Source organism: Hyla sarda, chromosome 2 (genome assembly GCF_029499605.1).
Source record: "Hyla sarda isolate aHylSar1 chromosome 2, aHylSar1.hap1, whole genome shotgun sequence".
In the NCBI taxonomy this organism is placed as follows: domain Eukaryota; kingdom Metazoa; phylum Chordata; class Amphibia; order Anura; family Hylidae; genus Hyla; species Hyla sarda.
Genome location: NC_079190.1, coordinates 260,002,574 through 260,290,931, shown reverse-complemented (window position 1 = coordinate 260,290,931; position 288,358 = coordinate 260,002,574). Strand labels below are relative to the sequence as shown.

General features: G+C 41.2%; 3 protein-coding genes across 10 annotated transcripts; 1 reads left to right on the top strand and 2 right to left on the bottom strand.

The window, feature by feature from the left end:
- Positions 1-63,252: 63,252 nt before the first annotated feature.
- Positions 63,253-91,878, bottom strand: RCAN3 (RCAN family member 3). The gene is made up of 5 exons (XM_056557055.1): positions 91,722-91,878; positions 83,655-83,901; positions 76,569-76,742; positions 69,965-70,136; positions 63,253-66,562 (listed from the first exon to the last, which is right to left on the bottom strand). Exons 2-5 carry the CDS (start codon positions 83,853-83,855, stop codon positions 66,402-66,404), a joined length of 708 nt encoding a protein of 235 aa, XP_056413030.1. The 5' UTR covers positions 83,856-83,901; positions 91,722-91,878; the 3' UTR covers positions 63,253-66,401.
- Positions 91,879-112,329: 20,451 nt separating this feature from the next.
- NIPAL3 (NIPA like domain containing 3) lies at positions 112,330-165,488 on the bottom strand. 5 transcript variants are annotated; one of them, XM_056557050.1, is made up of 12 exons: positions 163,815-163,947; positions 156,269-156,506; positions 149,699-149,767; positions 140,216-140,387; positions 139,131-139,190; positions 132,451-132,572; positions 129,543-129,639; positions 127,659-127,794; positions 127,090-127,178; positions 123,428-123,491; positions 116,448-116,542; positions 112,330-112,824 (listed from the first exon to the last, which is right to left on the bottom strand). In XM_056557050.1, the coding sequence occupies exons 2-12, from the start codon at positions 156,356-156,358 to the stop codon at positions 112,637-112,639; spliced, it is 1,182 nt and encodes a 393-aa protein (XP_056413025.1). In that variant the 5' UTR covers positions 156,359-156,506; positions 163,815-163,947; the 3' UTR covers positions 112,330-112,636. The 5 variants fall into 5 exon arrangements, with proteins under 5 accessions (XP_056413025.1, XP_056413022.1, XP_056413024.1 ...); XM_056557047.1 differs by lacking the exon at positions 163,815-163,947 and adding an exon at positions 165,465-165,488 and having other exon boundaries at positions 112,331-112,824; positions 132,451-132,596; XM_056557049.1 differs by lacking the exon at positions 163,815-163,947 and adding an exon at positions 165,416-165,439 and having other exon boundaries at positions 112,331-112,824; positions 132,451-132,596.
- On the top strand, positions 163,992-266,406 carry STPG1 (sperm tail PG-rich repeat containing 1). Of its 4 annotated transcripts, XM_056557051.1 has the most exons (9): positions 164,157-164,301; positions 193,673-193,791; positions 209,711-209,809; positions 216,509-216,688; positions 224,680-224,791; positions 225,947-226,115; positions 229,563-229,753; positions 247,352-247,439; positions 265,973-266,400. In XM_056557051.1, the coding sequence occupies exons 2-9, from the start codon at positions 193,681-193,683 to the stop codon at positions 265,986-265,988; spliced, it is 966 nt and encodes a 321-aa protein (XP_056413026.1). In that variant the 5' UTR covers positions 164,157-164,301; positions 193,673-193,680; the 3' UTR covers positions 265,989-266,400. The 4 variants fall into 4 exon arrangements, with proteins under 4 accessions (XP_056413029.1, XP_056413027.1, XP_056413028.1 ...); XM_056557054.1 differs by lacking the exons at positions 164,157-164,301; positions 193,673-193,791 and adding an exon at positions 163,992-164,080 and having other exon boundaries at positions 265,973-266,405; XM_056557052.1 differs by lacking the exons at positions 164,157-164,301; positions 247,352-247,439 and adding an exon at positions 163,994-164,080 and having other exon boundaries at positions 265,973-266,382.
- The last annotated feature ends 21,952 nt before the right edge of the window (positions 266,407-288,358 follow it).

Below are 288,358 nucleotides of genomic sequence, written 5' to 3'. Positions count from 1 at the left end.
TAAAAAATTATAGCCAAAGACTATAGCCATAATAATACTTAGCCTTTTAGCATAATTTTGAAGGGCAAAATATACTGCACTTTAATAATAGTGGGGTGTATTATTTAAGCGATCTGAAGATCACTGTTAAAAGTCCCCTTTATAAAAAAAAAAAACCAAAAGGTTAAGTTCAAACTGAGGAATTTCCAGCCATAATAACTATTGCCGGGGATTCCACAGGTGCATTGCCTTCCCCATAGATGGCAATATATTCTGCATGGTTCCTATCTAAAAAAGAAAGTTAAAAATAAACAATTTGTAAAATAATTAACCCCCACCATGCCCAATAAAAATATATATAAGAAAAGTTATTAAAAAAAATAACTCCAAAAATATAAAGAAATAACCCAATCCTCCCCTCACATTCGCCATAATGAAACAATGGCTGTCAACATAATGCTGACAGCAATAATACTCTACACTGTAATAAGAGTGCACTGTATTATATGGGCAATCAGTAGATCGCTGGTGAAAGCCCTCTCATGAGATAAAAAAAAGAACAAAAAAAGTTAATAAACTAATTAATCAGAACACCCCTAAAACACATATTAAAAAAAGAGAAAATTTTTGTTTTTAAAAACCGCACAATAAAACCCCTGACAATACTGTAACCATACATTGTTTTTTAGAACAATGCCAAGAGGCATAAGACACTGTCACACTACTAGAGTCTATTAATTTATGAGCTATCGAAAGATGGCTGCTTTAAGTCCATTAATGGGAATAGTTAAAACTAAAAAAAAGAAAACAATGTTAATAAAATGATTTAGAAAAACTAAAACTCCGCCTCCACAAAAACATCCCTTTAAAAACATTTTTGTATCAAACATAAAATTAAGAAAACAGAAAAAAATATATAAAAATGCGCAAAAAACTTTCTAGCCCCATAAAAAACTCCTAACGATAGCCATAACCACTTTCCATCAGCATAATGCTGAGAGACACAATACACTGCACTATAATAGTAGTGCAGTGTTTCATAGAAACAATCAGATCAGTGGTGAAAGGTCGCTCTCTTATGGCAAAGACAAAAATAGAAAGGCAGAAATGCTATGAAATAAAAACATTAATAATAAAAAAAAAATATATATATATATAGCTGCAAGCAGCGATGCAGGTGACCAAGCTGCACAGTCGGGTTATAATACACGATTGCTATGACCCCTGATGGTGGAGAAGGTGATTGTGGACATGTGTGCTGATTTTCACATTAGGCTGACCAGGTTTTTATGAGAAAAAGTATGCTTGCAAAATTTGGGCAATCCCATATGGTGGCCAAAATATGTAAATGTGGTAGAGAAAGTGATCACGAGCATGTGTGCTAATTTTCACATTGTTCTGACCAGTAATTTCAGAGAAAACTATGCATGTAGAATATTGCGTCGCCAAATTTGGTGATCAAGTGTCGTACAGAAAGTGATGACAAACATGTGTGCTAATTTTTGCACGGTTCTGACCAGTTCTTATTGAGAATACTATGTTTGCACAATATTGCACAATCCAATATAGTCGCCAAATCTGGTGATCAATAGTGTTACAGGAAGTGATCACCAACATGTGTGCTAATTTTCACATTGTTCTGAAAAAATTACCCAAAAAATCTAAAAGTTAATATTCCAAAACCTCCCTCACATTAGTCATAGCTAAACATTGTCTGTCAGCATAAGGCTGACAGGCATTATATACTGCACTATAAAACCAGTGCATTTTATTATATGAGTGATCTGAAGATCACTGGTAAACACCCACTTACAGGATTAGTTTAAAAAGTGCAAATAAAAGAAACGGTCGATAAAATAATAATAAAATATTGTCAGCATAATGTAGGGAGGAATAAAACATTTAATAAAATTATTCAACCCCCCCTCCGCACTCCCTTTCTAAATTAAAAGGCAGACATTCCCCCCCACTTGATTAACTGTTGTATATAATATAAAAAAAATTGATAAAATATTTAATAACAAAAATTTAAATATACACTATACTATAAGTAAAAAAAAACTCAGCTTGATCCCAATGTGTTTCAGCAGTTTTTTTGTTGCTTTTTCTTATGCTGTTTCATAATTCCTGAGATAAGTAGTTCAGGTCCTAGAGTGTTATTTATATTAGCGTCTGTAACATGTATCAGGAACATGTTATCATACCTGTGTCTTTTTACAGGTGACTGATACCCGGTGAGAAGGTGAACGTGACATATACCCCCGTCAGCTGCAAGAAAGTAACCACGAGACAGGTAATTAATATTTATATTAATTACTGATAACAATCAGGCTAGATGTAATATCTAGACCTGCAGAGATGTTATGGTCTCTCCCTTATACATGAAGATACATGTGTAGTAGATCTGGCCCTAGAGTGTTATTTATATTAGCGTCTGTAACATGTATCAGGAACATGTTATCATACCTGTGTCTTTTTACAGGTGACTGATGCCTGGTGAGAAGGTGAACGTGACATATACCCCCGTCAGCTGCAAGAAAGTAACCACGAGACAGGTAATTAATATTTATATTAATTACTGATAACAATCAGGCTAGATATAATATCTAGACCTGCAGAGATGTTATAGTCTCTCCCTTATACATGAAGATGTATGTGTAGTAGTTCTGGCCCTAAAGTGTTATTTACATTAGCGTCTGTAACATGTATCAGGAACATGTTATCATAACTGTGTCTTTTTACAGGTGACTGATGCCCGGGGAGAAGGTGTACGTGACATATACCCTCGTCAGCTGGAAGAGAGCAACCACGAGACAGGTAATTAATATTTATATTAATTACTGATAACAATCAGGCTAGATGTAATATCTAGACTTGCAGAGATGTTAGTCTCTCCCTTTTACATGAAGATATATGTGTTGTTAATAAGTATATCGTTTATGGACAGCTTCTTACATAACACAAGCATATCTCAGGTACAGAGATTAGGAACATTTATGATCCTTATTCTCTGTTTTTTATCTGCAGGAATCCCCTTTTCCAATATTTAATAGAATAGACTCAACTGACTGCAGAGTTTACTTTAGACTGTGGGCTGACTGGCCACAGAATTACGACTTAACTGTACTAAGTAAAATCAATGTTTTGTTTTTTGTTGCTTCAAATAAAAAATTATAGCCAAAGACTATAGCCATAATAATACTTAGCCTTTTAGCATAATTCTGAAGGGCAAAATATACTGCACTTTAATAATAGTGGGGTGTATTATTTAAGCGATCTGAAGATCACTGTTAAAAGTCCCCTTTATAAAAAAAAAAACCAAAAGGTTAAGTTCAAACTGAGGAATTTCCAGCCGTAATAACTATTGCCGGGGATTCCACAGGTGCATTGCCTTCCCCATAGATGGCAATATATTCTGCATGGTTCCTATCTAAAAAAGAAAGTTAAAAATAAACAATTTGTAAAATAATTAACCCCCACCATGCCCAATAAAAATATATATAAGAAAAGTTATTAAAAAAATAACTCCAAAAATATAAAGAAATAACCCAACCCTCCCCTCACATTCGCCATAATGAAACAATGGCTGTCAACATAATGCTGACAGCAATAATACTCTACACTGTAATAAGAGTGCACTGTATTATATGGGCAATCAGTAGATCGCTGGTGAAAGCCCTCTCATGAGATAAAAAAAAGAACAAAAAAAAGTTAATAAACTAATTAATCAGAACACCCCTAAAACACATATTAAAAAAAGAGAAAATTTTTGTTTTTAAAAACCGCACAATAAAACCCCTGACAATACTGTAACCATACATTGTTTTTTAGAACAATGCCAAGAGGCATAAGACACTGTCACACTACTAGAGTCTATTAATTTATGAGCTATCGAAAGATGGCTGCTTTAAGTCCATTAATGGGAATAGTTAAAACTAAAAAAAAGAAAACAATGTTAATAAAATGATTTAGAAAAACTAAAACTCCGCCTCCACAAAAACATCCCTTTAAAAACATTTTTGTATCAAACATAAAATTAAGAAAACAGAAAAAAATATATAAAAATGCCCAAAAAACTTTCTAGCCCCATAAAAAACTCCTAACGATAGCCATAACCACTGCCCATCAGCATAATGCTGAGAGACACAATACACTGCACTATAATAGTAGTGCAGTGTTTCATAGAAACAATCAGATCAGTGGTGAAAGGTCGCTCTCTTATGGCAAAGACAAAAATAGAAAGGCAGAAATGCTATGAAATAAAAACATTAATAATAAAATATATATATATATATATATATATATATATATATATATATATAGCTGCAAGCAGTGATGCAGGTGACCAAGCTGCACAGTCGGGTTATAATACACGATTGCTATGACCCATGATGGTGGAGAAGGTGATTGTGGACATGTGTGCTGATTTTCACATTGGGCTGACCAGGTTTTTATGAGAAAAAGTATGCTTGCAAAATTTGCGCAATCCCATATGGTGGCCAAAATATGTAAATGTGGTAGAGAAAGTGATTACGAGCATGTGTGCTAATTTTTACATTGTTCTGACCAGTAATTTCAGAGAAAACTATGCATGTAGAATATTGCGTCGCCAAATTTGGTGATCAAGTGTCGTACAGAAAGTGATGACAAACGTGTGCTAATTTTTGCACGGTTCTGACCAGTTCTTATTGAGAATACTATGTTTGCACAATATTGCACAATCCAATATAGTCACCAAATCTGGTGATCAATAGTGGTACAGGAAGTGATCACCAACATGTGTGCTAATTTTCACATTGTTCTGAAAAAATTACCCAAAAAATCTAAAAGTTAATAATCCAAAACCTCCCTCACATTAGTCATAGCTAAACATTGATTGTCAGCATAAGGCTGACAGGCATTATATACTGCACTATAAAACCAGTGCATTTTATTATATGAATGATCTGAAGATCACTGGTAAACACCCACTTACAGGATTAGTTTAAAAAGTGCAAATAAAAGAAACGGTCGATAAAATAATAATAAAATATTGTCAGCATAATGTCTGGAGGAATAAAACATTTAATAAAATTATTCATTCCCCTCTGCACTCCCTTTCTAAATTAAAAGGCAGACATTCCCCCCACTTGATTAACTGTTGTATATAATATAAAAAAATTGATAAAATATTTAATAAAAAAAATTAAATATACACTATACTATAAGTAAAAAAAAACCTCAGCTTGATCCCAATGTGTTTCAGCAGGTTTTTTTGTTGCTTTTTCTTATGCTGTTTCATAATTCCTGAGATAAGTAGTTCAGGTCCTAGAGTGTTATTTATATTAGCGTCTGTAACATGTATCAGGAACATGTTATCATACCTGTGTCTTTTTACAGGTGACTGATACCCGGTGAGAAGGTGAACGTGACATATACCCCCGTCAGCTGCAAGAAAGTAACCACGAGACAGGTAATTAATATTTATATTAATTACTGATAACAATCAGGCTAGATGTAATATCTAGACCTACAGAGATGTTATGGTCTCTCCCTTATACATGAAGATACATGTGTAGTAGATCTGGCCCTAGAGTGTAATTTATATTAGCGTCTGTAACATGTATCAGGAACATGTTATCATACCTGTGTCTTTTTACAGGTGACTGATGCCCGGTGAGAAGGTGAACGTGACATATACCCCCGTCAGCTGCAAGAAAGTAACCACGAGACAGGTAATTAATATTTATATTAATTACTGATAACAATCAGGCTAGATATAATATCTAGACCTGCAGAGATGTTATAGTCTCTCCCTTATACATGAAGATGTATGTGTAGTAGATCTGGCCCTAAAGTGTTATTTACATTATCGTCTGTAACATGTATCAGGAACATGTTATCATAACTGTGTCTTTTTACAGGTGACTGATGCCCGGGGAGAAGGTGTACGTGACATATACCCTCGTCAGCTGGAAGAGAGCAACCACGAGACAGGTAATTAATATTTATATTAATTACTGATAACAATCAGGCTAGATGTAATATCTAGACTTGCAGAGATGTTAGTCTCTCCCTTTTACATGAAGATATATGTGTTGTTAATAAGTATATCGTTTATGGACAGCTTCTTACATAACACAAGCATATCTCAGGTACAGAGATTAGGAACATTTATGATCCTTATTCTCTGTTTTTTATCTGCAGGAATCCCCTTTTCCAATATTTAATAGAATAGACTCAACTGACTGCAGAGTTTACTTTAGACTGTGGGCTGACTGACCACAGAATTACGACTTAACTGTACTAAGTAAAATCAATGTTTTGTTTTTTGTTGCTTCAAATAAAAAATTATAGCCAAAGACTATAGCCATAATAATACTTAGCCATTTAGCATAATTCTGAAGGGCAAAATATACTGCACTTTAATAATAGTGGGGTGTATTATTTAAGCGATCTGAAGATCACTGTTAAAAGTCCCCTTTATAAAAAAAAACCCAAAAGGTTAAGTTCAAACTGAGGAATTTCCAGCCGTAATAACTATTGCCGGGGATTCCACAGGTGCATTGCCTTCCCCATAGATGGCAATATATTCTGCATGGTTCCTATCTAAAAAAGAAAGTTAAAAATAAACAATTTGTAAAATAATTAACCCCCACCATGCCCAATAAAAATATATATAAGAAAAGTTATTAAAAAAAATAACTCCAAAAATATAAAGAAATAAACCAATCCTCCCCTCACATTCGCCATAATGAAACATTGGCTGTCAACATAATGCTGACAGCAATAATACTCTACACTGTAATAAGAGTGCACTGTATTATATGGGCAATCAGTAGATCGCTGGTGAAAGCCCTCTCATGAGATAAAAAAAAGAACAAAAAAAAGTTAATAAACTAATTAATCAGAACACCCCTAAAACACATATTAAAAAAAGAGAAAATTTTTGTTTTTAAAAACCGCACAATAAAACCCCTGACAATACTGTAACCATACATTGTTTTTTAGAACAATGCCAAGAGGCATAAGACACTGTCACACTACTAGAGTCTATTAATTTATGAGCTATCGAAAGATGGCTGCTTTAAGTCCATTAATGGGAATAGTTAAAACTAAAAAAAAGAAAACAATGTTAATAAAATGATTTAGAAAAACTAAAACTCCGCCTCCACAAAAACATCCCTTTAAAAACATTTTTGTATCAAACATAAAATTAAGAAAACAGAAAAAAATATATAAAAATGCGCAAAAAACTTTCTAGCCCCATAAAAAACTCCTAACGATAGCCATAACCACTTTCCATCAGCATAATGCTGAGAGACACAATACACTGCACTATAATAGTAGTGCAGTGTTTCATAGAAACAATCAGATCAGTGGTGAAAGGTCGCTCTCTTATGGCAAAGACAAAAATAGAAAGGCAGAAATGCTATGAAATAAAAACATTAATAATAAAATATATATATATATATATATATATATATATATATATATAGCTGCAAGCAGTGATGCAGGTGACCAAGCTGCACAGTCGGGTTATAATACACGATTGCTATGACCCCTGATGGTGGAGAAGGTGATTGTGGACATGTGTGCTGATTTTCACATTAGGCTGACCAGGTTTTTATGAGAAAAAGTATGCTTGCAAAATTTGCGCAATCCCATATGGTGGCCAAAATATGTAAATGTGGTAGAGAAAGTGATCACGAGCATGTGTGCTAATTTTCACATTGTTCTGACCAGTAATTTCAGAGAAAACTATGCATGTAGAATATTGCGTCGCCAAATTTGGTGATCAAGTGTCGTACAGAAAGTGATGACAAACGTGTGCTAATTTTTGCACGGTTCTGACCAGTTCTTATTGAGAATACTATGTTTGCACAATATTGCACAATCCAATATAGTCGCCAAATCTGATGATCAATAGTGGTACAGGAAGTGATCACCAACATGTGTGCTAATTTTCACATTGTTCTGAAAAAATTACCCAAAAAATCTAAAAGTTAATATTCCAAAACCTCCCTCACATTAGTCATAGCTAAACATTGTCTGTCAGCATAAGGCTGACAGGCATTATATACTGCACTATAAAACCAGTGCATTTTATTATATGAGTGATCTGAAGATCACTGGTAAACACCCACTTACAGGATTAGTTTAAAAAGTGCAAATAAAAGAAACAGTCGATAAAATAATAATAAAATATTGTCAGCATAATGTAGGGAGGAATAAAACATTTAATAAAATTATTCAACCCCCCCCCCCCCTCCGCACTCCCTTTCTAAATTAAAAGACAGACATTCCCCCCACTTGATTAACTGTTGTATATAATATAAAAAAATTTGATAAAATATTTAATTTAAAAAAATTAAATATACACTATACTATAAGTAAAAAAAACTCAGCTTGATCCCAATGTGTTTCAGCAGTTTTTTTTGTTGCTTTTTCTTATGCTGTTTCATAATTCCTGAGATAAGTAGTTCAGGTCCTAGAGTGTTATTTATATTAGCGTCTGTAACATGTATCAGGAACATGTTATCATACCTGTGTCTTTTTACAGGTGACTGATACCCGGTGAGAAGGTGAACGTGACATATACCCCCGTCAGCTGCAAGAAAGTAACCACGAGACAGGTAATTAATATTTATATTAATTACTGATAACAATCAGGCTAGATGTAATATCTAGACCTGCAGAGATGTTATGGTCTCTCCCTTATACATGAAGATACATGTGTAGTAGATCTGGCCCTAGAGTGTTATTTATATTAGCGTCTGTAACATGTATCAGGAACATGTTATCATACCTGTGTCTTTTTACAGGTGACTGATGCCCGGTGAGAAGGTGAACGTGACATATACCCCCGTCAGCTGCAAGAAAGTAACCACGAGACAGGTAATTAATATTTATATTAATTACTGATAACAATCAGGCTAGATATAATATCTAGACCTGCAGAGATGTTATAGTCTCTCCCTTATACATGAAGATGTATGTGTAGTAGTTCTGGCCCTAAAGTGTTATTTACATTAGCGTCTGTAACATGTATCAGGAACATGTTATCATAACTGTGTCTTTTTACAGGTGACTGATGCCCGGGGAGAAGGTGTACGTGACATATACCCTCGTCAGCTGGAAGAGAGCAACCACGAGACAGGTAATTAATATTTATATTAATTACTGATAACAATCAGGCTAGATGTAATATCTAGACTTGCAGAGATGTTAGTCTCTCCCTTTTACATGAAGATATATGTGTTGTTAATAAGTATATCGTTTATGGACAGCTTCTTACATAACACAAGCATATGTCAGGTACAGAGATTAGGAACATTTATGATCCTTATTCTCTGTTTTTTATCTGCAGGAATCCCCTTTTCCAATATTTAATAGAATAGACTCAACTGACTGCAGAGTTTACTTTAGACTGTGGGCTGACTGACCACAGAATTACGACTTAACTGTACTAAGTAAAATCAATGTTTTGTTTTTTGTTGCTTCAAATAAAAAATTATAGCCAAAGACTATAGCCATAATAATACTTAGCCTTTTAGCATAATTTTGAAGGGCAAAATATACTGCACTTTAATAATAGTGGGGTGTATTATTTAAGCGATCTGAAGATCACTGTTAAAAGTCCCCTTTATAAAAAAAAAAAACCAAAAGGTTAAGTTCAAACTGAGGAATTTCCAGCCATAATAACTATTGCCGGGGATTCCACAGGTGCATTGCCTTCCCCATAGATGGCAATATATTCTGCATGGTTCCTATCTAAAAAAGAAAGTTAAAAATAAACAATTTGTAAAATAATTAACCCCCACCATGCCCAATAAAAATATATATAAGAAAAGTTATTAAAAAAAATAACTCCAAAAATATAAAGAAATAACCCAATCCTCCCCTCACATTCGCCATAATGAAACAATGGCTGTCAACATAATGCTGACAGCAATAATACTCTACACTGTAATAAGAGTGCACTGTATTATATGGGCAATCAGTAGATCGCTGGTGAAAGCCCTCTCATGAGATAAAAAAAAGAACAAAAAAAGTTAATAAACTAATTAATCAGAACACCCCTAAAACACATATTAAAAAAAGAGAAAATTTTTGTTTTTAAAAACCGCACAATAAAACCCCTGACAATACTGTAACCATACATTGTTTTTTAGAACAATGCCAAGAGGCATAAGACACTGTCACACTACTAGAGTCTATTAATTTATGAGCTATCGAAAGATGGCTGCTTTAAGTCCATTAATGGGAATAGTTAAAACTAAAAAAAAGAAAACAATGTTAATAAAATGATTTAGAAAAACTAAAACTCCGCCTCCACAAAAACATCCCTTTAAAAACATTTTTGTATCAAACATAAAATTAAGAAAACAGAAAAAAATATATAAAAATGCGCAAAAAACTTTCTAGCCCCATAAAAAACTCCTAACGATAGCCATAACCGCTTTCCATCAGCATAATGCTGAGAGACACAATACACTGCACTATAATAGTAGTGCAGTGTTTCATAGAAACAATCAGATCAGTGGTGAAAGGTCGCTCTCTTATGGCAAAGACAAAAATAGAAAGGCAGAAATGCTATGAAATAAAAACATTAATAATAAAAAAAAAATATATATATATATATATATAGCTGCAAGCAGCGATGCAGGTGACCAAGCTGCACAGTCGGGTTATAATACACGATTGCTATGACCCCTGATGGTGGAGAAGGTGATTGTGGACATGTGTGCTGATTTTCACATTAGGCTGACCAGGTTTTTATGAGAAAAAGTATGCTTGCAAAATTTGGGCAATCCCATATGGTGGCCAAAATATGTAAATGTGGTAGAGAAAGTGATCACGAGCATGTGTGCTAATTTTCACATTGTTCTGACCAGTAATTTCAGAGAAAACTATGCATGTAGAATATTGCGTCGCCAAATTTGGTGATCAAGTGTCGTACAGAAAGTGATGACAAACATGTGTGCTAATTTTTGCACGGTTCTGACCAGTTCTTATTGAGAATACTATGTTTGCACAATATTGCACAATCCAATATAGTCGCCAAATCTGGTGATCAATAGTGTTACAGGAAGTGATCACCAACATGTGTGCTAATTTTCACATTGTTCTGAAAAAATTACCCAAAAAATCTAAAAGTTAATATTCCAAAACCTCCCTCACATTAGTCATAGCTAAACATTGTCTGTCAGCATAAGGCTGACAGGCATTATATACTGCACTATAAAACCAGTGCATTTTATTATATGAGTGATCTGAAGATCACTGGTAAACACCCACTTACAGGATTAGTTTAAAAAGTGCAAATAAAAGAAACGGTCGATAAAATAATAATAAAATATTGTCAGCATAATGTAGGGAGGAATAAAACATTTAATAAAATTATTCAACCCCCCCTCCGCACTCCCTTTCTAAATTAAAAGGCAGACATTCCCCCCCACTTGATTAACTGTTGTATATAATATAAAAAAAATTGATAAAATATTTAATAACAAAAATTTAAATATACACTATACTATAAGTAAAAAAAAACTCAGCTTGATCCCAATGTGTTTCAGCAGTTTTTTTGTTGCTTTTTCTTATGCTGTTTCATAATTCCTGAGATAAGTAGTTCAGGTCCTAGAGTGTTATTTATATTAGCGTCTGTAACATGTATCAGGAACATGTTATCATACCTGTGTCTTTTTACAGGTGACTGATACCCGGTGAGAAGGTGAACGTGACATATACCCCCGTCAGCTGCAAGAAAGTAACCACGAGACAGGTAATTAATATTTATATTAATTACTGATAACAATCAGGCTAGATGTAATATCTAGACCTGCAGAGATGTTATGGTCTCTCCCTTATACATGAAGATACATGTGTAGTAGATCTGGCCCTAGAGTGTTATTTATATTAGCGTCTGTAACATGTATCAGGAACATGTTATCATACCTGTGTCTTTTTACAGGTGACTGATGCCTGGTGAGAAGGTGAACGTGACATATACCCCCGTCAGCTGCAAGAAAGTAACCACGAGACAGGTAATTAATATTTATATTAATTACTGATAACAATCAGGCTAGATATAATATCTAGACCTGCAGAGATGTTATAGTCTCTCCCTTATACATGAAGATGTATGTGTAGTAGTTCTGGCCCTAAAGTGTTATTTACATTAGCGTCTGTAACATGTATCAGGAACATGTTATCATAACTGTGTCTTTTTACAGGTGACTGATGCCCGGGGAGAAGGTGTACGTGACATATACCCTCGTCAGCTGGAAGAGAGCAACCACGAGACAGGTAATTAATATTTATATTAATTACTGATAACAATCAGGCTAGATGTAATATCTAGACTTGCAGAGATGTTAGTCTCTCCCTTTTACATGAAGATATATGTGTTGTTAATAAGTATATCGTTTATGGACAGCTTCTTACATAACACAAGCATATCTCAGGTACAGAGATTAGGAACATTTATGATCCTTATTCTCTGTTTTTTATCTGCAGGAATCCCCTTTTCCAATATTTAATAGAATAGACTCAACTGACTGCAGAGTTTACTTTAGACTGTGGGCTGACTGGCCACAGAATTACGACTTAACTGTACTAAGTAAAATCAATGTTTTGTTTTTTGTTGCTTCAAATAAAAAATTATAGCCAAAGACTATAGCCATAATAATACTTAGCCTTTTAGCATAATTCTGAAGGGCAAAATATACTGCACTTTAATAATAGTGGGGTGTATTATTTAAGCGATCTGAAGATCACTGTTAAAAGTCCCCTTTATAAAAAAAAAAACCAAAAGGTTAAGTTCAAACTGAGGAATTTCCAGCCGTAATAACTATTGCCGGGGATTCCACAGGTGCATTGCCTTCCCCATAGATGGCAATATATTCTGCATGGTTCCTATCTAAAAAAGAAAGTTAAAAATAAACAATTTGTAAAATAATTAACCCCCACCATGCCCAATAAAAATATATATAAGAAAAGTTATTAAAAAAAATAACTCCAAAAATATAAAGAAATAACCCAACCCTCCCCTCACATTCGCCATAATGAAACAATGGCTGTCAACATAATGCTGACAGCAATAATACTCTACACTGTAATAAGAGTGCACTGTATTATATGGGCAATCAGTAGATCGCTGGTGAAAGCCCTCTCATGAGATAAAAAAAAGAACAAAAAAAAGTTAATAAACTAATTAATCAGAACACCCCTAAAACACATATTAAAAAAAGAGAAAATTTTTGTTTTTAAAAACCGCACAATAAAACCCCTGACAATACTGTAACCATACATTGTTTTTTAGAACAATGCCAAGAGGCATAAGACACTGTCACACTACTAGAGTCTATTAATTTATGAGCTATCGAAAGATGGCTGCTTTAAGTCCATTAATGGGAATAGTTAAAACTAAAAAAAAGAAAACAATGTTAATAAAATGATTTAGAAAAACTAAAACTCCGCCTCCACAAAAACATCCCTTTAAAAACATTTTTGTATCAAACATAAAATTAAGAAAACAGAAAAAAATATATAAAAATGCGCAAAAAACTTTCTAGCCCCATAAAAAACTCCTAACGATAGCCATAACCACTGCCCATCAGCATAATGCTGAGAGACACAATACACTGCACTATAATAGTAGTGCAGTGTTTCATAGAAACAATCAGATCAGTGGTGAAAGGTCGCTCTCTTATGGCAAAGACAAAAATAGAAAGGCAGAAATGCTATGAAATAAAAACATTAATAATAAACTATATATATATATATATATATATATATATATATAGCTGCAAGCAGTGATGCAGGTGACCAAGCTGCACAGTCGGGTTATAATACACGATTGCTATGACCCATGATGGTGGAGAAGGTGATTGTGGACATGTGTGCTGATTTTCACATTGGGCTGACCAGGTTTTTATGAGAAAAAGTATGCTTGCAAAATTTGCGCAATCCCATATGGTGGCCAAAATATGTAAATGTGGTAGAGAAAGTGATTACGAGCATGTGTGCTAATTTTCACATTGTTCTGACCAGTAATTTCAGAGAAAACTATGCATGTAGAATATTGCGTCGCCAAATTTGGTGATCAAGTGTCGTACAGAAAGTGATGACAAACGTGTGCTAATTTTTGCACGGTTCTGACCAGTTCTTATTGAGAATACTATGTTTGCACAATATTGCACAATCCAATATAGTCACCAAATCTGGTGATCAATAGTGGTACAGGAAGTGATCACCAACATGTGTGCTAATTTTCACATTGTTCTGAAAAAATTACCCAAAAAATCTAAAAGTTAATAATCCAAAACCTCCCTCACATTAGTCATAGCTAAACATTGATTGTCAGCATAAGGCTGACAGGCATTATATACTGCACTATAAAACCAGTGCATTTTATTATATGAATGATCTGAAGATCACTGGTAAACACCCACTTACAGGATTAGTTTAAAAAGTGCAAATAAAAGAAACGGTCGATAAAATAATAATAAAATATTGTCAGCATAATGTCTGGAGGAATAAAACATTTAATAAAATTATTCATTCCCCTCCGCACTCCCTTTCTAAATTAAAAGGCAGACATTCCCCCCACTTGATTAACTGTTGTATATAATATAAAAAAATTGATAAAATATTTAATAAAAAAAATTAAATATACACTATACTATAAGTAAAAAAAAACCTCAGCTTGATCCCAATGTGTTTCAGCAGGTTTTTTTGTTGCTTTTTCTTATGCTGTTTCATAATTCCTGAGATAAGTAGTTCAGGTCCTAGAGTGTTATTTATATTAGCGTCTGTAACATGTATCAGGAACATGTTATCATACCTGTGTCTTTTTACAGGTGACTGATACCCGGTGAGAAGGTGAACGTGACATATACCCCCGTCAGCTGCAAGAAAGTAACCACGAGACAGGTAATTAATATTTATATTAATTACTGATAACAATCAGGCTAGATGTAATATCTAGACCTGCAGAGATGTTATGGTCTCTCCCTTATACATGAAGATACATGTGTAGTAGATCTGGCCCTAGAGTGTAATTTATATTAGCGTCTGTAACATGTATCAGGAACATGTTATCATACCTGTGTCTTTTTACAGGTGACTGATGCCCGGTGAGAAGGTGAACGTGACATATACCCCCGTCAGCTGCAAGAAAGTAACCACGAGACAGGTAATTAATATTTATATTAATTACTGATAACAATCAGGCTAGATATAATATCTAGACCTGCAGAGATGTTATAGTCTCTCCCTTATACATGAAGATGTATGTGTAGTAGATCTGGCCCTAAAGTGTTATTTACATTATCGTCTGTAACATGTATCAGGAACATGTTATCATAACTGTGTCTTTTTACAGGTGACTGATGCCCGGGGAGAAGGTGTGCGTGACATATACCCTCGTCAGCTGGAAGAGAGCAACCACGAGACAGGTAATTAATATTTATATTAATTACTGATAACAATCAGGCTAGATGTAATATCTAGACTTGCAGAGATGTTAGTCTCTCCCTTTTACATGAAGATATATGTGTTGTTAATAAGTATATCGTTTATGGACAGCTTCTTACATAACACAAGCATATCTCAGGTACAGAGATTAGGAACATTTATGATCCTTATTCTCTGTTTTTTATCTGCAGGAATCCCCTTTTCCAATATTTAATAGAATAGACTCAACTGACTGCAGAGTTTACTTTAGACTGTGGGCTGACTGACCACAGAATTACGACTTAACTGTACTAAGTAAAATCAATGTTTTGTTTTTTGTTGCTTCAAATAAAAAATTATAGCCAAAGACTATAGCCATAATAATACTTAGCCATTTAGCATAATTCTGAAGGGCAAAATATACTGCACTTTAATAATAGTGGGGTGTATTATTTAAGCGATCTGAAGATCACTGTTAAAAGTCCCCTTTATAAAAAAAAACCCAAAAGGTTAAGTTCAAACTGAGGAATTTCCAGCCGTAATAACTATTGCCGGGGATTCCACAGGTGCATTGCCTTCCCCATAGATGGCAATATATTCTGCATGGTTCCTATCTAAAAAAGAAAGATAAAAATAAACAATTTGTAAAATAATTAACCCCCACCATGCCCAATAAAAATATATATAAGAAAAGTTATTAAAAAAAATAACTCCAAAAATATAAAGAAATAAACCAACCCTCCCCTCACATTCGCCATAATGAAACATTGGCTGTCAACATAATGCTGACAGCAATAATACTCTACACTGTAATAAGAGTGCACTGTATTATATGGGCAATCAGTAGATCGCTGGTGAAAGCCCTCTCATGAGATAAAAAAAAGAACAAAAAAAAGTTAATAAACTAATTAATCAGAACACCCCTAAAACACATATTAAAAAAAGAGAAAATTTTTGTTTTTAAAAACCGCACAATAAAACCCCTGACAATACTGTAACCATACATTGTTTTTTAGAACAATGCCAAGAGGCATAAGACACTGTCACACTACTAGAGTCTATTAATTTATGAGCTATCGAAAGATGGCTGCTTTAAGTCCATTAATGGGAATAGTTAAAACTAAAAAAAAGAAAACAATGTTAATAAAATGATTTAGAAAAACTAAAACTCCGCCTCCACAAAAACATCCCTTTAAAAACATTTTTGTATCAAACATAAAATTAAGAAAACAGAAAAAAATATATAAAAATGCGCAAAAAACTTTCTAGCCCCATAAAAAACTCCTAACGATAGCCATAACCACTGCCCATCAGCATAATGCTGAGAGACACAATACACTGCACTATAATAGTAGTGCAGTGTTTCATAGAAACAATCAGATCAGTGGTGAAAGGTCGCTCTCTTATGGCAAAGACAAAAATAGAAAGGCAGAAATGCTATGAAATAAAAACATTAATAATAAAATATATATATATATATATATATATATATATATATAGCTGCAAGCAGTGATGCAGGTGACCAAGCTGCACAGTCGGGTTATAATACACGATTGCTATGACCCATGATGGTGGAGAAGGTGATTGTGGACATGTGTGCTGATTTTCACATTGGGCTGACCAGGTTTTTATGAGAAAAAGTATGCTTGCAAAATTTGCGCAATCCCATATGGTGGCCAAAATATGTAAATGTGGTAGAGAAAGTGATTACGAGCATGTGTGCTAATTTTCACATTGTTCTGACCAGTAATTTCAGAGAAAACTATGCATGTAGAATATTGCGTCGCCAAATTTGGTGATCAAGTGTCGTACAGAAAGTGATGACAAACGTGTGCTAATTTTTGCACGGTTCTGACCAGTTCTTATTGAGAATACTATGTTTGCACAATATTGCACAATCCAATATAGTCACCAAATCTGGTGATCAATAGTGGTACAGGAAGTGATCACCAACATGTGTGCTAATTTTCACATTGTTCTGAAAAAATTACCCAAAAAATCTAAAAGTTAGTAATCCAAAACCTCTCTCACATTAGTCATAGCTAAACATTGATTGTCAGCATAAGGCTGACAGGCATTATATACTGCACTATAAAACCAGTGCATTTTATTATATGAATGATCTGAAGATCACTGGTAAACACCCACTTACAGGATTAGTTTAAAAAGTGCAAATAAAAGAAACGGTCGATAAAATAATAATAAAATATTGTCAGCATAATGTATGGAGGAATAAAACATTTAATAAAATTATTCATTCCCCTACGCACTCCCTTTCTAAATTAAAAGGCAGACATTCCCCCCACTTGATTAACTGTTGTATATAATATAAAAAAATTGATAAAATATTTAATAAAAAAAATTAAATATACACTATACTATAAGTAAAAAAAAACCTCAGCTTGATCCCAATGTGTTTCAGCAGGTTTTTTTGTTGCTTTTTCTTATGCTGTTTCATAATTCCTGAGATAAGTAGTTCAGGTCCTAGAGTGTTATTTATATTAGCGTCTGTAACATGTATCAGGAACATGTTATCATACCTGTGTCTTTTTACAGGTGACTGATACCCGGTGAGAAGGTGAACGTGACATATACCCCCGTCAGCTGCAAGAAAGTAACCACGAGACAGGTAATTAATATTTATATTAATTACTGATAACAATCAGGCTAGATGTAATATCTAGACCTGCAGAGATGTTATGGTCTCTCCCTTATACATGAAGATATATGTGTAGTAGATCTGGCCCTAGAGTGTAATTTATATTAGCGTCTGTAACATGTATCAGGAACATGTTATCATACCTGTGTCTTTTTACAGGTGACTGATGCCTGGTGAGAAGGTGAACGTGACATATACCCCCGTCAGCTGCAAGAAAGTAACCACGAGACAGGTAATTAATATTTATATTAATTACTGATAACAATCAGGCTAGATATAATATCTAGACCTGCAGAGATGTTATAGTCTCTCCCTTATACATGAAGATGTATGTGTAGTAGATCTGGCCCTAAAGTGTTATTTACATTATCGTCTGTAACATGTATCAGGAACATGTTATCATAACTGTGTCTTTTTACAGGTGACTGATGCCCGGGGAGAAGGTGTACGTGACATATACCCTCGTCAGCTGGAAGAGAGCAACCACGAGACAGGTAATTAATATTTATATTAATTACTGATAACAATCAGGCTAGATGTAATATCTAGACTTGCAGAGATGTTAGTCTCTCCCTTTTACATGAAGATATATGTGTTGTTAATAAGTATATCGTTTATGGACAGCTTCTTACATAACACAAGCATATCTCAGGTACAGAGATTAGGAACATTTATGATCCTTATTCTCTGTTTTTTATCTGCAGGAATCCCCTTTTCCAATATTTAATAGAATAGACTCAACTGACTGCAGAGTTTACTTTAGACTGTGGGCTGACTGACCACAGAATTACGACTTAACTGTACTAAGTAAAATCAATGTTTTGTTTTTTGTTGCTTCAAATAAAAAATTATAGCCAAAGACTATAGCCATAATAATACTTAGCCATTTAGCATAATTCTGAAGGGCAAAATATACTGCACTTTAATAATAGTGGGGTGTATTATTTAAGCGATCTGAAGATCACTGTTAAAAGTCCCCTTTATAAAAAAAAAACCAAAAGGTTAAGTTCAAACTGAGGAATTTCCAGCCGTAATAACTATTGCCGGGGATTCCACAGGTGCATTGCCTTCCCCATAGATGGCAATATATTCTGCATGGTTCCTATCTAAAAAAGAAAGTTAAAAATAAACAATTTGTAAAATAATTAACCCCCACCATGCCCAATAAAAATATATATAAGAAAAGTTATTAAAAAAAATAACTCCAAAAATATAAAGAAATAAACCAACCCTCCCCTCACATTCGCCATAATGAAACATTGGCTGTCAACATAATGCTGACAGCAATAATACTCTACACTGTAATAAGAGTGCACTGTATTATATGGGCAATCAGTAGATCGCTGGTGAAAGCCCTCTCATGAGATAAAAAAAAGAACAAAAAAAGTTAATAAACTAATTAATCAGAACACCCCTAAAACACATATTAAAAAAAGAGAAAATTTTTGTTTTTAAAAACCGCACAATAAAACCCCTGACAATACTGTAACCATACATTGTTTTTTAGAACAATGCCAAGAGGCATAAGACACTGTCACACTACTAGAGTCTATTAATTTATGAGCTATCGAAAGATGGCTGCTTTAAGTCCATTAATGGGAATAGTTAAAACTAAAAAAAAGAAAACAATGTTAATAAAATGATTTAGAAAAACTAAAACTCCGCCTCCACAAAAACATCCCTTTAAAAACATTTTTGTATCAAACATAAAATTAAGAAAACAGAAAAAAATATATAAAAATGCGCAAAAAACTTTCTAGCCCCATAAAAAACTCCTAACGATAGCCATAACCACTTTCCATCAGCATAATGCTGAGAGACACAATACACTGCACTATAATAGTAGTGCAGTGTTTCATAGAAACAATCAGATCAGTGGTGAAAGGTCGCTCTCTTATGGCAAAGACAAAAATAGAAAGGCAGAAATGCTATGAAATAAAAACATTAATAATAAAATATATATATATATATATATATATATATATATATATATATATATAGCTGCAAGCAGTGATGCAGGTGACCAAGCTGCACAGTCGGGTTATAATACACGATTGCTATGACCCCTGATGGTGGAGAAGGTGATTGTGGACATGTGTGCTGATTTTCACATTAGGCTGACCAGGTTTTTATGAGAAAAAGTATGCTTGCAAAATTTGCGCAATCCCATATGGTGGCCAAAATATGTAAATGTGGTAGAGAAAGTGATCACGAGCATGTGTGCTAATTTTCACATTGTTCTGACCAGTAATTTCAGAGAAAACTATGCATGTAGAATATTGCGTCGCCAAATTTGGTGATCAAGTGTCGTACAGAAAGTGATGACAAACGTGTGCTAATTTTTGCACGGTTCTGACCAGTTCTTATTGAGAATACTATGTTTGCACAATATTGCACAATCCAATATAGTCGCCAAATCTGGTGATCAATAGTGGTACAGGAAGTGATCACCAACATGTGTGCTAATTTTCACATTGTTCTGAAAAAATTACCCAAAAAATCTAAAAGTTAATATTCCAAAACCTCCCTCACATTAATCATAGCTAAACATTGTCTGTCAGCATAAGGCTGACAGGCATTATATACTGCACTATAAAACCAGTGCATTTTATTATATGAGTGATCTGAAGATCACTGGTAAACACCCACTTACAGGATTAGTTTAAAAAGTGCAAATAAAAGAAACAGTCGATAAAATAATAATAAAATATTGTCAGCATAATGTAGGGAGGAATAAAACATTTAATAAAATTATTCAACCCCCCCCCCCCTCCGCACTCCCTTTCTAAATTAAAAGACAGACATTCCCCCCACTTGATTAACTGTTGTATATAATATAAAAAAATTTGATAAAATATTTAATTAAAAAAAATTAAATATACACTATACTATAAGTAAAAAAAACTCAGCTTGATCCCAATGTGTTTCAGCAGTTTTTTTTGTTGCTTTTTCTTATGCTGTTTCATAATTCCTGAGATAAGTAGTTCAGGTCCTAGAGTGTTATTTATATTAGCGTCTGTAACATGTATCAGGAACATGTTATCATACCTGTGTCTTTTTACAGGTGACTGATACCCGGTGAGAAGGTGAACGTGACATATACCCCCGTCAGCTGCAAGAAAGTAACCACGAGACAGGTAATTAATATTTATATTAATTACTGATAACAATCAGGCTAGATATAATATCTAGACCTGCAGAGATGTTATAGTCTCTCCCTTATACATGAAGATGTATGTGTAGTAGTTCTGGCCCTAAAGTGTTATTTACATTAGCGTCTGTAACATGTATCAGGAACATGTTATCATAACTGTGTCTTTTTACAGGTGACTGATGCCCGGGGAGAAGGTGTACGTGACATATACCCTCGTCAGCTGGAAGAGAGCAACCACGAGACAGGTAATTAATATTTATATTAATTACTGATAACAATCAGGCTAGATGTAATATCTAGACTTGCAGAGATGTTAGTTTCTCCCTTTTACATGAAGATATATGTGTTGTTAATAAGTATATCGTTTATGGACAGCTTCTTACATAACACAAGCATATGTCAGGTACAGAGATTAGGAACATTTATGATCCTTATTCTCTGTTTTTTATCTGCAGGAATCCCCTTTTCCAATATTTAATAGAATAGACTCAACTGACTGCAGAGTTTACTTTAGACTGTGGGCTGACTGACCACAGAATTACGACTTAACTGTACTAAGTAAAATCAATGTTTTGTTTTTTGTTGCTTCAAATAAAAAATTATAGCCAAAGACTATAGCCATAATAATACTTAGCCTTTTAGCATAATTTTGAAGGGCAAAATATACTGCACTTTAATAATAGTGGGGTGTATTATTTAAGCGATCTGAAGATCACTGTTAAAAGTCCCCTTTATAAAAAAAAAAAACCAAAAGGTTAAGTTCAAACTGAGGAATTTCCAGCCATAATAACTATTGCCGGGGATTCCACAGGTGCATTGCCTTCCCCATAGATGGCAATATATTCTGCATGGTTCCTATCTAAAAAAGAAAGTTAAAAATAAACAATTTGTAAAATAATTAACCCCCACCATGCCCAATAAAAATATATATAAGAAAAGTTATTAAAAAAAATAACTCCAAAAATATAAAGAAATAACCCAATCCTCCCCTCACATTCGCCATAATGAAACAATGGCTGTCAACATAATGCTGACAGCAATAATACTCTACACTGTAATAAGAGTGCACTGTATTATATGGGCAATCAGTAGATCGCTGGTGAAAGCCCTCTCATGAGATAAAAAAAAGAACAAAAAAAGTTAATAAACTAATTAATCAGAACACCCCTAAAACACATATTAAAAAAAGAGAAAATTTTTGTTTTTAAAAACCGCACAATAAAACCCCTGACAATACTGTAACCATACATTGTTTTTTAGAACAATGCCAAGAGGCATAAGACACTGTCACACTACTAGAGTCTATTAATTTATGAGCTATCGAAAGATGGCTGCTTTAAGTCCATTAATGGGAATAGTTAAAACTAAAAAAAAGAAAACAATGTTAATAAAATGATTTAGAAAAACTAAAACTCCGCCTCCACAAAAACATCCCTTTAAAAACATTTTTGTATCAAACATAAAATTAAGAAAACAGAAAAAAATATATAAAAATGCGCAAAAAACTTTCTAGCCCCATAAAAAACTCCTAACGATAGCCATAACCACTTTCCATCAGCATAATGCTGAGAGACACAATACACTGCACTATAATAGTAGTGCAGTGTTTCATAGAAACAATCAGATCAGTGGTGAAAGGTCGCTCTCTTATGGCAAAGACAAAAATAGAAAGGCAGAAATGCTATGAAATAAAAACATTAATAATAAAAAAAATATATATATATATATATATAGCTGCAAGCAGCGATGCAGGTGACCAAGCTGCACAGTCGGGTTATAATACACGATTGCTATGACCCCTGATGGTGGAGAAGGTGATTGTGGACATGTGTGCTGATTTTCACATTAGGCTGACCAGGTTTTTATGAGAAAAAGTATGCTTGCAAAATTTGGGCAATCCCATATGGTGGCCAAAATATGTAAATGTGGTAGAGAAAGTGATCACGAGCATGTGTGCTAATTTTCACATTGTTCTGACCAGTAATTTCAGAGAAAACTATGCATGTAGAATATTGCGTCGCCAAATTTGGTGATCAAGTGTCGTACAGAAAGTGATGACAAACATGTGTGCTAATTTTTGCACGGTTCTGACCAGTTCTTATTGAGAATACTATGTTTGCACAATATTGCACAATCCAATATAGTCGCCAAATCTGGTGATCAATAGTGTTACAGGAAGTGATCACCAACATGTGTGCTAATTTTCACATTGTTCTGAAAAAATTACCCAAAAAATCTAAAAGTTAATATTCCAAAACCTCCCTCACATTAGTCATAGCTAAACATTGTCTGTCAGCATAAGGCTGACAGGCATTATATACTGCACTATAAAACCAGTGCATTTTATTATATGAGTGATCTGAAGATCACTGGTAAACACCCACTTACAGGATTAGTTTAAAAAGTGCAAATAAAAGAAACGGTCGATAAAATAATAATAAAATATTGTCAGCATAATGTAGGGAGGAATAAAACATTTAATAAAATTATTCAACCCCCCCTCCGCACTCCCTTTCTAAATTAAAAGGCAGACATTCCCCCCCACTTGATTAACTGTTGTATATAATATAAAAAAAATTGATAAAATATTTAATAACAAAAATTTAAATATACACTATACTATAAGTAAAAAAAAACTCAGCTTGATCCCAATGTGTTTCAGCAGTTTTTTTGTTGCTTTTTCTTATGCTGTTTCATAATTCCTGAGATAAGTAGTTCAGGTCCTAGAGTGTTATTTATATTAGCGTCTGTAACATGTATCAGGAACATGTTATCATACCTGTGTCTTTTTACAGGTGACTGATACCCGGTGAGAAGGTGAACGTGACATATACCCCCGTCAGCTGCAAGAAAGTAACCACGAGACAGGTAATTAATATTTATATTAATTACTGATAACAATCAGGCTAGATGTAATATCTAGACCTGCAGAGATGTTATGGTCTCTCCCTTATACATGAAGATACATGTGTAGTAGATCTGGCCCTAGAGTGTTATTTATATTAGCGTCTGTAACATGTATCAGGAACATGTTATCATACCTGTGTCTTTTTACAGGTGACTGATGCCTGGTGAGAAGGTGAACGTGACATATACCCCCGTCAGCTGCAAGAAAGTAACCACGAGACAGGTAATTAATATTTATATTAATTACTGATAACAATCAGGCTAGATATAATATCTAGACCTGCAGAGATGTTATAGTCTCTCCCTTATACATGAAGATGTATGTGTAGTAGTTCTGGCCCTAAAGTGTTATTTACATTAGCGTCTGTAACATGTATCAGGAACATGTTATCATAACTGTGTCTTTTTACAGGTGACTGATGCCCGGGGAGAAGGTGTACGTGACATATACCCTCGTCAGCTGGAAGAGAGCAACCACGAGACAGGTAATTAATATTTATATTAATTACTGATAACAATCAGGCTAGATGTAATATCTAGACTTGCAGAGATGTTAGTCTCTCCCTTTTACATGAAGATATATGTGTTGTTAATAAGTATATCGTTTATGGACAGCTTCTTACATAACACAAGCATATCTCAGGTACAGAGATTAGGAACATTTATGATCCTTATTCTCTGTTTTTTATCTGCAGGAATCCCCTTTTCCAATATTTAATAGAATAGACTCAACTGACTGCAGAGTTTACTTTAGACTGTGGGCTGACTGGCCACAGAATTACGACTTAACTGTACTAAGTAAAATCAATGTTTTGTTTTTTGTTGCTTCAAATAAAAAATTATAGCCAAAGACTATAGCCATAATAATACTTAGCCTTTTAGCATAATTCTGAAGGGCAAAATATACTGCACTTTAATAATAGTGGGGTGTATTATTTAAGCGATCTGAAGATCACTGTTAAAAGTCCCCTTTATAAAAAAAAAAACCAAAAGGTTAAGTTCAAACTGAGGAATTTCCAGCCGTAATAACTATTGCCGGGGATTCCACAGGTGCATTGCCTTCCCCATAGATGGCAATATATTCTGCATGGTTCCTATCTAAAAAAGAAAGTTAAAAATAAACAATTTGTAAAATAATTAACCCCCACCATGCCCAATAAAAATATATATAAGAAAAGTTATTAAAAAAAATAACTCCAAAAATATAAAGAAATAACCCAACCCTCCCCTCACATTCGCCATAATGAAACAATGGCTGTCAACATAATGCTGACAGCAATAATACTCTACACTGTAATAAGAGTGCACTGTATTATATGGGCAATCAGTAGATCGCTGGTGAAAGCCCTCTCATGAGATAAAAAAAAGAACAAAAAAAAGTTAATAAACTAATTAATCAGAACACCCCTAAAACACATATTAAAAAAAGAGAAAATTTTTGTTTTTAAAAACCGCACAATAAAACCCCTGACAATACTGTAACCATACATTGTTTTTTAGAACAATGCCAAGAGGCATAAGACACTGTCACACTACTAGAGTCTATTAATTTATGAGCTATCGAAAGATGGCTGCTTTAAGTCCATTAATGGGAATAGTTAAAACTAAAAAAAAGAAAACAATGTTAATAAAATGATTTAGAAAAACTAAAACTCCGCCTCCACAAAAACATCCCTTTAAAAACATTTTTGTATCAAACATAAAATTAAGAAAACAGAAAAAAATATATAAAAATGCGCAAAAAACTTTCTAGCCCCATAAAAAACTCCTAACGATAGCCATAACCACTGCCCATCAGCATAATGCTGAGAGACACAATACACTGCACTATAATAGTAGTGCAGTGTTTCATAGAAACAATCAGATCAGTGGTGAAAGGTCGCTCTCTTATGGCAAAGACAAAAATAGAAAGGCAGAAATGCTATGAAATAAAAACATTAATAATAAAAAAAAATATATATATATATAGCTGCAAGCAGCGATGCAGGTGACCAAACTGCACAGTCGGGTTATAATACACGATTGCTATGACCCCTGATGGTGGAGAAGGTGATTGTGGACATGTGTGCTGATTTTCACATTAGGCTGACCAGGTTTTTATGAGAAAAAGTATGCTTGCAAAATTTGGGCAATCCCATATGGTGGCCAAAATATGTAAATGTGGTAGAGAAAGTGATCACGAGCATGTGTGCTAATTTTCACATTGTTCTGACCAGTAATTTCAGAGAAAACTATGCATGTAGAATATTGCGTCGCCAAATTTGGTGATCAAGTGTCGTACAGAAAGTGATGACAAACATGTGTGCTAATTTTTGCACGGTTCTGACCAGTTCTTATTGAGAATACTATGTTTGCACAATATTGCACAATCCAATATAGTCGCCAAATCTGGTGATCAATAGTGTTACAGGAAGTGATCACCAACATGTGTGCTAATTTTCACATTGTTCTGAAAAAATTACCCAAAAAATCTAAAAGTTAATATTCCAAAACCTCCCTCACATTAGTCATAGCTAAACATTGTCTGTCAGCATAAGGCTGACAGGCATTATATACTGCACTATAAAACCAGTGCATTTTATTGTATGAGTGATCTGAAGATCACTGGTAAACACCCACTTACAGGATTAGTTTAAAAAGTGCAAATAAAAGAAACGGTCAATAAAATAATAATAAAATATTGTCAGCATAATGTAGGGAGGAATAAAACATTTAATAAAATTATTCAACCCCCCCCCTCCGCACTCCCTTTCTAAATTAAAAGGCAGACATTCCCCCCACTTGATTAACTGTTGTATATAATATAAAAAAAATTGATAAAATATTTAATAAAAAAAATTTAAATATACACTATACTATAAGTAAAAAAAACTCAGCTTGATCCCAATGTGTTTCAGCAGTTTTTTTTGTTGCTTTTTCTTATGCTGTTTCATAATTCCTGAGATAAGTAGTTCAGGTCCTAGAGTGTTATTTATATTAGCGTCTGTAACATGTATCAGGAACATGTTATCATACCTGTGTCTTTTTACAGGTGACTGATACCCGGTGAGAAGGTGAACGTGACATATACCCCCGTCAGCTGCAAGAAAGTAACCACGAGACAGGTAATTAATATTTATATTAATTACTGATAACAATCAGGCTAGATGTAATATCTAGACCTGCAGAGATGTTATGGTCTCTCCCTTATACATGAAGATACATGTGTAGTAGATCTGGCCCTAGAGTGTTATTTATATTAGCGTCTGTAACATGTATCAGGAACATGTTATCATACCTGTGTCTTTTTTCAGGTGACTGATGCCCGGTGAGAAGGTGAACGTGACATATACCCCCGTCAGCTGCAAGAAAGTAACCACGAGACAGGTAATTAATATTTATTTTAATTACTGATAACAATCAGGCTAGATATAATATCTAGACCTGCAGAGATGTTATAGTCTCTCCCTTATACATGAAGATGTATGTGTAGTAGTTCTGGCCCTAAAGTGTTATTTACATTAGCGTCTGTAACATGTATCAGGAACATGTTATCATAACTGTGTCTTTTTACAGGTGACTGATGCCCGGGGAGAAGGTGTACGTGACATATACCCTCGTCAGCTGGAAGAGAGCAACCACGAGACAGGTAATTAATATTTATATTAATTACTGATAACAATCAGGCTAGATGTAATATCTAGACTTGCAGAGATGTTAGTCTCTCCCTTTTACATGAAGATATATGTGTTGTTAATAAGTATATCGTTTATGGACAGCTTCTTACATAACACAAGCATATCTCAGGTACAGAGATTAGGAACATTTATGATCCTTATTCTCTGTTTTTTATCTGCAGGAATCCCCTTTTCCAATATTTAATAGAATAGACTCAACTGACTGCAGAGTTTACTTTAGACTGTGGGCTGACTGGCCACAGAATTACGACTTAACTGTACTAAGTAAAATCAATGTTTTGTTTTTTGTTGCTTCAAATAAAAAATTATAGCCAAAGACTATAGCCATAATAATACTTATCCTTTTAGCATAATTCTGAAGGGCAAAATATACTGCACTTTAATAATAGTGAGGTGTATTATTTAAGCGATCTGAAGATCACTGTTAAAAGTCCCCTTTATAAAAAAAAAACCCAAAAGGTTAAGTTCAAACTGAGGAATTTCCAGCCGGAATAACTATTGCCGGGGATTCCACAGGTGCATTGCCTTCCCCATAGATGGCAATATATTCTGCATGGTTCCTATCTAAAAAAGAAAGTTAAAAATAAACAATTTGTAAAATAATTAACCCCCACCATGCCCAATAAAATAATATATAAGAAAAGTTATTAAAAAAAATAACTCCAAAAATATAAAGAAATAACCCAACCCTCCCCTCACATTCTCCATAATGAAACATTGGCTGTCAACATAATGCTGACAGCAATAATACTCTACACTGTAATAAGAGTGCACTGTATTATATGGGCAATCAGTAGATCGCTGGTGAAAGCCCTCTCATGAGATAAAAAAAAAGAACAAAAAAAGTTAATAAACTAATTAATCAGAACACCCCTAAAACACATATTAAAAAAAGAGAAAATTTTTGTTTTTAAAAACCGCACAATAAAACCCCTGACAATACTGTAACCATACATTGTTTTTTAGAACAATGCCAAGAGGCATAAGACACTGTCACACTACTAGAGTCTATTAATTTATGAGCTATTGAAAGATGGCTGCTTTAAGTCCATTAATGGGAATAGTTAAAACTAAAAAAAAGAAAACAATATTAATAAAATGATTTAGAAAAACTAAAACTCCGCCTCCACAAAAACATCCCTTTAAAAACATTTTTGTATCAAACATAAAATTAAGAAAACAGAAAAAATATATAAAAATGCGCAAAAAACTTTCTAGCCCCATAAAAAACTCCTAACGATAGCCATAACCACTTTCCATCAGCATAATGCTGAGAGACACAATACACTGCACTATAATAGTAGTGCAGTGTTTCATAGAAACAATCAGATCAGTGGTGAAAGGTCGCTCTCTTATGGCAAAGACAAAAATAGAAAGGCAGAAATGCTATGAAATAAAAACATTAATAATAAAAAAAAAAATATATATATATAGCTGCAAGCAGCGATGCAGGTGACCAAGCTGCACAGTCGGGTTATAATACACGATTGCTATGACCCCTGATGGTGGAGAAGGTGATTGTGGACATGTGTGCTGATTTTCACATTAGGCTGACCAGGTTTTTATGAGAAAAAGTATGCTTGCAAAATTTGCGCAATCCCATATGGTGGCCAAAATATGTAAATGTGGTAGAGAAAGTGATCACGAGCATGTGTGCTAATTTTCACATTGTTCTGACCAGTAATTTCAGAGAAAACTATGCATGTAGAATATTGCGTCGCCAAATTTGGTGATCAAGTGTCGTACAGAAAGTGATGACAAACGTGTGCTAATTTTTGCACGGTTCTGACCAGTTCTTATTGAGAATACTATGTTTGCACAATATTGCACAATCCAATATAGTCGCCAAATCTGGTGATCAATAGTGGTACAGGAAGTGATCACCAACATGTGTGCTAATTTTCACATTGTTCTGAAAAAATTACCCAAAAAATCTAAAAGTTAATATTCCAAAACCTTCCTCACATTAGTCATAGCTAAACATTGTCTGTCAGCATAAGGCTGACAGGCATTATATACTGCACTATAAAACCAGTGCATTTTATTATATGAGTGATCTGAAGATCACTGGTAAACACCCACTTACAGGATTAGTTTAAAAAGTGCAAATAAAAGAAACGGTCGATAAAATAATAATAAAATATTGTCAGCATAATGTAGGGAGGAATAAAACATTTAATAAAATTATTCAACCCCCCCCCCCTCCGCACTCCCTTTCTAAATTAAAAGACAGACATTCCCTCCACTTGATTAACTGTTGTATATAATATAAAAAAATTTGATAAAATATTTAATTAAAAAAATTTAAATATACACTATACTATAAGTAAAAAAAAACTCAGCTTGATCCCAATGTGTTTCAGCAGTTTTTTTTGTTGCTTTTTCTTATGCTGTTTCATAATTCCTGAGATAAGTAGTTCAGGTCCTAGAGTGTTATTTATATTAGCGTCTGTAACATGTATCAGGAACATGTTATCATACCTGTGTCTTTTTACAGGTGACTGATACCCGGTGAGAAGGTGAACGTGACATATACCCCCGTCAGCTGCAAGAAAGTAACCACGAGACAGGTAATTAATATTTATATTAATTACTGATAACAATCAGGCTAGATGTAATATCTAGACCTGCAGAGATGTTATGGTCTCTCCCTTATACATGAAGATACATGTGTAGTAGATCTGGCCCTAGAGTGTTATTTATATTAGCGTCTGTAACATGTATCAGGAACATGTTATCATACCTGTGTCTTTTTACAGGTGACTGATGCCCGGTGAGAAGGTGAACGTGACATATACCCCCGTCAGCTGCAAGAAAGTAACCACGAGACAGGTAATTAATATTTATTTTAATTACTGATAACAATCAGGCTAGATATAATATCTAGACCTGCAGAGATGTTATAGTCTCTCCCTTATACATGAAGATGTATGTGTAGTAGTTCTGGCCCTAAAGTGTTATTTACATTAGCGTCTGTAACATGTATCAGGAACATGTTATCATAACTGTGTCTTTTTACAGGTGACTGATGCCCGGGGAGAAGGTGTACGTGACATATACCCTCGTCAGCTGGAAGAGAGCAACCACGAGACAGGTAATTAATATTTATATTAATTACTGATAACAATCAGGCTAGATGTAATATCTAGACTTGCAGAGATGTTAGTCTCTCCCTTTTACATGAAGATATATGTGTTGTTAATAAGTATATCGTTTATGGACAGCTTCTTACATAACACAAGCATATCTCAGGTACAGAGATTAGGAACATTTATGATCCTTATTCTCTGTTTTTTATCTGCAGGAATCCCCTTTTCCAATATTTAATAGAATAGACTCAACTGACTGCAGAGTTTACTTTAGACTGTGGGCTGACTGGCCACAGAATTACGACTTAACTGTACTAAGTAAAATCAATGTTTTGTTTTTTGTTGCTTCAAATAAAAAATTATAGCCAAAGACTATAGCCATAATAATACTTATCCTTTTAGCATAATTCTGAAGGGCAAAATATACTGCACTTTAATAATAGTGAGGTGTATTATTTAAGCGATCTGAAGATCACTGTTAAAAGTCCCCTTTATAAAAAAAAAACCCAAAAGGTTAAGTTCAAACTGAGGAATTTCCAGCCGGAATAACTATTGCCGGGGATTCCACAGGTGCATTGCCTTCCCCATAGATGGCAATATATTCTGCATGGTTCCTATCTAAAAAAGAAAGTTAAAAATAAACAATTTGTAAAATAATTAACCCCCACCATGCCCAATAAAATAATATATAAGAAAAGTTATTAAAAAAAAATAACTCCAAAAATATAAAGAAATAACCCAACCCTCCCCTCACATTCTCCATAATGAAACATTGGCTGTCAACATAATGCTGACAGCAATAATACTCTACACTGTAATAAGAGTGCACTGTATTATATGGGCAATCAGTAGATCGCTGGTGAAAGCCCTCTCATGAGATAAAAAAAAAGAACAAAAAAAGTTAATAAACTAATTAATCAGAACACCCCTAAAACACATATTAAAAAAAGAGAAAATTTTTGTTTTTAAAAACCGCACAATAAAACCCCTGACAATACTGTAACCATACATTGTTTTTTAGAACAATGCCAAGAGGCATAAGACACTGTCACACTACTAGAGTCTATTAATTTATGAGCTATTGAAAGATGGCTGCTTTAAGTCCATTAATGGGAATAGTTAAAACTAAAAAAAAGAAAACAATATTAATAAAATGATTTAGAAAAACTAAAACTCCGCCTCCACAAAAACATCCCTTTAAAAACATTTTTGTATCAAACATAAAATTAAGAAAACAGAAAAAATATATAAAAATGCGCAAAAAACTTTCTAGCCCCATAAAAAACTCCTAACGATAGCCATAACCACTTTCCATCAGCATAATGCTGAGAGACACAATACACTGCACTATAATAGTAGTGCAGTGTTTCATAGAAACAATCAGATCAGTGGTGAAAGGTCGCTCTCTTATGGCAAAGACAAAAATAGAAAGGCAGAAATGCTATGAAATAAAAACATTAATAATAAAAAAAAAAATATATATATATAGCTGCAAGCAGCGATGCAGGTGACCAAGCTGCACAGTCGGGTTATAATACACGATTGCTATGACCCCTGATGGTGGAGAAGGTGATTGTGGACATGTGTGCTGATTTTCACATTAGGCTGACCAGGTTTTTATGAGAAAAAGTATGCTTGCAAAATTTGCGCAATCCCATATGGTGGCCAAAATATGTAAATGTGGTAGAGAAAGTGATCACGAGCATGTGTGCTAATTTTCACATTGTTCTGACCAGTAATTTCAGAGAAAACTATGCATGTAGAATATTGCGTCGCCAAATTTGGTGATCAAGTGTCGTACAGAAAGTGATGACAAACGTGTGCTAATTTTTGCACGGTTCTGACCAGTTCTTATTGAGAATACTATGTTTGCACAATATTGCACAATCCAATATAGTCGCCAAATCTGGTGATCAATAGTGGTACAGGAAGTGATCACCAACATGTGTGCTAATTTTCACATTGTTCTGAAAAAATTACCCAAAAAATCTAAAAGTTAATATTCCAAAACCTTCCTCACATTAGTCATAGCTAAACATTGTCTGTCAGCATAAGGCTGACAGGCATTATATACTGCACTATAAAACCAGTGCATTTTATTATATGAGTGATCTGAAGATCACTGGTAAACACCCACTTACAGGATTAGTTTAAAAAGTGCAAATAAAAGAAACGGTCGATAAAATAATAATAAAATATTGTCAGCATAATGTAGGGAGGAATAAAACATTTAATAAAATTATTCAACCCCCCCCCCTCCGCACTCCCTTTCTAAATTAAAAGACAGACATTCCCTCCACTTGATTAACTGTTGTATATAATATAAAAAAATTTGATAAAATATTTAATTAAAAAAATTTAAATATACACTATACTATAAGTAAAAAAAAACTCAGCTTGATCCCAATGTGTTTCAGCAGTTTTTTTTGTTGCTTTTTCTTATGCTGTTTCATAATTCCTGAGATAAGTAGTTCAGGTCCTAGAGTGTTATTTATATTAGCGTCTGTAACATGTATCAGGAACATGTTATCATACCTGTGTCTTTTTACAGGTGACTGATACCCGGTGAGAAGGTGAACGTGACATATACCCCCGTCAGCTGCAAGAAAGTAACCACGAGACAGGTAATTAATATTTATATTAATTACTGATAACAATCAGGCTAGATGTAATATCTAGACCTGCAGAGATGTTATGGTCTCTCCCTTATACATGAAGATACATGTGTAGTAGATCTGGCCCTAGAGTGTTATTTATATTAGCGTCTGTAACATGTATCAGGAACATGTTATCATACCTGTGTCTTTTTACAGGTGACTGATGCCCGGTGAGAAGGTGAACGTGACATATACCCCCGTCAGCTGCAAGAAAGTAACCACGAGACAGGTAATTAATATTTATTTTAATTACTGATAACAATCAGGCTAGATATAATATCTAGACCTGCAGAGATGTTATAGTCTCTCCCTTATACATGAAGATGTATGTGTAGTAGTTCTGGCCCTAAAGTGTTATTTACATTAGCGTCTGTAACATGTATCAGGAACATGTTATCATAACTGTGTCTTTTTACAGGTGACTGATGCCCGGGGAGAAGGTGTACGTGACATATACCCTCGTCAGCTGGAAGAGAGCAACCACGAGACAGGTAATTAATATTTATATTAATTACTGATAACAATCAGGCTAGATGTAATATCTAGACTTGCAGAGATGTTAGTCTCTCCCTTTTACATGAAGATATATGTGTTGTTAATAAGTATATCGTTTATGGACAGCTTCTTACATAACACAAGCATATCTCAGGTACAGAGATTAGGAACATTTATGATCCTTATTCTCTGTTTTTTATCTGCAGGAATCCCCTTTTCCAATATTTAATAGAATAGACTCAACTGACTGCAGAGTTTACTTTAGACTGTGGGCTGACTGGCCACAGAATTACGACTTAACTGTACTAAGTAAAATCAATGTTTTGTTTTTTGTTGCTTCAAATAAAAAATTATAGCCAAAGACTATAGCCATAATAATACTTATCCTTTTAGCATAATTCTGAAGGGCAAAATATACTGCACTTTAATAATAGTGAGGTGTATTATTTAAGCGATCTGAAGATCACTGTTAAAAGTCCCCTTTATAAAAAAAAAACCCAAAAGGTTAAGTTCAAACTGAGGAATTTCCAGCCGGAATAACTATTGCCGGGGATTCCACAGGTGCATTGCCTTCCCCATAGATGGCAATATATTCTGCATGGTTCCTATCTAAAAAAGAAAGTTAAAAATAAACAATTTGTAAAATAATTAACCCCCACCATGCCCAATAAAATAATATATAAGAAAAGTTATTAAAAAAAATAACTCCAAAAATATAAAGAAATAACCCAACCCTCCCCTCACATTCTCCATAATGAAACATTGGCTGTCAACATAATGCTGACAGCAATAATACTCTACACTGTAATAAGAGTGCACTGTATTATATGGGCAATCAGTAGATCGCTGGTGAAAGCCCTCTCATGAGATAAAAAAAAAGAACAAAAAAAGTTAATAAACTAATTAATCAGAACACCCCTAAAACACATATTAAAAAAAGAGAAAATTTTTGTTTTTAAAAACCGCACAATAAAACCCCTGACAATACTGTAACCATACATTGTTTTTTAGAACAATGCCAAGAGGCATAAGACACTGTCACACTACTAGAGTCTATTAATTTATGAGCTATTGAAAGATGGCTGCTTTAAGTCCATTAATGGGAATAGTTAAAACTAAAAAAAAGAAAACAATATTAATAAAATGATTTAGAAAAACTAAAACTCCGCCTCCACAAAAACATCCCTTTAAAAACATTTTTGTATCAAACATAAAATTAAGAAAACAGAAAAAATATATAAAAATGCGCAAAAAACTTTCTAGCCCCATAAAAAACTCCTAACGATAGCCATAACCACTTTCCATCAGCATAATGCTGAGAGACACAATACACTGCACTATAATAGTAGTGCAGTGTTTCATAGAAACAATCAGATCAGTGGTGAAAGGTCGCTCTATTATGGCAAAGACAAAAATAGAAAGGCAGAAATGCTATGAAATAAAAACATTAATAATAAAAAAAAAAATATATATATATAGCTGCAAGCAGCGATGCAGGTGACCAAGCTGCACAGTCGGGTTATAATACACGATTGCTATGACCCCTGATGGTGGAGAAGGTGATTGTGGACATGTGTGCTGATTTTCACATTAGGCTGACCAGGTTTTTATGAGAAAAAGTATGCTTGCAAAATTTGCGCAATCCCATATGGTGGCCAAAATATGTAAATGTGGTAGAGAAAGTGATCACGAGCATGTGTGCTAATTTTCACATTGTTCTGACCAGTAATTTCAGAGAAAACTATGCATGTAGAATATTGCGTCGCCAAATTTGGTGATCAAGTGTCGTACAGAAAGTGATGACAAACGTGTGCTAATTTTTGCACGGTTCTGACCAGTTCTTATTGAGAATACTATGTTTGCACAATATTGCACAATCCAATATAGTCGCCAAATCTGGTGATCAATAGTGGTACAGGAAGTGATCACCAACATGTGTGCTAATTTTCACATTGTTCTGAAAAAATTACCCAAAAAATCTAAAAGTTAATATTCCAAAACCTTCCTCACATTAGTCATAGCTAAACATTGTCTGTCAGCATAAGGCTGACAGGCATTATATACTGCACTATAAAACCAGTGCATTTTATTGTATGAGTGATCTGAAGATCACTGGTAAACACCCACTTACAGGATTAGTTTAAAAAGTGCAAATAAAAGAAACGGTCAATAAAATAATAATAAAATATTGTCAGCATAATGTAGGGAGGAATAAAACATTTAATAAAATTATTCAACCCCCCCCCCTCCGCACTCCCTTTCTAAATTAAAAGGCAGACATTCCCCCCACTTGATTAACTGTTGTATATAATATAAAAAAAATTGATAAAATATTTAATAAAAAAAATTTAAATATACACTATACTATAAGTAAAAAAAACTCAGCTTGATCCCAATGTGTTTCAGCAGTTTTTTTTGTTGCTTTTTCTTATGCTGTTTCATAATTCCTGAGATAAGTAGTTCAGGTCCTAGAGTGTTATTTATATTAGCGTCTGTAACATGTATCAGGAACATGTTATCATACCTGTGTCTTTTTACAGGTGACTGATACCCGGTGAGAAGGTGAACGTGACATATACCCCCGTCAGCTGCAAGAAAGTAACCACGAGACAGGTAATTAATATTTATATTAATTACTGATAACAATCAGGCTAGATGTAATATCTAGACCTGCAGAGATGTTATGGTCTCTCCCTTATACATGAAGATACATGTGTAGTAGATCTGGCCCTAGAGTGTTATTTATATTAGCGCCTGTAACATGTATCAGGAACATGTTATCATACCTGTGTCTTTTTTCAGGTGACTGATGCCCGGTGAGAAGGTGAACGTGACATATACCCCCGTCAGCTGCAAGAAAGTAACCACGAGACAGGTAATTAATATTTATTTTAATTACTGATAACAATCAGGCTAGATATAATATCTAGACCTGCAGAGATGTTATAGTCTCTCCCTTATACATGAAGATGTATGTGTAGTAGTTCTGGCCCTAAAGTGTTATTTACATTAGCGTCTGTAACATGTATCAGGAACATGTTATCATAACTGTGTCTTTTTACAGGTGACTGATGCCCGGGGAGAAGGTGTACGTGACATATACCCTCGTCAGCTGGAAGAGAGCAACCACGAGACAGGTAATTAATATTTATATTAATTACTGATAACAATCAGGCTAGATGTAATATCTAGACTTGCAGAGATGTTAGTCTCTCCCTTTTACATGAAGATATATGTGTTGTTAATAAGTATATCGTTTATGGACAGCTTCTTACATAACACAAGCATATCTCAGGTACAGAGATTAGGAACATTTATGATCCTTATTCTCTGTTTTTTATCTGCAGGAATCCCCTTTTCCAATATTTAATAGAATAGACTCAACTGACTGCAGAGTTTACTTTAGACTGTGGGCTGACTGGCCACAGAATTACGACTTAACTGTACTAAGTAAAATCAATGTTTTGTTTTTTGTTGCTTCAAATAAAAAATTATAGCCAAAGACTATAGCCATAATAATACTTATCCTTTTAGCATAATTCTGAAGGGCAAAATATACTGCACTTTAATAATAGTGAGGTGTATTATTTAAGCGATCTGAAGATCACTGTTAAAAGTCCCCTTTATAAAAAAAAAACCCAAAAGGTTAAGTTCAAACTGAGGAATTTCCAGCCGGAATAACTATTGCCGGGGATTCCACAGGTGCATTGCCTTCCCCATAGATGGCAATATATTCTGCATGGTTCCTATCTAAAAAAGAAAGTTAAAAATAAACAATTTGTAAAATAATTAACCCCCACCATGCCCAATAAAATAATATATAAGAAAAGTTATTAAAAAAAATAACTCCAAAAATATAAAGAAATAACCCAACCCTCCCCTCACATTCTCCATAATGAAACATTGGCTGTCAACATAATGCTGACAGCAATAATACTCTACACTGTAATAAGAGTGCACTGTATTATATGGGCAATCAGTAGATCGCTGGTGAAAGCCCTCTCATGAGATAAAAAAAAAGAACAAAAAAAGTTAATAAACTAATTAATCAGAACACCCCTAAAACACATATTAAAAAAAGAGAAAATTTTTGTTTTTAAAAACCGCACAATAAAACCCCTGACAATACTGTAACCATACATTGTTTTTTAGAACAATGCCAAGAGGCATAAGACACTGTCACACTACTAGAGTCTATTAATTTATGAGCTATTGAAAGATGGCTGCTTTAAGTCCATTAATGGGAATAGTTAAAACTAAAAAAAAGAAAACAATATTAATAAAATGATTTAGAAAAACTAAAACTCCGCCTCCACAAAAACATCCCTTTAAAAACATTTTTGTATCAAACATAAAATTAAGAAAACAGAAAAAATATTTAAAAATGCGCAAAAAACTTTCTAGCACCCTTAAAAAACTCCTAACGATAGCCATAACCACTTTCCATCAGCATAATGCTGAGAGACACAATACACTGCACTATAATAGTAGTGCAGTGTTTCATAGAAACAATCAGATCAGTGGTGAAAGGTCGCTCTCTTATGGCAAAGACAAAAATAGAAAGGCAGAAATGCTATGAAATAAAAACATTAATAATAAAAAAAAAAATATATATATATAGCTGCAAGCAGCGATGCAGGTGACCAAGCTGCACAGTCGGGTTATAATACACGATTGCTATGACCCCTGATGGTGGAGAAGGTGATTGTGGACATGTGTGCTGATTTTCACATTAGGCTGACCAGGTTTTTATGAGAAAAAGTATGCTTGCAAAATTTGCGCAATCCCATATGGTGGCCAAAATATGTAAATGTGGTAGAGAAAGTGATCACGAGCATGTGTGCTAATTTTCACATTGTTCTGACCAGTAATTTCAGAGAAAACTATGCATGTAGAATATTGCGTCGCCAAATTTGGTGATCAAGTGTCGTACAGAAAGTGATGACAAACGTGTGCTAATTTTTGCACGGTTCTGACCAGTTCTTATTGAGAATACTATGTTTGCACAATATTGCACAATCCAATATAGTCGCCAAATCTGGTGATCAATAGTGGTACAGGAAGTGATCACCAACATGTGTGCTAATTTTCACATTGTTCTGAAAAAATTACCCAAAAAATCTAAAAGTTAATATTCCAAAACCTTCCTCACATTAGTCATAGCTAAACATTGTCTGTCAGCATAAGGCTGACAGGCATTATATACTGCACTATAAAACCAGTGCATTTTATTATATGAGTGATCTGAAGATCACTGGTAAACACCCACTTACAGGATTAGTTTAAAAAGTGCAAATAAAAGAAACGGTCGATAAAATAATAATAAAATATTGTCAGCATAATGTAGGGAGGAATAAAACATTTAATAAAATTATTCAACCCCCCCCCCTCCGCACTCCCTTTCTAAATTAAAAGACAGACATTCCCTCCACTTGATTAACTGTTGTATATAATATAAAAAAATTTGATAAAATATTTAATTAAAAAAATTTAAATATACACTATACTATAAGTAAATAAAAACTCAGCTTGATCCCAATGTGTTTCAGCAGTTTTTTTTGTTGCTTTTTCTTATGCTGTTTCATAATTCCTGAGATAAGTAGTTCAGGTCCTAGAGTGTTATTTATATTAGCGTCTGTAACATGTATCAGGAACATGTTATCATACCTGTGTCTTTTTACAGGTGACTGATACCCGGTGAGAAGGTGAACGTGACATATACCCCCGTCAGCTGCAAGAAAGTAACCACGAGACAGGTAATTAATATTTATATTAATTACTGATAACAATCAGGCTAGATGTAATATCTAGACCTGCAGAGATGTTATGGTCTCTCCCTTATACATGAAGATACATGTGTAGTAGATCTGGCCCTAGAGTGTTATTTATATTAGCGTCTGTAACATGTATCAGGAACATGTTATCATACCTGTGTCTTTTTACAGGTGACTGATGCCCGGTGAGAAGGTGAACGTGACATATACCCCCGTCAGCTGCAAGAAAGTAACCACGAGACAGGTAATTAATATTTATTTTAATTACTGATAACAATCAGGCTAGATATAATATCTAGACCTGCAGAGATGTTATAGTCTCTCCCTTATACATGAAGATGTATGTGTAGTAGTTCTGGCCCTAAAGTGTTATTTACATTAGCGTCTGTAACATGTATCAGGAACATGTTATCATAACTGTGTCTTTTTACAGGTGACTGATGCCCGGGGAGAAGGTGTACGTGACATATACCCTCGTCAGCTGGAAGAGAGCAACCACGAGACAGGTAATTAATATTTATATTAATTACTGATAACAATCAGGCTAGATGTAATATCTAGACTTGCAGAGATGTTAGTCTCTCCCTTTTACATGAAGATATATGTGTTGTTAATAAGTATATCGTTTATGGACAGCTTCTTACATAACACAAGCATATCTCAGGTACAGAGATTAGGAACATTTATGATCCTTATTCTCTGTTTTTTATCTGCAGGAATCCCCTTTTCCAATATTTAATAGAATAGACTCAACTGACTGCAGAGTTTACTTTAGACTGTGGGCTGACTGGCCACAGAATTACGACTTAACTGTACTAAGTAAAATCAATGTTTTGTTTTTTGTTGCTTCAAATAAAAAATTATAGCCAAAGACTATAGCCATAATAATACTTATCCTTTTAGCATAATTCTGAAGGGCAAAATATACTGCACTTTAATAATAGTGAGGTGTATTATTTAAGCGATCTGAAGATCACTGTTAAAAGTCCCCTTTATAAAAAAAAAACCCAAAAGGTTAAGTTCAAACTGAGGAATTTCCAGCCGGAATAACTATTGCCGGGGATTCCACAGGTGCATTGCCTTCCCCATAGATGGCAATATATTCTGCATGGTTCCTATCTAAAAAAGAAAGTTAAAAATAAACAATTTGTAAAATAATTAACCCCCACCATGCCCAATAAAATAATATATAAGAAAAGTTATTAAAAAAAATAACTCCAAAAATATAAAGAAATAACCCAACCCTCCCCTCACATTCTCCATAATGAAACATTGGCTGTCAACATAATGCTGACAGCAATAATACTCTACACTGTAATAAGAGTGCACTGTATTATATGGGCAATCAGTAGATCGCTGGTGAAAGCCCTCTCATGAGATAAAAAAAAAGAACAAAAAAAGTTAATAAACTAATTAATCAGAACACCCCTAAAACACATATTAAAAAAAGAGAAAATTTTTGTTTTTAAAAACCGCACAATAAAACCCCTGACAATACTGTAACCATACATTGTTTTTTAGAACAATGCCAAGAGGCATAAGACACTGTCACACTACTAGAGTCTATTAATTTATGAGCTATTGAAAGATGGCTGCTTTAAGTCCATTAATGGGAATAGTTAAAACTAAAAAAAAGAAAACAATATTAATAAAATGATTTAGAAAAACTAAAACTCCGCCTCCACAAAAACATCCCTTTAAAAACATTTTTGTATCAAACATAAAATTAAGAAAACAGAAAAAATATTTAAAAATGCGCAAAAAACTTTCTAGCACCCTTAAAAAACTCCTAACGATAGCCATAACCACTTTCCATCAGCATAATGCTGAGAGACACAATACACTGCACTATAATAGTAGTGCAGTGTTTCATAGAAACAATCAGATCAGTGGTGAAAGGTCGCTCTCTTATGGCAAAGACAAAAATAGAAAGGCAGAAATGCTATGAAATAAAAACATTAATAATAAAAAAAAAAATATATATATATAGCTGCAAGCAGCGATGCAGGTGACCAAGCTGCACAGTCGGGTTATAATACACGATTGCTATGACCCCTGATGGTGGAGAAGGTGATTGTGGACATGTGTGCTGATTTTCACATTAGGCTGACCAGGTTTTTATGAGAAAAAGTATGCTTGCAAAATTTGCGCAATCCCATATGGTGGCCAAAATATGTAAATGTGGTAGAGAAAGTGATCACGAGCATGTGTGCTAATTTTCACATTGTTCTGACCAGTAATTTCAGAGAAAACTATGCATGTAGAATATTGCGTCGCCAAATTTGGTGATCAAGTGTCGTACAGAAAGTGATGACAAACGTGTGCTAATTTTTGCACGGTTCTGACCAGTTCTTATTGAGAATACTATGTTTGCACAATATTGCACAATCCAATATAGTCGCCAAATCTGGTGATCAATAGTGGTACAGGAAGTGATCACCAACATGTGTGCTAATTTTCACATTGTTCTGAAAAAATTACCCAAAAAATCTAAAAGTTAATATTCCAAAACCTTCCTCACATTAGTCATAGCTAAACATTGTCTGTCAGCATAAGGCTGACAGGCATTATATACTGCACTATAAAACCAGTGCATTTTATTATATGAGTGATCTGAAGATCACTGGTAAACACCCACTTACAGGATTAGTTTAAAAAGTGCAAATAAAAGAAACGGTCGATAAAATAATAATAAAATATTGTCAGCATAATGTAGGGAGGAATAAAACATTTAATAAAATTATTCAACCCCCCCCCCTCCGCACTCCCTTTCTAAATTAAAAGACAGACATTCCCTCCACTTGATTAACTGTTGTATATAATATAAAAAAATTTGATAAAATATTTAATTAAAAAAATTTAAATATACACTATACTATAAGTAAATAAAAACTCAGCTTGATCCCAATGTGTTTCAGCAGTTTTTTTTGTTGCTTTTTCTTATGCTGTTTCATAATTCCTGAGATAAGTAGTTCAGGTCCTAGAGTGTTATTTATATTAGCGTCTGTAACATGTATCAGGAACATGTTATCATACCTGTGTCTTTTTACAGGTGACTGATACCCGGTGAGAAGGTGAACGTGACATATACCCCCGTCAGCTGCAAGAAAGTAACCACGAGACAGGTAATTAATATTTATATTAATTACTGATAACAATCAGGCTAGATGTAATATCTAGACCTGCAGAGATGTTATGGTCTCTCCCTTATACATGAAGATACATGTGTAGTAGATCTGGCCCTAGAGTGTTATTTATATTAGCGTCTGTAACATGTATCAGGAACATGTTATCATACCTGTGTCTTTTTACAGGTGACTGATGCCCGGTGAGAAGGTGAACGTGACATATACCCCCGTCAGCTGCAAGAAAGTAACCACGAGACAGGTAATTAATATTTATTTTAATTACTGATAACAATCAGGCTAGATATAATATCTAGACCTGCAGAGATGTTATAGTCTCTCCCTTATACATGAAGATGTATGTGTAGTAGTTCTGGCCCTAAAGTGTTATTTACATTAGCGTCTGTAACATGTATCAGGAACATGTTATCATAACTGTGTCTTTTTACAGGTGACTGATGCCCGGGGAGAAGGTGTACGTGACATATACCCTCGTCAGCTGGAAGAGAGCAACCACGAGACAGGTAATTAATATTTATATTAATTACTGATAACAATCAGGCTAGATGTAATATCTAGACTTGCAGAGATGTTAGTCTCTCCCTTTTACATGAAGATATATGTGTTGTTAATAAGTATATCGTTTATGGACAGCTTCTTACATAACACAAGCATATCTCAGGTACAGAGATTAGGAACATTTATGATCCTTATTCTCTGTTTTTTATCTGCAGGAATCCCCTTTTCCAATATTTAATAGAATAGACTCAACTGACTGCAGAGTTTACTTTAGACTGTGGGCTGACTGGCCACAGAATTACGACTTAACTGTACTAAGTAAAATCAATGTTTTGTTTTTTGTTGCTTCAAATAAAAAATTATAGCCAAAGACTATAGCCATAATAATACTTATCCTTTTAGCATAATTCTGAAGGGCAAAATATACTGCACTTTAATAATAGTGAGGTGTATTATTTAAGCGATCTGAAGATCACTGTTAAAAGTCCCCTTTATAAAAAAAAAACCCAAAAGGTTAAGTTCAAACTGAGGAATTTCCAGCCGGAATAACTATTGCCGGGGATTCCACAGGTGCATTGCCTTCCCCATAGATGGCAATATATTCTGCATGGTTCCTATCTAAAAAAGAAAGTTAAAAATAAACAATTTGTAAAATAATTAACCCCCACCATGCCCAATAAAATAATATATAAGAAAAGTTATTAAAAAAAATAACTCCAAAAATATAAAGAAATAACCCAACCCTCCCCTCACATTCTCCATAATGAAACATTGGCTGTCAACATAATGCTGACAGCAATAATACTCTACACTGTAATAAGAGTGCACTGTATTATATGGGCAATCAGTAGATCGCTGGTGAAAGCCCTCTCATGAGATAAAAAAAAAGAACAAAAAAAGTTAATAAACTAATTAATCAGAACACCCCTAAAACACATATTAAAAAAAGAGAAAATTTTTGTTTTTAAAAACCGCACAATAAAACCCCTGACAATACTGTAACCATACATTGTTTTTTAGAACAATGCCAAGAGGCATAAGACACTGTCACACTACTAGAGTCTATTAATTTATGAGCTATTGAAAGATGGCTGCTTTAAGTCCATTAATGGGAATAGTTAAAACTAAAAAAAAGAAAACAATATTAATAAAATGATTTAGAAAAACTAAAACTCCGCCTCCACAAAAACATCCCTTTAAAAACATTTTTGTATCAAACATAAAATTAAGAAAACAGAAAAAATATATAAAAATGCGCAAAAAACTTTCTAGCCCCATAAAAAACTCCTAACGATAGCCATAACCACTTTCCATCAGCATAATGCTGAGAGACACAATACACTGCACTATAATAGTAGTGCAGTGTTTCATAGAAACAATCAGATCAGTGGTGAAAGGTCGCTCTCTTATGGCAAAGACAAAAATAGAAAGGCAGAAATGCTATGAAATAAAAACATTAATAATAAAAAAAAATATATATATATATAGCTGCAAGCAGCGATGCAGGTGACCAAGCTGCACAGTCGGGTTATAATACACGATTGCTATGACCCCTGATGGTGGAGAAGGTGATTGTGGACATGTGTGCTGATTTTCACATTAGGCTGACCAGGTTTTTATGAGAAAAAGTATGCTTGCAAAATTTGCGCAATCCCATATGGTGGCCAAAATATGTAAATGTGGTAGAGAAAGTGATCACGAGCATGTGTGCTAATTTTCACATTGTTCTGACCAGTAATTTCAGAGAAAACTATGCATGTAGAATATTGCGTCGCCAAATTTGGTGATCAAGTGTCGTACAGAAAGTGATGACAAACGTGTGCTAATTTTTGCACGGTTCTGACCAGTTCTTATTGAGAATACTATGTTTGCACAATATTGCACAATCCAATATAGTCGCCAAATCTGGTGATCAATAGTGGTACAGGAAGTGATCACCAACATGTGTGCTAATTTTCACATTGTTCTGAAAAAATTACCCAAAAAATCTAAAAGTTAATATTCCAAAACCTTCCTCACATTAGTCATAGCTAAACATTGTCTGTCAGCATAAGGCTGACAGGCATTATATACTGCACTATAAAACCAGTGCATTTTATTATATGAGTGATCTGAAGATCACTGGTAAACACCCACTTACAGGATTAGTTTAAAAAGTGCAAATAAAAGAAACGGTCGATAAAATAATAATAAAATATTGTCAGCATAATGTAGGGAGGAATAAAACATTTAATAAAATTATTCAACCCCCCCCCCCTCCGCACTCCCTTTCTAAATTAAAAGACAGACATTCCCTCCACTTGATTAACTGTTGTATATAATATAAAAAAATTTGATAAAATATTTAATTAAAAAAATTTAAATATACACTATACTATAAGTAAAAAAAAACTCAGCTTGATCACAATGTGTTTCAGCAGTTTTTTTTGTTGCTTTTTCTTATGCTGTTTCATAATTCCTGAGATAAGTAGTTCAGGTCCTAGAGTGTTATTTATATTAGCGTCTGTAACATGTATCAGGAACATGTTATCATACCTGTGTCTTTTTACAGGTGACTGATACCCGGTGAGAAGGTGAACGTGACATATACCCCCGTCAGCTGCAAGAAAGTAACCACGAGACAGGTAATTAATATTTATATTAATTACTGATAACAATCAGGCTAGATGTAATATCTAGACCTGCAGAGATGTTATGGTCTCTCCCTTATACATGAAGATACATGTGTAGTAGATCTGGCCCTAGAGTGTTATTTATATTAGCGTCTGTAACATGTATCAGGAACATGTTATCATACCTGTGTCTTTTTACAGGTGACTGATGCCCGGTGAGAAGGTGAACGTGACATATACCCCCGTCAGCTGCAAGAAAGTAACCACGAGACAGGTAATTAATATTTATATTAATTACTGATAACAATCAGGCTAGATATAATATCTAGACCTGCAGAGATGTTATAGTCTCTCCCTTATACATGAAGATGTATGTGTAGTAGTTCTGGCCCTAAAGTGTTATTTACATTAGCGTCTGTAACATGTATCAGGAACATGTTATCATAACTGTGTCTTTTTACAGGTGACTGATGCCCGGGGAGAAGGTGTACGTGACATATACCCTCGTCAGCTGGAAGAGAGCAACCACGAGACAGGTAATTAATATTTATATTAATTACTGATAACAATCAGGCTAGATGTAATATCTAGACTTGCAGAGATGTTAGTCTCTCCCTTTTACATGAAGATATATGTGTTGTTAATAAGTATATCGTTTATGGACAGCTTCTTACATAACACAAGCATATCTCAGGTACAGAGATTAGGAACATTTATGATCCTTATTCTCTGTTTTTTATCTGCAGGAATCCCCTTTTCCAATATTTAATAGAATAGACTCAACTGACTGCAGAGTTTACTTTAGACTGTGGGCTGACTGGCCACAGAATTACGACTTAACTGTACTAAGTAAAATCAATGTTTTGTTTTTTGTTGCTTCAAATAAAAAATTATAGCCAAAGACTATAGCCATAATAATACTTAGCCTTTTAGCATAATTCTGAAGGGCAAAATATACTGCACTTTAATAATAGTGGGGTGTATTATTTAAGCGATCTGAAGATCACTGTTAAAAGTCCCCTTCATAAAAAAAAAAAAAAAGGTTAAGTTCAAACTGAGGAATTTCCAGCCGTAATAACTATTGCCGGGGATTCCACAGGTGCATTGCCTTCCCCATAGATGGCAATATATTCTGCATGGTTCCTATCTAAAAAAGAAAGTTAAAAATAAACAATTTGTAAAATAATTAACCCCCACCATGCCCAATAAAAATATATATAAGAAAAGTTATTAAAAAAAATAACTCCAAAAATATAAAGAAATAACCCAACCCTCCCCTCACATTCGCCATAATGAAACAATGGCTGTCAACATAATGCTGACAGCAATAATACTCTACACTGTAATAAGAGTGCACTGTATTATATGGGCAATCAGTAGATCGCTGGTGAAAGCCCTCTCATGAGATAAAAAAAAGAACAAAAAAAGTTAATAAACTAATTAATCAGAACACCCCTAAAACACATATTAAAAAAAGAGAAAATTTTTGTTTTTAAAAACCGCACAATAAAACCCCTGACAATACTGTAACCATACATTGTTTTTTAGAACAATGCCAAGAGGCATAAGACACTGTCACACTACTAGAGTCTATTAATTTATGAGCTATCGAAAGATGGCTGCTTTAAGTCCATTAATGGGAATAGTTAAAACTAAAAAAAAGAAAACAATGTTAATAAAATGATTTAGAAAAACTAAAACTCCGCCTCCACAAAAACATCCCTTTAAAAACATTTTTGTATCAAACATAAAATTAAGAAAACAGAAAAAAATATATAAAAATGTGCAAAAAACTTTCTAGCCCCATAAAAAACTCCTAACGATAGCCATAACCACTTTCCATCAGCATAATGCTGAGAGACACAATACACTGCACTATAATAGTAGTGCAGTGTTTCATAGAAACAATCAGATCAGTGGTGAAAGGTCGCTCTCTTATGGCAAAGACAAAAATAGAAAGGCAGAAATGCTATGAAATAAAAACATTAATAATAAAAAAAAATATATATATATATAGCTGCAAGCAGCGATGCAGGTGACCAAGTTGCACAGTCGGGTTATAATACACGATTGCTATGACCCCTGATGGTGGAGAAGGTGATTGTGGACATGTGTGCTGATTTTCACATTAGGCTGACCAGGTTTTTATGAGAAAAAGTATGCTTGCAAAATTTGCGCAATCCCATATGGTGGCCAAAATATGTAAATGTGGTAGAGAAAGTGATCACGAGCATGTGTGCTAATTTTCACATTGTTCTGACCAGTAATTTCAGAGAAAACTATGCATGTAGAATATTGCGTCGCCAAATTTGGTGATCAAGTGTCGTACAGAAAGTGATGACAAACGTGTGCTAATTTTTGCACGGTTCTGACCAGTTCTTATTGAGAATACTATGTTTGCACAATATTGCACAATCCAATATAGTCGCCAAATCTGGTGATCAATAGTGGTACAGGAAGTGATCACCAACATGTGTGCTAATTTTCACATTGTTCTGAAAAAATTACCCAAAAAATCTAAAAGTTAATATTCCAAAACCTCCCTCACATTAGTCATAGCTAAACATTGTCTGTCAGCATAAGGCTGACAGGCATTATATACTGCACTATAAAACCAGTGCATTTTATTATATGAGTGATCTGAAGATCACTGGTAAACACCCACTTACAGGATTAGTTTAAAAAGTGCAAATAAAAGAAACGGTCGATAAAATAATAATAAAATATTGTCAGCATAATGTAGGGAGGAATAAAACATTTAATAAAATTATTCAACCCCCCCCCCCCCTCCGCACTCCCTTTCTAAATTAAAAGGCAGACATTTCCCCCACTTGATTAACTGTTGTATATAATATAAAAAAAATTGATAAAATATTTAATAAAAAATATTTAAATATACACTATACTATAAGTAAAAAAAACTCAGCTTGATCCCAATGTGTTTCAGCAGTTTTTTTGTTGCTTTTTCTTATGCTGTTTCATAATTCCTGAGATAAGTAGTTCAGGTCCTAGAGTGTTATTTATATTAGCGTCTGTAACATGTATCAGGAACATGTTATCATACCTGTGTCTTTTTACAGGTGACTGATACCCGGTGAGAAGGTGAACGTGACATATACCCCGTCAGCTGCAAGAAAGTAACCACGAGACAGGTAATTAATATTTATATTAATTACTGATAACAATCAGGCTAGATGTAATATCTAGACCTGCAGAGATGTTATGGTCTCTCCCTTATACATGAAGATACATGTGTAGTAGATCTGGCCCTAGAGTGTTATTTATATTAGCGTCTGTAACATGTATCAGGAACATGTTATCATACCTGTGTCTTTTTACAGGTGACTGATGCCCGGTGAGAAGGTGAACGTGACATATACCCCCGTCAGCTGCAAGAAAGTAACCACGAGACAGGTAATTAATATTTATATTAATTACTGATAACAATCAGGCTAGATATAATATCTAGACCTGCAGAGATGTTATAGTCTCTCCCTTATACATGAAGATGTATGTGTAGTAGTTCTGGCCCTAAAGTGTTATTTACATTAGCGTCTGTAACATGTATCAGGAACATGTTATCATAACTGTGTCTTTTTACAGGTGACTGATGCCCGGGGAGAAGGTGTACGTGACATATACCCTCGTCAGCTGGAAGAGAGCAACCACGAGACAGGTAATTAATATTTATATTAATTACTGATAACAATCAGGCTAGATGTAATATCTAGACTTGCAGAGATGTTAGTCTCTCCCTTTTACATGAAGATATATGTGTTGTTAATAAGTATATCGTTTATGGACAGCTTCTTACATAACACAAGCATATCTCAGGTACAGAGATTAGGAACATTTATGATCCTTATTCTCTGTTTTTTATCTGCAGGAATCCCCTTTTCCAATATTTAATAGAATAGACTCAACTGACTGCAGAGTTTACTTTAGACTGTGGGCTGACTGACCACAGAATTACGACTTAACTGTACTAAGTAAAATCAATGTTTTGTTTTTTGTTGCTTCAAATAAAAAATTATAGCCAAAGACTATAGCCATAATAATACTTAGCCTTTTAGCATAATTCTGAAGGGCAAAATATACTGCACTTTAATAATAGTGAGGTGTATTATTTAAGTGATCTGAAGATCACTGTTAAAATTCCCCTTTATAAAAAAAAAAAAAAACGAAAGGTTAAGTTCAAACTGAGGAATTTCCAGCCGGAATAACTATTGCCAGGGATTCCACAGGTGCATTGCCTTCCCCATAGATGGCAATATATTCTGCATGGTTCCTATCTAAAAAAGAAAGTTAAAAATAAACAATTTGTAAAATAATTAACCCCCACCATGCCCAATAAAATAATATATAAGAAAAGTTATTAAAAAAAATAACTCCAAAAATATAAAGAAATAACCCAACCCTCCCCTCACATTCTCCATAATGAAACATTGGCTGTCAACATAATGCTGACAGCAATAATACTCTACACTGTAATAAGAGTGCACTGTATTATATGGGCAATCAGTAGATCGCTGGTGAAAGCCCTCTCATGAGATAAAAAAAAAGAACAAAAAAAAGTTAATAAACTAATTAATCAGAACACCTCTAAAAAACATATTAAAAAAAGAGAATTTTTTTTTTTAAATCCGCACAATAAAACCCCTGACAATACTGTAACCATACATTGTTTTTTAGAACAATGCCAAGAGACATAAGACACTGTCACACTACTAGAGTCTATTAATTTATGAGCTATCGAAAGATGGCTGCTTTAATTCCCTTAATGGGAATAGATAAAACTAAAAAAAAACAAAAACAATGTTAAAATAATTTACAAAAAAAAACTCCGCCTCCACAAAAACATCCCTTTAAAAACATTTTTGTATCAAACATAAAATTAAGAAAACAGAAAAAATATATAAAAATGCCCCCAAAAAATTTCTAGCCCCATAAAAAACTCCTAACGATAGCCATAACCACTGCCCATCAGCATAATGCTGAGAGACACAATACACTGCACTATAATAGTAGCGCAGTGTTTCATAGAAACAATCAGATCAGTGGTGAAAGGTAGCTCACTTATGGCAAAGACAAAAATAGAAAGGCAGAAATGCTATGAAATAAAAACAATAATAATAAAAAATATATATATAGCTGCAAGCAGTGATGCAGGTGACCAAGCTGCACAGTCGGGTTATAATACACGATTGCTATGACCCCTGATGGTGGAGAAGGTGATTGTGGACATGTGTGCTGATTTTCACATTGGGCTGACCAGGTTTTTATGAGAAAACGTATGCTTGCAAAATTTGCGCAATCCCATATGGTGGCCAAAATATGTAAATGTGGTAGAGAAAGTGATCACGAGCATGTGTGCTAATTTTCACATTGTTCTGACCAGTAATTTCAGAGAAAGCTATGCATGTAGAATATTGATTGCGTCGCCAAATCTGGTGATCAATTGTCGTACAGAAAGTGATGACAAACATGTGTGCTAGCTAATTTTTGCACGGTTCTGACCAGTTCTTTTGAGAATACTATGTTTGCACAATATTCCACAATCCAATATAGTTGCCAAATCTGGTGATCAATAGTGGTACAGGAAGTGATCACCAACATGTGTGCTAATTTTCACATTGTTCTGAAAAAATTACCCAAAAAATCTAATTAAAAAAATGTAATAATCCAAAACCTCCCTCACATTAGTCATAGCTAAACATTGTCTGTCAGCATAAGGCTGACAGGCATTATATACTGCACTATAAAACCAGTGCATTTTATTATATGAGTGATCTGAAGATCACTGGTAAACACCCACTTACAGGATTAGTTTAAAAAGTGCAAATAAAAGAAACGGTTTATAAAATAATAATAAAATAATGTCAGCATAATGTAGGGAGGAATAAAACATTTAATAAAATTATTCAACCCCCCCTCCGCACTCCCTTTCTAAATTAAAAGGCAGACATTCCCCCTACTTGATTAACTGTTGTATATAATATAAAAATTTTAGATAAAATATTTAATTAAAAAAAATTATTAAATATACGCTATACTATAAATAAAAAAAACTCAGCTTGATCCCAATGTGTTTCATCAGTTTTTTTGTTGCTTTTTCTTATGCTGTTTCATAATTCCTGAGATAAGTAGTTCTGGCCGTAGAATGTTATTTATATTAGCGTCTGTAACATGTATCAGGAACATGTTATCATACCTGTGTCCTTTTACAGGTGACTGATACCCGGTGAGAAGGTGAACGTGACATATACCCTCATCAGCTGCAAGAAAGTAACCACGAGACAGGTAATTAATATTTATATTAATTACTGATAACAATCAGGCTAGATGTAATATCTAGACCTGCAGAAATTTCAAAGGTGCCAACATTTACGGCCATGACTGTATTTGCTTCATTTTTTCCCTATCTTTTCCAATACTCTGTTATGCAATATTATCACATTCATTTATTCCATTCAGTCCTATCACCGCTTATTCCTTTTTCTTATTTCTCTTTTTCCCATTCATTACCTTTTTTCCAACAGAAACTTTCCCTCTATCTCGGTCCTTATACCATTCGCTGTACTCTCTGTACTTGTTACTCTCTGATCTCCGGACATTACTCCAGTGGGGCGCAGCTCCTTTCCCCTTTTCTTGCAATATTGTGGCTCAGTTGGTGATCAACTGAGCCGATCTCGCCCTCTCCAAATTCCTGTCAGACATGGGTAGTCCTGCCAGCGCTGTCAGGTCCGTCACCCAGCTCCTCTATTATCCTCTTAAGGCTAAGTCTCCACTTGGTTTTTTGTCCTGCGTTTTTAGGGATTAAAAAAAACGCCTGAAAAATGGCCTGTGCAATGTACGTCATCATGCGTTTTTTCTGGCGTTTTTTCTGTCATTTTTTTATTTTTTCATTTGTGTGGAAATTGCACCTTGGCGTTTAGTTTTTTTTGGTACCCAAAATTTGTACCAAAAAAAAAGGATGCAGCAGTGATGGAAATTTTTTTATTAAACGCAATGTATATATTTTATAACCCAATTTTTATTATTTTTTTATAAAGTGTGTGTGTTTCACTTATTTTTCTCAATTTTTAACATTTTTTATGTAGTACTACTACTCCCCGCATGGAACAGACTGTTCCATGATGGGAGTGGTAGTACCTGTACTATAGACATATCGCCCAGGGTGTCAGTCCTGACACCCAATGCGATCGTCCATAATATAGCAGAGAAGCGAGCGGGTCTATACAGCGCTCGCCTCTCCGCACTATACTCCGGCCAGTGATAAACACCTACATAGGAGACTATACCTCTAAGGGGTAAGTAATGTGCAAAATAGAAGCACCACCAAAAAAATTGCAAAAAAATTGCAAAAAAATTATGCACAGATAAATAACTAAGCAATAGATAAGAGAAAATTAACAAAATCTTTATTGGAGTATATCATTAGTTAAAAGACAATAGCATAAATACAGAATAAAAACAAGGCACCAGAGAATACTGCAGATGGGTAGGTAAGGACTGGAACTAGGTATGGAGAAGTACTGATAATGGATATAAATGCTAGGTCATAGGGCAAAAAGAGTATGAGTCAAACAGGGAACGCACCAAATGGCTGCTAAACGCAAGCACAGGGGCAGGGAAAGAGTAGACACAAAGGATCAAACCCAGGGACCAGAGAGAACAAGTATGCCAGACCTTACCTACCAACCCCAACGATCGTTTCACCACTGAATGGCTTCCTCAGGGGGTGTGAGGCTAAGTCTCCACTTGGTTTTTTGTCCTGCGTTTTTAGGGATTAAAAAAAACGCCTGAAAAATGGCCTGTGCAATGTACGTCATCATGCGTTTTTTCTGGCGTTTTTTCTGTCATTTTTTTATTTTTTCATTTGTGTGGAAATTGCACCTTGGCGTTTAGTTTTTTTTGGTACCCAAAATTTGTACCAAAAAAAAAGGATGCAGCAGTGATGGAAATTTTTTTATTAAACGCAATGTATATATTTTATAACCCAATTTTTATTATTTTTTTATAAAGTGTGTGTGTTTCACTTATTTTTCTCAATTTTTAACATTTTTTATGTAGTACTACTACTCCCCGCATGGAACAGACTGTTCCATGATGGGAGTGGTAGTACCTGTACTATAGACATATCGCCCAGGGTGTCAGTCCTGACACCCAATGCGATCGTCCATAATATAGCAGAGAAGCGAGCGGGTCTATACAGCGCTCGCCTCTCCGCACTATACTCCGGCCAGTGATGTCAATAGAATTTCATATCACTCATTCATATTTTCCGCCCAGAGCTGTGATTGGCCGGATGGTTGCAGCCAATCACAATTCTGAGGAAAATATGAATGAATGAGTGGCCAGCCCGGAGTATAGTGCAGAGCAGGGAGGCGAGCGATGTATACAGCTGCTCCATCTCTGCCATAGACAGGACGATCACAGCGGATGTCAGTAGTGATACCCGCTGCGATCTGTTCTTATCTGCAAGTACTACTACTCCCAACATGGAGCCACTCTGCTCCATGCTGGGAGCTGTAGTACCTGCATTAATAGACAGATCACAGCGAGTGTAATTTCTGACACCCGCTGCGATTTGTCTATTAATGCAGTTACTACAGCTCCCAGCATGAGGCAGAGTGTGCTCTATGTTGGTAGTAATATTACCTGCAGTTATGGAAAGATCACAGCGAGTATCACTCCTGACACCCGCTGTGATCCTCCTCTATAATGTATAGATGCGGGCAACCGCTCTCCTATGGTCCCCTGCACGGCCGTATATATACACATATTCCTATTTCTCACAGAGAGCTGTGATTGGCTGGAACCATCTGGCCAATCACAGCTCTGCGGGAAATATGAATAGGTGTATATATATAAGTCAGGGCAGGGGACCATAGAAGAGCGGCCGGCCGCATCTATATATTATACAGGAGAATCGCTATGGGCGATCTGTCTATTAGTATAGGTAGTACTACTCCCATCAGTAGTGGAGTAGTAGTACAAACTTAAAAAAATGTAAAAAATAAAGCAAAAAAGTGAAAAACACACACACAATACATTTTTATAATTGTCGGCTACATTTTTATTTCCCCGGGCACATAAATTGATCCCTGTTTAAAAAGTAATAAAAATTTTTTTTTAAATAATATAAATTTCGTTAGATACAATTTTTTCCGTCACTGCTGTATATTTAAAAAAAATAAAAAATTTAATGGTACCCAACGAAATTTTATTAAAATCAGGTATCTCCATCACTTTTTTGGATCACTAAAGTCCAAAAAAGATTAAAAACCGCTTGAAAAAATGCCAAAGTTAAACACCACATATCGTTTTTCTTGGCGTTTTCTCACTCCCATAGACTTCTATTGGAGCAAAACGTCGGTTTTAGCGTCATACAGCGTTTTTATCAAAACGCCAAGAAGCTGAAAAAAATGCAAAAATAGTGAAAAAACGCCAAAAGGATTAAATAAACGCCAAAGTGAAAAAACGCCAAGTGGAATTTGAAATTTGCGATTTCTCATTGATTTACAGCTAACATCTGGCCGTTGCGTTTTTTGGCCAAAAAAAACACCATGCGGCAGACTGGAGTGGAGACTTAGCCTAATACTTATATTCTCTGGTTCTGCCTTTATATTGTGTCCTTTTCAGGACAATTTAGCAACTAAACACTTTAATATTAATTACTTTTACCTTAGTTTAGTAATTTTCTCCACTATTATTAATTACTCCCACTATTAATATTACTTTATTTATTACTATTAACTATTTACATATATATTAATTCTTAATACCTATTATATATATTAATTTATGACTAGTAATATATTAATTTCGATTATTTCATATATCTACAATATTTATAAATGTATTTAGTTATAACAAATTCATTTCTATATACAAACTAATTACAAATTATTTACATATTACTGTATATTATATATATACATTCACGTCTGCAGATCAAGTGCAAACAAAAGATTGCGAATTTGTTTCAAGTGACAAAATTCAGGACATTGTAGTCCAGTCTGCTGCTCTATCTGTTGCTAGAGCCATATCTCAGTCGTTCACACAGAAGGCACACCAGCTGCATAACCGATCTCAGAGTCACACATTAAAGAGGTAATCCGCTACTGACGACCCTATTCCTCCAAAACATAAGAAAACCTTTCCCATGAAGGTGGGTCAGGAAATGATTGAAGGTGAGCACCCCTCTGCAGCCGGCTGCTGTCATTATGTGCTGCTAATAGAAATACTTTTCATTCATAGTCCTGCAGGGATATATGTATATAGAAGTGCTGGGGGGCAGACATATAGCGTTATCTGCCCCCCCCCCCCCCCCAGTGCATCTATATACATATGCTGCCGCAGCGCTATGTAGCGCTATGTATGAAAGGTATTTCTATTAGCAGCATCGGGCCGGGTATATATGTATAAATGCGCCGGCGGGGGGGGGGGGGGTATATATATATATATATTATGCGCTGACGGGGGTCATATCTTTATTAATGCGCTGCAGGGGGCATATTGTAAATGCACTGGGGGGCTAGATATATAGGCTATATGTCTGCTCCCCCTGCAGCGCTATATATCTTGCCCCCACAGCACTTTTAATATAGATATGGCCCCCCTCCTACTCACAATGTTCATTTTTAAATCTCCCACTGAGAGCCCTGAATGGCTCCTCAGTACTGGCCATTCAGGGTTCCCCGCGGGGGATTCAAAAATTAAAGTTAAAACACACAATACATCACAGGGTTGCGGAGCATGCCGCCCGCTCCCCTGCTTAATAACTTCGGATCGCATCGGGACTCAGAAGTGAAACCCGGTGCGATCAATCCCTCAGCCCCTGTACTACAACCCCCCTCATAAACAGACTCTGTTCCATGAAGAGGGTAGTAGTACAAACACTAATGTAGTCTCCCCAGCTGTCTGAAGACTCCCACAGCCAGGGAATTACTATTCCCATCATGGAAAGAAGTCTGTTCCATGATGGGGGTAGTAGTAGTCCCGACTGTGGGAGTCTGTAGGCAGAGGTGTTTTACGGCCATACATGAGGGATAACGGGTCTTAACGGATGAATATTTATTCAGCCGTTAGCACCCGTTATTTCATCCGTTATTATACATCAGTTTTTACACAGAAAACGGACGTTTAATAACTGGTGAATGCTCATAGTGCCATTTCAAGATGGAAGGCATTCACCATCTAAGGGATCTTCTATTGAAAGAAGAATGGTTGATAAAAATCAACCTCAAAGATGCTTATCTATCTGTTTCTATTCATCACACCTCACAACCTTATCTCCAATTCATTTGGAACTATCAAAAATGGCAATTTACCTGCCTACCATTCGGTCTTTCATCAGCTCCATGGTGCTTCACAAAGCTGATGAAACTGGTTATAGCCGCTCTTCGCTGTCGAGGAATGCGCCTTATCATATACCTAGACGACATTCTCATCATGACATCTTCAAAACGTCTAGCGTATCTTTACATGAATTGAACTTTATCTCTCCTTACAGATCTCTGTTTTATAATAAACCAGAAGAAATCAATTCTCTCTCCCTCGCAAGAGATAGAATTTTTAGGATTCTTAATAAACACTCAGATTGCCTTACTGAGTCTGCCATCAAAGAAGTTAAAGGCTATCAAGAAGGAGGTTTGATCTCTCCTCAACAAACATCTGATATCATTATGTGCGATAGCTTGCATTGTAGGTCTCTTATCAGCTTCCATTCAAGTGATCTTCCCAGCTCCACTAAATACAGAGCTCTTCAGAGATTAAAAATCCAACATTTATGGATGGTTTAGGGTATGTAGACGAAATACCTCTTTCATCAGAAGCCAGAGAGGAACTCATATGGTGGCTTCATCACATTCAGGAATGGAACGGAAGAGCAATTTTCAATTGAGTCTCATCGTTTGGGGAGCTCGATGTGGTTCCCTTTCAACAGGTGACAAATGGTCCCCCTCAGAATCTCATCTACACATCAACGGCCTGGAACTACTAGCAGGCTTCTTTGCTTTAAAAAGCTTTGCAAAGGAAGCAACTCAGATATGTGTTCTGATTCATACGGACAATGTTTCAGCGGTCCAATATATAAATCACTTAGAAGGGACACAGTCGGAACTTCTTTCCAATATTGCCAAAGATCTTTGGCATTTCTGCCCGGACAGAGAGATTACCCTGAAAGCAGAGTACCTTCTGGGCCTATCCAATACTATAGCAGATTGGAATTCCTGCTATCTTTCAGATTACAGCGATTGGAAACTGGATCATCTAGTCTTCCAACAGATCAATCTCCTCTGGGGTCCTCTTCACCTGGACCTCTTTGCATCCATACTCAATCGCCAATTACCTCTTTCCTACAGTTGGTGGCACAATCCAGAAGTGGAAGGAGTAGATTTTCTCAATCAATCTTGGCCTTCAGGGATACTTTATGCATTCCCTCCATTTGCACTCATACCCAGAGTTCTCCTTCAAGTAACACTAATCGACCATAGTCCTGATCACTCCTTGGTGGCCGACTCAGGCATGGTTCCCTCAAGTCCTCAGTATGCTGATAGACTTCCTGAGAATCCTTCCGAAACTTCTCGAATCTCCTTCTAGATCCTCTAGACAATCCTCATCCTCTAATCCTCTCACACCAACTTCCACTAGTCGCTTGGCTAATTTTGAGTCAATTAACATTGACTTAGAATTTTCATTATCAACTAGAAACATTCTTGCAGAAGCCTGGGCTCCGGGTACCAGAACTGCTTACCGATCAGCCTGGAAACTTTGGGCTGATTGGTGCACTCAGCGAAACCTGGATCCCCTACAAGCATATATTCCCCACATATTAAATTTCCTATCAGCATCTTTTGACGCTGGTAAAGCCCAAACTTTTAAAAGGAAATTGCTATAAATGTCCACCTTTACCCAAATATCAATCCACTTGGGTGGACTAAATTTTCTTCTTGATCTATTTATCTCTTCGGAAGACAATGATTCCTTGTCTTTAAAACTTCTCTCTTTTGCATTACTAGACATATAAACTGAGCTAGGAAAGTAGCATAACCTTACCTGAACGAATTGTACGCTCTGTATTTCTTGTCCAAAGCCTGATGTGATTTAATGTTCTAATTTTTGTTATGACACTTCTCTCTTTCAAATGAACCATTCTTCTTTCTCTTATATCTATCAAACGTATCTCTGATGTCAAAGCCTTCGACATCTCTCGTAGACATTATACTCCTCAGGGAGTTAATTTCACTGTTCACAGATGCACAAAAACAAATCTACAAAATGTTTTCTATCCTTTTCCCCATTAAGAAAAATTGTGTGTTGTTCGTTGCCTCAATGTTTACGAATCAAAAACAATATCTCTTCATCATTCTTCTCCCTCTTAACTCCTTATTTCTTACTATAAACCCCATCTTCCTATTTCTTTGACTACTCTCGCCAAATGGGTTAGAAAAGTCATGTCTCTTGCTAACATTGATGCCTCAGTATTCGGTGCCCATCATAGGCGTGCGCACGGGTGTGCCTTGGCACACCCTGATCGCCCCCGTCACATTCGGGACATCCCTGTGCCCCCAAAAGATCTTTTCAGGGCACAAGGATGTCCCTGTTACATTTCTGCAGCAGCCCCCGCGTTAACTTTAAAAACGCAGGGGCTGCTGGGAGGTAGCGCACGCAGGGACGTCACTGACATCCCGTGTGTGTGCCCTTACGAACAGAGGAGCGGCGGAGCGGTGCATCGAGGAGGACATCGCATGCATGGTAAGTTGAATGTCATCTTCAGTGCTCCGACCACCGCTACTCCAGTCCCAGGACCTACTGCTATGGTCTATAGGCCATAGCAGTAGATCGTGACACTGGTCCCCGGACGGGAGGAGCGGTGGGCGGAACACTGAAGTGAGGCAGTACACAGACATTCAGTGTCCAGCCATACACAGTATATGGCTGAAGGCTGTATGTCTGGGGGGGAACTATACTGCACCTAATGTGGGGGAACTATACTGCACCTAATGTGGGGGAACTGTACGGCACCTAATGTGGAGGAACTATACTGCACCTAATGTGGGGGAACTACAACCTAATGATGGGGAACTATACTGCACCTAATGTGGGGGGAACTATACTGCACCTAATGTGGGGAACTACAACCTAATGTGGGGGAACTGTACTGCAGTGCACCAAACTGACTCATTTACATTTTAAGGATATCTCTGGAATGGTGTGACGTAGATGAAAAAGACCCTAGTGATCAGCTTCAATGGCACTATTCGGCAGTACCGGCTGTTAATTTTCTTTTAAATCTGATGTTCAGTAATTTTTTACTTATATCTGATTGTTGATGATGAGGATTGTCTCCATATTTTCTTTGAGCTTGCTTGCCGTATCGGATCCTTGTTTTCTCATGCTAAACAATGATAATGACAATATGAGTGATGACAATGATGATGCTTGACCTATTAACACACAGGCAGATAGCATAGGATTACATTGATAGTCGGGCATGGACAGAACTCCCCTCCTCCCCTTCCTTGCACAGTGAGCTCTGCACAGGGCATGCCGGCAGTGCTGATCACAGTTAAGGGCAGCAGGTTATGTAGGAATACCGCCCCATAGTCTTGTAGAGAAAATACAATACAAAATACACTCAAAAACAGATTAGCAGAACAAATATGTTTCATATTTTTTTAATTAGAATAAAAATATAAGTGATACATTCTCATAATCAGAATCACATAATCATGTGAATAATGTTGGTGTAAAACTATGACCAGCAATAGGCGTTTCTGTGGTAATCCTAAACCCTCATAAACAAATCACAAAGGAGTCATAAAGGCGCACTGGTCCAAAGTGTGGAATGATCTATTCTTATTGACGGGATTATGTTACCTACTGTTTGCATAAAACAGCAGGATCAGCATGTGCTTTTGCCGGAGAATACCTAACTTCCGGGGCAGGGTGAGAATGCACTGTGATAGAATAATGGATGTCACTCAGCCAATAATCCATTTCACTCGACTTCACGCAGGCTGGGACCCACGACCGAAATGTAGAGAGGGAGCCTCTGTCCTTAAATACTCTGTCATTTCTTTTTACATATGAAGTGCATTTGGAAAGTTTTCAGACCCAAGTCAGGGCTCTGGCTGGGCTACTCAAGGACATTCACAAAGTTGTCCCTAAGTCGCTCCTCTGTTGTCTTGGCTGTGTGCTTAGGGTGCCAATCTTGTTGGAATGTGAACCTTCAACCCTATCTGCACTATGGATCAGGTTTTTATTATTCACCCGCTAAACATAATGCAGCCACCACCATGCTTTTCTGCAGAGATGATATTAAGCAGGTAATGAGCAGTTACCAAGGCTCTTGTCCCTCGAATACTTAGTTTGGGGAATGGGCCAGCTCTAGGAAGAGTTCTGGTTATTCCCGACTTCTTCCATTTAAGAATTATGGCCACTGTACTCCAGGGAGCTTTCAGGGCGGCAGAATTTTTTGTTTACCCTTCTCCGGATGAGTTCTCCAGGCATTTCTTTCCGCCTCATGGCTATGTTTGGCTTGAGAGACCGTATTTACACAGGGCTGCGTCTTTCCAAATCCTGTCCAATCACCTCAGAGATTATCAAGGTGATCATGTAAAGTTTTAGTTTTTAATTTAATAAATTTGCAAAAATTCTAATTATGGGTTATTGATTGCAGAGTTATGAGGGAAACTTATTTTTTTTTTTTAAATCTTAGCACAAGGTTGCAAAATAATAAAATGTGAAAAAGTGAAAGGGGTCTGAAAACTTTCTAAATGCATATATGTATGTATGTGTGTGTGTGTGTATATATATATATACTTTCTTCTGTTGTGTTCTAGTTTTCATTAAAGGGGTACTCCTGTAGAAAACTTTTTTTTTTTTTTTTATAAATCAACTGGTGCCAGAAAGTAAACAGATTTGTAAATTAGACACAAAAGACAAAATGTGTGCAGCTCACAACCAAAGCAACCGAGGTTAAATGCGGCCCAAAGATCGATCCCCACCGATCTAAATTTACAAAAATATACTCAAAAATTTACCACACCTCAAGGGTACTGCCCTAGTGGCCACACAATGAAGAAAAAATTGGAAACACCTCGTTTGAACAAAATGTAGGTAAATTTATTAAAAAACAATTAAAATAAAAGCACATAAGCATAAAACAAGTGTTAGAGCAATACTGGTAATAAATCTCTCTTAAACCAATAGTCTCACTCACCAATAGTCTCATTCAGCCTGCTGCATGTACCACGAGTATCCTGCCTCAAAGATCCAAGCGAGGGTCCTGTCACATCAATACGGGCACACTAACAGCACGGACCCTGCGCAGACGAGTCTCGTGCCAGAGCTCCGCAACTAACAGGCTCGTGATGATCAGCATATGAAACATCTACCGATGACCCTGCAACAACCGCAGGACCTGATACCATCGGCCCGTTGCAGTACTGCACCAGCGGCTTGAGACACGGTGAGAACCAACTTACATCCATGTAAAGACTTTGGACAGTCTAACTTAAACAGTGCAGCGACTACCATTCTACATAACAAGTAATTGCCGGAGTAACAGTTTCTTTCCGGATTATCTGCATTTCTTAACAACTAACACTGAAAATGATCTTAAATTTGGCAGTGCCACATATATCTTTACTATATTGCCATTAGGGCCCTATGGCAGATTAATTACAATGTATTACCAATATTGCTCTAACACTTGTTTTATGCTTATGTGCTCTCATTTTAATCGTTTTTTAATAAATTTACCTACATTTTGTTCAAACGAACTGTTTCCAATTTTTTCTTCATTGTGTGCCCACTAGGGCAGTACCCTTGAGGTGTGGTCAATTTTTGAGTATAGATTTGTAAATTACTTCTATTATAAAAATCTTAATCCTTCCAGTACTTATTAGCTGCTGAATACTACAGAGGAAATGGTTTTCTTTTTGGAACACAGAGCTCTCTGCTGACATCATGACCACAGTGCTCTTTGCTGACATCTCTGTCCATTTTAAGAACTGTCCAGAGCAGCATATGTTTGCTATGGGGATTTTCTTCTACTCTGGACAGTTCTTAAAATGGACAGAGATGTCAGCAGAGAGCACTGTGGTCATGATGTCAGCAGAGAGGTCTGTGTTCCAAAAAGAAAACCATTTCCTCTGTAGTATTCAGCAGCTATTAAGTACTGGAAGGATTAAGATTTTTTATTAGAAGTAATTTACAAATCTGTTTAACTTTCTGGCACCAGTTGATTTAAAAAAATAAAAAGTTTTCCACGGGAGTACCCCTTTAATGTCTATGAAGCAAGACCATGTATTCTAAAAAATACTTATGAAAGTATACAGTATTAATAATAAACTCTACATTATGTAACCTATACATTCCCCATTTGTTGAACTATCTATTTAAAATACTCCCACAGAAAATCTAGGTTCCTAGTGGATGCTTAGACTGCAGAATATTATGAAACCCAATAAAAAGCAAAAAAAAAAAAAGGTTGCACATTTATAAAAATTCTATAGAAACTATACCATAAAATATATTGTTGCTATATACACTTAGGCTGGGTTCACACCATGTTTTTGAGATACAGTTCCCGTATACGTTTTCAATTTGAAAACCGTACGGAACCATATTGAAAACCGTATGCATTGACTCTCCATTGAAAACCGTATGCCAAATGATGCATCTGGTTGTGTCCGTTTTGCATCCTCTACGGTTTTGTCAGTTTTTTCCCGTACCCAAAACTGTAGCCTACCATGGTTTTTGGTCCGGGAGAAAAACTGTAGACGTTTTTTTTTTTAAACATGGGAGTCAATGGGATCCATACAGAACCGCATGTGCATCCGGTTCCATCCGGTTTTCCCTATACGGTTTTTTACTTTGAAATTTCAATAAAAAAAGAACTGTGCAATCAAACAAGTGAAACTTTATTCATAATGAAGTGAAAAGTTAAAAACATACTTTTTTTCTTAAAAAACTGATGAACTGGACATCATTTTTCAAACCGTATACGGTTTTCAACTGTATACGGATTAAAATTTGTACACACGTTTTGATACAGTTTAGTACGGTTTTGAGGAATCCGTTTTTTATCAAAAACCTGATACGGGAACTGTATTGCAAAAACGTGGCGTGGACCCAGCCTAACTCAAATAAATGAAATACGGTAGATAAAAATAAAATATACAGAAAATTCTATTAAAACGTTATATTCAAAACTGATGCATCTAAACAGTGAACACTACAAAATGATTTTTTATAGCACCCAATACTAACAAATACATACTGACATATCCTAGAGATTAACAGGACAGAAAAGTACAAATTTTGAACTTTCCCATCCATTAAAAAGAATGAAACTTAACAGCTCTTTGTGTTTCTGCTGACAACATATGCTGTAATACTGAAGAAAATCTACAGACATCGCTGGACACTGCTTTAGTGTTATTAGTTGTTAGGCAGTAGCACAGAGTTGGGATGAGGTTGCCCTAAGATGTTGGAAAGTCTACTGATACTTATGATCAGTGACCCTCCCCTGCTCAAGCATGGGTACAGTATGGGCGTAACCCTTTGCTATTCTATGGAAAAAGGGAAGGACAGTGTGATTTACTATCTTCAAGTTGCCAGAACTGGTGGATGGTTGACCAAACAGAGTTCAATACTCAGCTCAAATGTCACATATGGCTAAAAATGTGCCATTAAAAGGCGTTTACATAAACAGAGAGTGGGAAAACAGGTGTGAGGAGATACCCGACAGAACACAAACATGGTCTAAGGCACAGGTTCACATCCTTTTGTAGGACACAAATGACTTTCCTATGCAACAGATGGTGTTGAGCCACACTGAAAAAGATTACTAAAGATATGACAGATTTATATGGCTCTTAACCTAGTGTTGGCTGCTGCTGATATAGTTTTGACTCCAGTAAGCTCTATGACCTCCCTGGTGTAACTGGCATCTAATCTGCAGTGGCCAACAGCTGGAAAGCCACATGCAGATCATTGTGAGATACACGTGGCTCAAAGGCAACTGAGAACTCCGGCCTGAGCTAACTATGGGTATTTTGCAAAGTAAAGTTTTTAGCTGTTGGGTTTGGTTGTTATTTTAAATTAAATAAGGAAAACAGAATTCTTTCATTGGTAACAAAAAATTATTTATGAGGTTCATTTCATTTCTATCTTTGTTTCCCAATTCCTTTACTACAATGAAATGTAGCCAATCGTGATGATCATTTTACTACAGTAGGTGCACATGTGTACTTACAGTCCACACAACACGAGACACAGTTTAACAATCACCATATAAGGCTTATATAAACACACTAGACAGTACAGCATTGACGTCAGGTTATAATAATGTTAGAACATGTAACTTAAGGTGCCTCTTGAAGGTAGCATCCTACATATCAGGCTATAAAATACATTCACCATCATAGCAAAAGTCGGCCAAAATGAATTTCCCCATTGACTTTCATAGGAACTAATGGATATCCTAAACAAGTAATGTTATTGGAAAATGTATAGATACTGGCAACGCAGACAGGTCAGACAACAAGGTTAGGATACTAACCATTTGAAGGTTACTTGTCCAACCTAAGATTTACAAATGTATTCTTGGTTGGATAACTTTGTTTAATAAACATAACAAATAAAAGCTCACAGTCATATAGTGTCCATTTATACTAACATATCGATATAAGTTATACAACAAGAACATCCAAAATATAAACTATGTGAAGTGTGGCACTGCCACCATCTGGGCAATCTGTTGCCCATAATGTTTCTGCCAAGGACAACGACTACTTGCAGTTCATCATGTGACATAAAACTGTGGAAAAAAAATTCTGACAAAAGCGGCACAGACAACTATATTGGACGATCAGAGGTGGTGAGAAACTTGCTTGACTAAGGACAATGTCCCAAACTAAGTAGCTAATACCCTGTAGATTAGTCAAACAGTCTGTTTCACCCAAGTGTTTGGGTAGAAAATCTTCTTTAAGTGGTTAACTTCCTTGCTAAGAGGGACTGCCTCTTTGAAACTGGCAAAGGACACAAAAATACATTTTCTGCAGTCAACCTTTTTTGGTTGCAGTATAATGGCTAAAACACTGATAGTATGTAACAAATACATAATAGTAAATAAAAGGTACATTAAATAAATATAGCAGTTATACCACTTTTGGTAATGTGATCTAGATTGTCTTTAGCTATATACATACAGTGAATAATAAGAAGATCTACATTTCCCTTTTAAGATATGTTTTCCAAATCTATGTGTTTTTTTTTTAAATAGATAAAGGCGTCAAACTAATTTAAAGAAGCAGAAGGAGGTGCAGGACGTTTAGTCTGAACTATTTTTTGTTTTGGGCCTCTCATCTCATCCTCCTCTTCCTCATTTTCACTCTCACATACGTGAACCACCACGCTAGGAGTTGACTCTGTGCCTGCATGCAGTTCATACTTCTCCCCTGAAAAAAAGCACAAAAGTAGGTAAAGCAGTGACAGAGATGCACTAAATTGTCACTGCCATTTCAAACAACTTTCCTCTATTTAATAGCTTATGTGATCAGAATGATATTCGTAATTCACTTTATTTACCAAAAATGAACATCTGTAAAGTCTTGGCCAGTAGATGTCTCACTTCTCTGTAGTCTACTGTATGTTCAGGAAAGGGAGCCTGGACTGTGTGCATGCAAGCTGAGCTCTTTGCATTCACCCTTAAGAGGTCAATCAAGGTTTCCCTCTCATCTCAGCAGACTCTGTAGTTTAAAGGAAAACTATAGAGGCTCAATTTACATATGCATGTTCTGTGTCTACGTCCTAATGAATCCCGTCGCTGGTCATGCGAGCTCTGGTTACGTGAGCGCTCTGCTTTTTGCATAGAGCGCATGTGCAGACTGAGCGCTCATGTGACCATCAACGGGAGTCATTATGACGTGGAGACAAAGAACATGCATATGTAAATTAAGCCAGTGGGGCCCCGCCTCCTGGGTTTGATTCCGGTGAATAAAGAAGAGGATCTTATAGGAGACACATCTCCGGACCTACAAAACGGAATTTAGTAAGTGACCAGTCTTCTGACCCCTGTTTACTCACACTATAACCCAGTGTATTGGCTTTAGTGTGGGTGAACAGGCTGACCGATTTCCTTTAATGCTTCACATAACCCCTTTCCTGCTGTGCTGCTGGAACCTTGAAGCTAGAGCATTATTAACCCCTTCTCCCTTCATGTTAACTCTAATAGAACTGTAAATCATCTCCCAGCACAGTGCCAGCCTGTTTAGTCCAGTGCACTTTCACCAGCACTATGTCATAGCCTAGCCAATAGATAAAGAAACGGCCCTCCGTATTAACATGAAAGCAGTGTGTCTTCAATCACCCATCCAAGTTACAGTGCTACGTAAGGGAAAAAACTTTTATTTTGTATGAAATGTGATTTTTCAGTTTTTGGTTGTCACAAGAGAGATTGTGAAGTAATGATCATTTTCTTGCAAGTATAATACCTACAGAGCGGCCTGAAATGCCGACATCAATGGCAGACGTGGGGGCCTTTGTTCCACCATTGGCTGCCATGGTAAGCACTGGCATCGTGCAACTAAGCTGCAGAGAGCTGATGGCAAGACATAGGTTTTAAACGTACTATATATGCTACTGATTTCATGCATTAAATGTTATCATTGCTTTACAACCATAAAATCTGCAGCATTAAATCGGCATCATATACAGTACATGTAAACATACCCTTATGTTCACTTGTACTGTATAAGCTGTGGATTTTATGCTGCATAAAATCTGCAATATAAAATATGCAGCATGAAATTATGGGATGTTTCCAGACCGAACCAGCAGCAGCCGCTATTACAGTATATGCCACTGACTGGCAGTAGAGAGCCGTGCCTATTTCACAGAACAACTCTTTAACCCCTTAAGGACGCAGCGCATTTGGGCCTTAAGGACGCAGACAATTTTATTTTTATTTTTAGTTTTTGATATTGTGCTGAGAAGCAATCAGATCATTATACAAGATTGTAGATGTGCGCTATGTCTGTATTCTACTCGAATTCATATTGTGATTTCTATCCTTCCCCTTTTTTTTTTGGAACATGTGCTGCACTCTTCCCCACCCCCTCAGCCCAAACCTATATAGGTGGTAATTAGCCACACTAGGGCCATTTCACTCCTAGCAGCCACCCAGTCTGACTGGGAGAGCAAGGTAAGTGAGCCATTACACCTTGTTCACACTGGTGTGGTGCGGGTCGGCGTCCGTTGCTGCCGTGGCGCTGTGTCTGTGGGCGGGTGCGGCCCATAGACTGGTTTGAGAGGCATTGGGGCCGCTCTGCCAGTGGGTCGCTCCCCCCCCGTGGGCACCTGTGTCGCGGCAGTGGTGGTCGCCGCCCGGTGCTACGCCATTTTATGCTAGGGACGTTAGGGACCCACTCTGAATAAGTGGCCTTGACGTGGCGAGTGGGCTTGTACTTTTTGATCAAAAATGTATACTAACAACCTGTTAGTTTTTGATATTGTGCTGAGAAGCAATCAGATCATTATACAACATTGTAGATGTGCGCTATGTCTGTATTCTACTCGAATTCAATTTTATTTTTACGTTTTCGTTTTTTCCTCCTCGCCTTCAAAAAATCATAGCTCTTTTATATTTTTATCCAAAGACTAGTATGAGGGCTTGTCTTTTGCATGACCAGTTGTCCGTTGTAATGCCATCACTCACTTTACCATAAAATGTATGGCGCAACCAAAAAAATACTATTTGTGTGGGGAAATTAAAAAGAAAACCGCAATTTTGCAAATTTTGGAAGGTTTCGTTTTCACGTCGTACAATTTACGGTAAAAATGACATGTGTTATTTATTCTTTGGGTCAATACGATTAAAATGACACCCATTATAACTTTTTAACCAAATTAGTACGTTTAAAATCCCCCTATTTTGAAGACCTATAACTTTTTCATTTTTCCGTATAAGCGGCGGTATGAGGGCTCATTTTTTGCGCCGTGATCTGTACTTTTTATTGATACCATATTTGCTTATATAAAACTTTTAATACATTTTTTATTAGTTTTTTTGGAATAAAATGTTATAAAAAAGCAGCTATTTTGGACTTTTTTATTTATTTTTTACATCCACGCCGTTCACCGTACGGCATCATTAACATTTTATTTTAATAGTTCAGATATTTACACACGCGGCGATACCAAATATGTATATAAAATATTTTTTTAACACTTTCTGGGGGTGAAATAGGGAAAATGGGACAATTTACGTTTTTATTGGGGGAAGGGGTTTTTCAAATTTTTTTACTTTATTTTTTTTACTTTTATTTTTACACTTTAATAGTCCACATAGGGGACTATTTATAGCAATCATTCGATTGCTAATCCTGTTCAGTGCTATGTATAGGACATAGCACTGATCAGTATTATCGGCCATCTTCTGCTCTGGTCTGCGGGAAGGCAGATCAGAGCAGAAGACTCCCGGAAGGCAGCGGAGGCAGGTGAGGGGACCGCAATGCTGCAGATGCCGTGATTGATCACGGCATCTGAGGGGAGCGCGGATGTCCGCCATTACCGGCGGGTCCCTGGCTGCGATCAACAGCCGGGACCTGCTGCACATGACGCGAGCATCGCTCCGATGCCCGCGGTTATGCTTACGTAAATGTACGTCCTGCTGCATTAAGTAACACCTCACCAGGACGTACATTTACTTCCTTAGTCGTTAAGGGGTTAAGGTGCGTAAGTCCCACTCCCACCAAGTTGAAATGTACTGTGTGTTTTAATACCATTCTGTCATAGCCAGCATTAACCTTTTCACTATTCAGCAGTGTCCATATGTGCTATTTCTTTAATGAGCGACTTACCTGGGCCAAGTTTTGAAACAGCACAGAGCAAATCATAGTCGATCACTGGTGTTGGGTCCTCGCTTTGTTTCCATCCGACAGGAGGAGATGCTGGTGGTGAAATTAAAAACTGTTTCACTGGCTGGGGAGGTAACAGAAAAGATTTCTCCCCTTCTTCATTAGAAACTTGGGCCTAGGCAAAGAATAAAATAATAAACTTGTTTATTAATCATGTATGTAAAAAGAGAATTTACATGTTACATATATCAAGATCATACAATCTCATATAATTGCATCATTGTCTTAAAACTTTTACACCCTTTTCATATATTGCGACAACAATAAAATACTTACCCAATAATTACCCCTAGAAGCCTGTTCATACTTGCTATTTTGGTTCCAGCTTGGTATACTGTATTTCTTCCTACCCTATATTAAACATTGTGTCCTTAAACAGGTACTCTGGAGGAAAGAAAAGTGTTTTCAAATAAACTAACACCACAAATTTATATAGATTTAGTAAATTACTTGAGGATTGACAGAATTTACTCTTTTCTTCTTCAATTGACAGAACACTGGCATTTTATTGTGAGATCAGTCATGAGGAACAGAAAGTACACCCTACTTCAATTCTATGTTTTTATTTATCAGGGCCTTAAAAACAATTGTTTGGTCCTCCTAACTGGGAGTTACCATTCTCCTTGTCAAATTGGGGTGTCCAATCATAGTCAACACAGATGGGACAAAGTCGGACAGTGCAGGGACAAGCACTCATCTGGTAGCTCACTATTTATTCATACATCTCTAGGAGGAATGATGGGAACGGCACAATCCAGAATTCTAAGACAATATTTTCCAGAATTGTTATTTCATGGAGATTTCATGTATCCGTGTATGTAAAGGAAGCTGACATGCAGTGCACTCTCTTTAATTCTGCACAGTAGCATACTGTCAGTGACAAGTTTTCTAACAATCAGGCTGGGGCTTTGAGGTGATTTCGGGATTCTACAACTCACAGGAGACTTCATTTTGCCAGTATTAACTCACAGATGCAGACACAAATTAGCAGTGTTTTCCTGATCTCCTCCTGTTTCTTCAGATTGCTGATGACTTAGATTGCCAAGAGCTTTGGAAATATGCTCCTTCTAGAACATGGTCTCTGTGCATTCATTATGGCTAATAAATATTTGATAGTTTCCCTTATGATGGTTTATTAACCCATGTTTTTCTTAGCATGCAAAAACGTTAAGGGGGTATTCCAACCCTAAGACATCTTATCCCCTATCCAAAGGATAGGGGATAAGATGTCTGATCACGGGGGTCCAGCTGCTGGGGACCCCCGCAATCTCTCATGCAGCACCCACCTGTGTGAGCTGCACACCAGCACTGGAGGCTCAGAGTCTGAAGCCTCACGACTACGGGGCCGGAGTATTGTGATGTAACGACTCCGCCCCCATGTGACATCACGCTCCGCCCCCTCAATGCAAGTCTATGGGAGGGGGCATGAAAGCTCCAATTCCATCATATATAACGCCAGACTAATAGTGCACTTGACCAGTTGATATACACTCATTGACATCCAAATGATTACAGGTTTGGTCTGATTAGACACTGAGTTTTGCCATTCTCACATATACATATAAACACGGCTACCCTGATGCTTTTTATGTGCATACACCAACTTACCCTTTCACTTTAAAGGAGAACTCCAGAATAGAAAAATTGTCCTCCATACTGCCGGCAGTAAAAAAAATATGTAGATACATACCTTCCTTCACTCCCCAGGTGCCTTCGGTAACCCGCTCCTGTCTCCGCTGCAAAACTCTTCCTGGTTGCCGATGGTCGGCGAGTCAGCCAATCACCGGCCGCAGTGAAGTCCCGACTCGGCCAGCGATAGGCTGAGCGGCAGTGTGACGTTTTCGGCCCCAGCACCTGCTGCCAACCACGGGACCCGGCAGGAAATTAGATATTACAGTGTGGGATATAGAAACTCTGCGGCTCCGTCATATGTTAAAAGGAGCCCAGGCTGGCTCTAACTTAATGAGGGGACGGGGACACTGCTTTACATCCCCCCTTGTCTCCCACCCGCCCGCGCATCTCCCGCCCGCTACAAGACTACAACTCCCTGCTCTCACTGTAAGGGCATGCTGGGAGTTGTAGTCTTGTAGTAAGTGGGAGATGTGTGGCGCGGGTGGGAGACAAGGGGGGGGATGTAAAGCAGTGTCCCCATCCCCTAATTAAGTTAGATAGAGTAGGGGGGACAGCATCAGATGGAGCCCGGGTGGATGAAGAGTGATGCCAGCCTGGGCTCCACAACGGTGTCGGCGATTATCTCTATCCATTTGTAATTTCACATTTCCCTCTGGGTCCCGTGATTGGCTGGGACTGAACGGGACCCGGCAGGAAATTTGTTATTACAGTATATCATAGTATAGATATAGAAACTCTGCGGCTCCATCTGCGGGAGTCCGAGCTGGCATCACTCCAGCCACCCGGGACTCCTGCAGACGGGCTGGGAGATGTGCAGGAGCCGTCCCTGCAATCACTCAGGGCTGCGGTACACGTTGAGGGATGGCAGAGACGGCTCCTGCACATCTCCCGGCTCGGCTGCGGGAGTCCTGGGCGGCTGCAGTGTTATGTCAGCCTGGGCTCCCTTTCTATGGCGCCACAGAGTTTACTGTAATTTCAGCGGCGGGTATATGAAATTACAATGGTTTTCTGATCACCGTCCGCTTTCCTGGCTTGCAGAACTACAACTCCCAGCATGCCCTGTGCGGCGGGGGCCGGTGACAAGCTTATCACCTGCCCTCTGCTGCACAACTACAACTTCCAGCATGTCCTTACTGTAAGGGCATGCTGGGGGTTGTAGTCGTGCAGCGGGGGTAGGTGACAAGCTTGTCGCTCACCCGCACATCTCCCGCACCACATGACTACAACTCCTAGCATGTCCTTACTGTAAGGGCATGCTGGGATTTAGTCGTGCGGCACGGGAGATGCAAGGGCAGGTGAACAATAAATGTATTAACCTATTTTTCTTATTTTTTTCTCATTTCAGATCCATGTATCCTGTGGACTACTTCGGATTCGGTGGACTACGTCGAGGACCAGCGTTTTTTTTTTTCTGTTTAATTTGAATAAAATGGGTAACGAGGGCGAGTGTGAGAGAGTGTTTTTTTGGAATAATTTTTTTTAAACGTGTTGTTCTTTTTTTTTTTTACTTGACAGGCTTAGTAGTGGAAGCTGTCTTATAAACTGAGTCCATTACTAAGCCGGGGCTTAGCGTTAGCACCAAAAACAGCTGACGCTAACCCCCAATTGTTATGCAGATACCCACCGCCACAGGGGTGACGTGAAGAGCCAGTACCAACAGGCCCAGAGCATAAAAAATGGCGCTCCTGGGCCTATCCGGTAACAGGCTGGTGTTATTTAGGCTGGGGAGGGCCAGAAACAATGGTCCATGCCCAAGCTGGTAACATCAGGCTGTTGCTGCTTGGTTGGTATTTGGCTGAAAATAAAAATATGGGGAACCCTATGAGTTTTGTATATATATATATATATATATATATATATATATATTTAATTATTTTTGCAAAAAAAAGCATAGGGTTCCCCCTATTTTTATTCTCAGCCAAATACCGAGGAGCAACAGCCTGACGTTACCAGGGTGGGCAAGGACCATTGTTGCTGGCCCTCTCCAGCCTAAATAATGCCAGCCTGTTACCACCTAGGCCTTAGGAGCGCCATTTTTGATGCTCTGGGCCTGTTGGAACTGGCTCCTCCCAGCACCCCTGTGGCGGTGGGTACTGGGGTAATAATTGGGGGTTAGCGCTAGCTGTTTTTGTGGCTAATGCTTAGTCCGGCTTAGTAATGGATTCTGTCTATAAGACAGCTTCCACTACTAAGCCTGTCAAGTAATCAAAAAAAAAAAAAAAACAAGAAAAAACACGTTTAAAAAAAAAATTCTTCCAAAAAAACACTCCCCCAAAAGCCCTCGTTAACCATTTTATTAACATTAAACCAAAAAAAAATGCTGGTCGCCGTACTCCTCCCAATCTAAAGAAATCCACGGTATACATGGATCTGAAATGAGAAGTAAAAAAATAATAATAATAATAATGAGTTACATTTAGGGGAAAAAAGTGGTTAAATTTTTTTTAATAAACACACATTATATATATATATATATATATATATATATATATATATATATATATATATATCGCACATTTTATTCAAAGCTGCAAATTGGTGTTCTGAAGTAATTTATTGGTTTTTGCTTATGTGTGCTAAAACAATATATGGTATTCAAAAGAGATTTATTGTTTTTTGCTTATGTAAGCCAAATTTATCAACCCCCTGTGATAGTATGATAAAGGTGTCACACATAAGCAAAACCAAAAGCAAGATTGATATATGTCCCCATAGTCTCTAACATAGCTCACTGGTTGTTACTCAGCTTTCCATAGCTCCTGAAAGACACAGTTGCCTAGTTTTGCAGTGATATAGGATAAGGGAAATAATCACAGAATAATTAGATAAACTTACTTTTTAGGATTACGTATACCCAACTTAGCTGTGTAAACACCAGAATACAGCCACAGATGCTTTTTATGTGTATACACCAGAATACAGCCACAGAACTATAACTGCAAACCTAATATAATATAGGCCCACTTTGCCCCACTAAAACAGCTCTAACCATCAAGGCATGGACCCTACTGGACCTCAGTTATCCTGTGTTATCTGGCACCAAAATGTTAGCAGCAGATCCTTTGTGTCCAGCTTCAAGGTGCCATATCCATGAATCAAGACTAAGTTCCAGCACATCCCACAGATACTCAATTAGGCCAAAACACGGGTGGACATTCCGCCCATTTAAATGTTCAACGGGTCCTAGGACAGCTCAGAAATATGCTGTTTCATAGACGGCAATGCATTTCCGAGTGGAACCTGCAGAAAGAATAGACATGTCTATTCTTTCTGCGGACATTGGAAACTAGGAAACTGTGCATATTGCAGCAGAATCCCATTTAAATCAAATCTACTGCAGCAGAATACAGTTCGGAAATTTTGCTGTGTAAACATAGCCTAACACTGAGGCCTGGGATATGTGGTCAACATAAGAGATGAGCGAACTTACAGTAAATTCGATTCGTCACGAACTTCTCGGCTCGGCAGTTGATGACTTATCCTGCGTAAATTAGTTCAGCCTTCAGGTGCTCCGGTGGGCTGGAAAAGGTGGATACATTCCTAGGAAAGAGTCTCCTAGGACTGTATCCACCTTTTCCAGCCCAACGGAGCACCTGAAAGCTGAACTCATTTATGCAGGAAAAATCATCAACTGCCGAGCCGAGAAGTTTGTGACGAATCAAATTTATTGTAAATTCGCTCATCTCTAGTCAACATCTTGACCTTTTTGTCATGTTCCTTGCAGTTTGGCTGGGTTCATTATGCTGCTGAAAATATGGAATACCATTACAATTAAAGGATGCACAGTACTTGGTCTACAACAATGTTTAGGTAGGTGGCTTGTGTCCGCCTTCATGTGGAATATCCACATGAATGCTGGGACATAAGGTTTCCCAGCAGAACATTGCTCAGAGCATCACACTGTCTTCCCTGGTTTGCACCATCCTGGTGCTATCTCTTCCCTATGTAAGCAATGCTCACTCACCCTTCAGTCCACATGATGTAAAAGAAAAAAGGGTAAGATCATATCACCTTCTTCTGTTACTCCATGGTTCATTTCTAATAACCCCGTGTCCCATTTTATGACCTCTGACTGGTCAGCGGCTATGCAGCCCTATGCCCAGCAAGCTTTAATACATTGTGTGATCTGACCCCTACCTTCAGTCCCTACACCCAGCAGTATGTGTTCGGCCCTCATGGCCCTGTTGCTGGTTTACCTTTTGTCCTTCTTTGGACCACTCTTGGAAGGTACTAAACTTGGCAAAAGTGAAAATGTCACAGGATGATTTGAAATGCTCTGACCTAGTTATCTAGCCATCATACCATGGCCCTTGTCAAAGTAACTTAGATTCTTAAAGTCTATGGACACCTTTGACTTAAACTATTGGAAAAATCTTTGAAAAAGTTATGTTAAAGGGGTTATTCAGAAATAGAAAAACACAACTAATTTATTTCAAAAACAGCTCCACGTCTTTCCCCAGGTTGTGTGTGGTATTACGACTCCATTTACTTCAATGAAACTGAGCTGCAGAATCACACCCAACCTGGAGACAGACGGAGAGCGGTTTCTGAAAGAAATTAGCTCTGCTTTTCTATTCCAGGATAACTCCTTTAAAATTTACCTCAGTTTCTATTCTATAGTCTGCATATTTTCACATACATTGTAGGATTCTCTGTTCCACTGAGAGTAAAATGGGTAGCAAATGATGTACACCTTGTAAATTGCTATGATAACTTCGGTGCAGTTTCAGCCTGCTTGGTCTAGTTTTATCACTTCTAACTGTAGAACAGTAGCAATCTCTGAATAAAAAAATGGTACAGGTCAAAAATCCAATGCATTTTAGTTAGTTTATGTTCATTTATATTTTACTATACTGTATGTACTAGAAACCGGATGGTCCCTTATATAACATAACATTTATAGATCATACTGTACCTGTGCAAAATACAGCTTCAGCTTCTTTCCATTAAAGTCTGACTCGTGTAGTTCAATTCTGGCTCTAGCTGCGGCTTCTGGGTTACTGAAATTAATTCTCACTCGCCTGAAGCTTTTAAACAACTGGAAGGAAGCCTGGCCATCATATATTGTGAAAAGAGCTTTAAATCGTTCCTAGAAGATGGTAAAGAAAATGGCGCACATTAACACTTTTGAAAAAAAAAATTATAATTTTTTTTTTTATTATATTCAACAGAGCCATGAGGATACCATATACATCAGCAAGCGATCAATGAGTCTTGTGACATAGCATATAATGACAAGAAAATAAAGGCATAGGATAAGTCACTGGGGTATGAATAAGATTCCAGTGTTCTGTAATGGGGTCTGGTATCGCTACATCACTAAGGCTAGGTTCATACGGCCGTTGTCTCCCATCCCGCTATTCTCCTGTCATTGCAGCTAAAAGGACAATATTAACAAACGGATGCAAACTGATACAAAAGGATGCTATTAAGTGGCATCCTGTTGCATCAGTTTTTTATCCGTTTATTTTCCATTTTAATTATTGTCTGGCTACTTCCTGGTTCCTCACACCTTTTCTGAGCATGCTTAGAAGTAATAACGGATCAAAAACAGATTGGAAAAAACAGGTGCAAATGGAGACATTAAAAGCTCATCCGTTTTCAATCTGTTACCCATAGGCTTCAATGTTAAATTTATAATATCCCTTTTGACTCCGTTATTTTTGAAGGGAGAAAAAATACTGCATGTGCCGTAATTTCTCCTGCAAAAAATAACAGAAAGAAAAGCAAATGGGGGCAAACGGCTGACTTACCGTAAAATCTCTCTTTCTCGAAGGATCCATTGGGGGACACAGACCTTGGGTATATGCTGCTGTCTCTAGGAGGCTTGACACTATGGTAACCAAAAAGTCGGCTCCTCCCAGCAGGATATACCCGCCTCCAGGCTACTGAGCAATTCAGTTTTAGTCCCAGAGCAATAGGAGGAGACCGACAGGTCAAAGGAAAAAAAACATGAACTGTCCGAGAACCAGAAGAAAAATTAACTGAACACTCCCTCGGACAGATAACCAAATAGGAACCCCAGAAAAGGGCAGGAGCTGTGTCCCCCAATGGATCCTTTGAGAAAGAGATTTTACGGTAAGTCTAAAAAATCTCCTTTTCTCTATCGGCTCCATTGGGGGACAGACCTTGGGACGTGCCAAAGCCGTCCCTTGGGTGAGCAGAGGAAAAAAAAGGTCAGGCAGTCGGCTGTACCACCGCTGCCTGCAACACCCTACGGCCCAGACTAGCATCAGCCGATGCGAAAGTATGAACCTGGTAGAATCTCGAAAAAGTGTGCAAAGACGACCAGGTGGCCACTTTACAGATCTGCGAGGCTGAGGCCTTGTTTCGGAGAGCCCAGGATGCTCCCACAGAGCGGGTGGAATGAGCCAAAACCCTGAAGGGTGGGATCTTCCCCTTGCAGCGGTAAGCTTCCGAAATAGCACATCGGATCCACCGAGAAATGGTGGCCTCGGAAGCAGGCTGTCCCTTCCGACGACCTCCCGTAAAGGATGAAAAAAAAGAATCGCACTGACGAAAAGAATCGCACTGACAGAAAGATAAGACTGAACAGCCCATACCACATCCAATTTGTGGAGCAGGCGCTCCCTGGGATGAGAAGGAGCGGGACAAAAGGATGGAAGGACGATGTCCTCGTTGAGATGAAAAGCCGAAACGACCTTAGGTAAGAAAGACGGATATGGCCGGAAAACAACCTTGTCCTGATGAACTATCAGGAAAGGAGAACGGCAGGAGAGAGCTGCCAGTTCAGATACTCTCCTAATGGAAGTAATAGCTATAAGAAAAGCCACCTTCCAGGATAGGAGGCGAAGGGGAACTTCCTTAAGAGGCTCAAAAGGTGCGTCCTGGAGAACGCCTAGAACTAAGTTCAAGTCCCAAGAGGGAGAAGGGGACCGGTAAGGGGGGACAGCGTGTGCCATGCCCTGAAGGAAGGTCTGGACATGCGAATTGGAAGCCAGAGGATGGAGAAAGAGAATGGAAAGGGCCGAAACCTGACCCTTAAGGGAGCTGAGAGCCAGCCCTTGTTCCAACCCCCGACTGCAAAAAGGAAAGGAGACGGGGAACGGAAAAGGTAACTGGAGAAAAGGACTGAGTTTCGTACCAACGAAAGTAAGCCCGCCAGGTACGGTGATAAATTTTTTCAGAGGAGGGCTTGCGAGCCCTGAGCATGGTGCAAATTACCTGGGAAGAGAAGCCATGGGCCCTCAGAACCGCGGTCTCAACCGCCACGCCGTCAAATGCAGCGACTATAAATTGGGGTGGCAAAGGGGACCCTGTGACAGTAGGTCCAGATGAAGTGGAAGACGGAACGGAACGTCGTCCAGAAGCCAGACCACGTCGGTGTACCATGCCCTTCGAGGCCAGTCTGGAGCCACCAGAATGGCGGGGACTCCTTTCGCCTTGAGCTTCCTCAGAACCCTGGGAAGGAGGGGGAGAGGAGGGAACAGGTAGGGCAGAACAAAGCCAGACCACGGAAATACTAGGGCATCCACGGCTAGAGCCAGGGGGTCCCTGGACTTTGACACGAGTGCGAGTGCCGCCCTGCCGATTGATGTACGCCACAGCCGTGGCGTTGTCCAACTGGACACGGTGGCCCTGAAGCAGGGACTCCCAATGCTTCAAAGATAAATCGCTCTCAGTTCCAGGATGTTTATGGAAAGAAGGGTTTCTTGGGGAGGCCAGAGGCCTTGAACCGTCTGATCCCTGAAAACACCCCCCCAGCCCGACAGACTGGCATCTGTCGTGACCACCTGCCAGTGGAGGGGAAGGAACGAACGCCCCTGAAGAAGAAGGGGGAGCGGAGCCACCAGCGCAGAGACTGACAGGTCTGGAGAGGGAGAACAATCTTGCGATCGAGAGAGAGAGGAGACCTGTCCCACCGGGCAAGAATCGCCAGCTGAAGAGGACGGTAATGCAACTGGGCAAAGGGTACGGCCTCCATGGCTGCCACCATCCGACCCAGGACTTCCATGCAAGTACGGATGGTGACCGGGGATGGTATCCGGAGGGAGCGGACTCCCAACAGGAGGGCCAGACGTTTGTCCGGCGGGAGGCGAATCCGAGCCGAGTCGAACTGAAGCCCCAAGAAGACCAGAGACTGGGTGGGGGAGAGAACTGACTTGTCTCGGTTGACCATCCACCCGAAGCGACATAAGGTCTGAAGAGTGAGGCTCACATTCTCCAGAGCCTGGGCTCTGGTAGAGGCCTTGATGAGGAGGTCGTCCAAGTAGGGTATCACTAATACCCCTCTTGACCGTAACAGAGCTATCACAGGCGCCAGAATCTTGGTAAAGACTCGCGGCGCTGTGGCCAGACCGAAGGGGAGAGCCACAAATTGATCATGACCTTCCGGAACCGCAAAGCAAAGTTCACCGTGTCCACTGAGTCCGAACGGTCCTCTGAATCGGATGCCGAATTGGAAACCTCGTCCGCCAATTCTCCAGGAGAGTGCGTACGAGTGGAGGCGGCCCTAGAAGAGGGAGACTCCGACCTGGTACGTGGCGCCGGAGAGCCAGAGCGGTGACCACGGGAACGTCCTCTGGAAGAGTGAAGCGTGTGGCCTGAAGAAGAGGTAGGGCGAGACCTGCAAGAGGAACGCCCGTGTCTGCCAGAAGACTCAGGGGATGAGTCAGAGGAGACACCCCTATTACACTTATGTGAAGCATAGGGAGAAGGGGAACGGGACCTTCTAGAGGGCCGGTGAAGGGTAGACCTCTCCAAGGCAGTCACCACAGAACGGGAGACCTGTGCCAAGTCGGATATAGACTGGGAGAGGGAGGAAACCCAGGCTGGAGGGGTGGCCGAACCCACCGGGTCTGAAGGAGCACCTGGGTTAGAAATAGCAGGGGGGGTCTGGGGGAGAAGTGGAGAAGGCAGAACAAGTGGGTTAAGCAGAACCTGGCATTTTTGCAGAGCAGTTTTTACAAGCGTAATGGGTAACTAATATTCCCGATATCTGCTTTGAGGGAGGAAAAGTTCTGGGCACGGACATAGCAAACAAATGAACAGTTTCACCCAAGTCTGTGTCCCAAGGCAGCTGCTGTGAAGAGAACTCCACACCGTGGCTGTGAGGAGAGAGAAAAGACGCCGGCCAATAGGAGGAAGAGGCCGGGTCAGAGGCAAGGGCGCTGTGATTGGCCCCTGCACGGCCCCAAACGCGTGTACGGCGCTGATTGGCGGCTGATTTCACGCTGCTGAAGAGCTTATGCGGCCTGATGGGCAGAGCTAACGTCCGCCGGGCCGCCGAAGAAACACAGCGGGACTTAGTAATGGCGCCCACTCCGAACCCCGAGCGCACACGCCGACTGTAGTGAGCTCCTATGCTCCCGGGGAACGGAGCGGGCGAAGTGCCGTCGGCAGCCTCGGCTGCCGAAAGTGAAAGTAAAGAGGCGCATACGCCCGCAGAGAGAAGCCTGCGGCGCATACATGTCACACACACTGCCCAATAAAGTGCCCCTTACTGTGAAAACACTGCCCCTTAGATCCACTGCTCCCCCATATAATAAAACACAATCCCCCTGCAGGGAAGAATAAAGTATGCCACGGCCAGCCCCAGCTTCAGTAAGGATAGGTCCAAAAACAGGGGTCTCCAGCTGTTGCAAGACCTATTGAGAGAAAAATACTCACCTATGCTGAAGAACTTACCTAAAGAAGTCTTCAGAATGTAGTCTTCAGTCAGCATTGTCCCTGCAGCAAGCCAAGCTCATAGCGAGGTGAACAGGGAGGTAGGGGGACCCAGACCCATGAGGTACAACCCCAAGCGCTGACCATTGGCGAGAGGGGGTTAACAGTACATCCAAGATGCCTGCCACCTCTCGCAATGGGGGAACAGTGAACCGCAGTTCCTGAGACCCCACCTAAAAACAGAAAGAAAAAGGAATAAAGCATTAACACGTTCCCTAATCCTAAAAAATAACACCACACCAGTGACCACCTCCTTAAGACACTAAGCAAAAACTGAATTGCTCAGTGGCCTGGAGGCGGGTATATCCTGCTGGGAGGAGCCGACTTTTTGGTTACCATAGTGTCAAGCCTCCTAGAGACAGCAGCATATCCCCAAGGTCTGTGTCCCCCAATGGAGCCGATAGAGAAAATCCCATTGACATCAATGGGATCCCTTTACAACCATTTGAAAGCCGTTAAAAGAAGCCTTGAATGGGACAGCAGACAGGAGGAAATTTACAGGGACAGACGGCCGTGTGAACGAGCCCTAAACAGACTAGTGATCCGTATGGACAGTAAAACTTACAAGACAACCAACAGGCAAAGTAGAATAAAAAAGAAAAAGAAGGGGGGGGGGACAGGGATGAGAGAGAGGGGGAGGGAGGTTTAGGGTAGGAAGGGGATATGATGGGGTCTCAGAGGAGTACTTCAGCTTGGAGTTCCTGGTTGGGAAAGGAGGGGAGGTAGGTAGCGTGCGCGGGATGAGGGAGTAGTGTGAGGAGGACTTCCAGGGGGACCAGAGAGTCAAAAATCTGTTGTGAGGCCTGTTAGACCAGCTAATTAATTATTCAAACTTGCAAATGCTATTGATTTTATGTTTCCACTCAGAGATAGTCGTGAGGGGGAAGGTTTATCTCCATTTCAGGGGGATAAGGGCTTTCACTGCCGCTATGAGGTGAGGGCGAATGCGGGGAGCCAAAGACACCATAGTAGGCGCCCATCATAGGAGTCATGTAGGTGGGTATAAATATCTAGGGGAGTAGGTGGGGCAGCTAAAGCTAGCCAGCCTATTGGCCGACATTTATCATTGTCTTTAGACTGTTTTTTGAGTCTAGAAAAGGCACAGAAAAGGAGCAAGCGGGGTTTATTTGCGCCTTTTTTGCGCCTTTTGGTTTACACATTTCTGCTGATTTTGAGTTCCAATCCACTGATTTTGGCAATACACATCATATGAACAGGTTTTATCAACTGCGCCTTTTTGTGAAAAGGCGCAAAAAAGGCGCAAAGCCACTTAAAAGTCTCTAAAACTACACCAGCCCAGACATGGTGTAGCTTTTTGGTGTATGTGAAGAAAGAAATTTCAGAAAATGTGACCTGCACAAAATGTATCAAATGCTCTATGACCATTTAATAAATGTGGTGCTCCTACACATTACCAGCACACAAAAAAAAAGTGTAAAAAATAATTCACTTAAACCTACAATGATAAATGCCGACCATAATGTTATTATCTTCATTATATAAAATGTTTTTGCAAACGACAGGTACACTTCAATTACATAAAATCTATCAATTGCATAAAATAGTTTTAATCATAGATACACAGCAACATCACTCAGTATCTGTTGTACAGATGGAAATAGCTTGTGAATAAGGAATAAAGCAGTTCACAAACACTGTCTTTAGTATATGCTGACATTTTGGCTTGCTCTTGACATATTTTGTTGACGTACAGCCCAGTCATAATGTAAACCAACCTAAACCTAATGTCCTACTGAAATATGAATCAATGTATCAAACTATTTATTGTTTATCACAACGCTCTAGGGACCGTAGAAGTGTTGTTCTGCTCAATGTTTATAGGACAGTCTAAGTTCCTAATTTTTAGCCTTAGTATCCCTCCATTGGGGGTATAATGTAGATACAAGTTTACAAAAAAAATAAACAAGCAACACCACATCCGCACTAACCTGTCAGCACAGACAGGTAGTGCAGGTGACACTGATGACAACCATACTTACCGGCCCCCGCTCCGTGCTCCCGTTCTTTCGCAGTGTTCCTTCATATCTTCTGTTCCGGGGCCAACTTGGAGCATGGGCGGAGCTTAAAGGGGTGATGTCAGAAAGTCCTTTCCATGCTCCAAGTTAGCCCCGGAATGGAAAATACGGAGGAAGATGGCGGGAGGACGGGATCACGAAGCGGGATCAGGTAAGTCATCAGTGTCACCTGCCCTACCTGTCTGTACCGACAGGTTAGTGCAGGTGACACTGATGATAGAGTTCCTTTAAAATGCTCTTCAAAAGAGAGAGGAGAATGACTCCATAGTCATACATACCTTCTGATCTTCTAACTCAAAGACAGATTCGTGCACACTACATGCAAATAGAGATGTCGGAAGGTCACTAAAATCCATCAACTCTTCAAGGTCATCATCGTTTTCACCAAAGATCATCTCTTCTTCTTCCTCTTCTTCTTCTTGGTCACTACTATATATATCGGAGCTTTCATTCCAGGACTTCATGGTGTCTCTCAGCATTGTTCAATTTCTTAATCCCGTGGACTTAAATTCTGGTCAAGAAAACCTGTAAAAAACTTACGGATAAGTAATGCAAGTCTCAACTAAATAACACATCTACAGTTAATTCAGACGATAGCAAAGCATTAAATACTGTCATAGGGGGAGATTTATCAAACTGTGTGAGAGAAAAAGTGGAGGGATTTCCCCACAGCAACCAAGTAAAGTGCTCAGGTAAAGTGAAAGCTGAGCTGTGATTGGTTGCTGTGGGAAATTCCCTCCACTTTTTTCTCACACAGTTTGATAAATCTGGGACATAGACAGTAGAGCAGTAGTCTCCAAATTGTGGACCTCGAGATGTTGCAAAACTACAACTTCCAGCATGCCCGGACAGCCGTTGGCTGGAAATTGTAGTTTTGCAACATCTCGAGGTCCATAGTTTGGAGACCACTGCTATGCAACATAGTAAAAGATTAAAAACAGTAGCACAATCAATAGTCCATCCATCCAAAATACCAGTGCCATAGTGTGCCAATACAACGCCATCATATGGTGCCCATATTCCAGACTCCCATGTATAGTCTGGCGGGAGACCCAAAGATCTCATCTATCCTAAAGAAAAAACAGACATATCCTTTAAAAGTGGAGCATCAAAACTGATTCCGTAAGAGTGGAAATTCAGAGCTTACTGGAGTGTCTGGCCAGTTTCCAAGGTAACAGGAATGCATAGCACAAGCCTCATATTGGGAGACAAATAGAAAGGGTCACATTGACTGCTAGTAAGAAAACATGCCATAATAACAGTACCAGATCGTTCTTCACCTGCCTCTCATCTCATAGGGGCCGTGTGAGATCTGAGGAATGTGGCTTATATTACATCCTGTAGTATATTTATTAATATAGTTAGCGCAATCAGGACTTATTTTATATAAAAGACAACGTATGTAATGTCTAAAACCAATATCAATATCTCTGTGCAATCCCATTATTGACTATTAAAAACCAATTACGCCAATCCTGTAGTGTTGAAAATATTTAACCATGTGATGTATGCCTGTAGGGGCCAAAATACTAGTTTCTGAAATGTGTCGGAAGGTATTTTGGCCCCTAGAGGCAACCGAAGTGACGTCACTGCGGACTGCCAGAACCATCAGGCAAATATTTCCAGCAGGAGATCACATTAGAGGCGCCGCCGGCCGGGGCAGTCTCCCGTTATCCTCCAGATCTCGTAAAAACAACTTGCAAGAGTCCCGATCGCACTTGAAAGAACCGGACACCAGGGACAACGCTCATATTGATCAGGAGCCCACAGGAATCTACAGGTACTTATAACTAGGGATCGACCGATTATTCCCAATTCACGATTTTTTAAGCTATCGGTATCGGCATCTAACCTTGCCGATAATGTGTCCAGCGCGTGCGCCCCCGATACCATATCCTGTACGGCCCCGCTCCCCGCTCACCAGATACCTGCTGCTGTGTGGCCCCGATACCATGTCCAGTGCGGCCCCACAGCCCGCTCACCCGATACCTGCTGCTGTGCGGCCCCTCTCCCCGCTCACCCTTTACCTGCTGCTCTGCGGCCCCGCTCCCCTGATACCAGCTGCTGTGCGGCCCCGCTCACCCGCTACCTGCTGCTGTGCGGCCCCCCTCCGCTGTCCCATTCTCCCGATTGCATCATGGCGTCCTATGGAGGAGCATGTGACACACACGTCACTCCTCCTCCCCTGCACCCAGACGTGTGATGTGTATGTCACATGCTCCTCCATAGGACGCCATGATGCAATCAGGAGAACGGGACAGCGGAGCAGCAACACCCGAGGACATCCACAGGTGAGCTGTCTACAAGAGGAGGGGGGCCTGCTGTCTATAAGGGGGAGGGGGCCTGCTGTCTATAAGGGGATGGGGCCTGCTGTCTACAAGGGGGGAATATCGGTATAAGTTATCGGCTATAGTCGTGAAAGTTCACAGGTTATCGGTATCGGCTCTAAAAAAAAAAAACGATAATCGGTCGATCCCTACTTATAACGATAAAGACGGAAGCTATAAAAGCAAAGTTGTACATCAAATGGTTAAATATTTTCAACACTACAGAATTGGCGTAATTGGTTTTAAATAGTCAATAATAGGATTGCATAGAGATATTAATATTGGTTTTAGACATTACATACGCCATCTTTTATATAATATAATTCCTGATTGCGCTAACTATATTAATAAATATACTACAGTCCAATTATATTGTACAAGCATAAGGGGCCCGTACTTATAGTACAGCAGCAGCAGGCAATATTCTTGCCCTTTCAAAGTAGGAAGCGCTGGAGTTTTTATTTATATTGAGTTTATATGACATCATAGTCCAAATATTATACAACTTTATCAGAGAAGGAAGGTACAACTGGAAGAAAGCATTTAACCATATCACACATAAACACCTTATTTAAGCACCCTGTAATTACAATTGGTTTATATGCGTCTTTTAAACAACGTCAGTGGTTTCTGACAAAACCATCTGGAGAACATACGTTCCATACCGGAGCCATCTTGTGGTCGAGGAAGGAAGGTAGAAGAGCATGCAATCTCTGAAACTGTCCTTGTTTTCAAGTTGTCAACCATCTAAGCCAGGGGTGTGGAAATTTAATGAAAAACTACTTGTCCACGTGACTAAATTTTCGCTTTTACACTGTCGTTTTTTCCTCCTCGCCCTATAATAGCCATAACTACCTACTATAATGATACCTTTTGATTTTTCAATAACATATTCTCCGAACCAAAAAAATATATAATTGGTGAAGTGAAATTGAAATAGTAAAAGATAATTCTGCAAATTTGGTGGTTTTCTTTTCTACACCATTTACCTTGTGGTGGAGCTAATATGTTGTTTTAATACTTTAGGCCGCCTGATTACAGCAATACCAGATTTAAATAGTTTCCGTCATGTTTTAATAATTAAAAAAAAAATTCTGAACTTTTTTCAAATTTTTTTAATTGCCATTTTTTTTACTCCTGTAGCTTTTTTTTTTTTTTTTTTGCATACCAGGCTGTATGAGGGATCATTTTTTGCACCATAATCTGATTTTTGTATCGGTACCATTTTGGTATTGATCTGACCTTTTAAATCGCTTTTTTACTTTTTTTTCTGGGATATTATAAAAATTGCAATTCTGTGGTTTTGTGATTTTTTTTTTTTTTTTTTACATTTACGGCATTTACCGTATGGGATACATAGTGTTATATTTTAATAGTTCGTACAATTACGCACACAGCGATCCTAAATATGTTTATTATTATTATGTTTACATGTTTTTATATAGGAAAATGGGTGATTTGAACTTTTAACATGAAAGGGGTTAATGTGTATCTTTTAAACTTTCATTAAAACTTTTTTTATTTTTATACTTTATTAGACTTTTAGGAGGAATCATTAGATTCCTCATACAGATCAATGGAGTGCTCTGCGCTCCATTGATAGAGCCTGGTCCAGCCAGGCTCTATCAATGACAGAGCTACAGACACCAGGGAAGCAGAGTTAAGCCCTCCGGCTACCTCTATAGCGGATCTAGCCCCACTAGCCCAATAGGGAGCATTCACACGTCCCTTTAGACGCCGCTGTCAGCTTTGACAGCGGCAATCTAAAGGGTTAATAGCCAGCTGCTGGCTATTAGTGGCTGCCCCTGGCTACTGAGAACAGCCGGGGGCTGCAGAGTACGGAGCGGGCAGGAGTCGGGAATTTGAAAACCGGTCGCTGCTGTATCCCCTGCCATACCCCATTCATTTGAATGAGCCAAACCGAGTCAGCTAGTGACTGTGGTCGGCTCATTTTTGGACCGTATCTGGTTTTGTTGCCAGACTGAAAACTGTGGTCTGCCCTGGTTTCAGTTCGGCAACAAAACCGGATATGGTCCGTGACTTTTTGACTCTGTCTGGCTCATTCAAATGAATGGGGTGCGGTGTGGGTCCGGCTGGGTTTTCAAACATGATGTGAATGCACCCTAACAGATATTTTCATGCTTCAGATATTGGACTATTCCAGTAAGTACAATAGGATTGTAGTAGATAGTAAGCAGTGTTAACACCAAATGGAATGAACAGTGCAACAATCTAAGCATTGCTATTACTGTATTACTTTACATTCAAGGGGTTGTCTTAATACACTCTATCATATACTGTATAGATACCTCATTCATAATCTCCATCAATAGCCAGAGAAGTGCTGTGCTACAAAATGCATTACATCTAGAGGACGCAGTACGTTTGCATTACAAGGACAGCCCATTCATTCCAATGGGCACCATATCATCATTTCCTGGTGGTGATGCAGGAGAACTGAACACCTGCTCCCAGATTTCACTACGGATTACTGCTAAGGGTCCGATCACACTGCATTCCTGCCCCTGTTTATTGTATTTGTCAGCATCCCAGCGAAAACAGTTTTCTGATGTATTCTGTTAACTGGAGAAGTGGACCCCATTCACTTCTATGGCAAATGGAATCACCTAGTGACTCCTTTTGGAGCGAATGTGCTATTTTAAAGGTGCATCCGCCCAGTTAAAATAGCAGATACGTACTATCCACTATGGCCATTGAAGTGAATGGGGTCCGCTGCACCCGTTAACAGTATTTGTCAGCATTCTTTTTTGAATGGGGTCCTAACGGATACGATTAGGGATGCGGTGTGATTGTACCCTGAATGGTTAGTTTTATTTGAAGGAGCCCTCTTAAAGGAATTGTTCAAAACAAACAACATTTTACGAGACATTTCAGCGCATTTGTGCTTGGAGCTTCCCCACCAATCAGCTGTTCAACAGAGCCCCTGCGCCTGGGTGTACACCGGTCTTGGTGCCACTACTGTGTAGTAGAGTGTTTTCCAACCAGGATGAATCCAGCTGTAGTAAAACCACATTTCTAAGCATGCCTGGACACCCAAAGGCTGTCTGGGCATGCTGGGAGTTGTGCTTTTGTAACAGCCGGAGGCACACGGATTGGGAAACACTGGTGGAGTGGTTGTGCAAGGTTGCTACAGTTGATTTCCCTCTGAAATAAATGGGAGCTGAGCTGCAGTAATCTTAAAGGGGCACTCCGGAGGGAAAAAAAAAAAGGTTTTCAAATCAACTGGTGTCAGAAAGTTATACAGATTAGTAAAAAAAAAAAACGTAATCCTTCCAGTACTTTTCAGCTGCTGTATGTTCCAGAGGAAGTTGTGTAGTTATTTCTAGTCTAACCACAGTGCTCTCTGCTGACACCTCTGTCCATGCCAGGAACGGTCTAGAACAGGAGCAAATCCCCACAGCAAACCTCTCCAACTCTGGACAGTTCCTGACACGGACAGAGGTGGGGATGGGGTAATCAAAAACAATTTACCAAACCCCATAGATCGAAATAGATGGGCCACTCAGTATAGTACCCCTTATCTTACAACACCCCCCTCCTCTATAGTATATACTATTAATACTTCAATGTTTTATTGATTTCACTTACAAATGGGAGGCGAGGTGTTAATATCTTTTATAGGTTCAGTGTCTCAGTCCATAGTCTAGCATTATGCAGGTGCATAGAAAGAGTATCCCGTATGGGAACCATTGACAACTATAAGTGAGGTCTGACTGATTTTGTTACATTCAGTGTGGAAGCCCAATTTTCAAGTGAAATCAATAAAACAATGAAGTTTTAATAGTATAGAGGAGTGGGGGGTTGTTACATAAGGGGTGTTGTACCCCCTGGTCCATCTATTTAGATCTACGAGGTTTGGTAAATTGGGCTGTAGTAACATGGCACAGCCACTCTACAATAAATGGAGCTGGATGCTTCTGGATCCATTCACTGTGCACATCCGGCCGACCAGCTAATCAATGGGAATGTCATGTGCCGGACCCTCAACTGATCAGATATGACTGGCCTATCATCCATCACAAGGTCCCAGAAATTATTTTAAAGGAGTAATGCAGTGAAAATTAACGTATCTCCTATCTAAAGGATGGGGGATAAGTTATGGATTGCTGGGGGGGGGGGGGAACCCCCCCACGATCTCCTGGGATACATGGAGGGGGCGTGTCAGCAGCCGCTCTGTGCGGGGGTCGGCATGCCCCCTTCCGGCAGACTGCCGAGGCCCTGTTTAGGAGATCGCGGTCTATAACTTATCCCCATCCTTTGGATAGGGGATAAGTTATCTTTCACCACATAACTCCTTTAGGTATACGTTTACACATACAGGATCTGCTGCATATTTTCTGCAGCAGATTGACTCCAATCTATAGGAAAATATGCAGCAGCAAATATGCAGCAAAATCCGGCACGTGTGACCCTGCCCTTGGGGGGGCGTGGACACGGACAGAATCTGCTGCATACATTCGGCAGCTGATTTTGCTACCCATTGATTCCAATAGGTAGCAAAACCAGCTGCAGGAAATATGCAGCAGATACTGTACATGTGAATGTACCATTAACAAACAATGTTCAGGAGATTTCCAAAAACATATTTATTATATTTTAAAATCCTAGCATATTGCAATTGCACGTCACAACTGGCAGGCGACTTCTTTCTCTTTCTTTTTCTCTTTCCATATTTATTACACAATGGTAGCAACAAAAACTAATGAAAGTGACAAATACACACAATAATGGCTTAGAAACATCAGCTATCATGCTTCCACAAAAGTCTATGTGCAGCCCCAGCCTACAGCTTAAAGAGGTATTCCAGGAAAAAACTTTTTTATATATATCAACTGGCTCCAGAAAGTTAAACAGATTTGTAAATGACTTCTATTAAAAAATCTTAATCCTTTCAGTACTTATGAGCTTCTGAAGTTAAGGTTGTTCTTTTCTGTCTAAGTGCTCTCTGATGACACGTGTCTCGGGAACCGCCCAGTTTAGAAGAGGTTTGCTATGGGGATTTGCTTCTAAACTGGGCGTTTCCCGAGACAGGTGTCATCAGAGAGCACTTAGACAGAAAAGAACAACCTTAACTTCAGAAGCTCATAAGTACTGAAAGGATTAAGATTTTTTAATAGAAGTAATTTACACATCTATGTAACTTTCTGGAGCCAGTTGATATATATATATATATATATATATATATATATATATATATATATATATATATGTTTTTTCCTGGATAACCCCTTGAAAGGAGAACTCCGGTACGTATCCCTTATCCATGGGACCCGCGGATAGGGGATCAGTACTTATGTTCCCCTATAACAGTGGTCTTCAATCTGCGGACCTCCAGATGTTGCAAAACTACAACTCCCAGCATGCACGGACAGCCGTTGGCTGTCCGTGCATGCTGGGAGTTGTAGTTTTCCAACATCTGGAGGTCCGCAGGTTGAAGACCGCTGCCCTATAACATGGGAGGATTTTCAAGTAGAGTAAATAAATTATGTAATTATATTGGAAGAGATGTGTTTAATAAGTAATAAGAATTTTATATCATATTATATCATAATATAGTAAGTATAATAATAAATATTTTAGAACTTCTTTAAAACATCCCTGCCCATAATGTTATCCACCAGAAAAGCATGACAGATATCACTCCATAGAGAAATACAGACCATGTACAGAGCAGCAATCTGAAGAGGGATATACAACTATCGTCTAGACAAGGGTTTCCCAATCAGGGTGCCTCCAGCTGTTGCAAAACTACACCTCCCAGCTTGCCTGGACAGTGTTTTGCAACAGCTGGAGTCACACTGGTTGGGAACCACTGGTCTAGACAGACAACTAGTACACATCCATGGCTCTACATGCAGCAGCCCCCCTCCCCACAAGTAACAGTTGGCATAACATCAGGCCACAGTCACAACACAGCGCTATGTGCGCCATCACACAGGACCCGGCATCAGTCGCGACAATGACCTTGTTGTATCCCGCCCCATGCAGTCCAGTTACCTGATAACCCAACACCTGCAGTCCCGCCCCTTGCACTTCATCCCCCAGCTGCGTCCTCTGGCTGCACACAGACAGCTGTCAAGCGCCAGCAAGACTGACAGCGTCAGGAACCAATCAGAACCGCCTGTGAACTCTCTTCAGCCAATCACAGAAGGCGTCAACTAACGGGAGCTGCGCTGATTTCTCAGCCCATTCAGTTTCACAAGGAGCCGTGCACGTCTGTCAGGCCAGTTCCTATTGGCGCCTTCTCATGGTCATGCGGATTGGCTGGACTGGGTGTTTTGTGGCAGCTGATTGGCTGCTGGCGGTGTTATGCAGTGTGATTGGTGAGGGGACAAGTTCCAGCTGAACGACACCAAGGAAGGGAGCTGTGCTTGTATTCAAAGGAAAGGAAAGACTTCTGTCACAGTGTGCAAGCCTGATAGTTCCTGCTAATGTAGGGTGTTATAGTAGAGGAAGGGTTAATGCTGAGGGTTAAACGTGATCTGTGAAGTTGAAGATGGTGTCTGATCTGTGGGCAGTGCAGAAGCTGAGCAGATTGTTATATAGGTTTGACTAAAAAAGTTCTAGTACAAGAATTTGTTCACACGGCAGAATTTCGCTCAAATTCCACGCAGAAAAGCAGACTGGATTTTTTGCAGTTTTGTAGAATTTAGATGGAATTTTGGTGGAATTTCTGTGTGCTTAACCCCTTAAGGACTCAGCCCATTTGGACCTTAAGGACTAAGACAATTTTATTTTAACGTTTTCGTTTTTTCCTCCTCCCCTTCAAAAAATCAGAACTCTTTTATATTTTCATCCACAGACTAGTATGAGGGCTTGTTTTTTGCGCAACCAGTTGTCCGTTGTAATGCCATCACTCACTTTACCATAAAATGTATGGCGCAACCAAAAAAATACTATTTGTGTGGGGAAATTAAAAAGAAAACCGCAATTTTGCAAGGTTTTGTTTTCACGCCGTACAATTTAGGGTACAAATGACATGTGTTTTTTATTCTCTGGGTCAATACGATTAAAATGATACCCATGATTATACACTTTTCTATTACTGTTACGCTTAAAAAAATCGCAGACTTTTTAACCAAATTAATACATTTAAAATCCCCCTATTTTGAAGACCTATAACTTTTTTATTTTTCCGTATAAGCGGCAGTATGAGGGCTGTGATCTGTACTTTTTATTAATACCATATTTGCTTATACAAAACTTTTTAAATTTTTTTGGGAATAAAATGTTATAAAAAAGCAGCTATTTTGGATTTTTTTTTTTTTACGTTCACGCCGTTCACCGTACGGGATCATTTACATTTTATTTCGGATATTTACGCACGCGGCGATACCAAATATGTATATAAAATAATTTTTTTTACACTTTTTGGGGGTAAAATAGGGAAAATGGGACAATTTACGTTTTTATTGGGGGAGGGGTTTTTTCATACTTTTCTTACTTTTATTTTTACACTCTTATAGTCCCCATAGGGGACTATTTATAGCAATCATTCGATTGCTAATCCTTTTCAGTGCTATGTATAGGACACAGCACTGATCAGGGTTATCGGTCATCTTCTGCTCTGGTCTGCGGGAAGGCAGATCAGAGCAGAAGACTCCCGGAAGACAGCGGAGGCAGGTGAGGGGACCTCCGTCTGCCGTGCAGGATGATCGGATCGACGCGGCAGCGCTGCGGGTGATCCGATCATCCATTTTAGTGACCACGATGCTGCAGATGCCGTGATCTGTATTAATCACGGCATCTGAGGGGTTAATGGCGGACATTCGTGCGATCGCGGATGTCCACCATTACCGGTGGGTCCCCTGGCTGCTATCAGCAGCCGGGACCTGCGGCGCATGACCCGAGCATCGCTCCAATGCTCGCGGTTATGCATAGCACGTAAATGTACGTCCTGGTACCAGCTCACCAGGATGTACATTTGCGTCCGGTGTCGTTAAGGGGTTAAGCATTGCTGCAGCAAGACATTGGCTCTGACACCCAGAGGGGTCTGTGGCAGTCAGAAGAGGAATAGGAGTGCAGGGCAGGCTAGACAGGTGCCGTTTTTGGGGAAATCAATTATTAGGAGGACAGACGGCAATATGTTACAAAGACCAGGAGCCTCAAACAGCGTGTTGTCTTCCTGACGCTCGTGTTTGACAAATTGCACTGACATTTCTGGGAGAGCCTGGTATTGAACCTGCGGTCATGGTGTACATTAGGAAATTGGGGTGTTGAGTTTATCGAGAACTGGGCCAACTTCTCAGTTGGCTACAGACTCTATGGTAAAGATGGGTTGCACATAAATGGGAAGGGTGCCACTGAGCTGGCGGAGAAGATGACTAGAAGGTTGGAGAAGTGTTTAAACTATGGACTGTAGGTAACAGCAGCTCTCTCTATAGGTAGAAGTAGCAGCCCCACATCTGCTTTTTTCTTTTCATAAGAGCCGAGATACGTGCTCTCAAGTCACCCAAGTGCAAGCAAAAAGTGCAAAATGTGTTCACACAAAAACCATGCACAACGATGCGGTCCATTGCAAGCCCTTCTCCGAAAGGAGAGAGGACCCCAATAAACCAAACCATTTGCCTCTGGGCCAAAAGCACCTGCAAGGTTCCAGGTACAATGTCCCCTTTTGCCAAAGTTACTCTGGGACAGATAGCGCTCCTGGCAAAAAACTATGTGTAAACTACGTTGTCACCAAAAAGCCAGTAAAACCAGCTTGGCATTCTTTCCAAAGCAAGGATGCCCAGGGCACTGCAGGAAAGTGAGGCACAAAATGGCTACACTCACCTTCCATAGAACGGCAAGAGGGACACCCAGAAGGGCTACCGCACCCTGGCCAATCCTAGTGACACACATAAGGAACACAAAATGTAGACACAGTGACAAAAATAAATTAAAAAAATGTAAATGTGCGCAGTGTAATATTGGCCGGACATCCGGCCACATCTATAAAAAATTCCCAGATCCTGGCTGGGATACTAAGGGTGAGTGCGAGAGTGAGAGAAAAAGTGCGTGCTGCGTGCCATCTTTCAAGTGGGGTCGATACTCTCAAGTGAATTTCGGCACCCTGGTCAATACGCCCAGGGCACTTTTGCACCTCGGCTCTTTCTCTACCGGAACCTTAGGGCAAGATTCAGTGGGTACAAGTCGCTTCTGCTGCCAGGCCCTACAGCTGACCCTGGTACACCTGTCCCTCTCTGTTTGGTTCTCCATCCTGCCCTGGTGGTCTACCACTCCGCCAACTAACAGGAAAGGTACTACACTTGACCTTAGCCAAAAGGCCAAGAAGCGATAGCCCCACATCTGCTCTCACCAGCCACTTCTATTAAAATGGCAAATAGGGGATGTACTTGGGGGGGGGGGGGGCCTGAAATGAGACTTTAGGCAGCAGCCTTACTAGCTCAATGGAAGAGCCACCTCATATGCACCACTGTCACTTTTTGCCAGGCTGTTTAAATTGCCCAGATCGTGGCAAAAATGGGACAGTTGGCGACTATGCTGGATATGAGCTATGACTGGGCTATTGATTTGCAGAGTTCTAGTCTGTTTAGAGATGACTATACTAAAGGGGAGGGATTTTCTTACATGTAAAATCCTGCCTGAAGCCCATTCTGTGTGCAGACATATGTGATGAAAACATGGAGTCTCTATGAGTGAAAATTAGGGGAGATAGAAAGAATAATACATTACTGATAGATGTTTGTTATAAGTCACCAAGCAGCAGAAAACATAATAATAAGACAAATTAGGCAATGAAGCAGGGTGAAGTCAATATTAAGGGGGACTTCAACTACCCCAATATAAATTGAGAAGCTGAAACCGTTTTTGGTAAAATAATAAAGGACAGTGGTGGGATATTCTAAAGATTTTTCAGTTTTATTTGCGTATTCTGTGACTAATTTGTCTGAAATGTGGTGCATATTATTGGCATGTTTACTGTCTAAGTTTACACTTCCTCAGAATAAGCCGATTTTTTTATATCTCTATTTGTATATCTATAACCGGACAGGCAGAATATCAAAACTAGAGGTAGGGGGACACTTAGGTAATAGTAATTACAACAGAATAGGTTTTCATTTACACTTTAATAAGATGTTTAGAAGGTGGAGCTACAAAAACACTAAACTTCAAGAAGGCCACATTTTCACCAAGAGAGGACCTTAGGGACATAGATTGGGTCAGCGTCCTCAGAAATAAAAATGACACAAGCTAAATAGGACATTTTTAAGAGCATCCGACACATACCTCTATGGGAATAAACTTGTTACAAATATGAAAAAAACTATGTGATTAACTAAAACTGTTCGGGATGTGATAAATGATTTAAAAAAAAATCCTTCAGACTAATAAAATAAGAAGGTAGTGGGGAGGCATTAAAAGGGTACTCCTGGGAATTAAAATGTATCCCCTATCCTGTGGAAAGGGGATTAGTGTCTGATTGCAGGGGGTCTGAATGCTGGGACTCCTGTGCGGGGTTCAGTAATTTACCAGTCCTTGGTGCACCCTGGCCCCTACCGTTTGAGACAAGTAGGAGTGATGGCCCACTCAGCCAGTGACCGGCTGAGATGGGTTCTGGTCTCATTCGGTGATTGGCTGTACAGGCCTTCACTCCCGCTCATCTCAGAGGGTAGGGGACACACTGAGGACAGGAAAGTTAGTAAACCCTGTATAAGAGATTGTAGGGGTCCCAAGAGTCAGACTCCTCGCAATCAGACACCCATCCCCTTTCCACAGGATTGTGGATAAGTTTTAGTACCCCTTTAACACCTTAACGGCGCAGGACGTATATTTAGGTCCTGCACCGGCTCCCGCGATATAACACGGGGTCACGCAGTGACCCCGCGTCATATCGGGTCGGTTCCGGCGGCCATCTGCGCCCCGGCCCCGCGGCTAATACCGGACTTCACCAATTGCAGTAGTGCCCAGTATTAACCCTTCAGACATGGCAATCAAAGTTGACTGCCGCGTCTGAAGTGAAACCAAAAGCATCCCAGCAGCTCAGTCGTGATGTTCGTGACAGACGCGGTGAAATCGCAGTGTCCTGAACAGCTTGCAGGACAGCAGGAGGATCCCTACCTGCCTCCTGCGTGTCCGATCGCTGAATGACTGCTCCGTGCCTGAGATCCAGGCAGAAGCAGCAGAGCGGCAATAACACTGATCAATGCCATGCTAACAGTGTAAGAGATCAGTATGTGCAATGTTATAGTCCCCTATGAGGGTTATAACATTGCAAAAAAAAAGTGTTAATAAATGTGATTCAACCCCTTCCCTAATAAAAGTCAGAATTTTTTCCCATAAAAAAAAAACTATGTAAATAAAAAATATATAAACATATGTGATATCGCCGCTTGCGTAAATGTCCAAATTATAAAAATATGTAATTAATTAAACCGCACGGTCAATGGCGTACACGTAAAGAAAATTCCAAAGTCCAAAATAGCGTATTTTTGGTCACTTTTTATGCCATCGATAGGGATCGACAGATTATCAGATTGGCCGATATTATCGTCTGATATTCACGATTTTGTAAGTTATCGGTATTGGTATCTAACCTTGCCGATAATGCGTCTTGCCCGCGACACCCGGGCCCGGAGAACGGTGCTGCTGGCTGCTGTTTTGCATCTCTCACACAGCCACGGCAGCCCTGGAAGAGAACCGCAGTGGCTACCTGGAAGAGGCGCTTTGAACTCTGGCGTGGCGCTGCTGTGCTTAGACATGCGTTCACGCCACCGTGGTGGTGATGTGACCTCACGTCTAAGTGCAGCAGCACCACGTCGGAGTTCACTGTGCCACTGATCAGTGCGCCCGCCGCCCTGCTCTCTCTCGTACAGAACCCTGCTTGTCCTCAGTGTACAGAGCCGTGCTTGTCATCGGTGCACAGAGCCCTGCTTGTCCTCAGTGTACAGAGCCCTGCTTGTCCTCGCGTACAGAGTCCTGCTTGTCCTAGGTGTACAGAGCCCTGCTTGTCCTCAGCGTACATGGCCCTGCTTTAAAATGCCCAAAAATTAAAATTCACGGCATATCGGTATAAGTTATCGGCTATTGGCCTGAAAGCTCACAGGTTATCGGTATCGCCTCTAAAAATTTAATAATCGGTCGATCACTAATAAAAAGCGATCAAAAAGTCTGATCAAAAACAAAAATGGTACCAATAAAAACTTCAGAACGGTGCAAAAAATGAGCCCTCATACATCCCCATATGCAGACAGAAGATTACATTTTTAAACGTATACATTTTCCTGCATGAAGTTATGATTTTTTTCAGAAGTACGACAAACTCAAACCTATTTAAGTAGGGTATCATTTTAACTGTATGGACCTACAGAATAATGATAAAAGTGTAATTTTTGCAAAAAAAATGCACTGCATAGAAACTGAAGCCCCCAAAAGTTACAAAATTGAGTTTTTTCTTCAATTTTGTTGCACAATGACTTTATTTTTTCTACTTCGCTGTGGATTTTTGGGTAACATGACTAATGTCACTGCAAAGCAGAATTGGTGGTGTCAAAATAAGCCATAATATGGATATTTAGGTGGAAAATTGAAAGGGTTATGATTTTTAAAATGTGAGGAGGAAAAAACGAAAATGCAAATACTGAAAAACGTTGAGTCCTTAAGGGGTTAAAAGGAGAATACCTTGTGTAAAAAAATATATATATATATATATTATATATATATATATATATATATATATATATATATATATATATATATAAATAAAAGTAGCAAGATAAGAGCAACAGAGAGGTTCCAACAGAAAGCAAAAATTACCCCAAATTATTCTTTACCTACATAAATAATAAGCTTAAAACTGAAAAGGTTTGCCTCCTCAGAAATAATCTGGAAGTAATGGTGGAGAAGGATGAGGAAGAGGCCAAACTACTAAATGCCTTCTTTTCTACTGTAATTTATACATGAAAATCGTATGTCAGATAAAATGAGTAGGAATAATGGAATTTATCCAGCATATCACACCTGCCTAACCCAACATGCAGTGCGGCGCCACCTTAAAAGCATTAAAAGACACAAATTACTAGGTCTAGATGGCATCCATTCCCAGATTCTGCAGCAACTAAGTATTGACTGATAGTGTTGCTCGCGAATATTCGCAATACGAATTTTATTCGCGAATATCGCATATTCGCAAATTCGCGAATATTCACGAATATAGCACTATATATTCGTAATTACGAATATTGTTTTTTGTTTTTTTGTTTTTTTGTTTTTTCACAGTACACATCACAGTAATCATCCCTCTCTGCTTCCAGCTTGTGTGGTGTAAAGAAGGCTCTAATACCACTGTGTGAGACTGGTGTGCGAATTTTCGCATATGCGAAAATTTGCTTATGCTAATTTTCGCATACGCAAATATTTGCATATGCGAAAATTAAACGCAAATATTCGCGAATATATGACGAATATTCGTCCATATATTCGCGAATATTCGCGAATTCGAATATGGCCTATGCCGCTCAACACTATTGACTGACAGACCTTTATTCCTTAGATTTAAGATTCTCTAATGACAGGAATTGTGCCACAGGAAGTGGTTCTAGTTTCAAATAGTGATTTCGGGATGCAGTCTCCATATGCCCATCTTATCTTAAATTGCAGGCCTGGGAGTGACAGGCAAGAAGAAGCCAGGAGACCACCTCCCAGACACTTCAGCCAGTGCCATGGCCTTTGATTTAAATGATGTTTTCGTCAATTAAAGATACAGCAGCATGTATGAGTAAAGGGAGCTTGTCAAGCTAAATCTCCTGACAGTATAAAATCAAGTGAGCAACTTTTCTGTGGCTCAGTTTCCATGTGAATCCATATTAGAATGGAAAAATTGAGTGATCTGCTGGTAATGAGGCATGGTCAACAGTGCTTGACTAGCTGGGAACAGTACTTCTTGTGGGTTCTTCTTGTGCAATGGTGTATACGAAAATGGTGTTACCGTGAAAAAACATCCATTGAAAGGGGATGTTGTGGATGTTAACAACTCATCGACAAAAGGGGTCAGAGGAGGATTTAAGAATTGTTCTGATGAACAGGCGGTTCACAGTCAGGCAAATTATATTTACAACACTGGATTCCTTAGCATGGGTAGGTATAACAGCAGATAACTTATTCCAGTGCCTTTGCTGTTAAATGACAATAAAGGTAAAACACCAGTGGGCAAAAGAGTGCAAAAATTGGTTTACAGAGCAGTAGAAACACATTGCCTGGTCAGATGAATCACGATCTCTGTGGCACCATGCTGATAGGAAGATTAGAATTTGGCACAAGCCCCATAAATTAATGAACCCTTTCTGACAGGTGTGACCTGTTCAGGCTGGTGCAGATAGCATAAAGATGTGGGCAATGTATTCTTAGCGTACCCTGGCTCTTCTGATACCCTTGAATTAACTTATAGTCAGTAAGTCTTATCTATGCATTATGGCCAGCCAAGTTAATCCATTCGTGGCAGCTACATACCCTATGGCAGAAGGAGGTTTTCAGCAGGAAAACCCACTATGCCACAAGGGTTATATAGTCATGGATGAGTTCCAGAAAGATGAAAGTAAGTTTTCTTTGCCGGGCCTTTACAAAGCCCAGATTATAATCGTATAGAGCTTCTCTGGGGTAAGGTAGAACAGGCCGATCAGAGAATGTCATTACATTTATCTAAGCTATTCTGTCCAGGTTGGCCAATGTTCTTGCAGAGCCATTTCAACACCTATGCTACAAGGAATCCATGCTATCAGGAATTACTTTGATTCTGAGGACCATAAGAGGTCCAACATGCTGATAGATGGTGTCTCTAATAAAGTGGCTGTTCTGTGTATGCATCAATTGTACTCTGTAAAGTTCTCAGTAAATGCCCAGCTGCAGGCATATTGCAATAATATGCGTTGGCTATAAACTGTGCTACAAAAAAGGAAATAAAGCATAAGCCATAAGAAATGTTACAATTTCTAGTATTATTTGGCTTTCGAATGCGTACTGTTATCACAGAACAAATGTTTATCCATGCACAGCGTGTCCCTACAAGCAGCTGTGCCTGGTACTGTTCAACTCTATTCAAGCCTGTTGTCTCTACTGGGTTTCAGAGTCTAATTTTTTGTTCTAATTCTGTCTCCCCGTAGCCAATGAACCTAGGTATGTGTTTGGAATGTGAACGGAACCCATGTAAACAAGAACACCAAGCAGATATTACTTTGATCAGTCTTGTGGCCCCAATCCTCCTAGGCAGCAGTGCTGAACATTAAGTCAACGTCACCTAATGCCATTAAAAAGGGGGACTGCTAATAATCTGTCTGTGATAGCACCCCTAGGCATAATGGTCTTCAAAATTACATTACAAATGTGCATTCACACCAAGTTTGTGCAATACTGCTGCCGGACCCACACCACACCCATTTATTCATTCACTTGGCAGACCAAGTTTTTCAGTCCAGCAAAAAATAAATAAATAAAGCATTAAACTGGGGAGGGTGCAGCTGTGCTTGGGGAGAAGATGGCTAGAAGGGTGGAGGAGTGTTTAAACTAGGGACTAGGGGGGAGGGAACCTACAACATAGAGGGGGAAGATAGTGTAGATAGAGAGGGGGGACTAAATAATATACCTGGGGGTGGAGCGGGTTAGAATAATTAATAGGGATAGGCTTCATAGGAAGAAAAAACATACACCATTGAATTGCGTGATTACTAATGCCAGAAGTCTGACCAATAAAACTGACGAACTGGAGTGGTTGATGTCTGAGGAGAATTATGACATAGTGGGTATAACAGAGACTTGGTTGGACGATAGCTGTGATTGGGCTGTCAACATACAGGGTTATAGTCTATTCAGGAAGGATCGGACAAAATTGAAAGGTGGAGGAGTTTGTCTGTATGTGAAAAAGAGTCTGAAGGCCGCACTACGGGAGGATATATGCGAGGAAAATTATAATGTGGAGTCATTATGGGTAGAAATATATGGAGATAAAAATAAAAAAATCCTGATAGGGGTTTGCTATAAGCCACCAAACTTAATGGAAGAGGCAGAAGATCAATTACTGAGGTAAATAAACAAGGCAGCAAATCAAAATGACGTGATAATAATGGGGACTTTAACTATCCTGAATATAAATTGGGAGACTGAGACCTGTGAATCTCATAAAGGAAACAGGTTTCTGAATATAGCTAAAGACAATTATCTGTCCCAAATGGTGCAGGGCCCGATCAGAGGGGGCGCCCTACTAGACTTAATATTAACCAACAGACTTGACAGAGTAACTAATGTGCAAGTAGAAGGATACCTAGAAATAGTGACCATAATATAATACATTATAAGTTGTTCTTCAATAAGGGAATTTCTCGAGGGGCCACAAAAACAATGAACTTTAGGAAGGCAAAGTTTGATCAACTCAGAGAAGCCTTTAACAATATAAAATGGGATAATGTCCTCAAAAACAAGAATACTGACACTAAATGGGAGACTTTTAAAAATATCTTACATTTTCACTTCAAGATGTATATACCTTATGGGAATAAAAGGGTCAGAAATAAAAGAAAATCAATATGGATGAACAAAAATGTTAAGGGGGCAATAAATGACAAAAATAAAGCATTTCAACTACTAAAACAGGAGGGCAGTGAAGAAGCATTAAAAAGCTATAGAGAAAAATGTAAAAAACAGATAAAAACCGCAAAAATTGAGACAAAGACTCATTGCCAAAGAGAGTAAAACTAACCCCAAAATGTTCTTTAACTATATAAATAGCAAAAAGATAAAAAATTTAAGTGTGGGCCCTTTACAAAATGACGAGGAAGAAATTATAAACGGGGATCAGGAAAAAGCAAATATATTAAACAAATTCTTCTCAACTGTGTTCACCGAGGAAAATGAAATTCCAGGTGAAACACAGCGAGATAAGGTTAACTCCCCAGTACAGGTCACCTGTCTAACCCAGGAAGAAGTACAGTACCGCCTACAAAAAATCTAAATAGACAAATCACCAGGTCCAGATGGCATTCACCCCCGTGTTCTAAAGGAATTAAATTATGTGATAGACAGACCCCTATTTTAATATTCAAGTGCTCTATAGTAACAGGGACTGTTCCCCAGGACTGGCGCATGGCAAATGTGGTACCAATATTTAAAAAGGGATCAAAAGGTGACCCCGGGAATTCTAGACCTGTTAGTTTGACCTCCGTTGTATGTAAATTGTTTGAGGGTTTTCTAAGGGATGCAATTCTGGAGTATCTTAATAAAAATAAATGCATGACCCCATATCAGCATGGCTTTATGAGGGATCGGTCCTGTCAGACTAACCTGATCAGCTTTTATTAGGAGGTGAGCTCCAGACTGGACCAGGGTGAATCACTGGATGTCGTATATCTGGATATTTCCAAAGCATTCGATACAGTTCCACATAAAAGGTTGGTGCATAAAATGAGAAGGATGGGGCTGGGGGAGAATGTGTCTAAGTGGGTAAGTAACTCAGCGATAGGAAACAGAGGGTGGTTATTAATGGTACTTATTCTGATTGGGTGACTGTTACTAGTGGGGTACCACAGGGGTCAGTCTTGGGTCCTGTTCTATTTAATATATTCATTAATGACCTTGTAGAGGGGTTGAATAGTAAAGTAGCAATCTTTGCAGATGATACGAAACTCTGTAAAGCGGTAAACACTATAGAGGACAGTGCACTGTTACAAATGGATCTGAATAGGTTGGAGGTTTGGGCTGGGAAGTGGCAGATGAGATTCAACACTGATAAATGTAAGGTAATGCACATGGGGAAGAAAAATCCGGGCTGGGATTATGTATTAAATGGGAGAACGCTTGGGACAACTGACATGGAAAAGGGATTTAGGAGTCTTCATTAATAGTAAATTTAGCTGTAGTGACCAGTGTCGGGCAGCTGCTGCCAAGGCAAATAAAATCATGGGGTGCATCAATAGGGGCATAGATGCCCACAACAAGGCAACCAGCTTGTGTGGTGTAAAGAAGGCTCTAATACCACTGTGTGAGACTGGTGTGCGAATTTTCGCATATGCGAAAATTTGCTTATGCTAATTTTCGCATACGCAAATATTTGCATATGCGAAAATTAAACGCAAATATTCGCGAATATATGACGAATATTCGTCCATATATTCGCGAATATTCGCGAATTCGAATATGGCCTATGCCGCTCAACACTATTGACTGACAGACCTTTATTCCTTAGATTTAAGATTCTCTAATGACAGGAATTGTGCCACAGGAAGTGGTTCTAGTTTCAAAAAGTGATTTCGGGATGCAGTCTCCATATGCCCATCTTATCTTAAATTGCAGGCCTGGGAGTGACAGGCAAGAAGAAGCCAGGAGACCACCTCCCAGACACTTCAGCCAGTGCCATGGCCTTTGATTTAAATGATGTTTTCGTCAATTAAAGATACAGCAGCATGTATGAGTAAAGGGAGCTTGTCAAGCTAAATCTCCTGACAGTATAAAATCAAGTGAGCAACTTTTCTGTGGCTCAGTTTCCATGTGAATCCATATTAGAATGGAAAAATTGAGTGATCTGCTGGTAATGAGGCATGGTCAACAGTGCTTGACTAGCTGGGAACAGTACTTCTTGTGGGTTCTTCTTGTGCAATGGTGTATACGAAAATGGTGTTACCGTGAAAAAACATCCATTGAAAGGGGATGTTGTGGATGTTAACAACTCATCGACAAAAGGGGTCAGAGGAGGATTTAAGAATTGTTCTGATGAACAGGCGGTTCACAGTCAGGCAAATTATATTTACAACACTGGATTCCTTAGCATGGGTAGGTATAACAGCAGATAACTTATTCCAGTGCCTTTGCTGTTAAATGACAATAAAGGTAAAACACCAGTGGGCAAAAGAGTGCAAAAATTGGTTTACAGAGCAGTAGAAACACATTGCCTGGTCAGATGAATCACGATCTCTGTGGCACCATGCTGATAGGAAGATTAGAATTTGGCACAAGCCCCATAAATTAATGAACCCTTTCTGACAGGTGTGACCTGTTCAGGCTGGTGCAGATAGCATAAAGATGTGGGCAATGTATTCTTAGCGTACCCTGGCTCTTCTGATACCCTTGAATTAACTTATAGTCAGTAAGTCTTATCTATGCATTATGGCCAGCCAAGTTAATCCATTCGTGGCAGCTACATACCCTATGGCAGAAGGAGGTTTTCAGCAGGAAAACCCACTATGCCACAAGGGTTATATAGTCATGGATGAGTTCCAGAAAGATGAAAGTAAGTTTTCTTTGCCGGGCCTTTACAAAGCCCAGATTATAATCGTATAGAGCTTCTCTGGGGTAAGGTAGAACAGGCCGATCAGAGAATGTCATTACATTTATCTAAGCTATTCTGTCCAGGTTGGCCAATGTTCTTGCAGAGCCATTTCAACACCTATGCTACAAGGAATCCATGCTATCAGGAATTACTTTGATTCTGAGGACCATAAGAGGTCCAACATGCTGATAGATGGTGTCTCTAATAAAGTGGCTGTTCTGTGTATGCATCAATTGTACTCTGTAAAGTTCTCAGTAAATGCCCAGCTGCAGGCATATTGCAATAATATGCGTTGGCTATAAACTGTGCTACAAAAAAGGAAATAAAGCATAAGCCATAAGAAATGTTACAATTTCTAGTATTATTTGGCTTTCGAATGCGTACTGTTATCACAGAACAAATGTTTATCCATGCACAGCGTGTCCCTACAAGCAGCTGTGCCTGGTACTGTTCAACTCTATTCAAGCCTGTTGTCTCTACTGGGTTTCAGAGTCTAATTTTTTGTTCTAATTCTGTCTCCCCGTAGCCAATGAACCTAGGTATGTGTTTGGAATGTGAACGGAACCCATGTAAACAAGAACACCAAGCAGATATTACTTTGATCAGTCTTGTGGCCCCAATCCTCCTAGGCAGCAGTGCTGAACATTAAGTCAACGTCACCTAATGCCATTAAAAAGGGGGACTGCTAATAATCTGTCTGTGATAGCACCCCTAGGCATAATGGTCTTCAAAATTACATTACAAATGTGCATTCACACCAAGTTTGTGCAATACTGCTGCCGGACCCACACCACACCCATTTATTCATTCACTTGGCAGACCAAGTTTTTCAGTCCAGCAAAAAATAAATAAATAAAGCATTAAACTGGGGAGGGTGCAGCTGTGCTTGGGGAGAAGATGGCTAGAAGGGTGGAGGAGTGTTTAAACTAGGGACTAGGGGGGAGGGAACCTACAACATAGAGGGGGAAGATAGTGTAGATAGAGAGGGGGGACTAAATAATATACCTGGGGGTGGAGCGGGTTAGAATAATTAATAGGGATAGGCTTCATAGGAAGAAAAAACATACACCATTGAATTGCGTGATTACTAATGCCAGAAGTCTGACCAATAAAACTGACGAACTGGAGTGGTTGATGTCTGAGGAGAATTATGACATAGTGGGTATAACAGAGACTTGGTTGGACGATAGCTGTGATTGGGCTGTCAACATACAGGGTTATAGTCTATTCAGGAAGGATCGGACAAAATTGAAAGGTGGAGGAGTTTGTCTGTATGTGAAAAAGAGTCTGAAGGCCGCACTACGGGAGGATATATGCGAGGAAAATTATAATGTGGAGTCATTATGGGTAGAAATATATGGAGATAAAAATAAAAAAATCCTGATAGGGGTTTGCTATAAGCCACCAAACTTAATGGAAGAGGCAGAAGATCAATTACTGAGGTAAATAAACAAGGCAGCAAATCAAAATGACGTGATAATAATGGGGACTTTAACTATCCTGAATATAAATTGGGAGACTGAGACCTGTGAATCTCATAAAGGAAACAGGTTTCTGAATATAGCTAAAGACAATTATCTGTCCCAAATGGTGCAGGGCCCGATCAGAGGGGGCGCCCTACTAGACTTAATATTAACCAACAGACTTGACAGAGTAACTAATGTGCAAGTAGAAGGATACCTAGAAATAGTGACCATAATATAATACATTATAAGTTGTTCTTCAATAAGGGAATTTCTCGAGGGGCCACAAAAACAATGAACTTTAGGAAGGCAAAGTTTGATCAACTCAGAGAAGCCTTTAACAATATAAAATGGGATAATGTCCTCAAAAACAAGAATACTGACACTAAATGGGAGACTTTTAAAAATATCTTACATTTTCACTTCAAGATGTATATACCTTATGGGAATAAAAGGGTCAGAAATAAAAGAAAATCAATATGGATGAACAAAAATGTTAAGGGGGCAATAAATGACAAAAATAAAGCATTTAAACTACTAAAACAGGAGGGCAGTGAAGAAGCATTAAAAAGCTATAGAGAAAAATGTAAAAAACAGATAAAAACCGCAAAAATTGAGACAAAGACTCATTGCCAAAGAGAGTAAAACTAACCCCAAAATGTTCTTTAACTATATAAATAGCAAAAAGATAAAAAATTTAAGTGTGGGCCCTTTACAAAATGACGAGGAAGAAATTATAAACGGGGATCAGGAAAAAGCAAATATATTAAACAAATTCTTCTCAACTGTGTTCACCGAGGAAAATGAAATTCCAGGTGAAACACAGCGAGATAAGGTAAACTCCCCAGTACAGGTCACCTGTCTAACCCAGGAAGAAGTACAGTGCCGCCTACAAAAAATCTAAATAGACAAATCACCAGGTCCAGATGGCATTCACCCCCGTGTTCTAAAGGAATTAAATTATGTGATAGACAGACCCGTATTTTTAATATTCAGGGACTCTATAGTAACAGGGACTGTTCCCCAGGACTGGCGCATGGCAAATGTGGTACCAATATTTAAAAAGGGATCAAAAGGTGACCCCCGGAATTCTAGACCTGTTAGTTTGACCTCCGTTGTATGTAAATTGTTTGAGGGTTTTCTAAGGGATGCAATTCTGGAGTATCTTAATAAAAATAAATGCATGACCCCATATCAGCATGGCTTTATGAGGGATCGGTCCTGTCAGACTAACCTGATCAGCTTTTATTAGGAGGTGAGCTCCAGACTGGACCAGGGTGAATCACTGGATGTCGTATATCTGGATATTTCCAAAGCATTCGATACAGTTCCACATAAAAGGTTGGTGCATAAAATGAGAAGGATGGGGCTGGGGGAGAATGTGTCTAAGTGGGTAAGTAACTCAGCGATAGGAAACAGAGGGTGGTTATTAATGGTACTTATTCTGATTGGGTGACTGTTACTAGTGGGGTACCACAGGGGTCAGTCTTGGGTCCTGTTCTATTTAATATATTCATTAATGACCTTGTAGAGGGGTTGAATAGTAAAGTAGCAATCTTTGCAGATGATACGAAACTCTGTAAAGCGGTAAACACTATAGAGGACAGTGCACTGTTACAAATGGATCTGAATAGGTTGGAGGTTTGGGCTGGGAAGTGGCAGATGAGGTTCAACACTGATAAATGTAAGGTAATGCACATGGGGAAGAAAAATCCGGGCTGGGATTATGTATTAAATGGGAGAACGCTTGGGACAACTGACATGGAAAAGGGATTTAGGAGTCTTCATTAATAGTAAATTTAGCTGTAGTGACCAGTGTCGGGCAGCTGCTGCCAAGGCAAATAAAATCATGGGGTGCATCAATAGGGGCATAGATGCCCACAACAAGGAAATAATTCTACCGCTGTACAAATCACTAGTCAGACCACACATAGAATACTGTGTACAGTACTGGGCCCCAGTTTACAAGTAGGATATAGTGGAGCTGGAGAGGGTTCAAAGACGAGCAAGCAGAGTAATACGGGGAATGGGAGGACGACAGTACCCAGAAAGATTATCAGAATTAGGGTTGTTTAGTTTAGAAAAAAGAAGGCTTAGGGGAGACCTAATAACTATGTATAAATATATCAGGGGGCAGTACAGAGATCTCTCCCATGATCTATTTATACCCAGGACTGTATCTATAACAAGGGGGCATCCTCTACGTTTAGAGGAAAGAAGGTTTCTACACCAGCACAGATGGGGGTTCTTTACTGTAAGAGCAGTGAGATTGTGGAATTCTTTGCCTGAGGAGGTGGTCATGGGGAACTCTGTGAAAGAATTCAAAAGGGGTCTGGATGCATTTTTGGAGAGTAATAACATTACAGGTTATGGATTTTTGATTTATAGGGATAGAACATTGATCCAGGGATCTATTCTGACTGCCATATTTGGAGTCAGGAAGGAATTTTTACCTCTACTATGAGGATTGTTTTGCCTTCCTCTGGATCAACTCAGTAGGGACTCATTAGGGATATAGGTTGAACTTGATGGACTTTGGTCTTTTTTCAACCTTATGAACAATGTTACTACATCCAAGTCAGATTGTAATAGATTTACATTTCATAAATCACTATTTTGCTGTGTGGTCACACAACACCTGTTTTTTTATTTCTTTCCTTCATCGACTGACGTCATGTACACTGCACCCAGGATGCATAGAAGCAGTGTACATATACTTCACATAAAAGGTGGGAAGAAATGGGCCAGTCCTTTTGCCTCTGACAAGGAGCCCACTGCATGCTAATATCTGTGAAGAAAGTCCCAGCATATCCAGAGTAGCTGTCTGAGGGGAAGGACAAAGCGGCACGTGAGCATAACCGATATGCAAGTTTTTCTGTGCTCAATTGAGTACTCATACAACTATTCATACTGGGCATGCATCTGATAAGACTGGTGACGAGTGCTTAGTATGAAGCTTAAGAACACCAGCCCACTTCTTCCCACCTTTCTTGTGACTTATATTTAGGGTGCATGCACACCACGTTTTTGCAATACAGTTCCCATATCAGGTTTTTGATGAAAAACGGATTCCTCAAAACCTGACTAAACTGTATCAAAACATGTGTACAAATTTCAACCCATATATGGTTAAAAACCGTACAGTTTGAAAAATGATGTCCGATTGCATCCGTGTTTTCAGAAAAAAAACGTATACGTTTTTAACGTTTCACTTCATTTTGAATAAAGTTTCACTTGTTTGATTGAAATTCCAAGAAAAAAAAAAACTGCAAAGTCAAAAACCGTATAGTGAAAATTGGATGGAACAGTACGCACATACGGTTCTGTATGGTTCCTATTGACTCCCATGTTAAAGTAAAAAAACTTAGACGGTTTAATACGGTTTATCACCCGGACAAAAAAAACTTGGTAGACTACGGGTAAAAAAAACACGGACAAAATCGTATAAGACATAAAATGGATGCAACCGATGATGCGTTTGACATATGGTTTACAATGTTGAGTCAATGCATACGGTTTTCTATACGGTTCAGTGCGTTTTTTTAAATTGAATCCGTTTACGGGAACTGTATAGCAAAAGCGTCGTGTGCATGCACCCTTACACTGCAATCAGTGAAAAAAATAAAGAACGGCAGAACTTTCATTAATGTAGTTTATTGGAAAGAGGATTGGAGAATCAGACAATCCCTTTTACTAAAATACAGCCTCAGTCCTTTGGAATTCTTTGATTTACATAGAACTCCATGCACATCTGTGGAATGCAGTAGTTACTTAGAAGCCAAAGTTATAATTTTTAACACGATGGGGGCAACATTTTTCAACGTCTTAAAAGACATTAAAGGGCTTGTGGTTTGCAGGACTAATTGTACAAAAATGTATATTAAATTAAATTGACATGTTCTGAATTTTTACCGTATTTATTGGGGTATACCACGCAACGGCCTATAAACACGCACCTTCATTTTACCAAGGATATTTGGGTAAAAAAAGTTTTTTACCCAGATATCCTTGGTAAAATGAGGGTGCGTGTGTGCATGCGTATACCCCGATACACTGTTTCTGACCCCGCAGAAGCCCCCAGGAAAGGCAAGGGAGAGAGGCAGTCGCCGCCCGCTTCTCTCCCCTGCCTTTCCTGAGGTCTAGAGCCCTGCTGCCGCCGCTTCTCTCCCCCTGCTATCGGCTCCGCTGCCCCTTCTCTCCCCCTGGCTATCGGTGCCGCTGCCCCATTGCCGGTGCCGATAGCCAGGGGGAGACACCCATTGCCGGCGCCGCTGCCCCGTTGCCTCCCCCATCCCGGGTTGTATAATTACCTGTTGCCGGGGTCGGGTCAGCACTGCTTCAGGCCTCCGGTGTGCGTCCCCTGCGTCGTTGCTATGCGCTGCACGGCGCAATGACTAGTGACGTCACTCATCATTGCGTCTCGCAGCGCATAGCAACGACGCAGGGGACGCACACCGGATAGCCGATAACCGGATAGCCGATAGCAGGGGGAGAGAAGCTGCGGCAGCAGGGCTCTAGACCCCAGGACAGGCAGGGGCAGAGAAGCCGGCTGGTCTCTGCACCTGCAAAAGCCGCTGCAGTTCATTGATTTAAAGGGGTTCTCCGGTGCTAAAAAATATTATCCCCTATCCAAAGGATAGGGGATAAGATGCCTGATCGCGGGAGTCCCGCAGCTGGGGACCCCCGGGATCATGCACGCGGCACCCCCTTTGTAATCAGTGCCCGGAGCGTGTTCGCTCCGGGACTGATTACCGGCGACCGCAGGGCTGGCGGCGTGACGTCTCGCCTCCGCCCCGTGTGACGTCACGCTCTGCCCCTCAATGAAAGCCGACGGGAGGGGGCGTGATATCTATCACGCCCCCTCCCGTAGGCTTGCATTGAGGGGCGGAGTGTGACGTCACACGGGGGCGGAGGCGTGACGTCACACGCCGCCTGCCCTGCGGTCGACCATAATCAGACCCGGAGCGAACACGCGCCGGGCACTGATTACAAAGGGGGTGCCGCGTGCATGATCCTTGGGTCCCCAGCTGTGGGACTCCCGCGATCAGGCATCTTATCCCCTATCCTTTGGATAGGGGATAAGATGTTTAAGCACCGGAGTACCCCTTTAAAGCCCCCGCTTTAAATCATTGAACTGCAGCGGCTTATCGTCGTATAACACACAGATAGACTTTAGGCAAAAAATTTTAGGCTAAAATATGCGTGTTATATGCCGATAAATACAGTTTTTAAAAAATGGGAAATGTGGGTGATTTTAGTTTTAAGCGTAGAGAGGATTTTTCTTTATACTTTAAAAAAAAAAATTTTTTTTTTTTTTACACTTTTTAAGTCCCTATAAGCAATCATTTGATTGATTTTATTCAATGATTAGCTATTGCAATGCATTACATTTTTCTGTGATCTGTTCGTACAGCCTTCCTGCCTGCTTCTACTAGCTATAGAAGCAGAAGCCTTCAGAAGGCCTCAGACTGCCATGAGATCGCATTAGCTCCCCACTATCTGGTTGCAGGGCACCGATAAACACAAATGATGCGGTATATAACTGTTGCCCAGATACTGAAACCTGTTCCTATTTTCTTTTTTTAATTTAATTGTTAGTGCATTATTTTAAGGGCAGCCATCTCGCCTGAGTGTTTTTTAATAGCATTTAGAGTAATCCTATAAAGCAAGCCCCATGTACATAGGCAACAATAGACTGTCCCAGACCGAACGTGCTTGAAAGTGTGTGTTTACCAGGCATGCTCTGTGATATGTGCAGAGGTCACTCCACAGGGAGGGGGAAGATGAACTGTGAACATCATCTATTGTCTTTATCTGTATCTATTAAACAATAGGTAATTTTCTAAGAACATGATAGACCATTAAAAGGAAAATATTGGTGTAAAAACTGCAGAGCCAACACCACACATCATTACCAGCATAAAATGTTCTTTAATATTTTTTTCACTTAACACTTGTTCAAAAGGTGAAAATAAAATATAAGTTAAATGTTTACTAAATTAAGTTTTATACATGAATCTTCAATGAATTCCAAGGAGGTAGAGCTAAACGGAACAAAATTGACCACATAGATACTTAATTTTTTTTTTACATTGTAAGTTGTCTCTAAGTATCTGACATTATGGTTGAAATTCTGTATATACACGGGGACAATAGAATGACTTCATGTGAATGCTTGTCCAGTCTTTTAGTAATGAAGCCTATTCATTCTTATTGTGTTCTAAGACTTTATAAGCTTGTGCCGGTGATGCTTCTTCTGACACAACAGGAAGAGTGGCTGGCGTATAGATTTCTGATAAACTGTCATTGCTTTGCAGAGCGCCATAGGAAAATGAGCTTCCAAAATCTGGTTGGATTGTGCTACCAGTATCATGCATGTTGATCCCACCTATAACAAGAAATTACACATTTTATTAGATATTAGTGAGTATGTTGCATAGGTCTTTCCACAATTGCATGCTAGCTGTAGTACAGGAGTACAGTATCAGACACTAAGTTGCTTATTTCCAGGGTAACACATTTACCTTAAAGGGGTACTCCGCCCCTAGACATCTTATCCCCTATCCAAAGGATAAGGGATAAGATGTCAGATCACCGCGGTCCCGCTGCTAGGGATCCCCGGGATCCCCGCTGCGGCACCCCGCTATCATTATATTTGATCATTATATCATTTTCGATTGGATTGAGATCTGGGCTTTGGCTAGGTCATTCAAACACATTTACATGTTTCCCCTTAATCCACTCAAGTGTTGCTTTAGCAATGTGTTTAGGGTCTTTGTCCTAGCCGCAAATCATGCACAGAGTGGTACAGGTTTTGCTCAAGAATATCCCTGTATTTAGCACCATCCATCTTTCTCGCAACTCTGACCAGTTTCCCAGTCCCAGCTGCTGAAAAACATCCCCACGGCATGATGGTGCCACCACCATGTTTCACTGTGGAGATGGTGTTCTTTGGGTGATGTGTTGGGTTTGCGCCAGACATAGCGTTTTCTTTGATGGCTGAAAAGTTCAATTTTAGTTTCATGAGACCAGAGCACCTGCCTCCGTATATTTTGGGAGTCTCCCAAGTGTCTTTTTGCAAAATCAAGACATGCCTTTTGTTTTTAGCTGAAAGTAATGGCTTTCTTCTGGCCATAAAGCCCAACTCTATAGAGCGTATGGCTTATTGTCGTCCTATGTACAGATATTCCAGTCTCTGCTGTGGAACTCTGCAGCTCCTCCAGGGTTACCTTGGGTCTCTGTGCTGCCTCTCTGATTAATGCCCTCCTTGCCTGGTCCGTGAGATTTGGTGAGTGGACGTCTCTTGGCAGGTTTGCTGTTGTGCCATGTTCTTTCCATTTTGGTTATGATAGATTTGATGGTGCTCCTGGGCATCATCAAAGATTTGGATATTTTTTTATAACCTAACACTGACTTGTACTTCTCAACATTGTCCCTTACTTGTTTGGAGAGTTCCTTGGTCTTCATGGCAGTGTTTGGTTACTGATGCCACTTGCTTAGGTGTTGCAGCCTCTGGGGCCTTTCAAAAAAGGTGTGATTATGTAATGACAGATCATGTGACACTTAGATTGCACACAGGTGGACATCATTTCACTAATTATGTGACTTCTGAAGGTAATTGGTTGCACCAGAGCTTTTTATGGGCTTCCTAACAAAGGGGGTGAATACATACGCACATGCCAATTTTCTATTTCTAAACAATAGTTTTATTTATACATTTTTCTCATTTCACTTCACCAATTTAGACTATTGGGTTTTGATCCATCACATAAAATTCAGATTAACAAAACATTAAACTTAAAGGGGTACTGCTATGGAAAACTTTTTTTTTTTTTTTAATCAACTGGTGCCAGAAAGTAAAAAAAAAACCTTAATCCTTCCAGTACTTTTTAGGTGCTGTATACAAAAGAGAAATCCAAAAAAGAAATGCATTTCCTGTGATGTCCTTACCACAGTGCTCTCTGCTGACCTCTGCTGTCCATTTTAGGAACTGCCCAGAGAAGGAGAAAATCCCCATATAAACATATGCTTCTCTGGACAGTTCTTAAAAATGGACAGCAGAGGTCAGCAGAGAGCACTGTGGTCAGGACATCACAGGAAATGGATTTCTTTTTTGAATTTCTCTTTAGTATACAGACCCTAAAAAGTACTGGAAGGATTAAGATTTTCTTATAGAAGTGATTTACAAATCTGTTTAACTTTCTGGCACCAGTTGATTTAAAAATAAAAAAAAATAAAAAAAGTTTTCCACGGGAGAACCCCTTTAAGTCTATAATGTACCAAAATATGAAAAAAGTAAAAAAAAGGGGGGGGGGGGGGGTGGGGGGTGAATACTTTTGCAAGGAGCTGTAAACTAACTATCCTTAAGAGTGAAGATAACTGTCTCTTAGTGCCACCTATAGGTATATTCTACCTAAATCAATGTTTAAAGTGTCAATTGTAAAATGCCCATAAATGCTCCAGCTGGTGTAGTAATTGGCCATATAATGATTCTATAGGGCTGCTTACTCTACCTTCAGTTTTGTGGTGGCTGGGGGCGTTTCTTTAGGAGCATGACAACTTTCTCTTTTCTCTGCCCCCTCTCTCACCTTTGTCATATGGCCTGCACTGAAGGGTTCCATGTCCACAGTATAGGGTGCAAATCCACAAGAAATTCCATAGAGAAACACATAAGCATGCATATAAACAATGAATTGATGTAGTACAATGATTACCAGGCACACTGACCATCAATACATTGTCCTTCTCTGTATATGCTGCAGATGTCTGGCCCCTGTATCCCTCTCACATAGTTCAGCTGCCACAGCTGAGTTCAGTGAGACAGTGAATGAGCAAAGCAGGGAGATAACCCCAGCCCCCTGTCAGCAAATCTGTCCATATTTGCTGTTGATAGGACGGATCAGACTAGGAGACCAGGGTCTGATGACAAAATAAAGAGACCCCTAGTGGCTGTTTTATTAAAACAGGTTTTCACATCTTTGGCAAAACATCTTTTTAAATAAAGTATTAAGAAAATGCTTATTTTTTTAAGGGAGTATTTAATTTAAAAAATATTTTTTTCCATGGCAGTAACATTTTAATATTAGATTGGCCAAAGCAAAGTCTCCTTCAGGAGGTAAAATACCCATCTCTTGACAGCTATTTTAGAGTTTTTGCCACTAATTCTCACTGAGGACATGTGGGGAGATTTAATTAAAACCTGTGCAGAGGACAAGTCGACCAGTTACCCATAGCAACCAATCAGATTGTTTCTTCTATGTTTAAAAATACTGCTGAAAAATAAAAGAAGCAATCTGATCTCGCCCATTGACTTACAGAATATGTAGGTGGCACTAGAACAACAGATTTCTTCCTTCTGGAATCCTTGGAAAAAATAAGTAGCAAAATGGATCAAACCTCCTGTCATAAAACCAGTGGGAACAAACTGTAAGGTCCCATTCACATATATTTTGGCATATGTCGGATGGTTAACTGTATGTTTTTAATGTATACATTAACTATTAAGAATCCGTTTCTGCATTTTAAATAAATTATACTTTTAGCAATACTGCTGCATTTCTGTTGTAGTGTGCACATATAGTAAAAGCTGCTGCTTTGTTTCCAGGCTATAAAAATATTTACAGTTTCCTTCTGTAAGACATATTTGCTTTACATTGACATTTGGCTTCCACAGACCCCAATGAACCTCAAAATAAAAAACATACATAATGCATGCCTTTTTATTTTTTTATTAAATGTGAAATATCTATGCTTCTGCATCCAGTACACAGATGTAAAGCTAACAAAAAAATATTTAGAGGCACTTTTTGTATACCTTTGCTATGGATATGTTGGGCTACATGTTTGCATTGCATTTTCAGGTGCATAAATGTGTTTGTCAGGTACACAGCAAAAATGTGATGTGAATGGGGCCCAAGTTTTATTTGAGTGTTTTTACTAGAACGAGAGATCGGATGTTTCAACATAACTTTTGGTTTTAATATAGCTGCTAAGCCTGAACAGTATTTTTACCTGGCATAGAATTGATGGCAACATATGGTTCAAAAGCTTTGGTCTTCTTTCTGTTCCTGGTAATGAGGAAGACTCCCATAAATGCAATAAGGCACCTTTGGAAAAAATAAAAAAAATACAGGAGGAATTTATTATTGTGGGTAGACTATTTTTTTGGTTACGCTTTAGCACATTTGGGATTGCTGCGCCTCTTAGTGATCATTAATTTTCTGAAAATACTCTACCTGTGGCTTTTTTTTTTTTTGCTTATGCATTAAACTAGGATTTATCATAGGCGATAACTGTAAAAAAAATATTGTGCAAGCTTCATCCTAAAGAAAGGTTATTTATAGTATGGAATAGTAAAGTGTGCACATTTAAAGGGGTACTCCCGTGGAAAACTTATTTTTTTAAATCAACTGGTGGCAGAAAGTTAATCAGATTTGTAAATCACGTCTGTTAAAACATCTTAATTCTTCCAGTACTTTTTTCGGGGCTGTATACTAAAGAGAAATGCAATAAAGAAATGCAGTTCCTCTGATGTCATGACCACAGTGCTCTCTGCTTCCCTTTGCTGTCCATTTTAGGAACTGTCCAGAGCAGCATATGTTTGCTTTTGGACAGTTGCTGTTTGGACAGTTCCTAAAATGGACAGCAGAGGTCAGCAGAGAGCACTGTGGTCATGACAGAGGAAATGCATTTCTTTTTTTTGGATTTCTCTTTAGTATACAGCCCCTAAAAAGAAATGCATTTCCTCTGATGTCATGACCACAGTGCTCTCTGCTGACCTCTGCTGTCCATTTTAGGAACTGTCCAGCGCAGGAGAAAATCCCCATAGCAAACATATGCTTCTCTGGACAGTTCCTAAAATGGACAGCAGAGGTCAGCAGAGAGCACTGTGGTCATGACATCAGAGGAACTGCATTTCTTTATTGGATTTCTCTTTAGTATACAGCCCCGAAAAAGTACTGGAAGGATTAAGATTTTTTAATAGAAGTGATTTACAAATCTGTTTCTTTCTGGCACCAGTTGATAAAAAAAATAAAAAAAAATAAAAAGTTTTCCACGGGAGTACCCCTTTAATGACTTTTCTCATGAAGAAGAATTGATATGTGATCTACCTTATCCACTATTTCACATTCAGTAAAAAAAGATGGGATGTCTGATAGCGGGGGTCCCACACGGGGGCGGAGTTGTGACCTCACGATACTCCGGCCCCGTGATCATCACGCTGCACACTCTGATCCTCCAGTGCTGCGGAGAGTTTGCAAAGGTGGGTGCTGAATGATAGATTGCGGGAGTCCCCAGCGGCGGGACCCCCACGATCAACACCTTTGGATAGGGGAAAAGATGTATTAGGGCTGGGGTACCCATTTAAAGAAAATCAATAATTATGTTAAAAAAAAGATTTTTTAGACTTACCATAAAATCTCTTTCTCGAAGGATCCATTGCGGGACACAGACCTTGGGTATATGCTGCTGTCTCTAGGAGGCTTGAGACTATGGTAACCAAAAAGTCGGCTCCTCCCAGCAGGATATACCCGCCTCCAGGCCACTGAGCAATTCAGTTTTAGTCCCAGAGCAATAAGAGGCGACAGACAGGTCAAAGGAAAAAAAACATGAACTGTCCGAGAACCAGAAGAAAAATTAACTGAACACTCCCTCGGACAGATAACCGAATAGGAACCCCAGAAAAGGGCGGGAGCTGTGTCCCCCAATGGATCCTTTGAGAAAGAGATTTTACGGTAAGTCTAAAAAATCTCCTTTTCTCTATCGGCTCCATTGGGGGACACAGACCTTGGGACGTACCAAAGCCGTCCCTTGGGTGGGCAGAGAAAAAAAGGTCAGGTAGTCGGCTGTACCACCGCCGCCTGCAACACTATGGCCCAGACTAGCATCAGCCCATGCGAAAGTATGAACCTGGTAGAATCTCGAAAAAGTGTGCAAAGACGACCAGGTGGCCGCTTTACAGATCTGCGAGGCAGAGGCCTTGTTTCGGAGAACCCAGGATGCTCCCACAGAGCGGGTGGAATGAGCCAAAACCCTGAAGGGTGGGATCTTCCCCTTGCAGCGGTTTGCTTCCGAAATAGCACATCGGATCCACCTAGAAATGGTGGCCTTGGAGGCAGGCTGTCCCTTCCGATGACCTTCCGTAAGGACGAAAAAAAGAATCGCACTGACGAAAGGAAGAGGTGACAGAAAGATAAGTCCGAACAGCCCGTACCACATCAAATTTGTGGAGCAGGCGCTCCCTGGGATGAGAAGGAGCGGGACAAAAGGACAGAAGGACGATGTCCTCGTTGAGATGAAAAGCCGAAACGACCTTAGGTAAGAAGGACGGATCTGGCCGGAAGGCAACCTTGTCCTGATGAACTATCAGGAAAGGAGAACGGCAGGAAAGAGCTGCCAGTTCAGATACTCTCCTAATGGAAGTAATAGCTATAAGAAAAGCCACTTTCCAGGATAGGAGGCGAAGGGGAACCTCCCTAAGAGGCTCAAAAGGTGCATCCTGAAGAGTGCCTAGAACTAAGTTCAAGTCCCAAGGGGGAGAAGGGGACCGGTAAGGGGGGGACAGCATGTGCCACGCCCTGAAGGAAGGTCCGGACATGCGAATTGGAAGCCAGAGGACACTGAAAGAGAATGGAAAGGGCCAAAACCTGACCCTTAAGGGAGCTGAGAGCCAGCCCTTGTTCCAACCCCGACTGCAAAAAGGAGAGGAGACGGGGAACGGAAAAGGTAACTGGAGAAAAGGTCTGAGTTTCGCACCAACGAAAGTAAGCCCGCCAGGTATGGTGATACATTTTCACAGAGGAGGGCTTGCGAGCCCTGAGCATGGTGCGAATTACCTGGGAAGAGAAGCCGCGGGCCCTTAGAACCGCGGTCTCAACCGCCACACCGTCAAATGCAGCGACTGTAAATTGGGGTGGCAAAGGGGACCCTGTGACAGTAGGTCTGGACGAAGTGGAAGACGGAACGGAACGTCGTCCAGAAGCCAGACCACGTCAGCATACCATGCCCTTTGAGGCCAGTCTGGAGCCACCAGAATGGCGGGGACTCCTTCCGCCTTGATCTTCCTCAGAACCCTGGGAAGGAGGGTGAGAGGAGGGAACAGGTAGGGCAGGACAAAGCCCGACCACGTAATTACTAGGGCATCCACGGCTAGAGCCTGGGGGTCCCTGGACTTTGACACAAACGTCAGAATTTTCCAGTTGTGTCGAGACGCGAAGAGATCCACGTCTGGGGTCCCCCAGAGGTTGCAGATCTGTGCGAACACCTCCGGAAGAAGGGACCACTCTCCGGGGTCAGCTGAGGACCGACTGAATAAATCAGCTTCCCAGTTGAGCACTCCTGGAATGTGAATCGCCAAAATGGCTGGAACTACCTGTTCCGCCCAGAGGAGGATCTTTGTCACCTCGAACATGGCTGCTGAACTGCGACTGGACACGGACAGGGTGGCCCTGAAGCAGGGACTCCCAATGCTTCAGACAAAGGAAAATCGCCATCAGTTCCAGGATGTTTATGGAAAGAAGGGCTTCTGGTGGAGGCCTTGATGAGGAGGTCGTCCAAGTAGGGTATCACTGATACCCCTCTTGACCGTAACAGAGCTATCACAGGCGCCAGAATCTTGGTACATTGGTAAACTCGTGGCGCTGTGGCCAGACCGAAGGGGAGAGCCGCAAAGCGGAGGTACCGCTGGTGTCCGGGAAAAATTGGAACATGGAGGTAGGCATCCTTGATCTCAGCCGAGGAAAGAAACTCCCCTTGATCCATAGACGCCACCACCAAACGGAGAGATTCCATTCGGAAATTGGAGATTCAATTCGGATAAGAAGATGTTGGTTTAGACATTTGAGATCCAGGATTGGCCGCACAGAACCGTTTTTTCTTGGGAACCACGAAAAGATTGGAATAGAAACCCCGAAAGCGTTCCCTTGAAGGAACCGGGACAATGACACCCTGGATGAGAAGGGACTGAAGAGCCTCCCGAAATTCCCTCGCAAGCGAGGGAGATCGGGGAGCACAGGACTGAAAAAAAACGATCCCCCGAAAGGGAGGCAAATTCTATCCGGTATCCGTTGGACACCACGTCCCTGACCCAAGAGTCCTGAATGTGTGTGTTCCAAACGTCTCGAAAGAGCAAGAGCCAACCTCCCACCCGAGAAAAAGCTGCGGGTGGGGGCGTCCCTTCATGCAGAAGTGGGTTTGCGGTTGCCCGATTTGGCCGCGAAACGGACGGAACGGTTGGTGTCCGACTTCCAAGAGGGACGCGCCTTGAAAAAGGGGACCTTCTTGTCACGTGGGGGTGCATGGCTGGACCCTTTAGAGGGGCCAGACGTCCGAAAGGAAGAAGACTTCCTGCGGAAAGAAGTGCTAGACTTGTTTTGAGGTGATAAAGAGCTCTTGCCACCTGTCGCCTCAGAGATAATCTCATCCAGGCGCTTGCCGAAAAGTCGGGAACCGGTAAAAGGAATCTCGGTGAGAGACTTCTTAGATGCAGCATCCGCGTTCCACTAGATTACTGGTGGCAAAGGCAGCGCAGCGAGCTGAGTGCAAGGAAGCAGAACACAGAAAGTCTCCAGCTTTGGAACATTGGAGGGCCAGAGCAGACAGTTCTTCCGGGCGAGATCCCGAAAGAATGCCCTGACGGAGTTGGGAATGCCAAACCGAAAGGGCCTTAGACACCCAGGTGGAGGCGAAGGCAGGGAGCAGGGAGGAACCCGCTGCTTCAAAGGCATACTTCGCTAAAGACTCAGCCTTTTTGTCTGCTGGATCCTTGAAGGCAGCTGCATCCGCCAGCGGCAAAGTAGTAGCTTTAGAGAGGCGGGAAACCGGAGGATCCACCTACGGAGAGGAAGTCAATTTGGAGACAAGGTCCTTGGCGAATGGATATCGCGCTTGAACTTTCTTCAGTCCCTGAAACTTCTTCTCAGGGTGCTTCCAGGCAGATTCTAGAATGGCATCAAATTCAGCGTGAGAGCTGAACACTTTGGGTGCCGGTCGGGCACAATGAAAGGATACTTCTGGAGCTGCGTCCGAAGTTCCTGGGTCCTCTAGGTTAAAGGTGTCTCTTATGCCATAACCAATGAGTTCACCGTATCCACTGAGTCCGAACGGTCCTCTGAATCGGATGCCGAATTGGAAACCTCGTCCGCCAGTCCTCCAGGAGAGTGCGAACGAGTGGAGGGGGCCCTAAAAGAGGGAGACTCCGACCTGGTACCTGGCTCAGGAGAGCCAGAGCGGTGACCACGGGAACATCCTCTGGAAGAGCGACGCGTGTGGCCTGAAGAATCGGTCGGGCGAGACCTGCGAGAGGAACGCCCGTGTCTACCAGGAGACTCAGGGGATGAGTTAGAGGAGACACCCCTATTACGCTTATGCAAAGCGTAGGGAGAAGGGGAACGGGACCTCCTAGAGGGCCGGTGAAGGGTAGACCTCTCCAAGGTAGTCAAAACAGAACGGGAGACCTGTGCCAAGTCGGATATAGACTGGGAGAGGGAGGAAACCCAGGCTGGAGGGGCAGCCGAACCCACCGGGTCTGAAGGAGCACCTGGGTTAGAAATAGCAGGGGGGTCTGGGGGAGCAGTGGAGCAGGCAGAACAAGTGGGTTCAGCAGAACCTGGCATTTTTGCAGAGCAGTTTTTACAAGCGTAATGGGTAACTAATATACCCGATCTCTGCTTAGAGGGAGGAACAGTTCTGGGCATGGACATAGCAAAAAAAATGAACAGTCTCACCCAAGTCTGTGTCCCAAGGCAGCTGCTGTGAGGAGAACTCCGCACCGTGGCTGTGAGGAGGGAGAAGAGACGCCGGCCAATAGGAGAAAGAGGCCGGGTAAGAGGCAAGGGGCGCTGTGATTGGCCCCTGCACGGCCCCAAACGCGCGCACAGCGCTGATTGGCGGCTCATTTTGCCCTGCTGAAGCACTTATGCGGCTGGGTGGGCGGAGCTAACATCCGCTGGGCCGCCGAAGAATACAGCGAGACATAGTAATGGCGCCTAAAGAACTTACTAAAGAAGTCTTCAGAATGTAGTCTTCAGTCAGCGTTGTCACCTGCAGCAAGCCAAGCTCATAGCGAGGCGAACAGGGAGGTAGGGGGACCCGGACCCATGAGGTACAACCCCAAGCGCTGACCGTTGGCGAGAGGGGGTTAACAGTACATCCAAGATGCCTGCCACCTCTCGCAATGGGGAAACAGTGAACCGCAGTTCCTGAGTCCCCACCTGAAAACAGAAAGAAAAAGGAATAAAGCACGAACACATTCCCTAAACCTAAAAAATAAAAAATATGAGACCTGGTCTGGAGAACACCAGACCAGTGTCCACCTCCTTAAGACACTAAGCAAAAACTGAATTGCTCAGTGGCCTGGAGGCGGGTATATCCTGCTGGGAGGAGCCGACTTTTTGGTTACCATAGTGTCAAGCCTCCTAGAGACAGCAGCATATACCCAAGGTCTGTGTCCCCCCAATGGAGCTGATAGAGAAATTAGTTTTTCCACCCACACATATGTTAGACTAAGCACACACTTCTGCCACCGCATTAAATAAAAGTGAACTTCAAATCCGAGTGGTGAGGTACATTTATCAACTTCTTGCAGCACCAAGTTTATGAACATTGTGCACCATTTAAATAAATTTGACACAGCTCAGCACATTTTTGCAAATAAAATAGTCTACAAAACAGTCCATGGCACAACTACAATCATAAATTCACACCATCTCTTACATTAACAAATAAATTAAATCTGTACTGTATTAGTGAGACATGTACAATGTAACGGTTATGTAACCAGTGTAATTCAAAATGGGAACTTCTGGGGAAGACATTTTCCTTTACATATAACTTATTCTGAAGAGCCATACAGAGAATGAGCTCAAATAAAAACACCCTCAAATGGACAGGCCCAGAATCAAGGCGTCACGGATGGTAGACAAACAGAAGTTTACTGGATCAAGAATTTATTCATAATGCAAGGCTGTAAATAGTCAAATTTTTACTCTTACCCCAATGCAAACATACAGAGATGTAGCACATCTTCATTACGGAAGTCTATGTAGAATACTGCTCCTATTGAAATATTAAAAATAGTTGTATACAAATCAGCGTCGGACTGGAACTAAAAACAGCCCTGGCACATAATCCCTACTAGTTCACATATAACTTACCCCCCTTCATATCATACAAAAACAGAGTGACAAGAGGCGTTCAATGAATAATGCAGCAAATTTTGCTTTACTTTATCACAACCCTTTTACCACTCCCTTACAGGCAATGTCAGAATTTTCATGCTGCTTAAACCACAGGTAACATGAAATGGGCAAGAGCTCACTTACCACAATAAACTATGAGAAATCATTAAAAACTGTCAAGGAACTGTCCTATACAAATATAGGGAGAAATCTGTGAATCAAGCTTAGAAGGGAGGGGAGATATATGGCCTGACTGAGTACATTAGAACTGTAGTGGTTGTGGAGCATGAAACCCTCGACAGGTTCCCGTTAGAGTGTTTGCTGCAGTTGATAAGGTGTAAATCATTGTAACTAAATGATTAAACACACCAAAAAATTCAGTCTGAGTGAATATAGCATATATATATATATATATATATATATATACACACATACATACACACACATGGCTGTAAATGTTGGCACCCCTGAAATATTTCAAGAAAATGAAGTATTTCGCACAGAAAAGGATTGCAGTAACACATGTTTTGCTATACACATGTTTATTCCCTTTGTGTGTATTGGAATTAACAAAAAAAGGGAGGGAAAAAAAGCAAATTGGACATAATGTCACATCAAACTCCAAAAATGGGCTGGACAAAATTATTGGCACCCTTAATTTAATATTTGGTTGCACACCCTTTGGAAAAAATAACAAATCAGTGGTTTCCTATAACCATCAATAAGCTTCTTACACCTCTCAGACGGAATGTTGGACCACTCTTCCTTTGCAAACTGCTCCAGGTCTCTCTTATTGGAACGGTGCCTTTTCCCAACAGCAATTTTAAGATCTCTCCACAGGTGTTCAATGGGATTTAGATCTGGACTCATTGCTGCCACTTCAGAACTCTCCAGCGCTTTGTTGCCATCCTTTTCTGGGTGCTTTTTGACGTATGTTTGGGTCATTGTCCTGCTGGAAGACCCAAGATCTCGGACGCAAACCCAGCTTTCTGACACTAGGCTGTACTGTGCGACCCAAAATCCGTTGGCAATCCTCAGATTTCATGATGCCTTGCACACATTCAAGGCACCCATTGCCAGAGGCAGCAAAACAACCCAAAAACATCATTGAACCTCCACTATATTTTACTGTAGGTACTGCTCTTTTCTTTGTAGGCCTCATTCTGTTTTCGGTAAACAGTAGAATGATGTGCTTTATCAAAAAGCTCTATCTTGGTCTCATCTGTCCATAAGACGTTTTCCCAGAAGGATTTTGGCTTACTCAAGTTAATTTTGGCAAAATGTAGTCTTGCTTTTTTATTTCTCTGTGTCAGCAGTGGGTCCTCCTGGGTCTCCTGCCATAGCATTTTATTTAAATGTCGACGGATAGTTTGGGCTGACACTGATGCTCCCTGAGCCTGCAGGACAGCTTAAATATCTTTGGAACTTGTTTGGGGTTGCTTATCCACCATCCGGACTATCCTGCATTGACACCTTTCATCGATTTTTCTCTTCCGTCCATGCCCAGGGAGGTTAGCTACAGTGCAATGGGTTGCAAACGTCTTGATAATATTGCGCTCTGTGGACAAAGGCAAATCTAGATCTCTAGAGATGGACTTGTAACCTTGAGATTGTTGACAGTTTTCCACAATTTTGGTTCTCAAGTCCTCAGACAGTTCTCTCCTCCTCTTTCTGTTGTCCATGCTTAGTGTGGCACACAGACACACAATGCAAAGACTAAGTGAACTTCTCTCCTTTTTATCTGCTTGCCGGTGTGATTTTTATATTGCCCACACCTGTTACTTGCCCCAGGTGAGTTTAACCCCTTAAGGACCACGGACGTATGCGTATGGCCCTGCACCCTGGGTCTTAAGGACCAGGGACGTACCCATACGTCCCAGCAAATTTCGCATCCCGCCGCGCGGGTTGCGAAACCGGACGCCTGCTGAAATCATTCAGCAGGCGTCCGAGGCAAACGCCGAGGGGGGTCCTGAGACCCCCCCATGTCGGCGATCGCAGAAAATCGCATGTCAATTCAGACATGCGATTTTCTGCTATTCCGGGCAGATCGGGTCTATGGTGACCCAATCAGCCCCGAAAATAGTGATGATCTGACCTGTCAGTGACAGCCCAGATCATCTTGCAGGGTAGGAGTGAGGTTGCAGTGCTGCGATCTCCTCCTATTCCCTGCCATTGGTCAGAACTGATTCTGACTAATGGCAGAGCAGGACAGTGGGTTGGGGGGGGGGGGGGGGGGGGATGAAAGGGAAAGTAATGTGATCTTTTCTGTGGCAACCACTAGGAAGGCCAAACTGCAACTCCCTGCATGCCCAGACAGTCAAAGGCTGTCTGGGCATGCTGGGAGTTGTAGTTTTGCAACATCTGGAGGGTCACAGTTTGAGGACAACTGTTACAGTGGTGCCCAAACTGTAGCCCTCCAGATGTTGCCAAACTACAACTCTCAGCATGCCTAGACTGCCCAGGTATGCTGGGAGTTGTAGTTCTGTAACATCTGTCCCTTCAGATTTTGCAATTTTCATGAAACTTGAAAATTGCTGCTCTACTTTGTTGCCTTCAAATTTTTTCAAAAAGTAAAAATATGTCCATTTTATGATGCCAACATAAAGTGGACATATTGTATTTGTGAATAAAAATAACATTTATTTGGAATATCAATTTTCCTTACAAGTAGAGAGCTTCAAAGTTAGAAAAATGCAAAATTTTCGAAATTTTCATGAAATTTGGGGATTTTTCCCCAAAAAAGGATGCACGTAATGACGAAAACTTACCACCAAAATAAAGTAGAATATGTCACGAAAAAACAATCTCAGAATCAGAATATTCGGTAAAAGCGTTTTAGAGATATTAATTCTTAAAGTGACAGTGGTCAGATGTGCAAAAAACACTCTGGTCCCACAGTGAAAATTGGCCTGGTCCTTAAAGGGTTAAAGGAGCATCACATGCTTGAAACAATCTTATTTTTCCACAATTTTGAAAGGGTGCCAATAATTTTGTCCAGACCATTTTTGGAGTTTGGTGTGACATTATGTCTAATTAGCTTTTATGAATTAGTTCCAATACACACAAAGGGAATAAACGTGTTACTGCAATTCTTTTCTGTGAGAAATACTTAATTTTCTAGAAAAACTTCAGGGGTGCCATATATATATATATATATATATATATATATATATATATATATATGTAAAGTTTATAAACACCACTATTAACTCATGAAGCAAACTAAAATTGGAACATAAAAACAATCACACCATCAGGGACAGGCATTGCTTTTTCAATCATGGACAAGCGTACACTGCCTAAACAGAAGGACTAATACAACCAATAATAGCGCCATACAGTGACCATATAGTGGTCAGATACCAGGTTTTCAGTGGGGATCCTATGAGAAAAGGGGCAGAGAGGTGCCCTTCTATGGTGGTTGTGATAACCCCCAAGCAGACACTTCTAGGGAAAAAAAAATATGTAAATTTTACCTGCAGATATAGAAACAGTCGTAGACACGATGTAGTTAACACTTGCAATCAGTGCAGAATCATACAATTGGGATGCTTGGGACAGAAATCTGTATGTAGACACCAAGTCCTCATGTGAGTCATTTATTTCAGAATAATTATAATAATGTAAAAAAAAAAAAAAAAATTATATATACTCTCCCTGATATTAACAGCACCCTATAAATTCTAAGAAAAATTTCTATATGGATTTGTTTGTTCAGTGATTTTTATTATTATTATTTTGCATTGCATTCAAGTCATTTATAAAGCTGAAATGTGGCTCCTGTAATAAGTAGTATAGCCAACCTGCTATCTTTCCTACAGATACAAATCATTTGCACAATCTACTTAAACTACAGAACAATCCTGACTAGCTGCATCTTGGAATGAAAGTTTTCATACAACTCAGTATATACCTAAGGACTGTGCTAACACCTAACAAAACTCCTTGTAAATTCAGTTTAGCAGAACTAACAACCTAATTATCTTTTCTGTTACAATAGTATAATATAAATGCATTAAAGTAGTTTTTTTTGTATAGTACTTACGATGCTTGTGCAATAGCAGTAGCAACCATACACACAAACATAATGTAGAATATGGGATATCCCAGTTGCATGGTGCCCTGAATAGAGACAAGGATCATACCAGCGAGTGCCTTCACTGTGATAACTGTTGTGGACCCTGGAGTAGAATGCCACAAGAAATATGATGGTTACATATTTTACAGTACATATAGAGTGTTTCATAATATACATTCCAGTTCAAGAGGCATTCCTATTATATCATATCAGGTTTGTTAACATGGACCCTTGTTCAAATATTGAACAAAAAAGTAGTGCTTGTACATCCACACCCTTCTCTGTGTTCTGTTGTGTGCATTGTGCAGCAGAATCCCATTAAAAACAATGGGGGGCTGCTGCAACATCATTTCTAAGCAGAATTTGTATTCTGGATTTTGCTTGGAAATTCTGCCATGTAAATGGGGCCTTACTTTGAGAAGCACTGACTGATTGCATGCTGTTAACTGTAAGATGCTGCCTAGTTGCTGGTGAAGTGTTTCTTGCATAGACCTTGTGTGCACAAATCTCCATTATAGTACATCACAGTTTAAAGGATTACTCACAAACTATAAAGTGGTGGCATGTTGCTAAGATGATCAGTGTGCATCCAAACTCTTGGACTCTCACCAATTCTGAGTATGAAGAAGTGGCAGTACATTATTATGGGGCAGTCGTCTTCCTGAGATTTTTATACAACATTTAGAGATATGCTTTACAGCAACACCACTGACATAGGCAGCAATAGACCAGAAGGGACCATACTGACTTGTATGGAAGAGTGTTCTAGGCATGCTCTGTGATCAGTACAGAGGTCAATGTGCAGGGATAAAAAGAGGCAGAGCTCTGACCATCAACTATTGTGAAAGGCTGGATTTAGTCTTATCTGGAGTCACCTGTCATTGTAATCCTGTCTATGATAAGGAGGACACTGCTGAAAAGTTTTCCCTACATTATGGACATCCAGTGGTCAGGAACAAGAGAAAGTTGAATTGGAGATAAGCCTGGTGTGGGGAAGTGATGTACCTCTATCTGTGGTCAATATGATTTAGTACAATCTGGGACATTATTTAGAGGCTACTGGCATCTTGTAGAACTTCTGCACTATTATAACAAGGGACTAAGCTCATTGGCTAACCTTAGCCCAGCATTTAGGTAATATGATTTGTGAAGAGGCAATAGTATATTCAGGCAAAGCCTATTGTTGTGCCTAGTGTTTACATCACGGAAATGGATGAGCTCCTTCTCATTTCTATTCTTTTTTGAGGATGCAACTGGAGACTGATAGCGTAAGCAGTGGGGACCATTATGAAAGAAGGATGGACATTACTATCATGTGTCCTTCCTGCATCTAATTGTTGATGTAATTTTGGTCTACTTGAAGGAGAGGGGACTTCGACCTTAGGATACTCATTGACCGCCAGACCCACTATAGTCTTCTCTTTGCCTTGCTTGCCAGCTAGGTGCTTTATCTGTGCTATGTCTATGTCATTTTTATGCTTTGTATGCCATTTTGTGATATAGAGTGGAATAGTGTAGACAGCTTGTATAACTTTTGTAATTTCTCTCCATTTCTGTCTCTGTTCATAACCCCTGATGAACCGTACTTTTATCTATGTACGGGGAAACTCATTGGGTATAAAGTAGTGGGGATTGACCCAGTAGAGTACTCTGGTATTAGAGACTCTCTAATCTGAATGACTTATTACTGTTTGTAATTTTGATATATAATAAAAATTAAATTTTTAGCTATATGTTTTTGTATTCTTGAGCTACATTAAAGTCCTCATCTCATCATTAGGGCTTAACCTGAATGTGCACATCTTAACATCATATAATAAAATATATAAAATAAAATAAAAAAGCAATTACCTAACAGCGCAACCAGCATTAAAATGATGAGCAAATAGTTTGCATTCTTCTGTTTGTAGTAATAAAGCAAGGAACAGAAAGCAAGAATTTCTACCAGCTACAAAGAGAAATAAAAATTGTTAATATATTGTGTAAAAACCATTTAACCCTCATTCCCCAGCACATCTGCAGATTACACTAACTAGATTATATATTTATATAGTCAGGGCCGTAAATGTTGCCACCCCCTGAAATTTTTCTAGAAAATGAAGTATTTCTCACAGAAAAGGATTGCAGTAACACATGTTTTGCTATACACATGTTTATTCCCTTTGTGTGTATTGGAAATAAACCAAAAAAAGGTAGGAAAAAAAAAGTAAATTGGGCATAATGTCACACCAAACTCCAAAAATGGGCTGGACAAAATTATTGGCACCCTTTCAAAATTGAGATAAAATAAGATTGTTTCAGGCATGTGATGCTTCTTTAAACTCACCTGGGGCAAGTATCAGGTGTGGGCAATATAAAAATCACACCTGAAAACAGATAAAAAGGAGAGAAGTTCACTTAGTCTTTGCATTGTGTGCCTGTGTGTGCCACACTAAGCATGAACAGAAAGAGGAGGAGAGAACTGTCTGAGGACTTGAGAACCAAAATTGTGGAAAAATATCAACAATCTCAGGGTTACAAGTCCATCTCCAGAGATCTAGATTTGCCTTTGTCCACAGTGTGCAGCATTATCAAGAAGTTTGCAACCCATGGCACTGTAGCTAATCTCCCTGGGCATGGACAGAAGAGAAAAATTGATTAAAGGTGTCAACGCAGGATAGTCTGGATGGTGGATAAACAGCCCCAAACAAGTTCAAAAGATATTCAAGCTGTCCTGCAGGCTCAGGGAGCATCAGTGTCAGCCCAAACTATCTCTAGACATTTAAATGAAATGAAATGCTATGGCAGGAGACCCAGGAGGACACACTGCTGACACAGAGACATAAAAAAGCAAGAATACATTTTGCCAAAATTAACTTGAGTAAGCCAAAATCCTTCTGGGAAAACGTCTTGTGGACAGATGAGACCAAGATGGAGCTTTTACGTAAAGCACATCATTCTACTGTTTACCGAAAACGGAATGAGGCCTACAAAGAAAAGAACAGTACCTATAGTGAAATATGGTGGAGGTTCAATGATGTTTTACTGCCTCTGGCACTGGGTGCCTTGAATGTGTGCAAGGCATCATGAAATCTGAGGATTACCAACGGATTTTGGGTCACACTGTACAGCCCAATGTCAGAAAGCTGGGTTTGCGTCCGAGATCTTGGGTCTTCCAGCAGGATAATGACCCCAAACATACATCAAAAAGCACCCAGAAATGGATGGCAACAAAGCACTGGAGAGTTCTGAAGTGGCAGCAATGAGTCCAGATCTAAATCCCATTGGACACCTGTGGAGAGATTGTAAAATTGCTGTTGGGAAAAGCAATAAGAGAGAGCTGGAACAGTCTGCAAAGGAAGAGTGGTCCAACATTCCAGCTGAGAGGTGTAAGAAGCTTATTGATGGTTATAGGAAGCGACTGATTTCAGTTTTTTTTTCCAAAGGGTGTGCAACCAAATATGTTAAATGGGCACGGTCATGAAATATTATTTTTGATATGTTGTAGTACTTAAGTACTACAACATATCTCTAATATACTTTTATTTAAAAAAATGCTTTTAAAACATTTTAAAAGCAATTTGAAATTCGGCAAATAGGGGGCGCCCTCCTAGTGGCCGAATGCAGTGCGGAGTGACGTCACTGCAAAATTCCGACTGATTCCGGCAGGGCATCAGTCGAAATTATGCGCAGGCGCAGTAACAGCCAGGGCTGCGCATCGGCTTCCCGTACTCGACGACGGCCCTGCTGCAAGGTGCGGGTGGTGCGGGGGCGCTGCTGCAAGGTGTGCGCGGGGGGGGGGGGGAGATGGGGGGCGCTGCTGCAAGGTACCGGGGGCGCTGCTGCAAGGTACGGGGGGGGATGGGGGGCACTGCTGCAAGGTACGGGGGGCGCGGGAGGGTGTTACTCACCGAGCGGCAGGAAGAGGCTCCCCTGCACCCGCCCCTCCCGCATCGGCTCCTAGCTCACTCCTTCCCCCATGAAACTCCTGTCCTGGGTGCCTCCAGTTGTTTTACCACTACAACTCCCAGCATGCCCTGACAGCCAATAGATGTCAGGGCATGCTGGGAGTTGTAGTGGTGAAACAGCTGGAGGCACCCTGTTAGGAGAACTAAGGGCGGAAGTGCCGGCCCCAGCAGGCATCAGTGACATGGTGCCTGCTGGGGAAGTGTGCCTGGTAGTGAGCACACTACCAGGCAGACTAAATGCAATTTAAAAAATAGTAAAAAAAAAAATAAAGGCAGGGAGGGTGTTAGGGATAGAAGGGCAATAGGCAGGGACAGAAAAAAAAAAAAAAAAAAAAAACATGATGGTGGGAGCTACCCTTTAAGGGTGCCAATAATTTTGTCCAGCCCATTTTTGGCGTTTGGTGTGACAATATGTCCGTTTGCTTTCCCCCCCCCCCCCCCCCCCTGCCTTTTTTTGGTTTAGTTCCAATACACACAAAGGGAATAAACATGTGTATAGCAAAACATGGGATACTGCAATCCTTTTCTGTGAGAAATACTTCATTTTCTTGAAAAATGTCAGGGGTGCCAACATTTACGGCCATGACTGTATATATGAATGTAGTGTTTATTAAAATGTTGCTATAACAAGTCATAGAGAATCCCTTACATTCATAAAAACACAATGTTAAAATTAAAACATAATAGGAGGCAACAGTATATGTTCCTTGTAGATTAAACTAAGCGGCTTGTTGTGTCAACTCTACAATGTTATTAATGCCTTGTACTAATCCCTTGTACTTACTAATATATCACGTAGATGCAGTACTTACCATGTACAGCAAGAATGGCCAGCTTACTAAATGTCTTACGATGTTCTCTCCATTCATCTTCTCATGGCTGTTGGGCCCAAACGTTATCAGCAGGTACGTGCCAACGACAGCTAAACCACAACCTATAAAGGACAAGATATAACGTCCTTTTGGAGGACAGAAGAAGAAGACATGTATAGAAATCAGAGGGGGCCAGATTAGTGAACATGCAGTGAAAGTTACATGATCATAAAATCAGTAACAAATCATTGAATTGAAAAGTGAAAGTGATATTGTGCAGAAAAGGAAGGGAAGAGTTGTGCCGAGATAGATGCAAGGGGCCCATAGCAGCCAAATAGTAAGTCTTGTTTCTCAGAAAGCCACTGAAAGAGCAATAGGCAACTGCTCCACTGTTCCTTTTACTAGTTTTGTAGGGAGAGATAAATAAAAACGACCAGCGCTCAGAGGACATCAGTAAAGGGATGGGGGAGAAAGGGGATATACATGTATAGGTGCCTGATGAAGGAGGTAGCGTAAGCCCTTGTAACCTCGGAAACACGTTGCAAATAAATTTTGTGAAGAATATATGCCGCATCGTCCTGCTTTATGACGGACCATTCTACTCAAAGGATATTACATGCCAACTTGGAGTTTTTTTTTCCTGCAAATATCGCTGCATCCCCCCCAATGTGGAGTGAGTTAAAACTGATACATGCATATCCCCGTTCTCCCCCATCCCTTTACTGATGTCCTCTGAGCGCTGGCCATTTTTATTTATCTCTCCCTATATTATCTGTACGGATACACGTGGAGTCTATCCAGATCTAGACCCTGACGCTCTCCAGCATTGATTGGATACCCATTCTGGGGGAGGAACATCTCTACAACAGAAATACATGTAATTATATATACCAACGTGGCCTTGAGGTGTTTGCGGTGGATCCCTTTGGATATAGGGCCCACTGCTCACACCGGGCGAGTTTGTTGGTTTTTCTCCATATTGCTTTTATCATTGGTCCAGATTGAAGCGCTCCCTTTTATTTTAATTCCTTTGTTTCTATTTTTACTAGTTTTGATCATTTTTCCCAAAGTTGTTTTTAAAAGGGACACTAAATCTAGAAATTAATAAAAATGGCAGGTTTCTTTGTCATGTGTCTAATGTGTGTGTGGGTGTAGGTATTTAAGTGAATGTATCACCTAGATTATGTTTTTTGCACCAAATATTTAAACATGTTATTTTTTCTAATCGGTTTCTATTTTCTAATTGTATTTTCTTTTACAGTGAAACCTCCAAAAAGACCACCCCTAGACCTCTTATCTGAGACCACTTTTTCTCCCATTATAATATATGGAAGCTACCCCTCCATGAGCAGACCACCCACTATCCTACAAAAGACCATTTCTTTGGGAAAGACGGAGCTCAGAAATTCAAACAGGAGGATACTTTTAGAAAGTGTACAGTTCAGGATGTGTCAAGCCTAATAGTAGGCTTAGTGGCCGGGATAAAAACTGCAGAATTTCATTTTATAATACAGATACTAAAATAATAAATATGTTTAAACATAAATACCTGGCATTTGGTCTTACATAGAAACATAGAATTTGTCGGCAGATAAGAACCATTAGGACTATTTAGTCTGCCCAATATTATGAATACTATTAATAGTCCCTTGCCCTATCTTACATGAAGGATAGCCTTATGCCTATCCCATGCATGTTATTCCTAAACATAAACATATCTGTGCTAGAAACAAGGGCCAGATAAGGCCCAGACTTTCAGGGCTATAAAATGCTGGATTAAAGGAATCGCGAGGTATGTGAAACTTTAAAGTCTCTAAAAGAATAAAGTTGTATTTAAAAGGTGAAGAATAAAGAAATGATGATTAAGAAGAAAATCAATGCCTATTGCCATGCCAAAGCCTTTGCCCACATAGCCCTTTAACTGCTGCAGGAAACAAACAGTCCTTGTGCAATCAGTTGTGTCCAGACCGGATCATTGTGTACAGTATTTCACCATAAAACAAGAGCTGACACACTACACATACTGTCACATAGTCTAAAGTCATGAATTATTACCTCTGTGCTTCTAAGGGAATAGTCATCATAAGAAATCACTAAACACAATATTCAGATGCAGAAAACCAAGCACAGTTCCAGGGTTGGATTCATGGTGGGTGTCTATTATGTGCAAGTGTTAGCAAAGCAAACAGAACATTATCTGCTAGAATTTTTCTTAGCGGTTTAGTTAACTTTATCATGAAATTAAAAATGAGCAGATGCCTCAAAATACATTGCCACTTTTACATCATGCCAAGTAGAATCACCCTAAATTGCATTAAAAAGAGTTTGTTTTTTCTATGGGGGGTGGTCTTCCGAAAAAAATGGCCACTATTTATAATGTATGGTGAGCTGAAAATCTGTCGCACAAAATCTAATTGAGAAAAAGGGTGGTCTTCTTAAAGAGGTGAGATTTTACTGTAATACTAAAAATTATGTGGGTGGCAGGTTGTGGAACTTTTATTAACCTGTGAGGCTGTATTCAGGTGGGAATATATAAAAAAAAATTAAGAAAATAAAAAAAGAAGCTCTACTACAGGCAGCAAAACACTAGGGGGGAGAATTATTAAAACCTGTTCAAAGGAAACGTAGCTGAGTTGCCCATAGCAACCAGTTTATTTCTTTCATTTTTGAAGAGGCCTCTGAGAAGTGATCTGATTGGTTGCTATGGGCAACTCAGCAACTTTTCTTTTGAACAGGTTTTAATAAAGCTCCCCCTAGGACACTCTAAAGGGCAGGGGTGTGGAAAAAAAAAAAAACAAAAAAAAAAACAAAACAAAACAAAAAAAAAACTTGTCTATGGGACTAAAACGGAGCACAATCTACGATCCACTTGTCCTGGTACATAAAATAAATTTCAACCAAAATAGTCTGTAAATAAGGTCTTATTTAACAGAAAATTTATGGATAGGGCCCCTGATAAGCAAGTCTGCCCCAATAAATAGGTAGTCCCCCCCACCCCTTCAGGTAGGTACATTCCCTCATCAGGTAGGTAGGCATGTAGGGCTCCACTGGTATGTAAATAGGGCCCCAGATATATATATATATATGTCCCCCCAGCTGGTAAAAAGGTAGCACTCCCAAACAGAGCCCCAGATAGAAATGACCCCCATTAGGTAGAGCTCCCCCCAGTAGGTAGACAGACCTCCAGATAGATATCACCCCCATCAGGTAGGGCTACCATTTAAACAATTATACTCCCTAAGTCAGAGCTTTCAAAACATTTCATGGTGACGCCCTTAAATAGTTTGGTGACACACTCCTTGCTATACTGCCAATTGCATGCATCGTGTTGCGTGTCGACAATGCACAATGTAGTACCAGTATCATCATTAGAAAAGCTGCTATCATCCTGTGCCAGTTCACCCTTTATCACACCCTGTGCCACTATATTCCCCTTCTCTGATGCTCCCTTTTCCATTCTATTTCACCCCCCCCCCCCCCCGTGCCATTCTGCTTCACCCTCCCTTCCCCTCCTTTGCCATATCATTCACTGATTCACCAAACCCCCTCCTCCTGCTTTTACCTGCCCCCCGTCCCATGTGCCCTCCGGCAGGCTCCCTGGCGCATCGGTCCTAATGGAGGTGCGTGCGATGAGTGACGTCATAGCACATGCCTACACCGGGACGCTGACGTCCTGCGCGGCTCGCTATAGGCTGCAGCATACAGCTGCAGTCTACAGGAGTTTAGTGACGGGGTGAGAATGATTGCCCCATTATATGCAAATTCCTCAGGCGTTTAACTCTGCTAGCCTGAAGCAGGGCTAAATGCCTGAAGAATTTTCCTGCCCGTCGCCCAGAACTGCATGTCCTGGGCATTGGGCGATACAATTTCCACGTCCCTGGAGGGGTTGTCCAAATTATTTAAAAATGTCATGCTAAAATAATGTATGGGTATACAGGCACGTCATCACAAGAGCCATGTAACAGGCAAACAAAGGCAACATGGAGGACTAGAGTGTGTGGCACTAAAAGCAGTGTATAACTTCATTTTTTTTTATTTCATTTTAACACAATCCCAAGCAAGGGGGATTTTTTTTATATAATTCAAATAACCCCTTTAAAGGGAAACTATCACCCCTTTCATGCTGCCTGAGGGCAGTCCCTGGCAGTCCCATCAGGGCAGTCCCTGGCTGTTTCTCCCCACCAGCTTTGGGTGCAAGTAATAGTCACTGGGAACAACCCCAATGACTCATGATTTAGAATGAAATCAATGACATTTATTGTGTTGTATATGTGTAACTGACCAGGAAACATGACATGGAGAATTAGATGACTACTAAAACATTTCCATATTGCAAATAGCTGCCTGTAGCAAAAACAACTATTGCAGATGTGAGAAAACAAAATATTAGGTTTTATTTTAATCATCATGCACAGAAAAAATAGAAAATGCACCACAATCTTTGAGATTTATTGTTGTAATATGTTAAAGTGGGTCAGGTCATCCTTTTTGGCTAGTCACATTTTGTTTCACCTACAGCACGTCTCCATACTGTCCTCTGAGTAGGGAGGTCTATATAGTAGGCTCAGTACCTTAGTATATATTACAGGATATTACAAAGATATATATCTAAAGGGATGTATTCTACATTGTGATTATCCGAGGACAGGCTCATTCTGACTGTAGACTGCATCTTTCAAGCAGGTTAGAAAAAAAATCATTTGTCAGCCGTACAACAAGCCATAATCTTGTGTAAGATGAGATGTGCAGCCGATAATAATGGAAGAAAGGGACTGCATTAATGAGTTTCCGATCATGTGCGTAGCCTTGTCCGCAAGATATTCCAGCCATATATAATAAACGAGTGCCGATCTATGAGATAAGCTTTCCTTTTGCGCACAGGTCCAACCATGTAATGCATCCCTTAGGCTATAAAAGGATCTTCCAGATTTGTCTCTCTGGTGACAGATACTGTTAATGTGTTGCTGTCATTTTATAAAAAGAATTTTACATGTCACAGAGAAAGGTCAGACCCCCACTAATCAATAGGAAGAGTTGGGAGAAGCACGTAGCTGAGCGCTTCTCTCTGCGCTCCCTATCTCTCTGCAGGTAACAGACTCTAAAATACGTCTATGTAGCCCGTCTCCTGCAGTGAGTCAGGAAGAGAAGCGCTCAGTCACATCCCAGCGATTGTTGGGGGTCTGGACACTGTCTCTGTGACATATTATAATTTATAAAAAAAAAAAAATTTTTTAAATGACAGGGACAAATTAAAGGGGTATTCCGGGCAAAAACATCTTTTCTCCTATCGAAAAGATAGGGGAGAAGATGTCTGATCGCGGAGGGCCCGCTGCTGGGACCGCCCCCCCCCCCGTGATCTCGCTGCAGCAGTAGCTGTGTCTGTAGTTTTGGAAACCTCTGGGCTTCTGAGACGGGGATGTGACGTCACGCCAAGCCCCCTCCATTCATTTCTATGGGAGGGAGCGTAACGGCCGAAACACCGATGTTTTTGCTCGGAATACCCCTTTAAAGGGGTATTCCAGGATTTTTTTTTATTTGACTATGCTACAGGGGCTGTAAAGTTAGTGCAGTTCATAATATAGTCTCTGTACCTATGTGTGACGGTTTTCTCACAATTCTTATGTGATTTTCACCCCAATATTTATTTTTAACAGCATACAAAATGACTGTTGTCTCAGATTTTTCCCAGGTTGCAATGTGGCCGAGACCTGACTCACTAGTCATCTGATGACAGGGAGCCTGTCTGCTTCAATGGGTGGAGTGATCGCTTGGTGGGAGAGAGATCAATCTGCAACTAATGCAACAGCTGTAGGCACCCTGATTGAAAACCACAGGTCTTTTGAATGGATGCAGCTCATTTATGTTTCAATGGGTGGGGTGGCTGATGTGTGGGAGGGAGGAAAATGGAATTATGACATTTGTAGGCAAAAAAGAAAACTCAAACAGGAAATACCAGTTCACAAAAAGCTAGCCACAGTGTTATGGTAATCTCACAACATAGCCATTTAGCCCCAAGACAAGAGTAGATCCTTCCTGAGCATGTCCATTACTGCCTGCCAGGTACATACTAAATCACCTTATGGTGGAGAACCCCTTTAAATGACAGACAACTGTGCTTCAAATGTCACAATTTAACCAATACATAGTTTATTTTAGTAAGGAGATGTATGTGTATTTATTATGACACATTCATTAAACTGGTACTCCAGTGGAAAAATTTTTTTCAAAATCAACTGGTGCCAGAACGTTAAACAGATTTGTAAGTTACTTCTATTTAAATATCTTAATCCTTCCAGTACTTATCATCTTCTGTATGCTTTTTGAATTTCTTTTCTGTCTAACCACAGTGCACTCTGCTGACATCTCCATATCAAGAACTGTCCAGAGCAGGAGAGGCTTGCTATGGGGATTTGCTCCTACTCTGGACAGTTCCTGACATGGACAAATATGTCAGCAGAGAGCACTGTGGTCAGACACAAAATAAATTAAAAAAGAAAATAACTTCCTCTGCAGTAAACAGCAGCTGCTAAGTACTGGAAGGAATATGATTTTTAAATAGAAGTAATTTACAAATCTGTTTAACTCTCTGGCACCAGTTGATTTAAAAAATTTCACTGGAGTACACCTTTAAAATAAAAGTTTCAGGAATGTTGTAAAAAGTAAATGAACTCAGTACTCACTTAGGAATTCCTTAGGTTTCCACTTTTCTTTAATAAATATAATGCCTATAATTGAGCTTGCTGTAAAAAAAAAATTGCATTTCACATAAATTGTAGCTCACAGACTTCCCACATAAATACAGAGCTCCAAACCCTCTGCTTCCCTTTACACAGCCACATCTTTACATGATAAAATGACTGACTGCAGTCACCCCCAGAGGGAGCTCTGGCACTTAATGCCTACATTTATACAGTGAATTAAATTAAAATAAAGCTAGACAGTAAACACTTACAAATATGCTAAAAACATACTATTAGATTATGTACGGCACACAGATTGTTGTGTGCTGACATCTCTTTCTCCTGGAATGCTGAGGTATAGCACAAAAATTCATGTTGGATAGGTGTGAACCTTAGTTTAAGGGGGATTTCATGAAAACCCACTACTAAACCCTATTCCGCTCCATGCGATAAAACAACAAACAGTCACATACTTACCTACCCGCTCCCAGCGCTGCAGATGCAGTCATATCTTCTGGTCCCTGCTACTGTGTTGTTCTTCCATCTTCTAGTGATGTCTTGCTAGGCAGTCAGCTAAGCAGGTGCCACCAGTGGATGTAAAAATAACACAGAAGTAGGAACTAGAAGATAAGGACAGCTGCAGCACTGGGGGAGCAAGGGAGAAAAGTATGCGGCCACTTGTAGTTTTACCGCATCAGGGAGGCATAGGGTTAACTATGGAGTTTTAATGGCAAACCTCTAAGCCTGCTGAATTCCTTAACTTTCCCCTGACAGGAAGTTACACAGGTTTCGGTATTACTGTCTATATAATAGGCTGGTATTATTCCGGCACAGAAGGACTCATGAATAAATCATTTATAGTTAGCTACAAAGCCCACACATATACAAAACATTTTGTAGCAGTTTGCATATTGAAGTCTTTAGTTTGAATGAGGTCTGAAGACAGAAAGTGTCATACTCTATAGTCTTTAGCATATTCTATAATTTATAAACACCATGACATATACACAAGAATAGCAATAACTAATGCATACTCCGGCCCAAGAGATTATAGAAGTATTAACGTTCTTGTCTAAAGTACTTACCTATGAGAGAGACAGCACTGAGAGGCACAATAAGAGACAAAGGGGCAAAGGCATAGGATGAAAACACTGCTGTCTCGCCCAATAAAATCAAAAACAGACCAAGCCACCATGTCTTCGTTTTAAAGTACGAACGAGGGTCTTTGGATCCAGACAACCGCACATGGCTGTATTTCTAAGCAAGAGACAAAGTGGTTTGTTTTAGTGTTTCTTCTGATACACTTCATGCATAATGAAATATTCCGACATACTGTATATGCTCGAGTATAAGCAGAGTTTTTCAGCACGATTTTTCGTGCTGAAAACGCCCCCCCCCCCCTCGGCTTATGCTCGAGTGAACTCTCCGCCTGTCAATCCCTTATCAGTGGTCTTCAACCTGCGGACCTCCAGATGTTGCAAAACTACAACTCCCAGTATGCCCGTACAGCCATCGGCTGTCCGGGCATGCTGGGAGTAGTAGTTTTGAAACATCTGGAGGTCCGCAGTTTGAAGACCACTGCGGCCTTCGTCATCATCCAGACCGCCCCCCCTTTAGTTTTCTACTCACCTCCCCTCGGTGGAAAGGAAGGGTGAGCTGGTCCGGGCCATCTATGCTGCAGGGTCCGTCTGGTGGGGAGGGTTAGTCGTTCCGGGCTGTCCATCTTCACCAGGGGGGGGGCCCATCTTCTCCACTCCAGGCCCCGCTCCGGACTAGTTGCCTTGACTACGACACACGCGCATGAAGGTCCCCGTGTGTCGTCGTCAAGGCAACGTCACTACTCCGGGGCCAGGCCAGGAGCGGAGAAGAGGGCCCCCCCCGGTGAAGATGGACAGCCCGGAACGACTAACCCTCCCCACCAGACGGTCCCTGCAGCATTGATGGCCTGGACCAGCTCACCCTTCCTTCCCACCGAGGGGAAGAGAGTAGAAAACTAAGGGGGGGGGGGGGCTTGTCTGGATGATGACGAAGGCCGAAGTGGTATGCTGGAAGTTGTAGTTTTACAACATCTGGAGGTCCGCAGGTTGAAGACCACTGGCATTGACAGGTGGTGATGATGAAGGGGGGGGGTGTGGGATGATGACAGGGGGATAATGACAGGCGGTGATGATGAAGGGGGATGATGACAGGAGGTGATAATGACAGGCGGTGATGATGAAGGGGGGATGATGACAGGGTAATGATGAAGGGGGGGGATGATGACAGGGGGGGGGGGATGATGTATTTCCCACCCTAGGCTTATAGTTGAGTCAATAACTTTTCCTGGATTTTTGGGATGAAATTAGGGGCCTTGGCTTATATTCGGGTCGGCTTATACTCGAGTATATACGGTACATACGATAACTGAGACATGTAATAGAAAACCCATTTGGAAAACCTAACAGTTATTTACTAACACAACCTCATTTCATTACAATGTATTATTTTATGTAAAAGGCAAACCTATGCAACTAGTAGTTTTTACCCTATAAGATCTGTCATTCTCCACAAATATGATACAATAGCAAGACTTCGCTCACAGCAGAGCAAATGCACGGACATAAATGACATGCAGCAAACCACACTTCAAGTTTCTATGCCACCTGTCTGCCCACTCGTTATATACCAGTGCTGCATCTACCAAAAATAGTAGTTATCCCTGACCCACTTCACGCTGGCTTGTGAGCTAGAAGGGATGGTAAGTGTTTTGTATAAACACAACAATGCATTACATGATAGGCAACATAGGTGGCTTTTCTATGGGAGAACGTGCTGGATCGGTAGATGGATTATACTATGAGCTGAGCCTTACAGCATAATGTTGTGGGGCCCCATGACTGAAACCTGTTGAGGGGGCACTGTGGCTATATTATAAGGTAATCTAGTTGGCTACTTTTTGGTATACTTTATGGTATCTCTGTTCTTGAACAAGGAGAAAAAGAAATTACTGCATAAAGTGCACACCCAAAAAGAAATGGTAAATAAACAATAGCCTTTATTATATAAACTAGCACATACATCACACCCCTGAGGAAGTCACCATGGAGTGACGGAACGCGTGAGGTCCTGGCTGTCCTGTCCTGCACTTTTACCCAGCTGCTCCTCCATCTGTGGTTTGCTATTATGATTTCATTTTCTATTCATTATTTTTGTGCACTTTGGGTATTATTATTGGTATATATTTATATTCCTTTGCTTAATGTATATATTGTGCAACTGGAGTAGCAGCTTTCTTATTGTCAGCTATTGCAGGACAGGTTAGTGGGGTTCAGGGCTCCTCCACATGTTGTGGTCTGCTCATTTTTGAGCGTTTTTAATTGTTTTTAGATATCTCTGCCGTCTCACTTATATTCTATGTATGTGCTAGTTTATATAATAAAGGCTATTGTTTATTTACCATTTCTTTTTGGGAGTGCACTTTATGCAGTAATTTATTTTTCTCCTTTTGCTGTATGAATATGGTTTTGCTGCTAGTAGCACCCCTTGCATATATTTCATGTTAGGTTGAACCCCCTTCCTTCTTGTTAAACATCTCTGTTCTTGTCTACTTTGATCAAGATGGAAGTAATTCCATGTAAAAGGAATACCATGAATAAGGCGTTATCCTGGTACTAAAGATGGAATGGTGATGTTTACCATGTGTTTTTTATCCTAGATGACACTGAGAATGGCATGTTTATGGTACATGACACAATATGAGACAATGACTGACTTTCTATAGAATCATCAACAAAGTGACTAAATAATTTATTAACCCCTTGACACAAATGGACGTTCATTAATGTCCATCTGTGGCTCCCGAGGTATGACGCACACTCAGCAGGTGAGCGCGCATCATACCCGGTTGGTCCCGATTGCTATAGGCAACCAGGACCCACGCCTAATGCTGGATATTGCCGATCGGGCTGATGTCGTGTATTAACCCTTTAGACGTGGCGATCAAACTTGATTGCGGCATCTAAAACAAAAGTAAACACTGCTGGTTAGCTCAGTGGTGCTGTTCGGGACTGTTGCGGAGAAATCGCGGCATCACGAACAGCTTGCAGGACGCGAGGAGGGTCCCTACCTGCTTCCTCACTGTCCGATCGCCAAATGACTGCTCTGTGCCTGAGATCCAAGCAGGAGAAGTCGACGATAACACTGATCACCATTCTATTGCATGGCAGTGATCAGTGTAGGAAATCAGTGTGTGCAATGTTATAGTCCCCTACCACTAAATAATAAAGTGTTAATAAATGTGATTTAACCCCTTCTCTATTAAAAGTTTGAATCACCCCCCTTTTTCCCATAAAAAAAATAAAATAAAAATAGACTGTGTAAATACAAATAAACATGTGGTATCACCGCGTTCGTAAATGTCCGAACTATAAAAAGGGGGAATTATGACTTACCGATAATTCGGTTTTGCAATCTCATTGTGGTGCTGATGTGATGATGATATGAAAATATATAGTTAATTAAACCACACAGTCAATAGCGTACATGTGAAAAAATTGCAAAGTTCAAAATTATTTTGGTCACTTTTTATACTATAAAAAAAATGAATAAAAAGTGATCAAAAAGTCCGATCAAAACATGGTACCGATAACAATTTCAGATCACAGCGCAAAAAATTATCCCTCATACCGCCCCTCATATGGAAAAATAAAAAAGTTATAGGGGTCAGAAGGACATTTTTCAACACATAAATTTTGGTGCATGTAGTTACAATTTTTTTTTTGTAGTAAAATAAAATCCAAACTATATAAATTGGGTATCCATGCGACCGTATAGACCTACAGAATAAATATAAGCCGCAATTTTTATATTTCACTGCGTGGAAAATGGCTTTTCTTTTTCTTCTCACAAAATGGCTTTTCTTTTTCAATTTTGCCCCACAAGTAATTCTTTTCTGGTTTTGCCATAGATTTTGTAGTGAAATTATTAATGATATTACAAAGTAAAGTTGTTGGCACAAAGAACAAGCCCTCATATGGCTTTTTGGGAGGAAAATTGAAAGTGTTATGATTTTTAGAAGGTGAGGAGGAGAAAACAAAAGTGCAAAAATGAAAAAAAAAAAAATCGCCAAAGAGGGAAGGTGTTAAACAAAAGAAAAAATAATAATGTAGAGGTACTTCCATATTGTAAAGTACACTTATGACTCAGAACAGCTGGTACATTTTATCACTGTAGTGAATGACCTGGCACTGATAAAATGTAAGATTTTCTAATGACACAATTCACAAGGAATGATCTGAAGCAATAAAGTACACAAGAACAGACATTTCCTGGTTTCCTGGCACACTACCTGCCTGTTTCTATATAACCCATTCTTTGGACGACTGTAAGAGCCCTTTAATATCAATAGTTATGATTTACAATGCACTCTAGACCAGTGGTCTCCAACCTGCGGACCGCCAGATGTTGCAAAACTACAACTCCCAGCAAGCCCGGACAGCCAACGGCTGTCCGGGCATGCTGGGAGTCGTAGTTTTGCAACATCTGGAGGTCCGCAGGTTGGAGACCACTGCTCTAGACTTTATTCTGGCAACAGGAGAACATGGAAAACAACAGAAAAACATTAAAACTGAATACACATTGGGGGGACATATTGAAAAACTACTGTAATTTCTGTTACAGCATCAATCACTTTTTTCCCCTCACATTTTCAAAGGTCCTTTGTGCTGCTTTGAAAATAAGAGAGAGTTCATTTTTGCACCACTTACCGTATATACTCTAGTATAAGCCGACCCGAATATAAGCCAAGGCCCCTAATTTCACCCCAAAGACCCAGGAAAAGTTATTGACTCGAGTATAAGCCTAGGGTGGGAAATACATCTTCCCCATGTCATCATCAAGACCCCTATCATTAACACCCTCATCATCATCACCCTGTCAACATCCCCCCTTCATCATCATTACCCTGTCATCATCCCACACCCCCCCCCCCCTTCATCATTACCCAGTCATCCTCCCCCCTTCATCATTACCCTGTCATCATCCCCCCCCCTTCATCATTACCCAGTCATCATCCCCCCCCTACAGCATCATTACCCTGTCATCATCCCCCCCTTCATCATTACCCTGTCATCATCCCCCCTTCATCATCATTACCCTGTCATCATCCCCCCCTTCATCATCATTACCCTGTCATCATCCCCCCCCCTTCATCATCATTACCCTGTCATCATCCCCCCCCCTTCATCATCATTACCCTGTCATCATCCCCCCCCCTTCATCATCATCATCCCCCCCTTCATCATTACCCTGTCATCATCCCCCCCTTCATCATTACCCTGTCATCATCCCCCCCTTCATCATTACCCTGTCATCATCCCCCCCTTCATCATTACCCTGTCATCATCCCCCCCTTCATCATTACCCTGTCATCATCCCCCCCTTCATCATTACCCTGTCATCATCCCCCCCTTCATCATTACCCTGTCATCACCCCCCCCTTCATCATTACCCTGTCATCATCCCCCCCGTCATCATCATTACCCTCTCATCATCCCCCCTTCATCATCATCATCATCATTACACTATCATCCCCCCCTTCATCATCATCATCATCATCATCATCATCATCATCATCACACTGTCATCATCCCCACCCTTCTTCATCATTACCCTGTCATCATCCCCCCCTTCATCATTACCCTGTCATCATCCCCCCTTCATCATTACCCTGTCATCATCTCCCTCCCCCCCCCCTTCAGCATTACCCTGTCATCATCCCACACCACCCCCTTCATCATCACCGCTTGTCAAGGTCTGACTTAACAGTGGTCTTCAACCTGCGGACCTTCAGATGTTCCAAAACCACAACTGCCAGCATGCACGGACAGCCATCGGCTGCCCGGGCATGCTGGGGGTTGTAGATTTGAAACATATGGAGGTCCGCAGGTTGTAGACCACTGCCTGGGCCTTTGTCGTCATCCAGACCCCCTTCCCCCCCTCCCCCCTTTAGTTTTGTACTCAGCTCCGCTCGGCGGGACATTAGGGTGAGCTGGTCCGGGCCATCTGTGCTGCGGGGACTGTCCGGTGGGGAAGGATAGTCATTCTGGGCTGTCCATCTTCTCCGGGGGGGGGGCCCCTCTTCTCTGCGCTTCGGGCCCGGAATAATGACGTTGTCTTGACGACGACGCACAGGGACGTTGCTACCAGCTCCCCCTAACGTCCCGCCGAGCGGAGGGGAGTACAAAACTAAAGGGGGGGAGGGGGTCTGGATGATGACGAAGGCCCGGGCAGTGGTCTTCAACCTGCGGACCTCCAGATGTTTCAAAACTACAACTCCCAGGATGCAGGGAGTTGTAGTTTTGAAACATCTGGAGATCCGCAGGTTGAAGACCACTGAGGGCGGAGAGTTCGAGTATAAGCCGAAGGGGTGTTTTCACCACGAAAAATCGTGCTGAAAAACTCAGCTTATACTCGACTATATACGGACATTTTTTTTGGGGGGGGGGCGACACAAAATTGCAAAGATTTGCGTCAAATCGTAAACCCCGAAAAAATTCTAATGGAAGAATCTCTTTTTATTAAACATTTGGAAGCATCTCACCTCACGTAATGTTCCATGATTACTATTGGCCAGACAAGCGATAACTGTGTGGATGAAACATGACTAGTGTACTTTGAATATCTGATAGAGACGTTTCTGCACCAAAATTTCCGTGCGAAGTGCAACATTTTTGACACAAGTTTTAAATATATGTCCCCCATAGTGTTTAAAGTGTCCTCTGGTGTATGCACAAGGAAAGTTCTCAATGCATATGTCAAATGTAGGCCCTCAAAAGTCCTTTTGGCTTCTGTTCAACCACTTACATAATTCTAATATGCATAGCACTAATCATTGTTTTCTGCTATGTACTTCTCTGGTCTGCTTGAAGGCAGACCAGAGAAGAAGAGAGCAGCACCCAGCTGAAGCAGGGAATCTGTCATCAGCATCCCCCACATTAAAGGGGTACTCTGCCTCTAGGCATCTTATTCCCTATCAAAATGTCTGATCGCGGGGGTCCCACCGCTGGGGACCTCCGCAATCTCTCCTGCAGCCCCTAGTCATCTACAGCACGGAGCTGAAGTTTGTTCTGTGCCTGATGACTCACGATACAGGGGCTGGCGTTGCGACATCCCCAGCGGTGGGACCCCCGCGATCAGACATCTTATCTCTATCCTTGGATACGGCATAAGATGTCTAGGGGCGGAGTACCCCTTTAACCTGTTGGTACTGGGCTATAGTGCGGGTGACACGGATTACAATGGTTGTTACAGTTTCTTGATCTGTGCCTCCATGCTCAGCTATTCCTGAAATTGTAGATATGCAAATAAGGCTCTTGATGGGTGTTATCTAGCCCCAAGTGCACAGTGATGGGTGGCCTGCATACTTAATGATAACGCCCTCTTAATGCATATTAAATTTTATTCCCTGTGAGATCTCTCTCGTGACCAAAGAGATCTCACATACTGCCTGCCATCGGTGACAAGGTTAATGGCTACATCGGAAAGCGGTGCATGCGCAATCATCGCTCAGAAAAGTATGTAAAGAGTTCCAGCCCTGCCAATACAACCCAACCCCTAAAAGCAGAAACAAAAGTCAATGGGCGAGATTTATCAAAACCTGTCCAGAGGAAAAGTTGCTGAGTTGCCCATAGCAACCAATCAGTTCGCTTCTTTCATTTTTAAAAGGCCTCTGAAAAATGAAAGAAGTGATCTGATTGGTTGCTATGAGCAACTTTTCCTCTGGACAGGTTTTGATAAATCTCCTCCAATAACTTTTTTGGCGCTGGGACAACCCCCAAACATGAGCAGCTGTTTAAGCAGCCTTCATAATTTTGCTCTAACCCTTTATGGTAATATGTTAAATAAAAGCAAATGCCGTTCCAAACCTCTCCCATATATAGCAGCATGGGGAAAGGGAATTGGGCCACATTTTTCCACCTGTGGATTGGCGAACCTCTGCCAGAAACGGTCGCTCTCCGACAGGATTTAGGAGACAAATTATAAACTTGATTTGCTGTTATAGAGTGCCTTCTGTTCTTAATAAAATGCTTCCTCATGTCTCCAACTCCTGCTGGAGATGCAGAAGAGAGGTAGGCACAATGTCACATATTTGGTGGGGCTGTCCCTTGCTTCAACCTTTTTGGATTACAGTTATAGTAATTCTCAAGATAACAGGAACTTGAATAGCCCCCTTGCTGTTATCTATCATACTGGGTTCTCTCAGCTCTATTGCAAAGTCATTGTACTGCTTTTTCTTGCTGGCGACAAGGCAGGCGATACCCCGGCTCCTCCTATAACAGAATGGTTTACAGAGATTGTTCATCTACAACACATAGAGGCACTTCTAGCAGATTCCCACAAACACTCAGTGCAACACAAACTTTTTCGGAAGCTGTGGATAGATTTTACAATGTCCTCCTCTTAGCCGGTGTCCTGTCTGCCCTACTACCTTTTTCACTTTCCTTTGAAATCTGGTGACCAGACAAGTAAATTTGGTGTTTCTCATCCCATATCTCCATTTAAGCTCCTGGCTAGATGATGCTTATATTTTTGGATGGGGTTGGCACCAAGTGTATCTCTCCAGTACTGTAACCCAGATGCTTTGTTATTGTTTCTTGATTTTGTTGAGTTTGTTCTTTTCCCTTCCACCTTTTTATTTTTTTCTAACCCCTTGCACTTTTATTAGAAAATCAATAAAAAAATGTTGAACGAGGAAAAAAATAAAAAAAAATAAAAATGCTGTTCCATACTAAAAAAAAAAAATCTCATTATTTGGATCAGGAGAATCATCTTACTTAACCACGAGCTTATATTTGCTATATTGCAAATAATTTCAGAAACCAGCATACTCATATGGGGACATTTATCAAACTGTGTGAGATAAAAAAATAAAAAAATAAAAAAAAGAGGAATTTTCCCACAGCAACCAATCACAGCTCAGCTAACGAGCTGAGGTAAAGTGAAAGCTGAGCTATGATTGGTTGCTGTGGGAAAAATCACTCCACTTTTTCTCTCACACAGTTTAGTAAAACTGCGCCATTATCTTGTTTTTAGGTTTCCATCAGACATATACACTGGGGGGGGAAATTTATGAAAACCTGTGCAAAGGAAAAGTTGCCCAGTTGCCCATAGCAACCAATCAGCTCACTGCTTTCATTTTGCAGAGGCCTTGTTAAAAATGAAAGAAGCAATCTGATTGGTTGCTATGGGCAACTGGGCCACTTTTCCTCTGCACAGGTTTTGATAAATCTCCCCCTGGGAGTATTCCCAAACATAGACCTCCAACAGAAGGCTCATAGGGAAAAAAACTATTATTCACATTACTCCTTCCACAGGGAAACACACACAAGATATGGTCAATTTAGATAAAACATAGATTAGTAGAATGGAACTTTGGACTTCACCTTTACATCCTAGATCACAAAGTTTCGAGGCTTTAGAATATCTGCCGTACATAACCTGCTAAATCCATTCAACAAAATGCTCAACTAAAAAGTTGGAACCCAGGCATGTAACTTATTCTTTTTGGATTTTGTTCCTTAGCTTCTTACCTGTAGGTTGAGTCCAATACTAATAATAAGGTGTCCAAATATAGCCAGCAGAGATCCAATAAGATTATCCTGAAAAACAAATACAGGTAGTTATAGGTATCATGTACATAACTCTGTGCGCCCCTGTCATGTCTCTGGTCGGGGCCGGACTTTGGAAGCAATTGCTTTTTGGAAAGAATACAATTGTAAAAAATCATTTGATGAAGCATGACTTTTTTTAATCTCATGGTTTCGTTATAGCAGAAAATAGGTGCTACAAGCAAGTAACGGCTAGGTTCACACCAAGTTATTGCTGTGCGTTTATTGTATACTTTTTATAGGAGATAAACTTTATCTGCAGCATAAATAAATGACAATAAACCTTAGAAACTGGAATGTTTTTATACCATTCCACCAGTTGTTTGATTATAAGGTCAGTGTATAAGCTATTCCTCCCTTCTAGGTGGGGGTCGGCTGCCCATGGCATAAAGAAGGTGCCTGCTTTTAAATACCTAAAGATACTCATCAATAGGGACTTTAAATGTGATTACCAATTGAAAGCCCTTCCCTATTTTTCATATGTAAAGGACAAATTTAGAGTGTGGGCTTGTCCACCCATTAGGTGGATGGTTCCAAGGGCAACAAAGGCACCTATATATACACAATATACAGAAAGTGTGGACGGGAAAAGCAGGGCCCTGCACACTGAAGACAATGTATATTACAAATATACATATCTACATTATATTAAATGTTTTTGCAAATGACAGGTAGGGCTGCGCGGTATACCGGTTCATACCGAATACCAATTATTTGGGCTGCACGATATGAATTTTCCCCCATACCGCAATACCGGTTGGGCCCCTCCCCATCGGGAATGTATTATCAGCCCAATGCAGCACGGTCCCCACATCAGGGAACTAATCCTATGTGACCCGCCAGCACTGTTCTGCCCCCCCCCCCCCCCCAATTAATGATCAGCCCAGCGGGGCACTACTCACAGATGTCACGTTCAAGCACTGCCCTCCTCTTTTTTGGGGGCTGCCGGGCGCTGGAACTCACTGTACTCCAGTGGTCTCCAACCTGCTGACCTCCAGATGCTGCAAAACTACAACTCCCAGCATGCCCGGACAGCCAACGGCTGTCCGGGCATGCTGGGAGTTGTAGTTTTGCAACAGCTGGAGGTCCGCAGGTTGGAGGCCACTGCTGTCCGCTGTATCCCTATGCCCGGGCTGCAAAACATAGAGAAAATAAACTTTAAACTCACCTACGTCGGGGCCACACGCTGGGGACTGGTATGCTGGACAGTCGTCAGCCTATCACCGGCCGGAGCGATGTCCCGACCCGGCCAGTGATACAGAAGTATTGGAGGAAAAAAAAGCTGTGTTGGCGCTCCCAAGGAAGTAACTCAAGTTGTGGGTATTGATGCAAAATAAGTTATTCTTACAGCATAAGAAATCAAAGAAAAATAATAAATATAAAGCAAGACGCGTTTTGGGAGTCACAGCTCCCTTTTTCAATTGCAGGTGGTTGCTGTATGGCAAGGTAACAGGTATATGTGTTTAAATACATGAGAAAATGGCGCCAAAACCAGGTGAGCTGGTGACGTCATGTGGGGTGGATGCCGGGGCCAGGTAGGGGCCTGGCATAAAAGACCTAAATAATGAAACATAATCAAAGAAGGGGCATGAAAACCACATAAAACATGTAAAAAAGCATAGGTATAGTCTTTTACAGGAGTATTTGGAAGTTCAAACTGAACCGCGAGAATTGTCCGTGGTGGCGACCAATCAGGAAGCTGCCGGCGTCCTTGGGACCAATCAGGAGGCAGTAGGAGGAGGCTGTCATCGCTGTGCAGGGTTGCCGCTGTGGGGAATGAATGGAGACGAGCCCCTTGAAGCTGATTGGCCGCTTGCTGCTAGAGGTGGCCAATCAGGAGCGAGCCGTACTATGCTGAGTACAGTTACGATGTCATAGGGGAACATGGGCCGTATGGGGATAAGTCCAAAGAGAGTAGGCGAGGTGCTGATTGGCTCATCTAAGATCCCGGACAGCCAATCAGAGGGGGGACGTATAAGTCCGGGTTGCGAGTCTTTGTCGCTGGTGGCGGTGGAATAAAGTTCAATAACGTCAGCCAATCGCTGTTAGATCAGTCCGGGTGGCGTCCAATCAGAGTGAAGACGTGTATATCCTCTCCGGGAGATTCCTAGAGGCGTCGGCGGCAAATCCATTTTGAATAATAGCTGCTGGGCAGGTCCCAGTGGTGACCAATCATGAAGGAGGATGTGTTGTAGTGCTGTCAAGATGCCGATGTCAGACTTTATCATCGTCCGGGCGACTGTCATCTGATCTCGAAGTCCGGAGCACACTCGGAACTTGTCATGGAGGAGCTGGAAACCTGTAAGGGAGTAAGGAGGTAGACGGGGAAGGGAGAGACAGGTGGTCTCTCCCTTCCCCAAACGGCGGCTTGCCCCGCATTGAGGAGGCATCTGGTGCGGCTGCGAGGAGGCATCTGGTACGGCTGTCATCGAAGCCCAGAACATACTTGGAAATTGTCATGGAGGAGCTGTAAACCTATAGGGGAGTAAAGAGGTAGAAGGGGAGGGGAGAGACAGGTGATTTTGGCGGCGGCTTGCTGTCAGCTTGTCCCGCAGTGAGGAGACATCTGGTGCGGATGTAATTATGTCATCGGGACATATGTATTACATGATGTTTTTGATGTATTCATTCAGACCAGAAGGTGTCAAAGTTTTGAGGGTGAAGATCCAGAAGTTTTCACGTTTCCTCAGTACTGCGAAGCGGTGGGCGGTGTCAGCAGAGATGTGTTCAATGGGTGTGATGGTGTGACACCTGAAGTCACTGCTGTACTTTTCCGCTGCATGCCTGGAGACACTGTGGAGTTGGTACCCCTTGGTGATATTGGATCTGTGCTTGTTAATGCGCTGATTCAATGGCTGGATGGTACGCCCGACGTACTGAAGACCACAGGGGCACTCAAGGAGGTAGATCACGTAGGAGGTGCTGCAGCTGATGAAACTCCTGATGGGGTAAAGCGATGTTGGTGATCTTGCAAGTGAACTTGGTGCATTTGTTCGCAATGTTGTTGCAGCATTTGCAGAGGGGTTTGCTGCACTTGTATGAGCCGGTGACAGGTGGGGTGTCCAGCAGGGTAGTTTGTTTCTTAGGTGCTTTCACTTTACTGGGTGCCAGCATATTCTTGAGAGATTTGTTCTTCCTGAAAGTGATATTAGGTCTGGGTGGCAAAATGTCTTTGAGGAAGGGGTCCAGCAGGAGAGTTTTCCAGTGGTCCGTGATGATTTTCTTGATGTTTTTGTGGTCATCGTTGTAGGTAGTGATGAAGTTGAAGGAGTGGGTATGTTCAGGTTGGTCATTGTTGGTGACTTTAGGTTTTTAACACTCTTTCTGTGAAAACTTGCTAGCCTTGAGTTTGCTCTGGTTGATGAGTGAGGTGGGGTAATCCTGGACCAGCGTTTCAAATCCAAAGGCTACCCCACCTCACTCATCAACCAGAGCAAACTCAAGGCTAGCAAGTTTTCACAGAAAGAGTGTTAAAAACCTAAAGTCACCAACAATGACCAACCTGAACATACCCACTCCTTCAACTTCATCACTACCTACAACGATGACCACAAAAACATCAAGAAAATCATCACGGACCACTGGAAAACTCTCCTGCTGGACCCCTTCCTCAAAGACATTTTGCCACCCAGACCTAATATCACTTTCAGGAAGAACAAATCTCTCAAGAATATGCTGGCACCCAGTAAAGTGAAAGCACCTAAGAAACAAACTACCCTGCTGGACACCCCACCTGTCACCGGCTCATACAAGTGCAGCAAACCCCTCTGCAAATGCTGCAACAACATTGCGAACAAATGCACCAAGTTCACTTGCAAGATCACTTTACCCCATCAGGAGTTTCATCAACTGCAGCACCTCCTACTTGATCTACCTCCTTGAGTGCCCCTGTGGTCTTCAGTACGTCGGACGTACCATCCAGCCATTGAATCAGCGCATTAACAAGCACAGATCCAATATCACCAAGGGGTACCAACTCCAGTGTCTCCAGGCATGCAGCGGAAAAGTACAGCAGTGACTTCAGGTGTCACACCATCACACCCATTGAACACATCTCCGCTGACACTGCCCACCGCTTCGCAGTACTGAGGAAACGTGAAAACTTCTGGATCTTCACCCTCAAAACTTTGACACCTTCTGGTCTGAATGAATACATCGAAAACGTCACGTAATACATACGTCCCGATGACATAATGACATCCGCACCAGATGCCTCCTCACTGCGGGACAAGCTGACAGCAAGCCGCCGCCAAAATCACCTGTCTCTCCCCTCCCCTTCTACCTCTTTACTCTCCTATATTTTTACAGCTCCTCCATGACCATTTCCAAGTATGTTCCGGGCTTCGATGACAGCCGTACCAGATGCCTCCTCGCAGCCGCACCAGATGCCTCCTCAGTGCGGGACAAGCCGACAGCAAGCCGCTGTTTGGGGAAGGGAGAGACCACCTGTCTCTCCCTTACCTGTCTACCTCCTTACTCCCTTACAGGTTTCCAGCTCCTCAATGACAAGTTCCGAGTGTGCTCCAGACTTCGAGATCAGATGACAGCCCGCCCGGACGATGATAAAGTCTGACATCAGCATCTTGACAGCACTACAACACATCCTCCATCATGATTGGTTACCACCGGGACCTGCCCAGCAGCTATTGGTTGTATTATTCAAAATGGATTTGCTGCCGACGCCTCTAGGAATCTCCCGGAGAGGATATACACGTCTTCACTCTGATTGGACGCCACCCGGACTGATCTAACAGCGATTGGCTGACATTTTTGAACTTTTTTCCACCGCCACCAGCGACAAAGACTCGCAACCCAGACTTATATGTCCCCCCTCTGATTGGCTGTCCGGGATCTTAGATGAGCCAATCAGCACCCCGCCCACTCTCTTTGGACTTACCCCCATACGGCCCATGTTCCCCTATGACATCGTAACTGTACTCAGCATAGTACGTAGTACGGCTCGCTCCTGATTGGCCACCTCCTCACCTCTAGCAGCAAGCGGCCAATCAGCTTCAAGGGGCTCATCTCCATTCATTCCCCACAGCGGCAACCCTGCACAGCGATGACAGCCTCCTCCTACTGCCTCCTGATTGGTCCCACGGACACCGGCAGCTTCCTGATTGGTCGCCACCACGGACAATTCTCATGGTTCAGTTTGAACTTCCAAATACTCCTGTAAAAGACTATACCTATGATCTTTTACATGTTTTATGTGGTTTTCATGCCCCTTCTTTGAATATGTTTTATTATTTAGGTCTTTTATGCCTGGCCCCTACCTGGCCCCGACATCCACCACACATGACGTCACCAGCTCACCTGGTTTTGGAGCCATTTTCTCATGTATTTAAACACATATACCTGTTACCTTGCCATACAGCAACCACCTGCAATTGAAAAAGGGAGCTGTGACTCTCGAAACGCGTCTTGCTTTATATTTTTATTTATATTTATTATTTTCTTTGATTTCTTATGCTGTAAGAATAAATTATTTTGCATAAATACCCACGACTTGGGTTACTTCCTTGGGAGCGCCAACGCAGCTTTTTTCCTCCAATACTTCTGCATTACTCTACTGACTCTCCTCTGGGCTCCATCCTCACGCTGCTGGCCTGCATTTTTCCTCCATTTTATTGCCCGGCCAGTGATAGGCTGAGCCCACTGTCATGTATGAAGCCCTGGCCGGCTTCTTGCATGACAGTGGGCACAGCCTATCACTGGCCGGGGCGGGACATCGCTCCGGCCGGTGATAGGCTGACGGCTGTCCTCCCCAGTCCCCAGCGTGTGGCCCCGACGTAGGTGAGTTTAAAGTTTATTTTCTCTATGTTTTGCAGCCTGGGCATAGGGATACAGCGGACAGCAGTGGTCTCCAACCTGGGGGCCTCCAGCTGTTGCAAAACTACAACTCCTAGCATGCCCGGACAGCTGTTGGCTATCGGGGCATGCTGGGAGTTGTAGTTTTGCAACAACTGGAGGTCCGCAGGTTGGAGACCACTGTCGTACAGTGAGTTCCAGCGCCAGCGTCCCCCAACAAAGAGGAGGAGGGCAGTGCTTGAACGTGACATCTGTGAGCAGTGCCCCGCTGGGCCGATCATTAATTGGGGGGGGGGAGGGGGGGTTGAAAGCGGGTCACATGATTGAGGGGGGTGAAAATACCGTTATATACCGTGGAACCGCCGTAATTTAAAAAAAATTCTGTGGTACACATATTTGGTCATACCGCCCAGCCCTAATGACAGGTATGCTTTAAAATCCCTAAGTCACTATTGTGCAGCCATTATAGGGGGAGATTTATCAAAACCTGTGCAGAGGAAGAGTGGTGCAGTTGTCCATAGCAACCAATCAGATTGCTTCTTTCATTTTCCACAGGCCTCTTTAGAGGCCTGTGGAAAATGAAAGAAGCAATCTGATTGGTTGCTATGGGCAACTGCACCACTCTTCCCCTGCACAGGTTTTGATAAATCTCCCCCATAGTCACTACACTACATGACCTACCTTATACGAGAAGTAATTTTCATAAGGCGTTTCCTCAGTAGTTGATAGCAGATTTTTCATCTGAACGGAGGAGACAGTAGCCCTCTCCATTTTCTCTTTTAGTTTGTTCCTTTTCTATTGCATCTTTAGATTTTGTCTTAAAACATATATCCTCAAGCACAAGGTCCACTCCAGCCTTTTCATCATAAGTGTTTCTTCATTGATAGCAATTTCATGTGGCCTAGAAAGGCATCTTGTCCTAAAAGTGAAGACATTAATGCTAGGTGATACAAGTACCTACAATTCACACACCATTTACACTGTCATTAACCTGTTAAGGACATAGGACGTTCTCTAACGTCCCCACTACCTGGACTTTAATGCCCAAGGACGTTAGAGAACGTCCTGTTGTATTTCCGATCTCTGCCGCTCACAGGGCAGAGATCGGAAGCGGATCCCTGCTGAAATCCTTCAGCAGGCATCCAGGGCAAACGCCGAGGGGGGCCATATAGGGAAATTGCCCTTGCGATCTGCGGCGATACCGGGCTGATCGGGTCTCTGGGACCCGACCGCCCGGTAATTTCGCATGATCCCGGCTGTCACAGACAGCCAGGACCATGCTAAAGTATAGGAGGGAGGTGGCAAGCCTGCCACCTCCTCCGATCCCCTGCGATCCGTCGGTTAACTAACCGACCAATCGCAGGGGGGGCGGTTACTTCCTCCCGCCCTGCCCGGCCCCTTGAAGTCCGGAGAGGACGGGAGGAAGACCAGAGGACGCGGCGGGGGACTGGGGAGTGCTGGGGACCAGCCCCGGTACTTACCTCGTCCCTGAAGACCCGGATCCCGACGAGGAAGATGGCGGCGGCGACAGGTAAGTAGATCATCAGCCGCGGTCGGGCCCTTTACAGCAATGCACGTCACCGTAAAGCGACATGCATTGCTGTAATGGGACCCTGTAAACTACAACTCCCAGCATGCCCAGACAGCCCTTGGCGTCTGGGCATGCTGGGAGTTGCAGTTTTGCAACATCTGGAGGTCCACAGTTTGGAGACCACTGTGCCCTTACAGATGTTGCAAAACTACACATCCTCAGCATGCCCTTACTGTCCAGGCATGCTGGGAGTTGTAGTTCTGTAACATCTGGCCCTTCAGATGTTGCAGAACTACAACTCCCAGCATGCCTGGACAGTTTTGGCATACTGGGAGTTGTAGTTTTGCAACATCTGGAAGGGCACAGATTGGGAACCACTGTATTAGTGGTCTGCAAACTGTAGTCCTCCAGATGTTGCAAAACTACAACTCCCAGCATGCTGGGAGTTGTAGTTTGGCAACATCTGGCTCTAAAGATGTTGCCGAACTACTACTCCCAGCATGCCTGAGAATGCTGGGAGTTGTGGTTTTGCAACAACTGGAGGCACACTGGTTGGGAAACATTGTCTGTTTCCTAACTCAGTGTTTCCCAACCGTGTCCCTCCAGCTGTTGCAAAACTATAACTACCAGCATGCACTGATAAACTGTGCATGCTGGGAGTTGTAGTTTTGTAACAGCTGGAGGTCCCCCCCCTGTGAATGTACAGGGTACATTCACATGGGCAGGGGGCTTACAGTGAGTAATTTTGCGCGGCAGCTCAAACTCGCAGCGGGAACTCGCTGTAATCCCCCCTGCCCGTGTGACTGTACCCTAAAAACACTACACTAACACAAAATAAAATAAAAAGTAAAAAACACTACATATACACATACCCCTACACAGCCCCCCTCCCCTCCCAATAAAAATGAAAAACGTCCGGTACGCCACTGTTTCCAAAATGGAGCCTCCAGCTGTTGCAAAACAACAACTCCCAGTATTGCCGGACAGCCGTTGACTGTCCAAGCATGCTGGGAGTTTTGCAACAGCTGGAGGCACCCTGTTTGGGAATCACTGGCGTAGAATACCCCTATGTCCACCCCTATGCAAATCCCTAATTCAGGCCTCAAATGCACATGGCGCTCTCACTTTGGAGCCCTGTCGTATTTCAAGGCAACAGTTTAGGGTCACATATGGGGTATCACCGTACTCGGGAGAAATTGTGTTACAAATTTTGGGGGGCTTTTTCTCCTTTAACCCCTTATGAAAAGGTGAAGTTGGGGTCTACAACAGCATGTTAGTGTAAAAAAATAAAATTTTTACACTAACACGCTGGTGTTGCCCTATTCTGTTCATTTTGACAAGAGGTAAAAGGGAAAAACGCCCCCCAAAATTTGTAATGCAATTTAACCAGACTACGGAGATACCCCATAAGTGGGCGCAAAGTGCTCTGGGGGCGCACAACAAGGCCCAGAAGGGAAAGTGCACCATGTACATTTGAGGTGATTTGCACAGGGGTGGCTGATTGTTACAGCGGCTTTGACAAACGCAAAAAAAAAAAACCCCACATGTGACCCCATTTCGGAAACTACACCCCTCACGGAATGTAATGAGGGGTACAGTGATAATTTACCCCCCACTGGTGTCTGACAGATCTTTGGAACAGTGGGCTGTGCAAATTAAAAATTTTGTACAGCCCACTGTTCCAAAGTTCTGACAGACACCAGTGGGGGGTAAATGCTCACTGTACCCCTTGTTACATTCCTCAAGGGGTCTAGTTTCCAAAATGGTATGCCATGTGGGGGATATTTTGCTGTCCTGGCACCATAGGGGCGTCCTAAATGCGACATGCCCCCCGAGCAAAATTTGCTCTCCAAAAGCCAAATATGACTCCTTCTCTTCTGAGCATTGTAGTTCGCCCGTAGTGCACTTCAGGTCCACTTATGGCATACCTTCATACTCAGAAGAGATGGGGTTACAAATTTTGGGGGGTATTTTCTGCTATTAACCCTTGCAAAAATGTGAAATTTGGGGGGGAAAACACACATTTTAGTGAAAAAATATATATATTTTTTTACATATGCAAAAGTCGTGAAACCCCTGTGGGGTATTAAGGCTCACTTTATTCCTTGTTACGTTCCTCAAGGGGTCTAGTTTCCAAAATGGTATGCCACGTGAGTTTTTTTTTGCTGTTGTGGCACCATAGGGGCTTCCTAAATGCGACATGCCCCCCGACCAAAATTTGCTCTCCAAAAGCCAAATATGACTCCTCTTCTGAGCATTGTAGTTCGCCCGTAGTGCACTTTAGGTCAACTTATGGGGTACCTTCATACTCAGAAGAGATGGGGTTACAAATTTTGGGGGGTATTTTCTGCTATTAACCCTTGCAAAACTGTGAAATTTGGGGGGAAACACACATTTTAGTGAAAAAAATTTTATTTTTTTTTACATATACAAAAGTCGTGAAACACCTGTGGGGTATTAAGGTTCACTTTACCCCTTGTTACGTTCCCCAAGGGGTCTAGTTTCCAAAATGGTATGCCATGTGGGGATTTTTTGCTGTTCTGGTACCATAGGGGCTTCCTAAATGCAACATGCCCCCCAAAAACCATTTCAGAAAAACGTACTCTCCAAAATCCCCTTGTCGCTCCTTCGCTTCTGAGCCCTCTACTGCGCCCGCCGAACACTTTTCACGGACATATGAGGTATGTGCTTACTCAAGAGAAATTGGGCTACAAATATAAGTATAAATTTTCTCTTTTTACCCCTTGTAAAAATTCAAAAATTGGGTTTACAAGAACATGCGAGTGTAAAAAATGAAGATGGTGAATTTTCTCCTTCACTTTGCTGCTATTCCTGTGAAACACCTAAAGGGTTAAAACGCTGACTGAATGTCATTTTGAATACTTTGGGGGGTGCAGTTTTTATAATGGGGTCATTTGTGGGGTATTTCTAATATGAAGACCCTTCAAATCCACTTCAAACCTGAACTGGTCCCTGAAAAATAGTGAGTTTGAAAATTTTGTGAAAAATTGGAAAATTGCTGCTGAACTTTGAAGCCCTCTGGTGTCTTCCAAAAGTAAAAACTCATCAATTTTATGATGCAAACATAAAGTAGACATATTGTATATGTGAATAAATGTTTTTTTTTATTTGGAATATCCATTTTCCTTACAAGCAGAGAGCTTCAAAGTTAGAAAAATGCAAAATTTTCATTTTTTTCAGCAAATTTTGACATTTTTCACTAAGAAACGATGCAAGTATTGGCAAAATGTTACCAATAACATAAAGTAGAATATGTCACGAAAAAACTATCTCGGAATCAGAATGATAGGTAAAAGCATTCCAGAGTTATTAATGTTTAAAGTGACAGTGGTCAGATGTTCAAAAAACGCTCCGGTCCTAAGGTGTAAAATGGCCTGGTCCTTAAGGGGTTAAAGGGAATGTATCACGTAGAGATATTTTACTCATTAGGGTACCGTCCCACGTACCGCTTATGCTGCGTATTTCACGCTGCGCAAAATAATCTGCAGCAGTGGGAAATATGCGGCCTATTCTCAGATGATTATACATACAGGGCTAGCCGGGGGCAGCCCTGCGTTTTCAGTGAAGATTGGAGGAGGGGGATGCACGTCACAGTCACGCCGGCACGGCTCCGCCTCCAATCTTCACTGAAAACGCAGGGCTGCCACCGGCTAGCCCTGTATGTATAATCATCTGAGAATAGGCCGCATATTTCCCACTGCTGCAGATTATTTTGCGCAGCGTGAAATACACTGCTTGAGCGGCCCATGGGACCGTACCCTAAAACCAGGGAAATGAAAAGTCAGGTCACAAAGGTAGCCCCCCCATCAAACTGCCTAATGGTTAAAGAAGCACTCTGTTTTATTTTATTATTTATTTTTATTTTTTACGTGTGAACAAAGCCTAAGGGTACATTCAGACAAGCAGATCCACAGCGTATTTTACAATGCGGACCTGCCGCTACAGGGTGCCTTTAGATGTGCCTGCTCCAAGCGTCAATACACTGCTACGAGCAGACACACTGCAATGTGCGAGTCGCCGCATGCATGCGCAGTCTACTCGCACATCGTGGCTGCTCTAGGCCTAGCTACGAGAGAAGGGGGAGCGGCCGCGATGTGTGCGAGTACCCTGTGCACGCGCGGCAACTCACACTTCGGAGCAGTGTGTCTGCTCGTAGCGGCATAGTGCAGCTCCGAGCATGCACATCTAAAGGCACCCCCGTAGGGGTCCTTCGGCGGCGAATCCGTAGCGCAATATACGCTGTGAATCCGCTCGTCTGAACGTGCCCTAAGGGTACGTTCACACTAAGGACTTGGTGCAACATTCCGTACACGGAATTGCGCGTCGGAGTTCTGCAGTATGAACCCCTAACATTAGTGTGAATGGGTCTTTCGCGGACCCGTTCACACTGTGGAATGTCAGACGCTGAATTTGATCCACGCAGAGAATGGACCTGTTCATTCTTTGTGCGGAATTCCACAAGCACTGCATTGCCGCCAGATGGAATCTCCGCTCACAGAGCAGAGATTCCTCTCAAATTACTCAGTGTGAACATACCCTAAAGATGTGAAATCTTCATGGCAATATTTCTCTGAGAAACATTTGAGTAAGAAAAGCAAACTGCACAGTATGAACTGACACCAACCCATTAGTGTTTACCTCCACCACTAGCAGCCTGATGAGATGACCAGCAGCAATAATCAAATACAAAACCCAAAGGATTTATGGGAAATATAGGCTGCATTACAGAACACACATCATTGTGCATGTGTAAACCACGATGGAGCCTATCCCATGCATGCCACATCAGCAAAAAGAGGAAACTAAATACATACACAAAAACCTCTACATCATCCTCTAATAATAGCCTATGCTACATACACTACATGAGCAAAACATAAATAATCCTAGAGTGCTTCTTTTAATGACTGGGAATAGTGTTATCTCCCATCATGGCCAAATACGAATGGACCCTGTCCATATGGAGGCCAAAGTAACACTTTTGACACATTACCTGACAGTGGCCAAAGAGAGACTTTTGGCCACTGTCAGGTAATGGGGTCTATAAATCTGTTGAATGCATACGCTGAGACCAATCTTTCTAAATATGTTAAACGCACACTGCTTAATGACATGGCAAAAGAGCCTGGTACATATAATGTAGATCCTGAAGACAGACCTAGAAATCTCCTAACACACATGAAAGATGAGCCAATGGGGCCAATAAAGGGTGTCGTTTTGGCCAGTGTTTGAGTGGTTTCTACTTATTCCTCTACAGTTTAAATGTTTTACATGATTGTTCATGTCCGAGTAGCATCGGTCATAGCTTTTGGGGAAGTATACATTTTGTATCCAAGCCAGACAATCCAATAACACATTAGGGGAAGAGCCTTAGGCCATGGGCTGCCCTGGTATGTCATTACCACCCTGAACACCCCATACCAGGAGAGGTGATAGAGGAGGTTAGAGAGCACTGTGCTAACAGATGGCATTGCCACCCTGCACACCCCATACCAGGGGAGGTGATAGAGGAGGTTAGAGAGCACTGTGCTAACAGATGGCATTGCCACCCTCCACACCCCATACCAGGGGAGGTGATAGAGGAGGTTAGAGAGCACTGTGCTAACAGATGGCATTGCCACCCTGAACACCCCATACCAGGGGAGGTGATAGAGGAGGTTAGAGAGCACTGTGCTAACAGATGGCATTGCCACCCTGAACACCACATACCAGAAGAGGTGATAGAGCACTGTGCTAACGGATGGCATTGCCACCCTGAACACCACATACCAGGAGAGGTGATAGAGCACTGTGCTAACAGATGGCATTGCCACCCTGAACACCCCATACCAGAAGAGGTGATAGAGCACTGTGCTAACGGATGGCATTGCCACCCTGAACACCACATACCAGGAGAGGTGATAGAGCACTGTGCTAACAGATGGCATTGCCACCCTGAACACCCCATACCAGAAGAGGTGATAGAGCACTGTGCTAACGGATGGCATTGCCACCCTGAACACCCCATACCAGGAGAGGTGATAGAGGAGGTTAGAGAGCACTATGCTAACAGATGGCATTGCCACTCTACACACCACATACCAGGAGAGCTGATGGGTGGTTGGGCATCATTGTGCTAACAGATGGCATGGGCACACTTCTATATCTACCTGCATACCCCATATCAGGAGAGCTGATAGGAGGTTGGACAGTACTGTGTTATCAGCTCTCCTGATATGGGGTATGCAGGTAGATATAGAAGTGTGCCCATGCCATCTGTTAGGAGGTTGGAGAGTACTGTGCTAACAGATGGCATGAGCACAGTTCAATATCTACCTGCATACCACATACCAAAAGAGCTGACAGGAGGTTGGACAGTACTGTGCTAACAGGTGGCATGGGCACAGTACAGTACCAACCAGCCCACCCCATATCAGGAGAGCTGATAAATGATGGAGAGTACTGGGCTAACAGGTGGCATGGGCACAGTCCAGTACGAACCAGCCCACCCCATACCAGGACATCTGATAGCTGAGGATGGAGAGCCTGCAGACACTGAGGGCAAGCCTCCCCCACTCCACATGAAGTGTTACCCACTGATCCTAGGAGAACACACCGCCCTGCCCTCTGCTGTTGCCGGACATTCCACTACCTCCATACATTGTACTCTTCTCACACTCCATACATGCCACTCACCTGTTCTCTTCCTGCGGTAACTGTACTCTCCTGGGCACTTCTATGGCGTCCTTCCGATTGGGTATTAGGGGCTGTCACTCATGTTAGCATGTAGAATTTCCATTGGCTACAGAGGGGCGGCTGCGGCGCTATTGGTGATGAATAGTAAAAGGGGCGGGGCTAACTGGGGAGGAGATTCCGGAAGTATCAACAGGGAGTGGAAAGGGCGATTTTCTGGCCGAACAAGTCCTGCCGTGACGTCACCAGTGTACTAAATGGGGTTATTGGTGTGTGTGTGTGTGTGTTTTAATGATCACGTGGTCAGGTTACGTGATACCTGCGCTTACCTGTATTTATTATGGTGTGACGTCTGCCTGTCCGCTGGGTGTGCGCATAGCTACTGTTGGGGGGCGGTGCAGCAGTGAACTGGTTAAGTGGTAGCTAAGTAACCAGTGTATACAGTTCTGCTGCCATGTGGCTACTGAGACTGGGCTGCACAGAGAGCAAGGCAAGTATCCCTCCGCATCTGGGCTGCATACTATCTGGTATAGTGCTTTAGTGAGGATTTTATGGATGTGTCTGAAGGGAAGAGACGTGGGTGGTTAGTTCCTTCATATATATATATATATATATATATATATGCAAAATCATCTGTAGTTGCAGTATCTTGTAATACCTTTTTTATTGGTGGTGCTCACGGGTCAAGTCCTGGAAAAAAAGTGTGGGAACTCAGACATGATCAGACATGTTATCCCCTATCCTTTTGGATAGAGAATAAGATGTCTAGGGGACACACTGTAACAAACCTCCTCCTCATGTAATCACCTTACTACTGGGGTGACACACTGTAACAAACCTCCTCCTCATGTAATCACCTTACTACTGGGGTGACACACTGTAAGAAACCCCCTCCTCATGTAATCTCCTTACTACTGGGGTGACACACTGTAAGAAACCCCCTCCTCATGTAATCACCTTACTACTGGGGTGACACACTGCAACAAACCTCATCCTCGTGTAATCGCCTTACTACTGTGGTGACACACTTTAACAAACCTCCTCCTCATGTAATCACCTTACTACTGGGGTGACACACTGTAAGAAACCCCCTCCTCATGTAATCACCTTACAACTGGGGTGACACACTGTGACAAACCTCCTCCTCTTGTAATCACCTTACTACTGGGGTGACACACTGCAACAAACCTCATCCTCGTGTAATCGCCTTACTACTGTGGTGACACACTGTAACAAACCTCCTCCTCATGTAATCACCTTACTACTGGGGTGACACACTGCAACAAACCTCATCCTCATGTAATCGCCTTACTACTGGGGTGACACACTGTAACAAACCTCCTCCTCATGTAATCGCCTTACTACTGGGGTGACACACTGTAACAAACCTCATCCTCATGTAATCGCCTTACTACTGGGGTGACACACTGTAACAAACCTCCTCCTCATGTAATCTCCTTACTACTGGGGTGACACACTGTATCAAACCCCCTCCTCATGTAATCTCCTTACTAATGGGGTGACACACTGCAACAAACCTCCTCATGTAATTACATTACTACTGGCGTGACACACTGTAACAAACCCCCTCCTCATATAATTACCTTACTACTGGGGGGACACACTGTAACAAATCTTCTTCAATGTAATTACCTTACTGGAGTAACATGTGACCTCTCCACCAGCTCGGCCCGCCTCCTCCACAGCATCACACAGGTCCTTCAACCACGATCTCTCCTCTCCTCCACAGCTAAGCTCCGCCCCCCAACATGTGATGGTGACATCATCCCAGGTCCTACATCTCCAGCATCTAGCAGTCCAGGCCGGGGGAGGAGACGGAGGGAGGGTAAGAACAGAGAGGTCGGTCCTGCAGGACTAATGTAACAGGGACGGCGTTCCTACTGTGGAAAAAGCAAAGGAACGCCGTTCCTGCAGGACTCGAGCCATGGTTGTGCTCAAGTTAATTTTGCAGTATTCAGCATGTAAATGGAGAAAGTCTGTGGCACTCACCAGTTCTTATTCATTTCCTTTATTTAGCTTCATGGCAGGCGATACCCATTGGGAGTTGCACATTAAATGGCCGTTCACATCATGCATTATTAAATAAGCACTGTCAGATTCCAAAACTTTTTATATATTGTACATCTTGGCAAAACAGTAACCTTTCTAATATACTTCATAAAAAATGTATTTTCTTTTTATAGAAATCTTGGCTTATAAAATCATGGCTTTGTCCAAGCTGAGGGTGGGCTAGTACTCCTCTGTGCTCTCTCCTGTGTGATATTACTCTTCTGTGCTCTCTCCTGTGTGATAGTACTCCTCTGTGCTCTCTTCTGTCTGATAGGACTCCTCTGTGCTCTCTCCTGTGTGATAGTACTCCTCTGTGCTCTCTCCTGTGTGATATTACTCTTCTGTGCTCTCTCCTGTGTGATAGTACTCCTCTGTGCTCTCTCCTGTGTGATAGTACTCCTCTGTGCTCTCTTCTGTCTGATAGGACTCCTCTGTGCTCTCTCCTGTCTGATAGGACTCCTCTGTGCTCTCTCCTGTGTGATATTACTCTTCTGTGCTCTCTCCTGTGTGATAGTTCTCCTCTGTGCTCTATTCGGTCTGATAGGACTCCTCTAGGCTCTCTCCTGTCTGATAGTACTCCTCTGTGCTCTCTCCTATCTGATGGCACTCCTCAGTGCTCTCTCCTGTCTGATAGGACTCCTCTGTGCTCTCTCCTGTCTGATAGTATTCCTCTGTGCTCTCTCCTGTCTGATAGGACTCCTCTGTGCTTTCTCCTGTCTAATCGCACTTCTCTGTGCTCTCTCCTGTCTGATAGCATTCCTCTGTGCTCTCTCCTGTCTGATAGCCCTCCTCTGTGCTCTCTCCTGTCTGATAGCACTCATCTGTGATCTCTCCTGTCTAATAGCACTCCTCTGTGCTCTCTCCTCTCTGATAAGACTCCTCTGTGCTCTCTCCTGTCTGATAGTACTCCTCTGTGCTCTCTCCTGTGTGATAGTACTCCTCTGTGCTCTCTTCTGTCTGATAGGACTCCTCTGTGCTCTCTCCTGTCTGATAGGACTCCTCTGTGCTCTCTCCTGTGTGATATTACTCTTCTGTGCTCTCTCCTGTGTGATAGTTCTCCTCTGTGCTCTATTCGGCCTGATAGGACTCCTCTGGGCTCTCTCCTGTCTGATAGTACTCCTCTGTGCTCTCTCCTATCTGATGGCACTCCTCAGTGCTCTCTCCTGTCTGATAGGACTCCTCTGTGCTCTCTCCTGTCTGATAGGACTCCTCTGTGCTCTCTCCTGTCTGATAGTATTCCTCTGTGCTCTCTCCTGTCTGATAGGACTCCTCTGTGCTTTCTCCTGTCTAATCGCACTTCTCTGTGCTCTCTCCTGTCTGATAGCATTTCTCTGTGCTCTCTCCTGTCTGATAGCCCTCCTCTGTGCTCTCTCCTGTCTGATAGCACTCATCTGTGATCTCTCCTGTCTGATAGCACTCCTCTGTGCTCGCTCCTGTCTGATAGCACTCCTCTATGCTCTCCCCTGTCTGATAGCACTCCTCTGTGCTATCTCCTGTCTGATAGCACTCATCTGTGCTCTCTCCTGTCTGATAGCTCTCCTCTGTGTTCTCTCCTGTTCAACAGTACTCCTCTGTGCTCTCTCCTGTCTGATAGTACTCCTCTGTGATCTCTTCTGTCTGATAGGACTCCTCTGTGCTCTCTCTTGTCTGATAGCACTCCTCTGTGCTCTCTCCTGTCTGATAGCACTCCTCTGTGATCTCTCCTGTCTGATAGCACTCCTCTGTGCTCTCTCTATGCCTGATAGCACTCCTCTGTGCTCTCTCCTGTCTGATAGGACTCCTCTGTGCTCTCTCCTGTCTTATCGCACTCCTCTGTGCTCTCTCCTGTCTGATAGCACTCCTATGTGCTCTCTCCTGTCTGATAGCACTCCTCTGTGCTCTCTCCTGTCTGATAGCACTCCTCTGTGATCTCTCCTGTCTGATAGCACTCCTGTCTAATAGCACTCCTCTGTGCTCTCTCTCTGCCTGATAGCACTCCTCTGTGCTCTCTCTCTACCTGATAGCACTCATCTGTGCTATCTCCTGTCTGATTGGACTCCTCTGTGCTATCTCTTGTCCTATCAAACACAGAAGAGTGCTAGCCCACCCTCACGTACTGGACTTTTTTCATGCTTGTGCTTCAGCTTTGACAAACCCATGATTTCTATAAAAAGGAAATATATTTTTTATGAAGTATATTAGAAAGGTTATTGTTTTGCCAAAATGTACAACAAATAAAAAGCTTTTGGATTTGACAGTGCCCATTTATCCCCTCAAGGACATGTTTTTTTTAATTCTTTTTGCACTTTTTTTTCCTCTTCGTCTTCTAAAAGCCATAATGCTTTCAATTTTCCACTTGCAGACCCATATAATGGCTTGTTTTTTGCGCCACCAACTGTACTTTGTAATGACATCACTCATTTTACCACCAAATTTACAGCAAAATATTTGTGGGGAAAAATAAAAATAATAAGCTATTTAGCAACTTTTTGGGGGCTTCTGTTTCTACACAGTGCACTTTCAGAACAAATGAGATGTTATTTCTATTCTTTTGGTCACTACGATTAGAATAATACCAAACTTAGGCTGCATTCACACCACCTTTTTGCAACTCAGTTCCCACATACGTTTTCAATTTGAAAACCATATGGAACCTTGTTGAAAACCGTATGCATTGACTCTCCATTGAAAACCATATGCCAAACGATGCATCCGTTTTGTGTCTTGTACGGTTTTGTCAATTTTTTTCCGTACCCAAAACCATAGCCTACCATGGTTTTTGGTACGGGTGAAAAACTGTATTGAAACCGTATACGTTTTTTTGAACATGGGAGTCAGTGGGAACCATAGAGATCAGTATGTGCGTACTGTTCCATCCAGTTTGCAACATATGGTTTTTGACTTTGCAGTTTTTTTTCTTTGAATTTCAATCAAACAAGTGAAACTTTATTCATAATGGAGTGAAGAGTTGAAAACGTATACGTTTTTTTTCTTTTCTTAAAAAGCGGATGCAACCAGACATAATTTTTCAAACCGTATACGGGTTAAAATTTGTACACATTTTGATTCAGTTTAGTACGACCTCCTCTGACTCCTATAACTTCATAATTTTTTAGTATACGGGGAAGTATGAGAGCTCCATGGTTTTAAAGGAGTACTCCGGCGCGCACTTTTTTCCTTTTATCCCGTCCGGGCTGCAAAATAAAAGAAAACACACTTTCTCTTACCTGCCAACGAGCCCCCGGAGCTCCGGTACACTCCGGTACAGGTGTTCGGTCCCCGGGCTGTATTCTTCTTACTTCCTGTTAGCGCGGCACGTCACACGGAGCTTCAGCCTATCACTGGCCGCAATGATGTCCCGCCTCGGCCGGTGATAGGCTGAAGCTCCGTGTGACCTGCCGGGCTAACAGGAAGTAAGAAGAATACAGCCCGGGGACCAAACACCTGTACCGAAGCTCTGGGGGCTCGTTGGCAGGTAAGAGAAAGTGTGTTTTCTTTTATTTTGCAGCCCGGACGGGATAAAAGGAAAAAAGTGAGCGCCGGAGTACTCTTTTAAGTTTTTAGTGATACTATTTTTGTCTTGATGGGACTTTTTGATCGCTTTTTTATTAATTTTTTTTTCTGGTATAAGAAACAACCAAAAATATTCAATTCTTGAGTTTGGTATTTTTTTCTGTTTACGCCATTGACCGTGCGGTTAAATTAACATTGTATTTTAATAGTTCTGACACTTAGGCATGCAGTGATACCACATATGTTAATATTTATTTTTGTTTACATAATTTTATTGTAAAAATGGGAAAAGGGGGTGATTCAAACTTTTATCAGGGAAGGGGTTAAATCACATTTATTTACTTTTTTATTTTACACAGTTTTTTTGTCCCCATAGGGGACTATAACATACAATCTTCAGATTGCAACAACTGATCAATGCTGCTCCATAGGAGAGCATTGATGTTTTATCAGCACACCATTGCTCCAGCCTGCAATAGCTGGCTGAAGTATAGGAGCGCCGATCTGACGTTAGGGAAGGAGTTAGGAGACTTCCCTTTGTCGGTACAACTGATCCGGACATCGCGGTTGGTCCCGATCAGCTCGGCTGAGCTGCCGGGAATAGATTTCGGCACTTTTAGACGCCATGATGAACTTTAAACAAACTTAAAGAGAAACCTAAAGAGTTAATGTCGGACATCGGCCTGAACGGCTATGTCCGGCATTAGCCATGGGTCCTGGCTGCTGATAGCAGCCAGGACTGTAAGGGTATGATGCAAGCTCAGCGCCTGAGCTTGCTTTATAACCCTACTGCAGCGCCAATTATAAACTGCATTCTGCTGCATGGGGTTAAAGGGGTACTCCGGTGGAAAAAAAAATTCTTAAATCATCTGGTGCCAATATGTTAAACAGATCTGTAAATTACTTCTATTTAAAAAATCTTAATCCTTCCAGTACTTATCAGCTGCTGTATGCTCCACAAGAAGTTCTTTTCTTTTTGAATGTTTTTTTATTTCTGACCGCAGTGCTCTTTGCTGACACCTCTGTCCATTTTAGGAACTATCCAGAGCAGGAGCAAACCTATCCTGACATGGACAGAGGTGTAGGACAGAAAAGAAATTCAAAAAGAAAAGAACTTCCTGCTGATAAATACTGGAAAGATTAAGATTTTTAAATAGAAGTAATTTACAAATCTGTTTGACTTTCAGGAAACAGTTGATTTAAAAGAAAAATGTTTTCCACCGGAGTACCCCTTTTACCCCTTAAGGACATGCGCCATAAATGTATGGCGCTGCATAACACCTCTTAGCGCACAGCACCGTACATTTACGGCACGGCTATGATGTGGGCGCTGGTGATGATGCTCTCTTCATTCCTGGCGGGTCCCAGCGGCTGTCAACAGCCGTGGATCCGCCGGTAATGGTGAAAATGGGCTGAGTACTTAAGGGGGTTAAGGCCTGATCTTTGACTGATATATGCTTCCTCTTGTGTGAAATTAGTCTAGAAAAACCTTTTCCTATTTGCACAGGATGAATATGTTCCCATTTCAGTTTTTACTATATAAAAAAAAAAAAAAACGTGCAGGGAAAACAGAATGCACGTACATGGAAACTTGATTTGCCAGTGATAAACTGTTTAACCATATGTTGTATCAGTCTTCGTTGTACCACTCAACAGTTATTACAGAATTAGCTCTGCCCACATTTATAGTTACTGTTCACACTTCTTTCTATTAGTCTCCTATGTACTCAACTTTCCCTTAAACTGCAGCTATGTCCGGACAAGGCTATCAAAGGGTAGGAAATGTTTTCTTTCAAGTCCTTGTTTGCCTAAATAATATGCCAATGCTTATAAATAGATTTTCCTATTTCCTCCACTAGTGAACCATTTTTAGAAAAGAGCATACATCCAGTATCAGTTTTAACCCTTCTTTTATGAGGTGAAACAATGAGCTTCTGTCCTGCTCAAGAGCTTTAGAAAAAGCTTGGGAAATGGTCATCTAATCATACCCTCTTAGTCTGTCCACAAGTTACATAGATTAGACATTATTCAGCCTTTTTAAATTAAAAAAATTGGGCGTGATACTCCACTTTTGAAATGGTGTTCAATACACCATCCTGTTGGGTTAGGTTTACATCAAGAAACTCAATCTGTATATTCCCTAAATAGGGCATTAATTGCATATTATCATAATTCTCTTTAAAGGAGTACTCCAGTGCAGGAACACTATCTCCAGGGTATCTCCGGCTCTCTCATAGAGATACATGGAGGGGGCATGTCGTCTGCCGCTTCATGTGGAGGTCAACACTCCGTATTCCTAGGGACTGTCAAGGTGCTGTGCAGGAGATCGCAAACGGGTTCCAATGGTCAGACCCCTACGATGAGACACTTATCCCCTACCCTTTGGATAGGGGTGATATGTCTTCCTGCATTGAAGTACTTTAATATACAGTATGCCATAAATGCCTTAGATTGATCTTCTGTGACAGACCAGATCACTATAACATCGTCAATAAATCTAGACCAATGTTCTATGTATTTACCATATGAGTTCTTCACAATGAATCCAAGTAAAACAAGTCACTTATATGACATTATACATAAAATATAAATCTTTATTGAAAATCCATATCATAAAACAAACATGAAAATTAGGAATTCTTACATCAAATGAACAAAGTGACATCCCGTAAACCTACACTCTAACAGCAACAAATATCGCAGGGTACAAAGGGTATAGTCATAAATTGTGTTGATCAGATAGGAAAATACCTGTATATACTGGTAAAGATGGCAGCACAATTGGCACTGATATTTGCAAATAGGAAATAGTAGAGGTGCAGGCAGTAAATGCTAATAATATCCTAAGGCACCATGTGTGTATGGTAAAATACAGCCGAAGAGACTATAAGAACCCTAAATAATGGTGGAAAGCTGCTGCAGGATCGGGGATGGCGCCACTCCAACGAGTGTTTTAGTATTTATGACCTTCATCTGTTTTTTTCTTGGGTTAGATATTGTGTATGGAGTTCATCATACTGTGCTGATTATTCTACAGGGGCTACTTCAGCATTCTGAGGCCCAAATTATTGACAAATGTTTATGTTTAACATTGTTATAGTTTTTCTCAGGGGCGTAAGCTTCCTGCTTGGGTAACAGGATGTTGTTCACCTTTGACTTCCTGTAAAACAACTGCATCTAAACCCACATGAGATGCATCTGCCTGGACCACAAACATCTATGTAAAAGAAAGTGTGATCAAAACCAGTTCTTTACAAAGAATTTACTTAAGTTATGGGCAGCACGGTGGCTCAGGGGTGTAAGCACTGTTGCCTTGCAGCACTGGGGTCATTGTTCAAATCCTACAATACATTTTTATGTTATCCCTGTGCTTGCAAGGATTTCCTCCCACAGTCCAAAAAGCAGACAGATAGATGAATTGAGATTGTGAGCCCCAATGGGGACAGTGACAAATCTGATTGTACAGCTCTGCAGAATCTGTGTGCTCTATATAAATAAATAAATAATTATTATTATTTATCGTAATGTACCCTCTGCTTTCCACTTGACATGACAGAATTATTTCCATTGGAAAGGTCTGTCAAAGGAGCTACTATGGTAGTAACATTTCACTACAGGGCCAACCAAATACATTGCCACTCTTTTAAAAGGTTCATCTATAATGGGCAATGGTATAAATGTATTACGGCTGAGAAGTAGTGGATCCGCTTACCTGTGTGGATGATGACGTGGGCCATACCAGGGAGCGGAGTCTAAGGTGCCGCTGGTTTTCACCAGAGCCCGCTGCAAAGCGGGATGGACTTTCTGTGGCAGGCAGCACCAATGTCGATACCCCTGATACGACTCGTCCACACAGATGGCCGAGATGTATCGTAGTCAGGACAGGCGGTCAGGGCAGGCGGAACAGTATCAAGGTCAGGTCCCGAAGCAAGAGGTCAGAGGGCAGGCGGCACAGAAGCAAGGTCAAGGTACGTAGCAACAGGGAAGGCAAGGCACGAACAGAACACTTTCTCTTAGGCTGATAAGGCACAAAGATCTGGCATGGGTCCAAAGGAAGTGCCTGTATTTATAGGGTCATGGGAAAGCAAGAGCCAATTAAATGTGTACTGTCCCTTTAAATTTCAGAGAGCCGGCTTGCGTGCCTTAGGAGGCGGGGGCGCGTGCGCTGGCAAGCAGGAAGAGAGTGGTGACGACTGGGAAGGTAAGAGGTGGTGGGCAGGCTGCGGTCGCATCGCGGGATGCGAACCAAAGAACGGATAAGCCAGGCAGTGGAGGAGGAGTGCATGTCTGACCGCGGCGCAACTCCTAACAAAATGACTTCTAAAGTGTAACCCAGGAGTAGTTCACTGACACTCTAGACATGGCTCACAGTACCTCTGCACTTCCTTATAAACCCCAGCCAGTACAAAATGCTGCAGGAAATGCTCTCTTGTCTTTTCACACCCCATGTGTTTACCTAGCACATTTTTGTGTGCCAGATGCAACACCACTATGCAATATTGTTGTGGTACCATGAGCTGCTTGACAATCTCCCCACGTATATTGTCTACACTGTACAGTAGATGCAGCTTAAGAGGGGATGACACACCTTGTCAGCACCTGGAAATTGTGACACACAATTTATCACCTTTATGGAAATCCTACAATGTAGGATCCCTGAACAGTCCAAAAATATCATGTGACACCTCTAACTCAGGCATATCAGGAATTTTTCTCTGTGCTTTTTGGTGAAAATTGTCATATTTATTTGTAGTCTTTACTGCTGGTACCTCAGTGTCGCAGTCAAATGGTTTGGAGGTTAACTCATGACACACATTATCAACAGTAACTTATTCAGTACAGGTTACATCTCTTCCCTAACCCCTACAGTTCCAAAATGAGAGAAAATCTCTTCCCAGTATCACATTATGCATTTGTAATTTAACCAGACTCACTTTGTGACGAGCTACATGACAGGGTAGTGTACTGTCTGGTTTCTCCATATATGCCCAAGACCGTATTGGGCCTCATTTAGAGTTTCGGGTGTTTACTAGTGGGAAAAGTTGTTTCAGACTTGCAGGATTCCTCTCTATTTATTTACTATTGGGAAAAGTCGGGAACATTTTCTGACCAGCTTTTTCTAGGTCGATATTTCCAGCCATTTACCCACAGCATTTTCAGTGAATTCAATAGTAAATCGGTCGGGTTGTGAAACCACGCCCCTTTTCTGACCGGCCATGCCCCCTTTGTGACAGATCACGCCCCCTTTTTGGCTTTTCACAGTGCAATGTTGGGTTTGTTGGATTTTTCAGGTGCAGACTGGCGCAGACATGTCTCAGACACTCTGCGCCAAAATAACCAGACATAAAACGGTCGGTTTCAGCTTAGTAAATGAGGCCCGGTATGTCCATGAATGATTCAGTGTCTATCAGAAAGCCATGTACTAAGGTCACTAGGCTCCCATCAGAGTTAGCACAGCCTAACCACCTATTGACCTATTGACAGTGTACACAGTTGAGGTTCAGGTTTCCATCATGGTCTCTGCTGCAAGAACTTTGCAGCGAATAGGGAGACACGTCTGGAGGTGTGGCATTCCATTGGCTACATGCCCAAGTTCATGGCACTGCCATGATCTCTATTTTCAGACTCAGATTGTTGCCTGAAAGTCCCACTAGTTCTGGGCCCAACCACTTGCTTTGCCTCTGAGCCACCTTTCCTTAAGACATTTCTCATCCCTTTAGAAATTGGAACAATCTTACTAGTCAATTTAGATGACTTGGTGATGGTATATCCGGGAGATTCTTGAAATAGCCCCTCAGTGGTTCACAAGCTGGTAAGCATCTGTAGGCCCAGATTTTCCAACACAGTGCTGGATCATAGGAGGCAGGAATTGGATGAACTTTTCAAGGACCACTCTGTCTACAATTTGTCCTTGGGTGGTTTTCTCAAGCTGTAGCCATTTCTTCACAGGCTGAATGAAATAATGCATCTATGACCAAGGTGGCACCTGGCCTCAATGCAGATCCTTGTAAGGATCTCACCCTTAAAGGGGTACTCCACTGGAAAAAAAAAAAAATGTTTAATCAACTGGTTTCTTTCAGTACTTATCAGTTTCTGTATGCCCACAGGAAGTTCTTTTATTTTTGGATTCCCTTTCTGTCTTACCACAGTGCTCTCTGGTGACACCTCTGTCCATTTTAGGAACTGTCCAGAGTAGAAGCAAATCCCCATAGCAAACCCATCCTGTTCTTGACAGTTCCTAAAATGAACAGAGGTATTAGCAGAGAGCACTGTGGTCAGACAGAAAGGAAATTCAAAAAGAAAGGAACTTCCTGTGGAGCATACAGCAGCTGATAAGTACTGGAAGGATTAAGATTTTTTAAAAAATTTTTAAAGAAGTAATTTACAGCTCTGTTCAACTTTCTGGCACCGTTTGATTTAATATATATATATATATATATATATATATATATATATATATATATATATATACATTTTTTTTCCAGTGGAGTACCTCTTTAACGGCACCATGGGTTGTTAAAGGGTTAAATAGGTTTTCCAAATTAAAGTAAGTTAAAAATAAATAAATCCCCCTCCATCATGATTTGTCATTTTACACTCCAGCACCCATTTATCAGAGGGGTAGAATTATCAATCCATGTGCATAGGAACAGTGAAGCAGTTACCCATAGCAAACCGTCACATTACAGCTTTTATTTTTAAAACAAACTCTGAAAAATGAAAGCTTAAATCTGATTGGTTGCTATCGACAACTGCTCCACTGTTGCTCTGCTCAAGTTATGATTAATTCCCCCCCCCCCATGTTTTGACATGGATTCCAATGCAGACTCCATGTTGAAATCTGCACGAAAAGCATATAAAATCCACATCACATTGATTTCAATAGGGAAAAAGTTCACACGTTTTTCATTTTATTTTCAGATTTTAAAATCTGACAGTTTTTGATACATTTTTTTCACATTGATTTGAAACTGTTTTGAAAACCTGCCTTAGGGCATGTACACATGGGCAAAACCTGCACATGTGTGCAGTGTTGTGTTGCAGCTTTCTCTGAGCTATGGTCAACATAGAGCAATGATTCCAGTTGGAGCTTCAGAGTGTATTCATATGGAAAAGAAGAGGCATGTCCTTTTTTTTTCAGCATTAGTCCCAATTATCCATTAAAGAGTACCAAATAAAACTTTTAACCACTGGGTTCACACTGCAGAATTTGTGGGCAGAATTTGTGGGCAGATCGAGCCGGCGGCGCTAGGACCGAGCAGACTGCATTGCTGCCCCCATAGACTGCAATGCATTTCTGGGTGGATTTTTTGTGAGATTATGCTCAGAAATGCATTGCCATCTATGGGGACAGCAATGTAGTCTGCGCGGACCTAGTGCCGTCGGCTCGATCTCCAGAAGAAATTCTGCCCAGAAATTCCACAGTGTGAACCTAGCCTTAAAGGGGTTGTGCGCTGCCCTGCAGTTTGGAGCTCTGCTCACAGTGTCCGGAAGTTCATTACTCCGAATGCTGTGTGCGGGCTTCCGTTTTCGCAGCCGCCGGGCGTGACGTCACGCCCGGCCCCTTCGTGACATCTCACCCGCCCCCTCGTGACGTCACGACCGCCCCCTCTACCATTAGACTTTCGTTGAAGGGGCGGGCGAGATGTCACGAAGGGGCCGGGTGTGACGTCACGCGAAGGGGCCGGGTGTGACGTCACACAGCGTTTAGAGTAATGAACTTCCGGACGCTGTGAGCGGAGCTCCGAACTGCAGGGCAGCGCACAACCCCTTTGAGGACCCAGCCCATTTTGGACCCGGCCATTTTTTGAACATCTGACCACTGTCACTTTAAGCATTAATAACTCTGGGTTGCTTTTACCTTTCATTCTGATTCCGAGACTGTTTTTTCGTGACATATTCTTCTTTATGTTAGTGGTAAATTTTTGCCGATACTTGAATCCTTTCTTGGTGAAAAATTCCAAAATTTGATGAAAAAATTAAAAATTTAGCATTTTTCTAACTTTGAAGCTCTCTGCTTGTAAGGAAACAGACATTCCAAATAAATTATATATTGATTCACATATACAATATGTCCTACTTTTATATTTTCATTATAAAGTTGACATGTTTTTACTTGACACCAGAGGGCTTCAAAGTTCAGTAGCAATTTTCCAATTTTTCACAAAATTTTCAAAATCTGAATTTTTCAGGAACCAGTTCAGTTTTGAAGTGAATTTGAAGGGCTTTCTTATTAAAAATACCCCATATATGACCCCATTATAAAAACTGCACCCCTCAAAGTATTCAAAATGACATTCAGAAAGTTTGTTAACCCTTTAGGTTAGTTTCACAGGAATAGCAGCAAAGTGAAGGAGAAAATTCAAAATCTTCATTTTTTATTCTTGTAGACCCAGTTTTTGAATTTTTACAAGGGGTAATAGAAGAAAAAGCCCCCCGAAATTTGTAACCCAATTTCTCTCATGTGGATGTCAAGTGTTCGGCGGGCGCAGTAGAGGGTTCAGAAGATAAGGAGCAACAATGGGATTTTGGAGAGTGAATTTTGCTGAAATGGTTTTTGGGGGGCATGTCACATTTAGGAAGCCCCTATGTTGTCAGAACAGCAGAAAATCCCCACATGGCATACCATTTTGGAAACTACACCCCTCAAGGCACGTAACAAGGGGTCAAGTGAGCCTTAACACCCCACAGGTGTTTGACGACTTTTCGTGAAAGTCGGATGTGTAAATGAAAAAAAATTTTTTTTCACTAAAGTGCAGTTTTTTCCCCAAACTTATCATTTTTACAAATGGTAATGGGAGAAAATGCCCACCAAAATTTGTAACCCCATCTCTTCTGAGTATATAAATACCCCATGTTAGAACATAAAATGCTCTGGGGCGAACTACAATGCTCCGAAAAGGAGTCACATTTAGCTTTTGGAAAGCAAATTTTGCTGAAGTGGTTTTTGGGGGGCATGTCGCATTTAGGAACCCCCTATGGTGCCAGAACAGCAAAAAAAAAACAAAAAACATGGCATACTATTTTGGAAACTAAACCCCCTTAAGGAACGTAACAAGGGGTACAGTAAGCCTTAACACCCCACAGGTGTTTGACGACTTTTTGTGAAGGTCGGATGTGTAAGTAAAAAAAATAAAAATTTTCACTAAAATTCAGTTTTTCCCCCAAATTATTAATTTTTAACCCCTTCCTGCTATTGGACGTATGCATATGTCCAGGCGAACTACACGTTCGCGCAAATGGACGTATGCATACGTCCAAGCGATCTCCTGCTCTGCCGCAGGCAGCGCAGGAGATCGCCGGCGGGACTCAGCTGTCAATCACAGCCGGAGTCCCACCGCAGCTGCCGGGGCCGCGATCGCGCCGGTTCCGGCAGCATTAACCCCATAGATGCTGTGATCAGCTCTGATCACGGCATCTATGGTGTTTGCAGGGGGAGCGCTCTCCCCCTGCCCACTAATGGCGGCGCTGCGATAAAATAAGGGGGATTGGGGGTGTCCAAGACGCCCTCGATCCCCGTGAAGAGATAGGAGTGAGGTGGCAGGGCAGGCACCCCCTCCTATCCCTGCTATTGATCGGCGGAGCGACCGACCAATAGCAGACTGGGGGCGGGGGGGGGGTTAAAGTTTGGTTCCCCCCGCTATGCCCACCCATCGGGGTCTGGGCACAGCGGGGGGAACCGTGTAGTAGCGGCGGCGGCGGTCACTTACCCGGCGGCGGAGCTCCAGATGACGGCGGCGGCCGTGATCATGGCGGCGGTGGAGGTGAGTATGGCGGCGGCGTGTCCCGGAGTCTGTTGCCTAGCAACATCTGCAGTGCGACAGTTTGGAGAGTGGTCTATAAACTGTGGCCCTCCAGATGTTGCAAAACTACAACTCCCACCATGCCTTGACAGCTGTTTGCTGTGTTGGCATGCTGGGATTTGTAGTTTTGCAAGATGGGGTTCAGGCTAGAGATCACTGACAGTGGTCTCTAAACTGTAGCCCTCCCTCCAGATGTTACAAAACTGTCTTAGCATGCTGAGATCTGTAGTTTTGCAACATCTGGAGGGCTACAGTTTAGGGACCACTGTCAGTGATCTCCAGCCTGAACCCCTCTAACTCTTGCTACAACTCCCAGCATTCAGGAACAGCAAAAGGCTGTCTCGGCATGCTGGGAGTTGTACTTGCGTGCCTCCAGCTGTTGCATAACTACATCTCCCAGCATTCCCTTTGGCAATCAGTACATGCTGAGAGTTGTAGTTCTGCAACAGCTGGAGGCACACTGTTTGGGAAATACCGAGTTAGGTAATAGGTTCTATTACCTAACTCAGTATTTTCTAACCAGTGTGCCTCCAGCAGTTGCAAAACTACAACTCCCAGCATGCACGTTCTGTCAGTGCATGCTGGGAGTTGTAGTTTTGCCCCTCCCCCCCCCCCTCCCATGTGAATGTACATTCACACTGGCGGCGGATTACAATGAGTTCCCCGCTTCAAGCTTGAGCTGCGGCAAATTTTCCGCCGCAGCTCAAACTCCTAGCGGGATACTCCGTGTAATCCGCCGTCAGTGTGAATGTAGCCTAAAAACACTACGCTAGACTAACACAAAATAAGGAGTAAAACACTACATATACACACATACACTGCCCCCCCCCCCTTCCCCCCCAATAAAAATGAAAAACTTATCCTGCGGCAGTGTTTCCAAAACGGAGCCTCCAGCTGTTGCAAAACAAAAACTCCCAGCATTTCCGGACAGCCATTGACTGTCCAACCTTCCGGTGAGTTTTGCAACAGCTGTAGGCACCCTGTTTGGGAATCACTGGCTTAGAATACCCCTATGTCCACCCCTATGCAAATCCCTAATTCAGGCCTCAAATGCACATGGCGCTCTCACTTTGGAGCCCTGTCGTATTTCAAGGCAACAGTTTAGGGCCAAATATGGGGTATCGCCGTACTCGGGAGAAATTGCCTAACAAATTTTGGGGGGCTTTTACCCCTTATGAAAAGGTAAAGTTGGGGTCTACACCAGCATGTTAGTGTAAAAAAAAAAACATTTTTGTACACTTACATACTGGTGTTGCCCCATACTCTTAAATTTCACAAGCGGTAAAAGAAAAATAGCCCCCAAAATTTGTAACGCAATTTCTCCTGAGTACAGTGATACCCCATATGTGGGCTCAAAGTGCTCTGCGGGCGCACAACAAGGCTCAGAAGGGAGAGTGCACCATGTACATTTGAGGTATAAATTGGTGATTTGCACAGGGGTGGCTGATTTTACAGCGGTTCTGACATAAGAGCAAAACAATAAATACCCACATGTGACCCCATTTTGGAAACTACACCCCTCACGGAATGTAACAAGGGGTATAGTGAGCATTTACACCCCACAGGTGTCTGACAGATCTTTGAAACAGGGGTCTGTGAAAATGAAAAAAATTTTTTTTCCTAAATGCGACATGCCCCCCAAGCAAAATTTGCTCTCAAAAAGCCAAATATGACTCCTCTTCTGAGCATTGTTGTTACGCCGAGCGCTCCGGGTCCCCGCTCCTTCCTGGAGCGCTCGCAGCGTTCTCCTGTTCGCAGCGCCCCGGTCAGACCCGCTGACCGGGAGCGCTGCGATAATGTCCTTAGCCGGGATGCGATTCGCGATGCGTGACGCGCCCGCTCGCGGTGCGCATCCCGACCCACTTACCAGACTCGTTCCCCATCTGTGCTGTCCCGGCACACGTGGCCCTGCTCCCTAGGGCGCGCGCGCGCCGGCTCTCTGCGATCTAAAGGGCCAGTGCGCCACTGATTGGCGCATGGTTTTAATTAGTGTGTTCACCTGTGCACTTCCCTATATTACCTCACTTCCCCTTCACTTCCTTGCCGGATCTTGTTGCCATTGTGCCAGTGAAAGCGTTCCTTGTGTATCCCAAGCCAGTGTTCCAGACCTCTTGCTGTTGCCCCTGACTACGATCCTTGCTGCCTGCCCTGACCTTCTGCTACGTCCGACCTTGCTCTTGCCTAATCCCTTGTACCGAGCCTATCTCAGCAGTCAGAGAGGTTGAGCCAAGACCATCCCGCTTTGCGGCGGGCTCTGGTGAAAACCAGTAGCAACTTAGAACCGGTCCGCCGGCACGGTCCACGCCAATCCCTCTCTGACACAGAGGATCCACCCCCAGCCTGCCGAATCCTGACAATTGTAGTTCACCCGTAGTGCACTTCAGGTCAACTTATGGGGTACCTCCATACTCAGAAGAGATGGGGTTACACATTTTGGGGGGTATTTTCTGCTATTAACCCTTGCAAAAATGTGAAATTTGGGGGGAAACACATTTTAGTGAAAAAATATTATTATTTTTTTACATATGCAAAAGTTGTGAAACACCTGTGGGGTATTAAGGCTCACTTAATTCCTTGTTACGTTCCTCACGGGGTCTAGTTTCCAAAATGGTATTCCATGTGTTTTTTTTTTTTTTACTGTTTTGGCACCATAGGGGCTTCCTACATGCCCCCCAAAAACCATTTCAGAAAAACGTACTCTCCAAAATCCCCTTGTCGCTCCTTCGCTTCTGAGCCCTCTACTGCGCCCGCCGAACAATTTACATAGACATATGAGGTGTGTGCTTACTCGAGAGAAATTGGGCTACAAATTCAAGTATACATTTTATCCTTTTACCCCTTGTAAAAATTCAAAAATTGGGTCTACAAGAACATGCGAGTGTAAAAAAATTAAGATTTTGAATTTTCTCGTTAACTTTGCTGCTTTTCCTGTGAAACACCTAAAGGGTTAAAACACTTACTGAATGTCATTTTGAATACTTTGGGGGTGCAGTTTTTATAATGGGGTCATTTATGGGGTATTTCTAATATGAAGACCCTTCAAATCCACTTAAAACCTGAGCTGGTCCATGAAAAATAGCGAGTTTGAAAATTTAGTGAAAAATTTTTAAATTGCTGCTGAACTTTGAAGCCCTCTGATGTCTTCCAAAAGTAAAAACACGTCAATTTTATGATGCAAACATAAAGTAGACAAATTGTATATGTGAATCCAAAAAAAAAAATTTGGAATATCCATTTTCCTTACAAGCAGAGAGCTTCAAAGTTAGAAAAATGATAAATTTTCTATTTTTTCATCAAATTTGGGGATTTTTCACCAAGAAAGGATGCAACTTACCACAAAAATTTACCACTATGTTAAAGTAGAATATGTCACAAAAAAACAATCTCGGAATCAGAATGATAACTAAAAGCATTCCAGAGTTATTAATGTTTAAAGTGACAGTGGTCAGATGTGCAAAAAAGGGCTGCGTCCTAGAGCTGAAAATGGGCTGCGTCCTTAAGGGGTTAAAAGGGGTAATAGGAGAAAATTACCCCAAATTTGTAACCCCATTTCTTCTGAGCATGGAAATACCCCATGTGTGGACGTCAAGTGCTCTGCTGGCGCACTACAATGCTCAGAAGAGAAGGAGCGCCATTGAGCATTTTGAAAGCAAATTTGTTTGGAATGGAAGTCAGGGGCCATGTGCGTTTACAAAGCCCCCCCGTGGTGCCAGAACAGTGGACCCACCCCACGTGTGACCCCATTTTGGAAACTACACCCCTCACAGAACTTAATAAGGGGTGCAGTGAGTATTTACACCCCACTGGCGTTTGACAGATCTTTGGAACAGTGGGCTGTGCAAATGAAAAATTTAATTTTTCATTTTCACGGATCACTTTTCCAAAAATCTCATTGTACCCCTTATTACATTCTGTGAGGGGTGTAGTTTCCAAAATGGGGTCACATGTGGGGGGGTCCATTGTTCTGACGCTATGGGGGCTCTGTAAACACACGTGGCCTTCAATTCCGGACAAATTTTCTCTTCAAAAGCCCAATGGTGCTCCTTCTCTTCTGAGCATTGTAGTTCGCACGCAGAGCACTTTACATCCACATATGGGGTATTTTCTTACTCATAAGAAATGGGGTTACACATTTTGGGGGGCTTTTTTTCCTATTTTCCCTTGTGAAAATGAAAAATTTAGGGTAACACCAGCCTTTTAGTGGAAAAAAAATGTTTTTTAATTTTCCGATCAAACTTTAAAGGGGTACTCCGGTGAAAAACTATTATTTTTATTTTTTTTTTAAATCAACTGGTGCCAGAAAGTTAAACAGATTTGTAAATTACTTCTATTAAAAAATCTTAATCCTTCCTGTACTTATTAGCTGCTGAATACTACAGCGGAAATTCTTTTCTTTTTGAAACACAGAGCTGTCTGCTGACATCATGAACACAGTGCTCTCTGCTGACATCTCTGTCCATTTTAGGAACTGACCAGAACAGCATATGTTTGCTATAGGGATTTCCTTTTACTCTGGACAGGTTCCTAAAATGGACAGAGATGTCAGCAGAGAGCACTGTGCTCATGATGTCAGCAGACAGCTCTGTGTTTCAAACGGAAAATAATTTCCACTGTAGTATTCAGCAGCTAATACGTATAGGAAGGATTAAGATTTTTTTTATAGAAGTAATTTACAAATCTGTTTAACTTTCTGTCACCAGTTGATTAAAAAAAAAAAAAAAAAGTTTTTCCCCGGAGAACCCCTTTAATTAAAATTCATCAAACATCTTTGGGGTGTTAAGGCTCACTTTACCCCTTGTTACGTTCTGTGAGGGGTGTAGTTTCCAAAATGTGGTCACATGTGGGTATTTTTTTTTTGCGTTTATGTCAGAACCGCTGTAAAATCAGCCACCCCTGTGCAAATCACCAATTTAGGCCTCAAATGTACATAGTGCGCTCTCACTCCTGAACCTTGTTGTGTGTCCGCAGAGCATTTTAAACCCACATATGGGGTATTTCCGTACTCAATAGAAATTGTGTTACAAATTTTGGGGGTCTTTTTTTTGCTTTTACCGCTTGTGAAAATAAAAAGTATGGGGCAACACCAGCATGTTAGTGTAAAACATTTTTTTTTTTACACTAACAGGCTGGTGTAGCCCCCAACTTTTCCTTTTCAAAAGGGGTAAAAGGAAAAAAGCCCCCCAAAATTTGAAGTGCAATTTCTCCCGAGTACGAAAATACCCCATATGTGACCCTAAACTGTTTCCTTGAAATACGACAGGGCTCCGAAGTGAGAGAGCGCCATGCGTATTTGAGGACTACATAGGGATTGCATAGCGGTGGACATAGGGGTATTCTATGCCAGTGATTCCCAAACAGGGTGCCTCCAGCTGTTGCTAAACTCCCAGCATGCCTGGACAGTCAGTTGCTGTCCGGAAATGCTGGGAGTTGTCGTTTTGCAACAGCTGGAGGCTCTGTTTTGGAAACACTGCCGTACTATACGTTTTTAATTTTTATTTGGGGGGGACAGTGTAAGGGGGTGTATATGTAGTGTTTTACCCTTTATTATTTGTTAGTGTAGTGTAGTGTTTTAAGGGTACATTCACACTGGCGGGCGTTTACGGTGAGTTTCCCGCTAGGAGTTTGCGCTGTGGCGAAAAATTTGCTGCAGTCCAAACTTGAAGCAGAAAACTTACTGTAAACCCGCCAGTGTGAATGTACCCTGTACGTTCACATGAGGTGGCAAACCTCCAGCTGTTTCAAAACTACAACTCCCAGCATTACTGACAGACCGTGCATGCTGGGAGTTGTACTTTTGCAACAACTGGAGGCACACTGGTTTGAAAACATTCAGTTATCTTACTCAGTATTTTCACCAGTGTGCCTCCAGCTGTTGCAAATCGCCGAAGGGCATGCTGGGAGATGTAGTTATGCAACAGCTAGAGGTACTCAACTACAACTCCCAGCATGCCAAGACAGCTGTTTGCTGTCTGAGCATGCTGGGAGTTGTAGTTTTTCTACATCTGGAGCGCCGATCGCCGAAATAGGGGGGGTCTGATGACCCCCCCCCCCTGGGCATTTGCGTGGGGTGCCTGCTGATCGATATCAGCAGTCACCCCGGTCCCCGCCCGGCGCGCGGCGGGGACCGAAATTCCCACGGGCGTACAGGTACGCCCTGGATCCTTAAGTACCAGGGACCGAAGGCGTTCCTGTACGCCCTGGGTCCCCATGTGGTTAATATAGTGTTATTCGTGTAATAAGCAGCCACTTTCCCATTCACTTGTTTTTAAAATTATCAACATAAATATGTTTAAAATGTAATAGAAAAACCGACCACTAGGTGGCTCTGTACTGTTCCCTGCCACAATTAACACAATGAGTTTAGTCTCCTCCCGGCCTGGCAGGAGACCAAACTGAGGAAGTGGTTTTCTTCACTGAGCTTGATTGACAGCTGCACAGAGCCTCATTGAAAGCTGCAAAGAGCCTTATTGAAAGCTGCAAAGAGTCTCACTGAAACATGCAAAAAGCCTCACTGAAAGATGCACAGAGCCTGAGATCTTCTATTCATCACAGCACTGCAACGATGTGAGGGCAGAATTGGTCCCCCAGCAGGCTTCAGTGATGTCATGCCTGCTGGGAAATGCCCACTTTCTACTGCAGGGAGATTGCACTATGTTAGCAAGAATAAAGGTATGATACACAGCTTTTTAAAGCTCTGAAATGTTTTTAGGTGGGAGGGGTGTTAGTAGTAGTTAGGGAGTATAGCCTGAGTAAGTTTAGAAAAGTTTATTTGTTTGTACTCTTTGAAGTTAATGTTGTCAAGGTTTATTTTTTTAGGTGGCACTGTTTTTGATGTATAAATTGGTGTATTTACATATCAAAAATTATGTGATTATAAGACTAAAATCAAGTTCAGAATCTGCTGTAGACATGTGCAATTCGGTTTGGAACGAATGTCTAATTTACCGAATTTTACCGTATTCGGGCATTCGGACCGATCCGAATGCACGAAAACATATTTTGACCATTCCCGAATAGCCACGATAATACGAATAGCAAAATAACGAAAGCATTCGTTATCCGTAAACGAACGTAAATAATTCATTCTAATAACAAAAGTAATAAAAATGATACAGATACGGTTTGATTTTTCGGATACATTCGGTATTCGGGTACATTCGGTAAATCTTTTTATTCTTTTTTGGACTTTAGCAATCCTAAAAAATTATGGAGATACCTTTTTTTTATTCAAATTTCGTAGGGTACCATAAAAAAATTATAATAAAAAAGATACAGTAGTGATAGAAAAAATTGTATCTAACGAAATGTATCTTTTTAATTATGAAATGTTTATTAATTTGTAAACAGGGATCAATTTATGTGAGCGGGTAAAGCACTAAAAATGTAGCCGACAATAATAAAAATGTGGCCGACAATAATAAAAATGTAGTGTGTGTGTGTTTTTCACTTAAAAAAAAAAAATGTAGGTAGTACTACTACTCCCAGCATGGAACACACTTTTCCATGATGGGAGTAGTAGTTACCTGTACTAATTGACAGATCGCCGGGGTCCCTTGCGATCCTCTTGTATAATATATAGATGCGTCCGGACGCTCTTCTATGGTCCCCTGCACTCACGTATACCGTATATACACATATTCATATTTCCCGCAGAGCTGTGATTGGCCAGATGGTTCCAGCCAATCACAGCTCTCTGTGAGAAATAGGAATATGTGTATATATACTCCCGTTCAGGGGACCATAGGAGAGCTGCCGCCGCATCCATACATTATAAAGGAGCATCACCGCAGGTGTCAGGAGTGATACCCGCAATGATCTTTCCTTAACTACAAGCACTACTACTCCCAACATGGAGTACACTCTGCTCCATGCTGGGAGCTGTAGTACCTGCATTAATAGACAGATCGCAGCGGGTGCCAGAAGTTACATTCGCTGCAATATGTCTATTAATGCACGTACTACAGCTCCCAGCATAGAGCAGAGTGTGCTCCATGTTGGGAGTATTAGTAGCTGCAGTAAGGGACAGATCCCAGCGGATGTCACTCCTCCTGACACCCGCTGCGATCGTCCTTATGTGACTGTCGGGATCAGCTGTTCTCAGGGCTACAGAGCCGGGAGAACAGCTGACGCTGAGCCGTAGGTATACATCGTATATCTACTGCCCAGCAAGAACTTACAGTGAGCCTGCAATGTGTATACATACAGTATACACATTGCTGGCTCACTTAACCCCTTGCTGAGCTGTGCGCTATGCGCAAGCCCAGCAAGGAAAGAGTTAACTTACACTGCTGGACAGTGTAGGTTAACACTTTGGGCGGTATACACTATATCGAGCTATCTATAGATGTGTAGCTCCGCCCCTAGTGATGACGTCATTAGGAGGCGGAGCTACAGAAGCGAATGAAAATAGGGGGGACCCTATGCGTTTTTTTTATTTATTTAAATAAAAAAATAAAAACGTATAGGGTTCCCCGTATTTTCATTCTCAGCACAATACCAACCAAACAGCAACAGCCTGACATTACCAGGGTGGGCGAGGACCATTGTTACTGGCCCTCCCCAGCCTAAATAACGTCAGCCTGTTACCGCCTAGGCCCAGGAGCGCCATTTTTGACGCTCCGGGTCTGTTGGTACCGGCTCTTCCTGGCACCCCTGTGGTGGTGGGTACCGGGGTAATAATTGGGGGTTAGAACTAGCTGTTTTTGGGGCTAACGCTAAGCCCTGGCTTAGTAATGGGGTCAGTCAATAAAACCAGCTTCCACTACTAAGCCTGAAAATTCAATTAAAAAAAAACACAACACATTGGAAAAATTATTTTATTTAAAAAAACACTCCCCCACAGCCCTCGTTAACCATTTTATTAAAAGAAAAAAAAATAATCCGCCATAATCCATCGAATCCGTAGTAATCCTCTGCATACACGGATCTGAAACGAGAAGAAAAAAAACACAAAAAAATGGTTATGACATTTTTGGCGCTGTCCGCTGGGGAGAGCACCCATGATGCAATGTCTACCCAAACAGGGAGCCACCAATTGGTGCAAAACTACAACTCCCAGCATGCCCAGACAGCCTTTGGCTGTCTGGGCATGCTGGGAGTTGTAGTTTAGCAACAGCTGGAGTCTCCCTGTCTGGTTAGACACTGCCAGAAGGGTCTGTTCACATTATGCAAAGCGGACAATGTGAACTGAGCTTCAGATTAACTAGCCTTGTTCCCTTCTGTAGCTCTGCCCCCTAATGACGTCATCACTAGGGGCGGAGCTACACAGACCTGCCCGATACTCGAGGGAAGTAAGCGGACTTCGTCTTCTGTATACACTATATACAGCTATCTATAGATAGCTGTATATAGTGTATACCGCCCGAAGGGTTAACCTACACTGTCCAGCAGTGTAAGTTAACTCTTTCCTTGCTTGGCTTGCGCATAGCAAACAGCTCAGCAAGGGGTTAAGTGAGCCAGCAATGTGTATACTGTATACACATTGCAGGCTCACTGTAAGTTGTTGCTGGGCAGTAGATATACGATGTATACCTACGGCTCAGCGTCAGCTGTTCTCCCGGCTCTGTAGCCCTGAGAACAGCTGATCCCGACAGTCACATAAGGACGATCGCAGCGGGTGTCAGGAGGAGTGACATCCGCTGGGATCTGTCCCTTACTGCAGGTACTAATACTCCCAACATGGAGCACACTCTGCTCCATGCTGGGAGCTGTAGTACCTGCATTAATAGACATATTGCCGCCAGTGTAACTTCTGACACCCGCTGCGATCTGTCTATTAATGCAGGTACTACAGCTCCCAGCATGGAGCAGAGTGTACTCCATGTTGGGAGTAGTAGTACTTGTAGTAAAGGAAAGATCACTGCAGGTATCACTCCTGACACCCGCTGTGATCCTCCTGTATAATGTATGGATGCGGCGGCCGCCCTCCTATGGTCCCCTGCAGGGCCGTATATATACACATATTCCTATTTCTCACTGAGAGCTGTGATTGGCTGGAACCATCTGGCCAATCACAGCTCTGCGGGAAATATGAATATGTGTATATATACGTGAGTGCAGGGGACCAGAGAAGAGCTGCCGCCACATCTATACATCATACAAGAGGATCGCGAGGGACCCCGGAGATCTATCAATTAGTGCAGGTAACTACTACTCCCATCATGGAACAGTGTGTTCCATGCTGGGAGTAGTAGTACTACCTAAAAAAAAAAAAAAAAGTGAAAAACACGCACACACTACATTTTTATTATTGTCGGCTACATTTTTAGTGCTTTACCCGCTCACATAAATTGATCTCTGTTTAAAAATTTATAAACATTTCATAATAAAAAGATACATTACATTAGATACAATTTTTTCCATCACTACTGTATCTTTTTTATTATTTTTTTATGGTACCCTACGAAAGTCCAAAAAAGAATAAAAAGATTTACCGAATGTACCCGAATGGATCCGAAAAATCTAACCGAATACTGAATGTATCCGAAAAATCAAAACCGAAAATATTACCGAACCAAAAATTTTTTCCAAAACGAAAAAACGTAACGAAACGAAACGAAAATGTTTCTAGTGCACAAGTCTAATCTGCTGTATGGATGTTGCTGCAGATTTTAATGTAGCTTTAGTTTTAATAATATTTTCAATGTGGCACCACATTACTCAAAGAGATTTTGTTAGGTAGAACTGTGATTTTCATAGCTTTCATGTCAAAAACTACGCAAGTTTTGCTCATGTGAACAAGCTCTTAAAATCTGTCTCAAAAAGACGTCAATTCGGTGTTGTGATTTTTTTTCTTTTAAATGCACATTTATGAGTTTTCTCATGACATGTAGACATGGGTTTTCTTGTCAAAATGGAAATTAAATAAAATAGCATTTATGGTAATACTATGCAATACAGATATGTAAATAATTTTGAAAGAAAAAATACGTGCTTAAAAATGACACAGGAGAATACAGCCTCAGGCATTGGTCACAAAGTTCACTTTTAGTACATTTTTTTTGTTGTTTCTCATGATCTGATTGTATTTACCCTAAGGCTATGAGCATGCCGCCTTTAGGCCCCTCTATTGGGAGGGGGGGGGGAGTTTTATCATGGCCTTTACTACTTTAGTAGTAGTGCTGCATTTCGTCAAGACCCTTGAACTCCGATAGATCCTATTACAAGTTGAAGGGTCTGTTGGGTTCTGATTAGATGTGAGTACCTGCTAATCCTGGCTTGGAATCCCCATCCTTGGGTGTGTTATGGATCCTTAAAGGGGTTCTCTCTTGTTTATACTTTTTTTTGTTATTATGTTTGTGTGTTATGTGTGTATAAGTATGTGTTTTTTTTTATGTGTGTTGTGATTATGTATATATATGTATTTTCTTACCTTTTGTGAAGATCCGGAAGCTGGCCCCTTTTTCTTCCAGCGGCTTGCTGTGTAACCTCGGCCTCCGCCATGTTGTGTTCGGTAAGTGGGATGTCGGGGTGTGTGTTCTTGCTTCTGTCCTTCCTATCGTCTGACGTCCGAGGCAAATCTTTTCTTCCTGTTTCTTCTGTGGCTCAGCGACGAATCTGTGGCCTCTTCTGGCGCATGCGCAGGTAGTTTGTTTGTTTTTTTACCAATAATTTTTTTTTTGTCTAATTGACAAACTGTCTGCGCATGCGCGAGTACGCAAGTGCTACGCTAACAGCGTAGCGTACGTTAGGTCTACGCTAATAGCGTAGCTTTGTGAAAGCGCAGACAGTTTGTCAATTAGACAAAAAAAACTTATTGGTAAAAAAAAAAAAAAACTACCTGCGCATGCGCCGGAAGAGGCCGCAGATTCGTCGCTGAGCCACGGAAGAAACAGGAAGAAAAGATTTGCCTCGGACGTCAGAAGATAGGAAGTACAATAGCAAGAACACACCCCCCGACATCCCACTTACCGAACACAACATGGCGGAGGCCGAGGTTACACAGCAAGCCGCTGGAAGAAAAAGGGGCCAGCTTCCGGATCTTCACAAAAGGTAAGAAAATACATATATACATAATCACAACACACATAAAAAAAACACATACTTATACACACATAACACACAAACATAATAACAAAAAACAGTATAAACAATGGAGAACCCCTTTAATATGGCACCCATATGTGCGTATACAATATTTGTTTCTCAGAAAAGCATTAAAAAAACTAAACAAATTCTTCTCACGATTTTTAACTTTGAAATCGTGCAAATCTGCATGCCAAGTCATATCCATTGACTTCCATTTATTAATGATAGACAACAAATGCATCAGTTTTGATCCGCATCCGATTTTGCACGATTTAAGGTCGGAGGTAGAATCGTGGTTGACCACGATTTTTTGTCCAGATTCCAAATCGGATCTAAATCGTGTCCCATTTTTTAATTATTGATGTCTATGTAAATCGCATGGAATCGTGTGACTGTGTGATTCTATCAGATTAATCGCACACGATTCTTTAGTATGCATGCGCAGTAGACTTCAAAACACATACACTTAATTTTATTGCCAATGGCATACATATTCATTTTAAAAACAGGATCAGATTTTTATTGAAAATCGGAAGGAATTTTCATCTGTACGATTTTTGGATAAGATTTTAAAATCAGATAGCAAAGAAATTTTACATACAATTGTATACGATTTTTTTGCAATCCGATTTCGTCCGATTTTACGGTCCGATAATTGGATGGTTAAATCGTGATGTGAACCTAGCCATGCTACAAAAGTATTTGCTGTCAACTTTATTTGTTGTCAAATTTGGTGCAGCTTTATCTTGTTATATACAGTAAAATCTCCCTTAGAGGACACCTCCCAATAGTGGGCAGTTTTTTTTATCCCCTGGCAGAGTCCCATAAGAATTAATATATTTGCACCCTCCGAATAGTGGACACTCCCAATAACGGACGCAGACACACCCAATAGGGGACCAAACACTTCCAATAGGGGACAACCAGGCTTATGTGCCAGCCCTATCTTGTACACATGGCCTCCATCAGGGGGGTACAGCCAATACCCCAGTAAGAGGCCCAGATTCCCATGGGGGCCCTGGCCCCCACTGCACCCCCCTGCAGCCGCCCCAGCACAGAATCAGAAGACCGCTGTTTAAACAGTGGTCTCCTGCATCTGTACATCTACCGCCCACATCATTCACCCCATTCACCAGCCCTGTGCCACTTTATTCCTCCTGTGCCAATTAATCCCCCCCCTTACCCTCTGTGCCACATCATTTCCCCTTGACACCCCCCCTTGTGTCATTTCATTCCTCCTTTATTACCCTCTGTGCAAATTAATCACCCCCTCTTTACCATCCCCTGTGCCATTTCATCCCCCTCGTGCCATTTCTTTCCTCTCTTTATAAAGTGGCACAGGGTATAAAGGGAGAATGAAATCACACAGGAGGTTTGTGGGGGGTGGGGGGTGGAATGAAGTAGCATGGAGGGATCAAGAAGGGGAATAAAATGGCCCATGGGGTGGGGGTGAATGGTACAGGGGGTGATTAAACAGCACTGGGAGATTCTACTGTAATATTGCTTTGTATCATGTTTTATAAGTAATTACACTTTGGAGTGAGAACAGTACAGTGTTTGGTCATTTAGAAAGATTTTTGACCCTTTTTTCCGTATAGGGGACATCTCTCAATAGCGGACACTCCCTCCCCCCTATACCCCCCCCCCCCCCCCCGGGGGTCTACTGTATTTCTCTCATACATATTTTTACTTTGTCAAGAACCCGAAGGCTAAATAACTGAAGTGAAAACTGTGATTTCCTTGCTTTTGTCACTAGAGGGCAGGGTTGAACCATGAGATGCCTGTAAGACAGGTGTAATGAGATGGGGAAAACTAAACATTTCTGTCCTTGGGCAAAATGGTCATGAGCTGATTCATGTATATGATTTATTATTAAGAATGTCTCGATTCAACCTCCTGGTATAGCAAGATACCCCCCAGAAAGAAAAAAGAATTTAAATGGAACCTTTCCACTCCTTGTACTTGTTGTCAACACAAGTAAGAAGTAAAAGAGATACAAAGGTGACACTGTATCACTGACGATTTCATGGCATTTCTTTAGCGTCTACTTTGCCTTATGTCTCACAATCTTAAGGTGTATATGTACAGTGCGATGCTGCAGTTTGTAATGTTCAGTATGAGGAACTGGGAAGCATAGTATGCCGACACATCCCCTAAGGACTGCACTTCTAATTATAACTTTATATTGTTATATTGCTATTTATGGCATTGACTATTATAGTCTTAATAATAACTCTAAACTGTAGGCCAATTTTAAAAATAGCATTCATTATGAATTTTTGAACCTTTCTTTACAACTGTTTTGTATTTGTGTATGTACCCTGAGGGGATTTTCAGATGACTATAGTGCTATTACAGTGGGATATGGTACAGCCCTATAAGGAATGTGCACACTGGAAACTTTTATTGGTGATTATTGGTAAGCCAACATGATAGAATACCATTACTTACTGCTTTATTTTGACTCTGAATTCAGGATGCCTACTCCTTCCTCAATTCCAACAAAATACCAGACTGTCTATATTCCTGAGTCAGAAAAGAAGGGTTTCAACTCGAGGTCACTGAGATTTTCCTACAGTCTTAAACAGGTAATTTATAAATGCTTCTGTAGATACATTCACATTATATATATTTTTTTAAATATATCTCCTAGGCTCCTGTTTACATTTACAGAGCTTTAGGCCTTATGAACATATTGGGCCTCATTTACTAAGAGTGTCGGGTTGTTTCAGACTTGCAGGATTCCTCTCTATTTACTATTGGAAAAATTCGGGATCATTTTCTAGGTGGAAATTTCCAGCCATTTATCCACAGGATTTTCTGTGAATTCCATAGTCTGGTTGTGAAACCACGCCCCTTTTTCGGCTTTTCACAGTGCAATGTCGCAGACTGGCGCAGACATGTCTCAGACACTCTGCGCCAAAATAACCAGACAAAAACCGGTCAGTTTCAGCTTAGTAAATGAGGCCCATTATATCCAAATAATTACTATAGGGTTTGACTGTTATTCCTTTTATGGAAGTAAATCTCCGACTCTTAGTGCCGTGTGCATGAGACCATATTGTCTCCTAGAAGAAGCATCAGATGCACTTGAACTGCATATGAGAGCACAGGAAATAGAGCCCAAAAATCTCATTTTTATAAAATTTTAAACATTTTAAACATTTTAAATAACAAAACACATGCGAGTTATATTAATCGTATAGTGAAAGTCAAGCAATGCGTGAAGCAAATTAAGAGCGGCATGCAAACCACGAGCAAATAACAGCTCAGGTACTGGAAATAGGCACTTATTATGGTGGCAGATGGAGGCTTGAGATCTTGCACTCACACAGGATTGTAGGGGTGGGGAGAGGGGGAGGGCAGAGCCCCACTTTAATAGGCAAAGTTCAATTTTAGGAGTGCACTGTCGCTTAGATTGTGTAGTGTGACCTTTTCATGATTTCAGAAGAACAATTTTTCTTTCCTTAAAGGGGTTATCCAGGAAAAAACTTTTATATATATATATATATATATATATATATATATATATATATATATCAACTGGCTCCAGAAAGTTATACAGATTTGTAAATTACTTCTATTAAAAAATCTTAATCCTTTCAGTACTTATGAGCTGCTGAAGTTGAGTTGTTCTTTTCTGTCTAAGTGCTCTCTGATGACACATGTCTCGGGAACCGCCCAGTTTAGAAGCAAATCCCCATAGCAAACCTCTTCTACTATGTACAGTTCCCGAGACAAGCAGAGATGTCAGCAGAGACCACTGTTGCCAGACAGAAAAAAACAACTCAACTTCAGCAGCTGATAATTATTGAAAGGATTAAGATTTTTTAATAGAAGTTATTTACAAATCTGTATAACTTTCTGGATCCAGTTGATATAAAAAAAAAAAAAAATTTTTTCCTGGAATACCCCTTTAACCCCTTAAGGACGCAGGACGTAAATGTACGTCCTGGTGAGGTGGTACTTAACGCACCAGGACGTACATTTACGTCCTAAGCATAACCGCGGGCATCGGAGCGATGCCCGTGTCATGCGCGGCTGATCCCGGCTGCTAATCGCAGCCAGGGACCCGCCGGCAATGGCCGACGCCCGCGATCTCGCGGGCGTCCGCCATTAACCCCTCAGGTGCCGGGATCAATACAGATCCCGGCATCTGCGGGAGTTCGCGATTAAAATGAACGATCGGATCGCCCGCAGCGCTGCTGCGGGGATCCGATCATTCATAACGCCGCACGGAGGTCCCCTCACCTTCCTCCGTGCGGCTCCCGGCGTCTCCTGCTCTGGTCTGTGATCGAGCAGACCAGAGCAGGAGATGACCGATAATACTGATCTGTTCTATGTCCTATACATAGAACAGATCAGTATTAGCAATCATGGTATTGCTATGAATAGTCCCCTATGGAGACTATTCAAGTGTAAAAAAAAATGTAAAAAAATGTAAAAGTAAAAGTTAAAAAAAAGTGAAAAATCCCCTCCCCCAATAAAAAAGTAAAACGTCCGTTTTTTCCTATTTTACCCCCAAAAAGCGTAAAAAACATTTTTTATAGACATATTTGGTATCGCTGCGTGCGTAAATGTCCGAACTATTAAAATAAAATGTTAATGATCCCGTACGGTGAACGGCGTGAACGAAAAAAAATTAAAAAAGTCCAAAATTCCTACTTTTTTAATACATTTTATTAAAAAAAAATTATAAAAAATGTATTAAAAGTTTTTTATATACAAATGTGGTATCAAAAAAAAGTACAGATCATGGCGCAAAAAATGAGCCCCCATACCGCCGCTTATACGGAAAAATAAAAAAGTTATAGGTCATCAAAATAAAGGGATTATAAACGTACTAATTTGGTTAAAAAGTTTGTGATTTTTTTTAAGCGCAACAATAATATAAAAGTATATAATAATGGGTATCATTTTAATCGTATTGACCCTCAGAATAAAGAACACATGTCATTTTTACCAGAAATTGTACGGCGTGAAAACAAAACCTTCCAAAATTAGCAAAATTGCGTTTTTCGTTTTAATTTCCCCACAAAAATAGTGTTTTTTGGTTGCGCCATACATTTTATGATATAATGAGTGATGTCATTACAAAGGACAACTGGTCGCGCAAAAAACAAGCCCTCATACTAGTCTGTGGATGAAAATATAAAAGAGTTATGATTTTTAGAAGGCGAGGAGGAAAAAATGAAAACGTAAAAATTAAATTGTCTGAGTCCTTAAGGCCAAAATGGGCTGAGTCCTTAAGGGGTTAAGTTATACTTCGGTGGAAGTGACTTTGTAAGGTTGCATATCTGGCTTTTACCTTTTTGCTTCTTTTGAAGTATGATTGTTACATGATTGTTGTAAGGGTAAGCACACATCACTTTATGCCTCTACCTCTCGCTTAAAGGGGTTGTCCAATGAAAACTATGTTATCCCCTGCCTACAGAAAGCTAATCACAGGGGTCCGACTGCTGTCCCCAAACCCCCCCCCCCCCCCCCCCCCGTGAACTCCCGAACGGTACATCGACTCTCAGTGAAGAGCAGGACATGGCACTTGCTCCATTCATTCTGATGGGAGTGCTGGAAATGCCTGAGGCTGTACTCGGGTCTCTTCAGTGCTCCAATATAATGGTATAGAGAGTCCAGCGGAAGCACTTGTGCAAATAAAAAGCTTTCCTTTATTCAGAGCCACAACGATACAACAGGATAAAAGTAATGCATTTCAGCCAGTCATGCCAACAAGTTCTGTGGACCGATGAGGTTAAAATTTAACTTTTTGTCCGGAATGAGCAAAGGTATGTTTGGAGAAGAAGGGGAACAGAATGTAATGAAAATAAACTCTGTCCAACTGTTAAGCATGGGGGTGGATTAATCATGCTTTGGGGTTGTATTGCAGCCAGTGGCACAGGGAACATCTCACGAGTAGAAGGAAAAAATGGATTCAATAAAATTTCAGCAAATTTTGGATGCTAACTTGATGCCATCTGTGAAAAAGCTGAAGTTAAAGAGAGGATGGCTTCTACAAATGGATAATGATCCTAAACACACCTCGAAATCCACGGGAGATTACATCAAGAGGTGTAAACTGAAGGTTTTGCCATGGCCTTCACAATCTCCTGACCTCAACATAATTGAAAATCTATGGATAGACCTTAAAAGAGCAGTGCTTGACAGACTGAATCTCAAAGAACTGGAAGACTTTTGTAAGGAAGAATGGGCAAAGATACCTCAAACAAGAATTGAAAGACTCTTGTCTGGCTACAAAGTGTTTACAAGCTGTGATACTTGCCAAAGGGGGCAGTACAAGATATAAAATTTGCAGGGTGCCCAAACTTTTGCAGACGCTATTTTTTAGTTTTCTGTTATTTTGAAAGTGTTAATGATGGAAATAAAATCAAACTTTTGTTGACATATTATAAGAATCTCTAATCTGTAATTTGGTGCCTATTGGAGATTTTTCCATCTTTCCTTGTTTTTTTTATGCACATTAATTCAAATTTTTACCTGGGGTGCCCAAACTTTTCATCCCCACTGTATTTAATGGTAAAATAAAAGGTGTCGTTACAAAGTACAATTGGTCGTGCAAAAAAAAATGTAAAGCCCACACATGGCTCGGTAGATAAAAAAAGTAAAGAGTTATGCCTCTTAAAAGTTGCGGATTAAAAAAGATAAAAATACAAAAATGAAAATTGGCTGTATCCAAAATGGACGGTGTCCTAGGTGTAAAAATGATACTGTCGTTTACATGCTTTTTTATTATTATTGCACTTTTTTTTTTTTTTTAACAAAGTAGATATGCCTAAAATCATCTTAATTCTGTATAAAGGGCTGTATAAGAGCTAATTTTTCTGGCCATGATCTGTCATTTTTATTAGTAGCACAGACATTTCCACACGTGGTGATACCAAATACAGTAGTTTTTTTTTTTTGTAAAATAGGAATAGGGGAGTGATTTATATTTTTATTGGTGGCAATGACTTATTAACATTTTTAACAACATTTTTTTTTTTTTGAAGTCTCCAGGGGACTATTGGTGGCAATCTTTCAATTACAACTACTATTCAGTGCTTTGCATTAGCATAACATATATCAGTAATACGAGTAGATCCCCAGAGCGCGCTGTGGGTGTGACTGTAAGTTACCCCAGCAACTACTTTTAGATGCAGTGATCAGTATTGAACAAGACATCTAAAGGGTTAGTGACAGGCATCAGTGTGATGTCCATCATTAGCAGTGAGGTCGGGACTCACCATCTATGAAGTAAGCGCAGCTGTTGCGCTTGCTTTAGAGTCAGTATTGTGCTCAGGACATAAACATCCGTCATGGCGTGTTAAGTACCAGGGTAATAGGGCACCTTCCCGACCTATGATGTACCAGTACGTCATGGGTCAGGTGAGGGATGCGGGCCCGTGTCATAACCAGCAGATCCCCACTGCTATCAGCAGCTGACATCTGCCGGTAATGACAGACCTCAAAGCTGGCTTCAATGCCCGTCGTTGAAATGGTTAAATGATGTGAACAATAGCGATCACGGCATTTATACATTAAATGCCAGTAATCCATGGGGTCTAGGGGACCCATCTGCAGCTCCACAATGTTATTGAGCGCCACAGATGGGTTGCCGGGAAAGAACAGAGACTTAACCGTCCTACCCGATGCTCCATGAATCGGCGAATGCTAAAAGGGGTATTCCTGCCATAGGTAGGGGATAAGATGTCTGATTGTTGGGGGCCCACCGCTGGAATCCCCCGCGATCTCCGTGCAGTACCCGTTATATATGCCCTTTGCAATCGAGTGCCGAACACATAGATCAAAGTAATGCAATAGCATTACATTGATCTATGTAAGCCATCTAATTTATATTGTATATAAAAAAATATATATAAAAAAAATCCTCCCACTAATAAAAAGTTTAAATCACCCCCTTTTCTCATTGTTCAAATAAAACACTGTAAAAAAAATTATAAATATATTTGGTATCACCGGATGCGTAATTGTCCGAACTATTAAATTATGATGTTTCTGATGCTGCATGGTAAAAGATGTAAACACAAAAAAAATTCCAAATGCCATAATTGCTGATTTTTGGTCACATCACGTCCCAGAATAAACGTAATAAAAAGTGGTCAAAAGGTCATATATAAGCAAAAGGGGTACCATTAAAAACTACAGTCCACCTAACTCTGTAGGTGGAAAAATAAAGGAGTCAAACATCTGGCATTAAACAAACTTTTATTTTTTTTTTTTTTTCTTCGTGGTAATTTTTTTCTTAACCTTAAAACTAAACAAATATTACCTAAGTTTTGTATTATTGAAATTGTACTGATCCATAGAATAAAGATAGCATGTCAGATTTACTGTATTGTGAATTTACTGTATTGTGAACCCCACAGAATTGCGCAGTTGCATATTTTTTTCAATTTTGCCTTAAATATATTTTTTTCTGGGACCGTAGTACATTATATGATAAAATAAAGAACGCCAATGAAAAGTACAACTCGTACAGCAATGAAGAATTCCTACTACAACTTTGTTAGTGGTAAAATAAAAAAAGTTATGGGTCTTTAGAATGTGAGGCGCAAAAAAAAAAAATAAATGCTGGGTCATGAAAGGGTTAAGAAATTTATAGTAAAATTCTTCCATCTTGTGTAACCCATGACGAACTGGTTTCTTTTTTTCTGTCACTGCGTCTAACCTATACATGTGCAGAAAGTTCTTCATTTGTTAGGTAACCTCATCCATAGAACCTAATAAGTGTTGGAGTGATTTCGCAGACAACATTTTGCCACCAGGTTCAGAGCCTGCAGTGTGAGAGGCAAGGAATCTGATATGGTCAGCATAAAATAGCAAGATTCATGGTTTGAAAGGAACCCAACTTTGCCAAATATGTATCATGTTTAAAATATCAACCCCAAATTTTTGGTAAAGATCAAAAACCAGAGGGCTATTTAGCACAGCGCCAATGTGTAATTTTAAGCTGGTTAGGTGGTAAATAGTAGGTTAAAGTTCATTTTTATTCCATGCAATTTGATTATTCCAAGTTTGTAAAATCATCTTGTGGACCGTTAATGGATAACTAATATATAATTTCAACATTTAGTATTAATCCATAGGTGATTTATTTTAGATCTTGTTATTACTACGATTGTAGCTAAAAATAACAACTGCTACGTTAGAATTCGATTAGTCAACCTTTTCTATTTCAAAAGTCTTTTTCATCAATCAGTCTTTCATAAGAACTAGCTGAAGTCATACTTTAGGCAACACCCTCTGAGTTGCGTTCCTTCCTTACTTTTTGTCAGTCTTAGGCAATAAGCCCTGAGGTGTTGCTACTATATTTACAAGTAGCTAAAGTTGCTTGATTATTATTTTTTTCTATTCTGTGACCATAACACCTAGTAACTGTAAAGATACAATGGAGAAATGAAGGACTACCCATTTTATATTGTATTGATTAACCATAACATTAAAAGCCAAAAATTGTGTAGGTCTACTTTGTGCCATCTTAGTGTTTGGCAATGTGGTCCCATATGCAACGAGTTGCCAAGTCCTAGATGCCCTTTTGACATGTTACCATAAGAGGCATTAACTTTTACAGCAAATTATCCTACAGTAACTTGTGGTATCTGGCAAGATGGGCTAGACTTCAGTCCCCATTTTTTGGAAGAACATTAAGAACATTAGCTGGTGTTTTGTAAAGCACTGACCCAGTCATCTGGCCATCACAATTTGGCCTTTTTTAGAGTTCAGGGTTCAGGTTCATAGTAAGTCTTTGTTTCAAAGTATCTAAAAACAAGGCTGGTGCAGATAAGTAATGGTTGTTATTTTGGACATGTTTAGGACCCACTACTCTTTTCTACAGTTTGACAGCTAGGTATCATCGGTCAATGCTAATGTATCCTTAAATGTTAACTGTCGTTTCAAACAACTTTCCTCCATTTGATAGCCTATGTGATCTGTAACACATTTGTAAATCACTTTACCAAAAAATGACTTTTACACCAGAAAAAAGCTCTAAAGTCTTGGCCACCAAGTGTCTTATACAGGAAGTGTGGTCAGGATTAGCTAGAGTGGGAGAACAAGCCTGGGCTGTGTACATGCAATATGTGAGCCTTTATCAATCCTTTAGAGGATCCCCCCTGTCTTCACAAGGTAAATCAAGGCTTCCCTCTCAACTTAGCAGCAGCAGTTCAGTGTTTAGTGTAAATACTTCCTCGTCATGCTACTGCTGTTTTCATTTCTGCTGACAAAATACCTTGCATAGCCAGTGCTTCAAATACCCCCTTCCCCCTCCCCATATACAGTAGTGTACAATAAATCATCCCCCAACATAGTGTCAGCCTATTCAGTCCAGTACACTTTCATCAGCATTGTCTTATTTAATAGTAGTAAGGAGTAGGTCTGGGATTGGCCAGACAAGTAAGGGAATTAGAGGCTCCAATAGTCAAACATTTTGTGTGAAAATAAATAAGTAAATAAAATGAGGGGCTTTTGTATACTGGAAAACTGGCGCACACAGCTTAGTAAATTTCTCAAATATGTCAAATATGTTTATAAGGTGGGTTCACATGTCCACATTTTTGCTGCAGATCTGTTGCAGATTTGCTGCTGCACATTTTGCTGTCCATTGACTTCAATGGGTAGCAAAATCTGCTACAGCAAATCTGCAGCAGAAAATATGCACGTGTGAACGTACCCTTAATGAGAAATATGCTTAGGCTATATTAAAGAATGAGAAACAAATTAATATGTGAGGGATATGTAGCTCTCTAAAATAAATATCTTTGTATCAACTAGGTAAGTACAGGGTATGTCAACCCAGTGTTTAGCCAGGATAAATATTGAATTAAAGGGGTTGTCAAATAGTACACTTGTTCTGAGCATCTTGGTCGATCGTCAGTATTAGTTCAACCTTCCTTAAGAAATGCACAGGTGTTTTCTGTCCCAGCTTACACATACCATTAAAACTTCCTCATTGGTGACGTGAATCCAGGTTTCATTAAAAGCTTAAGCTGTCAATGTTTAGAATTCAAGGTGAGTTTGAATTTTGTTTTGTTTAATATCCCTCCCTGTTTTCTTTGCTGTGTAGCCCTGGAGGAGATCTGAGTCAGCAAGGTAGAGAGAAAAATTACATTTTTCACTGCCCACACATATGCATCTTAGTCAGTATGTAATTGTTCATTTCAATGTTGCTAATGTACTATGACTTTTAGATTGTAGTGCCAAAATAAAATTAAAAATTATTTTAAAAAACATTTGAAACCAAAGGGTGGGAAGCAAAATTCTTTCTCATCTATCTTTTTCATTTATCCAAAGGGAGGGGCGTGTCCTTCTCTTGCCTGCACTCTGACTCCTCCCCCTCCCTCACTCTGCTGATTCACTGCTTTCTGGAGCCTGGCAGCCCTGCTCTTTAACCCTTTCCAGAGCACGTGCACACACACACACACACACACACACACACAATTACTATTGGAGATTGCCTGTACTCTACCAAAGACAATATGGTGAGTGTATAACGTACATCTTCCTAAAGTAGTGCAAATGTTTAGTGCTAAAAGTACAATGTTTTTTTATGCATACATTTTATATAGTTTCCCTTTGTCATTCCTATGTATCATCCTTTGCCAGTTCTGTAATGCTGGGACTTGTAGTTTTGAAATAGTTGGAGGTACAGTGTTTTGATAACTATTTTATGCAGCAGTGTTGCCTTCAGCTGTGTGCCTACAGCTTTTGCAAAACTACAACTCCCAGCATACACAGACATCCTTTGTCTGTCCAGGTATGCTTGGAGTTGTAGTTTTACAACAGCTGGAGGCACATGTTTGGTAAAACTCTGTAATACAGCAGTGTTGCTGCAGGCTGCGTTCCTCCTGCAGCCTTGTAAATCAGCGATCTCGTGTCCATGACCCATGGACATGCTAATGCTGCTGTGGGACTCAGTTTCCCAGGAGGTATGGGGACCCCTAGTGGTGGGATTTTCAAACGAGGTTTACTTTTAATAAAATTTGATTTTTTTGGGGGGATTTTTTTTTTTAAAGAAATGTATTAGAAAAACTTTTGTTTTACCAATATGTACAACACATAAAAAGTTTTTATATCTGACAATGCCCATTTAATAAGCCAAGCCAGAAACTCCTTCAAAGTAAAAGTTACACACCTGTAGACAGCTTTTTTTAATTGAAAATATCTTCATTTACAATAATTTGTCAAATATCAAACACAACACTGGATAGCAAGTCACAGCAAAATCTGGATCTAAGTATAATAAATATTTCACAAGTGCTAAGTAGCACAGAAATACAACATGCAGCAAGGGCACATATCATACACTATACATTACACCTCTGCACTACATTCACAGTCTAATAATGCATTATACGTCAATCATAGGCAAGTGATAAGGAATGGAGAAAGGGAGAGAGGGAGAGGGGAAGAGAATAACAGGCCTAAAGTCTTATTGAAGGATAAACATGCAGTATCAGTCCTCTTGTTCCCCACCATCAGGACTGTCCATGTGTTGTATAGGCTACTACTGAGAACAGAGTCTCTAAGTTCCTATTGCAGGGCCTTGGAATAGACTTTTTAAGGAATTTAAGCATCCATGTGATGTAATAAGGCTATTCATGAGATAAGATAGGACCAGGGTTTCCACAAGTCAGGCATGAGTCCCTTCAGCTGGTATCCAAGAGGTGAAAGACCACACCTAACCCCAGAGAGGACCCAGAGGAGTCATTCAGCCGTTCACCAACACATGCTGAAAATATCAAGGTACATCAGGTCAATATAAGAGCACAGCATTTCTCCCATCCCAAACCTCTGCAACACGATGCCCATGAACAGGTGTGAAACATGATCATATGCCATAGACTGAACAGGGCCGCAGACACATGAAGATATTTGAAGTACTGTATCTTATCTATAATGAGGGTGTTACGCCGAGCGCTCCGGGTCCCTGCTCCTCCCCGGAGCGCTCACGGCGTCTCTCTCCCTGCAGCGCCCTGGTCAGACCCGCTGACCGGGAGCGCTGCACTGACATTGCCGGCGGGGATGCGATTCGCATAGCGGGACGCGCCCGCTCGCGAATCGCATCCCAAGTCACTTACCCGTCCCGGTCCCCGGCTGTCATGTGCTGGCACGCGCGGCTCCGCTCTCTAGGGCGTTCGCGCGCCAGCTCTCTGAGATTTAAAGGGCCAGTGCACCAATGATTGGTGCCTGGCCCAATTAGCTTAATTAGCTTCCACCTGCTCCCTGGCTATATCTACTCACTTCCCCTGCACTCCCTTGCCGGATCTTGTTGCCTTGTGCCAGTGAAAGCGTTTAGTGTTGTCCAAGCCTGTGTTACCTGATCTCCTGCTATCCATATTGACTACGAACCTTGCCGCCTGCCCCGACCTTCTGCTACGTCTGACCTTGCCTCTGCCTAGTCCTTCTGTCCCACGCCTTCTCAGCAGTCAGCGAGGTTGAGCCATTGCTAGTGGATACGACCTGGTTGCTACCGCCGCAGCAAGACCATCCCGCTTTGTGGCGGGCTCTGGTGAACACCAGTAGCCACTTAGAACCACGCCAATCCCTCGCTGACACAGTGGATCCACAACCTGTAAGCCGAATCGTGACAGTAGATCCGGCCATGGATCCCGCTGAGGTGCCGCTGCCAAGTCTCGCTGACCTTACCACGGTGGTCGCTCAGCAATCGCAGCAAATTGCCCAACAAGGACAGCAGCTGTCGCAGTTGACCGCCACGTTACAGCAACTTCTGCCTCTGCTACAGCAGCAACCATCTCCTCCGCCAGCTCCTGCACCTCCTCCACAGAAAGTGGCCGCTCCTAGCCTCCGCTTGTCCCTGCCGGACAAATTTGATGGGGACTCTAGACTCTGCCGTGGATTTTTGTCTCAATGTTCCCTGCATATGGAGATGTTGTCGGACTTGTTTCCTACAGAACGGTCTAAGGTGGCGTTCGTAGTGAGCCTTCTTTCAGGAAAGGCCTTGTCTTGGGCCACACCGCTCTGGGACCGCAATGATCCTGCCACAGTCCAGTCCTTCTTCGCTGAAGTCCGTAGCATCTTCGAGGAACCAGCCCGAGCTTCTTCTGCCGAGACTGCACTGCTGAACCTGGTCCAGGGTAATTCTTCAGTAGGCGAGTACGCCATCCAATTTCGTACTCTCGCTTCCGAATTATCTTGGAATAACGAGGCTCTCTGTGCGACCTTTAAAAAAGGCCTATCCAGTAACATCAAGGATGTGCTGGCCGCACGAGAGATTCCTGCCAACCTGCAAGAACTTATCCATTTGGCCACCCGCATTGACATGCGTTTTTCTGAGAGACATCAGGAGCTCCGCCAGGAAAAAGACAGATCTCTGGGCACCTCTCCCACAGTATCCTTTGCAATCTACCCCTGTGCCTCCCGCCGAGGAGGCCATGCAAGTGGATCGGTCTCGCCTGACCCAGGAAGAGAGGAATCGCCGTAGGGAAGAAAATCTTTGTCTGTACTGTGCCAGTACCGAGCATTTCTTGGTGGATTGCCCTATTCGTCCTCCACGTCTAGGAAACGCACACACGCACCCAGCTCACGTGGGTGTGGCGTCTTTTGGTTCGAAGTCTGCTTCTCCACGTCTCACGGTGCCCGTGCGGATTTCTCCTTCTGCCAACTCCTCCCTCTCAGCCGTGGCCTGCTTGGACTCTGGTGCCTCTGGGAATTTTATTCTGGATTCTTTAGTGAATAAATTCTGCATCCCGGTAACCCGTCTCGTCAAGCCGCTCTACATTTACGCGGTCAACGGAGTTAGATTGGATTGCACCGTGCGTTACCGCACAAAACCCCTCTTAATGTGCATTGGACCCCATCACGAAATGATTGAATTTTTCGTCCTTCTCAACTGCACCTCTGAGGTCCTCCTCGGTCTGCCATGGCTCCAGCTTCATTCTCCCACCCTTGACTGGACCACCGGGGAGATCAAGAACTGGGACTCTGCTTGCCACAAGAAATGCCTCTCCCCCCCTCCCAGTCCCGTCAGGCAAGCCTCAGTGCCTCCTCCTACACCTGGTTCCCCCAAGGCTTATCTGGACTGTGCCTTGCCTCCTCATGGCCCCCGTCCTGGTGACACCCTGCCCCGTGCCAAGCTTCACCCTCTGCCCTCCCTCCCCATTCCCACTCCTGCTGTTCTGCCTGCCTTTGAGGAAACCCTACATTTACTCCGGGTGTCCTCGTCCCAGGTAAAGCAGTTGCCGGACAAAAAAAGGGGGAGACCTAAGGGGGGGGGTACTGTTACGCCGAGCGCTCCGGGTCCCTGCTCCTCCCCGGAGCGCTCACGGCGTCTCTCTCCCTGCAGCGCCCCGGTCAGACCCGCTGACCGGGAGCGCTGCACTGACATTGCCGGCGGGGATGCGATTCGCATAGCGGGACGCGCCCGCTCGCGAATCGCATCCCAAGTCACTTACCGGTCCCGGTCCCCGGCTGTCATGTGCTGGCGCGCGCGGCTCCGCTCTCTAGGGCGCGCGCGCGCCAGCTCTCTGAGATTTAAAGGGCCAGTGCACCAATGATTGGTGCCTGGCCCAATTAGCTTAATTAGCTTCCACCTGCTCCCTGGCTATATCTACTCACTTCCCCTGCACTCCCTTGCCGGATCTTGTTGCCTTGTGCCAGTGAAAGCGTTTAGTGTTGTCCAAGCCTGTTTTACCTGATCTCCTGCTATCCATATTGACTACGAACCTTGCCGCCTGCCCCGACCTTCTGCTACGTCTGACCTTGCCTCTGCCTAGTCCTTCTGTCCCACGCCTTCTCAGCAGTCAGCGAGGTTGAGCCGTTGCTAGTGGATACGACCTTGTTGCTACCGCCGCAGCAAGACCATCCCGCTTTGCGGCGGGCTCTGGTGAAGACCAGTAGCCACTTAGAACCGGTCCACCAGCACGGTCCACGCCAATCCCTCGCTGACACAGTGGATCCACAACCTGTAAGCCGAATCGTGACAGAGGGCATGGCTGTCTGCGATCCTGAAGCCAGGAATGCAACAAGTCTGATCTAGGTGGATAATCTGTTTGATGACTACCTTCAGCCAGTCGGCTAGCACCTTTGCAAGGATCTTGTACTCCACATTCAGAAGAGAGATGGAATGCCAGCTTTTTTAAATACCATCTGTCTCCCTTCCACTTATACATGATCGTGATCAGTCCCTCCCCCAATGACAGAGGCATTCTGTCACCATCTCTGTACAGCTCCAATAGGTCCAGAGCAATTAGGTCCCACTGGTCCCTAAATGATCTAGCACCAGAGTGCAACCTCAACCGTTAGGGGAGCATCCATCCCCTCTTTATCTGCAGGATCAAAGGTGTTATTTATACCTGACAGAAACTTGCCCTGATCGGTGGTCTTCAGAGAGTAGAGGTTGCTGTTGAAGTCTTCGACAGCTCCTATTTCTCTCACTTTTTCCGAAGTGATGTTTCCAGTTGCATCTCACAGCTTGGTCAAGGGCATGTGGTGGGCGTGGACATTCCTGAAAAAGACCTTTGGCAGGGAGGAAAGCCAGAACCCAGTACTGTCTAAAGCCTAAGGGCCTTGTGGTCAGAGAAGGAGTAACCATGTTATCAATCTGGAGTAACTGTCTGACATGTGAACAGAAAATCAAGATGAGACTGCCACCACCAGACCAATAGGAGGGTTCTGGGCAGATAAATGTAGGACCTGGAAGAAAGCAAAGCATCCTGTAGCATATAAATATCGCAATTCCCCAAATTGTTTAAGCAGGAAGGTTGGCTGGATTTCCAGGGGTGCAGCCTGGCCACATAGGTCGATTAACTGTCTTTTTTTGGACAGCCCTTGGATTCGTGCCCTGTCACATGACAAATCCTGCAGGCCGTCTCTGTACGAACAGGTGTTTTGGGGTTGTAGCCCCTCATCAGGAAAGAGCGCTGGCTGGCTGCAAAGACCTATAATTGTGGGAACAAAGAAGTAATGTTTCTCCTTGAAGAGAGCGTCATTCAACCTTCACTGAGAACTCTGGTAAGAAGGATATGCAAAGCAGCTCACTGGTGCCACTACTTAGAGGTAGCTATAGGCCTATTTGCAGCCAGCCAGCAGCCTGATTTGTGCTTGTAACGGCCAGAAACCCCAAAACAGCGGTCTATAAATGGATAAAATCACCAGTCATGGTTTAGGACTTCTTAGGAGTCTGATACTGACTTGAAGGGAAATCTACCTCCAAAAGGTGAACTCAGAGATCTGCTTTGCATATCCATCCTCAGAATTTCTAGTGAAGCATGAATGGATTATACACTCACTCACCATGTTATTAGGACCACCTTGCTAGTACCTGGTTGGACCCTTTTTGCCTTCAGAACTGCCTTCATTTTCATACTTTTTACAAGGTGCTGGAAACATTCCTCAAAGATTTGGTCCATTTGGACCTGATGGCATCATGCAGTTACTGCAGATTTGTTAGCTGCAAAACCATAATGAGGATCCTCCAATTCCAACACAACCCAAAGGTGATCTTATTGGATTGAGATCTGGTGACTGTGAAGGCCATTGGAGTACTCATTGTCATCTTCAAGAAACCAGTTTGAGATCATGTGATATTGTGCATTTACTTGCTGGAGTAGCCATCAGAAGATGGAAACACTCTGGTCATAAAAGGATGGACAAGGTCAGCAAGAATACTTAGGCTGTTGCGTTAAATGATGCTAAATTGGTACTAAGGGGCCCAAATTGTGCCAAGAAAATGTCCACCACACCACGACACCAGCCTGGACCATGGATCAATACAAGGCAGGCTAGATTCATGTTTTTATGTTGTTCATTCCAAATCCTGGCACTGCCATCTGAATGTCATAATTGGAATCAAGACTCATCAGATCGGATAACGTTCTTCCAGTCTTGTATTATCCAATTTTGGAGAGCCTATGCAAATTGTAGTCTATGCAAATTGTTTCCTGTTCTTAGCTGATAAGAGTTGCACCTGATGTGATCTTCTGCTGCTTTAGCCTATCTGCTTCAAGGTTCAACATGTTGTACATTCAGAGATGCTATTCTGCATACCTTGGTTTTAACGGGTTGTTATTGGAGTAGCTGTTGCCTTTCTGTCATTTTGAAACAGTCTAAATATTCTCTTTTGACATCAAAATGGCATTTTCGTCAAAGTTTATATGTACCTCCCTTGCTTTCCGCCGGGCTCCGGTGTCAGATGCTCCCATCTGCGGCTGCTGACGCTTGGCATCTCGTAGCTGCAAATCGTAGCATCTGCAACTGACGTAGCATGTTGTGCTATTCTTGTCTATCGCTGGCTGCAGCAGTGTCCCACCTTATCCAGTGATTGGCTAAACAGCACTGTGTGCTACGTCAGCTGCAGACACTACGATCTGCAGCTATGAGAATCCAAATGTCAGCAGCCGTAGATGGGACCATCTGACACCGGAGCCCAGCAGAGGGCAAGGGAGGAACTTATAAGTTTTACTTCTGAAGAGCCAAATAGATGCATAATGAACCAAAAGAAACCAGTTTTGACCTGTAATGCTTTGTCTTTTTCAGAATGAAAATCCAGGTCCTGGATCGTACAATGTCGGAAAGGGACCAAATACATACAGTGTTTCACATTCAAGTAAAGGGACAGGTGGATTTCCATCAAAGGTAAAAAAAAGAGAGATCCCCAGCAGCGGGACCACTACGATCAGAGATCTTTATCTTATCTGATAAGATGTATTAGGGCTGGAGTACCCTTTCAATTTAATGGCCTAGATAAATAAAAAACTGTTTTGACTATAGTAACCAATCACAGCTCAGCATTCATATCTGATTGGTTGCTATGGGCAATATAATCACGTAATGTAAATGCCAGCTCTTTGTTAATGTATAGCACAAAGTTAAAGGGAATCAGATATAAAATCATGTTTTCCTTCCAAGCTTAGGTGTCATAGAGGCCATTCAGAGCTGCAGCATTCCTGCCTTCACCCTCTCCAACTCCTCCCTGCTCTGCATAATTGATGTACAGGGCCCTGTGCTGAAAGCCATGCAGGGAGGCTTTGGGATTAAGGAGATGTGCATGGTGCAGCTCAGCCTGGCTTGTTTGGCATTTAACCCCATGTATGTCGCTGTGCCCCAGTACTTGGTGCACAGTGACGTACATGTATAGCACAGGGTTCTGCTATCACTGTTTTTCCCGACACAGTGATCAAAACCAGCTGGCTGCTGTTATCAGCAGCAAGGACCTCATGGGCTATTTCCTTTAGGGGAAGGGAAAACATGTTTTCAGAACATTGAAAACATAACAAATAATACCTGTCTATCAGACAGGAAAGAGCACAGTGGAGTGCCAGCCCCCTGTCACTTACTGGACTTTGTTCATGCCTGTGCTATTTGCCATGTTTCTATAAAAAGGAAATAACATTTTCTCATGAAGTATATTACATAGGTTAATGTTTTGCTAAGATGTACAACATAATTTTTTTTTGAATCTGACAGTGCTTAAAATACTATATGTTATCTGGCTGTGCTGTGTGCAGAATCCTCAGTCTATTCCATAAGATGAGCTTTACACTGTCTCATACTCATAAGAGCTGACATGGAGAAGCCTATTAAAAAATGTGTATATTTTTGCTGTCCCTGCAGCCATTGCCTGTGTGTTTCTGTGAGGAGACAAATTATAGGAAGTGAGGGCAGGATTCAGCCTATTGTGTGAGCCGGAGCAGTGTCACAGGGCTTCAGTGCACAGAGCCCTGCTTGTCCTCAGGGCACAGAGCCCTGCTTGTCCTCAGTGCACAGAACCCTGCTTGTCCTCAGTGTACAAAACCCTGCTTGTCCTCAGTGCACAGAGCCCTGCTTGTCCTCAGTGCACAGAGCCCTGCTTGTCCTCAGTGCTCAGAACCCTGCTTGTCCTCAGTGCTCAGAACCCTGCTTGTCCTCAGTGCACAGAGCCCTGCTTGTCCTCAGTGCTCAGAACCCTGCTTGTCCTCAGTGCTCAGAACCTTGCTTGTCTTCAGTGCTCAGAACCCTGCTTGTCCACCCACACTTCCTGTATCTTGTATTTCCTGTACTAGGCAATAGCTGTTGGACAAAATATACACATTTTTTTTAACCAATGTATATTGCAAATATACTTACAGTCATGGCCGTAAATGTTGGCACCCCTGAAAATGTTCAAGAGAGTTAAGTGTTTCTCACAGAAAAGAATAACAGTAACACATGTTTTGCTATACACCTGTTTATTCCCTTTGTGTGTATTGGAACTAAACCAAAAAAGGGAGGAAAACAAGCTAATTGGACATAATGTCACAACAAACTCCAAAAATGGTCTGGACAAAATGATTGACACCCTTTCAAAATTGTGGAAAAAGAAGATTGTTTCAAGCATGTGATATGCCTTTAAACTCACCTGAGGTAAGTAACAAATGTGGGCAATATTATAATCACACCTGAAAGCAGATAAAAAGGAGAGAAGTTCACTTAGTCTTTGCATTTTGTGTCTGTGTGTGCCACACTAAGCATGGACAACAGAAAGAGGAGAAGAGAACTGTCTGAGGACTTGAGAACTAAAATTGTGAAAAATTTCAAACAATCTCAAGGTTACAAGTCCATCTCCAGAGATTTAGATTTGCCTTTGTGTGCAACATTATCAAGAAGTTTGCAACCCATGGCACTGTAGCTAATCTGCCTGGGCGTGGATGGAAGAGAAAAATTGATGAAAGGTGTCAATGCAGGATAGTCCGGATGGTGGATAAGCACCCCCAAACAAGTTCCAAAGATATTCAAGATGTCCTGCAAGCTCAGGGAGCGTCAGTGTCAGCACGAACTATCTGTCATCATTTAAATGAAATGCTATGGCAGGAGACCTAGGAGGACCCCACTGCTGACAAAGAGACATAAAAAATCAAGATGACATTTTGCCAAAATGAACTTGAGTAAGCCAAAATCCTTCTGGGAAAACATCTTGTGGACAGATCAGACCAAGATAGAGCTTTTTGGTAAAGCACATCATTGGGTGCCTTGAATGTGTGCAAGGCATCATAAAATCTGAAGATTACCAATGGATTTCGCACTGTACAGCCCAGTGTCAGAAAGCTGGGTTTGCATCCGAGATCTTGGGTCTTCCAGCAGGACAATGACCCCAAACATACGTAAAAAAGCACCCAGAAATGGATGACAACAAAGCGCTGGAGAGTTCTGAAGTGGCCAGCAATGAGTCCAGATCTATATCCCATTGAACACCTGTGGAGAGATATTAATATTGCTGTTGGGTAAAGGCGCCCTTCCAATAAGAGAGACCTGGAGCAGTTTGCAAAGGAAGAGTGGTCCAACATTCCGGCTGAGAGGTGTAAGAAGCTTATTAATGGTTATAGGAAGCGACTGATTTCAGTTATTTTTTCCAAAGGGGGTGCAACCAAATATTAAAGCGCAACTGTCATGAGTTTTTAGCCCCCCCCATACTACTACAATGTTGTTATAGATGTCCATAACATGAGTGTAACCATACCTTTTATGGCTTTTCTTCTTTCTTTTATAACTTATAAAATACATTTATCCAGCAGTCTGGCACAGTCGGATAGGCGTGGCTTGGGGTTCGCAAAGCCCTGCCGCCACCACACCTATCCTCTCCTTTCAGCACTGGGATCGCTGTGTAGTAAGACGCAGCGCATGCGCCCCTCCCTTCCTCTACTACTGCACTCTGTCAATGCAGGACGGTGGCGCGCGCACATCAGGAGGGGCGCATGCGCTGTGGATACGTTTTGTCTTACTACACAGCGATCCCAGCACTGAAAGGAGAGGGTAGGCATGACGGTGGCGGGGCTTTGCGAACCCCAAGCCACGCCTATCCGACTGTGCCAGACTGCTGGATAAATGTACTTTATCAGTTATAAAAGAAGGAGGAAAACCCATAAAGGTATGGTTACACTCATGGAATCAAGTAAACGACATTTTTCGAATGGCATGTAAAAAACTTAGATATGGGAAATGTTTTACCTGAATATGGATGTGTAATCGTACTGCCTCGTAATACATTACTACACTGAGAACATGTCAAGCACGGAAAAGTGCCTGTTTTTTTGAGTGTGGAGAAAAGCCTGTCTGCTTTTTTTGTTACTGCCAGCATCAGCCCTAATTAACTTATCTTTTAAATTCGGCGCTCTTTTATTACAAATTAGGGGGCTCAGCTGAACTCCTCTATATCAGGATATGATCTCTCAAGAATCTGCCAGTGGTCTCTCACAATTTTATCAACTTTGTACATCAGAGGATGAAAGTTCCTCACGAAAGGGATCGTTTTTGCCGTTCAATCTCGTTGATTTCTCTCTATCTGATCTAGGACTGAGCCCCCCTAATTTGTAATAAAAGAGCGCCGAATTTAAAAGATAAGTTAATTAGGGCTGATGCTGGCAGTAACAAAAAAAGCAGACAGGCTTTTCTCCACACTCAAAAAACAGCCACTTTTCTGTGCTTGAAATGTTCTCAGTGTAGTAATGTATTACGAGGCAATACGATTACACATCCATATTGAGGTAAAACATTTCCCATATCTAAGTTTTTTTACATGCCATTTGAAAAATGTCGTTTACTTGATTAAGTGTCCGTGCGGTCTCCTATAGGTTGGGGAAACAACCCAGCGTGTAGGAGACCGCATAAATAGACATAAATCTAACATTCGGTGCAACAACTTACTTCTCCCGATTCCACATCATTTTAAGGAGAAGGGTCATACTATAGCTCAATTGAAATATCAAGTGATAGATGTGGTTGTCCCTCCCAGACGGGGCGGGGATATCAGAAAGCTGCTTGCACGCACATAGATACATAGATTAGACACGTTAGAACCACGGGGTCTAAATCGGGAATATGAATTGTCCAGACTATTATACTGAACCATTACAGTATATGCATATGTAATCACTTACATTCTCTCTTTTTCATTTCCGTAGCTGCAGCGGCCGATGTTAAAACTCTGCCTTTCTTACTACTGTTGTGTTTATGTTTTCATTCATAAAATAGTGATCACGTTTGTTACGTATTTACATTGACGGGGGAGGTCCGGTTTGAAGTGATGACGTTCATTGTACCTGTCGGATACATATATAATACGTCCTTATCCCATGTATTGGTTATGCAGTTGAAAATGGCTGTTGTAAAGCCGGAACACGTGCTGCGTTTTATGTTCTGTTTATGCATTAAATAAACGAAAAACTTCAAGCATCATTTGAGTGCCGGGATCTCCTTCCCTTCATTGGATCACCTGTCCCTGGCACCTATTCACACAGTGCCGACCTGCCTACACGTGCTATTGTGATATGTGGACTGCATATGAAACTGCATAAGCATATCAACAGGGAAGAAGGAGCCAAGATTGGCATATGACCAATATGTGACACATCAACTAAAACAGTATACACAAAAGCATTAAAGGGGTATTCCAGGCCAAAACCTTTTTTTATATATCAACTGGCTCCGGAAAGTTAAACAGATTTGTAAATTACTTTGATTAAAAAATCTTAATCCTTGCAATAGTTATTAGCTTCTGAAGTTGAGTTGTTTTTTTTCTGTCTAAATGCTTTCTGATGACTCACGTCCCAGGAGTTGTGCAGTTCCTATGGGGATATTCTCCCATCATGCACAGCTCCCAGGACATGACATCATCATTGAGCAGAAAACATTGACAGAAAACTTCAGAAGCTAATAACTATTGGAAGGATTAAGATTTTTTAATAGAAGTAATTTACAAATCTGTTTAACTTTCCGGAGCCAGTTGATATATATAAAAAAAAGTTTTTGCCTGGAATACCCCTTTAACCCCTTAACGACGCAGGACGTATATTTACGTCCTGCGCCGGCTCCCGCGATATGAAGCGGGATCGCGCCGCGATCCCGCATCATATCGCGTCGGTCCCGGCGCTAATCAACGGCCGGGACCCGCGGCTAATCCCACACATCGCCGATCGCGGCGATGTGCGGTATTAACCCTTTAGAAGCGGCGGTCAAAGCTGACCGCCGCTTCTAAAGTGAAAGTGAAAGTGACCCGGCTGCTCAGTCGGGCTGTTCGGGACCGCCGCGGTGAAATCGCGGCGTCCCGAACAGCTGATCGGACACCGGGAGGGCTCTTACCTGCCTCCCCGGTGTCCGATCGACGAATGACTGCTCCGTGCCTGAGATCCAGGCAGGAGCAGTCAAGCGCCGATAATGCTGATCACAGGCGTGTTAATGCACGCCAGTGATCAGCATTAGAGATCAGTGTGTGCAGTGTTATAGGTCCCTATGGGACCTATAACACTGCAAAAAAAATGTAAAAAAAAAAAGTGTTAATAAAGGTCATTTAACCCCTTCCCTAATAAAAGTTTGAATCACCCCCCTTTTCCCATAAAAAAAATAAAACAGTGTAAAAAAAATAAAAAATAAACATATGTGGTATCGCCACGTGCGTAAATGTCCGAACTATAAAAATATATCATGAATTAAGCCGTACGGTCAATGGCGTACGTGCAAAAAAATTCCAAAGTCCAAAAAAGCGTATTTTGGTCACTTTTTATATCATTAAAAAATGAATAAAAAGTGATCAAAAAGTCCGATCAAAACAAAAATCATACCGATAAAAACTTCAGATCACGGCGCAAAAAATGAGTCCTCATACCACCCCATACGTGGAAAAATAAAAAAGTTATAGGGGTCGGAAGATGACATTTTTAAACGTATAAATTTTCCTGCATGTAGTTATGATTTTTTCCAGAAGTGCGACAAAATCAAACCTATATAAGTAGGGTATCATTTTAACCGTATGGACCTACAGAATAAAGATAAGGTGTAATTTTTACCGAAATATGCACTGCGTAGAAACGAAAGCCCCCAAAAGTTACAAAATGGCGTTTTTTCTTCAATTTCATCGCACAATGATTTTTTTTTCCGTTTCGCCGTGCATTTTTGGGTAAAATGACTAATGTCACTGCAAAGTAGAATTGGCGACGCAAAAAATAAGCCATAATATGGATTTTTAGGTGGAAAATTGAAAGGGTTATGATTTTTAAAAGGTAAGGAGGAAAAAACGAAAGTGCAAAAACGGAAAAACCCTGAGTCCTTAAGGGGTTAACATTATTCTTTAATTATTGCCTATGCATTACTTAGAAAGAAGAATGCTGGAGTGCTTCTTTAAGATTTCACTTGATTTGACAGTCCCCAAATTTTAGCTGCTTTCACCTTCACATATTTCCATATCTCCATAATGGAATATTGTTGCAAACACTTTGGACCTCCACCCTTTTAATACAATGTTGTCTACATTGTTCATCTTGACAAAACATTTGTTGACATTTGATAAACATATATATCTTTAAATAATCCATTCTGTTGCTTTAGGTACCTAGAACTTCTCGTAATAGAGCTGTTCGTTCTCCAGCTCCTAATTCTTATAATATACAAGGTTCAGTGTTTTCAAAGAAGGATTTTAGCAAGAGTTACTCCAGCATGTTTCATCAGCCTATTGCTGTCAAGGTGGAGAATACAAAACATAAGATGCCAGCTCCAAATCAGTACAATGTAAGTACAACAGTGCAGGTACAATTTTATAAAATACACAGCTATGTAACTAACTGTATGAAATGCATATCAGTATCCTTATTAGGGTATGTTCACTTGGGCAATAAAAGCCTTAACCCCTTAAGGACCAGGCCATTTTATACCTTAAGGACCGGAGCGTTTTTTGCAATTCTGACCACTGTCACTTTAAACATTAATAACTCTGGAATGCTTTTAGTTATCATTCTGATTCCGAGATTTTTTTTTCGTGACATATTCTACTTTAACTTAGTGGTAAAATTTTATAGTAACTTGCATCCTTTCTTGGTGAAAAAGCCCAAAATTTGATGAAAAAAATGAAAATTTTGAATTTTTCTAACTTTGAAGCTCTCTGCTTATAAGGAAAATGGATATTCAAAATAAAACAATTTTTGGGTTCACATATACAATATGTCTACTTTATGTTTGCATCATAAAATTTATGAGTTTTTACTTTTGGAAGACACCAGAGGGCTTCAAAGTTCAGCAGCAATTTGGAAATTTTTCACAAAATTTTCAAACTCGCTATTTTTCATGGACCAGTTCAGGTTTGAAGTGTATTTGAAGGGTCTTCATATTAGAAATACCCCATAAATGACCCCATTATAAAAACTACACCCCCCAAAGTATTCAAAATGACATTCAATAAGTGTATTAACCCTTTAGGTGTTTCACAGGAATAGCAGAAAAGTGAAGGAGAAAATTCACAATCTTCATTTTTTACACTCGCATGTTCTTGTAGACCCAATTTTAGAATTTTTGCAAGGGGTAAAAAGGAGAAAATGTTTACTTGTATTTGAAACCCAATTTCTCTCGAGTAAGCACATACCTCATATGTCTATGTTAATTGTTCGGCGGGCGCAGTAGAGGGCTCAGAAGGGAAGGAGCGTCAAATGGTTTTTGGGGGGCATGTCACCTTTAGGAAGCCCCTATGGTGCCAGGACAGCAAAAAAAAAAAACACATGGCATACCATTTTGGAAACTAGACCCCTCAGGGAACGTAACAAGGGGTAAAGTGAACCTTAATACCCCACAGGTGATTCACGACTTTTGCATATGTAAAAAAAAAAAAAAATGTTTTACCTAAAATGCTTGGTTTTCCAAAAATGTTACATTTTTAAAAAGGATAATAGCAGAAAATACCCCCCAAAATTTGAAGCCCAATTTCTCCCGATTCAGAAAACACCCCATATGGGGGTGAAAAGTGCTCTGCTGGCGCACTACAGGTCTCAGAAGAGAAGGAGTCACATTTGGCTTTTTGAAAGCAAATTTTGCTCTGGGGCATGCCGCATTTAGGAAGCCCCTATGGTGCCAGAACCGCAAAAAAAAAACACATGGCATACCATTTTGGAAACCAGACCCCTCGGGGAACGTAAAAAGGGGTAAAGTGAACCTTAATACCCTACAGGTGTTTCACGACTTTTGCATATGTTAAAAAAAATAAATTTTTTACCTAAAATGCTTGGTTTCCCAAAATTTTTAAATTTTTAAAAAAGGGTAATAGCAGAAAATACCCCCCATAATTTGTAACACAATTTCTCCCAAGTACGGCGATACCCCATTTGTGACCCTAAACTGTTGCCTTGAAATACGACAGGGCTCCAAAGTGAGAGCGCCATGCGCATTTGAGGCCTAAATTAGGGATTGCATAGGGGTGGACATAGGGGTATTCTACGCCAGTGATTTCCAAATAGGGTGCCTCCAGCTGTTGTAAAAGTCCCAGCATGCCTGGACAGTCAGTGGCTATCTGGTAGTACTGGGAGTAGTTGTTTTGCAACAGCTGGAGGCTCCGTTTTGGAAACAGTGGCGTACCAGACGTTTTTCATTTTTATTGGGGAGGGGAGGGGGCTGTGTAGGGGTATGTGTATATGTAGTGTTTTTTACTTTTTATTTTATTGTGTGTTAGTGTAGCGTAGTGTTTTTAGGGTACAGTCGCACGGGCGGGGGGTTCACAGTAGTTTCTCGCTGGCAGTTTGAGCAGCGGCAGAAAATTTGCCTCAGCTCAAACTTGCAGCCGGATACTTACTGTAATCCTCCGCCCATGTGAGTGTACCCTGTACGTTCACATTGGGGGGGGGGGGGGAAATCCAGCTGTTGCAAAACTACAACTCCCAGCATGTACGGTCTATCAGTGCATGCTGGGAGTTGTAGTTTTGCAACAGCTGGAGGCTCCGTTTTGGAAACGGTGGCGTACCAGACGTTTTTCATTTTTATTGGGGAGGGGAGGGGGGCTGTGTAGGGGTATGTGTATATGTAGTGTTTTTTTACTTTTTATTTTATTGTGTGTTAGTGTAGTGTTTTTAGGGTACAGTCGCACGGGCGGGGGTTTCACAGTAGTTTCTCGCTGGCAGCTTGAGCTGCAGCAGAAAATTTGCTGCAGCTCAAACTTGCAGCCGGATACTTACTGTAATCCTCCGCCCATGTGAGTGTACCCTGTACATTCACATTGGGGGGGGGGGGGGGGGGACATCCAGCTGTTGCAAAACTACAACTCCCAGCATGTACGGTCTATCAGTGCATGCTGGGAGTTGTAGTTTTGCCACAGCTGGAGACACACAGGTTGTGAAACACCGAGTTTGACAACAAACTCAGTGTTTTGCAACCAGTGTGCCTTCAGCTGTTGCAAAAGCTACAACCCCCAGCATGTACGGACAGCGGAAGGGCATGCTGGGTGTTGTAGTTATGCAACAGCCGGAGGCATACTACTTTGGCTGGGGATGCTGGGGATTGTAGTTATGCAACAGCTGGAGACACACTGATTTGCTACTTAACTCAGTGTGCCTTCAGCTGTTGCAAAACTACAACTCTCAGCAGTCACCGACAGCCAACGGGCATGCTGGGAGTTGTAGTTATGCAACCAGCAGATGCACCACTACAACTCTCAGCATGCCCTTAAGCTGTTTGTGCAAGCTGGGAGTTGTAGTTACACAACAGCTGAAGGTACACTTTTCCATAGAAAGAATGTGCCTCCAGCTGTTGCAAAACCATAAGTCCCAGCATGCCCATAAGTGCATGCTGGGAGTTGTGGTGGTCTGCCTCCTCCTGTTGCATAACTACAGCTCCCAGCATGCCCTTTTTGCATGCTGGGAGCTGTTGCTAAGCAACAGCAGGAGGCTGTCACTCACCTCCTGCTGCTGCTTGATCGCCGCACAGGTCAGTCCCGCCGCCGCCGTCGTCGCTCCTGGGGCCTCGATCCCAACATTAACGCCGGGGATCGGGGTCCCCAGCACCAGGGGTGCACGTCCCGCACCCTCTCACGTCCTCCGGAAGAGGGGCGGAGCGGGTGCGGGAGTGACATCCGCAGCAGGCGCCCTGATTCGTCGGCCGGTAATCCGGCCGACGAATCAGGGCGATCGTGAGGTGGCACCAGTGCCACCTCACCCCTGCAGGCTCTGGCTGTTCGGGGCCGTCTCTGACGGCCCCGATCAGCCAGTAATTCGGGGTCACCGGGTCACTGGAGACCCGATTGACCCAGAATCGCCACAGATCGCTGGACTGAATTGTCCAGTGATCTGCGGCCATCACCGACATGGGGGGGCATAATGACCCCCCTGGGCGATATGCCGCGATGCCTGCTGAACGATTTCAGCAGGCATCGGGCACCAGCTCCCCTCCGGCTAGCGACAGGGGGCCGGGAAAGGACAGGACGTACTCCTACGTCCTCGGTCCTTAAGGACTCGGAAATGGGGGCGTAGGAGTACGTCCATTGTCCTTAAGGGGTTAAAGGGGTACACCAGTGGAAAACTTTTTATTTATTTTTTAAATCAACTGGTGCCAGAAGATTAAACAGATTTGTAAATTACTTCTATTTAAAAATCATAATCCTTCCAGTACTTATCAGCTGCTGTATGCTCCAGAGAAGTTCTTTTTTAATAAAAAAAATTTTTCTGTCTGACCACAGTGCTCTCTGCAGACATCTCTGTCCATGTCAGGAACTGTCCAGAGCAGGAGAGGTTTCCTATGGGGATTTGCTCCTGCTCTGGACAGTCCCTGACATGGACAGAGGTGTCAGCAGAGAGCACTGTTGTTAGACAGAAAAGAAATTCAAAAAGAAAATAACTTCCTCTGGAGTATACAGCAACTGATAAGTACTGGAAATATTCAGATTTTTAAATAGAAGTAGTTTACAAATCTGTTTAACTTTCTGGCACCAGTTGATTTCCAAAAGATTGTTTTCCACCGGAGTACCCCTTTAAATAACCTTTTAAAATGTGTGGTTTCCAGCTCACATTAAAGGGGTTATCCATGAAAAAACTTTTTTTAATATATCAACTGGCTCCAGAAATTGAAACAGATTTGTAAATTACTTCTATTAAAAAATATGAATCCTTTCAGTACTTATGAGCTGCTGAAGTTGAGTTGTTTTTTTCTGTCTAGGTGCTCTCTGATGACACGTGTCTCGGGAACTGACCAGAGTAGAAGTAAATCCCCTTAGCAAACCTCTTCTACTCTGTGCAGTTCCCGAGACAAGCAGAGATGTTAACAGAGAGAACTGTTGCCAGACAGACAAGAAGAACTCAACTTCAGCAGCTCATAATTATTGGAAGGATTAAGATTTTCTAATAGAAGTAATTTACAAATCTGTTTAACTTTTCTGGAACCAGTTCATATAAAAAAAAAAAAAGGTTTTTCCTGGAATACCCCTTTAACTTTAACAGGGAATGCTCAAAAGAGCATGAAAACTGTGCAAATTAGTGGTGAAAAAAGAAAGTGGCGTGTTTTACTTTTTCAGAGCTGTTCTGCTTGGAAGCTCAGAGTTTGAGAAAAAAAAAAGAATCAAAACCCGCCTGTTCTTTTGTTCTTTAACCCCTTAAGGAAGCAGGACGTAAATGTACGTCCTGGTGCGGTGGTACTTAACGCACCAGGACGTACATTTACGTCCTAAGCATAACCGCGGGCATCGGAGCGATGCCCGTGTCATGCGCGGCTGATCCCGGCTGCTGATCGCAGCCAGGGACCCGCCGGCAATGGCCGACGCCCGCGATCTCGCGGGCGTCCGCCATTAACCCCTCAGGTGCCGGGATCAATACAGATCCCAGCATCTGTGGCAGTTCGCGATTTAAATGAACGATCGGATCGCCCGCAGCGCTGCTGCGGGGATCCGATCATTCATAACGCCGCACGGAGGTCCCCTCTCCTTCCTCCGTGCAGCTCCCGGCGTCTCCTGCTCTGGTCTGTGATCGAGCAGACCAGAGCAGGAGATGACCGATAATACTGATCTGTTCTATGTCCTATACATAGAACAGATCAGTATTAGCAATCATGGTATTGCTATGAATAGTCCCCTATGGGGACTATTCAAGTGTAAAAAAAAATGTAAAAAAATGTAAAAGTAAAAAAAAAGTGAAAAATCCCCTCCCCCAATAAAAAAGTAAAACGTCCGTTTTTTCCTATTTTACCCCCAAAAAGCGTAAAAAACATTTTTTATAGACATATTTGGTATCACCGCGTGCGTAAATGTCCGAACTATTAAAATAAAATGTTAATGATCCCGTACGGTGAACGGCGTGAACGAAAAAAAATAAAAAAGTCCAAAATTCCTACTTTTTTAATACATTTTATTAAAAAAAAATGATAAAAAATGTATTAAAAGTTTTTTATATGCAAATGTGGTATAAAAAAAAAAGTACAGATCATGGCGCAAAAAATGAGCCCCCATACCGCCACTTATACGGAAAAATAAAAAAGTTAGAGGTCATCAAAATAAAGGGATTATAAACGTACTAATTTGGTTAAAAAGTTTGTGATTTTTTTTAAGCGCAACAATAATATAAAAGTATATAATAATGGGTATCATTTTAATCGTATTGACCCTCAGAATAAAGAACACATGTAATTTTTTTCCATAAATTGTACGGCGTGAAAACAAAACCTTCCAAAATTAGCAAAATTGCGTTTTTCGTTTTAATTTCCCCCCAAAAATAGTGTTTTTTGGTTGCGCCATACATTTTATGATATAATGAGTGATGTCATTACAAAGGACAACTGGTCGCGCAAAAAACAAGCCCTCATACTAGTCTGTGGATGAAAATATAAAAGAGTTATGATTTTTAGAAGGCGAGGAGGAAAAAATGAAAACGTAAAAATTAAATTGTCTGAGTCCTTAAGGCCAAAATGGGCTGAGTCCTTAAGGGGTTAAAAACCACATGTACCACTCTCTGGCTCCCTGCCATTTCCGTCTTGGTGTGCAATGTAACCCTACATAGACCGTCTTCTGCAGTGAGATGGAGATCGTGGTGAGCCTGGGAGAGCCGAGCACTTCTCCTGGCATGTTTCTAGGACATGTCAAAAGTTTCAGGTCCACCAGTATATTTTTATATTGGATGAATAATTAAAGACAGTAGACTCCTGGTTACCTGCAGATGATACTAGAGTATGTTTAGGAGATTAGGAGCACTCTGCATAGTGTTGTATTGTTGAGTTCAATGCATTAACAGTAAGCAGTAAGTTCTTGAGCTCCCTATAACCGCAACTGCAGGGCCCAGGTGATTGTCGTTCAACTTTACGTCTGTGCTAAAGCATCTGGAAACATATAATAAAAAATAAAGCTTTTCAGTCATTTAAAAAAACTTTTGCAGATGTTTTGATCTGCAGATGGGCTACATTATAAGTCTTTGGATCCTAACTCCTGAAATTAGAAAAACTGAGCGCCAAGCTGAAGAGAAGCGTACTGCAGCTATTTCTAGAGATTAATGGGGTCTCAGGGCTTATCAATACTTTTGACATTCCTGTGTAAACATGTAAAAAAAAATGAACCCCTAGAGAACACAGGACATGTACATCCTGTGCCTGCTAAGGGACTGTGAAATAGGCCCAGGAGTTGAGCTTGCTTTTTAGCCTGGGTACTGACTGCTGTCAGACTTTTTCTTACCTCTGTGCTGCCAGTTGTCACTCTCCTTGTACAGTCTACCTAAGGCAAAGTGTTAATAACACTGATCAGAATGTATAGCCAAGGCCTGTTTCCAAATCTTGTACCTGAACACATTTTGGATACAAAGTACAGGAATGAGATGTGAAAACAGGGCTTGGCTTCCAGCTGATTGACAATCGAGAAGGGAAAGGTATAGGAGGAAGATGCGAGGAGTTGTTTCAGCCGTCTGCATCTTAGGCAGCACAGTCAGAGATATAGTACTAAGGCCCAGATTTATCAAACTGTGTGAGGGAAAAAAATACAGTAATCCCTCAGCATATGATGGTAATTGGTTCCAAATCAGCCATTGTTACTTGAATCCATTGTATGTTGAGGGATCCGTGCAATAATAATATAGAAAGTTATACTCACGTGTCCCCGCCGCTCCGGACCATCACCGCTCCCCTGGATCGTCGCTCTCCATCGCCATCACGTTGCTGCGCACGCCATTCCTATTAGATGACAGGATGGCGTGCGCGCCAATATGATGACGGCAAAGGAGAGCGACAGCAATGCAGCGGAGCATGAAGAGGATGGTCCGGAACAGGTTAGTGACACACACCAGAGCACACTGGGCACATTAAATGGCTATGCTATGCTATGCTATGAAGCAGGCTGCACTGCCGGATAGCCATTTATGCGATATAAAAGCATCATATGTTGAAATGATCGTATGCGGGGGCCATCGTAGGTCGGGGGATCACTGTATAGTGATTTTCCCATAGCAACCAATAACAACTCAGCTAACGAGCTCTAGTAAAGTGAAAGCTGAGCTGTGATTGGTTCTTGTGGGAAAATAAAAATGTTTTTCTCTCACACTGTTTGATAAATCTGGGCCCAAGTGTTTATTTGCCCAAATCGCAATTGGAATATATATTTAAGCTGACAGATTTCCTATAAAAACTTAAAAGGTAAGGAAGGGTTCGGGGAGGGAGGTGGGGAAAAAAAGTAAAGCTGGAACACTCAAGGAGATTGAGAGCGAGTATTTTAGAGTGGTTATAATCACAGTTTATTAATATTTTACTTTCTTAGTATTTATCTTTTACATTTTTTGTTTCTCCAGGTATCTATAAATTTTTGCCATCCAAACAATAATGTGTCTGCCCATGCAGCTTTTGTATCAGGAACAAAAAGAGATGCTATACAGATGAACACTTTGAAAGGACCTTCACCATGTAAGTACTGGCAATGATGGGAAAGTGTAAGGGTGCATTCACACCACATTTAGCTAATACGTTCACCATATCCGGTGGGGAAAACCTTCCTCTACCATATCCCCGCCAGACCCAGCCCGCATCTCACTCATTTGAATGAGCCAACCGAAGTCAGATAGTGACTCTGGTCAGCTAATTTTTGCACTGTAACTGGTTTTGTAGCCGGACTGAAAACTGTAGTGTGCCGCTGGGCTTTTCAGTCAAATTATGGCATATTACTAGGATATACTATCACTTTCTGATTGGTGGGAGTCTGCCTGTCTGGACCCTCACTTATATGGGAAAAAAAAGGCCACATCCCTGATTTAGAGCTGCAATCACTTCAGTGTCTCCCTGGACAGTGACACTCCCAACTTGTGGCTGTGTAGGGAACTAGACTCTGTCCTAGTCACTTGAATAGATCTGTGTTGCATTTTCAGCAAAATGGGTGGTAAGAGTGCTTCTGTACAGGGAAACGTTGTAAGGTGGAACAGAACTACAACACCTTCAGCTCCTTCATCCTTCATATAATTGGTCGCCCTAGCAGGCGCAATCTCACTGATCAGGAAATGATGACATATCCTAGTCAATTTCTGTGTTGGGAAAACCTCCTTTAAAGAGAACATAGATTCTAATTTATAAGACATACACCCATTTCACAGTCCATTATCCAGGAGTGCTGCACTCCTGCTGATACTTGTGGAACGCAGCAATAATTCACTGATCACTCTCTTCTTCATGACTTACTTTGGGTCACAGAACTGGGTGTTGGATGACATGGAACGTGTAAAACAGTCTTTGTCATAATTGATAGATGGCAGATCTACTTTAATGGTAATGTTTGGTTTTCTTATAATACAGTAGGTGAAACAAGGTCAGCATTTTTATAGCATACCAAAGTTTACATCAGGTAAGATTGGATGCTTTTCTAGGAAAGGGCAATACATTTCATCATAAAGTAGGTGTTTGCCTAAGAACGAATAAAATGTGTTTCCATTGTTAATGTACAGAGTTTTGAATGGAAGGATTAAGTTAATGTGCTTATGTGCAACTTTTGTTACTTTAAAAATTGTTATACACCTATAAACATTTGCATTAGTTCTTATTTACATATCAAATACGAGTCTGTCATTTTAGGTCACTATACAATAAATGACTCTCAAGTTAAAGAATCTCCCAAGGTCGTGGCTTCATGCTTCAAGTCAAATACTTCACGTGACATTTTAAACGTGACGTCAAATTTCCCTGGGCCAACCAGCTATGACCCATATGGATCTCCAGAAATAAGAAAGAAACCTGTTTTTACGTAAGTTATAGAGCATAGTGTTGTGGATAGATAATATACAGTATCTCACATAAGCAAGTCCACCCCTTGCATTTTTGTTAATATTTTATTTATAGCTTTTCTTGAGACAACGCTAAAGAACACTGTTCATTTCTTCAGTGTTTTCACATAAAAATATGTAATAAAATATTTACAGAAATGTGAGGGGGTGTGTATTCATTTATAGCAAATACTGTAATTTTTTTCCCCTTGGTCTTTTTTGTCTGTGGCAGCAATATATCACATGGAACCTTAGTTCACAATAATATCAAGTGTAGATGGCTTTAATAATCTTTATTAAGGCTGCAAACAACCAGCATAATTTTTTTTATTTACTGTGCAAAGAAATCCAAATGCTTAGCCTGAATTCAAACTTCATTTTTAGTGCTAAGCACTTTCATCAAATGTATTAATAAGCGGACGCGTAGGGGATGGATATGGGAGGGGAGTTGATTGGTAAGTTTGTGTTGTTATAGGTTATAAAAATGAAACAAAATTGTATTTTTGTTGCACATCTATAGATCATGGTCAATGTGGTTGTTCTGCTGTGCACATCGATTTTCTTGTATACTTGTTTTACTAATAAAAAATAAGTTTAATAGGCTGGTACTGTATATAGACTGCATATATATGGCATTGTCTGAGAGGGCACCCTTCCTGGGTATTCTGGATGGAGCAAAGGATGACAGAAATGCTTGCATGTGTATTGTGTACAAATACATTGTAGTTGGTCATAACTTTTTTTTCATCCAAACTTTCTACATTAAAATCCTATACACAGACACAGGATCCAACAAATATCCCTCTACTACATGATCCACTTCTCAAATACACATATAAATATATATACAAAACTTTAAAAGCACTTAAATGGAACCAATCAGCAATTTTTTACATATATAACGCTTGACAACATGTTATATATGCTAAAATCTGCTCTGCTCCATTAGGGAGCAGAGCGATGACACAAGCCGTCAATCAAGCTGACAGGGCGGGGCCACGGCCGGAGCAATGTGGAGCAACGTGTGCTGGTAAGCATAAGTCTCCGCCCAGGGTACTACTTGCGGGACGGCCAGGATACTTTACAACTTAATATGTTCACCATCCCTGGGGGCGAAAACATTCCCCGGGGATAGTGAGGATAACGATTTTAGCATATATAACACATTGTCAAGCATTATACATGCTAAAATCTGCTGATTGGTTTCCTTTAAGACCCATAAATTTTGTCCCTGACCTTTGTTTGGGTCTATTGGAACTAACCCACTCAGTAAAAAAAGGATGGTAGGGAACAAAATAGCATTGACATTGCAATACATGCATCAAACATACAGTAAATAGCTATTTCAAATATTGAGTAAGAAAAATGATGCAATATCAGTCAAGTCCCAAGCTACCATTTCATTAGTTTCTAGGTGTCCTGCGACATGTCAATGTATTTTTTTAATGACAGGGAGACTTTTCTTAATGTAATGGCATCAGACCACCTACAAATAGAATGATCTAAAAAAGCATGGAGTATCTGATGGTGATTTTCATCGGGATAGTGCCCCCTGCTGGCATTGTTTTTGAAGAAGGTCATTGCTGCCTAGCAACAGCTTCTGCAACAGCTATGTTCTAGAAAGCAATGCTGTTAGTGGCTGTTGCTATGAGTGGCATTTTAATAATTATGCCAACGATAATCATATTTGTTTTTATTTAACAGCAGCCTGATGAATTCACATGGGAAAATTACCATGGATAATGATCCAGTATAATTGGCAGTGGGCATTGCAGGGCAAATGTATGGCTGCAGGGGAAGTGAGGGGGTGGTCATCACAAGACAACAGCAGTCACAAATAACATGGAGTTCCCTTTTCCCTTTGAGCTAATTCCCTCTGCTGAACATGTCAGTTTTAGGTAACATACTGTACAGTGGCGATCAACATTTGTGTATCTTATTTATTAGTTCCAGCTACAATAACTGACATGACTGCTTTTTTTCTGAAGAACCAAGTATGAACTCCTTAGGCAAGTACTTAATTGTTCTACACAGAGTTCAATCTAAAAGTGCCCTGTCTGTTGACTACAACAGTAGATAAGTGACCTAGAGTACAGTATTTGTCATATATTCCAGTTATGTTCTGTATTTTAGTCTTAGCTATTTTTTACCTAAAGTGCATTTTCCTTCATCTTGCATTCTTTATTTTACAGGCCTCTAGGCATACTTCATTCTTCTAATAAGAGTTAATTTCTATATATACAAATATTACTATTACTCACTTAAGCTTAAAAGGCAATAATAATAATAAAAATAATAATAATTATATTATTAATAACAATACTTATGTAATTATTTATTACATTGCTAATTTATGATGTTGCTAAAGAAAATGTACGTAATAACATTTATCTCAAGGTCTCTGTTGACTTTTGGTATAGGACTATATAAATTAGTGTAAGGATTAAAGGGGTACCTCCGTGGAAAACTTTTTTTTTTAAATCAACTTGTCCCAGAAAGGTAAACAGAATAGAAAATTACTTCTATTAAAAAATCTTAATCTTTCCAGTACTTTTTAGGATCGGTTTACTGCAGGGGAAATTATTTTCTTTTTGGAACACAGAACTCTCTGCTGACATCATGACCACAGTGCTCTCTGCTGACATCTCGGTCCATTTTAGGAACTCTCCTGAGCAACATATGTTTGGTATGGGGATTTTCTCCTACTCTGGAAAGTTCTTAAAATGGACAGAGATGTCAGCAGAGAGCACTGTGGTCATGAAGGATTAGGATTTTTTAATAGAAGTAATTTACAAATCTGTTTAACTTTCTGGCACCAGTTAATAAAAAAAAAGTTTTCCACGAGGGTACCCTTTAAGTATCAACATTGCAATACATTTTTTCTCTCAATTTCCCCCCTTCCCCCATGATGAATATAAAAAAGCAAACTGGCACTCTTCATCATGTCATCATGATATGTGGTACTGCCATGTTAATTCTCCCTTATTGTCTCTAGTGTTAGATTCCCTTACCAGCTCTATAGCATATAGCTCTATGGGAGAGCCATTCGGCAATCTTTTGCTCTCCCATAGAGTTATATAGAGGGGGTGTGGCAGCCCCCGCTTCGGGCGGGGTCGTGATGCGCCGCTGTGAAGATCGCCCCATTATCTAAAACTGATCCCATATCATTTGGTTGGGGATAGTTTTTTTTCCATGATACTTCTTCTTTAAGGTATGCTTTTCTGAGGTGTATTTACTCCATTCTCAGAATACCTTTATCTGTTTGTTAAAGGTTGGTCTTTAGAATAATGTTCTTTTCTGGAATTTGAAATACATACGTTACATTTGTTTTTATTTTGTTTTTGTTATACGTTACATTTGTTTTTATTTGTTTTTATTTTGTTTTTGTTATGTATTAGATTGTAATTTAAGATATTTTGGACTTTTAGGAAGAAACATTTCCTGTGTTTCTCAGCTCCTGCAGTTCCAGTTCCCAAGACACCACCTGTCCCAGGCCCAGGACACTATGACCTTGTGGATTTTGAAGGACCACCCAAACATTACATTTCCAGTGCTGTATTTGTGTCAAACACAAGTCGTTGGGCAGGAGATGTCTTTGCAGCAGATGTTCCAGGACCAGGTTAGTAGCAATCAAATGTATCTGTGTGCTAAATGCCCAGAGCAAAATTTCACCTTTTGGAACTTTTCCTTTACCCTTTTTATTTAGCATTATTGCTGCATCAAACATGGGGATTTCCTGTTAATAAAAATTTGAGCTGAAGTCTAGGATCTATTTATATGGCTACAGATGTATCACTCACCAACTTGTTCTTGCTTGGGTAGCTTGCCAGTGCACTGCAGCCCTTGCAACCTTCAATGATTTTGGGATGCATATAGTAAATATGGCATTCCCTCTGTTATGGTGCCCAAGTAGGAATCCCAATCCACGTTAAAAATATAATACACACTTGGCACTTATATGCAGGTGAATTAGTGGATTTTTATTATGACAGTCCTTTACATAAAATTTGCCGTTTCCTCAGAATTATAAAACTTCCTCAGAATTATTAAAAAAAAAAAATGACAAAATATTAGAAATCACAACATGGATGTCAAGGTAAGTCTGTGTATATATAGTGATACGTAGAAAATACATATACATAATAAAGATAGTAATATACATAGTACAAGGTATAATATAAATATATACATTCACTCTTAGAGGTAAGCAACAAAGGATAGAGGTAATTAGCTCATAGATAGATGTAAAACCATAAATCTCATAGGGGTATATGACATAGAACAATATTAATCAGTGATATATAACTCTCATAGGGGTTGCGATACGCAACATGATGATCAAGTATCACAAGCATAACATCATATCAGTTGGTATTCCAAAAGGGGGTAGATATGTCAATAAGCAAGTTACATGTGTTAATGAATAGATTACAAATAATGATCCAGAGGAACTCATAGACTGGTTGAGGACCCTATGCGTCATAGATGCCAAACAAGCTGAGAGGCAAGTTGTCAAGGAACTAAACTAGAAACGTTCAAGGTAACAATAAAGTATATGTATCTTTCTCCAATGGAGCAACTTACCAGGACTGGTGTGAAGGGGAGATATGAGAGAAAAACGGCCAAGCGCCGTGCTGGGTAATAGCATGTGCAGTTACCAAAGCCACTACAGCGGTCCGAGCGGAAGTGGAAGTACCTGGGCCATGAGCCCGGCCGGAGCTGAGAACGAGGCTGATGTGACGTCACCTGCGCTCTGAATGTAGGAGTCGAGGGAGGAATGCAAATAAATAAACGCATATAATGAGAGAGAAAACTAGAACAATAATAGCAAAGCATAGGAATAGTAGAATGAAATGGTGTACTACAGAATGGAAAGAGCAGAAGGTTAAGAGAGTATATGATAGAATAAATACAATAGATAGTACGAATACATGAGAAGGGTAATGTCAGAAATGGAAATTGGGAATATAGGATAGAAATAGGTTAGGTGAAAAAAGGGGGATAAATAGGGATCAATAGAGAAATCAGTAGAAGTGGGAGCAAAATTAAATTGAAATATAAATATAGTATAAGAATATAAAAAAAGGGATCGACAGAGAAGTCAATAGAAATGGGAGAAAAAAATATTAGGAATATAATAGAAATATAACAATATATCGGAAAATGGAAGGTCAATGGTGATGAGATAGTATAAATTAGATCAGAGGGGTGGGGGAAAATAGAAAGGTGGAGCACGGTAGGGAGAAGAACCGACTAAAGCGGGTGAAATACAGAACAGAGGAGTAGAAAAGATTAAAAAAAATAGGGATAAATGAACCAACTAAATGGGTATAAAGGATGCAGATAGGAAGAAGAGTGTCCTCCATCAATCCTGGTATTAGGTGGCCTATATGAAAAAAAGTATAGTTAGAAAATCAATGATGTATCATAAGCATAATTGTAAAATTTCATATTCTCTATTGAGACCTCAGGTGGATATCGCGCTTACTGCAATGGGTTACACTCCACCAAGTGCAACAATGGATCAAAGCTTAGAATAAAGATATGGTGTCAGCAGCCACGTCTCGTTAGGTATAGCAAACAGTAGAACTCGAAGGCGTGGACAGGATACAAGGGCGCTCAACGTCCAGGTAGTAAGACAAAAAACATTTATTCAGCCATAATGCAACGTGTTTCACAGCACAGCTGCTTCATCAGGCCTGATGAAGCAGCTGTGCTGTGAAACACGTTGCATTATGGGTGAATAACGTTTTTTGTCTTACTACCTGGTCGTTGAGCGCCCTTGTATCCATCCAAACCTTGGAATTCTACTGTTTGCTATACCTAACGAGACGTGGCTGCTGACACCATATCTTTATTCTAAGCTTTGATCCATTGTTGCACTTGGTGGAGTGTAACCCATTGCAGTAAGCGCGATATCCACCTGAGTTATCCTTTATGCAACAACGGTATCACACTATGGAGCGCTGTCTGTCTTTTGTTTTAATTGACTCAAATTGGGAGATTGGTAATGAACGTAATGTGGCTGGAGGATGAAAACTTGAGAAGTGTAAAAGATTATTCAGATCCGTGGATTTTGTGTAGAGGTCTGTATGTAGAGAACCGGATGAATCAATCTGAACTGTAGTGTCTACGAAGTTGACTCTGGGCTATAGTGGATTGTAAATTGTAGCTCGGGCCAGATGGAGTTTAATTGGTTATGGAAGGTGAGTAAGGAGTCCAATGGGCCCTCCCATATGCAGAACACATTGTCTATGTATCTTTTCCAGACTGTAGCATGATGTATGAATAGCTCATTAGTGTATACAAAGTATTCCTCAAAATACGCCATATAAGTGTTTGCATATGGGGGCCTACATTGGACCTCATGGCTGTCCCTTGCGTCTGTAAGTACTTACAGACTCATACGCAAGGGAAAGCCATGGGGTCCAATGTGGCGCCCCCATATGCAAACACTTATATGGCGTATTTTGAGGGACACTTTTTTTCATATAGGCCACCTAATACCAGGATTGACGGAAGACACTCTTCTTCCTATCTGTATCTTTTACACCCATTTAGTTGGTCCATTTAGCCCTATTTTTTTATCTTTTCTACTCCTCTGTTCTGTATTTCAGCCACTTTAGTTGGTTCTTCTCCCTACCGTGCTCCACCTTTCTATTTTCTCCCAGCCCTCTGATCTAATTTATAGTATCTCATCACCACTGACCTTCCATTTTCCATTATATTCTAACATTTCTATTTATAATATTTTTTTTCTCCCATTTCTATTGACTTCTTTATCAATCCCTTTTTTTAAATATTTTTATACTCCTATTTATATTCCTATTTAATTTTGCTCCCACTTCTATTGATTTCTCTATTGATCCCTATTTATCACACTTTTTTCACCTAACCTATTTCTATTCTATATGCCCAATTTCCATTTCTGACATTACCCTTCTCATGTATTCATACTATCTATTGTATGTATTCTATTATATACTCTCTTAACCTTCTGCTCTTTCCATTCTGTAGTACACCATTTTACTATTCCTATGCTTTGCTATTATTGTTCTAGTTTTCTCTCTCATTATATGCATTTATTTCTTTGAATTCCTCTTTATTTGTGACTCTACTATTCTTTGTTTCACTGTCCCATTCTTTATTTCCTTCTGTTCTTTCTCTATGGGTCCAGGACGGCACTCCGGAGCTTTGGAACGCATATGCGTTCCAGTGACTCACATCCCCCAACTCCTACATTCAGAGCGCAGCGCAGGTGACGTCACATCATCCTCGTTCTCAGCTTTGGCCGGGCTCATGGCCACGCTACTTCCACTTCCGGTCGGACCGCTCTAGTGGCTTCGGTCACTGCACATGCTATTACCCAGCACGGCGCCTGGACGTTTTTCTCTCGTATCTCCCCTCCGCACCAGTCCTGGTAAGTTGCTCCATTGGAGAAAGATACATATACTTTATTGTCACCTTGTACGTTTCTAGTTTAGTTCCTGGACAACTTGCATCTCAGCTTGTTTGGCATCTATGACGCATAAGGTCCTCAACCAGTCTATGAGTTCCTCTGGATCATTATTTGTAATCTATTCATTAACACATGTAACTTGCTTATTGATATATTTACCCCCTTTTGGAATACCAACTGATATGATGTTATGCTTGTGATATTTGATCATCATGTTGCGTATCGTAGGCCCTATGAGAGTTATATATCGCTGATTAATATTGCTCTATGTCATATACCCCTATGAGAGTTATATATCGCTGATTAATATTGCTCTATGTCATATACCCCTATGAGAGTTATATATCGCTGATTAATATATACCCCTATGAGATTTATGGTTTTACATCTATCTATGAGCTACTTACCTCTATCCTTTGTTATTTACCTCTAAGAGTGAATGTATATATTTGTATTATACATTGTACTATGTATTTTACTATCTTTATTTTATATATATATATATATATATATATTTTTTTTTTTTATTTTTTTTATTTTTTTCTACGTATAACTATATATACACAGACTTACCTTGACATCCATGTCATGATTTCTGATGTTTTGTAATTTTAATTTTTAGTATAAGGTCCGGGAAGGACCGAAATGTCAAGTTTTATCTAAAGGACTGTCATAATAAAAATCCACTAATTCACCTGTATATGAATGCCAAGTGTGTATTATATTTATATTTGGAATGCATACCCCTTCCAGTCAGCTTACTGTACTGTACATAGAGATGTCGCGAATTGTTCGCCGGCAAACAGTTCCCAGCTAATTTAGCATGTTCGCGTTCGCATCGATGGGCGAACATATGTGAAGTTCGATCCGCCCCCTATACTTTAACATTGCAGTAAACTTTGACCCTGTGAGTCAGAGTCAGCAGACACATTACAGCCAATCAGCAGCAGCAGCAGTCCCTCCCTTCCAGACCCTCCTACCTCTTGCACGGACACCATTTTACCTTCATTCGGCATTCTGCAGGCTTAGGAAGTGGAGGGTCAGAGAAGCTGCTCCTGCTGTATAGGAAAAGCGATAGCTAGGTTGCTGCTAGGTGGTGTATTCAGGGTCCAGTTTACTTCTAAAGCACTAGTGTAACATCTGCTTTAAGGACAGCACCCAAAAAAGCCCTTTTTAGGGCTGAAAGATATCAGTCCGTGTGTCTTGCAACAGCTGGAGGCACCCTGGTTGGGAGGGAACCGCTGGTTAAAAGGGGTACTCCAGAATCAAACTTAAGTTCCTTCAAGCAACTAACTACTACAGTATTCAAAGGGCTGAAAGATATCAGTCCGTGTGTTTTGCAACAGCTGGAGGCACCCTGGTTGGGGACCACTGCTTAAAAGGGGAACTCCGCTGGCAAGCTTTTTTGCTCATTGTCACACTAGTGCAAATCACATTTGGCGTGACAGTTGTGCAAATAGAAAAAAAAAAACTTTTAAAACCAGTCACTGTCAGTTCACGTCACAGTTGCCAGTTTTTTTGCCTGCAGGGCAAATTGTGTCACCCTAGTGCAAATCACATTAGGTGTGACAGTTGTGCAAATTGAAAAAAAAATACCTTTTTTGGCTGTTAAATAAAACCAGTCGTCACTGTCAGTTCACGTCACCGTTGCCAGGGTTTTTTTGCCTGCAGGGCAAATTGTGTCACCCTAGGGCAAATCACATTTGGTGTGACACTTGTGCAAATTTAACCAAAAAATACCTTTTTTGGCTGTTAAATAAAACCAGTCGTGCTGCCTAAAGGGGAGCTCTAACTATGTGCTGCCTAACATGGGGGAATCTATGTGCTGCCTAAAGGGGGATCTAACTCTGTGAAACCTAAAGGGGGATCTAACTATGTGCTGCCTAAAGGGAGGCTCTAACTATGTGCTGCCTAATATGGGGGAATCTATGTGCTGTCTAAAGGGGGGGATCTAACTATGTGCTGCCAAAAGGAGGCTAAAGCACGTTATTCCAAACCATTTAGGAATGTTAGGTGATTTATGCCCTTTATGGATTAAAACCAGACTCTGCATCAACTATGTAATTTTCCATGGGAGTTTTGCCATGGATCCCACTCCGGCACGCCACAGTCCAGGTGTTATTCCCCTTGAAACAACTTTTAAATTACTATTGTGGCCAGAAAGAGTCCCTATGGGTTTTAAAATTCGCCTGCTCATTGAAGTCAATGGCGGTTCGCCCGGTTTGCGAACTTTTGCGGAAGTTTGCGTTCGCGGACCGAAAATTTTATGTTCGCGACATCACTAACTGTACATTTGCTGGGTGCTCTCTGATTGGCAATGCATAGTATACTGTATGCATTGCTGCTCACTTACATTATCTGCTATCAGTGTGGTTATTTATGTGAGGTGAAGTGCATTAGGTTTCTGACAAGATGGTAAAGGGGTTATCCAGGAACAGAAAAACAGAGCTAAATTATTTCAAAAACAGCTCCACATTTGTCCTTAGGTTGTTTGTGATATTACAAGTTGGTTCCATTTACTTCAATGGAACTGAGCTGCAGAACCACACCCAACCTGGAGACAGACTGAGCATTTTTGAAAGAAATTAGCTCTGTTTTTCTATTCTTGAACAAACCCTTACATTGTTTTTTTTGGGTTGTAGTATTTTAATTATGACAACAAACACAAGAGAGGATGATTTGTGATTTTATATAGCAAACAGCATCCTTAAAGGGGTATTCCAGGCAAAAACTTTTTTTTTTATATATATCAACTGGCTCTGGAAAGTTAAACAGATTTGTAAATTACTTCTATTAAAAAATCTTAATCCTTCCAATAGTTATTAGTTTCTGAAGTTTTCTGTCTAACTGCTCAATGATGATGTCACGTCCCGGGAGCTGTGCATGATGGGAGAATATCCCCATAGGAGCTGGACAGCTCCCAGGATGTGAGTCATCAGAAAGCAGTTAGACAGAAAACAGCAACTCAACTTCAGAAGCTAATAACTATTGAAAAGATCAAGATTATTTAATAGAAGTAATTTACAAATCTGTTTAACTTTCCGGAGCCAGTTGATATATAAAAAAAAGTTTTGGCCTGGGATACCCCTTTAATGTTGTGTTGCAGTCCAGGAAAGTAGCTTTTTTTCACCGATTTGCTTCTGTTTGGTTGATACACTATGATATGAGTGAAAATAACACGTTTTGTTTGAAAAGGACTGCCATTTGCTTAACCCCTTAAGGACTCAGCCCATTTTGACCTTAACCCATTAAGGACCCAGCCAATTTTCTTTGTAGGATACGGCCATTTTTTGCACATCTGATCACTGTCACTTTAAACATTAATAACTCTGGGATGCTTTTACCTTTCATTCTGATTCCGAGATTTTTTCGTGACATATTCTACTTTATGTTAGTGGTAAAATTTTGTCGATTCTTGCATCATTTCTTGGTGAAAAAATCCAAAATTTGATGAAAAAATTGAAAATGTTTGCATTTTTTTTTACTTTGAAACTCTATGCTTATAAGGAAAATGAATATTCCAAATAAATTATATATTGATTCACATATACAATATGTCTACTTTATGTTTCCATCATAAAGTTGACATGTTTTTACTTTTGGAAGACATCAGAGGGCTTCAAGGTATAGCAGCAATTTTCCAATTTTTCACAACATTTTTAAAATCGAAATTTTTCAGGGACCAGTTCTGTTTTGAAGTGGATTTGAAGGGCCTTCTTATTAGAAATACCCCACAAATGACCCCATTATAAAAACTGCACTCTCAAAGTATTCAAAATGACATTCAAAAGGTTTGTTAACCCTTTAGGTGTTTCACAGGAATAGCAGCAAATTGAAGGAGAAAATTCCAAATCTTCATTTTTTACACTGGCATGTTCTTGTAGACCCAGTTATTGAATTTTTACAAGGGGTAAAAGGAGAGAAATCTTCCTAATATGTGTAACCCAATTTCTCTCGAGTAAGAAAATACCTCATATGTGTATGTCAAGTGTTTGGCGGGCGCAGTAGAGGGCTCAAAAGGGAAGGAGCAACAGTGGGATTTTGGAGAGTGAGTTTTTCTGAAATGTTTTTTGGGGGCATGTCACATTTCGGAAGCCCCTATGGTGCCAGAACTGCAAAAAAAACACATGGCATACTATTTTGGAAACTACACCCCTCAAGGCACGTAACAAGGGGTCCAGTGAGCCTTAACATCCCACAGGTGTTTGACGACTTTTCGTGAAAGTTGGATGTGTAAATAATTTTTTTTTTTCACTAAAATGCTAGTTTTCCCTCAAATGTAAAATTTTTACAAGGGGTAATAGGACAAAATTCCCCCCAAAATTTGAAACCCCATCTCTTCTGAGTAAGGAAATACCCCATGTGTGGACGTTAAGTGCTCTGCTGGCGCACTACAATGCTCAGAAGAGAAGGAGCGCCATTGAGCTTTTGGGGAAAAATTTTTTGGAATGGAAGTCAGGGGCCATGTGCGTTTACAAAGCCCCCCGTGGTGCCAGAACAGTGGACCCCCCCACATGTGACCCTATTTTGGAAACTACACCCCTCACAGAATTTAATAAGGGATGCAGTGAGTATTTACACCCCACTGGCATTTGACAGATCTTTGGAACAGTGGGCTGTGCAAATGAAAAATAAAATTTTTCATTTTCACGGACCACTGTTCCAAAAATCTGCCAGACACCTGTGGGGCATAAATGCTCACTGTACCATTTATTACATTACGTGAGGGGTGTAGTTTCCAAAATGGGGTCACATGTGGGTTTTTATTTTTTTGCCTTTATGTCAGAACCGCTGTAAAATCAGCCACCCCTGTGCAAATCACCAATTTAGGCCTCAAATGTACATGGTGCGCTCTCACTCCTGAGACTTGTTGTGCGCTCACAGATCATTTTACACCCACATATGGGGTGTTTCTGTACTCAGGAGAAATTGCGTTTCAAATTTTGGGGGTCTTTTTTTTCCTTTTAACGCTTGTGAAAATAAAAAGTATGGGGCAACACCAGCATGTTAGTGTAAATTTTTAAAAAATTTTTACACTAACAAGCTGGTGTAGACCCCAACTTTTCCTTTTCATAAGGGGTAAAAGGGAGAAAAAGCCCCCCAAAATTTGTAGTGCAATTTCTCCCGAGTACGGAAATACCCCATATGTGGCCCTAATCTGTTTCCTTGAAATTCGACAGGGCTCCGAAGTGAGAGAGCGCAATGCGCATTTGAGGACTAAGTTAGGGATTGCATAGGGGAGTGACATAGGGGTATTCTACGCCAGTGATTCCCAAACAGGGTGCCTCCAGCTGTTGCTAAATTCCCAGCATGCCTGGACAGTCAGTGGCTGTCCGGAAATGCTGGGAGTTGTTTTTTTGCAACAGCTGGCGGTTCCGTTTTGGAAACACTGCCATAAATACGTTTTTCATTTTTATTTGTGGGGGGGGGGGGGGGGGGACAGAATAAGGGGGTGTATGTGTAGTGCTTTACTCTTTATTTTGTGTTAGTGTAGTGTAGTGTTTTTAGAGTACATTCGCACTGGCGTGTTACGGTGAGTTTCCCGCTAGGAGTTTGCGTTGCGGTGAAAAATTTGCCGCAGCCCAAACTTGAAGCAGGAAACTTACTGTAAGCCTGCCCGTGTGAATGTACCCTGTACGTTCACATGGGGGAGCAAACCTCCAGCTGTTTCAAAACTACAACTCCCAGCATGTACTGACAGACCGTGCATGCTGGTTGGAAAACCTTCAGTTAGGTTCTGTTACCTAACTCAGTATTTTCCAACCAGTGTGCCTCCAGCTGTTGCAAAACTCCCAGCATGTACTGATCGCCGAAGGGCATGCTGGGAGATGTAGTTATGCAATAGCTGGAGGTACGCAACTACAACTCCCAGCAGGCTGAGACAGCTGTTTGCTGTTTGGACATGCTGGGATTTGCAGTTTTGCAACATCTGGAGGGCTACAGTTTTAGAGAACACTGCAAAGTGATCTCCAAACTGTGGTCCTCCAGCTGTTGCAAAACTACAAATTCCAGCATGCCCTGACAGCAAACAGTTGTTTGGGCATGCTAGGAGTTGTAGTTTTGCAAGATCTGGAGGGATACAGTTTAGAGACCACTATATAGTGGTCTCAAACTGTAGCCCTCCAGCTGTTGCTAGGCAACTCACTAGCTCCCGTCGGATCCAGCCGCACGTCATCGCCGCCTGCCGATCTCCGTCACCCACAGCCTCCATCGCCCGCCCGGATCGATAAGTGGATCTTCGGCGCTGGTCCCCGTCTTTTCCCCGTCCTGCCCCGCCTATTGTGGGTGGGCAGGACGGGGAAAACGAAAGTTAACCCCCCCCGCCCCCGATCTGCTATTGGTGGTCACGTCTAGACCACCAATTGCAGGGATAGGAGGGGTGGCACCCCTGCCACCTCACTCCTATCCCTTCAGGGGGATCGTGGGTGTCTTAGACAACTGCGATCCCCCTTATATTCCGGGTCACTATAGACCCGTAATGACTCTGAATCGCGCAAAACGCAAGTGTGAATTCACTTGCGATTTGCCGCGATCGCTGACATGGGGGGGTCTGATGGGGGGATCATTTGCACGGGATGCCTGCTGAACGATTTCAGCAGGCATCCTGGTCCGATCCCCGCCAGGCAAGCGGCAGGAGCCAGAATTCTCCATGGCGTACGCGTATGTCATGGGTCCTTAAGTACCAGGTTGTCATGACGTACGCGTACGTCAAGGGTCCTTAAGGGGTTAAAGGGGTACTCCGCTGGAAAACTATTTTTTTTTTTTTAAATCAACTGATGCCATAATGTTATTTAAAAATCTTAATCCTTCCAATACTTATCAGCTGCTGTGTGCTCCACAGGAAGCTCTTTTCCTTTTTGAATTTCCTTTCTGCCTGACCACAGTGCTCTCTTCTGACACCTCTGTCCATTTCAGGAACTGTCCAGAGCAGGATAGGTGTGCTATGGGGATTTGCTCCTACTCTGGACAGTTCCTAAAGAACTTGCATAATCAGTGTTATCAGTGCTCTGCTGCTTTAGCCTGCCATAGCTGGCCAGAGCATCAATCGGATGGCAAGGAGGCAAGTAAGGACCCCCCCCCCCCCCCCCCATCCACTCAGCTCATGGGGACCTGCAATTTTGAGCCCTGGGCTAACCGGCACCGTTAACCCCGCATTTTAGACGCCGCGATCGGCTTTGATCAATGCGTCCATACGGTCAATGCTGGGCATCGGCCCAGTCGGTGATGTCCGGCATTAACCGTGGGTCTTGGTCGCTCATGGCAACCGGCACCCACCGGTTAAGGAAACGTGCTCAACTCGTCCAATAGCGACGACGAATAGCAGATCGGGAGTGGGGGGGTTAACTTTCGGTTTCCCCATTCTGCCCACCCACAATAGGCTGGGCCGAACGGGGAAACAGAAAGGGACCGTCGCAAAAGTCCACTTACCCACTTTAGTGAAATTTTTTTTTTTTCGTTTACACATCCGACTTTAACAAAAAGTCGTCAAACAACTGTGGGGTGTTAAGGCTCACTGGACACCTTGTTACGTGCCTTGAGGGGTGTAGTTTCCAAAATGGTATGGGGTTTTCTGCTGTTCTGGCACCATAGGGGCTTCCTAAATGCGACATGCCCCCCAAAAACCATTTCAGCAAAATCCCACTGCGCCCGCCAAACACTTGACATACACATATGAGGTATTTCCTTACTCGAGAGAAATTGGGTTACACATGTTTGGAGGCTTTTTCTCCTATTACCACTTGTAAAAATTCAATTACTGGGTCTACAAGAACATGCGAGTGTAAAAAATGAAGATTTTGAATTTTCTCCTTCACTTTGCTACTATTCCTGTGAAACACTTAAAGGGTTAAAACACTTACTGAATATCATTTTGAATACTTTAAGGGGTGCAGTTTTTTATAATGGGGTCATTTGTGGGGTATTTCTAATATGAAGACCCTTCAAATCCACTTCAAACCTGAACTAGTCCCTGAAAAATTCAGATTTTGAAAATTTTGAGAAAAATTGCTGCTGAACTTTGAAGCTCTCTGATGTCTTCCAAAAGTACAAACATGTCAACTTTATGATGAAAATATAAAGTAGACATATTGTATTTGTGAATCAATATATAATTTATTTGGAATGTCTATTTTCCCCTTACAAGCAGAGAGCTTTAACCCCTTAAGGACCAGGCCATTTTACACCTTAGGACCAGAGCGTTTTTTGCACATCTGACCACTGTCATTTTAAACATTAATAACTCTGGGATGCTTTGACCTATCATTCTGATTCCGAGATAGTTTTTTCGTGACATATTCTACTTTATGTTATTGGTAAAATTTTGTGGTAACTTGCATCGTTTCTTAGTGAAAAATTCAAAAATTTGATGAAAAAATTGAAAATTTTGCATTTTTCTAACTTTGAAGCTCTCTGCTTGTAAGGAAAATGGATATTCCAAATTAAAAAATTTTTTATTCACAAATACAATATGTCAGGAACCAGTTCAGGTTTGAAGTGGATTTGAAGGGTCTTCATATTAGAAATACCCCAAAAATGACCCCATTATAAAAACTGCACCCCCCAAAGTATTTAAAATGACATTCAGTCAGCGTTTTAACCCTTTAGGTGTTTCACAGGAATAGCAGCAAAGTGAAGGAGAAAATTCACAATCTTCATTTTTTACACTTGCATGTTCTTGTAGACCCAATTTTTGAATTTATACAAGGGTTAAAAGGAGAAAATTTATACTTATATTTGTAGCCCAATTTCTCTCGAGTAAGCACATACCTCATATGTCTATGTAAATTGTTCGGCGGGCGCAGTAGAGGGCTCAGAAGGGAAGGAGCGACAAGGGGATTTTGGAGAGTACGTTTTTCTGAAATGGTTTTTGGGGGGCATGTTGCATTTAGGAAGCCCCTATGGTACCAGAACAGCAAAAAATCCCCACATGGCATACCATTTTAGAAACTAGACCCCTTGGGGAACGTAACAAGGGGTAAAGTGAACCTTAATACCCCACAGGTGTTTCACGACTTTTGCATATGTAAAAAAATATATTTTTTTTTTCACTAAAATGTGTGTTTCCCCCCAAATTTCAAATTTTTGCAAGGGTTAATAGTAGAAAATACCCCCCAAAATTTGTAACCCCATCTCTTCTGAGTATGAAGGTACCCCATAAGTGGACCTGAAGTGCACTACGGGCGAACTACAATGCTCAGAAGAGAAGGAGTCATATTTGGCTTTTGGAGAGCAAATTTTGGTCGGGGGGCATGTCACATTTAGGAAGCCCCTATGGTGCCAGGACAGCAAAATAACCCCCACATGGCATACCATTTTGGAAACTAGACCCCTTGAGGAACGTAACAAGGGGTACAGTGAGCATTTACCCCCCACTGGTGTCTGTCAGATCTTTGGAACAGTGGGCTGTACAAAATGTTTAATTTGCACAGCCCACTGTTCCAAAGATCTGTCAGACACCAGTGGGGTGTAAATTCTCACTGCAACCCTCATTACATTCCGTGAGGGGTGTAGTTTCCAAAATGGGGTCACATGTGTTTTTTTTTTTTTTTGCGTTTGTCAAAACCGCTGTAACAATCAGCCACCCCTGTGCAAATCACCTCAAATGTACATGGTGCACTCTCCCTTCTGGGCCTTGTTGTGCGCCCCCAGAGCACTTTGCGCCCACTTATGGGGTATCTCCGTAGTCGGGAGGAGTTGCATTACAAATTTTGGGACGCTTTTTTCCCTTTTACCTCTTGTCAAAATGAACAGTATAGGGCAACACCAGCGTGTTAGTGTAAAAATTTTATTTTTTTACACTAACATGCTGTTGTAGACCCCAACTTCACCTTTTCATAAGAGGTTAAAGGAGAAAAAGCCCCCCAAAATTTTTTAGGCAATTTCTCCCGAGTACGGCGATACCCCATATGTGACCCTAAACTGTTGCCTTGAAATACGACAGGGCTCCGTAGTGAGAGCGCCATGTGCATTTGAGGCCTGAATTAGGGATTTGCATGGGGGGGGGGGGCATAGGGGTATTCTACGCCAGTGATTCCCGAACAGGGTGCCTCCAGCTGTTGCAAAACTCCCAGCATGCTTGGACAGTCAACGGCTGTCCGGCAATACTGGGAGTTGTTGTTTTGCAACAGCTGGAGTCTCCATTTTGGAAACAGTGGCGTACCAGACTTTTTCATTTTTATTGGGAGGGGACGGGGGCTGTGTAGGGGTATGTGTATATGTAGTGATTTTTTACTTTTTATTTTATTTTGTGTTAGTGTAGTGTAGTGTAGTGTTTTTAGGGTACAGTCACACGGGCGGGGGATTACAGCGAGTTTCCCGCTGCGAGTTTGAGCTGCCGCACCAAATTTGCTGCATCGCAAACTTGAAGCCTGATACTCACTGTAAGCCCCCTGCCCATGTGAATGTACCCTGTACATTCACAGGGGGGGACCTCCAGCTGTTGCAAAACTACAACTCCCAGCATGCACAGTTTATCAGTGCATGCTGGTAGTTATAGTTTTGCATCAGCTGGAGGCACACGGGTTGGGAAACACCGAGTTAGGAAACAGACAATGTTTCCCAACCAGTGTGCCTCCAGTTGTTGCAAAACCACAACTCCCAGCATTCTCAGGCATGCTGGGAGTAGTAGTTCGGCAATATCTTTAGAGCCAGATGTTGCCGAACTACAACTCCCAGCATGTTTGGAGTTGTAGTTTTGCAACATCTGGAGGACTACAGTTTGCAGACCACTAATACAGTGGTTCCCAATCTGTGCCCTTCCAGATGTTGCAAAACTACAACTCCCAGTATGCCGAAACTGTCCAGGCATGCTGGGAGTTGTAGTTCTGCAACATCTGAAGGGCCAGATGTTACAGAACTACAACTCCCAGCATGCCTGGACAGTAAGGGCATGCTGAGGATGTGTAGTTTTGCAACATCTGGAAGGGCACAGTGGTCTCCAAACTGTGGACCTCCAGATGTTGCAAAACTGCAACTCCCAGCATGCCCAGATGCCAAGGGCTGTCTGGGCATGCTGGGAGTTGTAGTATACAGGGTCCCATTACAGCAATGCATGTCGCTTTACGGCGACGTGCATTGCTGTAAAGGGCCCGACCGCGGCTGAAGATCTACTCACCTGTCGCCGGCGCCGCCGTCTTCATCGCCGGGATCCGGGTCTTCAGGGACGAGGTAAGTACCGGGGCCGGGCCCCAGCACTCCCCCATCCGCCGCCGCGTCCTACGGTCTTCCTCCCGTCCTTTCCGGACTTCCAGGGGCCAGGCAGGACGGGAGGAAGTAACCGCCCCCCCCCCCTTGCGATTGGTCGGTTAGTTAACCGACGGATCGCAGGGGATCAGAGGAGGTGGCAGGCTTGCCACCTCGCTCCTAGCCTTCAGCATGGTCCTGGCTGTCTGTGACAACCGGGATCATGCAAAATTACCGGGTGGTCGGGTCCCAGAGACCCAATCAGCCCGGTATCGCCGCAGATCGCAAGGGCCTACATGGCCCCCCTCGGCGTTTGCCCTGGATGCCTGCTGAAGGATTTCAGCAGGCATCCGGTTCCGATCTCTGCCTGGCGAGCGGCAGAGACCGGAAATACAACAGGACGTTCTCTAACGTCCTTGGATATTAAAGCCCAATGAGAAAATGAAAATGAAACATTTTAAATTTTTTCATAAAACTTTGGAATTTTTCACCAAGAAATGATGCAAGTATCGACAAAAATTTACCACTAACATGAAGTAGAATATGTCACAAAAAAACATTCTCGGAATCAGAATGAAAAGTAAAAGCATCCCAGAGTTATTAATGCTTAAAGTGACAGTAGTCAGATGTGCAAAAAATGGCCGGGTCCTTAAGGTGAAAATGGGCTGGGTCCTTAAGGGGTTAACAAATTAAATCTTTACTGTAATTTGTAATTGTTTGGGCTTTACTTTGCTCAGTTTTTATTTTTATCTGCTGATCATGGGGATTGTTAGAGCTGTTTCAGCTATCACAAACGTCTAATGACATGGGAATCCAGTCAATCTGATGAGGTTTCTTGTCCATCATTTACAAGAGTATCACAATTAAAGGACTTAGGCCATGTTCACACGTTGGAATTTCCATGCAAGATTCCGAATTGGGATTCGGCATGGAAATTCCGCTGCAGCAGAGTCCCATTAAATTCCACGGGATTCCGCTGCGCTTTGCACACGGCGGAATTTCCATGCCAGATGTTTCCAGTATGGAAATTCAGTTTTCTGTGTACACAGAAAGAATAATCACATTTTTATGCTGGTGCCCGCAGTTTGCGGAATGTCCGCATGGAGATCGCCATGAGTCTGATTGCCCTAACCATGGCAATTAATTATCTATGAATTATTTATTTCCCTGCTTAAAGGGGTACTCTGTTGCCAAAAAGTTAAACAGATTTGTAAATTACTTCTATTTAAAAATCTTAATCTTTCCATTACTTATCAGCTGCTGTATACTACAGAGGAAATTATTTTCTTTTTGAATTTCTTTTTTTTTTTTGTCTGACCCACAGTGCTTTCTGCTGACACCTCTGTCCATGTCAGGAACTGTCTAGAGCAGGAGCAAGTCCCCACAGCAAACCTATCCAGCTCTGGACTGTTCCTGGTATAGACAGGTGTCAGCAGAGAGCACTGTGGTCAGACAGAAAAGAAATTCAAAAACAAAACTTTCTCGATAGTATACAGCAGCTGATAAGTACTTGGGAGGATTAAGATTTTTAAATAGAAGTAATTTAAAAATCTGTTTAACGTTCTGGCACCAAAAAAATTGTTTTCCACTGTAGTAGCCCTTTAAGCAGCCTCTGAAATAAATAATGAATAGATAATTATTTTTATTTCTCTCCAGTCAGGGAGGGTAGGGGTGATGAAGGCAGTACAGTTCTTTACTTTAATTTGTAACTTGGAAGCTTGGAATGTCATGTCATTTAGTAATTTGTGATTTGGTGTATTTAAAATAATAAAGTACAGAATATAAAAAATAGATCATTATTAATCGCTACGGATTAGGGCAATAATAGTGTTACATCTGAAAACCACACCCCATGTTAAACATAACCTTGTCATTGGAACTTTATTTTTGAATCTACTCCCATCAAAGTACTCTTTATTTATGTCAAACAGAGGTTCTTTTAGTTCACATTTCACAATGGTGGTTCTTGTCACTGCCTAAAGGCCTGTATGCGTGAAGATGTCCTGTAAGATAGTGCTCTCCAGAATGCATGGCTTATTATCTGAAGGAATGCTGTTTAAACACGTAATGTTTTCACTAAAGAGAAGTTAACTATTTCACTACTGAATGTTTCCTTTTTTTAATAGTGTCCAGGAAAATGTAAGAATGTCTATTTTTGTTTTATATAAAATATAGAATTTCCTACACAAGCTTTCAATAGAATTTTTAATGTCAAATAACGTTAACGTTTTTTAAATTTATTTTTCTCTTACATTGGAACATTAAGGAAATACACTTTCCTACCTGCAGATATCACTGTTGCGCTGCAATAATCTTATTTTGTATGACCGGTTATTGGTGAGCTGCCAGCTTGCAAACTCAGGGTATTCAGATATCAGGAAGCCTTGGATGCGCAGTTGTTTATGGTGTGAAGATTTTTGTCTGAATTATTTTTATACATTTTTTAAGTTGAGCCACATTACTGTATTTATTTGATTTATAAATGTGAAGACATTTTTTACAGCTTGTTGCTTCACATTTACATACATGATAATAGTGTAATAAGTGTCTTAATAATCCCCCCCCCCCCCCCCCCAGTTCCTACAGGTCTTTGTTATGGACCCATTAGGACTCCATGTGCCGTCTTATGTTGTCTCGAAAGTACCTCATGTAAAAGGCACCTTGGGTGAGTTTTATAAAAGATTTCTATAAGGGTGTCTAGAAACCTCCTCTTCAAGTAGTTTAACCCCTTAAGGACTCAGCCCATTTTGGCCTTAAGGACTCAGACAATTTAATTTTTACATTTTCGTTTTTGCCTCCTCGCCGTCTAAAAATCATAACTCTTTTATATTTTCATCCATAGACTAGTATGAGGGCTTGTTTTTTGCATGACCAGTTGTCCTTTGTAATGACATCACTCATTATATCATAAAATGTATGGCGCAACCAAAAAACACTATTTTTGTGGGGAAATTAAAAAGAAAAACGCAATTTTGCTAATTTTGGAAGGTTTCGTTTTCACGCCGTACAATTTACGGTAAAAATGACGTGTGTTCTTTATTCTGAGGGTCAATACGATTAAAATGATACCCATGATTACATACTTTTATATTATTGTTGTGCTTAAAAAAAATCACAAACTTTTTAACCAAATTAGTACGTTTATAGTCCCTTTATTTTGATGACCTATAACTTTTTTATTTTTCCGTATAAGCGGCGGTATGAGGGCTCATTTTTTGCGCCATGATCTGTACTTTTTTTGATACCACATTTGCATATAAAAAACTTTTAATAAATTTTTTATTATTTTTTTTAAATAAAATGTATTAAAAAAGTAGCAATTTTTTACTTTTTTTTTTTTTACGTTCACGCTGTTCACCGTACGGGATCATTAACATTTTATTTTATTAGTTCGGACATTTACGCACGCGGCGATACCAAATATGTCTATTAAATTAATTTTTTACGCTTTTTTGGGGGTAAAATAGGAAAAAACGGACGTTTTACTTTTTCATTGGGGGAGGGGATTTTTCCCTTTTTTTTTACTTTTACTTTTACATTTTTTTACACTTTTTTTTACACTTGAATAGTCCCCATAGAGGACTATTCATAGCAATACCATGATTGCTAATATTGATCTGTTCTATGTATAGGACATAGAACAGATCAGTGTTATCGGTCATCTTCTGCTCTGGTCTGCTCGATCACAGACCAGAGCAGGAGACGCCGGGAGCCGGAAGGAGGAAGGTGAGGGGACCTCCGTGCGGCGTTCTGAATGATCGGATCCCCGCAGCAGCGATGCGGGCGATCCGATCATTCATTGAAATCGCGTACTGCCGCAGATGCCGGGATCTGTATTGATCCCGGCATCTGAGGGGTTAATGGCAGACGCCCGTGAGATCGCGGGCGTCGGCCATTGCCGGCGGGTCCCTGGCTGCGATCAGCAGCCGGGATCAGCCGTGCATGACACGGGCATCGCTCCGATGCCCGCGGTTATGCACAGGACGTAAATGTACATCTTGGTGCGTTAAGTACCACTTCACCAGGACATACATTTACGTTCTGCGTCCTTAAGGGGTTAAAGGGGTACTACTGTGGAAAATTTTTATTTATTTATTTATTTTAAATCACCTGGTGCCAGAAAGTAAAAAACATTTGTAAATTACTTCTATTAAAAAATCTTAATCCTTCCAGTACTTTTCAGCTGCTATATGCTCCAGAGGAAGTTCTTTTCTTTTTGAATTTATTTTCTGTCTGACCACAGTGTTCTCTGCTGACACCTCTGTCCATGTCAGGAACTGTATGGAACAGGAGAGGTTTGCTATGGGGATCTGCTCCTGCTCTGGACAGTTCCTGATATGGACAGAGGTGTCAGTAGAGAGCACTGTGGTCAGACAGAAAAGACAACTTCAACTTCGTCTGTAGTATACAGCAGCTGATATTTACTGGAAGGATTAAGATTTTTTAATAGATGTAATTTACAAGTCTGTTTAACTTTCTGGCACCAGTTGCTAAAAAAAAAAAAAAATTCCACTGGAGTACCCCTTTAACCCTTCACATGCTGCAGTCAAATCATGAAATGAATGCAGCATGTAAAGAGTGCTGCTTACCTCCTGCATAGGCCCTGGCTTCAGCAAATTGACTTTGGTTTCTATGACTTCCATGTTTGCCATTGTTGTCTGTGTTGCCAGTTTTACTGTGCAGAGCAGCCAAGTACATTGCCTGTCAGCATTATGATGAAAGGAGGAATACACTCCGCTAGTATACTAGTCCTCTTTTGTGACTAGTGGAAAGTAAAAAAAAAAAAATACACACATTATAAAGTATAGTTAAAAAATATCCCTTGATATCTCTTCTTATACATAAAACATAATAAAATAAAAATACCCCTATTTGCTATTGCCATGTCTGTAACGACCCAAGAAATAAAACATTTTAATATTCATTCAGCAAGTTGAAAACTGTAAAAAAATAAATATATAAATTTGGTATCACTGTAATCATACTGACCCATGAATAAAGCTGTAATGTAATTTGTTCTGTACGGTAAACGGCTGTACAGTTAAAATGCAAAAAATAAATGACAAAATCACATTTTTCCATGTGACCAGCAAGAGTTTATTAAAACCACAGTAAAATATATGAACCCCAAAATGGTGGCATTAAAAAGTACACGTCTAGCAAAAAACAAGCCCTCATACGGCATTGTTGATGGAAAAATAAAAGATTTTTTTTAAAAGTACAATACTTGGAAGGCTACAATAGAAAAACAAAAAAGTTTACTCAGTATTAGGTTGAAGCATCTTTGGCAGCCATTACATCATCCAGTCTTCTTAAAGATAATGTCACAAGGTTTGCACACCTCTGCAGATCCTCTCAAGCTCTGTCAGGTTGGATGGGAATTGTTGGTGGAAGCCATTTTCAGGTCTCTCCAGAGATGTTCGATTGAGTTCAAGTCAGGGCTCTCTCTGGGCCACAGAAGGACATTCTTAGAGTTGTCCTTAGGCCACTCTTGTGGTGTTTTGGCTGTGTGCTTAGGGTCATTTGGGGAATATATCATGCTGTGTGTGTGATGTACATTTTATTTTTTTACCCTTTTTTTTTTTCTTTCCTTGAGGTGTATTTGACGTGGCTGGGACTAATATATCAATAAGTCGCACGACCTTTCATGAATTGTGTGCAGAAGCATCAGTAATAATGATGACTGGAAATATTACATGGTATAGACACTTTTTACCGTGTGGCCAGACTTGGTGTGACTTAGTGCATGATTGTGGGCCATTGTGTGGAAATTAACGACTTTTTTACAAAAGTCCCAAATGATAAATCTATGACCTCTGCTAAAAAAAACTTCTAAGGTACACCTAAATGTGCTGCCGGTGATCTGATCAGCAATTAGAATTGCCACAGATGCCATGTTCAGTATTGATCACTGCATCTAAGGAGTTATTGGTGGACGTCATTACATTACCATTTTATTCAGCCATATTTTATTTGTTTTCGGACCACAAAAAGCAGACATAAATCTTTAGGGTAATCTTATGTAATATGAACTGGAGGAGGTCTGGGTTTGAAGCCCATATTTTAACACAAAAAATGTGAGCACATTGCAGTTGTCCTTGAAGTTCAGCTTTAGATTGACTCTAAAGTTCTAGTTGTGTTGTTTTATCTATTTTTACTGTTTTATATATTTATTATATTAATTCATAAGGGTCAGAGATTTCACTATTATTTTGAACACACCACACATAAAGCTCTGTTCATACTAAAGTGAGAAACTGAAACAGGTAACTCCCTCCATATTGTCATACCCGTCAATGAGACCTAGAATGCTGGTCTTAGGGTTTGCAGGTAGAGTTATGCCATAGACTCCTCTAACCAGATTCAGAACCTCTCTCCAGAACTAAGGGGGAGATTTATCAAAACCTGTCCAGAGGAAAAGTTGCCCAGTTGCCCATAGCAACCAATCAGATCGATTCTTTCATTTTCAACAAGGCCTCTGCAAAATGAAAGAAGTGATCTGATTGGTTGCTATGGGCAACTGGGCAGCTTTTCCTTTGCCCAGGACTTTATCTGTAACAAATAACCAACACAGAAAAAGGATTTTTTACTGTAAGAGCAGTGAAACTATGGTACCCTCTGCTAAAAGAAGAGGTCATCATGGCATACTCACTAAAATAGTTAGAAACAGGCTTAGATACATTTCTGGAGTGTAGTAATATCAAAGGTTATAGAGGGACATTTATCAATGTTTGCTTATGTATTCTTTTTTTTAGTAATTTTTTCCTTCCTTATTTTTTGCTTATGTGTGACGTATTTATCAACTGGTTTCAGCCTGTTGATAATTTTCTTTCACGTAAGCAATTTTTCCTTTTTTACTTTGGCAGTAGCTTTTTCTGCTCCATGTTTGAGCTGGAGTAAATTTAGTAAATTTTTAACGCTGTTGCGACTTTTTTTTGCGCAGTTGCGACTGTCGCAGTTAATAAATACCTGACTACCCGTAGTCCATTTTAAAATTATTACTACATAGTAAATTTTAGGAAAACTTGCTTTTCTCACTTTCCAGTCAAAATGTCGCACGAAAAATCGAGTAGTCGCAGTTGAGACAATTTTGCGACAATTATAGTAAAGAAAACCTGACTAAACCCATTGATAAATGTCCATAATAGTTACTAGATTCTGAAGAAGTTGTTGATCCTCAGAATCACCCAGATTTGGAGTCAAGATTTTTTTCCTCTAAAATGAGGAAAATTGGTGTATACCTATTGGGGTTTTTTTGTTTTTGTTTTTTGTTTGCCTTTCTCTGGATCAACGCTGCAGGATAATAGGTCATACTGAATGATCAATTGTCTCTTTTTTTTTTCTTAAAGGAAAAGATAGCACTTGGAATTATGAACACAGCCTTATATGCTTAAAATATGTTTTCTGGGTAGATTCATATTACAGTATTAATCCATCATGGTCATATATAATGGTTCAACCTGTCTAGATAAATTTAATCTATAGCTTTCATATATCATGATAATCCATGTGGATCTCACAGCTGACAAAATAAGGTGTTACTCTGTGACCTACTTAAAAGTCAATGGCAGATTGCAAGGTTTGCATAATGAGTGCATTAAGGATGCCTTTCTGTACATTCACGTTGTTAAGAGGAAAGACAACTCCTTTGGCAAAATAACATGCACACCCATTGCTGAGTGTCTCTACTTCCTGTTAACTTGTACAAAAACACAGTTTACGGAGAGAGAGCCTGAGAGCGTTCCTTACATAAAAGAAAGTCCTAAGATATTTTCCTCACATTACTTCTGTGGATACATTTCTTGCAGTTGGACATACCTGTGACAACTGTTTGGTTATTTCCTTACTTAGGGTCTATTCACATGAACAGTATTCCAGATTTGATGCACAGGATTTCAAGCTGTGTTCAGTCTTCCAGTTTCCATTGAAATCTAAAGCAGAAAATCCTGCGCATCAAAGCTGCGCAGAATACTGTATGTGTGAATAGACTATAAAGGTAGAAACTTATTGACGTTCAGGTCACTTGTTGTTGAAACAGCCTATCAGATTTTCCCTGTACACTTAGGATATATATCAGCAACCTGCTAACATATGCTATAATATAATGTATAGCATGCCTGATAGGTGCATAGAGTTTAATGGACCATACATTTATTTTGCAGATCTCGAAATTGCAGCAGACAATGTTTTTGAATGCTTTTTTCTGCAAAATATGAATATAAATGTTTATTAAATTCAATAGGCCCACTGTCAATATGCTGTTGTATACGCTGGCAACCCTTTTGTCCAGAGGTGACTCTAGACTTTTTGAGGCCTTAGGCGAAACTTAATCAGCCTATGAATTTTAGAGAATGGCGGTGTATACAGTGTATGTATCGATGCTAATCTGGGGAGCACGCATGATTTTCTCAGGGGTTAGGGTTTAGAAACATAAAATAATACCTCCACACCAGGACGACATATTACTACTGCAGTGACTTATACTACCATACTGTTCTTTTATAAAAAACAAACAAAAAAAAAAACACTATACAGAGACCAATAACACCGCTATACAAGGGACAAATAATTGTACCACACCATAACCACTACAATTACCACATATAGTAACTGGATAATATTTTCATACTGATACTGAATAAAACTTCTATACACAGACCAGCATCACCAATAACACCACTATACACAGACCAGTATCGCCAATAAAGCCACTATACAAGGGACAAATAATATTTTGACGGCAATTAGTGGTGTACCCCAAGGTTCAGTACTGGGCCCGCTGTTGTATAATTTATTTATCAATGATATAGAGGATGGCATTAACAGCTCTGTTTCTATCTTTGCAGATGACACCAAGCTTTGTAGCACAGTACAGTCTACAGAGGATGTGCATAAGTTACAAGATGACTTGGATAGACTAAGTGTCTGGGCATACACTTGGCAAATGAGGTTCAATGTGGATAAATGTAAAGTTATGCATCTGGGTACTAATAACCTGCATGCATCGTATGTCTTAGGGGGGATTAAACTGGCAGAGTCACTGGTAGAGAAGGATCTGGGTGTACTTCTAGATCACAGACTACAGAATAATATGCAATGTTAGGCTGCTGCGCCCAAAGCCGGCAGGATATTGTCATGTATAAAAAGAGGCATGGACTCAAGGGACAGGGACATAATACTCCCCCTTTATAAAGCATTGGTACAGCCTCACCTGGAATATGCTGTTCAGTTTTGGGCACCTGTCCATAAAAGGGACACTGCGGAGTTGGAAAGGGTGCAGAGACGCACGACTAAACTAATATGGGGCATGGAACATCTTAGCTATGAGGAGCGATTAAAGGAGTTACAATTGTTTAGTCTTGAGAATAGACGTTTAAGGGGGGATATGATAAACGTATATAAGTATATTAATGGCCCATACAAAAAATATGGAGAAAAACTGTTCCAGGTTAAACCCCCCCAAAGGACGAGGGGGCACTCCCTCCGTCTGGAGAAGAAAAAGTTTAGTCTCAAGGGGCGACATGCCTTCTTTACCATGAGAACTGTGAACTTATGGAACAGTCTACCTCAGGAACTGGTCACAGCAGGAAAAATTAACAGCTTTAAAACAGGATTAGATACATTCCTGGAACAAAATAACATTAATGCTTATGAAGAAATATAAAATCCCATTCCTTCCCCAATATCGCGCCACACCACTACCCCTTAATTCCCTGGTTGAACTTGATGTATTACCATTACCACTACCATTTAGTAACAGGATAATACCACCATACTGATAATGAATAAAACCACTGTACACAGACCAGTATTACCAATAACACCATTATAGAGAGACCAGTATCACCAATAACACCACTATACAAGGGACACATTATACTGCCACAGCATCACTATTATCATAGAAACATAGAATGTGTCAGCAGATAAGAACCATTTGGCACATCTAGTCTGCCCAATAATCTGAATCCTATCAATAGTCCCTGGCCCTATCTTATATGAAGGATAGCCTTATGCCTATCCCATGCATGTTTAAAGGGGTACTCCGGTGGTCAACGTGTTTTTCCGTTTTTTACTTACCCTATTTGTTTTGTTTCATTTCTATTCTTGTTGTTTAAGCTACTCTATTTCCGTTCTTTGTTGTCTTTTTATCCCCCACTTTGTTTTCCTATCTTTTCTTCTATTTCCTGTTTCTTGCTGTGCTGAAAACTACAAATCCCAGCATGCCACATGCCTTGCTGGTTTGGGCCGACTCCTTTTTTTTTGTTTTGTTTGTTCCGCCCTTTACCCCCCCCCCCCCCCCCTACTATTTTCCTGGGTCGGCCCCCTTATACACAGCACACTAATATAATCATCTCTGGTTGGGATACACTGGCATACACATACAAAAGGGACTACAACTCCCAGCATGTGCAGTTCAGGAGTCTTCAGTCTGTGGTATAACACCAGCATGCTGCCTCTGTAGTCTTCTGGGGGGGTTGTAGTTCACCACACCTCTGTAGGGCATACACCAGTGTTTCCCAAGCAGGGTGCCTCCAGGTGTTGCAAAACTACTACTACCAGCATGCCTGGACAGCCAAAAGCTGTCCAGGCATGCTGGGAGTTGTAGTTTTGATAGAGCTGAAGACACCCTGGTTGGAAAACAATGCACTTTGTTTGTAATATACTGAATAGGCTAGGCCAGTGTTTCCCAATCAGTGTGGCTCCAGCTGTTGCAAGACTACAACTCCCAGCATGCTCAAAGACTGTCAGGGAATGCTGGGAGTTGTAGTTTTACAACAACTGGAGGCACACTGGTTTGGAAACACTGGTGTAACATGATGTGTATGCTGAATAGGCTAGGACAGTGTTTCCCAACCAGTGTGCCTCCATCTGTTGCAAAACTACAACTCCCAGCATGCCCAAAGTCTGTCCAGGCATGCTGGGAGTTGTAGTTTTGCAACAGCTGGAGGCAGACTGGTTTGTAAACCCTAGCATACACACACATAACGGGGACTACAACTCCCAGCATGTGTCATTCAGGAGCCCCCCCCCCTCTCACCCTCCCCACACAGAAATCATTCCCAGTCCGAGATTTATTCCCCTGCAGCCTATACGGGGGAGATTCATCAAAACCTGTGCAGAGGGAAAGTTATCCTGTTGCCCATAGCAACCAATCAGATCGCTTGTTTAATTTTTCACAGGCCTTCCTAAAAATGAAAGAAGCGATCTGATTGGTTGCTATGGGCAACTGGGCAAGTTTTCCTCTGCACAGGTTTTGATAAATCTCCCCCTACATCCCCAGCCCTTGCACCTTGTTATCCTCCCCTTCACATACATCTTCTCTGTCTTCTTTCAGTGCCGACCTGCGTCCTCAGAAGACAAAGCAGGGGGGAGGGGAGAGGAGGAGCTGTGTAGGAGCTTCTTGCTCTCATGCACCCCTGTGACCTCTAGGAAGGGGAGATGAGGGGGCGTGGCCTATCTCTGTCATGCAGTTCTCAAAGAACAGAGAAAAAAAAAAAGCTCTGACATCTTGTCCACAGCCTAATCCTAACCTGTGGACTACAGTCAGAGATCCAACACAGAACTACAGAACTTCCTGGCCCACAAACAGGCAAGAAAAAAAAGACACATGCTACACAAACATATAATTCATGTCAATTGCAAAAAACATGACCATTAAAAGAAGATGCAATATAGCCAAAAATCTTAACCACCGGAGTACCCCTTTAAACTCCTTCACAGTATTTGCAGCTACCACTTCTGCAGGAAGGCTATTCCATGCATCCACTACTCTCTCAGTAAAGTAATACTTCCTGATTTTAATTTTAAACCTTTGCCCATCTAATTTAAAACTATGTCCTCTTGTGGTAGTTTTTCTTCTTTTAAATATGCTCTCCTCCTTTACTGTGTTGATTCCCTTTATGTATTAAAAAGTTTCTATCATATCCCCTCTGTCTCTTCTTTCATCCAAGCTATACATGTTAAGGTCCTTTAACCTTTCCTGGTAAGTTTTATCCTGCAATCCATGTACTAGTTTAGAGAGAGTTCAGAGAAGAGCTACTAGAGCATCTATATCCTTTTGGAGATATGGCCTCCAGTACTGCGCACAATACTCCAAGTGAGGCCTTACCTGTGTCCTGTACAGCGGCATGAGCACTTCTCTCTTTCTACTGCTTATACCTCTCCCTATACATCCAAACATTCTGCTAGCATTTCCTGCTGCTCTATTACATTGTCTTCCTACCTTTAAGTCTTCTGAAATAATTACTCCTAAATCCCTTTCCTCAGATACTGAGGTCAGGACTGTGTCAAATATTCTATATTCTGCCCGAGGGTTTTTACGACCCAGGTGCATTATCTTGCACTTATCCACATAAAATTTCAGTTACCAGAGTTCTGACCATTCTTCTAGTTTTCCTAAATCCTTTTCCATTTGGCGGATCCCTCCAGGAACATCAACCCTGTTACATATCTTTGTGTCAGCAAAAAGACACACCTTACCATCGAGACCTTTTTCAATATCAATAATGAAGATATTAAACAAAATTGGTCCCAGTACAGATCCTGGAGGTTCCCCACTGGTAACAAGACCTTGCTCTGAATATTCTCCATTGACTACAACCCTCTGTTGTCTGTCACTCAGCCACTACCTAATCCAGTGTTTCCCAACCCAGTCCTCAAGGCACACCAACAGTCCAGGATTTTAATTTTTCCCTGTTCTATTCCAATGGAGTAACTGAAAAAACCCGGAATGTCGGTGTGCTTTGAGGACTGGGTTGGAAACACTGACCTAATCCACTCAACAATATGGGAGTTCAAGCTCAATGACTAGTTTATTGATTAGTCTTCTGTGTGGGACAGCATCAAAAGCCTCACTAAAATCTAGATATGCGATGTCTACTGCTCCTCCGCCATCTATGATTTTAGTCACCCAGTCAAAAAAATCAATAAGATTTGTTTGACATGATCTCCCTGAAGTAAACCCATGTTGTTTTCATCTTGCAAACCATGGGATTTTAAATGTTCCACAATCCTATCCTTTTAGTAGGGTTTCCATAAATTTTCCCACTATTGATGTTTGACTTACTGGCCTATAGTTGCTTGATTCCTCCCTACTACCTTTCTTGTGAATGGGCACGACATTTGCTAATTTCCAATCTTCCGGGGCGACTCCTGTTACCAGTGATTGGTTAAATAATTCTGTTAACGGTTTTGCTAGCTCACCACTAAGCTCTTTTAATATTTGAAAGTTGATCTTTCTGCCACCTATTTGTGGGTAAATCTCATACCGATAGTGTTGTTGTTTAGTTTTTCTGTAAATTCCAGGAATAGTGTTAGTGTGCCCTCCCAAAAAAATTAAGCACATTGCTTTTTGGGACAGATATTCGGATGATATTTAAATTTTTTGGGAGGGCACACTAACCCTATTCCTGGAATTTGCAGAAAAACTAAACAACAACACTATCTGTATGAGATTTACCCACAAAATAGGTGGCAGAAAGATCTACTTTTTAGATCTGACAATATTCATTGATAAGGAAATCAAATACAGACCACCATGTTTAGGAAGCCAACTGCGACCAATAGTTTATTACATTGGAGCAGTTGGCATCCAGGACCCCTACTTAAAAGTATACCCGTTGGGCAGTACTTCTGGGCAAAACGAAATTGCTCACAAGAGGAACAATTTAGGGTTGAAAGCAACAAATTAATGTCCAGATTTGAACATCGAGGTTACCCTAAAAAGTTTATGAGAAAGGCCTTTAATAAGGCCAACCAAAAATCAAGGAATGAACTTCTCAATGAAAAAACTGATGTACTACAAAACAAATTGATACGTTGCATAGGGATGTATGATGCTTACTTACCACAGGTAACAAATATCGTGAAGAAATATTGACCAATCCTTCAGGCGGATAAGGGTAGTTATTGGCCCAAGACCTAGTATGACATACAAAAGAGGCCCAAATCTGATGGACTTACTAGTCCATAGTAACCACATAGGAATAGGAGAAGGTGAGAGAACTAACTGGTTACCCAGCCCCCCTGAGGGATCCTACCCATGTGGACATTGTGTTATCTGCAAACATATGCCTAAAACTAAATCATTTATAAACCCAGTTGATGGGAAGAATTATACAGTTAGGGACTTCATCAACTGTGGGAGCAAGTATGAGAATGTAGTGAATGGAGCACAATACACATATACGTGGACAAAACCACACAAGAACTAAGGAGACGAGTGGAGAAACACCTAAGCACTATCAGAACATGCACAGATACACCTCTTTCAAGACATGTGAGATCACAACATGATGGAAGAATGGAAACCTTAAAATTTTGGGGAATAAGCCAAATCAAAATGGGCCCCAGGAGAGGGAATGTGGATATCCTCTTGCAAAAAGAAGAAGCCAAATGGATCTATAGATTGCAGTGTAGATCCCTTAAAGGACTAAATGAAGGATTTTCCTTCTCGGCCTTCCTACATTGATTGGTTGATTATGTGGTAATATATATACATTTATAGACATTCTACAATTTTCACTATCACCAATCTCTTCTCTCTCCTGCCCTAATCTAGCAGCCAAACATTACCATGATACCCTAAAGTCTACCCTGGATCAAATGGCACCCTCTAAAACACGAACCTCCTGACACAGATGGCAGCAACCCTGGCATACGCTAACAACCCGCTTTTTCAGGCGATGCTCTAGGTGTGCTGAACATCTGTGGAGGAAAACTAAGACTTCTTCAGACTATCTGCACTATAAATTCATGCTTAAATCCTATTACTCTGCTCTTCATCTCGCCAAACAAACATACCTCCCTCATCTCCTCTCTGTCTAACAACCCAAAACACCTTTTTGACACGTTCAACTCTCTCCTTCGGCCTAAAGTACAGACCCCAATCACTGATCTCTGTGCTGAAGACCTGGCCAAATACTTCAAAACTAAAATCGATGACATTCATGATGAAATCCTTTCTGTCCCCTAAAAGTTCTGATCCAATTCCCAGCCACATCTCCTCTTCATCACTCTCCGTTTTTGAGCCTATGACAGAGGATGAGGTTTCCAGGCTTCTCTCCTCCGCCCTCCCCACTACCTGCTCACTTGACCCCATGCCTTCACACCTCATCCAGTCTCTCTCCTGTTATCAGCTGTCACCCAACTAAAATCTTTAACCTCTCCCTCTCTTCTGGGGTCTTTCCCTCCTCTTTCAAACACTCTATCATAACCCCACTATTGAAAAAACCATCTCTGGACCCATCCTGTGCAGCCAACTATCGACCCGTGTCAAATCTCCCCTTTATCCCCAAACTCCTGGAACGCTTGGTCTACTCCCGCCTTATCCGCTATCTCTCCGAGAACTCTCTCCTTGACCCCTTACAGTCTGGTTTCTGCTCCCTTCACTCCACAGAAACGGCCCTAACCAAAGTCACTAACGATCTTCTGACGGCCAAATCAAATGGCAATCTTTACTGATTCTCTTGGACCTCTCTGCGGCTTTTGACACTGTGGATCACCAACTCCTCCTCAGTAGTCTCCGCTCCATCGGTCTCAAGGACTCTGCTCTCGCCTGGTTTTCCTCCTATCTCTCTGGCCGCTCCTTTAGCGTCTCGTTTTCTGGCTCTACTTCTTCTCCTCTTCCCCTTGCTGTCGGGGTTCCCCAGGGATCGGTCCTGGGTCCTCTACTCTTTTCACTCTACACATCCCCCATTGGAAGAACAATCAGTAGATTTGGTTTCCAGTACCACCTCTATGCTGATGACACCCAACTCTATACCTCTTCCTCCAACATCATCCCTGCACTCCTACAGAATACCAGTGACTGACTCTCTGCTGTCTCAGACATCATGTCCTCTTTATATCTGAAACTAAATCTTTCGAAAACAGAACTTCTTGTTTTTTCTCCATCAACTGATACTGTACCTAACCCTGACATTTCCATCTCGGTATGTGGAACTACCATAACTCCCTGGCAGCAGGCTCGCTGTCTTGGAGTTATACTTGACTCTGATCTGTCTTTCACTCCCCATATTCAGTCCCTTTCACGTTCTTGTCACCTGCATCTCAAAAAGATTTCCAGAATCCGCCCGTTTCTCACTACTGAAACTGCTAAAACTCTCATTATTGCTTTGATTCACTCCCGTCTCGACTACTGTAACTCTTTACTAATAGGCCTTCCTTTCTCCAAAATCTCTTCTCTTCAGTCCATCCTTAATGCCGCAGCCAGACTCATCTTCCTCTCCAGCCGCTACACCGATGCCTCCTCCCTGTGCCAGTCACTACACTGGTTACCAATTCAGTCCAGAATACAAAATCCTCAGTCTCCCACACAAAGCTCTCCACAATGCTGCACCTCCCTACATCTCCTCTCTCATCTCCGTCTACCATCCTACACGTTCTCTCCGATCTGCTAATGATCTCACACCAACATCTTCTATAATCCGAACTTCTCATTCCCGTCTCCAAGACTTCACTCGTGCTGCACCGGTTCTCTGGAATGCTATACCTCAATCCCTCAGACTCAACAACAACATCCATAGTTTCAAACGTGGCTTGAAAACACATCTCTTCAGACAGGCCTATAACATTCTTTAATTGGCCTCAACATATCCCCACACCTCTTGTTTGAATAGTTACTGTGTAATATTTTGTCTGAAACTTGTCTTTGTTTGTACCCCATAATTGTAAGCGCTGCGGAATCTGTAGGCGCTATATAAATAAAATTATTATTATTATTACACTAACTATAATAAGTGAGATCACGAATGAGAAATATGATGTACTTTTAAACCATCCCTGGTAATAATTACACCAAAGAAAAATAACCAATATGACATGATAATAAATGGAATAATGGAAATAAAACATTTACCTTACGTGAAGAGCCCTAGGACTTGGTAAGTTGATTCCTATGTAAAAGAGAAAAATAAGAAATGGAATAAATTCATTAAAAACAATATAGGATCATAAATAATAAAGTGCACAACTAACTGAGGAAATTTGTAATATGTGAATTAGTTCAACTTTCAGGTGCTCCGGAGGGCTGGAAAAAGTGGATACAGTCCTAGGAGAGAGTCTCCTAGGACTGTATCCACCTTTTCCAGCCCACCGGAGCACCTGAAAGCTGAACTAATTTATGCAGGCTAAGGACAGCAACTGCCGAGCCGAGAAGTTCATGACGAATCGAATCACTGTAAGTTCGCTCATCTCTAGTATCGACTCTCACGTGAGGTCATGACGTGCTACTCACTTAAGACTCATTTGGAAGACAGCCAGTTATGACTGTTTGGGAAGTCAGCCATACAACATACTACAACAGGAAATGCTATTGTTTCATAGAATTTAAAATAACATTTTGATGTGTCATGTGGTTTTCTACTAATAATTGTATCCAATACAGACAAATTTATTTTCTATGTATAATATTTCTTTGATCTTGTATGACAGTCTTGCTGGGGAAATAGAGTTATTGGCAATGTAGAACAACTAGTCAGCTGGACAACCAATTACAAGAATAAATACATTGATTTTCTATTTTAGCCACACCTTGCATAGTTTAAAGGGTACCTCTCATCAAATAAACTTTTGATATATTTTAGATTATTGAATGTTGAATAACTTTCCAATAGCATGTTAATGAAAAATGTGCTTCTTTCTATTGTATTTTTCCCGATCAGTCCTGTCAGCAAGCATTTCTGACTCATGCTGGAGTCCTAAACACTCAGAGCTGCCAGCCTGCTTTGTTCACAGCCAAACAGGCTGTGAACAAAGCAGGCTGGCATCTCTGAGTGTTCTCCTTTGTGAACAAAGCAGACTGGCAGCTCGTAGTGTTTAGGACTCCAGCATGAGTCTGAAATGCTTGCTGCCAGGACTGGTAGGGAGACCCCTAGTGGTCATTTCTTCAAAGTGGAAAATTTAATAGAAAGAAGCATATTTTTTAATAACATGCAATTGTAAAGTTATTCTGCATACATTAATCTATAATATATCAAAAGTTTTTTTTTAAGAGAGGTACCCTTTAATGTTCTGTACCATTCTTTAAACCAGTCAGCACATTTTAAATAATATATTGCTTTTGCCTAGATACATAATTTAAGATTATATTTTAGAATTAAGTACACCAACTCTTTGAGACCTAGAATGCTGGTCTTAGGGTTTGCTGGTAGAGTTACGCCATACATTCCTCTAACCACATTCAGAATTCAATGCCATAGAAGTGCTCAGTAATAAGAGCGGCCTACTTGTACTGTCTACCTAAGGTGGACTGTACAAGAAGATCATCAGTGAGCAGCATGGAGTAGAAGAGATCGTTGGCCACCATCTTCACTCATCATATTTCCGTGGTCATGCTGCGGGGCAGTCCAATGAGTGCCCCCAAACCTCCAGCAATGATATTTAGGTACCATTAACATTATTAAGGGTTAGGTGCAGTGCATCAGCGTGATTAGTGATGTCCTTCATTAGCATGTCCTGTAGCCCTCATGCCAAACTACTGTATATGTCTTGAAATATTTTAGTTATTTTTTTAGTTATCCTTTTTCATCTTGAAAGGTTTCATGACCATGCGAAAAAATTACTTATAAAATTGAATGAATAAAAGTTGCGGTGTATTATGGCTGTCAGTGTAAGGCTACATTCACATCACTATTTTTCCATACTGTTTTGCATAATTTTTTTTTAATTTTTTTGTTTTGCATAACGTATGCCTTAAAAACTGGCAAATTGTATGCAGATGTGTGCTATAAATTTAAACCATATGCATTTAAAATTTAGATGTACGGTTGGCTCAGTTTTTGCAAAAAAGAAAGTATACTTTTTTTAATTAACACTTTCTTGCAATAAAGTTCAGATTGTTTTATTGAAATTCCAAGGAAAGTAGGTGTGGTGGAAGGAAAAATGGTATCCCAAAAACCGTATGCCACCGTAGACCCATCTGTTTTGACTTCAGTATTAAAAAAAAATAAGTTTGCGGTTCATATATGGTTTCAAACAGGAAACAAAACCGTACACGACCAAAATGTACACAAGCGGATGCTTCTTCTTGTATCCTTTTTTTTGCATGGGAGGCCTATGTATATGGTTTTCTATACGGTTGTATACGGTTTTCCTATACAAAACTGTATAAGGGAACTGTATAGCAAAATCATGATGTGAATGCACCCTAATGCTGACCGTGTGCCCATATGCATTCCGCATTACAGAACATTCCTCAGACAACATTTAATAATCTAATTGATAGCATGCCAAGGTGTGTAAGTGATATCACCGCTGCTGCTTCTGCGCTGGGTCCGGCTGCGAGTAGGCTTGGGGAAGCAGCAGTGGTAATGTCAACGTGCTCTTGAAGCTTTGTCCACGCACCAAGCCTGCCGCCAGAACAAGGAAGATAATGGGACTACAAGGTACAAGGAATAACACGTTCTAATACAGAGAGTTTACCCTACACTAGTGTTTCCGAACCCAGATCTCAAGGCACACCAACATTCCGTGTTTTTTCAGTTACGCCATTGGAATAGAACAGGGAAAAATTAAAATCCTGGACTGTCGGTGTGCCTTGAGGACTGGGTTGGGAAGCACTGCCCTACACACAGAACTGCCAATAGAAACTCTACTCTAAACTATACTCTAAACTATTCAGGATTGGCAGTCAAGATACCTGCAACTTCCTTAAACAGACTAATAGACAGGAGAATACAAAATAGCAGGTAGATTTTATTTTTAACATCATACAGTACAACCCCCCCCCCCATGCAGAACCTTGCAGTTTTTCACACTTTATTGAAAGATCCAGTGCCTTGGGATTTTGAAGCCTTTACCTGGACTAAAGGTGTTCATACACTTTCAATATCTGTTCGGCCAACATTTCTACTGACAACCCCATAGCGCTCAGCACAGCCAAATGTTTATGTTTACTCTATAAGAGAGATAAGCCACAGCCAGAATAGGAATGAGAAGTTAAAATCCAACATACCAACCCTTTGCTTTAAATTATCTGTCAAGGCAGATTAAGGAGTCTGTCATACACTTTAGACAGTCACTCAGGTTTGCATAAGTTGCCAGGTTTGGCTAACTTTAAAGGGGCACTGCAGCCAAAAAATTTACTTATCCCCTGTACACAGGACAGGGGATTAGTAGCTGATCGCGGGGGGGGGGTCCTACTGCTGGAAACTCTCCCTTCCCCGGTCTCCGGAACGAGACCCAGCTCCATTGATTTCTATAAAAGCTCCTAAGAGACCCGAATCCAGCATTCGGGCATCATTGACTCTCCCATAGAAATGAATGGAACTCATTTAGTGAGACGTCCCGTTCTGAAGATCGCGGGGGGATAGAGGATAAGTTAATTTTGTCTGCAGTACCCCTTTTAAAGTGTATGGGAACCTAAAGAAACACTGTTTGCATGTCCTTACTCCCTGTATTATATTATGTTTGTACAGTAGGTTGAAAAGAAATATGAAGAAGCTATAATGCAAGTCTGTATTTCAAGGTTAAATAACTTTAGCTATAGCTACCTTTTTGTTTCCCTTATATACTAGTTTATCACTAGCTGAGTAACTTTATGGTAGGGTCACATAGAGCGTATTTGTTGTAGATTTTTCCCTACACATTTTAAATTAATTTTTTTTACAGTAGCAGTAAAGAGGATGAAATATAAAAGTCTCCTCCACACACTGTGTAAAAATATGTGCACGAAATACCTGCGGCAATCAACCTGAGACATGGATTTATATAATGTCAGTTTTGGTGTAAAAAAAAACCAGAGAATTTATTGTTGCTGATCCATGGCAATATCCACAAGTACAGATTTAAGAAAAAAATAAATAAAAATAATAATATATATATATATATATTAGGAACTAATAAATTGTCAGAATCTGCACAATAATGTGCAACACAATTGCACTAAAATGTGCATGATTTAATGATAAACATGTTGGTGTGAATATGTTGCAGAAAATTCACAACCAGGATATCTTGAGCGGTTGCAAAACTACAACTCCCATCATGCTTGGACAGCCAAAGGCTGTCCAGGCATGATGGGAGTTGTGGTTTTGCAACATCTGTAGGCACCCTGGTTGGGAAACACTAATTTATGCTATAAAGGGGTTAGTAAAAAATCTAAAGTCAGAACATTTCATCCTACAGGCACTTACTATTAGCATGTGAGAACAATATATAACCATCATTTGTGTTTTTCCATTTTGTCAACTGCAGGTGCTTATCGTCCTGAAGTCCCAGGAAAACAGTCCTTCCTTTACAACTGTGACAAGAAGTGGATTCCAGCATAGGCCACACACGAAGCCCGGCTCTCATGAGTTACATTTAAAGAACACATCTGGGAACCATGGCTTTAACAGTCTTCTGTGTCAACTCTAAAGAACTATGAATAAAAACAAGGCTGCACTGCATTTTTGTGTCTAGTATCAGATTTGGGAGTCCCTATTATCAGCAATTTTGCAGATGAAAAAAAAGAATAGAAAATCAGAAAAGTACAAGAAGATCACATTCATGAAAGCTAAAGAAGAAATTACATGTTACCCAAAATTATATGTTGAAAAATGCAACTTGTTTGGCAAAAAACAAGCATTTACACAATAACCTTGATGCAAAAATTGATATGGCTCTTGCAAAGGGAAAAAAAAAACTAGCTGGTCCTTAAAAGAGAACCCCGGTGGAATAAAAAAAAATCAACTGGTGCCAGAAAGTTAAACAGATTTGTAAATGACTTCTATTTAAAAATCTTAATCCTTCCAGTACTTACCAGCTGCTGTATGCTCCACCGGAAGTTCTTTTCTTTTTAAATGTATTTTCTGTCTGACCACAGTGTTCTCTGCTGACTCCTCTGTCCATGTCAGAAAACTGTCCAGAGCAGGGTCAGATCCCCATGACAAACCTATCCTGCTATGGACAGTTCCTGATGTGGACAGAGGTGTCAGCAGAAGGCACTGTGGTCATACAGAAAATAAATTCGAAAAGAACTTCCTGTGGAGCATACCGCAGCTGAGAAGTACTGGATTGATTAAGATTTTTAAATAGAAGTAATTAAAAAATCTGTTTAACTCTCTGGCACCAGTTGATTTAAAACAAAGAAAAAAAAATAGTTCCGTTGGAGTACCCCTTTAAGGAGTTAGTAAAAAGGGATAGGAACAATACATAGTAAAAGAATCTCATTACTGATTTTCTCTATCAGTTATGGACATATGACCTTTTAAAGGGGTTATCCACCATAAAGTGATTTTAGTATGTACCTGGCAGACAGTAATGGACATGCTTAGGAAGGATATGCGTTTGTCTTGGGGCTAAATGGCTATGTTGTGAGATTACCATAACACTGTGGCCAGCTATTTGTGAACTAGTATTTCCTGTTTGACTTTTCTTTGACTGCAAATCCCACAATTCCATTTTCCTCCCTCCTACACATCAGCCACCCCACCCATTGAAACATAAATTAGCTGCATCCATTCAAATCAGTGTGGTTTTCAATCAGGGGGCCTACAGCTGTTACAGATTGATCTCTCTAACCAAGCGATCCCTCCACCCATTGAGGTATACAGGCTCCCTGTCATCAGCTGACTAGTGAGTCAGGTCTTGGCGCATTGCAAGTTGGGAAAACTGTTGTACCAGTTGTATGCTGGTAAAAATAAATATTGGGGTGAAAATCACATAAGGGAATATTGTGAGAAAACCGTCACACACAGGTACAGACACTATATTATGAACTACACTAACTTTATAGCCCCTGTAGCATAGTCATAAAAAAAATTCCTGGAATACCCCTTTAACTTTGTTCTACTGTTCTAGAGGAGCCATGTATTGTTTATCTTTTATTACTTCTGGACATTTAGGCACTGTTGTCAGGCTTTCATATAATGTTCACCCACAAAGGTCTTATAATAATAATACCTTTTAAAACACAATACTTTATCAGAGGTTACTGTTACACACCCTGCCCAGTTCCAGCACCACATTCTCACAAGCATTACCGCTGACAGTCATGTCCAGTTGTTAGGCAACTAAATGTCTCTTTATCTGCTGCCTCTCTGGCTGCCATTTTCTATTGCATCCCTGCCAGATCAGCCAGTATATTTCCAGCCAGTGGCGTACCAAGGGGGGGGGGGTCATAGGGTACAGTGATTGGTAGTATTATATTTATAGGGTACAGTGTGTGGTATTATTATATTTATCGGGTACAGTGTGTGGTATTATTATATTCATAGGGTACAGGGTGTGATAATATTATATTCAGAGGGTACAGTGTGTGGTATTATATTCAGAGGGTACAGTGCGTGGTATTATATTCAGAGGGTACAGTGTGTGGTATTATTATATTCATAGGGTACAGTGTGTGGTAGTATTATGTTCAGAGGGTACAGTGTGTGGTATTATATTCAGAGGGTATAGTGTGTGGTAGTATATTCAGAGGGTGCAGTGTGTGGTATTATGTTCAGAGGGTACAGTGTGTGGTATTATGTTCAGAGGGTACAGTGTGTGGTATTATTATATTCAGAGGGTACAGTGTGTGGTATTATATTCATAGGGTACAGTGTGTGGTAGTATTATATTCATAGGGTACAGTGTGTGGTAGTATTATATTCAGAGGGTACAGTGTGTGGTATTATATTCAGAGGGTACAGTGTGTGGTATTATATTCAGAGGGTATAGTGTGTGGTAGTATATTCAGAGGGTGCAGTGTGTGGTATTATGTTCAGAGGGTACAGTGTGTGGTAGTATATTCAGAGGGTACAGTGTGTGGTATGTTCAGAGGATACAGTGTGTGGTATTATTATATTCAGAGGGTACAGTGTGTGGTATTATATTCAGAGGGTACAGTGTGTGGTATTATTATATTCAGAGGGTGCAGTGTGTGGTATTATATTCAGAGGGTACAGTGGGTGGTATTATTATATTCAGAGGGTACAGTGTGGGGTATTATTATATTCAGAGGGTACAGTGTGGGGTAGTATTATATTCAGAGGGTACAGTGTGTGGTAGTATTATATTCAGAGGGTGCAGTGTGTGGTATTATATTCATAGGGTACATGGTGTGGTAATATTATATTCAGAGGGTACAGTGTGTGGTAGTATTATATTCAGAGGGTACAGTGTGTGGTAGTATATTCAGAGGGTACAGTGTGTGGTAGTATATTCAGACGGTGCAGTGTGTGGTATTATGTTCAGAGGGTACAGTGTGTGGTATTATGTTCAGAGGGTACAGTGTGTGGTATTATATTCAGAGGGTACAGTGTGTGGTATTATATTCAGAGGGTACAGTGTGTGGTATTATATTCATAGGGTACAGGATGTGGTAATATTATATTCAGAGGGTACAGGGTGTTGTATTATTATATTCAGAGGGTACAGTGTGGGGTAGTATTATATTCAGAGGGTACAGTGTGTGGTATTATATTCAGAGGGTACAGTGTGTGGTAGTATTATATTCAGAGGGTGCAGTGTGTGGTATTATATTCATAGGGTACATGGTGTGGTAATATTATATTCAGAGGGTACAGTGTGTGGTAGTATTATATTCAGAGGGTACAGTGTGTGGTAGTATATTCAGAGGGTACAGTGTGTGGTAGTATATTCAGACGGTGCAGGGTGTGGTATTATGTTCAGAGGGTACAGTGTGTGGTATTATGTTCAGAGGGTACAGTGTGTGGTATTATATTCAGAGGGTACAGTGTGTGGTATTATATTCAGAGGGTACAGTGTGTGGTATTATATTCATAGGGTACAGGATGTGGTAATATTATATTCAGAGGGTACAGGGTGTTGTATTATTATATTCAGAGGGTACAGTGTGGGGTAGTATTATATTCAGAGGGTACAGTGTGTGGTATTATATTCAGAGGGTACAGTGTGTGGTAGTATTATATTCAGAGGGTGCAGTGTGTGGTATTATATTCATAGGGTACAGGATGTGGTAATATTATATTCAGAGGGTACAGGGTGTTGTATTATTATATTCAGAGGGTACAGTGTGGGGTAGTATTATATTTAGAGGGTGCAGTGTGTGGTATTATATTCAGAGGGTACAGTGGGTGGTATTATATTCAGAGGGTACAGTGTGTTGTATTATTATATTCAGAGGGTACAGTGTGGGGTAGTATTATATTCAGAGGGTGCAGTGTGTGGTATTATATTCAGAGGGTACAGTGGGTGGTATTATTATATTCAGAGGGTGCAGTGTGTGGTATTATATTCAGAGGGTACAGTGTGTGGTAATATATCCAGAGGGTACAATGTATGATAGTATTATATTCATAGGGTACAGTGTGTGGTAGTATTATGTTAAAAGGGGACCGTGTATGGTAGTGTTATATTCAGAGAGCACAGTGTGTGGCAGTATTATATTCAGAGAGAGCAGTGTCTGGCAGAACTATAATAATAATTGTTTTTCACATAGAGTATCAGAATGCGCTGAAGTAGGGGGTGTAATTAAAGGGGGGAGGGAGGGGGTTCCAAAAAAGAGTCCACTCCGGGTGACAAATGCTCTAGGTACGCCCCTGTCTTCAGCACAGACTGCATGGTGGCATCAGGTTGCTCAGGCAGCTGCCTGCCAAGTATGATGTCAGCCTATGGGAATCACCGTGCCATGCATTGTATGTTGATTGTGGTCCATTGTTGTCCTGACTCTCATTCCTTGTTCAGGCAAAGATGGCACTGAAGGGGCCTAGTACCTGATTAAGCTGCCTCCTCCTTTCATCTGAGAGCTGTGGATTGATCTCCACATCCTGAAGGGATCCCTGGCTCTTAGCTTCCTCCACTAGGTCCAGTAGGGGATCACTACCCAGCCCTTCCTCTGGTGCACTACATACACTGAGTACCACCTCCTCAGGGTCATAGTATGCCTTTAGCATATTAATGGGGTACTGTCTCTGCCTCTGACCTTTCTCATCAAGAGCAACTACATATGTGGTGGGTTCTAGGCGCTGCAGAATGGGGAAGGGATCCTCCCAGGCGGCCTGCAACTTATTCTGCCTGATGGGGTTCAGAACCATTACCTTCTACCCCACTTCATAGACCCAGTCCCTTGCATTGTGATCATACCAGTACTTCTGCCTGGACTGTGCTGCTGTGAGGTTGTCATGTACCAGCCCAGTCAATGCCTGCATCCTGTCCCTGAATCTCGGAACATACTCCACCACAGAAGTCTCAGGGGCATGTAGCCCCCCTTCCCATTCTTCCCTAACTAAATCTCAGGGTCCCCGCACTTTGTGACCATTTAATAATTCAAAGGGCGAGAAACCTGTAGACTCTTGGGGTACCTCCCTGTAAGCGAATAACAGATGGGGTAAATACTTTCCCCAGTCTCTGCCCTCTGATTCTACAAAGGTTTTCTGCATTTGTTTCAAGCTCCCATTGAACCTCTCACAAAGATCATTTGTTTGGGGGTGGTATGGGCTTGCTACCAAGTGCTGTACATTCACCTTCTTACAGAGACTGTGCATGAGATTGGACATGAACTGTGTGCCCTGATCAGTGAGCATTTCTCTGGGGAACCCCACCCTGCAGAAAATACTGATCAGAGCATCTGCCACCTTATCTGCCCGAACAGAGGATAAGGCAACAGCCTCAGGGTACCTGGTTGCATAATCTACAGCAGTAAGAATAAATTGTTTCCCTGTGCTGCTGGATATAGCCAGAGGCCCCACAATATCCACTGCCACTCGTTCAAAAGGTACAGATATGACTGGTAGGGGCACTAGGGGAACACGAGTTACATCCCCAGACTTACCCACCCTTTGGCAGACATGACAGGATCTACAGTAATTTGCAACAGCAGTACCCATACCTGGCCAATAGAAATTGTGTGCCAACCTGGACTTTGTCTTGGCCACTCCCAAATCTCCTGCCAGGGGGGTCTCATGGGCTAACCTCAGTAGCTCTTTCCTGTACTGCCTAGAAACCACTAACTGCCTTTCTCCCTCCTGGGCCCCTAGCATGCCTTTGGAAAGGGACTCTCAGTACAAGATATAATTTTCGCAATATACCCGATGCCCCTCTGTGTCAACATCTGTATGCTCAGCACGTTGTCTCAGCCCTTCAAGAGAAGGGTCACTGCGCAGAGCTTCCCAGAAATGCTCATTTCCCTTCCGCCATCTTGTGGCATCAGGGAGCACATTTCTCCCAGGCGAGCTAGCATCTCCACCTTCCTCTGCTGGGGCTTGCAAGTCACACAGCTTGCCCCTTGCATCACCATCCTCCCTTCCTTTTAAAGCTGCAGCCCTGGCATGCTGATGATGCGTTACCACTGCCACCATTGGTATGCCTCCCTGGGATTTACCTTCCTCCCCCTCAGTTCCAGACATAACAATACAGGCATCATACACAGGGCTATCACTTCTTCCCTCCTCCTCCTTAGGCTCACAGGATTGGAACATATCACTCACTGCTGGTCCCTCATCCTTACATGTCACCAGGGGTACACCAACCCCTCCCCCTAGCCCATCTCCACTAGGTTTTGGCATTGGCAATGCATTGTCACCCCATTTTACAATACACCCCATTCCACTTTTGGAAAACATTACTGGTTCAGTCACAGGTAAACAATTATCAAGCCCCTGCACTCCCTCCCAGTTACCACAGTTCACAGTGTCTCCTAAAGTCTCGCACAGTACCTCAGAATGAACAGGGCTCTCTCCTAGCACATCCGGTGTGCAGGTAGTGTCCTCTGGAGCATAATGACAGAGCATCCGACCCAAATCATTCCCCAGCAGAACATTAACAGGGATGTCCTCAGAGACCCCCACCTCCCGCAAACCTTTGCCTGTACCCCAATCCAGGTACACACGGGCCATGGGCACAGCAGGCTGCACACCTCCAATTCCTTTTAAGGCCATGGTTCTTCCAGAGATTATGTCCTCTGTATCCACCACTTCAGGCCGCACCAAGGTAAAGGAGGCTCCAGAATCTTGCAAACCCACTGTCACCTGGTCACCCACAGTTACACTCTGCAGATTATCCGCGCTTTTCTCCACAGCTCCGGACACCAGAAGAACGGCTGTGTGTCCTCCAGCTACTGGTGGTGAATTCTTTTTGTTGGGGCAAGTGCCACTCAGGTGCCCAATATTGTTGCGGGTGTCCCCCTGACCCAATGTGGCTCCTGTTGCTTTTGGGAATGATGGCAAGAATTTCCCAGCTGACCTGGTGGTGCTTTGTGGTTGTGTGGCTCCCCTCCAGGTACTTGCTCCAGCTTGTGCAGATCCACGCTTTGCTGCTGGCGCCCGGTTGTTGTCAAAGTCACCTCCTAGTTCTGCTGCTTCCATGGCTGTCTTGGGCATGCGGTCCAAAATCCACTCTCTGGCTTCAAAGCTCCGTGTTTGGAGAAACTGATCCAGGACCATCAAGTCCTCCAGGGCCTCATAGGTAGTGACTTGTAGGCCCCCAGTCCATTGCCTGAATGCAGTCCTTAGCTGACCTGCATGTTGAGCGCAGCTTTCTGTGGCGCTTTGTTGCAAAGTCCGAAACTTTTTCCGATAAGCCTCTGGAGTCAGATTAAAACTTTTTAGCAGGGCAGATTGTATTGCCTCATAGTCCTGGTCACTCTCAGAGGGAAGCGAAGCAAACACATCCAGAGATTTCCCTCGCAACCGTGGGGTTAGATATCGTCCCCACTGTTCCTTAGGTAGATGGAACTGCAGGCAAACCTTTTCAAATCCCCTCAGGAATACATCCAGATCACCATCTTTCTCCAACATGGGGAAATATTCCAAGCGGGGTTTGTGGTCTCCTTGATCCTGCACATCACTGCATGCAGATAAAGCATGCTCTCTCAGCCTCAGAACCTCCAATTCGTGCCTCCGCTGGGCCTCTCTTTCTGCCGCCTCTCTCTCTGCAGTTCGTATCTGTGCCTCTCTCTCTGCAGTTTGGTACTGGAGAAGCAGTTGGAGTTTCATATTAGCATCCACATCCCCAAGGTGTTGTAAGGCAGTCCACATATAAGAGTCCAAGGCCTCATGTGGAGTACTGTCCTGATAGGGAGTAATGTTGCTGTGTTCCCCAGGAGATATCAGTCCTTGGATGGCAGTTCCAGCTGTAGGACTTTGGCTCATGTCACTCAGCTCTTCTGCACGGGCATCATACTCCACAAGATCAGCAATAAGTTGTTCCTTGTTCTTTCCTGCAGTAGGGATGTTCTTTTCTTGGCACATTAGCTCCAGTGCAGGCTTGGACTGTTTGCGATATGCCTCCATATTTCTGAGATGAGACAGAGGAGGTAAAACAGGAGATGGGGAGGACAGAACTGTCTTGCACTCTTTTTGTATGTCTTTTAAACTAGCACTGAGCTCTGTCTTTGGAATTTACACACAAGAATATGTATGCAATTTCTTTTTAGTGCTAAGATTTCCTTACAGGTAAAATCCAGCAAGCACTAAAAATCTCTAAATATAACCAGACGCTGCCACCAGTTGTCACGATCGCACCCTATCGATCCAGCCAAGACGCTAGAGAGAGTGTGATGGGTATCCACTACTAGTCCCAGCAAGTCACCAAATTAACCCTTAGATAAACGTGTTTCCACCCGAGCTGCCTTCAGAAAGGTGAGCTCATATATTTAGAGATCAAAGACCAGAGCTGATTAATTAAACATTTAATCTGATAAAAGGTATCACAGTGCTGACTATATAAAAATAAACAAATTACATACAGTTACAAAAATATGAAAGAGTTTATCAAGGCAAGTTCAGAAAACAAAAGATGAAGTTCTTACAGCATGATGGTATAGCAGTTCCAAGAGAGTGAGTTTCAGCTGTTCTTAGGATGGTCTTGTCAGCTTGTTGCCCAGCATTGAACACCCCTGAGTCTAGCATTGTTAAATATTATATATGCCTTTTTTGGAGGGAGACTCTATTCCCCCCTCCCCTCTGATCCCACCAGGGGGGCATCTCTGTTCCTGGCCCTCTTATCTGGTTGATTATATGATGGGACCAGAGTGCAGGACTTCAAAGGAGATGTAAACACACAGCCAGACCCCCAATAAAAGCAATACACAAAAACACAGGATACATCGTCTGAATGACCCCTCACCCCCCCAGGTCTTAGTTTATACATAGATGTAATTATAAAACACATGTATGCTTCCATAATCAAGCCTTGGGCCTGACAAGTACGTTTTCACAAATGCTTCTATGTTGGAAATATTTATCATTTTACATAATGCATCAGTTTAGACCTATTTTTGTCTTTGTAGTAAACCCCTTTAAGGGTTCAGACAGGGGATCCCTTAGACTCCACACCCCATTCTCGCCAGCACTAAATGGATTACAGCATAGAGAATCCTAAGCTCCAGTACTTGACTGGAACAGTCACATTAGTTATCAAGCTCTGACCTGTAAGTCACTACAGTAATATGGGAAGAACAATGTTGAAAACAAGCCAGTTTCTGTGAGCAATTATAAAAATAAGAATAACTTTGGTGTGGTTCATAGGTAGGCAGTAAAAAGACAAGCCTACATCATAAATATGAGAAAATAATAAAACAGATTGAATTCATATAGTAGTAGACATAAAGGTAAATCAGTAAAGTAATGGAATATGTTTATAACAAAATGGATAACAAAGTACAATATTTCAGTAATTATGGGACAAACTCTGTATACAAAATACATTGACTACCCATCTGGAAATTCTGGCAAATGCCAAATGTTCCGGTGTCCTCCTCCCTACCAGTGGAGCCTGGACTGTAGTTGTATTTTGTAGTGATTTACATAAAATCTTGCAGTTTTTGCTGCAATTTTGTGCAGATTGTGGCAAAAACTACAGAGTCCAACAGCAGCTAGAAGTTTAAGGACCTATAAAGATGTCATCAAATCCAAGGGGGCATTGGGACAAGCTGTGGGGCTGCACAGGATATTGAGAAAGGGACAGCAAGCAATAGTCTATATTAGAAGGGGGGCATGAGTAGGAGTATATGTGAGAGGGGGCCCATGGGGGTGGTGTATGAGGGTCTTTTAGTTTATTTAGGGTGTAAATTAACTTTGTGCCCATAATTTTCTACTTTTACACCAATATGATCTCTGTCCTCATCCCTCATCCTCGGGTTCTGTTATATCCAGAGCATGGTATTGTGGGGGGGGGGGGGGGGTTGGGGGGGGATATTGGGCAGCGATCCCTCCCTCACATGCCCACTATGCAAATTTCATTACAAATTTTTGCATGGAAAAAAAAGGGAACGAACATAGCAAATATGCAAGTTTCGCAAACATAGGACTAATATTCGTCCATATATTCACAAACTATCACAAATTCGAATATGGCCCCTGCCGCTCATCACTAGTAATGAAGTCCTTCCATGTTCCACTTTTTCCTTTCATTTTGGTGGTGTGGTTTACATATATTTGGAAGTAGTAAGCAGTGTAACCTAGTACAGAAAATTATGTGAGTTGGTGTGTTTACTAGGGCTGCTTTTTAGTCTGAGTCCAGCCTGGTAGTTTGTTGTATTACAGCACTGTGGTCTTGGGTTATAATCAACCAAGGGCAAAACCTCAAATTTGTATATTCTCTCTGGGTGGATTTCTTCAAGGTGCTGAAATTGGCCCTAGTCTGTCTTTGCCTCAGAAAGGAAATTTAGACTGTGATTCCCACTGGGGATTGGGATTGATGCACATGGTGAAATCTCCAGCAATGCAGAAAATATTAGTGCTGTATAAGGGTGCATGCACACCACGTTTTTGCTATCCAATTCCCGTATCAGGTTTTTTGTAAAAAAAAAAAATGGATAGGCAAAAACCGTACTCAACCGTATTAAACCGTGTGCACATAGATCAACCTGTATCCGGTTTGAAACCGTATACGTTTGAATCGTGATGTACGGCTTAATCCGGTTGTATCCGTTTTCACCCTAAAAAAAACGTATACGTCTGTCAATGTTCGCCTTGTTTTTAAATAAAGTTTTTCCAGAAAGAACATTCTAGAAGGTGGGTGGTGTTTTCGGCTTGCATTGCGCATGTGCAATAATAAAAACGGAGGGATTAAAACGGATGCAACCGTACACTCATACGGTTTAGTCCGGTTCTCATTGACTTCCATGTTAATAAAAACGTATCCGGTTAGGATACGGTTGGTCAACCGGACCTAAAAACACTGTATACTCCGGTTGCGAACACGGCTGAAAAACAGGGCCCAACCGTAAAAGTCGCCAAACGGACATAACCGTATGATGCGTTTGCAATACGGTTTGCAATGTTAAGTCAATACATCCAGTTTTCAATACGTTTTAGTACGGTTTTTGAAGGAAAACCGTATACGGGAAATGGATAGCAAAAACGTGGTGTGCATGCACCCTAAGACATGGGAAATAACTGTTATTATAAATATTTATATTTTCTGAATTTAAAGCTTGTATTTTAAGCATGTGAGTTCAGCCCTTATGACCTTCAGCTTTTTCCTAGCTGCTTAAACCATTTATTTACAAGCAGCCCTCATGAAAATAGGGAGCGCTATGGGTGCAGTGTAGTAGCAGTAAATCATGCATCTGTTTCATCCATGTGTAACCAAACACCTCCTGAAAATAAGGAGACTATTCTAATGCGATTATCTGTCACTAGACATCTTCCTCATTCTCTTGTATTTATCTTGTTTTTGAAGTTATCTGACAGCCACTCTTCCCATCCCTGAAGGTCTAGTACATTTTTTATGCTGTGATACTTTGTTATTTTATATCTAAGCTGTAAGTGCTACAAAATTAAAAGTCAGGCGTTAAGGTCACGTACCCAATGTATGGATTTTCTAAGCTGTAATCCGTTTGACATTGACTAGACTGAGGTGTGGAGTCTAAGGAATTCCCTGTTCTCTAACCTTAACTCCTTAACGCAAAGTCATGTACATGCACGGCTGACATTTACGCACGCAACAATATCAAATATGTTTATTACTTTTTTTAGGCTTTTTGAGGTAAATTGGGGAAAATGGGGCCATTTAAATTTTTACTGGGGGAGGGAAGGGTCTTTTTGAAAAAAAAAATTCAAAACTTTTTTTTACTTTTTCTTTTTTTTAGACTTTTTATTTATAATAATCATAGATTGCTAATACTGTTCAGTGCTATGCATATGCATTGGCGATCTTCTTCTGTGGTCTGCTCGATGTCAGAGTGTTAAAGGGAAACTGTCAGCAATTTTAACCTTCGTCAACCCATTTTACAGATTATGCTCCCTACCATATCTTCATGTTCTAGCTGGCAAAGTTGAAAAAATAAGTTTTATAATTCTCCCTTGCTGTATATAAATCAGCCGCGGTTACACTATGCGCTCCGGCCTCGCACGCTGGCTGTGAACGCATGGTCCCCTTACCTTCTGCTGCAGACGGGGCTGGGACTCGCATCGTGGGACGCGGCCGCATGCAAGCCCCAGTCCATCACTCTCCGGGTGTTTCTCCTGCCTCTGCCTCCACCTCTCTGCTCCGGCGCATGTGTCCCCGTCTCTTAGGGCGTGTGCGCACCGGAGCTTTAAGATTTAAAGGGCCAGTACGCTCATTAATGTAATCACCTGTGGCTTGTTTTTAAATTCCTCCACCCTCTTCAGTTCTCTGCCGGATCATTGTTGCCTTGTGCCCTAGAGAAAGTCTCACTTTGAATTGCCTTGCCGTGTACCAGATCTGCTCTTGTGACTTGACCTTGCTCCTTTTTCTTATACTCCTATAAAACACTGGTAAAGAGATTTTAAGTTGTTTTTCCAGGCTTTCAACTCATGACAGCAAGTTATTTTACTGTGTAATAAGCTTCTATTACCTGTGTGTGCCTATTTGTCCCCTTTCATGCATGGGACCCACATCCGTAAATGCTTTATTGCAAGAATTTTTTTAAACTGTTGTTTCTGACCTTTTTTAACAGTTTTTTTTCATTCTGTGCAGCCAGAGACAATATGTCAGAGGTAACATAGGTTCTATGGCTATGTTGCAGTGGCTATGTTCCTCCTCTCTGCCCACCCATTGCAGTATAGCCACATTGTGCCCACCCAAATAAAATTCTATATGTATGGCTAGTTTTAAGCTCCAAGGAGGTAGGACTTTGCTGCAGGATGGAGACACTGGAATTGTTAAGGTTACAGATTAGTGACTATAACACTAATGCAGTTGTACCATTGTTAAAAACAAAAAACAAGGGTCATCACCAATAGAGCAGTTAGGAATAGAACAGTATGGAATCATTGGGAGTAACAGAACCAAAGGTTAGGATCAGGGCCAAAACAACATAAATCATGTAGACCAGTGTTTCCCAACCTTTTTCGGGTCGGGGCACACCTCGGGAAAAAATTTTTTCGCAAGGCACCCCTACCGACGTTGACGAGCAAAAAAAAAAAAAAAAAAAAAAAATGTAAAAAATGCAATGCACTAAATCTAATCAGTGGGTATGTAGTTTAAAGTGCTGCTTTATACAGCAATTCACAAATGACATCTTCTCTAATTTGCATCATTGCCTTCTCTTCTCCATCTGGTCCGGGCCATAATCACGATTTCTTCTACACACAATTCTTCACCGTTAAACCTGCAAAACAAACCTATTAGGCTCCGCACTTTTTTTTTACATGGGTGACAGAGGGGTTTAGAGGGGTGTACATGGATGAAAGAGGGGTGTAGAGGAGTGTACATGGGTGACAAAGGGGTGTAGAAGAGTGGACATGGGTGTACAGAGGGGTGTGGAAAAGTGTACATGGGTGACAGATGGGTGTAGAGGAGTGTACATGGGATGACAGAGGGGTGTAGAGGAGTGTACATGGGATGACAGAGGGGTGTAGAGGAGTGTAAATGGGTGACAGAGGGGTGTAGAGGAATGTACAATGGTGACAGAGGGGTGTAGAGGAGTGTACATGGGTGACAGAGGGGTGTAGAGGAGTGTGCATGGGTGACAGGGGTGTAGAGAAGTGTACATGGGTGTACAGAGGGGTGTAGAAAGGTGTACATGGGTGACAGATGGGTGTAGAGGCATGTACATTGGTGACAGATGAGTGTAGAGGAGTGTACATGGGTGACAGATGGGTGTAGAGGAGTGTACATGGGTGACAGATGGGTGTAGAGGAGTGTGCATGGGTGACAGAGGGGTGTAGAGGAGTGTGCATGGGTGACAGAGGGGTGTAGAGAAGTGTGCATGGGTGACAGAGGGGTGTAGAGGAGTGTGCATGGGTGACAGAGGGGTGTAGGGGAGTGTACATGGGTGACAGAGGGGTGTAGAGGAGTGTACATGGGTGACAGAGGGGTGTAGAGAAGTGTACATGGGTGACAGATGGGTATAGAGGAGTGTACATGGGTGACAGGGGTGTAGAGGAGTGTAAATGGGTGACAGGGGTGTAGAGGAGTGTACATGGGTGATAGATGGGTGTACATGGGTGACAGAGGGGTTTAAAGGAGTGTACAGAGGGGTGTAGGGAGGTGTACAAGGGTGACAGATGGGTGTAGAATAGTGAACATGGGTGGTGGGGGCATAGGTTGTGACAGAGGGGTGGACAGGGGTGACAGAGTGGTGAATAAGGGGTGAATAAGGGGTGGACATGAGTGACAAGGATGTGGTCAGAGGGTGAATATGGGTGACAGGGATGGACAGGGGTGACAGAGGGTTGGATGGGGGGTGGACATGGATGACAGGAGGGTGGACATGGGTGACAAGGGGGTAAAAGAGGGACAGGAGTGACAGAGAGGGGTGGACTGGGGTGACAAAGGGGCAGATGGGTGAACAGGAGGGTGGACATGGGTGACAGGGAAGACTATGGGGGTAGACCGGGGGTAAACATGAGTGACAGGAAAGGACAGGGGAGTGGACAAGGCGGACATGGATGACAGGACGGTGGACATGGGTGAGAGGGAGGGTGGACATGGGTGAGGGGGGGGTGGACATGGGTGACGGGGATGATAGGAGGGTGGACATGTGTGAGAGGGGGGTGGACATGGGTGACAGGGATGGACAGGGAGGTGGACAAAGCGGACATGGATGACGGGGGGTGGACATGAGTAACGGGGGGTAGAGGGTGGACCTGGGTGACAGTGGTGGTCGGGGGTTTGGATAGGGTTGAGAAGAGGTAACAGAGGGGTGGAAAGGGTACGGTACCTTAACCCCTTAAGGACTGAGCCCTTTTTCACCTTAAGGACTCGGCCACTTTTTGCAATTCTGACCACTGTCACTTTAAACATTAATAACTCTGGAATGCTTTTAGTTATCATTCTGATTCCGAGATTGTTTTTTCGTGACATATTCTACTTTAACATAGTGGTAAAATTTTATGGTAACTTGCATCCTTTCTTGGTGAAAAATCCAAAAAATTTGATGAAAAATTTGAAAATGTTGCATTTTTCTAACTTTGAAGCTCTCTGCTTGTAAGGAAAATGGATATTCCAAATATTTTTTTTTAATTCACATATACAATATGTCCACTTTATGTTTGCATCATAAAATTGACGTGTTTTTACTTTTGGAAGACACCAGAGGGCTTCAAAGTTAAGCAGCAATTTTCCAATTTTTCACAAAATTTCCAAACTCACTATTTTTCAGGGACCAGTTCAGGTTTGAAGTGGATTTGAAGGGTCTTCATATTAGAAATACCCCACAAATTACCCCATTATAAAAACTGCACCCCCACCAAAGTATTCAAAATGACATCCAGTCAGCGTTTTAACCCTTTAGGTGTTTCACAGGAATAGCAGCAAAGTGAAGGAGAAAATTCCCAGTCTTCATTTTTTATACTCGCATGTTCTTGTAGACCCAATTTTAGAATTTTTGCAAGGGGTAAAAAGGAGAACATTTTTACTTATATTTGAAACCCAATTTTTCTCGAGTAAGCACATACGTCATATGTCTATGTTAATTGTTCGGCGGGCGCAGTAGAGGGCTCAGAAGGGAAGGAGCGACAAATGGTTTTTGGGGGGCATGTCACCTTTAGGAAGCCCCTATGGTGCCAGAACAGCAAAAAAAAAACACATGGCATACCATTTTGGAAACTAGACCCCTAACATAACAAGGGGTAAAGTGAACCTTAATACCCCACAGGTGATTCACGACTTTTGCATATGTTAAAAAAAAAAAAAATTCCTAAAATGCTTGGTTTCCCAAAAGTTTAAGATTTTTATAAAGGGTAATAGCAGAAAATACCCCACAAAATTTGAAGCCCAATTTCTCCCGATTCAGAAAACACCCCATATGGGGGTGAAAAGTGCTCTGCTGGTGCACTACAGGTCTCAGAAGAGAAGGAGTCACATTTGGCTTTTTGAAAACAAATTTTGCTCTGGGGGCATGCCACATCTAGGAAGCCCCTATGGTGCCAGAACAGCAAAAAAAAAAAAAAAACCATGGCATACTATTTTGGAAACTAGACCCCTCAGGGAACATAACAAGGGGTTAAGTGAACCTTAATACCCCACAGGTGTTTCACAACTTTTGCATATGTAAAAAAAAGAAAAAAAACATTTTACGTAAAATGCTTCTTTTCACAAAAATTTTACATTTTTAAAAAGGATAAAAGCAGAAAATACCCCCCAAAATTTGTAACACAATTTCTCCCGAGTACGGCAATACCCCATATGTGATGCTAAACTGTTTCCTTGAAATACAACAGGGCTCCAAAGTGAGAGCGCCATGCGCATTTGAGGCCTAAATTAGGGACTGCATAGTGTTGGGCATAGGGATATTCTACGCCAGTGCTTCCCAAACAGGGTGCCTCCAGCTGTTGTATAACTCCCAGCATGCCTGGACAGTCAGTGGCTGTCTGGTAATACTGGCAGTAGTTGTTTTGCAACAGCTGGAGGCTCCATTTTGGAAACTGTGGCGTACTAGACGGGGGGGGGGGGCTGTGTAGGGGCATGTGTATATGTAGTGTTTTTTACTTTTTATTTAATTTTTTGTTAGTGTAGTGTAGTGTTTTTAGGGTACAGTCACACGGGTGGGGGTTCACAGTAGTTTCTCGCTGGCAGTTTGAGCTGCGGCAGAAAATTTGCCGCAGCTCAAACTTGCAGCCGGATACTTACTGTAAACCTCCGCCCATGTGAGTGTACCCTGTACATTCACATTGGGGGGGGGGAGAAACATCCAGCTGTTGCAAAACTACAACTCCCAGCATGTACGGTCTATCAGTGCATGCTGGCAGTTGTAGTCTTGCAACAGCTGGAGGCACACTGGTTGTGAAACACCGAGTTTGGTAACAAACTCAGTGTTTTGCAACCAGTGTGCCTTCAGCTGTTGCAAAAGCTACAACCCCTAGCATGTACGGACAGCGGAAGGGCATGCTGGGTCTTGTAGTTATGCAACAGCTGGAGGCATACTACTTTGGCTGGGGATTGTAGTTATGCAACAGCTGGAGACACACTGGTTTGCTACTTGTTTCACAACCAGTGTGCCTTCAGCTGTTGCAAAACTACAACTCTCAGCAGTCACCGACAGCCAACGGGCATGCTGGGAGTTGTAGTTATGCAACCAGCAGATGCACCACTACAACTCTCAGCATGTACTTTAGCTGATTGTACAAGCTGGGAGTTGTAGTTATACAACAGCTGAAGGTACACTTTTCCATAGAAAAAATGTGCCTCCAGCTGTTGCAAAACTATAAGTCCCAGCATGCCCATAAGGGAATGCTGGGAGTTGTGGTGGTCTGCCTCCTGCTGTTGCATAACTACAGCTCCCAGCTTGCCCTTTTTGCATGCTGGGAGCTGTTGCTAAGCAACAGCAGGAGGCTGTCACTCACCTCCTGCTGCTGCTCCGGGCACAGGTCAGTCCCGCCGCTGCCGCTCCTGGGGCCCCGATCCCAACATTGACGCCGGGGATCGGGGTCCCCAGCTCCCGGGATCCACGTCCAGCACCCGCTCATGTGCTCCAGAAGAGTGGCGGAGCGGGTTGCGGGAGTGACACCCGCAGCAGGTGACCTGATGAATCAGGGCGATCGTGAGGTGGCACCAGTGCCACCTCACCCCTGCTGGCTGTGGCTGTTCGGGGCCGTCAGAAACGGCCCGAACAGCCTGTAATTCCAGGTCACCGGGTCACTGGAGACCCGATTGACCCGAAATCTGCCGCAGATCGCTGGACTGAATTGTCCAGCGATCTGCAGCCATCGCCGACATGGGGGGTCATCATGACCCCCCTGGGCGATATGCCGCGATGCCTGCTGAATGATTTCAGCAGGCATCGGGCACCGGCTCCCCTCCGGCTAGCGGCGGGGGGCCGGGATTTGACAGGACGTACTCAAACGTCCTGAGTCCTTAAGGACTCGGAAAAGGGGCCGTTTGAGTACGTCCTGCGTCCTTAAGGGGTTAAGCAAGCCGGCCTGCGCAGCTTGCAGTTCCACGGGAGTCCGGCGCAGATGCAGCTCGTTCCGCCCCAGGGCACCATTTTTGGCTCACTGCGCCGCAAGGGAGAGGGGGAAGCAGGCTTCCCTTCCCACATGCGTCGTCGGTCATAAGCGCGCAGGCCGGGGTCAAAATCCCGTGGCACCACGGGCAGTGCCGAACGGGCAGCACCGCGGTTGGGAATCACTGATGTAGACAATCTGAAACACAAGCCAGGAGCAAAGTCAAAAGGAAGACTAAGGTAGGGATCAGGATCCATATTAAAAGTCAAAACATTTTATTAAAAACACAATCTAAACCTTAATCAACAAGCAGCTCTTTGAGGGCTGATTATCCTCTGGGTGATGTCATAAGCATAGGCCACTTGCCATAATGTGATGCCACTGGCAAAGAAGAGTGAGAAGAACAGCAACTTAAAGTGACTGTTTTAGCACCTACAATAACTTAGTGAAGCATGAAGCAATCTTGACAGAACATTCTGACGTTGACAACCAGACTCTAGCTATGCTTATCCTTCAAAATTATTGTGAATCTCAAAAGGCATTATTTAGGGCAATTTCATGACAGTGTTCATGGCCTTTCATAGTACCTTCCAGAATTTGTCAACAAATCTAATCCAAGAGAGTGTAAGAGAAAATAGAAGCTGAGGGATGGGCAACACAGATAATGGGACAAAATGGTCTATTTTCAAGGAGCAATTAACCACCGCAACTCAACTGGTAAAACCTCAAGCAGCATGCAAATCCTAAAGTAAATCAATTGAAATTCTAGTCCAAGGCATGGAATAGGTAATGATTGGAGGAGGCCAAAAAGCTCCTGGCTGGATGTTTTGTATTGAAAACATACCATGCAAAAGAAAACAATTTCTGGACATCCTTTTTCCAATCTGGCCACTACTAGATAGAAAAGAGTTTACAGGTACACTCAACTTCAGAATACCCTGGTAGCCAGCAAGAAGGAGCCCAGGAAAAAGCCTTGCTGTGAAAACTCTTTAAAGAGTACAGGGGTATGATATGTGTAACCTGACCAGGCATTCACGTAGGCCAAGCCTTAGCCCGACATGACGCAATCAGTCAAAATGTCATAGACTTTACATGGGACTTTGATCATTTTGACACCCATTCACTTATTGTTAGGCCAAGTCTGGGGCTACATCATTGCCTGGCCATTTTACACATTTACTGTTGCCTGATCATCGTGACACGTGGAACTTTAGGAGAGATGTCAGCAGTGGTTAGCATACAGTTTGGGTCAATGATGAGTATCATGAAATAAATCAAAAGGCCTGGAAAGAGCTTCCACTATATAGATGAAAGGGAATCTGTCCGCCCTAGATCATGCTCAGAGCTGCAGACATGGGCAGATACCTGATAAGGAGATAAAACAAATGATACCTCTGTCATAGCTGATGGCTGTTTACAAAGTTATAAAACCATGTCTTTCTTTCTTAAAGATCGAGTCTTTAAAGCCATGCTAAAATGCAGCATGTATGCCCTTTTTGCAAACAGCCTTCAGCTGACAGGTATCGATTGTTCTATGTCCCTATAAGCTATCTTGCCATGTCTCCCAAAAAAAAAGAGCTCAACTCACTTGGCATGAATTAAGCCTGCAGGCAGACTGGAAATATTCCAGATGAAAGGTATTACAGATTAATATGTTATTGTTTTAGTGTACACATACCTCTGTTCTAGGTCATTTGCTCACTGCAATGAATATGTATACACGTATAATCATAAAAGTCATTGCTGTCCAGCATTGATGTGTATTTACTGCCTTCTACTCTGTAATTCTAAAAGAAGATCAGGCAATCCTCATGGGTTTAGTGTGTCATGGGAACCGTTTGGCAAAATTGAACAATAGAGCTTAATTGTTTCAGTTGCTTATACAGCGCTAATGTATTCTGCAGAGCTGTACAGAGGTTATCATTTACTGTCCTTCAGAGTGGGAGGAAATCTGAGTATCTGGATAAAACCCATGATATTAGAACCCCAGTGGTGCAAGGCAACAAGGCTTGCTATTAACTCACAATGATGTACCTTTATTGTGATCTATCTATTGGGATTTATCTGATTGATTGCCTTTATGTAATACAGTGCATCATGCTCTATGTCAAGAATTCATTTGAGACCTATAGGTGTGAGTTCAGGTCTCTTGTAGTACTTATCATGCTTCTTTCATTGTAAGTGTCTCTCTATTATGAAATATTGTTCATGGTAGAAAACATGCTTAACCCCTTAAGGACCCAGCCCATTTTCACCTTACGGACCCGGCCATTTTTTGAACATCTGACCACTGTCACTTTAAGCATTGATAACTCTGGCATGCTTTTACTTTTCATTCTGATTCCGAGATTGTTTTTTCATGCAATATTCTTCTTTATCTTAGTGGTAAAATTTCGTCAATACTTGCATCATTTCTTGGTGAAAAATTCAAAAATTTGATGAATAAATTTAAAATTTTGCATTTTTTTTCTTTGAAGCTCTCTGCTTATAAGGAAAATGGATATTCCAAATAAATTATATATTGATTCACGTATACAATATGTCTACTTTATGTTGACATCATAAAGTTGACATATTTTTACTTTCGGAGGGCTTCAAAGTTCAGCAGCAATTTTCCAATTTTTCACAACATTTTCAAAATCAAAATTTTTCAGGGACCAGTTCAGTTTTTAAGTGGATTTGAAGGGCCTTCATATTAGAAATTCCCCAAAAGTAACCCCATTATAAAAACTGAACCCCTCAAGGTATTCAAAATGACATTCAGAAAGTGTGTTAACCCTTTAGGTGTTTCACAGGAATAGCAGCAAATTGAAGGAGAAAATTCTAAATCTTCATTTTTTACACTCGCATGTTCTTGTAAAGCCATTTTTTTAATTTTTACAAGGGTTAAAAGTGGAGAAATCTTCCTAAAATGTGTAACCCAATTTCTCTCGAGTAAGGAAGTACCTCATATGTGTATGTCAAGTGTTCAGCGGGCGCAGTAGAGGGCTCAGAAGGGCTCAATGGGATTTTGGAGAGTGAGTTTTTCTGAAATAGTTTTTGGGGGGCATGTCGCATTTAGGAAGCTGCTATGGTGCCAGAACAGCAAAACAAAAACCACATGGCATACTATTTTGGAGACTACACCCCTCAAGGAACATAACAAGGGGTACAGTGAGCACCCCACAGGTGTTTGACAACTTTTTGTTAAAGTTGGATGTGTTAATAAAAAAAATATTTTCACAAAAATTAATGTTCTTCCCCAAATTTTCAATTTTTAGAAGGAGTAATAGGATAAAATGCCCCCCAAAATTTGTAACCTCACCTCTTCTGAGTATGGTAATACCCCATGTGTGGACATCAAGTGCACTGCGGGCGCACTACAAGGCGCACTACAATGCTCGGAAGAGAAGGAGTCACATTTGGCTTTTGGAAAGCACATTTTGCTGAAATGGTTTTTGGGGGGCATGTCGCATTTATGAAGCCCCTATGGTGCCAGAACAGCAACAAAAACCCCACATGGCATACTATTTTGGAAACTACATCCCTCAAGGAACGTAACAAGAGGTACAGTGAGCCTTAACACCCCACAGGTGTTTGACGACTTTTCGTTAAAGTTGGATGTGTAAATGATTAATTTTTTCACTAAAAGGCTGGTTTCCCACAAATTTTACATTTTTACAAGGGGTAATGGGTTACAAATTTTGGGGGGGGGGGGGCATTTTCTCCTATCTCTTCTGAGTATGGAAAGACCCCATGTGTGGACGTCAAGTGCACTGCGGGCGAACTACAATGCTCAGAAGAGGAGGAGTCACATTTGGCTTTTGGAAAGCACATTTTGCTGAAACGTTTTTTTGGGGGGCATGTCCCATTTAGGAAGCCCCTATGGTTCCAGGACAGCAAAAAAAAAAACAGTGAGCCTTAATACCCCACAGGTGTTTGACAACTTTTCGTTAAATTTGGATGTGTAAATGATTTTTTTTTTCACTAAAATGATGGTTTTCCCCCAAATTTTACATTTTTACAAGGGTTAATAGGAGAAAACGCCCCCCCCAAATTTGTAACCCTATCTCTTTTGAGTATGTAAATACCCCATGTGTGGACGTCAAATGTTCTGCGGGCGCATTACAATGCTCAGAAGAGAAGGAGTCACATCTGCAAATTTTGCAAAAATGGGGGGGGGGGGGGGGGCATGTCGCATTTAGGAATCCCCTATGGTGCCAGAACAGCAAAAAACGCATGGCATACCATTTTTGAAACTACACCCCTCGGGGAGCGTAACAAGGGGTCCAGTGAGCCTTAACACCCCACAAGTGTTTGACGACTTTGGATGTGTATATACATTTTTTTTTTTTTTACT

What these genes read in the sequence shown, in the direction of transcription:
- NIPAL3 (XM_056557047.1), bottom strand. Translation starts at nt 156,358, where the DNA reads ATGGAGAGGGCTACTGTCTCCTCCGTTCAGATGAAAAATCTGCTATCA. An exon ending in GGCCATTCTTGCTGTACATG is followed by an intron (nt 129,640 to 132,450) that starts GTAAGTACTGCA and finishes TTCTCTTTGTAG; the next exon opens with CTGGTAGAAATTCTTGCTTT. An exon ending in GACTGTTTCTATATCTGCAG is followed by an intron (nt 123,492 to 127,089) that starts GTAAAATTTACA and finishes ATATTTCAATAG; the next exon opens with GAGCAGTATTCTACATAGAC.
- RCAN3 (XM_056557055.1), bottom strand. Translation starts at nt 83,855, where the DNA reads ATGCTGAGAGACACCATGAAGTCCTGGAATGAAAGCTCCGATATATAT. An exon ending in TTGAGTTAGAAGATCAGAAG is followed by an intron (nt 76,743 to 83,654) that starts GTATGTATGACT and finishes ACCATCTTCTAG; the next exon opens with GAACGATTTAAAGCTCTTTT. An exon ending in TGTTTCAAAACTTGGCCCAG is followed by an intron (nt 66,563 to 69,964) that starts GTAAGTCGCTCA and finishes GCTTTTTTTCAG; the next exon opens with GGGAGAAGTATGAACTGCAT.
- STPG1 (XM_056557051.1), top strand. Translation starts at nt 193,681, where the DNA reads ATGCCTACTCCTTCCTCAATTCCAACAAAATACCAGACTGTCTATATT. An exon ending in CAGGTGGATTTCCATCAAAG is followed by an intron (nt 209,810 to 216,508) that starts GTAAAAAAAAGA and finishes CTGTTGCTTTAG; the next exon opens with GTACCTAGAACTTCTCGTAA. An exon ending in TTTGAAAGGACCTTCACCAT is followed by an intron (nt 224,792 to 225,946) that starts GTAAGTACTGGC and finishes CTGTCATTTTAG; the next exon opens with GTCACTATACAATAAATGAC.